Genomic DNA, 288,358 nt, shown 5'->3' with positions numbered 1-288,358 from the left:
AAACAGAGAAAGGAAATGAGAAAGTAGGATACACTGACACCTTGTGGCAGAAATGTATAGAATTGAACACAAGCAAAAATTACATTTGGACAAAGGACTGAAGATATAATTAGACTTAGGTCAATTTTCTTCTCTTTTGTTTTGCAATGTAATGCATGAGGGGAAGATACTTAAGCTATTGTATTATTACTTGTGTATTGTTCTTGAGAAAGGCCCCCAGGATACTGTACCATGATGCAATCTATAATAAATTTAAACTGAAGCTATTGAATATATTATTATGGACATGTAACTGTATCAAGATTGGATAAGTGAAGCCACCACAGTCTATGTCCTGAATGGCTGGAGGGTATTTCATTTTTGCTATCTGCAAGACAGACAAAATCTCAAATCTGGTACATGCTGGTATTCTAAAGCATGGTAGATACTAGAAATTACCTTGAATTTGCCCAAATTATAAACAAGCTTATGGAAACATTTTACAATGGCTCAATCTTTATGTTAAGATTCATTTTTCTTTTGGAAACTATTTACACATAGTTTATTTATGTTACCAAATAACATTACCTTAAATGGCAACACAATATTTTTCTACCTAATGTACCCGTAAAAGTGGCTTGTGTTATCAATAGACCAAATACAGGTTTGGAATTTGTTATTCAGAATGCGCAGGAACTGGGGTTTTCCAGATAACTGATCTTTCCAAAATTTGGATCTGCATACCTTAACTACTACTACTGCAAAATCATGTAAACATTAAATAAACCCAATAGACTGGTTTTGCTTCCAGTAAGGTTTAATTGTATTTTTGTCTCGGTCAAGTACAAGGTTTGTATAACAAAGAAAAGAAAATTATTTTGAAAAATTTGGATTATATGGAGAAAATAGTCTATGGGAGACAGCCTTTCTATAATTCTGAGCTTTCTGGATAACTGGTTTCTGGATAATGTATCCCATACCTGTAATAAATTTTTCTGCTATTGCTAAGTTGAAACAAATTGTACTTAGGCATGTTTAGTCCCAGAGTAGGGGGAAAGCTAGCAGTGCTGCGGGTTTAACTGCTGCTGTTCTGAAAGATGAAGTGTCCCAGGAGTTTGTGATTGAAGCTGGTGCTTTAATGTTAGCAGATAATGTATGTATTAAAAATATGGTGATTTGAAAAATCTTTACCCTGTTTACTTTGTCAATATTATGCAATGATAGGAAATTCAAAAACAACCACTTATAACTGTCAGTTCTAAATCTATGCTAAAGGTGTAGTATCAGTCATACCTTTATTTTATCTGTTGCCTTTGATATCCCCTGAGGGGAATGATATTTGCATGTGAAGATGTTCATGAGAGAGGTGAATTATGAATGAATTACATCTTCCACCATTTACTTTTTATTCTTTAATAAAGTATTGGGTAGTCCATGTTTAACACATTCCAGGTGCAGAACTTTATGAACCCCCAAAAGCTTCAGTGGTAAGGCAAAACCGCTTACCTAAAGCAGAGATTACATATTTGTGCACATACTGTATATTCAGATAAAACTGCAAAAATAATTCCAATACTTGTAGATTTTGAAGTATCTCTTATAACCCCTTCAATTAGCAGAAAGCATAATTTAGGATAATCATGGGTGTATATCACTGACCAGTGGAAACTTCTATTGACCTTAAAACAATCTAAAGACAATAGCTTTTGCTAATCTGAGACTTTACAAAATTGATTCTTAGAGAAAGGTAAAGAAACTGGTCTTGGCTCAAAGCACTTGGAAGATTAATGACACAGTTCTAAGTTTTTACATATCTATCAATGTGGTCTTCACCTAGGAGCTTATTTATTCACTTTGAAGTACTCTTAGGGGCCGATTCATGAAGCTCGAGTGAAGGATTTGAATTAAAAAAACTTCGAATTTCGAAGTATTTTTTGGGTACTTCGACCATCGAATTGGTTAAATTCGAATTCGAACGATTCGAACGATTCGAAGTAAAAATCGTTCGACTATTCGACCATTCGATAATCGAAGTACTGTCTCTTTAAAAAATACTTCGACCACCTACTTCGGTAGATAAAACCTACCGAAGTCAATGTTAGCCTATGGGGAAGGTCCCCATAGGCTTGCCTGTGATTTTTTGATCGAAGGATTTTCCTTCGATCGTTGGATTAAAATCCTTCGAATCGTTCGATTCGAAGGATTTAATCGTTCGATCGAACGAAAAATCCTTCGATCGATCGATCGCAGGATTTGCGCAAAATCGTTTGACTTCGATATTCGAAGTCGAACGATTTTAGTTCCCAGTCGAATATCGAGGGTTAATTAACCCTCGATATTCGACTCTTGATGAATCGGCCCCTTAAAGTCTCTCATACATGCACCAGAGGAAGGACCAGTTGGGTCCGAAACATAGGGGGGTATATTTATCAAAGAGTGAAGTTAATAGTGAAGTTCCGCCACTAGAGTGAAATTCCGCCACTCTCCATTCATTTCTATGGGATTTTTATAGGCGTTTTTATCAAAGGGTGAACTTTAACTTTCACCCATTGATAAATACGCCTTTCAAAATCCCATAGAAATGAATGGAGAGTGGCGGAATTTCACTCTAGTGGCGGAACTTCACTCTTGTGTGTTAATAAAAACTACATTTATCATACTTTTGAAGACTCTCCAGATTTCCTTATGGGGATGGCTACTCCATGTGTCTGTTGAAGAGTCTGACTAATCAAGTCAATTGGTGAATTACTGAGGAATAAATTCCAGTCTTCATAGTACTATGGAGCAAAAAAACATTTTCATCACAAAAGCAGGAATGAAGGTTTTTGTTTTATCGTCCCCAGCCAGTTATGCATCAGACAGTAATTCTCTCTAGTACATACTATAGTTCTCTAGTACATGATCAAGTCTAGCTGTCACATTTTGTTTTGTGGTCTTCCAGATTGTTAATTAGAATGGTTAGCACCATTACTACACATATTTCTGCATACTTATGGAGCAAGCCTTAGGTAGAAATTTGGCTTTCATGGCTTGCCAAAAAGGTCATTATCAAGCCTTGTTTTCATTACTAAAAATGCGGTGGCATGGTGTGCTAGGTGAACTTTTTACCTGTCTATATATAATGAGCAACATGTTAAATTCTTTCAGATATGGTAATCTGGTGAAACTCTCTGGCCCATTCTATGTTGCAAAATAAGTCAGTGGCTCAGGCAATGAAAAGTGAGACCCAAAAATACAATCTATAGATTGCTCCTTCAAAACTGGGCACCCATTAAATACGCTTATCTGATTTACACTTTTACTAGCTTGGCTTGTGGCCCTTTTTAAATCAGATCTACTTTGTTCTTACCATTTTAGATTAATTTAAAGTTTAATTTCTTTAATTGAAATATAAAAGGGCTTATATTTCACTTTAATGTATAAGAAGGGCTTATATGTCACTTTAATGTATTTGTATAATGTATGGATTGAATATCTCTCGAACCAAAAGTTTTATAGCAGTGCTTCAGATGAGGCATATTAGTCAGGTGATGCATTATGCAACCCCATTGTAAGGACACTAAATAGTATTGTTAGATTTCATGTAGAATATTTCCTCTTTAACCTTTACTTTTCTAGGCACTAACTACATGATAGTCAGGCAAAACCACATTTTATTGAGATGACTGACAAACTATACCAAGGTTTCTCTGCTGTTTATATGAATGCTTTGCTACTTACACCATGTTCACCTGAAGCAGAATAAAAATCTATAAATCTTATTTTCCTTCCTGTTCTGCGTTGTATTTTACTTTGTGTGTTCCCCACGTTAAATGCCCGTACATCTATCCTGGCTGCAGCAAATCCTGTTGGAGGAAGATATGAAAGATCAAAATCATTAAAGCATAATGTCAATCTATCAGCGCCTATTATGTCACGATTAGATCTATTTTTCATTTTAGTTGATGGATGCAATGAGGTAATTATGCTTGAGTATTCTAAACTGCATAAACAAGCCAGGTGTAACAAACAGTATTGTTTGAGTTCATCTATCAATGACACAAGCACACTACTTATTGACACACTACTTATTGGCCACTGTTTTCATTCTTTGCAATGTTTTTAACTCAATTCAGGTATTACAGATAAGAATCAGAGACTTTATTTTTTAATATTTACATATTTTTTTCTGTTCTATAACTCTCAGGTTTGGCAGTTGAACTCAATTCTGGTTGCAAGGCTTTATTACCCTAGCAACCAGACATCAGTGTTAAAATCAGAATAAAAGATCCATAGTAAAGGGGTATAAAAAAGCAATAAAATATAAGATTAACAATAAAATGTAATTTTCACAGTCCACCTATTTTTTTGCTGGTGTTAGAGATCCCTGAAAACTACATATTATTTTCAGTTATAGAAATAGACTAGAAATATGACCTGCATAGGACCTGGGGTATTCCAAATAAGGGGTATTCTTTAATGCACATCTACATACCTGCTGAAAATCGCTACAATATTATATAAACCCAATTAGTTCGGATCAAGTACGAGGTACGGTTGACAGAGGAAAAGAAAATTTAAACATTTTATGATTTAAAATTTAAAATGGAGTCTCTAAAACATGTTCTATCTGTAATTTAGAGCTTTCTGGATAACGGGTTTCTGGATAACGAATCTTATACCTGTATTACATAGCCAAAAGTACATGAAAAGGTAAACTTCCACATAACAATGGAATGAGGCTTAGTGGAATCAACATGTATGAACCATTGACGCAGTTGAATCTTGTGGATTTACAGTACAGAATTTGCCAATCTATTACCTTACTATGTAGCAAATTTTATATGCATGGCTCAAGGCTGGGAATTGTACTTGAAGCAGTACTTCATTTGTGTTTTATGTGGTTAAATGTATTGCTTCAAAATGGCAAAATGTCTAACCTATGACACTGCCTACTGCAATTACAGACCAGGAACATTATTTGTATGTCTTGATACAGCAATGCCCCCTTAAAACGTCCCTTATTACAGGTCTAGAGAAAAGAAACAATTCAAAACCTAAATTTCCTAGAATGTTTGGAAATAACATTGTTTACTTAACTTAAATATTGAAATATGTTATTAGCAAGATGAAAATAACTCATGTATGGTCTTTATTAATAGCAAGAAGGCATTGTCCAAAGGTTCTCATCAGTAGACAGTGGCTATTTGCGCACTTCAGACTCTGTAGTGCTAAAGGCATTATTAAGTTCAGGAATTGCAGTAAATGTCATGGAAATAAAAACACTCACACTATGGTTTATAACAAAAGTATCACTTTACTATAGAAAATGGCTACCAACAAACAATCCTAAACAATACACACAATGCTTAGTCTATTACAATGAATTAACCAAGTTTACAGATGTGTGTGCTTCAACCACCTCACAAGAGTCCCTTTCAGTCAGAGTGCAGAGCAGTCTACAGACCCTTGCCAGGGGCCAAATATACTGCAGAAAAGAGAAAAAACTGCAGCACCTCTTAGTTGCAAAATGTGAAAGTTTGTGTTTATTGGTCAGTAACTAACCAAGGCTTGAGAAAGGGCAAAACCAGGCCCGAAACGTTGCCTGTTGGTTACTGACCAATAAACACAAATACATTTTGCAACTAAGAGGTGCTGCAGTTTTTTCTCTTTTGTGCTATTACAATGAATTAAACACTTATACTTAGCATTGTTTAGGAGGTGAAGTCTTTCGCAAAGGTTCCTGAAGAGCTGCAATCTTTCCACGAAAGTAGAATGTCTACACCCCTTGTTCTAGCCACCTTCCATGCAAGATTACTTGTCAAAAGTCTTTACTTTACTTGTCAAATTTTTCAGTGAGATTCTAGTGATCAGTCCTGTGCAAGCTTGGGTATCCTGAACCAATCAAACTTCACAACCTACACAGGCCAACTTCACCTGTACATTAAGGACCTATCAGAACAAATGGATGATCCCTCCCAATATTTCCCAAACTCCTAGTGCAAACTCCCCCACTTAGATAGTGGGAGACAATTTTCACAGGTTTGGGCCAAGTTCTTTAGTTCTGTAAATATCTATATATCTATAATGTGTATGTGTTACCATTTCCAACCTGATTACCAAGAGATTGACCCCAACATTGTGATAAATTCCCTATGGAATTTTTTTGAAGTCTGTGTGTTTTTGGTAACTATAACATGGATATTCTTTAGGTAACAGATTATGCAATAGTGCGAAGGATAGTAGATTTGCATGCAAGGATTGAACAATCAATAGAAGTTTATTCAATTGAAGATATTCAGTATCAGTATTTGCCGTTTGCTCGTCAGTTCCAACCAAAGGTGAGTTATGTTAAATTACTGTGCTTTATAATGTCTGTTTATGTCACGTTCGGCACCCTATATCCAGAACCCAAGCTAAGCTCCCTGGTCTCGGCTCTCACTTCTGCTAACCGCCGCCGCCTTTCACCTCGGGAGGAGCCCTCTGCTAATCTGATGCTGCCAGGTCTTATTTGAGAGAGGAGCTAAGCTAACGGTTCTGGACGAGCAAAGGGGCACGATCGTCTCACGAGGATACTAGAAGGAAGAACACCACCAGGAACAGGCAAGCCGGGCCAGCACAAGCAGATAATCGTCAGACAGGCAGGAATAGGGTTTGGAGAGCGTAGAATAGTCAGAGGCAGGCCCGGACTGGCAATTTGTCGGGGCGGGCAAATGCCCGAAGGGCCGCTCCATTAATTTGTGTAGTTAAATGTGGTCGCGTTCCTCCTTTTCTACTGTGATTGCCCTTCACTCAGGGAAAGGGCAAGACCACAGAGCCACTCCCCTCTCATTGGCCAGTAGATGGTCTCGGAGCATCGTCAATCAACAAGGGAAATGCGAGGATTCCCTCCCTGTTTCTACGAAGAAAGAAGCTCCAGGTACAGGCAGAGAGAGGGTGTGTGTGCGGGTGCCCACAGTGCCGGCAATCGGTCCCGTGCACATGGGGGCAGCACCATACAAAAGCAAGGACGTGCTTATTGGTAAGACCGGCCCAGGTGCTTACTTCCTCCCTCACCAAATGTTCCCTGACTGTGCGTGCACTAACAGTGATCTCAACCGATCATTTTCTTCAGAAAGAGCCTACCCCCAGGGCCCTGTCTGTTTTCTTTTTTTCTCTTTCCGGATAGCTGCTGGCTTTAGCAGACTGATGGGGTGGAGGTGTACGTTTGCTGTGTTGTCCAGTACTCTAACAGGCAGGATGCATGACAGACACTGGTGCTGCAGAAAGAATGCTGGCCAAGTAAGAATACAAATCACATTTATTACACTGCATTGGGATTTTTAACCCATTCCTTGGTAGCAAAAATTGCATTTGTACCATTCTGTTGTGAATTTCTTGAGGTATTGCAACAGTTTTTTTTGGGTTTCATAAATTAAATTGCGTCCGTGTCTTTTTTTTCTCAGAATGATGAGTTTTGTGCTTTAGGAACAGCTAAAAGAAATGTTTAGCTATCTATATATTCAATATTTCTCCCATAGTGGGCATAATCACAGCAGGAACAGCCCCTACGTTTGCTCATAGTCTGTACAAAGAGATCCCATAAAACTATGGCAGCATAGGTATTCCTCTGTACTTAGCACAATTCAGCAGGAACAGTCCCTAAGTTTGCTCATAGTCTGTACAGAGAGATCCCCTAAAACTATGGTAGCATAGGTATTCCCTGTACTAAGCACAATTCAGCAGAAACAGTCCCTAAGTTTGCTCATAGTCTGTACAGAGAGATCCCATAAAACTATGGCAGCATAGGTATTCCCCTGGCCTGTACTAAGCACAATTCAGCAGGAACAGTCCCTACGTTTGCTCATAGTCTGTACAGAGAGATCCCATAAAACCATACAACAGGAATGTTTGAGGGTAGTTCATTAAAAATGCACTATATACAATATAAAAGAACATTGTGTGTTTTCATGTGGGCTGCTTTGATTTTTTTTTTGCCTGCTTTTTACTCCCAGTCAGGCTCTGGTCAGAGGACAGGCAAAGGTCAGATTGGAGAGGTCAGAGTAGTCACAAGCAGGCAGGATCAGGATTGGAGAGGTCGGAGTAATCAGGCAGGCAAAGGTCAGGATTGGAGAGGATCAGAATAGTCACAGGCAAAGCAAGGGTCAAAACCAGTAATAACAGATAGGATTATACAAGGCAAGGCACCTAGGAACTTTCCAAATAGAACCTAACAATGGGCAAGGTGCTGTAGACTAAATTCCCCTTTTATAGTTTTTGAATTTCGCGCCAATGTGAATCAGTATCTTTATTTGTCAATGTTATAAGACATACAGCATACTTGGCTATGCTGCGTCCCTTTTAAAATTGACAAATAAAGACACTGGTTTTTAAAGTTGCCCGGCGTTGCGGAACTCCGTCTTCTTTCTCCATATTCTATGGGGAAAATGATTTGATTTGGTTGCTGGTTAGAAACTGTCAGAACATGATATATTGCCACATGGAAAAGCATTCTTTTTTACAATAAACTAACTGTAAAATGTCCTGTAGAGGGTGTTATGTTCCAGATAATAAGTGTAAAGAAACTGTTTACTACAATAAGGTTTACTACAATAAGGTTTGAGCCTGCAGTCCTTTATAATAATCAGGGGTAGGGGTTGTGAATATTTAAAGGGGACGTTGACTCAAAAAACAGCCATGTAGTGAATTGGAAGCAGTATGGGCATTGTATTTTCAATCTCTTAGTACAAATAGTTTTTTCCATTTATTGGTATGTGTTATTAGCCCAGAGCAGTGGTTGCAGCAGAGAAACATCATGCATACTCTTTATACTCTGTATCATTTCAACTTGCCGTTCAGCTGTGCTTTTGAAAAAGATATTTTAGTATAGAATTCTATTTGAGGAGCTCTGTTAAATGATGTATTCTGAAAAAAATGCTTCACTGTGACAGTATCCATTTTTGATATGAAACAACAGTTTCAATGAATTATATATTTTCTTTAAAATATTTTCATTTGCTTTTTCTGGATCCACTTTTATGTTTAATAAGGAAATTCACCCCCATACACACACAATTTAATCTCCTTCTTTGAAATGCATTTGCTTTGCAAATAGATTGAAAGGAGGTCTTCAGTATTGTATTTCTTAGTGCTGTACCTTGTGAAAATCCTTTTGAAATACTTTGCAAAAGTAACAATAGAAGCAGAGGAATTCATTGTTGAGCAGTATTGTCGACCTAGACATCGTGATGGCAGCGGATTAGGAAAATCATCTTGGAGAATTACAGTCAGACAATTTGAGAGTTTGATAAGATTATCTGAAAGTATGGTGCGAATGCACTGCTCTGATGAAGTAAGTCAATTTTAGTAATCGGGAATGTTTTGCCTAATACTGTATATTCCATGTTTAAATCCAACTTTAGCAAGTAACTAAGAATGCTTATGTTAAGGTTTCCAGATCTCTTGGGACATCTCTAATAAATTGCAAATTGCTGGGCTGCAATGAATGCAGGCTGCCTTTAAATTAATGGATACTGTCATGGGAAAACATTTTTTTTTTATATGCATCAGTTAATAGTGCTGTTCCAGCAGAATTCTGCACTGAAGTCCATTTTTCAAAAGAGCAAACAGATTTTGTTATATTCAATTTTGAAATATGACATAGGGCTAGACATATTGTCTGTTTCCCAAGTCATGTGACTTGATAAACTTCAGTCAATATTTGCTGCTGTGCTGCAAGTTGGAGTGATATCACCCCCTCCCTTCAACCCCCCAGCAGACTAACAAAAGAGCAATGGGAAGGTAACCAGATAACAGCTGCCTAACACAAGATCAGCTAAGGTGGCATTTTTGATTTTATACTGAAGGAGTCTAGAGATTCCATTTCTAGGGCATAAGACAGGAGCACGAGATAGCTGCGTTGGTCCTAGTAAATTGAGCCTTCAATGCAACCAAAAGATCTAAATATATATGTTCTCCCATAGGAGTGCTCAAATCCCCTAAATTACTAAACCATTCGCTTGTATGTAATGAAAATACAGTATTATATAATTTAGAAAGATCCTTTTTGCTTCTACCATGTATATATGTGTATATACCATGTGTATACATAAAAATCCCCATATACATCCACAATATCAATAAAACTATATTAATAACGCCAGCATCCCCCATCTACATCAACCTAAAGTACATCACAAATTCAGTTTTATAATGAAATGTTCTCCATTATACTATGCAAGTTGCAATTTTTATTCTGCATATTTTTTTAAGACCTGCTTAAAGTGTACATTGTATTTTTGGTGCAAAATAATGACCATTTCATAAAGGAGCACTATTACATAAACTGTACATTGGTGCAAAAAGTAAAGATTAGTGTGTAAGAAAACAAACATACATGGAATACAAACTAGTGAAGTGGCATTTGACAGTTTTGTTAGATCAATTTCATTGTGAATTCTAATAGTGCCACATAAACTTTTTAAAACCTGTTTAAAGGTAGTGTAATTTTTTTTTTTTATTTTGGCACAAACTAGTTGCTATTTCAGCTACATAAGGTGGAAATGTAATAGATCATTAACAGAAAAAAATATTCTTGCATACTTATTGCATACATTAAGAATCGATTTATTTAGCAATCCCTTCTGCTATGAATTATATCAAATAAATTGCCTTACCGAATAATATTTTGGCACCAAAAACCTGCAATAAATAAAAAAGGTATGGGTCCGGTTAACCAGAATGCTTGGGACCTGGGGTGTCCAATAAGGATTAATTATATCTTAGTTAAGATCAAGTAAATGTTTTTATTACAGAGAAGAAATCAATTTTCAAATTAGAACTATTTGATTAAAATTAAGTTATTATGAACGGAGTCCCAAACCCAGAACTAGCTCCAAGGTCCCGGTCGCAGGTCACTCTCCTGCCTATAACAACCACTTTTCTCTTCGGGAGGAGCCCTCTGCTACCAGGGTGCTGCCAGGTCTTAGCGTGAGAGGAACAGGGAGAGAGTTCTGGGCAGGCAAGGGAACCGAATGTTGTAACTGGAATGGAGAACAAGAAGTGTGGTCAGGAAACTGGTCGGGCCAATACCAATCAAAAGAGGCAGTACAGATCCAGGAGACGAGAGAATAGTCAAGGTCACAGGCCGAGTCAAACACACCAGTTTTACAAAGTACAAAGCAAGATCCAAGAAAGTTGTCAATAATGGGCAAAATTCAGACAGGCAGTGGACTAGACAAGGTCAGGGACAGGCAGGGTCAGGAACAGATCAGCACACTAATAATCACACCAAGGAACTATACAATTAGACCCTATGTTGGGCAACATGCTTTTGCCTGCGGTCGCTTTAAATATTTGAATTTCGCACCACGATTATGTCATGAGCGGCAAACCTAACTCAAAGGAACACGCGCATATGTCGCTTGTCAAACCCGAAAGCGGCAAACGGAGAAGGAAGACTACGGGCGTCCCGCCACACCGCTGAACAACCAGGTATACTAACAGGAGTCTGTGAAAGATGGCCTTCCCATAACTCCAAGCTTTATGGATAACTGATATCAGGAAAAAGGATCCCATACCAGTAGCTATAAGCAGTTTTTTTTAAAAAAAAATGTGCTATGTACAATTAACAAGATTAATCAAGACTCACATTGTGAAATGAAAATTTTACCCATATTTATGCAATATTTCTTTGTTTATAATGTTTATTATGTTTCCTGTTGTTTTGCTTTCTCTTTTCTGTTGGTATTAGAGTTACACATGTGTTTGTAAATCATCTCTCCACTATGTGCAAAGGAAAGAATATTTGCACAATGTACAGTATGCTCATTTAGCATACTTTTAGTTTAACACCATTTGTTAAACTACCTGTTTCACTAGCAGATAGATAGATACTTTAATGGTAACCCTAAAGTGGGCGTTAAAGAAAAACTATACCCCCAAAAGTAATATTTAAAAGATTGTTTTCTAAAACCTTTTATTGAATCCTTGCTGTCACTACCTGTTTTTCAGTTTTTTTTAAATCTCCCATGAAGCTCAATTCCATCAGACTTCTGTTCAACATTGCAAAATCTATTCATCACTGAACATCAGTAGTTCTTTTTGTAGTAGGTCTCCCCTGTGTTCCAAAATGTGGTAAGGGTCCCCTTTTTCTCTGTAATGATAAAACAGTACCATGTATATCCAAACTAAGATATACAGTAATTAATCCTTAATGTAGGCAAAGCCAGCCCATTGGGTTTATATAATGTTTAAATTATTTTCTAGTAGACTTAAGGTGTAAAGATCCAAATTATGTAAAGATCTGTTATCTGGAAAACCCCAGGTCCTGAGAATTCTGGATTACATGTCCCATACCTAAACAAAAAATAAAACATATTGTCTAATGAAAGATTGTAATACTAAGCAATGTTCCAATATATATTAGAATATTTTAATGGTTTTAACATTTAATAAATGTTTCAATGAAAGGCAGTATTTATGTGTCTAAACAATGTAGCAGAAGTCAGCTCTCCTCTCACCACATCTTGCAGAACCAGCAATCCAGCAATTAATAAGGGATGGACGATACTGATTTCAATAGCTGTTACATTTACGAATAATGTGAAAACCATTGATATTATAATCTTTCATGGGGGATTTTATTATATTTTGGGGTTTACATTCATTTTTAATTATTTCCATAAAGAATAATACAGGGAGACAAAAACAAATCCCTGTGTTGCTAAGGACCAGTAGTAACCAATCCTACTTCATTCAATGAAAATAAAAAAAAATTAAATATAATATTCTGGGTTTTCTGTAATCAATAAAAAATATGTGACTGACCAGCCTACTTATTAGGAACATTTAGGGGAGTGGTTATTAACACTGGAGACAAGCATCAGTGGTAATATGAAAAACTCTAAAAAAAACATGCAAAAAGGGAAATTTCCTTGGCTGTAGTGTTAGTTCATATGTAGAACTGGAATTGATCACTGACAAAAATGGTTTAACAAATTATTATAATGGCTTATATGTCCAAAAGTATGCATGGTTAATTGTATTAAAAATAGTTTTGCTATAAAATTCCCTGTGTTAATTATTTTTTGCATGCATAAAGTGGTATATAAAGTGTGCTGAAAATCCTATTACATAATATCTTACAGAAGAAAAAATAGGAGCCAAAACTGTTTACTTGAAGCAAACCCAATGGTCAAAATAGCAAACATTAAAGGGCAACTATTGCGAAAATGAAAATCTAATATAAACTCCAGCATACTGAAATAATAAACTTTATAAATACAATCAATTATAAATTCTGTACTGTTTCTGAAATAATCAAGTTTATCTTCTCTTGAAAGTTAAATCCAATATATATCTTAGAGGCAGGCTCCTTTTGCCTAAAAGATGTATTAGAGCTCACTCTATTAAAATAACCAGACATCATGTCTCTCTCTACAGTCTTTTGTACTGGAATTAGTTATTTGAATGAGCTCTAATTAATCTGCTAGTAAAGGAACCCCCCCCCCCCCATAAGATATACTGGATCTAATTGTCAATAAATATCTGACACCCAACTGCTGCATGAAGAGAGAATGAAGAGAAACTGATGCTTAGCAAGGGATAGTGAACATAAACTTTATGATTTCAGAAATGATGCAGAACATGATGTTGCCTTCACCGGATGTCTTTGTGGGTAAGGTTATACTTTTATGGTGTGAGCAGTTTAAAAAAAATAACTATCGTTCCTAATTATTTCCTGCCCATCCGTTCCTGTTGTTTTGGGTCTCCCTTGGCTGCGCCTGCATAATCCCACCATTGATTGGTCCGCAGGACAGATTTCTCGTTGGAGCCCATTTTGCCAGCAGCACTGTCTTCCTGCTGAACCCCTCCAGAGGGTGAATATCTCTATGTCTGAAGACTCTACCCTCCTTCTACAGGGAATTCTCTGATGTATTCTGTAAGAAATCTGCAGAATTCCTTCCTCCACATCGACCATACGATTGTCCTGTCGATCTCCTGCCAGGAACCATGCCCCCTAGGGGTCGCACCTATCCTCTTTCTCCGGCTAAGACTTCCGCTATGAAAGACTATATTCAGGAAAATCTCCAGCGGGGGTTTATCCGCCCCTCTACTTCTCCTGCCGGGGCAGGTTTCTTCTTCGTGGAAAAGAAGGATGGAGGCCTACGTCCTTGCATTGACTACCGGGGCCTTAATAAGATCACTGTTTAAAACCGGTACCCCTTGCCTTTGATTGCTGAACTCTTTGACCAATTGAAAGGGGCTAAGATTTTCACTAAATTAGATCTCCGTGGGGCATACAACCTCATACGCATCCGTGAAGGGGACGAATGGAAGACGGCATTCAACACTCGGGATGGGCACTATGAATATCTCGTGATGCCCTTTGGCCTCTGTAATGCCCCCGCTGTCTTTCAGGAGCTCGTGAATGACATTTTCCGGGATCTCTTGGGAAAGTCTGTGGTCGTGTACCTGGATGACATCCTAATCTTCTCGAAAGACCTTGAATCTCATCGCTCCCAGGTGAAAGAAGTGCTCTCTCGTTTGAGGAAGAACTCTCTCTTCGCCAAGTTGGAGAAATGTGTCTTTGAGGTGTCTAAGATTCCTTTCTTGGGTTATATCATCTCCCCAGAAGGTTTCGGGATGGATCCCGTTAAGGTGTCAGCAATCCAAGAGTGGCCCCTTCCCTTGAGCACCAAGGCTATTCAAAGGTTCATTGGATTTGCCAACTACTACCGGCAATTCATCAGGGGGTTTTCTTCCCGTATTGCACCTATCCTTACTCTCATCCAAAAAGGGGGTAATCCCAGGTCCTGGCCTCCAGTTGCTGTAGAAGCTTTTCAGTCGCTAAAAGACGCATTTTCTTCTGCCCCAGTCCTCCGTCATCCGGATCCTAAGTTACCCTTTTGCATTGAGGTGGATGCATCTGAAGTAGGTGCTGGGGCTATTCTATCCCAGAGACATTCTGCCGATGGGAAATTGCACCCCTGTGCCTTTTTCTCCAGAAAGTTTTCTCCTGCAGAACAAAATTACGATGTAGGGAATCGAGAACTTCTGGCAGTCAAACTTGCTCTCGAAGAGTGGCGTCACCTCCTAGAGGGTTCTTCAATTCCGGTCACGATTTACACTGATCATAAGAACTTGGAGTTCATACATTCTCTCAAGAGACTGAATCCTCGTCAGGCCAGGTGGGCCCTGTTCTTCTCCCGCTTCAACTTTGTCTTGACTTTTCGCTCTGGCTCCAAGAATCGGAAAGCCGATGCTCTGTCTCGAAGTTTCACTCCGGTGGATCGTACTCCTGAAAGACAAGAGCCTATTATTCCTCCTGTCAAGATCGTCGCTTCCTTGTACCCTCAATTCGCTGAACAAATCTTGGCTGGACAGTCTTCTGCTCCTCCGGATACCCCCATTGGGATGGCTTTTGTTCCCTTCGAGTTACGACTTCCTATTCTTCAACAAACCCACTGCTCCAAGCAAGCAGGACACCTTGGTCCTGAAAAAACTCTTGAACTCCTCAGACGTTTAGTTTGGTGGCTGACTATCCGTAAAGATGTCAAAGACTTTGTTGCTGCCTGTACCGTTTGTACCGTTTGTGCCACATCCAAACCTAGCCATTCTCGCCCCAGTGGGTTATTACAACCATTGCCTATTCCCTCTCATCCATGGACTCATTTAGCAATGGACTTCATTGTTGAACTTCCCCCCTCTAGTGGAAACACTGTGATCTGGGTTGTGATTGACCGCTTTAGCAAAATGGCCCATTTCATTCCCCTGTGGAAGCTTCCCTCTGCTGTGGAGTTGTCTCAGCTCTTCATCCAGTATATTTTCCGCCTGCATGGTTTTCCTGTGGAAGTTGTCTCTGACAGAGGTTCCCAGTTTACAGCTAAATTTTGGCGTTCCCTGTGCAAAGTTCTGGGTATTACTCTCCAGTTTTCCTCCGCTTATCATCCCCAGACAAACGGGGCAGCTGAACGTGTGAACCAAGCCCTGGAGAAGTTCTTGAGGAACCATGTGTCCCTTTGCCAAGATGATTGGTCTGATCTCCTCCCGTGGGCGGAATTCGCTCATAACAATGCCTGCCACACTTCCACTGGAAGGTCTCCGGTCAGCATCCTCAAGCCTTCCCCCAGTACTTTGTGTTGTCTGACGTTCCGGCTGCTGATGACCATGCAGCCCACATGTCTGCTATTTGGGCTGCAACCAAGTCAAACTTGGAGAAGAGTGCCCTGGTTCATAAGACGTTTGCAGATCGTAGACGTAGACCCTCTCCTCCCTACAAGGTTGGTGAAAAGTCTGGTTGTCTTCCAGGAACATTCGGTTGAAGGTGCCATCTCCTAAGTTGGGTCCGAAGTTCGTGGGTCCATTCTCCATCTCAGAGGTGATCAATCCTGTGGCTGTCAGACTTCAGCTTCCGCCTGAGATGCGAATTCCCAACGTGTTTCATGTCTCTTTGGTGAAACCCGCTACTTCCAACCGCTTTTCTGTGAACCAGTCTCCTCCTCCTACTATCTCTGTGGATGGTCAACAAGAATATGAGGTAGAAAAGATCCTTGACTCCAGAATTTCCAGGGGCTCTCTCCAGTACCTCATCAAGTGGAAGGGCTTTGGCCCTGAAGAATGCTCCTGGGAAGGATACTCTGGTGTGCACGCTCCTCGTCTGGTGAGGGATTTCCACTCTAAGTTTCCCCAGAAGCCCAGTCTTGGTGGTCCAGTGGCCCCCCGTGGGGGGGGGGTACTGTCACGAACACCGACCGGAGCAGTTCCAGGAGCTCCGGGCGGCGCGTCTATCCTTTCCGGTGTCGCTCCCAAAATGGCGGCGCCCATGGCCGCCACGTGGGTAGTGGCGCCGGCGCAAACACCCAGCGCATCGACGCCAGCGTCAGGACGTCGGTGACGTCACAAAGGCGCCAAATTCAAAATAAAAACACAGCCTAGACGCCAGAATGGCGCCCAAGTATAGGAAACATTGCCTATGTGTATCCTGGGTTCCCTGACATTTGATATTACTATATTCTTGTTCCTGATTGTTATCCTGACCCTTTGCCTGGACTTGGATTTTGCTGTTATCTGCCTGCCCGTGAAACTCTTGCCTGGATTCTGACTAGTCCTTTGCTTAACCCTTTGGACACCGCGACCTTGTTTCCTCAAGAGGGCTTCCTCCTCGATCCTGACTACCTCCCTGGAGGGAGCTCCCCGCTCCCTGACACTCCCACATTACTTGTTACAGTTAGAGCTTTAATCTTTTATGTCAGGTGATCTTTGAAGTAGCAAACAGATCCAAAAATGATGGCTCAAGTTAAAATATTTGGCAAAATTTACTGATGTAAAAAAAAAGCACTCATGAATACAAGCAAAACAAATCAGAAAAAGAATATGAAAATCTTGTTTACTCCAAATTTTTCATGCATTAACAATTACAAGCAAAAAACTAGAAAACTAAATATTTTACTATATGTTAAGGTCAACGCCTATTGACTTTTACCTAATCTCAGCAGCATTTAGATGGTGTTGTCATAAAGTTTTTTGTGGCTTTTAGTCTTAATAAATACAGATTTTTAGTGCTTAAACATTCAAATAGTGAAAAAAATACAAATGTTACTAAATTGTCCCCTAAGTCTGCTAAAAATCATTTAAACATTAAATACATGTTAAAAAAGGAAATCATTTTAAAAATTTTAATGGATTCAATGGAAGAAGGCCTTCCTGTAATTCAAAACTTTCTGAAAAGCTTTCTGCACAGGGGCACATTTACTAAGGGTCAAATTTCGAAGTTAAACATAGAAATTCGGCCATCGAATTTGATACTTCGATAGTAGAAGTATTTTTTCGATCAAAAACGTCCGTTTGCGATCGAAGTAAAAATTGTTCGATCGATCGATTTTACAAAAAAACTTTAACTACTGAAAACTTAGCCAAACACTCAGAAAGGTTATAGGAAGTCCCCCATAGGCTAAACACAATTCGGCAGGTTAAAGGTGGCGAAGTGTCGAAGTCGATGTTTTTTAAAGAGACTTCGATTTTCGAATGGCCGAATTTGTGAAGTATTTTCAATTCTAATCTAATTTTGGCCTATTTTCGATGGTCGAAGTACCCAAAAATACTTAAAAATTTGAAGTTTTTGAATTTGAAAATTCACTCTGACCCTTAGTAAATGGGCCACTGTGGTATAATGATATAATGAAATAATCCGAAATAATCCAAATTTTTAAAAATGATTTCCTTTTTGTTTGTAAGAATAAAACAGTACTGTGTACTTGATCTCAACTAAGATATAGTTAATCCTTATTGGAAGCAAAATCAGCCTGTTTATTTAATGTTTACATGATTTTTCTAGTAGACTTAAGGTATGAAGATTCAAATTACAGAAAGATCCATTATCCAGGAAAACCCTAGGTCCTGAGCATAATAGATAACAGGTCCCATACCTGTATAACCCTACCTCATTTAGGTAGCACCTTCTTTTTCAATTGCTAACTAACATTGCATAGATTGCAAAGGCAAAAGTGGGAGCAATGCATACAGAAACCGTTATTTTTATTAAAAACATTTTGAGCGCAAGTTTGAAAATGTGAAACTTCCTAAATAATTTTGCTCAACTTAGAATAAATCAAACTCTGTAAACTATTGATTAAATCAAATTTGAGAAATTAATAGCGATTTTTGAATATCAAATAAAATGGCTGTTTTACAAAAAAAAATCTGCAATATTCTTTAAACAGGCAGATTCAGATTTAGATATCTGAATATTTATGATGTTATTTTCAATCCCTTCTGTGTTCAGTTTTATATAATTAGTGATGATTCGTTTTCCACCTACTCATAATGGGCATATGGTATGATTTGTGAACAAAATAAGATTTTTATTCATATGAAGGCAACTGCTAGCTTTACAAAGTAAAAATAATTAACATGTTTAAATCTCTACATAAAAGGGAAATTGTGTGTGGTATTTAAATTGTGTAGATTTATGACACAAACGAATAAGATGTAATTAATCAATCTTGTGCAAATAATTTAGGGTACATTTCCAAAGGTACATTAGTCCTATTGACAATGGGGCACTATGAAAAGAAAATGGGGACTACACATATCCAATTACTAATCTGGAGAAAACAATAGATAAACAGGAGATATCTTTCGGAATTTTAGAGAAAATTACCTATTAATAAGCAAGTTTGATTGCTGGTTCTCACCTGCAAACTGTTTATTAGTCAAATAGGATCACTATATCATGCTTTTCATGCTGTATTTAAAAAGTCACCATGTGCTTGGTTTCTTTGGACTCCAGAAGCAGGAGTGGATGGTTGGTGCTGGAGAGCCTGAGGTGTAGGTAGGCCTCATTAGGGTAAATCAGTGTAAGGAAATATCTATAGTAGCTCAATCTACGGGGTATATTTATCAAAGAGTGAACTTAGAGATTGCCCAGTCTGCTAGAGTGAAATACTGACTCATTTCCATCCATCCTTGGCATTTTAAAGGGTATTATCAAAGGGTGAACTTTCATTTTCACCCATTGATAAATACTCTTTTAAAAATCCCATAGAACTGAATGGAGAGTGGCAGACTTTCACTCTAGCGGACTGTGGTGATCTCAGACTTCACTTTTTGATAAATATACCACTCGGAGTGAGAGATAGGATTAGGGTAGTTAGTTGAGTAGCCAGAGGCTCCAAGGAGGCACCTGAAGGCAGGGGGTGTAACAGTAGAAGCAGACCATTTGGTTGCAGGGGACCCAGGAGTGTAAATGACCCAGTAAGTACCTAATTAATGTGAAATTACTTGGTGAAACATAGCAATGTTTTGGAGAGCAGTAACATCTAGTTATACCACTCCCAGAAGGGTAAGTACCCTGCAGTGTCACCTGCCAGTATAGAGACTCAAATGGTCAAACTCAGGAAATAAAGGGTACCCCTGGTTCCCAAGTTATTTAAGAGATCAGTTCTGTGAATGTGATTCAGTGTGATAAACCCTTCCTCCTCCTTCCACCAATACAGTCAGGATTCAACCGAGAGAGTCCCCTGTGTGTTTTAATATCAGGGGTGCTCGGCCAATGAGGTGGGCTGAGGTGCTCGCCTCAGACGGCAGCGCCAGATACATTTCCAGGGGCGGCAAAAAAGCTGCTTTGAAACCGGAAATTCTCCGCACTAGTGTTCCTGCCTCGGATGCCTCCCCACCCGATGGGTAAGCCAGTGAGGTGGGGGGGGCGCATTTTGAGGAGCTGCCTCAGGCAGCTTCTTCACCAGAATCGCTGCTGTTTAATATATATATATATATATATATATATATATATATATATATATATATATATATATATATATATATATATATATATATATATATATATTGTACAAGCTGGGGGGGATATATTATAGATGACCGGTATATATCCCCATTCATCAGGTTTTAAAACCACCGCTTTAAGAGACACCATGGGGTTAACCAGCCAGAGGTGGGCTGGACATCCACGGGGTGTTTAATGGAGGTGAGCAGCAGGTGAAGGGGTGGAAGTTTTTCACGTATGGTAACTCACTGCTGAGTTGAACAGAAAATGCTGTCTCTCTAAAAGACTGGAGAGTTCATCCCCTAAGGCAGTGATCCAGTAGCTCGCGAGCAACATGTTGCTCACCAACCCCTTGGATGTTGCTCCCAGTGGCCTTGGTGCTTATTTTTGAATTCCCGGCTTGGAGGCAAGTTTTGAATGCATAAAAATCACGTGTACTGCTAAAAACAGCTTCCTGTAGGCTGCCAGTCCACATAGGGGCTACCAAATAGCCAATCACAGCCCTTATTTGGCACCCCAGGAAGTTTTTGCATGCCTGTGTTGCTCCACAACGCTTTTTCTTTTTGAATGTGGCTCACCGTTAAAAAAAGGTTGGGGAACCCTTCCCTAAGCATTGGATGTTATATGTTTTGGCAAGTAAGCTATTCTTATTTTGCACTTATATATAGTGATGGGCGAATTTGCGCCGTTTCGCATTGCCGAAAAATTTGCGGACTTCAGGCGAAATTCGCGAAACGACGAAAAATTCACGAAACGACGCAAATTCACGAATTTTCGGGCAAATTTTCGCAGGCGTTTCGCTAATTTATTCGCTGGCGGCGAATCGCCCAAATTCGCCGCGAATTCGCGCCTGGTGAATAAATTCGCCCATCACTACTTATATACTGCTGAAGTGAAGCTGTTTTGTTTTTCTGTACAACTGCTTGCTGCTGAAAACTTAACCTGAGTCGAGAAAAAATAAACAGACTGTTTTCCTTCAATCTGGAGTGGCCTGCATGTTTGGTAAAAATCCCGCTGTGATCCCCCAAACTTCACAATATATATAAACCATTACAATGGTATACTGTCTGTGATATACAGTATATGGCCCAATTACTATGCTGTTCAAACCTTATAACATTTCAATACCACTTTGAAGAAAAGCTATTGTTACTTTTAAAGGAGAAGGAAAGGCTAAAATTAAGTAAGCTTTATCAGAAAGGTCTATATAAATACTCCAGTAAACCTTCAAAGTAATGCTGCTCTGAGTCATCTGTCAAAAGAAACACAGTGTTTCTTTCCTTCTATTGTGTGCACATGGGCTTCTGAATCAGACTTCCTGTTTTCAGCTTGAACCTCCAGGGCACGGCATGAGCATGCTCATTCTGCTCTTCTCTCCCTCTCCCCTCCCTGATGTAATCTGAGCCCAGAGCTATGAGTAAGCAGGGAGAGACTCAGGCATGAAGTGATGTCACACCAAGCTAATATGGCAGCTGCTAGCCTAAATAAACACATAGCTTCTAGAGCTGTTTACTCAGGTATGGTAAAGCATTCTGCAGAATAAATATAGTGTTATAGCTTGCACTATTGTGGCTAATCTGTTGGCAAGCAATAAACTGCTTCGTAGCTTTCCTTCTCCTTTAATGGCAGGTTATGGAACTTCCTACAGAGAGAGGTGGAAGCAAGTGCTCCATTAATTGTCTTCAAAAATGGATTAGAGGCATCTTTAGAAGGTCATCTCTAGCCAAGGCAAAAGGTATGAAACAGTAAAAAGATTGTCAAAATGTTCCAGAAGAGTTCTCCACTCCTTTATTCACTTGTATATATTTTTGCAGTTCTCTTCCAGCCAACTGTGGTTAGTGCTGTATTCTCCCTTTGATACAGTAAATGTGTTCCTTTGGTTGTCATAGTCTTAATATTTTTTTACACAAATTCATGCACACATAAAAACACTGTTATACAGTGCAAAGAAAAATGCAAACAAATTTATTATTGAGCATTGCAACTAATGATTTCCCTCATAATGGTAAAATAAATTCTATTGCCTTGAGAAAGCTCTTTAAGCGAAACGTGCGACGGTCAGATTCTAATTTTAAAGCTACAATTTTTTTTAGAAAACCTTTTTGTTCTTCTTACCCCAGTGCATTTGTATCCTAATTTTAGCACTAAGGGTGGAAACTGCTCGCCACTTGGTGGGGCTGCTTTTTTTGGAGCGACAATTGATTTTATTATTCTTCCTCTGCCTATCTATTAATCTCTAAAGGTTGCTGGATTTGTGGGCTTGTCGTAATAATTCTATGACCACAGTCCAGTATACTTTGACTGTCTTATCTTTGTGGTATCCCAAAGATAGCAAAAAATGAGATAGGGTTCTTTGGACAGCTCCATCTTCTAATTTTTTCCTTTTCATTCTAATTTCTAATGAGATCAAGCGCTCCCCTTATTATCATTGTGGTTTAATCCCCTTTTTTAGGACTATATTAATTGTTGTATTACCTAATTAATTGTTTGGGAATTAGATTTTATGAAGTGAAGCACTGTAGCACTTTATATTTATTAGCAATTAACTTGTTTATGAATTCAGTGGGAATTAGATTTAATGAATTGAAGCACTGAGACACTTTATATTTATTAGCAATTAACTTTTTAATGAATTTAGTGCACTTTCTAGTCAATTGATTACGATTCTCCGATTAATCAACTTTCACCTTAATAGTATAATTATTTATTATTATTTTAGCACCTGCAGTAAACCAGTAAAATCATTTAAGATAAATCATCACTCATAGATTTTTACAAAATTATTTTTATTTGTTCACTTTTTTACACACTATCTGTTCAATCAATTAATTAGTTACTCAATGCAAGGGGCAAGTGGAGATTGGGTAGTTACAATTAATTTATAGTGAAGTATCACTGAGATATAATTGACATTTGATTAGGGAAATATATGGGGTATTCTTTTCTCTCTTTTATAAAAATTACTGTTACAAACTGATCCAGTCAGACCCCTGTATAAATCCCAAGGTCTAAAGATTCACAAGTGTTTTTTTCTTTTTATTATAAACGGTAAAATAAATAAAATGTCTTTAATCCGTTACCTTTTAGCAGACTTTTTTTAAAAGGTAAAAAAAGTATTAATGGTAATTTTACTTTTATCATAAGAAAAAGCTTTTATTATTACCTGTTGTCTGTTTAAGTATGCATTTTAAGCTTGCAAACTAATTATAATGACATCACAGCATGGTCTGCTCCATCATTTAGTTCCCGTAAGACTGGTGTTGGTGAGAAATACTGTAATTTGTTAAATTACTAATGTGGATTTTAAATATTTAAATTTTGTATTAAAAAAGCTTTTAAGATGCTGACTATTTTAATCCTCTGGTACCATTTTTGACTCAACATGCTAGGATAAGACAAGTTAAAGTTTCTTGGAGCGTTCCTAATTCATCTTTGTGTACATGCTTCAGTGGTTTTATGGATTGATTTTCATAAAATAGTTATAAAAGTCTATATTCTTGTTTTAGATTTTTTAATAAATTTTGATGCAAGGCATTTAGGCAGCACATTTTTCAAACTTGCTACCAAAAGTAAATTATTAAAATGTGGCCTGATATTTTGCCATTTGTTTTAAGAAATTATTTCATAAATTACATTCTTCAGCTTGTTCTAAATATAAATCTTCATCATTTCCAACATGCTGTATGGTGAAAACCTCAAGCATGGGATTCCAAATCTAACCAATAATGGCATTGTTGCACTTATTTTGTTTCTAAGACATTTCACTTTGATTCATTTAGATATATGAATATCGTTGCTTTCACTTGGCCAGCTTTTAAGTGGATGTTTGAGTGAACCCATCTGTTGCTAGAGAGAAAAAGGGTAGTAAAAAAAATACAAGTGCCATTGAAAATAACAGTGAAAGGGAAACTTTCTAGGAACTGGAAATGGCAAATGTTCCAGGGAGAAAGAAAGGAGTTTTAAAGCAGAAGGAAAGGCTAAAACTAAGTAAGCTTTATGAGAAAAGTCTATATCAATACACCAGTAAACCCTCAAAGTAATGTTGCTCTGAGTCCTCTGTCAAAAGAAACACCAGCATTTCTTTCCTTCTATTGTGTACACATGGGCTTCTTTATCAGATTTCCTTCTTTCAACTTAAAGGAACAGTAACGTCAAAAAATAAAAGCGTTTTAAAGTAATGAAAATCTAATGCAGTGTTGCCCTGCACTGGTAAAACTGCTGTGTTTGCTTAAGAAACACTACTATTGCTTATATAAATAAGCTGCTGTGTAGCCATGGGGGCAGCCATTCAAAGGAAAAAAAAGCTCAAGTTACACAGCAGATAGAAGATAAGCTCTGTCTGTCTAATGGTGTTATCTGTTATCCATTAGTTAACCTGTGCCATATAGCCATTTTTCAATTTCCGCCATTGCTCCACAGCAGCTTGTTTATATCAACTATAGTAGTGTTTCTGAAGCAAACAGAACAGTTTTACCATTGCAGGGCAACACTACATTATATTTTCATTACTTTAAAGCATTTATTTTTTTTGTTGTTACTGTTCCTTTAAACCTCCAGGGCATGGGCTTCAGCATGCTCAGTTTGCTCCTCGCTCTCTCTCCCCCTCCCTTCTTCTCTCCTCTCCCTGTTGTAATCTGAGCCCAGAGATATGAGCAAGGAGGGAGATACTCAGGCAGGAAGTAATATCACACCAAGCTAATGTAGAAGCTGCTATACTAAACAGAGAGAGCTTCTTGAGCTGTGTACTCAGGTATGGTAAAGCATTCTATACTAAACAGAGAGAGATTCATGAGCTGTTTACTCAGGTATGGTAAAGCATTCTACAGAATAAATATAGAATTCTAGCTTGCACTGTTGTGGCTATTATTGGCAATAAACTGCCTCTGTAGCTTTCCTTCTCCTTTAACCCTCTTTTACATTAAATATGTTAAATATCAATGCATGCAGTTAAAGGGGTTGCCTTTATAGTTTATATACTTATACAGAATAAGTATTGCCTCCTCTTTTAATTTCCTTTTAAATATATGATAAATTGTATCTATCTATTCACAGGTGTGTAATATTTAAGTAAATCTGCTTATTACTTCATAACCAAATGTAATTAATAGAAACCTCTAAAGCACTATGCATGTTCAGCTTTTTTATCAAGTAATAGATTTCAAACCAAATACAAAAATAGCAAAACTTGCTTGCCTTATCTGAAGTCTCTTGAGGACATATTTTATGTGATGACCATGCTCATCCAATTAAGTGTAGAAGACATGTAGGAAAAAATCACAAAAAATGTCATTCACAAACTGTTAAAAAATCAGGTGCATTGAAGAGACCAAAAGGTATAATCATAATCTAAAAATGCCATACCATGAATGTAAAGCTATTTTCCACTGATTTATGTTCTAATGGGAATAAAGTTATTTACATCTCTAAAGTCTTTTGAAAAAAGTTCCGTAATTGCTACATCATTTGGCAATTTAAATAAATAGATAATTACTAAAGGTAAAAAGTCACTGAAAAAGTCTTACCATATATACTCGAGTAATAGCCAGGTTTTTCAGCACCCAAAATAAGCTAAAAAATTCTACCTCGGCTTATACTCGAGTCAGTAAAAAAAACTTACCTAGCTGATCTACGCTACGTGCCCCCTGACCTGCATCTTTGGCTAGAACTGTCCGGGATGCCATCTTTACTGTCTGCAAATCCACAGTACCCGACCAGAGTAAGAATGCCTGGGGCCTCGGCAGCTTGATTTCGAGTAGCCAATGAAAATTTGGAGGAGCGTCCCCTAATCTTTCTCCAATCAGATGCTCAGAGGGTGTATACTGCCTGAGGATGCTGTCTGTGTGCTGAGGATGCCACGTGCTATTGGCTGCACTCACTGTGCCTGCAGGCTGCATGTTAATTGTACGTTTCAGGCAGCTAACATAGGTAGACCTGGCATGTGCATTCTATTAGGTGCAACTTCCTTTCTAGCACATTCTGGATCCTAACCAAGGAATTTACTGAACCCCTTGTTGCAGCATCACAGGTACTAAAAAAAAAAAAATTCCTTTAAAAAAAATAAATGTTCTGTGTGTCACTGGTAATAGGGTGGGGATGAACAGACAACATTTCAATTGGTCTTCATTTTTTATTTTGTATAATTTTCAAATATTTGCCTTCTGACGCCAATACCTGTTGCTAAGGTAATTTATACCCTAGCAACCAGTGCTAAAATTCCAAACTGGAGAGCTGAACAAAATGCTAAGAAATTAAAAAACACACAAATAATAAAAAAAATTAAGACCAATTGCAAATTGTCTTAGAATATCACTCTCTGGGTCAAACTAAAAGTTAATTTTAAAGGGATTCTGTCACGATTATTATGATGTACCGTCGTTTTTATTTCTAAATGACACTGCTTACACTGCAAATAATTCACTCTACAATATAAAATTTAATTCCTGAACCAGCAAGTGTACCGTATTTTAGTTGTGATATTGGTCTGTAGGCGCATCTCTGGTCATTTTCAGAAAGAGCCAGCATTTAACCCACTCATGCCTCAATTTTTGACTATTGAAACCTACCAGTAGCTGCTGCATTTCTCACCCTAGGCTTATACTCGAGTCAATACGTTTTCCCAGTTTTTGTAGGTAAAATTAGGTACCTCGGCTTATACTCGGGTCGGCTTATACTCGAGTATATACGGTATCACAGCTAAGAAGAAGATAATTTAGCCAATTTTTGTAAATTATATAATTATATAAAAAAAATTCATGGTAGCAATGTGGAATATTCTGAGGTTTATGAAATCAATTTTATATGGCAAGGTAACTGCGAGTAAGAAACATTACCAGACTTTTAAGAATTCTGTTTGGGCATAAATAGTGCTTGCCAATGTAAGGATGATTTGAATAAAAAAGTCCCAGAAAGGAAACCGTTGATGGGTTTAAGAGGGAAACCAAGTTGTAATCTGAACAAAAAATTATTAAATGGATTTTAGTCTGAGCTGTTAATTATTATGGATATGCATCTGCATGAGTTTATCTATGTTGGGTTCAACAGTTTATCTTTTAAGGTTTCCATTAAAACCAGATGATATTGATGTTTAGGACTGAAGCAGTAACTTGCAGCAAGCAACATTGCACTGGGTGGCAGCACAAGTGGATCTTCCATATAGAATATGTTACATCCTAAGCCATATGTGGCTTAATAAAGGGACATGAAAAGCACAAAACTTTGCTTGCTTGCTTGTTTGAGTGCTTAACAAGGCAGTTTATTTAAGAGCAGGTGAAGTTCTGGGCATGCAGTTCCGTTTTCATGCAGAAGGTCAATGCTTGAAGCAAACTGGTGTGGTGCTAATTAAGCCAGGTGGCACACAGTTCCACAAGTACAAAAATACAATCCTGAACCAGAGTAATCAAAACAGCAGGGACCAACAATACTTATTACGATAATACTTGGATATGAAATTGCGGAGATGAGAGTAATTCACAAGTGTGGGCCGGAAACATGACAGTATGAAGGTCAGGAGTTTAAGCAACACTTGACATTGTAGTTAGACCTGGAGTTAAGTTTGTTAAAAAACAAAACAAAAAAAAAACCCCTTAAATGTGTATATAAAGTCTACTTTATTATTTTTCATTTAAAATCAGCCTCTCTTAGAACATCTTTAAAATGCTTAATGGTTCATTATTTTCTGTTTGGGATTATTCTCTTTTTATAATGACTGTACAATATTACCTCATAACTTTTTCCACTTGCCATGCGTGCTGTAGTGGATTTTAGCAGAGACCAAACTGGGAGTAAGTAGTCATTCAGTTATAAAAGACACATAAAAAACAAATGTGCTTAATCAATTATTTTCTTTGGTGTACAATAGAGGAGCCAACATTTCCAGATCCACATCACAGGGGCACACATGACTCATTCAAGTCAGTGGTTGACACAGGATATAGCACATAAATGTTTACTAAAAATTAATGTGAAAGAGGCATCAGAGTCATATGGAATACACCATTGGGTACTTAGGGGCAAATTCACTAAGCCGCGAAGCGCCGAACGCTAGCGATAATTCGCTAGCGTTTGGCATTTTCGCTACTGCGCAAATTCACTAACGAACGCTGGCGTAGTTTCGCTAGTGTTACTTCGCACCCTTACGCCAGGCGAAGTTTCGCTAGCGACGAAACTACGCAAATTCACTAACTTGCGCAGTGTACTGAACGCTACCTTTTACGCTAGACTTCCTTCGCCACCTCAGACCTGGCGAAGCGCAATAGAGTAGATAGGGATTGTTTAAAAAAAAGTCAATTTTTTTTCTAAGTCCCAAAAAACGCTTGCGTGTTTTCTACATGATGGCTGATAGGCTGAAAAAGATTGAAAAATTTTTGGGGCTCCCCTTCCTCCCCCCTACATTTCCTGACTCATGGCAACTTACCTAGACAGTGGGCACATGTGTAGGGCAAAATAACATTTTCATTTGCTGATTTGAAGGTTTTCTAGGCATTTGTAGTGCAGATACGTGTTCCTCCATTGAAATTTGAGTTTCGCGCCGTATGCAAATTAGCCTTCACTAGCGTAACTTCGCTTTATATAGCGAATTAACGCTATATAGTGAATTTTAGTGAATTTGCGGAGCCCTGGCGAAACTACACCTGGTGAAGTGCGGCGAAGTGCGGCGAAGTGCAGCGAAGTTGCGCCTGGCGCAACTTCGCATCTTAGTGAATTTGCCCCTTAGAGTTCAGTCTTATCCAGGACTCATTTTCTGATTTTCTCAGACTCATATTCATCTGGTAAGGATTGGAGAAAAGCTGATATACAGTAATTCCAGTATTTAAAAAGGCATAATGGTCTCAGCCAGGCAATGATAGGTCTGTAAGTTTGCTAAGAGATTACTTTCAAGTTTATACAGGAGTAGCAGTAATTAGAATGGCTTTTCTGTTGAGCAGTTTTTGAAGGATGGACCATGTCAAATTTGATTGCTTTTTATAATGATCTAGGAGTAGTCACATGCACAGAGGGTGGTGTGCTAGGCACATACCTTCTTTGCCTACCTAGTTGGGCTTTCTTTAGCTAAACCTGTCTGGCCATGTACAATAGCTACAATGTGGATATAGTGACAACCCCAACTTTTGCATTGCATGCCACTCCACATTAACCCTCCCATTTGTCACTTTCTGAGGCAAAGGAGGCTATTGGCTTTTTTGCTAAAGATTTTGACTTAGAACTGCTTTCTAAACTAAAGTCTATCAGGGGAATGTAATAAAAGTCGCAAAGAGCAAAACAATTCGCACCAATAAGACTAAAAATCCACATCTCGCAATGTAATATTGTTCCTTAAACTGTTATTGCATTGCGAATTTTAATTGCGCATTGCGACTTTTAATTGCGCATTGCGAATTTTAATTGCGCACTCATAAGAAGTGCTTGAAGGTGTCGTAATCTTTTGGAGCAAACATAACGACTTTTTCAGTAAGAAGTTTTATTACATTGACTGCGCATTGGCGCAAACTATAAAATTCGCAAATGGTCTTTCACTGTCGGAAGTGGTCGCTAAACAGTTTCCGGGCTCGCAAAAGCTATATTAAATTCGCACAAAGCAAAATTTGTTCGCGCAAAGGCATAACTTTTCGCATTGCGAATAGTTTTTCCGTTAGCGATTTTTATTACATTCCCCCGTTTTTGTCATAGTAATGCTATTAAAACATAATGACATTATGTATAGTAAACTCGCTAAGCGATTGAGTTCAGAGGGTGGTTGTAAATGGTACATTCTATACTTAGTGGTAAGGTTTTTAATGTGGTCACACAGGGTTCTATATTCGGATGACTTTTTTTTCATTTGTTCATTGATGACTTAAGGGAAGGCTTTGTAAGTAATTTATCAGTGTTTGCAAATGACACAAAACTATGAAGCCCAATTAATTCCATCTAAGATGTGGAATAATTCAGCAGAATCTTGATAAACTGGAAATTTGTGCAGCTGAGATATAATGTTGATACATTTAAGGTTATGCACTTGGGATGTATAAATCAGAATCAGATAGCTTATGCTCAAAACACCACAAGAATAAACCTATAACGGACAAGGTACTGAAGCCAGAATGAGCCTTATAGGGGTTTGAATTTCGCGCCAAAATGGTTCTATATCTATATTTGGAAAGGGTTTTTTTTCACATTGAAAGATGTGAAGCTGAGAAGGAGAATAAAGTAAACAGTGCAGGGAAACTGTGGATCTAGGTGTATATATTACTGGTAGATAGGGTCAAATGTGACACTGGGAAGTAAGAATGACATTTGCTAAGGCTGATGCACAAGGACATTTGAGAGAAAGGATCAAAATGAAAAACTAACTCTTCTAAAGAAATAAGGATTTTGTTCTTCCAATATAGTCATAATTTATTTTACATATATAGCCAAGTTTATCTGCATATTGACATTTATACATTGCTTATATACTAATTGGGGTAAATAAACCATCCTACCTATCCTAAAAATAACACTGCACCCACAATGGCCAAGTTGTCATGAATATGGGAGAAACCATATTTCTTGCCTTGGCATTAGATTTCTCTGTAAATATTCCATATATGGGGCTCTGTTATTTGGAATGCATTGGACCCGAGGTTTGGAGTCTTTTCATAATTTGGATCATCCCCATACATTTTACTCTCTACAAGACTTTTTGTATTATTACAGACAATAAATCATTAAAGTGGTCCACCACACATACCTGTTTTTTTAATATTGAAACAAGCTACTTACCAGTATGCATTAATTAAAAAGACACATAATTAATAATAATGTTATTTACAAATAACTTTAAAATCACAGATTTTTTTACAATGTCCATTAGAACTTTTCTTTTAATAATGAAAAATGCACTTTTTATACCTGTGGAAAATGCCATTTCAGAATATATCAGAGCTTTCTTGATAATAGGTTTCCACATTATAGATTATAATATTATAATGTATCTATATATATATATATATATATATATATATATATATATATATATATATATATATATATATATATATACATATATATGTGTAACTTTAATATTGACACCAATATATTAGTGCAAATCCTTTCTCAGCGTCAGAACGTCCCTCCCTTATGTTGCCCTTACTATGCTGCTATTTGCTACACTTTGCCCCTCCCTCAGTGTTCGCTACTGGTTCAATACATCCACACACAGTATATTAAATTCAGTTAGGAGGCGCAGAAGTAAGCACTTGAAGTAGCCCACAGTACCAATGATGTAATGAGCACTGAAGGGATGGTGGAGGACCGTGGAGTTGTGTTGCCAATCCCAAGTCAAAAAAACAGCTTGAGGAGCTTTTACTTCAGTGGAGTCGCCAGTGCCAGATTTCACCCAGGGGTATGAAATGCATTTTAGGACATCCTGCAGTGAAATACCTGTCCTTCATGTCATATGCCTTCGTAATTGTTGCATCGGTTGCTTTTACCGTCACTCATTGTCCAAATCTGCAGTGACACCTCCGTCATCTACCCTCCGTCCTCAGCCGTCAGTCATAAGAACTCCGCCCTCAGCCTTCTGCCCTCAGCCTTCCTCCTTCAGTCCTTCGCCCTCAGCCCTCCATCCTCCTCCCTCATCTGCCTTCCTCCCTCAGTCCTCTGCCTTCCGCCCTCAGTCCTCTTCCTTCAGTCCTCTTCCTTCCACCCTCGGTCACCACTTTAGAAAGTTATGGATAAAGGTGGCCATAGACACACAGATCGAGGATTCGTACGATTTTCAGATCGTGTGTGGCGTGTGCCGACATCTTTCGTCCGGCGGAGATCGGTCGTTTGGTTGATCGGTCAGGTTTGATTTTGACCCGACCGATCCCGCCGGAACCCAGGGCACACCGAACAATCAGATTACACCCGATATTGCCATGTTTGTTAATGGCATATCAGGGAAAGATCTGCTCGTTTGGCGATGTTGCCACCTTAAGTCTGTCGGCTGAAAAGAGAGATCTGAAGGGGGAGTGCTGAGGAAAGAGGGTGGAGGGCTGAGCAGGGAGGGAGGAGGGAAGAGGGCGGAAGGAAGAGGACTAAAAGGAAGAGGACTGAGGGCAGAGTTAGTATGACTGACAGCTGAGAAGGGAGGGTAGAGGACAGAGGTGTGATTGCAAATTTGAACGATGAATGACGGTAAAAGCAACCGATGCGCCATTCCGAAGGCACAGGACATCGCATGAAGGACATGTATTTCGCTGCAGGATGTCCTAAAATGCGTTCCATACAGAGGCGCCTGGAGGCCAGCATGCTCTGGCCCCCCTCGTACATAAAGAATTGCGCACATCTGCATACTTTTCGTAACAGATCGTAAAACGCCTAGTGTTTAATGCTATGGAATCAAGTTAGTTAGCGGTGTGGCTGGGCGGCATGCCATCCCTTAATTTATGCCTCCCTAGACCTGGTCCTTTGTGGTCTCGCCACAAATGCAGGCCTTTCTGGTTAGTTTACTCTGAAACCATTCATTTTTTCTAATTAAAGTATATCAGTGAAATGCCTAATATGTGACCATAAATTCATTTACAAACTTTATTCTGAAGGTGAACCACCCCATTAACTAAAGAAGCAGGGCAGAAATGTTGTACATTATGTTTCACAATATTAAATTGCTTAGTAAGAAACCAGCACAGTTTGCATAATAATCAACCCTGTAGCATCAGCTTATATGACAGACAAACTGTATTTGTCTGCTTGATTTGCTACAATCACTAAGCTTAGATTCTCAACAGCATGAAAAACCCCTGTGACAACTTTGAAGGAAAATGTCGTTGCCCAAATAAGGCATAATTCCTTTCACCTACTTACTTCACCCCTCCTTGGAGAATTTATTTTTGTTACACATTACACATCATATTTGTGCTCTTTTAAAAAAAGAAATTTATATTTTGTTTTGTTGCTTTAATGTCTCTTTAAAATGGTAATGCTCACAGTAATCCTGTCTCTTTAAACATGGTTATTGTAAACCTGAGTTATATAAAACACGTACTGTATATGGATGGATGTAATAGATCTACTAAAAGTTAAATTAAAAAACAACTACTATGTTCTTCTCATGTAGTAATTTTTTTACCATTTTGTAAAGTTTCACAAGCTTCCTCCAATAGCAGTCACAATTTGAGCTTTATAGACAAGTTTTATGAAAATATCAAATAAAGGGAGATTTTTTACAGTTTACCAATTTCACTTTAACAAATGCACCAGCACAAGTATATATACAATTAGCCTGTTCCATCTAAATAAAAGTTGAAACAGCTGACCAATACAGGCAACAGTGTATTCAGGGGGTGGCTGCAGGTCTCTGTTCTCTAAAATTAAATTAAACCTATTTTTTGCATTTTGCACCAGGGCTGGACTAGCCCACTGTTATACAGAGAGAAAAACCTGTTGGGCCCTAGTCCTAATGGGCATGCCTAAACTTGACCAGCTCATCAAATATTAGTCTGCCACTACATCCATGTAGTTCTTCAGTCCCCTTCTGCTCCCAGACCCAAATTACCCCGATGTGCACTGGGCATATGTTCAGTTCATTTACCACCACTGTTGGCTGTAATTGAAAGATACCATGCTTGCGTCACTGCAGCTTTCTTCGATGGAGTCTTATGAGCGAGTGGATAGAAAACTGGCACCTGTTAGAGAGAGGGATTTAGAAGTGGGCTGGTTCATAGAATGAGTAAAGAACAAGGAGACTCTCTGCCTGAACACCAAATCACACTCCTACAAAGACAAAGTCACCCACCAGACAGATTAATTGCAATCAGAAGTCAGATCTGTGCAAGGAGAGGGAAGGAGCCCCCACCCCTGTAAGCTGACAGGAAGGAAATGCTGCGGAGGAAGTGCTGAGAGAAGCAGCAGTGTGAAAGAAATGTGCTGCAGGGTCCACGATTGCTTTTTGTGAAAAGTTAGTAGGGAACCTCAGAGCCATCAACTTTCTGTGTTAGCACGATTGGGGTATTTGCATGCTGCAGAAATTTCCAGGTCATAACATAACAGGAAATGATATAGTGACTGAAATAGACTATTCACATAGCAACATTTTCAGAAATTAGGTGAAAGTGACGGGACACTAGGGATGTAGCGAACGGCGGAAAAAATGTTCGCGAACATATTCGCGAACTTGCGTCAAAAATGCGAACGGTTCGCGAACGTCGCGAACCCCATAGACTTCAATGGGAAGGCGAATTTTAAAAGCTAGAAAAGACATTTCTGGCCAGAAAAATGATTTTAAAGTTGTTTAAAGGGTGCAACGACCTGGACAGTGGCATGCCAGAGGGGGATCAAGGGCAAAAATGTATCTGAAAAATACATTGTTGACACAGCGCTGCGTTTTGTGCTGTAAAGGGCAGAAATCACACTACATTTCTAAACTTGTGTAATAAACTGCTTTAAAACGTCCGGCGTCTACATGCCAATCAAGTCGTGTAAAGGTTACAGCCTGTTCACACGCAAAGACAAAACGCGGCGCTTACTGCAACGCAAAAAAACGCAAAGAGCTTTCATGAATGATACCGTCAAGTGAGCAAATAATAGTTTTTAATTACTAGTTGCTTGTCACCTCCAGGATGTTCGTCCTGTTGGTGGCAATATTTCTGTAGTGGTGTGTTTAGCAGTCACCATGCTTGTGCGCACGTGCACGGTCAGGCAGAGGTAATTCAATGTACAGTGAAGTGAACCAAAAAACACTGATTCTGCAGTGTGGGCCCAGTTTTGGTCTACTTTATTGATCACCTGCGGTGACCATAAAAGATGCGATTTTGCCACTGTTGCAGAACCCTGAAAAATTAGGCATGTGTACTTTCCTGAAAAATTATGTTTTTTTTGTCGCAGCCACTGAAGCACAGAGGCCAGAAAAAATATGCCATATGAATGCTAAAAATATAAAAAAAATTTGTTGCAGCCACTGAAGCACAGAGGCCAGAAAAAATATGCCATATGAATGCTAAAAATATAAAAAATTTTTGTCGCAGCCACTGAAGCACAGAGGCCAGAAAAAATATGCCATATGAATGCTAAAAATATAAAAAAATTTTGTCGCAGCCACTGAAGCACAGAGGCCAGAAAAAATATGCCATATAAATGCTGAAAATATGATTTTTTTTTTGTCGCAGCCACTGAAGCACAGAGGCCAGAAAAAATATGCCATATAAATGCTGAAAATATGAATTTTTTTTTGTCGCAGCCACTGAAGCACAGAGGTCAGAAAAAATATGCCATATAAATGCTGAAAATATGAATTTTTTTGTCGCAGCCACTGAAGCACAGAGGCCAGAAAAAATATGCCATATAAATGCTGAAAATATGAATTTTTTTTTGTCGCAGCCACTGAAGCACAGAGGCCAGAAAAAAATATGCCATATAAATGCTGAAAATATGAATTTTTTTGTCGCAGCCACTGAAGCACAGAGGCCAGAAAAAATATGCCATATAAATGCTGAAAATATGAATTTTTTTTTGTCGCAGCCACTGAAGCACAGAGGCCAGAAAAAATATGCCATATAAATGCTGAAAATATGAATTTTTTTTTGTCGCAGCCACTGAAGCACAGAGGCCAGAAAAAATATGCCATATAAATGCTGAAAATATGAATTTTTTTTGGTCGCAGCCACTGAAGCACAGAGGCCAGAAAAAATATGCCATATAAATGCTGAAAATATGAATTTTTTTTGTCGCAGCCACTGAAGCACAGAGGCCAGAAAAAATATGCCATATAAATGCTGAAAATATGAATTTTTTTTGTCGCAGCCACTGAAGCACAGAGGCCAGAAAAAATATGCCATATAAATGCTGAAAATATGAATTTTTTTGGTTGCAGCCACTGAAGCACAGAGGCCAGAAAAACTCAGGATTTACCTGTCCAAAAAGTTTTGATTAAAATGAAACCAGTAGGGTTTGCACCCTAGTTTGTAACGGTGGCGGAGGGAGGAGGACGCTAAAGGACAGCTGTGTGTGGAGTCATGCGGCGTGCAGAGAAGGACAGCTGCATGGGGAGTCAGAACAAGTCTTCCGGCATGCAGTAACCCTCCGAGATCCATGCCTCGTTCATTTTAATAAAGGTCAGGTAATCCACACTTTTGTGACCTAGGCGAGTTCTCTTCTCAGTTACAATCCCTCCTGCTGCACTGAAGGTCCTTTCTGAGAGGACACTTGAGGCGGGGCAAGACAAGAGGTTCATGGCAAATTGTGACAGCTCTGGCCACAGATCAAGCCTGCGCACCCAGTAGTCCAGGGGTTCATCGCTCCTCAGAGTGTCGATATCTGCAGTTAATGCCAGGTAGTCCGCTACCTGCCGGTCGAGGCGTTCTTTGAGGGTGGATCCAGAAGGGTTCTGGCGCTGCCTTGGACTGAAAAACCTTTGCATGTCTGACGTTACAGAGTGGCCAAAGTGCATTGTCCTTGCAGGTGCGCTCGTGGCAGGATTACTGGCACCTCTGCCCCTGGAATGTTGATGAGTTCCTGAAGTGACATCACCCTTAAAAGCATTGTACAACATGTTTTGCAGGCTGGTTTGTAAATGCAGCATCCTTTCGGACTTGTGGTACGTTGGTAACATTTCTGCCACTTTATGCTTGTACCGAGGGTCTAGTAGCGTTGCGACCCAGTAGAGGTCCTTCTCCTTAAGCCTCTTGATACGGGGGTCCTTCAACAGGCATGACAGCATGAAAGACCCCATTCTCACAAGGTTGGATGCAGAGGTATCCATCTCCGCTTCCTCGTTATCAAGGACTATATCATCCACGGTCTCCTCCCCCCAGCCACGTACAAGACCAGGGGTCCCCAAAAGGTCACCACAAGCCCCCTGGGAAGCCTGCTCCTGTTGGTCCTCCTCCTCCACAAAGCCACCTTCCTCCTCTGACTCCACTTCTGACACCTCTCCCTGCGTTGCAGCAGGTGCCTGGGCTCTTTCTGGTGATTCCGACCAGAAATCGTGCGCTTCCTGCTCCTCGTCACGCTGGTCTACAGCCTCATCTGTCACTCGTCGCACGGCACGCTCCAGGAAGAAAGCAAAGGGTATTAGGTCGCTGATGGTGCCTTCGGTGCGACTGACCATGTTTGTAACCTCTTCAAAAGGGCGCATGAGCCTGCAGGCATCGCGCATAAGCACCCAGTAACGGGGGAAAAAAATCCCCAGCTCTGCAGATCCAGTCCTACCACCCAGTTCAAACAGGTATTCATTGACGGCTCTTTGTTGTTGCAGCAGACGTTGAAACACGAGGAGCGTTGAATTCCAGCGAGTCTGGCTGTCGCAAATTAAACGCCTGACTGGCATGTTGTACCGCTGCTGAATGTCAGCAAGGCGTGCCATGGCTGTGTAGGAACGTCTGAAATGGGCCGACACCTTCCTGGACTGCCTGAGAATGTCCTGGAATCCTGGGTACTTCGAGATAAAACGTTGGACTATTAAATTCAGAACATGTGCCATGCAGGGCACATGTGTTAAATTGCCCAGTCTCAGTGCTGCCAACAGATTGCTTCCGTTGTCACACACCACTTTTCCGATCTTCAGTTGGTGTGGGGTCAGCCACCGATCGGCCTGTGACTGCAGAGATGACAGGAGTACAGATCCGGTATGGTTTCTGCTTTCCAGGCACGTCATCCCCAAGACAGCATGACAACGGCGTACCTGGCACGTCGAATAGCCTAGGGGGAGCTGGGGGTGCACAGGTGTGGAGGAGGAGGACCCAGCAGCAGAGGAGGAGGAAGCAGAGGAAGAAGACGAGGTAGAGAGCGAAGGAGGAGTAGAGGTGGTGGCAGAACCGCGTGCAATCCGTGGCGGTGACACCAACTCCACTGTTGTTGTTGAGCCACGCATTCCCTGCTTCCCAGCCATAAGCAAGTTCACCCAGTGGGCAGTGTAGGTGACATACCTGCCCTGACCATGCTTGGAGGACCATGCGTCAGTAGTCATATGGACCTTTGCCCCAACACTAAGTGACAGAGATGCGGTGACTTGGCTCTGCACATGGTGGTACAGGTGTGGTATTCCCTTCTTGGAAAAAAAATTTCGGCTGGATACCTTCCACTGCGGTGTCCCAATTGCTACAAATTTGCGGAAGGCCTCAGAGTCCACCAGCTGGTATGGTAAAAGCTGGCGGGCTAAGAGTGCAGACAAGCCAGCTGTCAGATCCTGGGCAAGGGGGTGACTCGCAGACATTAGCTTCTTACGCTCAAACATGGCCCTCACAGAAACTTGGCTGGGGGCAGATGACTGGGAACTGGTGGTCAAGGTGGAAGGCGGAGTGGAGGGTGGTTCAGACGGGTCAAGGACAGCAGAGGTAGAGCAGTAAGATGCTGGACCAGAAGGAGGGTGGCTTTTAGTTTGTCTGCTGCCTTTGAGGTGTTGCTCCCATAGTGCTTTGTGCTTGCCGTTCATGTGCCTTCGCATAGAAGTTGTACCTATGTGGGTGTTGGGCTTCCCAAGACTCAGTTTCTGACTGCACTCATTGCAAATTACAACGCTTTTGTCAGAGGCACACACATTAAAAAAATCCCACACTGCTGACCTATTTGAAGCTGGCAATCTGGCGGTAACAGTAGAAGTTGGCGGCAATGGCGGGTGCGTTGGCCGGCTGACCACAGGTGCCGATACATGTTGTTGCCCTACTGTTCCCTGCGAGCTGTCCTCCCTGCTTCTTCTAAGTCTTATTCTCCTCCTGCCTCTCTGACTCTCCGTCTCTCCATCTGAACTATCCTCCTCTTGCTCTCTTCTACTGGGCACCCACAAAACATCAATCTCCTCATCATCATTCTCCTCAGATGCATCAATTTCTTCTAACAGCTCACAGAAGGAAGCAGCAGCGGGGACCTCCTCATCACTCATTATGTCCATCTCTGTTGTGTTGTCTGCCAGAATTATATCTGGTGTAACGTCCTCATCTCCTTCATCTTCTTCTGCCAATAATGGTTGCGCATCACTCAGTTCAAGAAACTCATGTGTAAATAACTCCTCTGACTCCAGTGAAGAAGGGGCGCCGGTGGTGGAGGAAGTGTTACGTGGGGTGCCCATAGCAGAGGAGGATGTTGTGGCAAAGTTAGAAACGGTAGAGGATGGGGTGTGCTGTGTAAGCCAGTCAACTACCTCTTCAGCATTTTGGGAGTTCAGGGTAATTGCCTTTGTAAAACTGGGCAATTTCCTAGGGCCACAGGATAGCATAGCAGCACGGCCCCTAGTGCCTCTGCGTGGCGGCCTGCCTTTGCCTGGCATTTTTTTTAAAACAACAACAACTCAGGTGGTGTTTCTGGAGACGGTATTATTATTGATATTTAGACAGAATGTGAACAAGCTCACACAGCTAGGTGGCAGTTGTTTGAAGAACACACTGGGCAAACAATGCCTGCAAGGTCAACGTATACACTACAGCAGTGGATAAGGAATATATTATTGCTGCTTGGAAAACTTCACTCAGGTGGTGTTTCTGGAGACGGTATTATTATTGATATTTAGACAGAATGTGAACAAGCTCACACAGCTAGGCGGCAGTTGTTTGAAGAACACACTGGGCAAACAATGCCTGCAAGGTCAACGTATACACTACAGCAGTGGATACGGAATATATTATTGCTGCTTGAAAAACGCCACTCAGTTGGTGTTTCTGGAGACGGTATTATTATTGATATTTAGACAGAATGTGAAAAAGCTCACACAGCTAGGCGGCAGTTGTTTGAAGAACACACTGGGCAAACAATGCCTGCAAGGTCAACGTATACACTACAGCAGTGGATACGGAATATATTATTGCTGCTTGAAAAACGTCACTCAGGTGGTGTTTCTGGAGACGGTATTATTATTGATATTTAGACAGAATGTGAACAAGCTCACACAGCTAGGCGGCAGTTGTTTGAAGAACACACTGGGCAAACAATGCCTGCAAGGTCAACGTATACACTACAGCAGTGGATACGGAATATATTATTGCTACTTGAAAAACGTCACTCAGGTGGTGTTTCTGGAGACGGTATTATTATTGATATTTAGAAAGAATGTGAAAAAGCTCACACAGCTAGGCGGCAGTTGTTTGAAGAACACACTTGGCAAACAATGCCTGCAAGGTCAACGTATACACTACAGCAGTGGATACGGAATATATTATTGCTGCTTGAAAAACGTCACTCAGGTGGTGTTTCTGGAGACGGTATTATTATTGATATTTAGACAGAATGTGAAAAAGCTCATACAGCTAGGCGGCAGTTGTTTGAAGAACACACTGGGCAAACAATGCCTGCAAGGTCAACATATACACTACAGCAGTGGATACGGAATATATTATTGCTGCTTGAAAAACGTCACTCAGGTGGTGTTTCTGGATACGGTATTATTATTGATATTTAGACAGAATGTGAACAAGCTCACACAGCTAGGTGGCAGTTGTTTGAAGAACACACTGGGCAAACAATGCCTGCAAGTGCACTACTATTGGTGCACTACTATGAAGAACAGCAAACAGCACTGGACACGTTAAAGAACAGTAAGATAAGTAAAATAAAAAAATGTATATATGTATATTAAAAAAAAAAAATTACTCTGGTTGGTGCTGAACTACTAGGAGCAGCACACCAGTCCCACTCCCCAACACAGCTAGACTAATAGCACTGGGCTCTTATAGTAGCAAAGTAAAAAAACAAAAAATAAAATAAAAGCAGTCCTTACAAGGACTATTGGGTTACAGGCAGCAGTCAGCAGATGAGAGATCAGCAGCAGGACAGCTGCCCACAGCAGCTACATACAGAGCACTGTAGTAGAAGGTAGATTACTAGCCAGCAAAGCTACCTAACCTAAAATGTCCCTCAAATCCCTGCAGAGTTCTGTCCCTACAATACAGAGCAGTATCAAGTAGATTACTAGCCAGCAAAGTTACTATCAACTGTCCCTCAAATCACTCAACAGCTCTCTCCCTACACTAGCTCTTCCAAGCACACACAGGCAGAATGAAAAAACGCTGCAGGGCTTCAGTTTATATATCGAAGGGGAGTGGTCCAGGGGGTGTGGGGGTGGTCCAGGAGGGAGAGCTTCCTGATTGGCTGCCATGTATCTGCTGGTCTGGGGTGAGAGGTCAAAAATAAGCGCCAGCTAAGGCGAACCCAAATTGGCGAACGTCGCGCGACGTTCGCGAACATTCGGCGGACGCGAACAGTCGATGTTCGCGCAAATTAGTTTGCGGGCGAACAGTCCGCGACATCCCTACGGGACACCAGGGGACACAGAGTAAAATGTAGTAACTCCTGATAAAAAAGAGGGAGTTGACAGCCCTGGAACCCCAGTGGCAGGAAAGTGCGCTCTTTTTAGGGTGCAGAAGGAAAGAGGGTGCTTGTCATGGCTCTGAAGAGCAAACCGTGCTCTTCTCAAAGCACAGAAAGCCAAAGGACTCCACATATGTGGGAATTCCCCCCAGCATCTCAGAAATAAAACCATCTGAAATATTATGTAAAATTGCTCCTGGCTGTATGTATTGTGGTTATTTAAAGGTACCATGTACTGCAAATAAACCCATCACCTTTCCTCTATGTGTGATTGTGGAGCAGGGAAGTTCCAAGGGAGGGGTATTACAGCCCAGTCAGTCCTGCCCCTGGGTGGAGGCACGCCAAATCATAATGTACTTGCTTTGCCCTGTAGCGAAGACACAGGAATCCTGTAGCAAAATCAGTGCTAGATTTCCTGCAGAATAGGGTAGCAGTAATAATAATAAAACAGGTATGGGGTTCTATTATCTATAAACTAGAAATGCCATATTTTATACATTGAATTTATTGGACCAGCCTAAAGATTCAATTGTGCTAATTGTGTGGATTTCTGAGATGACGTAAAGGTATCAATATTCTTTTACTGATCAGCATTATATTGTGACATATTTATCTTGTGTGTTAGCCCCTAAGCTCAGGTAACTGACAACAGCACAGGGAATGTGCATTGAATCAGCAAAAAAAAAAATATAGGGAGCTAAATGGGCATCTTTGGAGGCACAGATCTTTACTGCTAATGGGAAGTAGTTGCCTTGGGCTGGTATAGAAGCTCAAGACATAATGTGCACCATTTCTACCCTACTTGTTTATTTAAGCTTTAGCCCTCCTTTAAGAAAGCTTATAAAAACGACAATTCCACATCCCATATACTTCTTCTTAAGGAAATAATTCTTACATATTTTTTTAGAATTCTCATATTTTTTGTACAATTCTTATATTTGTAATAAACAGTGCATTTTAGCGTGGAGTCTTTTATTTGTGCTGCACATCACAAGCCTATTTTTACACAATGAAGAAAAAGTTGTGCCCGCTATCCATTCTGAGTGCAAGCTCACATTGGATACATTTTTGGCTTTAAAGGGGACCTGTCACCCAAACAAAAAATGCTGTACAATACAAGTGCTTTGCAAATTAAACATGAAACCCAAATGATCTTTTTATTAAAACATCCATGCTTATAAATGTATTTAAAAATCTGATCTGTTAATCATATATTGCCTGCCCTAAAGGCAGGACAGTCAATTACTTTCACTATCCAGTGCTTCCTAGCTGTCACTGTCCTCCACACATTCCCCATCCCTCCTCTCCGTCTTTAATTGTGTAGCCTGTGCATGGGCACCAAGTCCCTCATTCTGGTGCAAACACAAGATTTTGGGGTTATACAAAGCTTGCATTAATAAGTTTCCACAAAATAGCACCTGCCTGCTTGCTGTGATTGTTACCAGACTGAAGGAAACAACATTTAAGGGGCAGATTTATTAAGGGTCGAAGCGAATTAGAGGGAATTTTCAAAGTAAAAAAATTCGAAATTCTAAGTAATTTTTTGGATACTTCGACCATCGAATAGGATACTACAACTTCAAATTTACTTCAACTTCGATTCGAAGTAAAAATCGTTCGAATATTTGACCATTCGATAATCTAAGTACTGTCTCTTTAAAAAAACTTCGACTTCAATACTTCGCCAAATTAAACCTGCCGAAGTGTCGAAGTGCTATGTTAGCCTATGGGGACCTTCTACAACATTTTTCTAAGTCTTTACACATCGAATAAAAATCCTTCGATCGATCGCTCTAATTTAATTCGACCGCAGGATTGCCAAATTTGTTGAAAAAACTTTGAATCCGATATTCAAATTCAAAGTTTTTTAATTTGATGGTTGAATTTCGACGTTTTTTGTACTTTGAAATTCGACCCTTGATAAATCTGTGTAAAAAAAATTATACAGTGTAAATAAGGTTTGTTTTGCTCAATTACCATGACAGAAAATGATTTGGAATTATTTATTGGTGTGACAGATCAGCTTTAGTATTTCAGTATATACAGTATTCTTAGTACAGGTATGTGCATGCTGTTCAAATGATTAAACTGTTAGAGCAGCTACACTTAAAAAGTGTACCAATCATATCCATATAAAAAACTGTAGAATATTTCATGAAACTACAAATGCAAGTGCATTTTAATTATAACTTTGCTGCTGCACTACTTCTTTTTCAAACATTTGATTAGGTCTCAACCAATACTTAAAAACATGACAACAGAAATGTAAAAAGATTTTTATAACAATAATTCCTCCATTGTTTCACGAATGCCTATGATGGCAAATATGCATTCAGCTCCAAATCATCTTTAGTACTACAGCAGGCACGTGTAACATTTAATCTACAAAGCAACACTGAACAAGCAAACTATACATTGGCAGTTTGTGAAACAAAAATGTAAGCACATTTTTATGCTGAAAATCGGATACTATGAGGCCTATTTATTAAACCACCTAGAAACAATTAGGGGGTTATTATATCAAATCCGCTCTGGATTTTTTGCATTTATTTATTAATATGTTTTTCCAAAAATTTGCTTTGCTGGAAATAATCAGATTTTCACGATTCTTTCAGATTTTTAATCCGATTTTCAATTTTTTTTTCTGATTTTTTGCCTGAAAACTTTAGGGTATTGCACAAAACCCAGCGCACATCAAAAAATCATTGGGACTTCTCCAATTGACTTATATGCAACCTCGACAAGTCTGAGGTGCCGGATTTTCAGATTCTGACTTTTCCATCCTCAAGGTTTAATAAATTCCGAAAAATAAATGATTTTTTAAAAGTAAGATTTTTTTTAAAAAAAATCAAGAATTTTTCGTAATTTTTGCAATCGGAGTTTAGTAAATAACCCCGTCAAACTATATTTTTCTAAAATCAGGAGGAGTTTTTTTTAGAAATATAGAAAAACCACAAATATTTTGAGATTCATGAAAAAAATTGAATGTTACTAAATAGGCCCCTATACAGTATATTTGAAATAAAAGTGCAGTTTTGTGGCCTTGTATCAAAATTTGAATTTGTTAACACTTAGAGGTTTTTCTACTTTACTAAGCTCTAATCCAATTACAAAAAAAAATTAAAATCCCCTGAATTCTTATTTTATTTATGGTTTTCAGTGGGTTGAAATTGTATTGAAAAGCACCTTAAATTTGTCATATATGGCTCCAATTGACTTTTTCATGAACTCAGCATCTTTTAGATGTTTAGAAGTTTTACATTTAAGCTTTATAAAAAAGTTTAGGCTTAATGAAAATCATACATACTAGCTTTTTAGGGAATATTTGTGTTAAGAGCAAAAAAATGTGGTTAAAGGGATACTGTCATGGGAAAAAACATTTTTTTTTTCAAAATGAATCAGTTAATAGTGCTGCTCCAGCAGAATTTTGCTCTGAAATCCATTTCTCAAAAGAGCAAACAGATTTTTTTATAATTAATTTTGAAATCTGACATGGGGCTAGACATATTGTCAATTTCCCAGCTGCCCCAGGTCATGTGACTTGTGCTCTGATAAACTTCAATCACTCTTTACTGCTGTACTGCAAGTTGGAGTGATATCACACCCTCCCTTCCCCTCCCCCCAGCAGCCAAACAAAAGAACAATGGGAAGGTAACCAGATAGCAGCTCCCTATCACAAGATAACAGCTGCCTGGTAGATCTAAGAACAGCACTCAATAGCAAAAACCCATGTCCCACCGAGACACATTCAGTTACATTGAGAAGGAAAAACAGCAGCCTGCCAGAAAGCATTTCTCTCCTAAAGTGCAGGCACAAGTCACATGACCAGGGGCAGCTGGGAAATTGACAAAATGTCTAGCCCCATGTCAGATTTCAAAATTGAATATAAAAAAATCTGTTTGCTCTTTTGAGAAATGGATTTCAGTGCAGAATTCTGCTGGAGCAGCCCTATTAACTGATGCGTTTTGAAAAAAAACATGTTTTCCGATGACAGGATCCCTTTAATGAAAAGAAATGGAATTTAACATTGATTAACCACTCCCTTATTGTTTAAACAACTAATTATACTTATAAAAAATTGTTGAATAGTTATGGTTAAAATACCTTTTAACCCCTAATCATTTTAACATTTAAAATAGGAAATATCCATTTGAGTCTGTGAATATTATATTGCATTAAATAAATTACCATTCTTGCAAAAGGTATACTAATATCTGTAATTATTAGTACAGGTATGGGACCTGTTATCCAGAATGCTTGGGACCTGGGGTATTCGGGATAACAGATCTTTCTGTAATTTGGATCTTCATGCCTTAAGTCTACTAGAAAATCATTTAAACATGAAATAAACCCAATAGGCTGGTTTTGCTTCCAATAAGGATGAATTATATCTTAGTTTGGATCAAGTACAAAGTACTGTTTTATTATTACAGGGAAAAAGGAAATAACTTTTAAAAATTTAAATTATTTGATTATAATGGAGACTATGGGAAACCTTTCCATAATTCGGAGCTTTCTGGATAATGAATTTCCGGATAACGGACCCCATGCCTGTATTTATCAACAGAATCTGGATAAAGAGATATGAATACAATCACCATGAAATACTTGTCTAAGGAAAACTATATTTAAATTACATTTTCTTTTAAGAAAAAGAGAAACAGAAATAACAGAAAAAAAAAAGAATTAGGTTACCTCCCTAAGCCAGCTTCTATCCCAAGTATTTATAGCAACAATGGGGTCAGAAGCTAAATAGCATTAACTGGATTTATGTAAATCATTTATGGGGGAAGGTTGTTGTGGTGCAGAATCACACAGCTTTACAGTGACATAAGAAATATAAATGCAGAGATTGGAAGCTATATAAATGAGATTAAAAAAAAGGCTATTTACTTTAAAGAGTGTAAGCTATTTATTTATTTCTATGCATTCATCTGTTGAACAATGATTTCATCATCAGCATTACAATGCAGTACTGAGTGCATTATTAAGCCACATTCAAGTTAATTCAAGTTAATATTGATTTATAACTGGATTACTTTAACACAGTTTTTACATATGTTCAGTGAAACATATTGGTGACACCTCTTCAGCACATAAGATAATATATGTGTAGAGAATATATAAATATATGCTGGAATTGCTTACTTTGCAGAATATCTGTTATAGACGCAATTCAAACTGGCCCCCATGAGCTATAGTTTTCATGTTAATCAAATACCATTGAGGAGACCTATACCAAATCTATAATTATCCAGATGCATAAAAATAGCACCATGTTCTCAAAATTGGTATTCTCTGGTTCTTATTTTAGAATTGTTATTATACAGCGAAACAAGGTTAAAGGTTAAAGTTAAGGTAGAAAAGGTTGTTTTCAGTCACATAGCATATAAACCCTTAATGAATATTAAGAGCTTTACAGAAAACAGTAGTAGGCATGCACAAGACCCCCCATCCATGACCTTCAGTGTCTGCACCCAAGGGGCATTAAGTGCAGAAACAACTGGTTCATCGTCTGTCAGGGAATGATATTCTATTCTGCAATTCCATGCCATCTACCTCTCAACCATGAATGAAAGATATGTGCAAAGTGTGACATTAATGAGAAACTTTCACATAGCGAAAGAGAAATATGTCAAACTTATACTGGGCAAGAAGCCCATCCCAAAATACAGAGCTGTTGATATGTGAAACATATATAGTATAATGAGAATAGCATACAGATCTAAAAGGAGTTACATCTAGTTTAAGTCCAGTAAAGATCAAAATCCTCGGACTCATGAATGGCGTATGGATGTGGTGCCAATATTTAAAAAGTAAGTGTGACAGCTATATTTCATAAACACTTAAAAAGTTATTTCATATTGTCTGCTTTAAATATTTAATGTATTTAATGTCATACATATTTAATGTCATACAATACATTTCTCTGAAGAAGAATGAAGTTTAAACTAGGGGAAACAGTGGCATAACTATATAGGAAGCAGACCCCGTGGTCACAGGGACCCAAGCAAAAGGGGGCCAGGACCACTGGTTCAGCTTCCTCCATAGCTTGAAAATCCCCCCTCCCCAGATGTTTCCGCTTTACATTTTCGTACATGGCCATGTGAGCAGACTGGTGCATTTGATATGGCCAGGAGCAAGTTGTAGGTAATTGTTACAGCACTAAGGTAAAAACCTGAATGCAATTTAGTTGGATGCTTGAAATAAACAATAATCATACAGATTTCTGAGATAAAATATAGATAAGTCCTTTGATATATTTAAGGGTTGTTCACCTTTGAGTTACATTTTAGTGTGATGTAGAAAGCGATATTCTGAGACAATTTACCATAGGTTCTCATCTTTTATTATTTGTGGTTTTTGAGTAATTTAGCTTTTTATTTAGCAGCTCTCCAGTTTTCAATTCCAGCAATCTGGTTGCTAGGGTCCAAATTACTTTAGAAACCATGCACTGTTTTGAAAAAGAGACTGGAAGACCAATTGAAAGGTTGCTTAGAATTGGCCATTCTATAATATACTAAAAGGTAACTTAAAGGTGAACCACCCCTTTAAACAGAGAACAGATTTTGATGGGAAATGCTTGTAAATTCTGTATATACCTCTATTTCATTTATTCTTTTTAATTTATTAACTTTTCCTTTTCATGATTCAATTTAACCCCTACACCTTATCTTCTTTCTATTTCTAAAACCCACCCATCCTTTCACCTGACACACTTGATCCTCTTTCCTGACTGGATTGCCCCTTTTGCTTATGCATGCCCCATAGAAACCCCTTTTTGTTTAGAAGAGTAAGAGGTTTATTAATCATGGTGCCTAAATATGGAAAAAAAATACACCACGAAATGACCCTGTTTGCTATATTTTTTACTGCAGGAATTTACCACTTAAATTTGCCTTTGACTTGAATGGGTTAGGGCAGAAATATAACTGTTTATAAAGAACTTTCTATAAATTATTATACATTTTTTTTATTTATAAATTATTACCATTAACCATTGCCATTATTAACAATATATTTTACACAGATTTTCTGGAATCAATAATTTTACACAGCATGATCAATAGGCCCCCTACACCATTCACCACCACAACTCCAACTCCACCTGGCTATGTTATTGCTAATGATCTAATTCTGACCACAATCTGCTGTTGACTGTTTTTGCTACCATTAATTTATTCATAAGATTAACCTACAAACTAGACCATCTTTTCTTCAGCTAAACCAATAGTGATATAATCTAATTATATGTATAGTGAAGACAAGTTAACACACACATCTAAGTCTTACATTTATCTTGAAGCTGTTTGCATTATAATATTAATGATACAATATGAATTCCCATACTATTGATTTCTTTAAACATTGCTGAAGATCTATTCACTGCTTGTACTGCCCTAGTGTTTTCTTCTGGAAATCTTTCATAAGATCTTTATGACATGGGTAACAATGAAGTCTTCCCAAAAATGAAAACTTGATTCTTTCTTATGTATCCCATATATTATTTATTTTTATATACTAGCAGAAATATAGAAATTAAACATATTCCTTTTTTTGTCATCATTAATACAGATGATAAGAATGTATAATCTCTGTAAAGTGCTGGCAAATATACTGCCACTCAGCAAATAAAGGATAAATAACTATAACACTTGCTTTAGAGTTTTTGCAAGATACTAATATATGTGTATATATATATATATATAAACAAGGGAAAGTTGTGCTCACCACTAATTTCCAAAAACATTAGGCGGGGGTGCAATGAGGCTGTGACCACAAAATACATACAGACAAATACAAGAGTCCTCTGCACTCAACCCATTATCAATATATTTAAGACAGAGACATTTTGTGCATGCTGCTAATGAAAATGCCTTACCCTTTAAACAAAACAGGGATTGTTTGTCCATATATTGCAATATATTTAAGCTGGCCAACTACATCAAAGTCAACCCCTATCTGGCCAGTCCTATGCTCAATTTTCTTTTTTTTTTTTTAAATCTTTTTTTTTTGTCAAGCATAAAAGATCACAGCAATTTCACATTGTATCAAAAACATAGCATATGAGCCTAACATTTTACATATGTTGCTATTTTTATTATCATCCCTTGCATATTGACAGAGAATCACAGATATAGGCTAAGCAATGTATCCTTTCATAAAGCAGACAGATCTGTCTTCGGTACCCTGTCAGTAATATGCAATCTTTGTATTGTGCAACTATGACCTAGAATTATTTAAAGGTGGAAGAGAAAAGGGGAAAAAAAGGGGGGGGGGGAACAGTCCAGGCTTATCAATATACACTGAAAAAGCATCAACTCACAAGAGAGAGTGAATATTTTGACATTACAGATATGTTTAGGCGAGTCAAAATTACCAAATTAGACAAACAGATGTAAATATTAGTAAACACGGTTTGTTCTTAAAGATAGCCCTGTCATGGTCTGGCAGAGATCAGTCAACTTAACCACAGGGTCTAACCCCTTCCATATAATGAGTCCACGGTAGCCAAGTGGCCCAATGTTTCCGAATAGCTGTTTGGGTTACTGCATGTATTTCTTCAAACTTACGGACTTCTTCCATTTCTGTCCACCATTTAGAGACAGTAGGTACTGATGTAGATTTCCACTTGCGTGGAATCAGGATTTTTGCAGCATTCAACGCATATTGAGCCAAGTATTTATTGTAAAGGTGTGTAGAAGTGTTATTGTGGTGCAACAGTATAGCTGCTGCCGTCATCTCGATATCCAGTTTGAGTTGGTCTTTGCATATGGACATAGTCTTTGTCCAATATTCCTGAATTTCTGTACAGTCCCAAAAAATATGGAGCAATGTGTCCCGACCAAGTCCACAACGCCAGCAGATATCCCAGACCCCTGGGAAAATTTTGCTCAAATTGGTAGGGGTATTATACCATCTTGTTAAAATCTTATAGTTGCTTTCCAAGATGCGACAACTCCTAGGACCAGTACAAGATTTGAGGATCATCTCCTCTTGTTCCTGTTCTGAAAATGGATGGTTGATGGCGTTGCCCCACTTTGTAAAATGCGGTTGTGAAGGCAGTCGCTCAGCTGTACCTGTTAAAAGTATCCGGTAGATGGATGAGATGTTACGTCTGGCGGGAGTTGCTCGACAACATAGGGTTTCAAATGCTGTAAAAATAGAAGTGCCCATGGTCAGTGGGAGCTTAGGGCGAATAAAACTCGCCAATTGTTGGTATCGAAAGTGTTCTGCCGCAGGTAGTTGTAATGTCTCTTTGATTTGCACCCATTGAGGTAAAATTCCTTTGGGGCATAGATGAAAAATTTGTGTAATTGTGCCTTGTTGCCAAAGAGTCAGATATCCTTTAGATAGACCAAGGAGGGAAGTCAGCATTATGTGTAAGATGAGTCAGCAGGGTTTTCGCCGACATAAGACCTTTTATTGTCCTGAGCATATCCTAAACATTGAGGGCATAGGTAAAAAGCTGATGTGTTAAAGCAGTATTTCGATTTTTTGGAGATAGCCAAGGAAGAAGTTGCAAAGGCTGTGTTGTGAAGGTTTGCTCTATAGAGACCCAAGCTTTAGAATGGCCATGGTAAGTCCAGTCTAAAATCCTTAGCAATACACTTGCCTGATGATACATGCTAAAAACCGATAAACCAGTACCCCTTTAGTTTTAGGGCGGGTGAGAATTTCAAATTTTATACGAGGGTTTTTGTTATTCCATACAAAGTTCCGGATCAAGGAGTTCAAAAGTTTGAAGAAGTCGGGCGGAGGTTTTATCGGAAGGGCCTGAAACACATATAGCAATCGTGGAAGAATATTCATTTTTATTGTATTAACTCTGCCAAACCATGACAACGCCTTATTGGACCAATCATTCAAGTCACTCTTGATAGTCTGTAACAAAGAAAGGTAATTAATACGAGCCCAGTCTGTGAAATTCTGGGTCAGTGTAATACCCAAATATACAAGTTTATCTTTTGCCCATTTAAAGGGAAACTGGTCTGTAAGTGCCGTAAAAGTAGTATGAGATAGGCTGATATTAAGTGCGCTTGACTTATTGTAATTTATTTTAAAATCACTTAACCTGCTAAAGTGTTTTATTTCAAGCAACAAATTGGGCAACGTGACAATAGGTTGTGTGAGCGTGCAAAGCAAATCATCTGCGTATGCACATATTTTGTGTTGTATCTTGCCATCTGAAATACCATGGATATTAGGATTAGTTCTTATTTTACACAATAGAGGCTCCAAAGATAATATAAACAGAAGGGGCGACAAGGGGCACCCCTGTCTGGTACCATTATGAAGTGAGATAGATTCTGAGAGAGAGTTATTTATCTTGAATTTAGCAGTCAACTCCGTATAAAGGGACGCAATCCATTTCATGACATTTGGGCCCATGCCTATATACCGAAGACATTGGAACATGTAATCCCATCGTACCCTGTCAAACGCCTTTTCGGCATCAGTGGACAGGAGGAAGAGGGGGGCTCGATGGTTTTTATCCAATGCAATAATATTACCAGTTTTGTATGTTACCCCTTGCTTCCCTACGAGGGAGAAACCCTGCTTGATCCAAATGTATGAGTTGAGCTAAACCTAGTTTGTGACATGTTGCTATGATTTCGGACATTAATTTGACATCATTATTAATTAAGGAAATTGGTCTATAACTGGTGGGGGAAGCAGGGTCCTTTCCTTTTTTAAGTATAAGACTAATATGTGCCTGTAGCGATGTGGGGGACCAGAAATGTCCCTTACCAATTGCATTATATGCTCTAGTAAGCGGAAGAATTATGTGGGGCTTTAAGATTTTATAAAAAGCCATAGAAAACCCATCTGGTCCTGGACATTTTCCAGCTGGAGTTTCCTTGATAGCGCGTTCCAATTCTAAGGCTGTAAAGTCATTTTCTGTTGACTGCAGCCAATCAGGATCCCATTTTGACATGTAAGAAGACTCTAGGTAATCCACATATGGATCATCTGAGGTAGCATTAGACTGATGGGGAGGGCAGTCATGTGCGTCATGTATACTATATAGATCTCTATAAAAGTCCACCAAAAATTTATGTATTCCCTTGGGTGAATTGTGTAAATAACCTTTGGAGTCTTTCAGTTGAAAAATATGATTTTTGTGTTCTTTAGCTTTGAGTGCTCTAGCTAGCAAGCGGCTGCACTTATTACCATGATCATAGTATAACTTGCCAAGAGTGAAAGCGGCACGGTCTGTATCTGCTTGTATTAATGTTTTGAGCTCTAATCTAATCTGCGTCAATTCAGCTAATAGTTGAGGTGACTGTATCAGAATGCCCCTTATATAGCATTTATAAGCCACCCATTCTATAATAGCATTAGTAGCCTTGCTAGTATTTTGTTGAAAGTATTCTATTGTGTTCGTAGTCAAATTTTTTAAAACCTCTGGATTCTGTAGAAGACTACCGTTCAATTTCCACGAGAATTGCTTTGTATTGAAGGTAGATAGGGAAATGCTTAAGAACACATAGGCATGGTCAGACCACACAATCGGACCTATGTCTGTATGAATGATGCTGTCTAAAGCGTCATGAGAAATCAGGATATAGTCAATCCGACTATGGGTATTTTGGCTGTGAGAATAGTGTGTGTAATCTTTAACTGTTGGATTGACTGTTCTCCATCCATTCACCACCTGTAGAGAATGTAGCTGTGTCTTAAGTTTTTTAATTTGTTTATATGGTAAAGAGGATTTACCTAAAGAGCAGTCAATTCCAGGGTCCAATGGGGTATTTAAATCTCCACCTATAAATAAAGTGCCTTCTGCAAATCCCAAAAGCTTGTTATAGACTTGTTCCTTAATAGTATTCTTTTCCTTATTAAGGTGGCCATACACTGAGAGATCCGCTTGTTTGGCGATGTCGCCAAACAAGCGGATCTCTCCTCGATATGCCCACCTTGAGGTGGGCAATATCGGGCTGATCCGATCGTGGGCCCTAGGGCCCAACGATCGGATCCTAACGCATGGGAAACGGGGGTCGGATCGCGGGACCGCATCAACGAACAGATGCGGCTGCGATCCGACGGGATTTTTCGTCCCATCCGATCGAGGTCTGGCCGTCGGGGGGCCCCATACACGGGCCAATAAGCTGCCGACACGGTCTGTCGACAGCTTTTATCGGCCCGTGTATGGCCACCTTAAAGTAGGTAAATGGAGGCAAAGGTATATTTGTTAGAAAGGAAGAATTCTATCATACTTACCGTGATTCTCCTTTCCTGGCCATCCCCCTGGTCAGCATTAACTAATCGGGTATTCCCTCCCTCTACAGATGTGTCTCCCAGGAAAAGGAGAATCACGGAAAGTATGATAGGATTCTTCCTTTTCCTGGCCATCCCCCGTCAGCATTAACTAATCGGGTGAATACCCAAGCAATAACAAGAGAGGGACACAAATTGATGCTGAATATTTAATTAGAACTGAATGCAGCCTGGATAACTCTACGACCAAAATTTGCTCTTTTGGCCGCCCTAATATCCAAACGATATTGTTTAACAAATGTGATTGGATTGGCCCAAGTAGCTGCCCTGCAAATAGCATCTGCGGATACTCCTGCTTCTGCTGCCCAAGATGTCGCCACACCTCTGGTTGAATGAGGCCTGACCCCCTCAGGTTTCTTCTGCCCCTGTAGCGATCACAGTTATTATCCATTTGCGAATCATAGAAAAAGAAGCTGCTTGCCCCTTTCTAGCACCAACAGGGACAATAAGGAGTCTTTCTGACTTCCGAAACTCCTTGGTCATATTCAAATATAATTCCAAGCACCCTCTCACATCCAATGCCACTGGAATTTCATCCAACCTTTCTACACCAACAGTTGGTAGGAATATAGGCTCATTAAGATGAAATCCAGAAACTATTTTTGGGAAAACTGTATAAGGTGGATCAGCCATCAGTGCCTGTAATTCTTCGACCAGAAGCCACTGCAACTAAAAACACCACTTTGAGGGTTAGATCCCATAAGGTAGCCTCCTCCTCAGGAAAGAAAGGAAGTCCAGCTAATGTTTTCAGCACAAGAGGCAAATCCCAGGGAGGTGCTAAATCCTTGATTGGTGGCCTTATCCTTACCGCAGCCTTAAGAAAACGGTCTACCAAGGGGTCACTAGGCAATTGATTTTCCAACACCGCTGAAAGAGCAGACACTTGAATTTTGAGGGTACTTGCACTGAGACCCTTATCTAATCCAATCTGTAAAAACTCTAGAATCTGGACAATCTCTGGGTTAGAAGGGTCAACCCCTTCCTTCATAGCCCAGGAACAGAAGGTGTTCCAGATCTTGTCATATCTCAAGGTAGTGTTCCTACTCCTGGATTTAGACAAAGTATTAACAACTGCCTCAGAACACCCTTTTCTTTTCATCCTGGTGAGCTGAGTCTCCATGCTGTCAAATTCAACTGCTGTGGCTTTGCATGAAGAAGAGGGCCCTGGCTTAACAGATCTTGTCTGTCGGGAAGTCTCATTGGTCTGTCTACTGACAGCCTCTTCAGTAAGGGATACCAAGGCCTCCTTGGCCAATCCGGCAGAATTGCAATTATCTCGACCTTGGATATCAGAATTTTATCAGAATTTTCTTCAACACCTTGAAGATCATGGCAAACGGAGGGAACACGTAGGCCCACAGGTTGTCCCAACTGTGAGCAAAAGCATCTATCGCCCAAGCTTCCCTGCATGGAACCCTGGCAAGAAAAACTAGTAGTTTGTGATTCTCTGGGGATGCCATCAGATCCAGGTCTGGCCACCCCCATCTTCCCATTACCTTCCAGAAGACCTGATAATTCAGGCTCCATTCTCCTGGGTCCAAAGATCTGCGACTCAACAAGTCCGCCTTCCAATTCAGACTCCCCAGAATGTGGATTGCTGTTATCCCCATCAGATATGTCTGAGCAAACTCCATGATGGGATTCAATTCTCTCATCATCGCTCTGCTCCTGGTGCCTCCTTGACACCTGATATAAGCAACTGCTGCCACGTTGTCTGATCTTATACAGACATCCTCGGCCAGAATTAGTGGTTTGAAGGCTTCCAAAACCCTCATAATGGCTCTCAGCTATAGAATATTGGACTGTGTCAGGGAGCCGGGAGCTCCCTCCAGGGAGGTAGTCAGGATCGAGGAGGAAGCCCTCTTGAGGGAGCAAGGTCGTGGTGTCCAAAGGGTTAATCAAAGGAGTAGTCAGAATCCAGGCAAGAGTTCACAGGCAGGCAGATAACAGCAAAGTCCAAAGTCCAGGTAAAAGGGTCAGGATAATAATCAGGAACAAGATTTCAGCAATAGCAGCTCACAGGGAACCCAGGATACACTCAAGAAATGTTTCCTATACTTGGGCGCCATTCTGGCATCTTGGTAGCATTTTTATATTTGAATTTGGTGCCAAAGTGACGTCATCGCGCCAGCGCCGCTACCCACGTGACGGCCATGGGCGCCGCCATTTTGGGAGCGACGCCGGCAGGGGAGGACACGCCACCCAGAGCTCTTGGAACTGCTCCGGGCGGCGATCGTGACAGTACCCCCCCCCTCACGGGGGGCCTCTGGACTACCAGGACTTGGCTTCTGGGGAAATTTAGAGTGGAAATCCCTCACAAGACGAAGAGCATGAACATCAGAGTGTCCTTCCCAGGAGCATTCTTCAGGGCCAAAGCCCTTCCACTTGATGAGGTACTGAAGAGAGCCCCTGGAGATTCTGGAGTCAAGGATCTTTTCCACCTCATATTCTTGTTGACCATCCACAGAGATAGTAGGAGGGGGAGACTGGTTCACAGAAAAGCGGTTGGAGGTAGCGGGTTTCACTAAAGAGACATGAAACAAGTTGGGAATTCGCATCTCAGGGGGAAGCTGAAGTCTGACAGCCACAGGATTGATCACCTCCGAGATGGAGAATGGACCCACAAACTTCAGACCCAACTTAGAAGATGGCACCTTCAACCGAATGTTCCTGGAAGACAACCAGACTTTATCACCAACCTTGTAGAGAGGAGAGGGTCTACGATCTGCAAACGTCTTGTGAACCAGAGCGCTCTTCTCCAAGTTCGACTTGGTTGCAGCCCAAATAGCAGACATGTGGGCTACATGGTCATCAGCAGCCGGGACGTCAGACAACACAAAGTCCTGGGGGAAGGCTTGAGGATGCTGACCATACAACGACATGAATGGAGACCTTCCAGTGGAAGCGTGGCATGCATTGTTATGAGCAAATTCCGCCAATGGGAGAACACCAGACCAGTCATCTTGACAAAGGGAGACGTGGTTCCTCAAGAACTGTTCCAAAGCTTGGTTTACTTGTTCAGCTGCTCCATTTGTCTGGGGATGATAAGCGGAGGAGAACTGGAGAGTAATACCCAGATCTTTGCACAGGGAACGCCAAAACTTAGCTGTAAACTGAGAACCTCTGTCGGAGACAACTTCCACAGGAAAACCATGCAAGCGGAAAACATACTGGATGAAGAGCTGAGACAACTCCACAGCAGAGGGAAGCTTCCTCATGGGAATGAAATGGGCCATCTTGCTAAAGCGGCCAATCACAACCCAGATCACCGTGTTCCCACAAGAGGGAGGAAGCTCAATGATGAAGTCCATTGCTAAATGAGTCCATGGACGAGAGGGAATAGGCAAAGGTTGCAATAACCCACTGGGGCGGGAATGGCTAGGCTTGGATGTGGCACAAATGGTACAAGCAGCAACAAAGTCTTTGACATCCTTTCGGATAGTCGGCCACCAGACTAAACATAGAAGGAGTTCAAGAGTCTTTTCAGGACCAAGATGTCCTGCTTGCTTGGAACAGTGGGTCTGTTGAAGAATGGGCAGACGTAGCTCGGAGGGAACAAACGCCATCCCAATGGGGGTATCAGGAGGAGCAGAAGATTGACCAGCCAGAATTTGACCAGCGAATTGAGGGTACAAGGAAGCGATGATCTTGACAGGAGGAATAATAGGCTCTTGTCTTTCAGGAGTACGATCCACCGGAGTGAAACTTCGAGACAGAGCATCGGCTTTCAGATTCTTGGAGCCAGGGCGAAAAGTCAAGATAAAGTTAAATCGAGAGAAGAAGAGAGCCCACCTTGCTTGTCTGGGATTCAGCCTCTTGAGAGATTGAATGAACTCAAGATTCTTATGATCTGTGTAGATAGTGACTGGGATCAAGGAACCTTCAAGGAGCTGACGCCACTCTTCTAAGGCAAGCTTAACCGCCAGGAGTTCTCGTTTTCCTACATCATCATTTTGTTCTGCAGGAGAGAACTTCTTAGAGAAATACGCACATGGGTGCAGCTTTCCATCAGAGGGATGTCTTTGGGACAGGATAGCTCCAGCTCCAACTTCAGAAGCATCTACCTCGATGAAGAAAGGTAACTCCGGATCAGGATGGCGGAGAACCGAAGCAGAAGTGAAGGCATCCTTCAAGGATTGAAAAGCTTCTATAGCAGACGGGGGCCATGAGCTGGGTTTACCCCCTTTTTCGGATGAGGGCTAGGATAGGAGCAATACGAGAAGAGAATCCCTTAATGAATTGCCGATAGTAATTGGCAAAACCAATGAATCTCTGGATTGCCTTAGTGCTCAGCGGTAGGGGGCACTCTTGGATTGCAGACACTTTCACAGGATCCATCTTGAAACCCTCTGGGGAGATGATATAGCCCAGAAAAGGAATCTTGGACACTTCAAACACACATGTCTCCAGTTTGGCAAAGAGAGAGTTCTTCCTCAAACGAGAGAGTACTTCCTTCACCTGGGAGTGATGGCTTGCAAGGTCTTTGGAGAAAATGAAGATGTCATCTAGGTACACGACCACAAACTTTCCCAAGAGATCCCGGAAAATGTCGTTCACGAATTCTTGAAAGACAGCGGGGGCATTGCAGAGACCAAAGGGCATTACGAGGTACTCATAGTGCCCATCACGAGTATTGAATGCTGTCTTCCATTCGTCACCTTCCCGGATGCGGATAAGGTTATACGACCCACGGAGATCCAACTTAGTGAAGATTTTAGCCCCCTTCAGTTGGTCAAAGAGTTCAGCAATCAGAGGCAAGGGATACCGGTTCTTAACGGCGATTTTATTAAGACCCCGGTAGTCAATACAAGGACGTAGGCCTCCATCCTTCTTCTCCACGAAGAAGAATCCAGCCCCGGCGGGAGAAGTAAAAGGGTGAATAAACCCCCGCTGGAGATTCTCTTGGATATATTGCTTCATGGCAGTGCTCTCTGAGAGAGGATAAGTACGACCTCTAGGGGGCATGGTTCCAGGCAAAAGATCGACAGGACAATCGTATTGTCGATGTGGAGGAAGGAATTCTGCAGACTTCTTACAGAATACATCAGCGAATTCCCTGTAAAAGGAGGGTAGAGTCTTCAGATCAGACATAGAGATATTCACCCTCTGGAGGGGTTCAGCAGGAAGACAGTGCTGCTAGCAAAATGGGCTCCATAGGGAAATCTGTCCTGCGGACCAATCATTGGTGGGATTATGCAGGCGCAGCCAAGGGAGACCCAAAACAACTGGAACGGATGGGCAGGAAATAATTAGGAACGATAGTCTTTCTTTATGCAGCGTCCCAACCTGCACAGGCAATTCCCCAGTCATCATAGAGATAAATTCAGCCTCCAGGGGTCTGTTGTCAATGGCAGTGACACGAAGAGGAGTAGACAATGGGAATAAGGGGACTTCCATGTATTTGGCAAAAAGAGCGTCCATGAAGTTTCCAGCAGCTCCAGAGTCAATGAAAGCTGAACCGACAATGGTCTTAGTGGCTAGACGAATCTGTAAAGGAAGGAGAAACCTGTGAGTGTTCTCTTGAGACTTTGGAGTAGTGCCCCCTACATGAGTTACCCTAGATATACCTCGGGGAACAGAACTCGTGGGCTTCACCGGACAAGCGTTCGCAAAATGAGACTGTCCGCCACAATACAGACATAGGCCAGCCATCCGTCTATGGAGCCTTTCTTGTTCAGAGAGACGAGCCCTTCCAACTTGCATCGGTTCCTCCGGAGAAGAAGTAGAAGCTTGAGTAGCTGGAGTATGCAAGAGAGGTCTTTGGAAGCGGGGTGCCAACAAGGGTTGAAATCTTTTACAACGCTCCTTCTCTACTTGATGCTATCTGAGACGAGTGTCCACCTTAATGGATAGTGCAATCAAATCTTCCAGCAGGTCAGGGAACTCCCTGGAGACAAGATCATCTTTAATGCGAATAGACAGACCTTGATAGAATACGGCCTTATAGGCATCGTCATTCCAGGAAGTCTCAGCCATCAAAGTTCTAAAGTCAATAGCATAGTCACTGACACTGCGGTTTCCCTGCCGGAGTTGCAGAAGACGAGAAGGGGCATTAGTGACCCGACCCGGGGCATCAAACACAGTACGAAATGCTTGAAGAAAAGCCTTGGCATCGAAAGTCAGTGGAGAATTCTTCTCCCAAAGAGATGTTGCCCACTCAAGCGGTTTGCCCACCAAACGAGACATCACATAGCCCACCTTGGAACGTTCATTGGGGAAGTGCGAGGGTTGAAACTCGAACTGGATCTGGCACTATGTAGCAAAACCTCTGCAGACTTGTGGGTCCCCACTGAAGCGAGGAGGAGGCGGAATACGAGGCTCACCAGACGAGAAACCTGTGGTAGACGAGACGACCGCCATGGGAGGATTTACAGCAGCTTGGGAAGCAGGAGGCGCTCGAGAGAGAAGGGTATCGAGTGCCTGCCCTATGCGGTACTGCTGGGTCTCATATTCCTCCATGCGGGATGCCAGTCCACGGAGCGCTCGTCCGACATCAGGCGTGGCTTCTTCAGTAGGATCCATGGCCCAAGTATAATGTCAGGGAGCCGGGAGCTCCCTCCAGGGAGGTAGTCAGGATCGAGGAGGAAGCCCTCTTGAGGGAGCAAGGTTGCGGTGTCCAAAGGGTTAATCAAAGGAGTAGTCAGAATCCAGGCAAGAGTTCACAGGCAGGCAGATAACAGCAAAGTCCAAAGTCCAGGCAAAAGGGTCAGGATAATAATCAGGAACAAGATGTCAGCAAGAGCAGCTCACAGGGAACCCAGGATACACGCAGGAAATGTTTCCTATACTTGGACGGCATTCTGGCATCTTGGTAGCGTTTTTATATTTGAATTTGGCGCCAAAGTGACGTCATTGACGTCATCGCGCCAGCGCCCCTACCCATGTGGTGGCCATGGGCGCTGCCATTTTGGGAGCGACGCCGGCAGAGGAGGACACGCCGCCCGGAGCTCCTGGAACTGCTCCGGGCTGCGATCGTGACAGACTGTAGATGAGATAGATCTTCGTTCCAGCGACCTTGAACGGACCAATTTTGGTGATGTGCACCCCAACCGAGACCTGAAGCATCCGTGTAGATACTTAGCCACCTCTGCTCCTGAAGAGGAAAACCTCTCCGAAGATTTGTGGTATTCTCCCACCATTACATTTGATGTCTTGCTTCTGTTGTCAGAAATATGATTTGTTCCCAATCCTTTTTCTGCCGATTCCACTGTTTCAAAAATACATTTTGAATTTCTCTCATGTTCCATTTAGCCCACTGAACAATTCCAATTGTGGATGTTAGAGTGCTTAGGACCTGCATAAATTCTCTTGCGGAAATACCCCATACTTGAGAAACTGCAGCCACTATATCTCTTATCTTGTAGATTCTCTTGTGAGACAGGGAAACCATACCCACTCTGGTATCTAAAAGTGCTCCTAAATAGACAAGCCTTTGAGATGGTTCCAACTGGCTTTTCTCCAGATTTAACAGACATCCGAATCTTTGCAGCTCTGACATTACTACTGTTTGATGTCTCAACAAGGCATACAGATCCCTAGCTACAACAGATCGTCCAGGTAGTGATAGACCTCTATACCTTGCCTTCTTAGTTTTGCTATCACCACCACAAGCACCTTGTTCTGGGCGAAGTGGATAGGCCGAAAGGTAGACAAGTGAACTGCAGATGTTGTTCTAGGAAGCAAAACCTGAGGAACCGTTGATGTTCCCTGGCAACAGGCACATCCCGCAAATCTATTGGCATGAGCCAATCTCCAGGACTGACAGCTCTTCTGATCGTCTGAATTGACTCCATCTTGAAGGAACATGTTCTTATATATTTGTTCAACCTTCTGAGGTCTAAAATTGGTCTCATTTTGCCTGATTTCTTTCGAAATAAAAATAGAGGGGAATAGAACCCTCTCTTTTGTTGGGACTTGAGCACTGCCACAACAGCTTGTTTCCTCTGTAACTGCTGGATATACTCCAGTAAAACAGACATCCCGTCCTTCTCTCGAGGAGTCTGGACAAAATGATTGTGAACAGGTTCTGAGAAAAATTCTATCCTGTATCCATGTGCCGTGATCGATTTCACCCAGGCATCCTCCGTCTCCTTTGCCCTGACCTCTGCATATTTCAGTAATCTTGCCCCCACAGAGACCTGGGCCGGCCTCATATCATTGTTGTTTGGGCTGCCTCTTCGGAGATCTGGACTACTTGGGCTTGAATCCTCTGAAGACATTTGGCTTTCCAGACTTCCAGGAAGTGGAACGAAAAAACTCCTTGCCTGGCTGTCATGCCAGGGCCACCTTGCACTGGCATTTTTAAAGTTAATACTGTAATTACTCAGTCTCAGGCTCACGCAGAGACCCTTAATTGTATATCTCACCAGGGGGCTGTGGAAAGGTGACATCCATATCTGTCATCTGAGACGGTCTGGAGCCACACCATTTGGGCAAGGAAGCTGGGCCAGTCTGTTCTTTGATCGGCTGATCAAAGAACAGAGCTGTGGACCTAGAGCAGCAGGGGGGGATAGCTAGTAGAAATTATGGATTATAGGAAAGTATCCATATCTCCTGTGTCATAGGATTCACAACCTCATAACTTACATATTGGTTATGAGGAGGTCACATGCTTCCTAACAATACCAAACAGGGCTAGCCTATACCCACCTGTTAGGAGGGCTGGTTCCTGGGGGACTGGAAAGTGGGAACCTATTAGTGTTTGGTATTGTTCTTCTTGCCCACATATGGATCACAGCCTGCCCATGTTTTTATTATAGTATTGGGTACTGGCAAGTACCCATATTATATTAAGGGATATTGGGGAATATTGCCTGAGAGTAGCAAACCCCCTGCAGGGGGTCATAAATGACATGTTCCTGGGCACTCCTACCTCATGCATAAGGTAATGAGGGGAGTGTCCCAGCAGGAAATAAAAAGGTGACATTCCCAATATCACATTGTCATACAAGGAGGCTCCATTTATTCAGTGGATTGTATGTCCAGCTTCCAACTCGTGCCTCAGAGGAAATACACTGACAACTTCAAAACTTGGTAAAGTAAGGGTTTTCTTTGTGTTTTTACTCCCTTTTATTTTATTTACTGTATTTGCAACTGTGTGTCATCTTTGTAATATAATTTTTATATATATACATATGCACTGTTTCTTTTAAATATTAAATATCATTTAATACGTTAGTCCTTGTGCTCTAAACGAACTCATTGCCCATATGAATGCTTGTGCCTACGTGTATGAACTCTTCGTATGTGTGGAAAGGGAAAGTTGCCTATTTGTATGTTGGATAACTAGTACGGCTAGCGGGAAAGTGTGTTTGAATGTAGATTAACCCTTTGGCTGCTGGAGTGCTTGTTAGACTTGTAGGATCTTACCCTGAGTAACTACCATAGGAGAGAGTGTTTGATGTATTGTGTAGTGTGAGTTATTACCTGTTATAGAGGGCAGGGGAATAGTCACATTAGGTTTCTATCGCCTGTTAATGATAGATGGTGGCAGCAAATGAACTTTGTGGGTGTTGGTGTGTTTTTGGGGTGTCTGATGTTAGTCTAACCTGTGTGTAAGGTGATTGAGAGACTGATTGTAACCCCTTGTAGCCAAACCCAAGAGTTAAGTGTGGTTGAGTGAGTCGCTTTTGTGACAATTGGTGGCAGCGGTGGGATAATTTCATTTTTTATTAGAGCATTAGTGCTTGGATTAAGTGTTTAACCCTTGCACTAAAGGACTGTACATCCTTGCGAGGAATATACAGTCTTCAAGGACAAACGCAGTGCATAGTCTAGAAAAGACATACTTGCAAACAGTAGTGCCCTTCCCTTCTTTTTTCTTTCCTATCTTTTATTTGGCAATTGTCCTCTGAGATGGCATCTTACAAGAGGCAGAGCAAGGAACAGCTGTCCAGACTCTGTGAGGAGAGAGGGATCGCAGTAGCAAATCAGACCAAGGAATGGCTTATTGCATCCCTGGTTGAAAGTGACCAAGAGTCCAGCACTGGGCAAGTGGGCCAAACCATGGACATTGCTATTGGCCAGTACCACTCTGATGAGAGTGGCAGCAACAGTTCGCAGAGTGGTACAGGATCTTCTCTGCAACTGGTTTTGCAGCAGCTTGGCTCATCGGACCCTAACTTACGGCTACAACTTATACTGCAATACCAGCAGGCCGAGGCTGCAGCAGCAGAATGCCAGAACGCAGCAGAGAGGGAGGCAGCTGAGCGCCAAGCAGAGAGGGAAGCAGCAGCAGCGGCAGCAGCAGTGGCAGCAGCAGAGAGGGAGGCAGCTGAGCGCCAAGCAGAACGACAATTCCAGCTGGAGATGGCACGGCTCCAAAAAGGTACTGCCCCATCTCACAGCAGTGACTCCATGGAGGCCAATGTCTTCAAACCCCGTCTGGAGAATTTTCCCGTGATGGAGAAGGATGGGGATCTGGACACTTTTCTGAGGGGGTTTGAAAAAACCTGCAGGCAATTTCATTTACCCCGTGAGCAGTGGGCAAGTTTCCTGACCCCAGGGCTTAAGGGCAAAGCTCTGGAAGTTTTTGCGGACCTTCCACCAGAATATGATGGGGACTATGATGAAATAAAAAAAGCTTTAATTAGGCACTTTAACCTCACCCCAGAGGTACACCGCAAGAAATTCAAGAGTCTACAGCGTGGGGCCCACGACAGCTACACTGATGTGGTTGGGAGGCTGAGAATCACCTTCCATCAGTGGGTGCAGGGTCGCAGTGTCTCAACATTTACAGAATTGGAGGACCTGATGATACTGGACCAGTTCCTGTGTATCTGTCCAGCGGAAGTCCAGCAGTTTGTCCTTGACCGTGAGCCCAAAACTGCTGATCAGGTAGCACAAATTGCAGATGCATATACTGCAAACCGGATGCCAGCAGCCAGGAAGCCTATTCCAAACCCAGGGTCCCATAGCTGGAAAGGAGGAAAGTCAGGAAGAAGCCCCTCCTTCCCTTCTTATAAACCGGGGGGATCTGCAGCTGCTCCTGCAGGAAGCCCAGGGGTAAGGCCGGGGCAGGTGGATGCACGCCGCTGTTTTATATGTAATAAGGTGGGCCACCTTAGTCATGTCTGCCCTGACAAAAGGAAACCTACATCACCTGGAAAACCCCCTGGCCCATCTACTTCTGTTTTCTTTGTTGCTGGGACGGAGGGGAGCCACAAGGACAATCTGCAGCCGGTTACCGTGGGCACTCAGGTAACTGTGGGACTCAGAGACACAGGAGCAGAGGTGACTTTAGTGCGCCCAGAGCTAGTAAACTGTGAGGATATTATTCCCGGGAAGACCATGGCTGTCACAGGGTTTGGGGGAGTCCATCCTGCAGTGCCCATGGCACGGGTTTACCTGGATTGGGGAGCAGGGAGGGGGTTGCGGGAGGTAGGGGTGTCGAATACCATCCCTACTAATGTGTTACTGGGTACTGACTTGGGCAGGTTGGTGTCTCAGTATGTGCCCGCAGGGGACCCTCTGGAGCCAGCAGAGCCCTATGTGAATCCTGCTCATCTACAGGTATCTGATAATGATGTTGATTGTGATGGGGGCTGGGAGGGAAATCAGGATGTGGTTGCATGCAATTCTGTATTAGAGCCAGCTGAATCACCATGCATAGACCTGGGGGGAGGGGAAGTGTATGTCCCATCTCTATCTCGGGGGGAGAACAATTTCACAGGGAGTGTAGGGGGATTCCCAGTAGCAAGCCACTGTGATGTGGGAGGGGGGAACCTCCCCTGTGTTGCAGCAGTAACCCGGCAGCAGTCTGTAAGGGCAAGCCAGTATCAGACTGGGGGTACAGGGCTGGAGGGTCTGTCACTGAGTGGGGAGGGGGGCCCCTCTGAAGGAAGTCCCCTGCCTGTAGCGTTGCTGTGTCCTGACCCAGAGGACAGGGGGGTTCCAGCTTCTGGGGCCCTGCTCACACTCACACCAGATCCCAGGTTTGAGGCAAGCGGTCGGGAATTTGAGGCAGCCCTCCTGACCGATGCCAGCCTCGAAAAGATGAGAGGCCTTGCAGCCCAACCCCCTGCTGAGACTGATAAAGAAAGAATATACTGGCATGAAAATAGGTTGTACAGGGAATCCATGCCTACAACTACACAAGAGAAGTGGGTAAGTGACAGGCAACTAGTGGTGCCTTTGCAATTTAGGGAACAGCTTCTAAGAATAGCTCATGAAATCCCCCTAGCTGGGCATTTAGAGGTACAGAAAACCAAGGCCCGTTTAGTACATAATTTCTATTGGCCTAACATGGGTACAGACATTGCCAATTACTGTCGTTCGTGCCATACTTGTCAGCGAGTGGGGAAAAATGGAGATATGGGAAGGGCCCCATTAGTTCCATTACCAGTTATTGATGAACCCTTCCAAAGGGTAGCTGTGGATCTCATAGGGCCCTTAGCTATACCCAGCAGTTCAGGGAAACGGTTTATTCTCACTGTGGTAGACTATGCTACCCGGTACCCAGAAGCAGTAGCCCTATCCTCCATCCGGGCAGACAAGGTTGCTGATGCCCTCTTAAGCATATTTTCAAGAGTGGGGTTTCCCAAAGAAATGCTCACTGATCAGGGGACTCAATTCATGTCTAACCTGATGCAGTGCCTGTGTAAGAAAATACAGGTGAACCACCTAATTGCCAGCCCTTACCACCCCCAGACTAACGGCCTGTGTGAACGTTTTAATGGCACCCTAAAGCATATGCTAAAGACCTTTGTAGAATCCCAAGGGAAGGACTGGGAACGTTATCTCCCACACCTCCTATTTGCCTACAGAGAGGTACCACAGGCATCGACTGGCTTTTCCCCATTTGAACTGTTATATGGGCGGAGAGTAAGTGGCCCCTTAGATCTGGTAAGGGAGGCATGGGAAGGCAAGCTAGATACTCCTGAGGTGTCAGTAGTTGAATATGTAATAAGATTCCGGGAAAAGATGGAGGCATTGACGGGATTGGCACATAACAATGTAACCCAGGCACAGGCCTACCAGAAACAATGGTATGATCGCCATGCCAGAGAAAGGGTTTATGAAGCGGGACAGAAGGTGTGGGTCCTGGTGCCAATGCGTCAGAATAAGCTACAGGCTGCCTGGGAAGGCCCATACACTATTCTAGAACGGGCTAATGATGTGAATTACGTAATTGCCCTAGATGAAGATGGGAAAAGAAAAAAGGTCTATCATGTAAACATGATCAAGGCCCATTATGAGCGGGAGGTCTCTGTAATGCCGGTTTGTGGTATGGCTGAGGAATCAGGTTCTGATCCTTTACTAGATTTAGTTGCGATGGCCCAGGGAACAGAGGGCATAGGAGGGTCACAGGTCAGCAGCATGCTCACCGTTGACCAAAGAACTCAGGTGATGGGGTTACTTAACTCTTATTTTAGTACGTTCTCCGGAAAGCCTGGCAAAACCTCACTAGCCATACACCATGTAGACACGGGGGATAATCGCCCTATCAGGCAGATGGCCTACCGGGTATCCCTGGAAGTAAAGGCGAACCTGCAGCGGGAAATAGAGGAGATGATAGGGCTTGGTGTAATTGTGCCATCCCACAGCCCATGGGCTTCCCCTGTAGTTCTAGTTCCAAAGGAGGATGGTACTACTAGGTTTTGTGTGGACTACAGGAAACTAAATTTAGTCACCACCTTTGACGCATATCCTATGCCCAGGATAGATGAATTGTTGGATCAGTTGGCTGGCGCCCAGTACATTACAATAATGGACTTAAGTAGGGGATACTGGCAAATCCCAATGTCTCCAGAGGCACAGGAAAGGTCAGCATTTATAACACCTTTTGGGTTGTATGAGTTCCAAACAATGCCCTTTGGCATGAAAAACGCCCCCGCCACGTTTCAAAGATTGGTAAATCAACTACTGGGTGGACTAGAAGGCTTTGCGGTAGCATACCTAGATGATATTGCCATCTTTAGCAACTCTTGGGAGGAGCATCTGGGTCACCTGTCCCAAGTGCTAGACAGGATCCAGGGGGCAGGCTTAACTATTAAGCCTGAGAAATGCCAAATAGGGATGACTGAAGTGCAGTACTTGGGACACAGAGTGGGGAGCGGTACACTTCGCCCTGAGCCGGGGAAAGTAGAGGCAATTACAAATTGGCCCACCCCTAAAACAAAGAAGCAAGTAATGTCCTTTCTGGGCACTGCGGAGTACTATAGGAAATTTGTCCCAAATTACAGCGCCTTGGCCAAACCCCTAACAGACCTGACCAAAAAGAAGCTACCCCGTCTAGTGGAATGGACAGCCGATTGTGACCAGGCTTTTAAGACCCTAAAGACTAGCCTGGCCAGTGCCCCTGTTCTACAAGCTCCTGACTTTACCCGCAGATTTGTGGTACAGACTGATGCTTCTAACTATGGCCTGGGAGCTGTCCTAAGCCAGGTTAACAGTAAAGGGGAAGAACATCCTGTTATATACCTGAGCAGGAAACTGTTACCCAGGGAAGTGGCATATGCCACTGTAGAGAAGGAATGTTTAGCTGTAGTTTGGGCCTTGCAGAAATTACAACCCTATCTCTATGGGCGCAATTTCACGGTTATCACAGACCACAATCCACTAAGCTGGTTAAACAAAGTAGCTGGGGATAATGGGAAACTCCTCAGATGGAGTTTAATCCTTCAGCAATATGACTTCACTATACAGCACAAAAAGGGCAGTGAGCATGGGAATGCAGATGGTCTTTCCAGACAGGGAGACTGTGCTGAGCTAGTGGGCACAGGGGAAGGCCGATAGGCCATCCTCTGTACCCATTCCTGAGGGGGGAGGTGTCATGCCAGGGCCACCTTGCACTGGCATTTTTAAAGTTAATACTGTAATTACTCAGTCTCAGGCTCACGCAGAGACCCTTAATTGTATATCTCACCAGGGGGCTGTGGAAAGGTGACATCCATATCTGTCATCTGAGACGGTCTGGAGCCACACCATTTGGGCAAGGAAGCTGGGCCAGTCTGTTCTTTGATCGGCTGATCAAAGAACAGAGCTGTGGACCTAGAGCAGCAGGGGGGATAGCTAGTAGAAATTATGGATTATAGAAAAGTATCCATATCTCCTGTGTCATAGGATTCACAACCTCATAACTTACATATTGGTTATGAGGAGGTCACATGCTTCCTAACAATACCAAACAGGGCTAGCCTATACCCACCTGTTAGGAGGGCTGGTTCCTGGGGGACTGGAAAGTGGGAACCTATTAGTGTTTGGTATTGTTCTTCTTGCCCACATATGGATCACGGCCTGCCCATGTTTTTATTATAGTATTGGGTACTGGCAAGTACCCATATTATATTAAGGGATATTGGGGAATATTGCCTGAGAGTAGCAAACCCCCTGCAGGGGGTCATAAATGACATGTTCCTGGGCACTCCTACCTCATGCATAAGGTAATGAGGGGAGTGTCCCAGCAGGAAATAAAAAGGTGACATTCCCAATATCACATTGTCATACAAGGAGGCTCCATTTATTCAGTGGATTGTATGTCCAGCTTCCAACTCGTGCCTCAGAGGAAATACACTGACAACTTCAAAACTTGGTAAAGTAAGGGTTTTCTTTGTGTTTTTACTCCCTTTTATTTTATTTACTGTATTTGCAACTGTGTGTCATCTTTGTAATATAATTTTTATATATATACATATGCACTGTTTCTTTTAAATATTAAATATCATTTAATACGTTAGTCCTTGTGCTCTAAACGAACTCATTGCCCATATGAATGCTTGTGCCTACGTGTATGAACTCTTCGTATGTGTGGAAAGGGAAAGTTGCCTATTTGTATGTTGGATAACTAGTACGGCTAGCGGGAAAGTGTGTTTGAATGTAGATTAACCCTTTGGCTGCTGGAGTGCTTGTTAGACTTGTAGGATCTTACCCTGAGTAACTACCATAGGAGAGAGTGTTTGATGTATTGTGTAGTGTGAGTTATTACCTGTTATAGAGGGCAGGGGAATAGTCACATTAGGTTTCTATCGCCTGTTAATGATAGATGGTGGCAGCAAATGAACTTTGTGGGTGTTGGTGTGTTTTTGGGGTGTCTGATGTTAGTCTAACCTGTGTGTAAGGTGATTGAGAGACTGATTGTAACCCCTTGTAGCCAAACCCAAGAGTTAAGTGTGGTTGAGTGAGTCGCTTTTGTGACACTGGCCTATAGGCCCTGTTGTCCTCTCTGCGTCTAGGTACAAACCGATCCTGCCGCTTAGGAGGATTCCTAAAACGCCTAGGTGTTTGCGGAAGGAATGAACTCTTCCCCCCTGAAGATTTGGAAATAATATCTTCCAATGCCTTTCCAAAAAGCATTTGTCCTTCGAATGGAAGCTTGCAGAGGACATTTTTTGAGGCCGTGTCAGCAAACCAGGCCTTCAACCACAAAGTTCGTCGAGCCGCAACTGAAAAGGTCATATTTCTTGCCGCCAATCTGGTAAGGTCCACTGCTGCTTCAAGACAAAAATTACATGCCATCTTAATATCTTCAAGCATCTGAAAAGACTGTTCACTCTGATTCTCTTCATTAACACCTTCAGACACTGACTCTGTCCAAAGAGACATAGCTCTGATCACAGAAATTAAAGAGATGGCTGGCCTAAGCATAGCTCGTGAAACCATTTATGTTTTCTTTAACTCATTCTCCATCCTTTTCTCCATAGGATGTTTTAAGGCAGACAAATCATCGATAGGTAAGGCAGTCTTTTTTGACAAGCGTGCCACCGGGGCATCTACTGTCGGAGGTGAATCCCAAACCTTAGAACATTCTGAAGAAAACGGATAGAATTTCTCTATCCTAGGCTCGACAGGAACTCTTCTCGACCCCTTCTGCCATTCGGTGGAAAGTAACTCCTCCACTTCCCTATGCATAGGAAAAGTCTGCTTCTTCTTCTTATCAATCACGAAATTAGAGTGCTCACCCCTCCAGTATCCGCTTTCGCAGTGCCAGGTGCTGAACTGTGAGACCCACTCCTGTCCTTGGGCCAAAATATCATTCAAGGAAAAAAACAGCAGCACACCGGATCCAATTGAAGTAATGTGCAAAATTCCAACTTTTATTAAGCCCATATGCAAAGGCAACGTTTCGAGCCCAACCGGCCCTTTATCAAGCCCACGTGTTACATCATAAAACCACCTTTTATAATAAAATTAGGGGGTGTGGCTATACATCCCACCTCCTAATTAGTGACATCATAGTAAGTGCTATTTTGTATATAAAAACATATAAAAACATGTGTCTCATGCTGTGCTATCATGACATATTACCCATTCTCTTGTGAATCCAGTGAGAAAATACCTCATCATTAAGAAAATTACAAAAGTGAAAAAGAAAAAAGAAAAATAAAATGTTCAATTATTCATTTCCATCAAAACTTGTAAAAGGTCCATTAGTGCACTTTAGTATCAATAAAAACTCGATGTGTAAATCCGCTTGGTGTATCCATTATTTGTGTTCAATCTTGTATCAAAAGATCGTGTCCATCACATCCTTATTATAAAAATTAGTAACATTCTAAAACATTTTGAAACATTTGTTATGTAAGTATATATGGTAATATTAACCATTCAATAACATTAATCTTTAGTATCATTTGAAAGGTAATGATCCAGCATACCTGAGTTGCCTCAAATGACTCACTCTGCACATCATACTCAGTACTTTTCTGAGACATCTGTGATATGCGAGGTGTTTGTTAGCACTCAAGGTATTCTAGCGGATCTTTAATGACCTAAGAGAAAAAAGGTATAATTTAATAAAATGTAGTTTAAAAGGCATCAAAGCATGTAACATCTATGCATATATATATACACATCCAAGGACATCAAATAATTACCTAGAATATAAACTGTGATGGGGTATATTCCCTATTTAATCCGCGGGGCCAAATCGTGTCAAGTTTCTGTATCCACATCATTTCAAGCTTTTTAAGCATAAGGAGTCTATTACCGCCTCTCCTAGGGATTTCGACTGAGTCAGTAACCTGGAATTTGAGTTGATTAATGGAGTGTCTAGCGGCATGAAAATGTGCCGGAATTGGTAACATTGTTAACTCTCTACGTATGGTGGATTTATGTTTAGAGATACGATCTCTTATTTTTTGCGTGGTCTCCCCTACGTAGAGTAAGCCACATGGGCATTTTATGAGATAGACCACAAACGATGACTCACATGTAAAATACTTTTTAATCTCAAATTTGTTACCACGGTGCGGATGGTAGAATACATTGCCCTTCGTGACCGAATTGCACTGAACGCAATGTAGACATGGGAAAGTCCCAAATTTAGGATTCTGCAAAAACAACTGTTTGGTGGAATCCTTACCCCCTATATCTGCCTTCACCATCCGATCCTTTAAATTTCTACCTCGATTGTAAGTCAGCATTGGCATCTGTTGGAAAGCTGGTATGTTCTCATGACATGATTGTAATATATGCCAATGTCGGCGAATGATGTTACCCACATGCCTACTGGCTGTGGTATACTTACTCACAAACATCAGTCTGTCTCCCTCACATGACTTTCTTTTAGCTGGATTGAGTAAGACATCTCTATTTTTGTCTAGGGCCTTATGCTGGTTCTTATTAAGTATCTCCTGTGGGTAACCCCTCTCCCTAAATCGGGAAGTCATTTCATCATTCGCTTGTTGTAACAAGTTATCGTCACTGATTATACGCTTGAGTCTTGTATATTGGCTCAAGGGTAACGAGTCACGTAACGGTTTCGGATGAAAACTGTTCCATCCCACAACACCAGCAGATCATCTATATAGCGCACGTACATTATACAATGATCAAGAAAATGCGGATTATTGTATACAAGGGTTTCCTCTAAGTATGCCATATAAAGATTCGCATATGTCGGTGCTACATTACTTCCCATGGCGGTACCTCTCTGTTGAATATAATAATTGTCGCCAAACAGGAAGTAATTTTGATGTAACACAATTTCGAGTAAATCCAATAGGAAACTCTTTTGTACTACGGTGTAATCTGTTTTGTCCAAATAATAACCTATAGCTCTAAGGCCAGATTCGTGTGAAATGGACGTATACAAACTGGTTACATCAAAAGTTGTGAGCCATATGTCCCGTTCTGAAAGCTGTATTGTTTCAAGCATATTAAGTAGATGTGTCGTGTCTTTAATAAAGGATTTGGTGCCTTCTACCAAAGGTTGTAACACCTTATCCAAAAATACAGCAAGAGGACTTAAAACAGAATCCGTGCCTGCTACAATCGGTCGTCCCGGGGGTTTCTCCAAATTCTTGTGAATTTTTGGAAGGGTGTACAGTACTGGTGTGATGGGATATTCCTTAATTAAAAACTGTTTGAGATTTTCATCAATTATCCCTTCTTCAAAGGCACTGTACACCCTATCCATTATGCACTGCTGAATCGAGGTAAGTGGATTTGCATCCATCTTCCTATAGACTTCAGTCTGTGCCAACTGTGAAGCAATCTCAGTGATGTAATAATCCTTATTCATGACTACTAATGCCCCTCCCTTATCTGCCGGCTTAATTATTGTCTCCTTGTTATGTAACAATTCTGTCAAACAGGACTTTTCACGGGAGGTAAGATTCGACACATGTCCAAACCAAGGATTACGTATAGCTTTTTGTTTTAATTTTTCTATGTCTTTTGTAACTAATTTGACATAAGCCTCCACCACATTATCAGTGGTGGGTGGTAGAAATTTACTTTTATTACGCAATCCTGTACTTTGGAGTGTGATACAGTTGCTATCAGAGACATTATCAATAACTGCAGGTATAGGCATTTTGGCAAAATGACTTTTAAGTCTAAGGTTGCGGAAAAATCTCTGTAGTTCTATGTCTAAATTGAATACATCACAGCAATATGTGGGACAAAATGAAAGACCTTTTTGTAGCACAGACAACTGTTCATGGGAAAGTACAATGTCAGATATATTATATACTAACGTTGCTTGTTCTTGTGTTTGTCCTGTTTGGCCGATCTGTATGGAAGTTGCCTCTTCTCTTGGCTGGGGCCGTATCCCAGATCCCTGGTATTGTTGCTCCTGTCCGCTCTCACGTCTCTTGGATCCCCGTCTGGTTTTATGGGCCCCAGGGCCCTTTGACCTAAAAAAGAAGGAGATGAGGACGAGGTGGAAAGAGCGTTATCTGATGTGCTGTCATCCAGAAATTGCACGCTCTGTCTCTGCTGTGGCCACAAGCGCTGCTGGCGTCTGTCTCGGTCCTCTCTGTAGCTCCTCTGCGATTGGTATGGAAATCCACCTTTACTCCGCTCACGGTCACCGCCAGTGTATCCACGCGGGATTTGGTTGACCTGTTCCCGCTCCGTGTTCCTCCACAGATAGACGCGTCCCGTCCTGTAATCCTCCGCGTCGCGCTGGAACTTATTGCGCTTCCTGTCTTCCACTATCCTCCGGTGCTTGCTAATCACCTCTTCCGTGCGGCTGTGTAGTTCCCTCAGATCCTCCTCGCTCAGCGACTCCCTCAGCCTGCGTTCGACATCCTTAATTTGGGTCTGTACTTCAGGTATTTTTGCTTGCAGGAATTCTATATTTAACAGCAAGATATCAAGTGAACATTTATTTATAATTTGTTCATACCTTTTAGTGAAGTCAGTATCTCCCAAAAAGATGGTGGGTCTTAAATTGACCCGAAGTCCACGTGGTATTCGTTTGTTACGATAGTATTCTGTGAGTGTTATAGAGTGTAATTCCAGGCCCACAAGCCTTTTCTTCTCCCTTTCTAGCTCCCGCGTTAGGTTTTCCCCCGTTGGTCTTGTCAGGAAGGCACTGTTGCCATGTTCTCCACCAATAATTCTAATTGCATCCGCTTCTGAATATGCAAAAGTAGAGATGTCCTGTAGTGAAGGGCTTTGTTGTGACATTGAGACAAATGGGTTATTTCTGCAAACGAGAGGGAGCAAATCTCCTGACAGGAACACACTCACAATCAATCACGAAATTAGAGTGCTCACCCCTCCAGTATCCGCTTTCGCAGTGCCAGGTGCTGAACTGTGAGACCCACTCCTGTCCTTGGGCCAAAATATCATTCAAGGAAAAAAACAGCAGCACACCGGATCCAATTGAAGTAATGTGCAAAATTCCAACTTTTATTAAGCCCATATGCAAAGGCAACGTTTCGAGCCCAACCGGCCCTTTATCAAGCCCACGTGTTACATCATAAAACCACCTTTTATAATAAAATTAGGGGGTGTGGCTATACATCCCACCTCCTAATTAGTGACATCATAGTAAGTGCTATTTTGTATATAAAAACATATAAAAACATGTGTCTCATGCTGTGCTATCATGACATATTACCCATTCTCTTGTGAATCCAGTGAGAAAATACCTCATCATTAAGAAAATTACAAAAGTGAAAAAGAAAAAAGAAAAATAAAATGTTCAATTATTCATTTCCATCAAAACTTGTAAAAGGTCCATTAGTGCACTTTAGTATCAATAAAAACTCGATGTGTAAATCCGCTTGGTGTATCCATTATTTGTGTTCAATCTTGTATCAAAAGATCGTGTCCATCACATCCTTATTATAAAAATTAGTAACATTCTAAAACATTTTGAAACATTTGTTATGTAAGTATATATGGTAATATTAACCATTCAATAACATTAATCTTTAGTATCATTTGAAAGGTAATGATCCAGCATACCTGAGTTGCCTCAAATGACTCACTCTGCACATCATACTCAGTACTTTTCTGAGACATCTGTGATATGCGAGGTGTTTGTTAGCACTCAAGGTATTCTAGCGGATCTTTAATGACCTAGAATATAAACTGTTTATATTCTAGGTCATTAAAGATCCGCTAGAATACCTTGAGTGCTAACAAACACCTCGCATATCACAGATGTCTCAGAAAAGTACTGAGTATGATGTGCAGAGTGAGTCATTTGAGGCAACTCAGGTATGCTGGATCATTACCTTTCAAATGATACTAAAGATTAATGTTATTGAATGGTTAATATTACCATATATACTTACATAACAAATGTTTCAAAATGTTTTAGAATGTTACTAATTTTTATAATAAGGATGTGATGGACACGATCTTTTGATACAAGATTGAACACAAATAATGGATACACCAAGCGGATTTACACATCGAGTTTTTATTGATACTAAAGTGCACTAATGGACCTTTTACAAGTTTTGATGGAAATGAATAATTGAACATTTTATTTTTCTTTTTCACTTTTGTAATTTTCTTAATGATGAGGTATTTTCTCACTGGATTCACAAGAGAATGGGTAATATGTCATGATAGCACAGCATGAGACACATGTTTTTATATGTTTTTATATACAAAATAGCACTTACTATGATGTCACTAATTAGGAGGTGGGATGTATAGCCACACCCCCTAATTTTATTATAAAAGGTGGTTTTATGATGTAACACGTGGGCTTGATAAAGGGCCGGTTGGGCTCGAAACGTTGCCTTTGCATATGGGCTTAATAAAAGTTGGAATTTTGCACATTACTTCAATTGGATCCGGTGTGCTGCTGTTTTTTTCCTTGCTTCTTCTTCTTAGACACGAAGATAGAAGTAGTGGGCTGCTCTCCATCCTGCAGCACAAGAGAATGCCTCACGGCTTTAATTAATGCTGGAATAAGCTTAACATCAAAAAAGGGCTCAGATTCCTCATCTGACTCCTCCTCCTCGGAGTCCTGCTCCTCATGGGATACAAATCTCTGTTTGGACCCCGAAGGGCCTGGTAACACAGTCGCCTCCTTAATGCCCTGTGACACAGCCTGCGATATCCAAGACAGAATGTCCGCAGGAGAAAGCTCAGAATTCACTGACCCTGCAACCGAAGGAGAGGACTGAGTATCTTGTTCCGGAAACCTAGCTCTCCTCTTAGCTGGTCTCTTCCCCTTCACAGCAGGATTTTTACAAGCTTTGCAGATGATTACAATTTCTGTCTCAGACTCAGAAGTCTGCTTCCTTTTTTCCAGATGATTCTTCCATCTGAAAGGGAAAAAACAGCCAATAAGACTCCATAGTGTCTCTTTTGAAGGTACCCTTACCTGGACATGACTCACCATAACCTGAGGGGTGGCACAATTCTCGGCAGCCGGCAGTCTGCTAGGAGCCCAAGCACAGCAAAAAAACACCGAGCTGTAGGCAAAGATGCCGTCGCCGGAAGATTTTTTAAACGAGCACCGCGCAACGGCGCAGGCGATGACGCCATTGCGTAATTGTGCCACAGCGCGAACACGCCAGTACCACTGACAAACATGTCCCCGGCCGCTAAGAGGGACCCCGTGACTGGATGCGCTAGGCAAACATTATACCGGAGCCTCGGGCAGAGAGAGGAAGAACTGCTCCCGGAATCCAGCCCTAAAAAGGACCGGGTGAGCCATAAAATAAAAAGTGTTACTCCACAAGGAGATGATCTGGTAGTGAGATTAGAAAAAAGACAGGGGAGGAGTTGAGGGTGGGGTTTTAAGTCTGCTGGGAGACACATCTGTAGAGGGAGGGAATACCCGATTAGTTAATGCTGACGGGGGATGGCCAGGGAATGTATAGTCCCTTTAAATGCTTTTCAAAGGGTTAAACACAGAACAAAAATGGGAAGTCTTTAAAATGCTGCTTAATAAATATACTTGTCAGTATATTCCACTTGTAAGCAAGGAACGTCGTTGCAAAGCAAAACCTTTTTGGTTCAATAGAAGCGTTGGTGTTGAGGTGGGTAAGAAAAGACTTGCTTTTAAGGCTTTCAAGTTAGCTGGTACAGCCGAAACATTTATAAGGTACAAGGAGGCCAATAAATCATGCAAAGAAGCTATAAGGCAAGCTAAAATTGCTATAGAAAAGGATATTGCAGCAAGCAGTAAAAAAAATCCAAAATTATTTTTTAAATATGTTGATAGTAAAAAAATGAAGCAGGAAGGGGTGGGACCCTTACTATCAGAGGGGGGTCAGCTGGTTGATGAAAACAAAATAAAAGCGCAGATTCTGAACTCATATTTTTCATCTGTCTACACAAATGAGGAACCAGTAAGTGAAGGTTTCCTTCTTAACAGTCCCAATTCTAGTAATACAACTAATGATGCATGGTTCACACATGATGAAATTCAAAAGAGACTTGAACATGTTAAGATTAACAAAGGTCCAGGGCCAGATGGTATTCATCCCAGGGTAATTAGCGAGCTTAGCTCTGTGATTGCCAAACCTCTTTACTTAATTTTTCAGGATTCATTGAGATCTGGCATAGTGCCGAGAGACTGGCGAATTGCTAATGTGGTGCCTCTATTCAAAAAAGGATCCCGTTCTCAGCCTCAAAACTATAGGCCGGTTAGTCTGACGTCAGTGGTAGGAAAGCTTTTCGAAGGGTTAATAAAGGATAAGATACTGGACTTCATAGCAAATCATAATACTATGAGTTTGTGCCAGCATGGTTTTATGCGTAATAGATCTTGCCAGACTAACTTAATTTCTTTTTACGAGAATGTAAGTAGAGACCTCGATTCTGGGATGGCAGTGGATGTGATTTACTTAGACTTTGCAAAAGCATTTGATACAGTGCCACACAAAAGGTTACTTGTTAAATTAAGGAATGTTGGCCTGGAACATAGTATTTGTACCTGGATAGAGAACTGGCTAAAAGATAGACTACAAAGAGTGGTGGTTAGTGATGGGCGAATTTGCGCCGTTTCGCTTCGCCGAAAAATTCGCGAATTTCGTGCGAAATTCGCGAAACGGCGAAAAATTCGCGAAACGGCGCCGGCGTCTCGTTTTTGATGCCGGCGCCCGTTTTTGACGCCGGCGCCCGTTTTTGACGCCGGCGCCTGTTTTTCGAAAAAAAATTTCCACGAATTTTCGCGGGCGTTTCGCGAATTTATTCGCTGGCGGCGAATCGCGCAAATTTGCAGCAAATTCGCGCCTGACGAATAAATTCGCCCATCACTAGTGGTGGTAAATGGAACATTTTCTAATTGGACCAGTGTTGTTAGTGGAGTACCGCAGGGCTCTGTACTAGGTCCCTTGCTTTTCAACTTGTTTATTAATGACCTGGAGGTGGGCATTGAAAGTACTGTTTCTATTTTTGCAGATGATACTAAATTGTGCAGAACTATAGGTTCCATGCAGGATGCTGCCACTTTGCAAAGTGATTTGTCTAAACTGGAAAACTGGGCAGCAAACTGGAAAATGAGGTTCAGTGTTGATAAATGCAAGGTTATGCACTTTGGCAAAAATAATATAAATGCAAGTTATACACTAAATGGCAATGTGTTGGGAGTTTCCTTAAATGAAAAGGATCTAGGGGTCTTTGTAGATAACACGTTGTCTAATTCTGGGCAGTGTCATTCTGTGGCTACTAAAGCAAATAAAGTTCTGTCTTGCATAAATAAGGGCATTAACTCAAGGGATGAAAACATAATTATGCCTCTTTATAGGTCCCTGGTAAGGCCTCATCTGGAGTATGCAGTTCAGTTTTGGACTCCAGTCCTTAAGAGGGATATAAATGAGCTGGAGAGAGTGCAGAGACGTGCAACTAAATTGGTTAGAGGGACAGAAGACTTAAATTATGAGGGTAGACTGTCAAGGTTGGGGTTGTTTTCTCTGGAAAAAAGGCGCTTGCGAGGGGACATGATTACACTTTACAAGTACATTAGAGGACATTATAGACAAATGGCAGGGGACCTTTTTACCCATAAAGAGGATCACCGTACCAGAGGCCACCCCTTTAGACTAGAAGAAAAGAACTTTCATTTGAAGCAACGTAAAGGGTTCTTCACAGTCAGGACAGTGAGGTTGTGGAATGCACTGCCGGGTGATGTTGTGATGGCTGATTCAGTTAATGCCTTTAAGAATGGCTTGGATGATTTTTTGGACAGACATAATATCAAAGGCTATTGTGATACTAAACTCTATAGTTAGTATAGGTATGGGTATATAGAATTTTAATTAAAAGTAGGGAGGGGTGTGTGTATGGATGCTGGGTTTTCATTTGGAGGGGTTGAACTTGATGGACTTTGTCTTTTTTCAACCCAATTTAACTATGTAACTATGTAATGGATCAGACTTAATACCCACTATCTTAAAGGGATCCTGTCATCGGAAAACAATGTTTTTTTCAAAACGCATCAGTTAATAGTACTACTCCAGCAGAATTCTGCACTGAAATCCATTTCTCAAAAGAGCATATTATATTCAATTTTGAAATCTGACATGGGGCTAGACATTTTGTCAATTTCCCAACTGCCCCATGTCATGTGACTTGTGCCTGCACTTTAGGAGAGAAATGCTTTCTGGCAGGCTGCTGTTTTTCCTTCTCAATGTAACTGAATGTGTCTCAGTGGGACATGGGTTTTTACTATTGAGTGCTGTTCTTAGATCTACCAGGCAGCTGTTATCTTGTGTTAGGGAGCTGCTATCTGGTTACCTTCCCATTGTTCTTTTGTCTGGCTGCTGGGGGGGAAAAGGGAGGGGGGTGATATCACTCCAACTTGCAGTACAGCAGTAAAGAGTGATTGAAGTTTATCAGAGCACAAGTCACATGACTTGGGGCAGCTGGGAAATTGACAATATGTCTAGCCCCATGTCAGATTTCAAAATCGAATATAAAAAAATCTGTTTACTATTTTGAGAAACGGATTTCAGTGCAGAAATTTGCTGGAGCAGCACTATTAACTGATTGATTTTGAAAATTTATTTTTTTCCCATGACAGTATCCCTTTAAATTCTAAGTTATTGGCTAACACAATCGCAGTGCCTCTAACTTTAGTGGCCTGTGGGGTGCTGTGGATAATTTGAGAAAAGCGGGAGTCATGCCACTTTGGCACATGATTTGCCTTAAAATGTGTCTCCTGTAACAATGCAATGTGAACGTTTTTTGCTTTCATCTCTTGTAATAATGCCTTCCTTTTCCAAGGTGAATTAAGCCCATTTGTATTAATCGTATAGAGATTCAGTGACTGTTTGGGTTTCATGGGAATAGAATTACAAGTGCTGGGGTTCATCGTAGTATTGCTTATAAGCTTGGATGGGGATTAAATAACAAGCTCCTATAAGGAGAACAAATTCCAAATGGAAACTATGATACAAAAAGGAAAAAAAATAACCACAGGGAGACCCTAGGGTCTGCCTTTCCGGACAGTACCAGTGGTGTATGGAGTTACCTCCTTGAGGGGTGTCAGAGGTGTAGGAGTTTATCTATAAGTCTATGTACACCATATCTAGAGTGGAGCCTTATAGATAAAAGTAGTTCGATTCTGACGCTAAAAGTTAAAGTTAGATGGGGAAATGTAAACTTATGGGGTCTAATAGCTTCAGTAATCCATCAGCAAGTCATTATAAACCCTCCCTGCAAAAATGAACAATAATATTCATACCAGTGAGTCAATTCAATCTTGTAGCTAAACCAACACCTTATGATTAGGTTGCTGAGACACATTAGCAACCATAATTTTACAGGGGCACAACTCCAAAGCCTAGAAAGGGGTGAATGAAAATGATAAAGTGGGGTTAAAGGGAGAAGAAGGGGGAGAAGGGGGGGATAGAGAAAGGAAAAGAAAAAAAAAGGGGGGGGAGGGGAAAAGTAGGGAACAGGCAAAGAGGCCTTGGGGTGTGCTCCATGTGTCTCATTATAAACAACATGCTAAAAACACAACAGTAATGGGCATGACTTGTCTGGCTAAATATAAAACAATAACAATCAAAAGTATAAGCTAGCAATATCCCATAAAATGATTATAGAATCAAAATTTATGATTGCCGTTTAGTAGTTTGAGTGTTAAGTCTTTTGCGCCATTGCCTGGAAGGGGTGCGCTATCTCAGTCGAGAAGGAGTAGACAGACCATCCGTAGCTATAGCCAATGGGTCATCATCAGGAGGACCTAAAATATAATTACGCCATTTCAAAACATCCGCAATAGGAATGTCCAACTGTTGACAAAATAAGGGAGCATCCACTGGATAGCGAAGAGCAAATATTTTGCCTCCTTTATGCGCCAATAGTGCAAAGGGGAAGCCCCATTTGTAGGAAATGCCTCGTTCCCTTAAGGATGATGTAATTGGCTTTAAGAGGCGCCTTTGAGTAATTGTGGATGCAGCTAGGTCTTGGTACAAATGTATAGTATTTTCTTCAAAGTGAATGCCATCTGCGTCCCTTGCTTTTGTAAATCCTTTCTTTAAGTTCAAAGCGCGCTAAACAACAAAGAACGTCTCTAGGGGTTGTTCCCCTTTGTACTCCAACTCTGTGTATGCGTTCAATTGCTATAGTTGGCTTAGCTGCATCATTCAATACCTCAGAGAACAGTTATATGGCCAATTCCCAAAGTTCTTCATTGGGTATATTTTCAGGAACACCGCATATGCGAATATTGCCTCTCCTACTCCTGTTCTCTAAGTCCTCCGTGTGCCTTCTCAGATCTAATATGGCCTGATCGTGTTTGAGGATAGATTTGGTGTTGGCATTTGTATCGGAGCCCATCTTAGTTAGCCTGTCCTCTAAGCGAGTCCTGGATTAAAATCATATCCTGCTTGAGAAAAATATCGTGTTCTTAAGATCAGTGCCCCAGTTGTGTAAGTCAGATTTTTGTGGCAGTTGGGCTAGTATAGCAAGGATCCCTTCCAGGTTCCCGCTTACCTCAGGCGCGTTGTCAGTCGTTGCGCAATCATCTGGACTTGTGTTAGGTGCGTCCACCATGTTGTTTTCCACCTGTTGTTTGGCTAACTCCTGAGACTGCGGAAAGAATTGTTTAATGCCGCTAGTGAGCGCCGAGTCTTTGGGCTTAGTAGAACCTGAGGATGTGTTCACTTTGCCATGCTTCCCCATCTCATTGTAACATGCAGGATCAGCTTGCTAACGATCGGCAGTACGGAGCTCCACAAAAACACATCTCACTCCTTTGCAATCCGGGCCATGCCCCTATGCTCAATTTTCATCTGATTCATTAAGAATTCAATTGCTTAATTATACATTTTACAAAGGGACTAAGTTTTACCTGCACCTTCTAGCTGCTTTCAAAGTAAAACTCCCAAACTTGGCTGCCCTTTTATTAGACACCAGTGGGATCACCTGACTATAGCTGGGGATTCTTAATGAGTCAGATGAAAATTAAGCATAGGACTGGCCAGATATGGGATGACTTTGACGTAGTTGGCCAGCTTAAATATATTACAATATATGGACAAACAATCCCTGTTTTGTTTAACGGGTAAGCATTTTTCAGTAGCAGTATGCACAAAATGTCTCTGTCTTAAATATATATAATTGTGCAGTATATTCCCCCTAAATTTATCTACAGTACCAAGTACACTACTGGGTCTAATAGAACCAAGAAGATAGTGAGTAACCATTGGAGTATAATTCAGGCAGATGCAGGTCTGAATAGTGTAGTTCCAGAGGACCTGATGAACTGTTATCGACGAGGTACAAACCTTAAAGACCTTTTGGTTAAAACGGATCCAGTTGGGTGTTATCAGAAGGTACAGAACACTTGGCTCCGCACCGATTTACCGGGGTGCTTTAGGTGCCTGAATTGTACTTCTTGTAGATTCATGACACTGGGCAATAGTTTTTTGCATCCACAAACAGGTAAACGGTTTATGATTAAACATCACATAACCTGTACAACGACTCACATAATATGCTTAATAACATGCCCATGCGGATTGTTGTATGTCGGTAAAACCGATCAGATATTACGTTTACGCATGGATGGACATCGTTCAGCCATTAGAACGGCATTCCATGATGGCTATACAAATAAACCGGTGGCGAACCACTTTCTGGCAGTTGGTCATAGGTTGCCTACGTTCCGGTACATAGCCATTGATCATATCCCCCCTCTCAGCAGAGTGGGTGATAGATCAAAAATTTTACTGCAGAGGGTAGTGTTCAGGATAAAAAATTTGAACACCCTGGCACCGGCAGGGTTAAATGAGCACTGTTCCCTCCTATGCTTTTTGGAACAACGCTGAAGTGATTTGGACAGGATGCTATTTGTTATTATTAGTTTTTTGTAGCTATTTAAACTGTGTCCTGGACAGGATATTTGGATACATTACCAGTTAATTGGATACAATGTTTGATGTAGGAACAGGTTAGCTAGTTAATTGCCTTTGAGATAAAGATTTTGCATGTCTCAATATAGTCCATTGATTGATATGTTTCATTTGGTTTTTAACGTGAGAGGGGAGTGATTTTTTAATCACATGGGTCATGTGGGAGCACGGGGTTGGGTGAGTGTAATTGGTTTTAGATATTTATTCACAGAACGTTTTTACTGTTGTATGTATGGTCTTGAGAAAGGTCTTAGACACAGACCAAAACGTTGACCTGTTATTTTAAATGTATTGAATAAAATTAAATTTTTTTAATGAAAAACATGAAAATGAAATGAAACATTCCTGGTGTGCACCTCACTTTTTTGTTTTTTGCATCCTGCTATTGTGAGAGTAGCACCTGGGTCATTATCTCCTTAATGGTGTGCTGAACGCTCATGGACTAATTGTGCAGTATATATATATATATATATATATATATATTATGGGACAACATTATGTGAATAAAGAGTGGAAAGTTTTAGAGGTGTGTATATGTAATGTTGCTGGTTGTGTTGAGATTTTTATGTTTAAAATAAAGCGTGGGTGAGTATATTGGAATAGCTGTATAGTATAGTATCTGTCAGATAATTCCCTATCACTGCCCAGCAGACTGTCAATAAGTTCAAGCAATTTAATTTATATAGAACAATTTTGTTTGTGATTTCTAATGGCTGACAGAAACAATATGGACTGTATAGTCCTCTCGTTTAATGTAAATGGCATTAATGTACCTATCAAAAGAGCCCACAAATGCAAAAAAATACAGGCCAAAATAGTTATGCTGGTTCAAGGAAAACCACTTACCCTCCTTGAATTTGAGAGCATACCCTAAGGTTTACACAGGCAATAACCCTTTGAAGAAATAATTGGGAGTAATAACTCTAATCCATAAAGACTTACCTTTTAAATATGTCGACTCAATAAAAGATAGCGAAGGGCGTTATATTATAATTAAAGGTTTTTTTAGCAAACCAGATCTGTATCATTGCCAATTATACGCTCCTAATTCAGGACAGGTATCTTTCATTAGAATTTTTTTGAGCATTCTTGAAAAGGTGAAGGGATGATTATCTGAATCCATCTATAGATTCCTCCTCAATGAAAGGTAACATCTCCTATAAGGGCCTAAAGGAAGTTAAACAATTGTTACAACAAGGGTTTGTGGTAGACATCTGGTGAACCCTGAATCCTTCGAAAAAAGACTACACACATTTTTCCAAAAGCATAAAAGGTTTATTCGAGAATTGATTATATTTTTGTTTCACAACAATGGTTACATTTATTTACTCAGGCAGACATTGGCTCATCCCTCCACTCTGATCACTCACCAGTAGTAATAAAATTTTACATCCCACAGACTATGAAACAAGAGTTCAACTGGAGACTAAATGACTCCTTAATACATAATGATAACAGACGACAGCAAATACACAAGTGGCTTAATGACATTATCCAAACTAACACTTCAGAAGGAATACCACCAGCAACCCTATGGGAAACGCTAAAATGTGTTCGTAGGGGAAAACTGATTTTCATGGGAAGTAATCTGAAAAAAGAGAAAGAGAGAGAGATTAAGATTTGATACAAGAGATATAAATACATTTAAACAAACACATAAAGGGACATTGCTTCAGGATACCTTACTAGAATTGGAAAGGAAAAGATTAAAACTGAAAACACTTTTAGACCAAAAAGTACAGAAAGCATTTATGTGTTGCAAACAAAGACACTATGAATTAAATGACAAATGTACTAAACATTTCGCCAGAGTCAATAAATAAAATGGAAAGCTTTATAACAAACGCAGGACTGCCAAAACTAACTACTGATCAAGCTAATTCACTAGACGCGCCTTTTACGTTAAGTGAAATAGACTCAAGTATAGACGACTTGAAAACTGGGAAAACCCAGGCCCAGACTGGTATACAGCTTTATTTTATAAAGTATTTAAAAAAGAATTGTCTCCTATTCTACTGAAGTACTTTAACTCGATCTCTAACGAGAATAAATTTCACCCATAAGCCTAGTAAGCCCACATAACATAAATACCTAGAACAGATAAAGACCCGCAATTATGCCCCAGCTATAGACCCATTTCATTGATAAATCTAGACATGAAACTCGATGCAAAAATCATAAGCAACAGACTAAAAATATACTTACCTTCGTTAATCCATCCAAATCAGGCAGGCTTCGTACCTAATATAGAGGGTAAACACAGCTAAAATCATCTCCTTAATACACCATGCCCAAAAGAAAAACATTCCCTCCCTTTTACTTAACACAGATGTTGAAAAGGCATTCGATAGAGTTTCCTGGTTATTCCTAGAAAAAACATTGAAAGGAATGGGATTAGGAGTAATTTCTAGACAAATAATTATGGCTCCATATGATAACCCCACAGCCAGAATAAAAATCAATGGAATTCTATCTCCCAAAGTCAAAATATTCAATGGGACGATACAAGGATGCCCGCTCTCCCCTATTCTTTTTATATTCACTGTGGAAGTTCTTTTATCATACATCAGGAAGGATAAGAATAATTCAGGAATCATTGTAGCAGACAAAGAACATAAATGTGCAGCCTTTGCAGATGATTTATTGCTGTTTATAACCAAACCAATAGTCCAAACATAGTCCAGTTAATGAAAACTTTTGGGGAACTATCAAACTTCAAGGTAAATTACTCAAAATCTGAGATACTAAATTTAAACTTACCAGAAACAACTACCAACATACTACAAGAGAATTTCCCGTTTAAATGGGCTAGGCCCAACATCAAATACCTCAGGGTTAAACTTCAAGCAGATTTAGGGAAAGGTTTTCAAGATAATTATTTAGTATTACTAACATCCATTCAATCCACGCTAACAAAATAGAACAAAATTCAATTCGCGCAATCAACATGATCCTAATTTCTAAGGTGTTATACTTATTTCAAATACTCCCAATAATGCTACCACAACCCTTTTTCTCTTCGATTAAATCACTTTTTACTAGATTTATCTGGGCAGGGAAGAGTCTCAGAATCAAACACAATTATCTAATCTTACCAAAAGAAAAAGGAGGTCTGAGCTTACCAGATACTTACTTATATTACCTTTCAGTACACTTAACTCGAATACAAAGCTGGATATGTGCTAAAGATAATAAAGAGTGGAGCCGCCTAGAACAATCATTTATCCCATATCCTATTGAAAACTCTCGTTGGCTTGATAACAAGAATATCTATAAAGACATTTCCGATCACCCACTCGTTGGAGCCTCGATGTTTGGCAAAAAAATAAAGTAAGATATAAACTAGCCGGTTCACCCAATCTTTTACAACCCTTAACATATAACCCAGACTTTAGCCCAATCATGGAGAAAGGCTCCTTTGACAGATGGGGCAAATGGGACAATAGAGCCACTAGAATAAGTGATGTTATAAGTAGGGATGTCGCGGACTGTTCGCCTGCGAACTAGTTCGCGCGAACATTGGGTGTTCGCGTCCGCCGAATGTTCGCGAACGTCGCGCGACGTTCGCCAATTTGGGTTCGCCTTAGCTGGCACTTATTTTTGCCCTCTCACCCCAGACCAGCAGATACATGGCAGCCAATCAGGAAGCTCTCCCTCCTGGACCACCCCCACACCCCCTGGACCACTCCCCTTCCATATATAAACTGAAGCCCTGCAGCGTTTATTCATTCTGCCTGTGTGTGCTTGGAAGAGCTAGTGTAGGGAGAGAGCTGTTAGTGATTTGAGGGACAGTTGATAGTAACTTTGCTGGCTAGTAATCTACTTGATACTGCTCTGCATTGTAGGGACAGAACTCTGCAGGGATTTGAGGGACATTTTAGGTTAGGTAGCTTTGCTGGCTAGTAATCTACCTTCTACTGCAGTGCTCTGTATGTAGCTGCTGTGGGCACTGCTGCTGATCTCTCATCTGCTACTATGCTACTATAAGAGCCCAGTGCTATAAGTCTAGCTGTGTTGGGGAGTTTGACTGGTGTGCTGCTCCTAGTAGTTCAGCACCAACCAGAGTAATTTTTTTTTTTTACTATATATATATATTTTTTTATTTTACTTATCTCACTGTTCTTTAACGTGTCCAGTGCTGTTTGCTGTTCTTCATAGTAGTGCACCAATAGTAGTGCACTTGCAGGCATTATTTGCCCAGTGTGTTCTTCAAACAACTGCCAGCTAGCTGTGTGAGCTTGTTCACATTCTGTCTAAATATCAATAATAATACCGTCTCCAGAAATACCACCTGAGTGACGTTTTTCAAGCAGCAATAATATATTCCGTATCCACTGCTGTAGTGTATACGTTGACCTTGCAGGCATTGTTTCAATTTGTTTGCCCAGTGTGTTCTTCATTTTCAAAACAACTGCCAGCTAGCTGTGTGAGCTTGTTCACATTCTGTCTAAATATCAATAATAATACCGTCTCCAGAAACACCACCTGAGTGACGTTTTTCAAGCAGCAATAATATATTCCGTATCCACTGCTGTAGTGTATACGTTGACCTTGCAGGCATTGTTTGCCCAGTGTGTTCTTCAAACAACTGCCAGCTAGCTGTGTGAGCTTGTTCACATTCTGTCTAAATATCAATAATAATACCGTCTCCAGAAACACCACCTGAGTGACGTTTTTCAAGCAGCAATAATATATTCCGTATCCACTGCTGTAGTGTATACGTTAACCTTGCAGGCATTGTTTGCCCAGTGTGTTCTTCAAACAACTGCCAGCTAGCTGTGTGAGCTTGTTCACATTCTGTCTAAATATCAATAATAATACCGTCTCCAGAAACACCACCTGAGTGACGTTTTTCAAGCAGCAATAATATATTCCGTATCCACTGCTGTAGTGTATACGTTGACCTTGCAGGCATTGTTTCAATTTGTTTGCCCAGTGTGTTCTTCATTTTCAAACAACTGCCACCTAGCTGTGTGAGCTTGTTCACATTCTGTCTAAATATCAATAATAATACCGTCTCCAGAAACACCACCTGAGTTGTTGTTGTTGTTTTAAAAAAAATGCCAGGCAAAGGCAGGCCGCCACGCAGAGGCACTAGGGGCCGTGCTGCTATGCTATCCTGTGGCCCTAGGAAATTGCCCAGTTTTACAAAGGCAATTACCCTGAACTCCCAAAATGCTGAAGAGGTAGTTGACTGGCTTACACAGCACACCCCATCCTCTACCGTTTCTAACTTTGCCAAAACATCCTCATCCTCCTCTGCTATGGGCACCCCACGTAACACTTCCTCCACCACCGGCGCCCATTCTTCACTGGAGTCAGAGGAGTTATTTACACATGAGTTTTTTGAACTGAGTGATGCGCAACCATTATTGGCAGAAGAAGATGAAGGAGATGAGGACGTTACACCAGATATAATTCTGGCAGACAACACAACAGAGATGGACATAATGAGTGATGAGGAGGTCCCCGCTGCTGCTTCCTTCTGTGAGCTGTTAGAAGAAATTGATGCATCTGAGGAGAATGATGATGAGGAGATTGATGTTTTGTGGGTGCCCAGTAGAAGAGAGCAAGAGGAGGATAGTTCAGATGGAGAGACGGAGAGTCAGAGAGGCAGGAGGAGAATAAGACTTAGAAGAAGCAGGGAGGACAGCTCGCAGGGAACAGTAGGGCAACAACATGTATCGCCACCTGTGGTCAGCCGGCCAACGCACCCGCCATTGCCGCCAACTTCTACTGTTACCGCCAGATTGCCAGCTTCAAATAGGTCAGCAGTGTGGGATTTTTTTAATGTGTGTGCCTCTGACAAAAGCGTTGTAATTTGCAATGAGTGCAGTCAGAAACTGAGTCTTGGGAAGCCCAACACCCACATAGGTACAACTTCTATGCGAAGGCACATGAACGGCAAGCACAAAGCACTATGGGAGCAACACCTCAAAGGCAGCAGACAAACTAAAAGCCACCCTCCTTCTGGTCCAGCATCTTACTGCTCTACCTCTGCTGTCCTTGACCCATCTGAACCACCCTCCACTCCGCCTTCCACCTTGACCACCAGTTCCCAGTCATCTGCCCCCAGCCAAGTTTCTGTGAGGGCGTAAGAAGCTAATGTCTGCGAGTCACCCCCTTGCCCGGCGTCTGACAGCTGGCTTGTCTGCACTCTTAGCCCGCCAGCTTTTACCATACCAGCTGGTGGACTCTGAGGCCTTCCGCAAATTTGTAGCAATTGGGACACCGCAGTGGAAGGTACCCAGCCGCAATTTTTTTTCAAAGAAGGGAATACCACACCTGTACCACCATGTGCAGAGCCAAGTCACCGCATCTCTGTCACTTAGTGTTGGGGCAAAGGTCCATATGACTACTGACGCATGGTCCTCCAAGCATGGTCAGGGCAGGTATGTCACCTACACTGCCCACTGGGTGAACTTCCTTATGGCTGGGAAGCAGGGAATGCGTGGCTCAACAACAACAGTGGAGTTGGTGTCACCGCCACGGATTGCACGCGGTTCTGCCACCACCTCTACTCCTCCTTCGCTCTCTACCTTGTCTTCTTCCTCTGCTTCCTCCTCCTCTGCTGCTGGGTCCTCCTCCTCCACACCTGTGCACCCCCAGCTCCCCCTAGGCTATTCGACGTGCCAGGAACGCCGTTGTCATGCTCTCTTGGGGATGACGTGCCTGGAAAGCAGAAACCACACCGGATCTGTACTCCTGTCATCTCTGCAGTCACAGGCCGGCTGACCCCACACCAACTGAAGATCGGAAAAGTGGTGTGTGACAACGGAAGCAATCTGTTGGCAGCACTGAGACTGGGCAATTTAACACATGTGCCCTGCATGGCACATGTTCTGAATTTAATAGTCCAACGTTTTATCTCGAAGTACCCAGGATTCCAGGACATTCTCAGGCAGTCCAGGAAGGTGTCGGCCCATTTCAGACGTTCCTACACAGCCATGGCACGCCTTGCTGACATTCAGCAGCGGTACAACATGCCAGTCAGGCGTTTAATTTGCGACAGCCAGACTCGCTGGAATTCAACGCTCCTCATGTTTGAACGTCTGCTGCAACAACAAAGAGCCGTCAATGAATACCTGTTTGAACTGGGTGGTAGGACTGGATCTGTAGAGCTGGGGATTTTTTTCCCCCGTTACTGGGTGCTTATGCGCGATGCCTGCAGGCTCATGCGCCCTTTTGAAGAGGTTACAAACATGGTCAGTCGCACCGAAGGCACCATCAGCGACCTAATACCCTTTGCTTTCTTCCTGGAGCGTGCCGTGCGACGAGTGACAGATGAGGCTGTAGACCAGCGTGACGAGGAGCAGGAAGCGCACGATTTCTGGTCGGAATCACCAGAACGAGCCCAGGCACCTGCTGCAACGCAGGGAGAGGTGTCAGAAGTGGAGTCAGAGGAGGAAGGTGGCTTTGTGGAGGAGGAGGACCAACAGGAGCAAGCTTCCCAGGGGGCTTGTGGTGACCGTTTGGGGACCCCTGGTCTTGTACGTGGCTGGGGGGAGGAGACCGTGGATGATGTAGTCCTTGATAACGAGGAAGCGGAGATGGATACCTCTGCATCCAACCTTGTGAGAATGGGGTCTTTCATGCTGTCATGCCTGTTGAAGGACCTCCGTATCAAGAGGCTTAAGGAGAAGGACCTGTACTGGGTCGCAACGCTACTAGACCCTCGGTACAAGCATAAAGTGGCAGAAATGTTACCAACGTACCACAAGTCCGAAAGGATGCTGCATTTACAAACCAGCCTGCAAAACATGTTGTACAATGCTTTTAAGGGTGATGTCACTTCAGGAACTCATCAACATTCCAGGGGCAGAGGTACCAGTAATCCTGCCACGAGCGCACCTGCAAGGACAATGCACTTTGGCCACTCTGTAACGTCAGACATGCAAATGTTTTTCAGTCCAAGGCAGCGCCAGAACCCTTCGGGATCCACCCTCAAAGAACGCCTCGACCGGCAGGTAGCGGACTACCTGGCATTAACTGCAGATATCGACACTCTGAGGAGCGATGAACCCCTGGACTACTGGGTGCGCAGGCTTGATCTGTGGCCAGAGCTGTCACAATTTGCCAAGAACCTCTTGTCTTGCCCCGCCTCAAGTGTCCTCTCAGAAAGGACCTTCAGTGCAGCAGGAGGGATTGTAACTGACAAGAGAACTCGCCTAGGTCACAAAAGTGTGGATTACCTGACCTTTATTAAAATGAACGAGGCATGGATCTCGGAGGGTTACTGCACGCCGGAAGACTTGTTCTGACTCCCCATGCAGCTGTCCTTCTCTGCACGCCGCATGACTCCACACACAGCTGTCCTTTAGCGTCCTCCTCCCTCCGCCACCGTTACAAACTAGGGTGCAAACCCTACTGGTTTGGTTTCATTTGAATCAAAACTTTTTGGACAGGTAAATCCTGAGTTTTTCTGGCCTCTGTGCTTCAGTGGCTGCAACCAAAAAAATGACTATTTTCAGCATTTATATGGCATATTTTTTCTGGCCTCTGTGCTTCAGTGGCTGCGACAAATTTTTTTTTATATTTTTAGCATTTATATGGCATATTTTTTCTGGCCTCTGTGCTTCAGTGGCTGCGACAAAAAAAATGACTATTTTCAGCATTTATATGGCATATTTTTTCTGGCCTCTGTGCTTCAGTGGCTGCGACAATTTTTTTTATATTTTTAGCATTTATATGGCATATTTTTTCTGGCCTCTGTGCTTCAGTGGCTGCGACAAAAAAAAAAGACTATTTTCAGCATTTATATGGCATATTTTTTCTGGCCTCTGTGCTTCAGTGGCTGCGACAAAAAAAACATAATTTTTCAGGAAAGTACACATGCCTAATTTTTCAGGGTTCTGCAACAGTGGCAAAATCTCATCTTTTATGGTCACCGCAGGTGATCAATAAAGTAGACCAAAACTGGGCCCACACTGCAGAATCAGTGTTTTTTCTGGCCTCTGTGCTTCAGTGGCTGCGACAATTTTTTTTTATATTTTTAGCATTTATATGGCATATTTTTTTCTGGCCTCTGTGCTTCAGTGGCTGCGACAAAAAAAATGACTATTTTCAGCATTTATATGGCATATTTTTTCTGGCCTCTGTGCTTCAGTGGCTGCGACAAATTTTTTTTATATTTTTAGCATTTATATGGCATATTTTTTCTGGCCTCTGTGCTTCAGTGGCTGCGACAAAAAAAAAAGACTATTTTCAGCATTTATATGGCATATTTTTTCTGGCCTCTGTGCTTCAGTGGCTGCGACAAAAAAAACATAATTTTTCAGGAAAGTACACATGCCTAATTTTTCAGGGTTCTGCAACAGTGGCAAAATCGCATCTTTTATGGTCACCGCAGGTGATCAATAAAGTAGACCAAAACTGGGCCCACACTGCAGAATCAGTGTTTTTTGGTTCACTTCACTGTACATTGAATTACCTCTGCCTGACTGTGCACGTGCGCACAAGCACGGTGACTGCTAAACACACCACTACAGAAATATTGCCACCAACAGGACGAACATCCTGGAGGTGACAAGCAACTAGTAATTAAAAACTATTATTTGCTCACTTGACGGTATCATTCATAAAAATTGTTACAAAGTATCTTATTTGCACCTGTTAGCTGTTCTGAGCTCTCTGCCAAAAGCTAATTAAGTTAGAAACTGTTTTTTTTCTGGCTGTTCAGTGCAGAGAAAAGAGGGACTTTCCAGTACAAAAGAGGGACAGGGGGTTGAGTGGTCAAAAGAGGGACAGTTGGGAGGTATGCAAGTGCCACCTAGCTGTGTGAGCTTTTTCACATTCTGTCTAAATAACAATAATAATTCCGTGTCCGTAAACATCACCTGAGTGATGTTTTTACAGCAGCAATAATATATTCCGTATCCACTACTGTATACGTTGCCCTTGCAGGCATTGTTTGCCCAGTCTTTAACCAAGTGCCACCTAGCTGTGTGAGCTTTTTCACATTCCGTGTCCAGAAACATCACCTGAGTGACGTAGTGTGATTTCTGCCCTTTACAGCACAAAACGCAGCGCTGTGTCAACAATGTATTTTTCAGAAACATTTTTGCCCTTGATCCCCCTCTGGCATGCCACTGTCCAGGTCGTTGCACCCTTTAAACAACTTTTAAATCATTTTTCTGGCCAGAAATGTCTTTTCTAGCTTTTAAAATTCGTCTTCCCATTGAAGTCTATGGGGTTCGCGACGTTCGCGAACCGTTCGCATTTTTGGCCGGAAGTTCGCGAACATGTTCGCGAACATTTTTTCCGACGTTCGCTACATCCCTAGTTATAAGGAATAATAGAATGATATCCCTAGCTGAAATACAGAAAAGATGGGGCATACACCCCAGAGCCAATTGGGGCTATAATCAACTACATGGGTATATACAAAACAACAAATGTAAGAACTGGAATAGACCTATGACTACATGGGAACAATCCCTTTGTAAAACATCAAATTCATCCAAACTACTTTCAAGGCTTTCAAGGATGTTATTCCAATATTTAAAAAGGGATTACGATCTCAGTCTGGCACTTATAGGCCAGTAAGCTTGACATCTGTGGTGGGCAAATTATTTGAAGGCTTGTTAAGGGATCACATTCAAAATTTTGTCCTAATGAATGGCATTATGAGCAACAATCAGCATGGCTTTATGAAGGATAGGTCATGTCAGACGAATTTGATTGCATTTTATGATGTGGTAAGTAAGATTCTGGATAGTGGAGGGGCAGTAGATGTGATCTATTTGGATTTTGCCAAAGCGTTTGATACTGTGCCCCACAAACAACTGCTTTCTAAACTAAGGTCTGTTGGGCTTAATGAAGTCGTTTGCACGTGGATAGGAAACTGGCTACAGGATCGGGTATAGAGGGTGGTTGTTAATGGGATATTCTCTACTTGGAGTAAGGTTCTTAGTGGGGTCCCCCAGGGCTCAGTATTGGGTCCACTTTTATTTAACTTGTTCATTAATGACTTAGGGGAGGGCGTTGTAAGTAATATATCAGTGTTTGCAGATGACACAAAATTATCCAGCCCAATTAATTCCATCCAGGATGTGGCATCCTTGCAATGTGGTTATACATTGCTATACATTAAATCTACTAATAAAAAAGGGGCCTTTAGATTGAAGCTACCTACCTAGAATTTCTTCTTTTGTATGATGCTTCTTTTCATGTCATCTGATATTATTCTACAAAATTCATGAATCATCATAATTTTTTAAATAGACATTTAAATGTCTTCAAACTTAACAGTCTACAGTAGACAGAGTGAATACATATTCCATTTTTTAAAAGTGGTTTTTCAGCCACTCGTTTGCTGTCAGTCTTGTCAAAGCAGGCAGAGATTTACAATAAAAGGCCTCCTAAAACTGCAAACCAATTCTTAGATATCTTTAAAGGTGTGAAAATCTGGAACATTCAGGAAGATTTGCCATAGAAATTTGCTTGGGCCATATATACAGGGTACATTGTTTAAAGAACCAAACCACTGAAATAACTTCACATGGAATCTATCTGTTCCTGCACTGGCGACTAAAAATCAACCCCCACCCAGCCCTGCAGCACCCGCACCCGACTACTTGGCGAGCTACACTGTTTGTCGCCACAAACCTGTCAGTCAGCCAGAAATGTTTATTTCAGTTCCCATCTGAACAGAAACATGTTTGTTAAAATATTTTTTTCCTGGGGGGAGATCACGTGATGCGTTCGTGAGTAGACGTGTTGGCACATCGCTCCATCCCGGCCTGAGGAAAAAGCATCATAAGCTCCCTTTTATTATCCCCAAAAATGTGACATCTGCTGTATAATCTGTTGGGGATATGACTAGAACGGGAAAAGCCAAGAAGAAGACACTACAGAAGCCGTTAACTGACTTCTTTGACTCCCAAAGCTCGGCCCCGGAGGAATCCAAGATGGCAGCAGCGAGTCCCTTCTCTTCTACACAATCGGATAGCGGACCACCAGATAGTCCGGTGAGCCTACATTCAGACATGCCACACGACTCACCGCAAGTTAGTGACATGTCTTTACTGCAGAAGTTTAAATCTTTATTACACAAAGAACTGACTGAAATGTCGGTAACTATTACATCGCAGCTTATGCACGAAATACGCGATTTGGGACACCGTACTGAGGAAATGGAAAATAAGCTGGATGGAGCTATCATACGCTTGAATGAGCATGACTCTTCAATCACGCACTTAGCGACACAATATGAGGAGGTGGTGGAATGTTTGGAAGATTTAGAGAACAGGTCCCGACGGAATAACATTCGTATATGGGGCCTTACTGAGGACATCAAGGATTTGCAGGTCGAAATCCCTAAACTGTTGGCCAATCTGGTTCCAGATATACCAATTGCTCGTTTGGAACTGGACCGTGTGCACCGAGCATTGGGGCCTAGAAAGGTCAACGGGATGGCGCGAGATGTCATCTTACGATTTCATTACTACGCAACAAAGGAGGCAGTCATGGCGGCCGTTCGAGGAACCGTGGACTTAAGCTATAACTCAAACTCTTTCCAAATCTTTTCGGATCTGGCCAGCATTACTATTCAGCGGAGAAGGGAGTTACGCCCTGTCACGCAACTATTACAGCAACATAATTTCCTGTATCGGTGGGGCTTTCCATTCAAGTTGTTATTCACCTACAACAGCAAGCAACATCTGATCAAGTCGCTGAAAGAGGGGCAAGCGATACTTCGCTTGTTGAGGATCGCTTCGGATCAAAGCCCGCCTGATCGTCCGCACTCCTCGCCCGCTCACACGCCGCCATCCCCAAGAAGCCCGCTGGCTACTATTTGGGAGAAAGCACCGCTGAAATCCCCATGAGACCTTATCCGCAAATGGTAAAACCGTTTCTTTTTTTATATGTCTCTGCACCTGTTCTATATATGGGAGCTTTTTACGCTACACTACACCATGTAGCGTTTAGTTTATTCTGTGACACTTCCTCGGCCGGGAGGACGTTACCCCCCCTTGCCACTACACAAATGTCATCGGTGAGGATGTTACTGGAACATATTCTCCATATTGAGACATTTCCCACTCATATGATCCTTTTGAGTGTGGGGCCCCATCTTAGTGTGGACTGTTCTGGTTTTGTATATCCAATATGGGTATTAAAGTTTCACCCCCAGTTTGATGCCCTCTTGCTGCGACTTTTCCATGTTTTTCTTTTATCGACCATACTGGTTTTCATTTTTTCTTTTTTGATTTTCTCCTTTTTTTCCTTATTACGCTGCACTGACATTTCAAAGACATTGGATTCACTTTATTTCTGTCTGGCTCAATGCCCAATGTTACTTTGGGAATGGCATGATTACCTGAAGAGTTGTTTTTTCACGGTACCACAATGTCGGTTTTTTTGACGCATAATGTCAAGGGACTTAATAGCCCTCAAAAACGCTCTATGGCCTTTCGCTATTATAAATCTATGGGAATACAAATACTTTTTTTGCAGGAAACACATTTTTCCAGAACTTCCATTCCTAATTATTTTCACAGCCAATTCCCGCATGTTTTTTTGGCCTCAGTGGAGAAGAAACAGAAGGGAGTGGGAATCTTTATTAACAAAAATGTACCATTTAAATTGTTAAAGTGTGTGCCCGATCCGCAAGGGCATTTTGTCATTATTGTTTGTCTTATTGGGGAAACGCTCTACACCTTAACCTCATATAGAACATAAATTCTATAATAGATTTTTTACATCTTTGTCCGTACACAACAGAGGACAAGTTATAATAGGTGGCGATTTGAACGCTACTTTAAATGCAGAAAAAGACCGTTATGATCCTATGAATCCACTTAAGAAATATTCTGAATCTATTTCGAAAGTATTACAAACTAAACTAAAAGATATGGGGCTTGCTGATGCATGGAGAGAGCGTAATCCCTTTAAGAGCGATTATACCTTCTACTCGAACCCTAATAAGACTTACTCCAGGATTGACTATATCTTACTTGGTCTCCCACTTCTGCCAAAAGTAATCTCGGCAACAATACCTGTCTGCTCTTGGTCAGACCACAATCCTGTGAAAGTTATTCTACACGATTTAGATTCTCTGAGACGTACTCCAATATGGAGGTTGAATGAAGCCATCCTTACAAACCCACAAGTCCGTTCCCAAATTGAACAGGAGTTACTTTCCTATTTCGAAATTAATAATACCCCTGATGTTAGTGAATCAATACTTTGGGAAGCTCATAAAGCCTACATCAGGGGTATTATTATTAAAATTTGTTCAAAAAAGAAGAGGGAAAAAACTATAAAAGTGAATACATTGACACAGTGATTGGAGCACACTGAGCTAGAGTACAGAACTAATCCTAATAATAGATTGTTTAAAAGTATCCGACAACTCAAAACGGAACTCAACTTAATCCTTTTGGAGGATGTTGAAAAGCAACTTCAGTGGATGAGACAAAAATTTTATACTAAGGCTAATAAAATTGATACCATGTTAGCCAATAAACTGAGAAATATGCAGAAAGGTCCTTCTACGTATAGCTTACTTATCAATTCGGGCGCTCTTACAGCTAATCCTTCAAAGATTGCTGAAACATTTAAGGATTACTATTCACAACTTTATAGGAACCAAACTGTATTTGACAAACAGAAAGCGGACTCAATCTTCCGAGATATAGCGATTCCCACTTTAACTAATGATCAGATAGCTTCTATGGAATGACCTATTACTATGGACGAAGTCCAGTGGGCCATAAAATCTTTGAAATCGCACAAAGCGCCTGGGCTTACGGCCCCTTATTATAAACATTTCTCCAAAGTCTTGATACCTCATATTACTAATATGTTCAACTTTGTAGGAACTAGTCAGCGATATACTTCTGATTCTCTTAGAGCATTTATAACAGCCATCCCAAAACCGAACAAAGACAGCAACTTAGCTGAAAACCATAGGCCAATTACAATACTGAACCATGATATCAAACTAATAGGGAAAATTATGGCAAAACGTATTAATGTGTTTTTGAATACCTTACTAAATAGGGACCAAGCTGGTTTTGTGCCTGGTAGACAGCCAACAGATAACATTCGCAGGGTTATTGATTTAGTACATTGGGCCAGAGAAAGGGGCACACCCGCTGGATATAGAAAAAGCTTTTGACTCACTGTCATGGGATTTTCTTAAATATGCCCTGAATAGATATGGGTTCCCTCCGACTTTTTTGTCACATATTAAGGCATTGTACAATTTCCCTACGGCACAAATGAAGTTTCGTGGCTTTCTTTCTACTCCAATTGTAATAGAGAGGGGTACGCTCAGGGATGCCCACTGTCGCCAATATTGTTTGTTCTGACAATGGAATTTTTGGCAGCATGGATAAGGAATAATGTCGATGTATCGGGTATCTCTATAGCACAGCAGGAGTACAAATGTTGTTTATATGCTGATGACTTGTTGCTTACTATTTCCAAGCCATTGATTTCATTGCCGAACCTCTTTAATATCATGGACAAATTTCGATTGCTTTCTGGGCTTAAACTTAATGTAACTAAATCTGAGGCATTACCGCTAAACATCTCCCCTGCTATGAAGAAACTTTTAGAATTGTACTTGATTTCGAATGGGTACAAACTTCGATCAAATATTTAGGGGTGCGTATTACGGATTCATATCACACGCTAGGTATAAATAATTACAAAAACCTTATCAAGAAATTAGTGGACTTAGACTACTGGAAAGGTTTTTTGATCTCCTGGTTTGGTAGAATTAACATCGTAAAAATGAGTGTATTACACCGTATATTGTACCTGTTTCGTACCCTTGCTGTCCCACCGCCAGTTGATTTGATAACTAGGTTACAAAATGCATGCCTCAAGTTTATTTGGTGTGCTAAACGACCAAGAATAGCTAAAGCAATCTTGTATAGACATAGGTCAATGGGTGGATTGAGTGTCCCAAACTTTCGTGAATATTATATGGCTGCACAGATATCACAGTTGCACTGGTTTGTCCTTTCCCAACCACCGAAATGGGTACTGATTGAACGGGATATTTGTCAATGTAGTTTCCTTGGGGATGCCTTATGGATTCCTGGTGTTCCACAATCTGCTAAGAGCTTCCCCACTGTAAAACATACCTATAATGCTTGGTGCAGTGTATGGAAGAAATCTCCTTCCCTTTCTCCCCCCCCCTTTTTTTTTTTTTCTCTCTCTCTCTCTTTCTTCTTCTTCTCTCTACTGCCCTTATCTGTTTCTCTTTTCTTTTCCTCTCCCACTTAACCCCTGTTAAAAAGTTTTTTCGAATACCTTGTTTATCAATATTTTTACATTCTCGGTAGCATATCGCACTCACCAATGAGTCGGACAATTATATTGCATGTATTATGTTTAATTGTGATCTGTTGTCTTTAACGACTGTTTAACCGAACATCTTTTATCAATGCACTGAGATGTAATTATTGAATATCTGCAATAAAGAAATATTGAAATAAAAAAATATTTTTTTCCTAACATTATAAATACTGTATGTAATCTCTGCTTTGTTGCATTATTTTTGAGTAGATTACCGTGTCTCTAAAAAGGCAACTGAGCAAAGAACACATTCTTAATTATTTAATAGGTTGAGGACAAACTGCCTTTTTTGCTTGACTTTACACAGACTGAATATTTGGGTCACTTGTCTAAAGCAAGAATGCAAGGATTATGCACTGCCTACAGTTCCTAAAAAAAGAAGTGAAACATACTTTAATGTTTGATGGTTCTAAAATAAAAATGATTCTATAGCAGAGCAGAGTATAAAGTGAAAAAGCATTTCGTATTTTCCAGTATCAAGGTATTTTTTTAAGAATAAAATTTTTACTATTAGGAAAAAACTGGTGATGAAATTAACTCAGTATTTATTAAAAATTATTTATAATTTTGCCCACTCAGTTGAGAACTGCAGGGATTAAAAATAATCTTGACAGCAGCGTCAACCCCTGCAGCAGTCAAAATCCTTTCTGGATTAATTTAGTTGATTTGACACAATGTATGTTTTAATAAGAAAATGTAAACTGGCTCCCATAGGATTTAAGGAAGTTTTACAGAAATTGGAAACAAATTGTACTCCTCTATCAGAGACTGTAGAGCAGTGTTTTTTTGGACTTTCTAGAAAAAGACAGCTGGGGAACCACTGCTCTAGAGAAAGGGGAAGTAGAAGATATTTGTTGGGACTCCTTCAGAAACAGAATATAGATTTATAAGAGGGGCTGCTATCTCACAAATTATTTTAACTAGTGATAAGATGGTAATTTTTCCATATGGCTTAGGAGAGTCAATGATACAATCCATGAAGATTTCAGCTTAGGGACAATAAAGACTGGGAAGAGGCTAGAGAAGAGCAAACATTAATGAACAAGGAGTCTTCTTTTGATCACAAACAGTAAAAACTGTAATAAATTTAGACATACACAGTGTCTTGAGACACTTGAGAAACACACAAAGAAGTGCTAAGTAAGATCAATCATCTCCTTGACTCCAGCTTGAACAATGTCTTTATTGGATAAATTCAGTAGAGAAAAAGGCACAAAAATGCATTCAGTAAGAGATGAGGATATTTAAATTGTTTAGTAGAAAAGGATCTAGATAGCATTGATATGACACCATTCCTCCATAGCTAGCTTGGCCAAGTGTTGCTGTGTTATCTTTTAGTAAGGGTCTACAAAATAGGAATTCTTGGTAATTGAGCTAGCTCTGAAATTTGTTCAGAACAGTGGAAAAAGGCATTATGTTGTTGAAGACAAGATTTGCCATAAGATGGGGCCTTCATGATGAGAAAAGAAAGTATTTCATTAAAGAGATCACCCTTTAGAATCAGCAGAGTTATGGGGACGAAATGGTAAATAATTTTTACTCTAAATTGTCTTTAAAAGTTGTAACTATTAAACATTTTTTTTTTACTATTTGAGCGGCATGCCACATTTCTTTTGCCTTTATTTTGCTTTCTTGAACTTAATTATAAGTGATCACTTCAAGCATTTGCACCATCTCTAATAAAGTCATATATACGACCCATATGAACTCACTATATTCAAATTTACCAAAGAGTACTAATGAAATTTTGCTAGGCAGAAACGAACGTTGTGAAATGCTCTCGCTGACGAATTAACGCTAGATAAACATCGCCAGTGTTCGGCTGCAGAGACACAACTTTGCATTTTATTAAATTAGCGTAATGGTAGCTAATTTGCTCCTGGTGAAGTGGCGCGAAGTGTGGTGAAGCCTTCATAGGCGGAAGTTCACCCTGATTTTGCCCCACAGATGTATACTGAGGCTCAGTCAGGGCGTAAAGAGCATGTATGCACTCTCCAATTTCCAATACATTATCTGGAGGGATATTTAGGATCCCCTGCTGGAAGTTTTATTCCTTACTAAAGTGCATGATGCATGAGCTCCAGCCTATTGCTACTAGAGATTTTGTAGAACCCAAAGTATACAGATTAAGGCCAATTATAGAATAGCTAGTAGTAAAAGGCTGTTATTGAAGAGCTTTTCAGTGCCAGGACAGCCTATTGGTTTTGAAGTTGAAACCCACTAAGCTGATGGTGTGAAGCATGTGCACCCAGACCCACGCTGTCTCTGTGTTGAATCTACTTTAATCTGGAATTGTGTAATTCTAAAGGATGTATACAAATATACTGTACATGCCTTTGATAAAATACCATTATCCAAAAGTAGACATAGGAGTACAATTGTGGTAGAAATAACAAACGCATTGTTCCCTGGAGCCATGAGAACAAGTGTATTTTCTTCCATAACATTTTTTAAAAATATTTTGTTATACCTTTGTTCCCTGGTTTTCTAGGTTTTATGACTCTTTTATTTCTTTACTTAATGCTGTGATATTTATATTTTTATCAACAAGATCATTTTGCATTAATTTTCTCCAGGGAATAAGGTGTTACTTTTGTGTATGCTATTTTACTGTGTCGGTAAATTTATGGAATTATCATTCCCTTATTAAATTATCATTTCGATATGTCCAAAACAGAAAATTTCTACTCTTTACCAAAACCATTCTATTTTACTTGGATCTTTCTAATGTGTTTTATATATTCTCAAAAAATGTATATTTTGTTTAGAGATTATAGGTACTTTAGAGTTAAGTAGTCCAATGTGTGTCTGTGCAGTGTATTATAACAAGTAACTGATTTCATTGTTCATAATTATATGTGACAGATATGTAACATAAGTGGCACATGTTATCAAATCCTACATTTTACACACTTTTATTTTAAAAAAAAGACACAGACTGGAAAACACAGTATGTGTCACACAGAAATGCTTTCACACTGAGAGAAAGGCATGCATAGGCAGGCTGAGATTTATTCAGAGAGATTTTAAGAGAAATAGATACAAAAATACAGACACTCCAGAGTTGGATTCTGCCCTATGCCATTGCCTGTGTAATATATATATTAAAACCATTAGGCGGGGGTGCAATGAGGCTGTGACCACAAAATACATATAGACAAATACAAAAGTCCTCTGCACTCAACCCTTTATCAATATATTTAAGACAGAGACATTTTGTGCATTTATATATATGTAAGGCATTAACATTTCGGCTCATGGTCTGGAACCTTTATCAAAATGCATTACCATGTTTATGTTAAACATGGTAATGCATTTTGACAAAGCCTCCAGACCATAAGCCGAAATGTTAATGCTTTTTTGTAAAGAAATGCGGTGAACAAAGTTCATATAAAGTAATTAAACGCAGTGTGTGAGACCATGACTTACTTCTAGTTTCGCAACCACTACACAGCACACGGAAGTCAAAGATACCGGTCATGCACCTGGGATGTAAAAATATCCAAGCCACTTATACCCTTAATGAGACTGCACTAGGCAAATCCATTATGGAAAAGGACCTTGGAGTCCTTGTAGATGATAAACTTGGCTGTAGCAAGCAATGCCAGTCAGCAGCATCAAGGGCAAATAAGGTCTTGAGCTGTATTAAAAGGGGCATAGAGTCACGGGAGGAGGGGGTCATTCTTCCACTGTATAGAGCACTTGTAAGGCCCCATCTAGAATATGCCGTACAGTTTTGGTCTCCATCACTCAAACAGGACATTATTGTATTAGAGAGGGTACAGAGAAGGGCAACTAAGCTGGTAAAAGGTATTGAAAATCTTAGCTATGAGGAAAGACTGGCCAAATTGGGGATGTTCACGCTGGAGAAGAGGCGCTTAAGGGGAGATATGATGACTATGTATAAATATATAAGGGGATCATATAACAATCTCTCTAATGCTTTATTTACCAGTAGGTCTTTCCATCTGACACGAGGTCACCCATTCCGATTAGAAGAAAAGAGGTTCCGCCTAAATATTCGGAAGGGGTTTTTTACAGTGAAAGCTGTGAAGATGTGGAATTCTCTCCCTGAATCAGTTGTACAGGCTGATACATTAGATAGCTTTAAGAAGGGGTTGGATGGCTTTTTAGCAAGTAAGGGAATACAGGGTTATGGGAAATAGCTCATAGTCCAAGTTGATCCAGGGACTAGTCCGATTGCCATTTTGGAGTCAGGAAGGAATTTTTCCCCCTCTAAGGCAAATTGGAGAGGCTTCAGATGGGTTTTTTTTGCCTTCCTCTGGATCAACTGGCAGATAGGTAGTTAATAAACAAAAAAAAAAAAAAAAAGGTTGAACTCGATGGACATGTGTCTTTTTTCAACCTTACTTACTATGTATGTTACTATGTTACTATGTTACTATGTGGTACAGCATGTGCAGACGGAACGGATAAGGTATATATATTTTTTAATTTGATTAATTATGTCCTGTTTTCTTGTGTATTTATTATGGTAGAAGTAGTTCAATTAGAACAGAACTTGGCTTTTATATGCCAGCTCTAAAGAAGAGAAACCACTACAGCCTGTTTTGTCATTCATATATTACAGGCAAGCCCATATTATCCATATAAAATGTGTATACTACAGCGATAACACCTAAGCAGCCTTAATTTATACCGGTTGCCGTTTGCACTGGTTTTATGCAGCAATAATATGTACATAGAAAATTCCATAAATGTAGCCTAAGCATGGCTCCCATGGCTACATCTACTACAAATACTAAATAAAATTTAAATATGAAATAAAACCAATAAGATTTTTTGACTCCAATAAGGACTATTTATATCTTATTTAGGATTAAGTACAAGGTACTGTTTCATTATTATAGAGTAAAGGGGAACTATTTTTTTAAGATTTGATTTATTTGATTAAAATGGAGTCTATGGGAGATGTCCTTCCCATAATTTGGAACTTTCTGGATAACAAGTTTCTGGATAACAGCTCCTATACCTATCCTAGTCTGTAAATTACAATAATTAAAGGGGTTGTTCACCTTTAAATTAAAGGGATCCTGTCATTGGAAAACATGACATGGGGCTAGACATTTTGTCAATTTCCCAGCTGCCCTTGGTCATGTGACTTGTGCCTGCAATTTAGGAGAGAAATGCTTTCTGACAGGCTGCTGTTTTTGTTTCTCAATGTAACTGAATGTGTCTCTGTGAGACATGGGTTTTTACTATTGAATGTTGTTCTTAGATCTACCAGGCAGCTGTTATCTTGTGTTAGTGAGCTGCTATCTGGTTACCTTCCCATTGTTCTTTTGTTTGGCTGCTGGGAGGGGAAAAGGGAGGGGGGTGATATCACTCCAACTTGCAGTACAGCAGTAAAGAGTGATTGAAGTTTATCAGAGCACAAGTCACATGACTTGGGTCAGCTGGGAAATTGACAATATGTCTAGCCCCATGTCAGATTTCAAAATTGAATATAAAAAAATCTGTTTGCTCTTTTGAGAAATGGATTTCAGTGCAGAATTCCGCTGGAGCAGCACTATTAACTGATTCATTTTGAAAAAAAAACTTTTTCCCATGACAGTATCCCTTTAACTTTAAGTATGACATAGAGAGTGATATTCTTGGTTTTCATTTTTTTATTATTTGTGTTTTTTCAGTTATTTATATTTTTATTTAGTAGCTCTCCAGTTTGCAATGTGTGCTAATTGGTTTCTAGGGTCTAAATTACCCTAGCAACCATGCACTGATTTGAATGGGAATTTGGAATATTAATAGGGGACAGTTTGAATAGCAAGATGAGTAATAAAAAGTAGCTATGTAACTTTTGTTACATGTCAAATGTAAAGCATGTTTTTCCTTACAGTGAATAACAAACCTATAAAATCCAGATGCCCTTGGGATAATTATTACTTTTTAATTTTGTACATTCTATTCTGCATAAAGGCCAGTGAAAACTGCAGTATGAGTTAAAGTTTATTAAGCATAATTTCTTGTATCAAGAGAATGTAAAGGGATTTGTAAGAGTAACAAATTCTGTACAAGCTGCTAAACCAAGTAGTTTATCTCCTAAATCTGTCATCATGACATGAACTTTTGCTGTGTATATGGACCATAACTTCTGAATTGAACAAAGTAAATAAAAATGAATAATAGAGAAAGCAAGAGGGAAACTTGCTAGGTCAATGTATCAATCATATTGTGACAGTACCTTTAAGAACTTAATTTTATAGATATAGGACTTTAACCTATTATGTTGGTTTATATGAATGATGTAAACAATTTCCTGGTCTATAAAATGGCATGGAAATATTTCAGAATATTTGTTTCATATTGTATTTTATAGCATACTGCTCAATGTATTGAATAAAATATCCTTCGCTGATCTAAAGCTTTGAACTCTGCCTTTCAGTAATTTTGCTTTTACAGATTATAGGAGGTTTGCCTATCAATAGATGAAAGAAAAAAACAGGACACAGTGGTTTCTCCTCTTTGATCCTTCATGAAATCTAATATTTACTAATGTGAACCACCGTAACTGATGATTTATTTATTAGGTTTAAAAGTTAAACTTGTTTAACAAATGTAATCTCACCTGCTCTTTGAATTCTCATTATATATACCAGGAACCATTAGACAAACTGGAGCCTATGAGCATATGCAATGTATGATGTAGACAGTAATATTTTAAAACAATTTGCAATTTTTTATTTAACTAATTATTTAGCTATTTGTTCAGCAGCTCTCCAGTTTGGAATGTGAGCATATATCTGGTTGCTAGGGTCAAAATTACTCTAGCAACCAGGCAGTGGCTTGAATGAGACACTAGAAAATGAATGGCAGGAGGAAAAGCAATAAAGTTTTTACTGCTGTGTTCAGTAACCACCATTTGAGAGGTGAAAACAGGCAAAATAAGAATTCAAATATTCAGAAAATATAAAAAACTGAAGACCAGTTAAAAAATTGCTAAGAATCAACCATTGTACAATATACTACAAGTTACATTAAAGGTGAATTACCCCTTTAAAGAACCTAGTAAAGCAAAATAGAGGTGGGTTCAAGCAACTACCTTAAGTGACAAACTGGCCTTGATCACGCATGGGTACAGGGAAATTCTTTAAAGGGAAAGCTGTGACAGTAAATTTACAGCTTAGGAGACACACTCTGCTTTACATGATGTCAACTAGGGTGATGTCAACTAGGGTGACACATTTTTAAGACATTATTTTTTGTTACTATTTAGAGTAGTTTTTTTCAATCGTGAACAACATGTTGATCGACAACCGTTTGGATATTGCTTTCAGTGACCTCAAAGCAGTCTTGGAGGCAGTTTTGAGGGATGCATAAAAACTAGGCGTACTGCTAAAGAGAGCCGCCTGTAGGCTGCCAGTCCACATTGGGGCTACCAAATAACCAATCACAGGCCTTTTTGGCATCCCCATGGACTTTCTTTATTCTTGTGTTGCTCCCCGACTCTGTTTACATATGAATGTGGCTCATGCATTAAAAAGGTTGGGGACCCCTGATTAAGAGTAAAGAGGAATTTTAAAAGGACCTTATCCTATATTTTATTCAAACTACTGTAGGGATGTGGAAATCTTAGACACCCTTACACTTTACAGACAGGCACATCCCTAGTTATATGGACACCTCAGTGGGTCCTTATGGGGACCTTGTGCTTATGTAACCCCTGTAGTTCACACAGTGTACACCAGATTATAAAAGGTTTAGGAACCACGAGGTCTGGGTACATTGCTTTAGCCCAACCAAGCAGGCTGGAAGGGAATGGGTAGTGTCGACCCTAGGCGCCTTGGCCCTAGTAATTAGACAGCTATACTCAATTATAGATCACTGTAGGAGTGATAGAGAGGTTATTTAGTTGAGCAGCTCAAGGCTCCACCGAGGAGATTAGAGGGATTAAGATCCCAGGGTATTACTGACCCGGAGTAAGGACTAAAGTGTTGAGATAGGGATGGTAGGAATTCCCCTAGTCTGCCACTGGAAGATATCCTGAAAACTGGAAAATACCCATCACATGCTGTCAACTTACTCTCTGCTGTATGTTCCCTCACCTGTGGGGATTCAGCCTATACGTGCTGTGAGTATATGCTTCCTTTATGCTGCTGTGTATGTTCTATGCTCTATTGTGGATCAATGTGCTGAATGATCTATGTGCTGTTGTTCAATAAATACAGTTCTATGTTCAACCGTTAAAGAACTACTGGCGCCCATCATTGTGCTATTGCACCTGGTTACAGTTACACTACACCCTGCCTCCTCCGCGTTGCGAGGGCTTGCCCCTGAGAAAGAGAGCTCATCTGTGGTATCAGCCCACAAAGGAAAGTAGCTAAAACTACCCTCGCACAAAGCAGTTTACTATAGCGCTACACTACTTTTGTTTGTTTTCTAAAAAGCTTAGCACATTTTGTATTGAAAGGCAACTAAAGTTTTAAATAAAACTGTAACCTGCAAATCAGCCAGTGGCAGTTTAGCTGAACAAGACTACTGTACTTGATGCATTATAGAGGAGCCCTGTTCACCTTTGCGGGTAGCTTTGTTGCCGCACAGGGCTGTGGTTCTATGTTGCATTCCAGCCAGGGGACTAAATGTAGATGGCAATGTTCCCTCTAACAAATTGTGGTGCACACAAAGAATTTTCTGTGAAAACATAACATTTTGTATTAATTCTGACCTGAGCACACAGTTTTTAAAAACTGCACACAAAAGTTTAAAATGTGCACACAAATATTTGCGTTCTCCCTGTGGGTTTCTTCCCAAATTTAAAAAAACATACAGGCAGGTTAATTGGATTCTGATGAAACTGACCCTTCTGTGCATGACTGTGATAGGGACTTTAGTTTGTAAGATCCAGAGGAGATGGCACTTGAGGTGAATTATATATTATTTTTGTAAAGCACTGCATAAATGTGTTAGCAGGAAATATAAAAAAAATTAATACTGACGCAAATACTGATGTTTAAGAACAAGGGAATGGTTGTCTCAATTTAAAATACTAAGGGTCTATTTACTATGCTGTATAAAATGAAATTTGTTGAAAAAAATGGTGGAAAAAGCTGTGTAAAATAAATGGCGATGGTGTGTCTAATTACTGTTTTTACACATTGAAGCCTGGCAATGTGTGGTGCATTATCCTGCTGTTTTCTTACACAGCATTATAAATATGGCCCTAAATGTACATGTTGTACATGTAACTTATAAGTAATTCATTTAAGGCATCCTGGAAACAACAGTTATATCTGTTAGACTTGCATTTGAGTTAAATTGTTTTTAGACATTCTGCAAATAGATATTGAATGTACAAATCATTTTAAAAGTAAGTGGCAATCATTGATGAAGAGCTAATGTAGGGGACCTTAGGGGTTAATCTGTCCCTATGGCTTTAAGGCCTTACCCTTTTCCCTAGTTACTAGGCAAAAGCCTATGTATCCATTTGAGTTTAACATTAGTGTTATTGGTCAAGAGGTGTAATGACCACTTCCTGCCACACTGCAATAGTGTGTGTAAGGAATGGCCTCTTCCTCTTTGGCCTCTGGATGGTGATCCAGCTGGGTGTGCTCAGGGGGGCCTGGGTACAGCTAGGCCCAGGAAGGCCATGTGCTCTTGAGAGAAGAAGTCGGAGACCAGGAAACCCCGTGAATGAGGTTTAGCTATAGTAGGGCAGACTTGTAATAGTCTCTCTAGGAGAGAAAGGTAGATAGGTTAAAGAGAAAGAGCAGTTGAAGCTCCAACAAGGATTTGCAGCAGAGAGTAGCTTCCCAGAGGCTCTGTGTGAATGCCTCCAGTGCAGGGACCTCAGTGAAGAGGGTGTTAGGTTAGCTGTCAGCTTCCTGAACAGTGCACTGGATGGGAATGACGTACTGAATCTACAAACACCTAATGGAGTCCTTCCTCAGCTGAATACCTGTTACCTGATGTGACTGTGTGTCATGTACTCCTCCTGTGTGTCACCTTTGTATACGTGAGTAAACCTGGGGATATTGTTTTCGGACTAATAAACAGTTCTTTGTTTGCATCATAAGAACCTCCTGGCACCCAATCATTTTGCATACAGTATTTTGTATGCACAGTAGCCTGAGTGTTGTAGTTTACACCTTAGAGGGAATGCTTCCATTTAGCGAAGGCCCTGATCCTGAAGTGTGAGTCCAAATGTAACCATGCTCTGTTCACTAGCCAGATTAGCATTACAATATTGTTCCCCAAGTATTCCAATATAATGTGACTTGTAATTTTTTTTTTCAAAAAAGCACTCAAAAATCACAGACAGATAACTGGGACACTAGGTGGAGTCAGGAACTCGAGCACTTAGCATTTTAGCAACATTCAATATAAATTAAAGGAAAACTATAACCCCCAAACAATGTAGGTCTCTATAAAAAGATATTGTATAAAACAGCTCGCATTTTAAACCCTGCTTCATGTGAACAAACCGTTTTCATAATATACTTTTCTAGTAATATGTGCCATTGGGTAATCATAAATAGAAAATTGCCATTTTAAAAAAATCAGGGCAGCCCCCTGGGATCATACGATTCACTGTGCACACAAACATACCAAATAAACTATACTTGTTAGGTCACATGAGCCAATTAACAGACAGAATTCTGCCTTTTGCTTCAACACTTCTTCCTATTACAGTTAGAGTTTAGTATTTCTGACCAGCCGATCTCTGAGGCAGCAAACAGACCATCATGAAATGGTGGTTCAAGGCAAGAGATAGTTACATAGTTAGTTACAGTTAAATTGAGTTGAAAAAAGACAAAGTCCATCAAGTTCAACCCCTCCAAATGAAAACCCAGCATCCATACACACACCCCTCCCTACTTTTAATTAAATTCTATATACCCATACCAATACTAACTATAGAGTTTAGTATCACAATAGCCTTTGATATTATGTCTGTCCAAAAAATCATCCAAGCCATTCTTAAAGGCATTAACTGAATCAGCCATCACAACATCACCCGGCAGTGCATTCCACAATCTCACTGTCCTGACTGTGAAGAACCCCATACGTTGCTTCAAATGAAAGTTCTTTTCTTCTAGTCTAAAGGGGTGGCCTCTGGTATGGTGATCCACTTTATGGGTAAAAAGGTCCCCTGCTATTTGTCTATAATGTCCTCTAATGTACTTGTAAAGTGTAATCATGTCCCCTCGCAAGCGCCTTTAGTTGCACGTCTCTGCACTCTCTCCAGCTCATTTATATCCCTCTTAAGGACTGGAGTCCAAAACTGCACTGAATACTCCAGATGAGGCCTTACCAGGGACCTATAAAGAGGAATAATTATGTTTTCATCCCTTGAGTTAATGCCCTTTTTTATGCAAGACAGAACTTTATTTGCTTTAGTAGCCACAGAATGACACTGCCCAGAATTAGACAACGTGTTATCTACAAAGACCCCTAGATCCTTCTCAAAGATCCCTAGATCCTTCTCATTTAAGGAAACTCCCAACACACTGCCATTTAGTGTATAACTTGCATTTATATTATTTTTGCCAAAGTGCATAACCTTGCATTTATCAACATTGAACCTCATTTTCCAGTTTGCTGCCCATTTTTCCAGTTTAGACAAATCACTCTGCAAAGTGGCAGCATCCTGCATGGAACCTATAGTTCTGCAAAATTTTGTATCATCTGCATGTACTCCTCCTGTGTGTCACCTTTGTATACGTGAGTAAACCTGGGGATATTGTTTTCGGACTAATAAACAGTTCTTTGTTTGCATCATAAGAACCTCCTGGCACCCAATCATTTTGCATACAGTATTTTGTATGCACAGTAGCCTGAGTGTTGTAGTTTACACCTTAGAGGAATGCTTCCATTTAGCGAAGGCCCTGATCCTGAAGTGTGAGTCCAAATGTAACCATGCTCTGTTCACTAGCCAGATTAGCATTACAATATTGTTCCCCAAGTATTCCAATATAATGTGACTTGTAATTTTTTTTTTCAAAAAAGCACTCAAAAATCACAGACAGATAACTGGGACACTAGGTGGAGTCAGGAACTCGAGCACTTAGCATTTTAGCAACATTCAATATAAATTAAAGGAAAACTATAACCCCCAAACAATGTAGGTCTCTATAAAAAGATATTGTATAAAACAGCTCGCATTTTAAACCCTGCTTCATGTGAACAAACCGTTTTCATAATATACTTTTCTAGTAATATGTGCCATTGGGTAATCATAAATAGAAAATTGCCATTTTAAAAAAATCAGGGCAGCCCCCTGGGATCATACGATTCACTGTGCACACAAACATACCAAATAAACTATACTTGTTAGGTCACATGAGCCAATTAACAGACAGAATTCTGCCTTTTGCTTCAACACTTCTTCCTATTACAGTTAGAGTTTAGTATTTCTGACCAGCCGATCTCTGAGGCAGCAAACAGACCATCATGAAATGGTGGTTCAAGGCAAGAGATAGTTACATAGTTAGTTACAGTTAAATTGAGTTGAAAAAAGACAAAGTCCATCAAGTTCAACCCCTCCAAATGAAAACCCAGCATCCATACACACACCCCTCCCTACTTTTAATTAAATTCTATATACCCATACCAATACTAACTATAGAGTTTAGTATCACAATAGCCTTTGATATTATGTCTGTCCAAAAAATCATCCAAGCCATTCTTAAAGGCATTAACTGAATCAGCCATCACAACATCACCCGGCAGTGCATTCCACAATCTCACTGTCCTGACTGTGAAGAACCCCATACGTTGCTTCAAATGAAAGTTCTTTTCTTCTAGTCTAAAGGGGTGGCCTCTGGTATGGTGATCCACTTTATGGGTAAAAAGGTCCCCTGCTATTTGTCTATAATGTCCTCTAATGTACTTGTAAAGTGTAATCATGTCCCCTCGCAAGCGCCTTTAGTTGCACGTCTCTGCACTCTCTCCAGCTCATTTATATCCCTCTTAAGGACTGGAGTCCAAAACTGCACTGAATACTCCAGATGAGGCCTTACCAGGGACCTATAAAGAGGAATAATTATGTTTTCATCCCTTGAGTTAATGCCCTTTTTATGCAAGACAGAACTTTATTTGCTTTAGTAGCCACAGAATGACACTGCCCAGAATTAGACAACGTGTTATCTACAAAGACCCCTAGATCCTTCTCAAAGATCCCTAGATCCTTCTCATTTAAGGAAACTCCCAACACACTGCCATTTAGTGTATAACTTGCATTTATATTATTTTGCCAAAGTGCATAACCTTGCATTTATCAACATTGAACCTCATTTTCCAGTTTGCTGCCCATTTTTCCAGTTTAGACAAATCACTCTGCAAAGTGGCAGCATCCTGCATGGAACCTATAGTTCTGCAAAATTTTGTATCATCTGCATGTACTCCTCCTGTGTGTCACCTTTGTATACGTGAGTAAACCTGGGGATATTGTTTTCGGACTAATAAACAGTTCTTTGTTTGCATCATAAGAACCTCCTGGCACCCAATCATTTTGCATACAGTATTTTGTATGCACAGTAGCCTGAGTGTTGTAGTTTACACCTTAGAGGGAATGCTTCCATTTAGCGAAGGCCCTGATCCTGAAGTGTGAGTCCAAATGTAACCATGCTCTGTTCACTAGCCAGATTAGCATTACAATATTGTTCCCCAAGTATTCCAATATAATGTGACTTGTAATTTTTTTTTTCAAAAAAGCACTCAAAAAATCACAGACAGATAACTGGGACACTAGGTGGAGTCAGGAACTCGAAGCACTTAGCATTTTAGCAACATTCAATATAAATTAAAGGAAAACTATAACCCCCAAACAATGTAGGTCTCTATAAAAAGATATTGTATAAAACAGCTCGCATTTTAAACCCTGCTTCATGTGAACAAACCGTTTTCATAATATACTTTTCTAGTAATATGTGCCATTGGGTAATCATAAATAGAAAATTGCCATTTTAAAAAATCAGGGCAGCCCCCTGGGATCATACGATTCACTGTGCACACAAACATACCAAATAAACTATACTTGTTAGGTCACATGAGCCAATTAACAGACAGATATCTGCCTTTTGCTTCAACACTTCTTCCTATTACAGTTAGAGTTTAGTATTTCTGACCAGCCGATCTCTGAGGCAGCAAACAGACCATCATGAAATGGTGGTTCAAGGCAAGAGATAGTTACATAGTTAGTTACAGTTAAATTGAGTTGAAAAAAGACAAAGTCCATCAAGTTCAACCCCTCCAAATGAAAACCCAGCATCCATACACACACCCCTCCCTACTTTTAATTAAATTCTATATACCCATACCAATACTAACTATAGAGTTTAGTATCACAATAGCCTTTGATATTATGTCTGTCCAAAAAATCATCCAAGCCATTCTTAAAGGCATTAACTGAATCAGCCATCACAACATCACCCGGCAGTGCATTCCACAATCTCACTGTCCTGACTGTGAAGAACCCCATACGTTGCTTCAAATGAAAGTTCTTTTCTTCTAGTCTAAAGGGGTGGCCTCTGGTATGGTGATCCACTTTATGGGTAAAAAGGTCCCCTGCTATTTGTCTATAATGTCCTCTAATGTACTTGTAAAGTGTAATCATGTCCCCTCGCAAGCGCCTTTAGTTGCACGTCTCTGCACTCTCTCCAGCTCATTTATATCCCTCTTAAGGACTGGAGTCCAAAACTGCACTGAATACTCCAGATGAGGCCTTACCAGGGACCTATAAAGAGGAATAATTATGTTTTCATCCCTTGAGTTAATGCCCTTTTTTATGCAAGACAGAACTTTATTTGCTTTAGTAGCCACAGAATGACACTGCCCAGAATTAGACAACGTGTTATCTACAAAGACCCCTAGATCCTTCTCAAAGATCCCTAGATCCTTCTCATTTAAGGAAACTCCCAACACACTGCCATTTAGTGTATAACTTGCATTTATATTATTTTTGCCAAAGTGCATAACCTTGCATTTATCAACATTGAACCTCATTTTCCAGTTTGCTGCCCATTTTTCCAGTTTAGACAAATCACTCTGCAAAGTGGCAGCATCCTGCATGGAACCTATAGTTCTGCAAAATTTTGTATCATCTGCAAAAATAGAAACAGTACTTTCAATGCCCACCTCCAGGTCATTAATAAACAAGTTGAAAAGCAAGGGACCTAGTACAGAGCCCTGCGGTACTCCACTAACAACACTGGTCCAATTAGAAAATGTTCCATTTACCACCACTCTTTGTAGTCTATCTTTTAGCCAGTTCTCTATCCAGCATTCATACACACACCCCTCTATACTTTTAATTAAATTCTATATACCCATACCTATACTAACGATAGAGCTTAGTATCACAATAGCCTTTGTGGTTTACATTAATTGTAAATGTAATTGCTATTGAAAGCTGTATCTGTCTGTTCTCTCCTTTCCTATGCCCTGGTGGGTCTGAAATTTAAATCAATGTTACAGAAGCCAGTGGATTAAAGGAGAAGGAAAGGCTAAATCACTGGTGGGGTACCTGATACCTCAGGCTGGTACTCTGGCTAGGGACATCAGGTAAGTGATTATAATCACTGATAGGTGTCTTACATTTGGCAGCCCCAATGATTTGACCTTTCCTCCTCCTTTAACAGACCTGTGAAGCAGCATGCAAAGCTGACATTTGCTATGTTATTTGCTTTCAATAGCAATTTCTTGCAATTTATTTATACTGAGAAATGATAATTCACCCAGTTCTTCATTAAGTTATTATGTAATACAACATGCCCCCATTGAGTTGTGTTTTTTTTATACAGCATGTACTCCTCTTGATATGCTTGATAAAATCAGATGGCAAAGTAGTTAAAATAGGGTTAAAACAAAGCTAGCTGGAGCTCTGTTCTCAGAGTCTGCAGCTGAAGGAGGGGGGGAGGGCTTACTTATCTAAGCCTGAGATCATTTATCAGCAACTGACCAAAGATGCTCCAGTAACCTGTGCTTTTTAATACTGCTATAGGACAGTCCCTTTTTTTGTATTTTCTATCAAGTCTGGTACAGAGCAGTACCCAGTTTTTTTTTCACACAGCCACTGGCCGTACAGGTTTGTAGGAGCTGTGAGCAGAAATTCTGCTGTCAGGGAATGAGGAGAAGATGCACAATACCAAGTCTTCTAATTAAAAAATGGTAGAGAATTTTAAAGTTTCTATTGCAGATAGATATCATTGGGTCTAGATAAGACACACACACAAAGATTATGATTTTTGAGTTAACATCCCCTTTAAACTAAACTAAGCACGTGATGAAAGGTACCGGAAAAATAAGGATTATCTTTCCAGTATAGTGCGGTAATACGAGGTAGTAACATGTCAGAGGGAGAACAAAGATTCCCACCCGTCAGTATTATCTACATTGGTGCATGAATCCAGTCAGTGCTCACTGCAGAGTGTTTCCTTCCCAAGCTTTAGTTCAGGTGCCAGGAAGATGAACCAGGCGCACAGAGCAGCCAATTAGAAAGCATTGTATCCTTATCCTGGGTGCTTTTCCCTAGCACATATACAAAAGAGGGGGAGGAGAGAGGAGGGTGTTTGCAAAGCTGACTCAACCGTGGTCATGTTGTCAAATCTGTGTTTTCTACTTGTCAATCTGCTCAGATTGGAGAGACGTGTCTGGCTTCCAAAGCACCTAATGCGCAGACGCCAGGCAGACAGTGCTCTGTGCAATGCTCTTGCACGTAGGAAGGGAATTACCTTTTCCTTTCTTTCTATTTAGCAGCTTTTGACCTCTTTTTTTCTCTCCCTCTTTTTTTAATATAACCATCATCACCATCCTTTTCCCTTTACCTCACTGTCCTCCATTGCCTACAAAATCACCATAGTATTTCCCATCACCTGCATTTTCCTTTAGTTAAACAGAAGCATTCGGAATTAGCAATTTATGTAACCCAAGGCAGTGCCTGTTGATTGCTGGTCTGGATGTTATAATCCCTGCCGGGTGCCCTTTAATGTCGTTCTGTTCTCTTTCATACTCACACATAAATTGGGATGTAGCTGTTTTTATCCATTCCTTATTATAACCTCCTATTATATGTTCTCCATTCTGGCGGCTTCCTGCTGATTTCCTTCAGTGCTTCCCTTGTGAGCTTGAATGAGCAGAAGAAGAGAGACCCCAGCGTTCCCCTCGGGTGTATGAATGGCACTGATATGGAGGAAATACCTTTCCAGAAAGTAAAAACCAGGAGAAAGAAGTGTCACTGCTTGCCCGCCCCCCCTTTGGATGCCATTGCATGTGAAGACGAATTTGACTGCAAAGAGCTGGAATCCCTCTTCCAAAATTACAACCTGAAGCTGGAGCAAACTTCCACCCTGAAAGCTCTGACAGTGCTCATCATCATGACAGGCACTTTGGCACTGCTGGAACTCATGTCTGGCCCGAACTTGACCATCTCCAAGGGCTCCCACCCAGTGCACTGCATCATTTTCCTTTCTCTCTTCATAGTCACCAACGTCAAGTATCTGCAGGTCACTCAGCTCCAGCAAATTGTCAAATTAACCTTACTTTTCAGCTTTACTTTTTCCTTCCTGTGCTGCCCTTTCTCTTTGGGAGTTTATGGCTTGGAGCCCCTTGTTTCTTCTGAAAATGGACTGTGGCAACTCATGTTGGTGACCTTTGTGGCTTATGCCCTGCTGCCAGTGAGAACTCTTTTGGCCATTGTTTTTGGATTCATGGTCTCTGTCTCACACATCATTGTTACAGCCACTTCTATAAGCCCTAAAAAGAAAAGGCTCTGGAGAACGGTAAGTGCAATATTACCATAACAATTATTATTCTACTATAGTGAAAGCTGTGTGTGGTGGTGGACTCGGTGCTGCTGAGGGGGTGGCCAGGTGTCTGCCCTGCTCAGAAACAGGAGAGTAATAAAAATTTATTGTGTGTTTTTTCTCTTTTCTGTGAATAGGCAATTGTGGTATATGCAATATTGTGTTAAAGTATGTTGTACCTGAGCTGAGAAGCACCCAAAGTACATTACAATTCTCAGCATGTTGAGTTATACATCAACAACAGCTGGAAAGGAGCAGGTTAGATTAATAATGGGATTCTATTGCCACTAAGGGTGACCCTGACCAGTTCTATTTATAAACCTAATATTAACTGCTAAATTGAATGCCTGCGTATATGTATAGGACATTGCTGAAAACTATGTTTGTTCAATAGACTACAGTATATTCCTGATCCTTTTCATTTTGTTTCCTAATTCTACTTCAAAAGTCATGGGCTTGATATTACTGTCTATTGACACATAACTTTATTCAGGGGTATAATTAGAAATAAACCCCAGTACAGGTATGAGATCTGTTATCCGGAAACCTATTATCCAGAAACCTCCGGATTATGGAAATGCTGTCTCCAAAAGACTCCATTTTATCCAAATAGTCCAAATTTTTTTTAAATTATTTCCTTTTTCTCTGTTACAATTTAACTGTACCTTGTACTTGATCCAAACTGAGATATTATTAATCTTTTTTGTAAGCCAAATCAGCCTATTAGGTTTATTTGATATCCAAATGATTTTCTAATAGATTTAAGGTATGAAGATCCAAATTATAGAAAGATCCATTATCTGGAAAATCCCAGGTCCCGAGCATTCTGGATAATAGGTCCCATACCTGTATAAAGCTATTGATATCCAGCAGTTTAGTACACTTGGATGGTTTATGGTTTTTACTTAAGCACTTGAAAACTTTCAATGTTTAGGAGTACATTTGATTTTTGTAGTGTTTATAACACATTTAAGGCATTTAATATTACAGGCAATTTTTAGTATGGCACAGTGACAGTGATTAAGACTATTTTAAGTTGTAGTAGATCATTGTTTTTGTTTGCATGCGTGTTTTTCATTTTTAAAATGTTTTTTTCTCCAAGTCTTTCCTGAATGGATTTTAAACTGTTTCTGGCTGATTGGTTCAGCAGAGTTGGCAATAGAATGTAATAAAGTGCCCAACAATTGTAGTATAAAAAAAGAGTACACAAAAAAATTAAAAGCAATATTGTTATTATTGATATTGTTTCTTATCTTCCTTTAAATTCCCTTAATAAAAGCTGCTGTTTATTTTTTGGTGATGCTTTTATCATCCTTATTCTAGTCTAACTAATCATAGACAGAAACACATAAATATAGTAAACTGCATTACTTATGTCTAAAGATAAAATCATGCTATTAAATTACCACAGGGATTCTTAACCCTAAATTGGGTTGTGCTGTTCATTGTTGGTCTCCATGATCCCCTTTAACATATTAAGGGGCCCATTTACTAATTTTTGGGTACTTCGACCATCGAATAGACCAAAATTCGAATTGAAAAAACTTTGAATATTCGACCATTCGAAAATCAAAGTACTGTCTCTTTAAAAAACTTCGACTTCGCCACCTTAAACCTGCCGAATTGTTATGTTAGCCTATGGGGACCTCCTAGAACCTATAGCCAGTATTTGGCTAAGTTTTTAGAAGTCAAAGTTTTTTTTTTGAAAATCATTTGAGCGATCGATTAAATTGTTGAAATCGTTCGATTTGAAAGATTTTTATATTCGATCGAACGATTTGAATTAGATCGAAAACTGCTAAATTCACTCATAAAAAAACTTTGACTTTCGAATTTTTACAATTCGATGATTAGATTTCGAAGTTTTACCACTTCGAAATTTGACCCTTAGTAAATGTGGCCCTAAAAATACTGCTTACACCAAGGGGCACATTTACTAAGCTCGAGTGAAGGATTCGAATGAAAAAAACGTTGAATTTGGAAGTTTTTTTGTGTACTTCAACCATCGAATAGGCTACTACGACCTTTGATTCGAACTAAAAATCGTTCGACTATTCGACCATTCGATAGCCGAAGTACTGTCTCTTTTAAAAAAAACTTCGACTACATACTTCGGCAGTTTAAACCTACCGAGGTACAATGTTAGCCTATGGGGACCTTCCCCATCACTTTTCTAAGCTTTTTTTGATCGAAGAAAAATCCTTTGATCGATTAAAATCCTTCATGGATTTTATCGTTCGATCGAACGATTTTTAGTTCGATCGTAGCATTTGCGCTAAATCCTTCCAATTTGATATTCGAATTCGAGGGTTTATTAACCCTCGATTTTCGACCCTTAGTAAATGTGCCCCTTAATCTTCATTTTAAAAAAAAAAAGGTCTATAATTGATTTATGATTAATCTGGGCCTAGGGGAAAGGTTAGGAAACACTGCAATTATAGTATTATTATCATGAAATATATCTGTTACTTCATTGAAACATGGTATTGGTATAGAGAAGTACATGCATTTTAGCAGGTTGGCCTATGATGGCGAATAAAGATAAAATCATATTTCTAGTTGAATGTTTGTTTCTTTTATTTTTTACATGAACAGTAACCTACTTTGCAAACAATGAACACAATAAGTGCTTACAAGTATCTGCTGCTGTGCCTTGTGCCTTCTGTACTCTCTCTCTGTACTCTCATACAGTTATTTATATCAGACTGTAATTCATAACAGTATTCTACAGCTATTTATAAAGGGATCAATTATCTTTTGATACAGTATAAGGATTTGAAAATACATGTTTTTGACAAGACAATAGAGAGACATTAACAAAACAATTTTAATTTTAATCTTCCTGTACAAACCAATTAGCATTTCACTTCAGTTAGGCAGCAGTAATGGAAATGAAAGCAGAGTTTGAATGATTGAATGATTGCTTTAGGTTAATATTTACAAGTAAACTTTTGAATGTGTCCTTTTTGGAATTTGTCCCTATAATCATTAAGAGCTCGTTGTGAGGTGCCATGCACATGTTTAGCATAATTATTGAATCTTGATTTTGAAAAAATATTCAATTATATAATTGCATAAAATCTGCTCTGACAAAGTGCACCAATATATGCACCAATACACCAATAAATAATTTGTTGATATTGTGAGTGCTTTCGTGGACTGATATATACATATATATATATATATATATATATATATATATATATATATAATATATATATATATACATATATTATATATATATACATATATATATATATATTATATAGTATATATATATACACACACACACACACATATATTTATCCAGAATGCTCCGGACCTGGTGTTTCCGGATTAGGGGTATTTCCGGAATTGTGATCTCCATACCTTTAGTATATCTAATTAAAAAAATATTGAAATATAAATTAAACCAAATAGGATTGTTTGCCTTCACTAAGGATTAATTCTATCTTAGTTGAAATTAAGTACAAGAAACTTATTATTTCAGCGAAAAAGGTAATAATTTTTTTAAATTTTGAATTATTTGATTAAAATGAAGTCTATGGGAGATCCCTAAAGAAACTTGTACTTTATAATATAACATATCTAGTTGCACTTCTGCACTAGGGTTGTCACCTTTTCCTGGCAGGTAATTCTGGTTGGGGCCATAACATAATGGGCAGACCAATGACATGGATCGTTAATGACGTGTCAGGGGCAGGCGATGATGTCAGTGGTGGGGTTATGACATGGTGATCGCAATTGGCTGATTGCCGCATCAATCTCAGGGAATCCTGCCCGGTTTTCCTAATTTGGAAAAACAAGAAATCACTTTTGACCAGGACAGCCCTTCAAAATACCGGCAACCTTATTCTGTACTCGCTCTAACTCACTAATATCCTTCTTAGGGATTGGGGCCCAGAACTTCACTTCATTTTTTCTTTATGCGATATGGGGTACATGAGCTATGCAGCTCCGGGCCTACCACAAAATATCTATGATGGGGCATGGCATGCAATGCAACCCCTATACAGCTGCCCACCTACTTGTGCACACTGCAGAGCGGCTCAGAGGTTTTCTGTAAAATATATCTGATCCTTTTGGCTCCAACCTTGCATTTTGCTGTTTGCGTCCGATGCAACATGGAAAATTAGCTTTGTATAGAGTGATTGTGTTCCTACGTGAACCCTATTTTCTCACTGTATATTGAGCATAAAAAGTGAAATGTAAACTCTGTATGAGCGAGGACTGCCTTTTCTAAAGTATGTTAAACATTTGTGTTTTTAAAGGATACTTTGTGCGCAAGCTAAATGCAAGCAAATGTATGGAAAACTGCATAAAATGCATACAGTACATCAATACAAATATTCAGAAATAACCAATAAAGAGTTCATTGTTATACATATGTTAAGTGTTATATGTAATAAAGTACCCCTACTGTAAATTCTAATTATATTAGCATTAAGAAAGCAAGGTGTTCTATAACAATGCATAGATAACAACTTTTCAAGGTGACTTCTTATATCCTAATTTAAAGGGGTGGGGAGGGGTGAATAATCTGATAATACACTTTAGCTAAAGTATGAAGAGGAGGCACATCAGATATGACAGCTGGCACCCTGAGATAAGCTGTCAGTAACATTTACAGAGTGTGCATAGGCTTTCTTTGCTTGATCACATACACACATTTTTTCATAATATAAACTTAATAATGAGTCTTTCTAACATTAATCAAAATGAAATTCTGAAAAGTAAAAGGTGCTGCTGCTATTTCCATAACTGGATATACTGTAAGCCATAATGGATATACTGTATTGTATCATTTCAACAGGTTGAAATTATATGTCTGATATTTCTGGCGTATGCATCTTTTAACAGTAACACTTTATTAATATATATGGGTTTGTCTCCCAGTCAGTATTTCACCAGCTAAAGCCATGGGCAGTATTACAAATTTATGGGAAATTAATATGCCAGTAAATTTATAATCAACTTGTCTATCCCAATTCCTGCTTCCACTACAGTCCAGTTGCTCTAAATGACCCTTCTGTGATCTACCCCTATTACTTCAACTCCTTTTACCATAATACCATTACCCTGCCACCTTCATGTACATTCCATGTTAGTATTTAGGATTACTAGTTTGACCAACAAGGTTAAATCACTGCTTGCAGTTTAGAGGTTTAATTTCACTTATTAAGAAGAAAGCATCAATAAAACCTCATGCTGTATTAATGTATGCATGTAAGGACTATGTCACCACCAAATATGCTTTACTTCTTTGTCAAATAAATTAGCCTTATATTGTCTTTTATATGTTGCTTCTCCTTATAGCAAATATGGAGTTGGAAGAATCCCTGTTAGGTTCACAGTTGCTGATTTACCAAATGATTGGTGATTCCAAAAATAAAGAATAACACTGGAAGCTTAACTGCAGTGTACTGGTTTTACAAAGAAAATAATTACCTTTTTACTTATGTAGCCAACAGACATAACCTCCACTGTTAACATTCACAGCAGTGTCTGAACAGTGTGCATATAATATTACTTGATATAGTCATATACTATATAGAAACAATACATAGCATGCTTAATAACTCACGGAATAGCAGTTAGCATCTATTTCTTATTTCACTTAGGAAGAATTATAGATAACCCCTTTCCTTTCATTAACATATAACAATGTTCAACACAACAATAATACAAAGTAATCCTAAAATATCTTAACAGAACCTGTGCCTACAACTTTAATATAAGAGGACAAACTGCATTATATACTGGATTATATATTTGCATCATCACCCAGTAGCCACTTAGTACAGTCACTTGGGTTGCGGGACCTGAATCGAATGGTTGTAAGAGGTTCTGGTTATGAGATGAGAACAGCAGGGGTTTGTGGCAGTCTTTGTGACAGAAGGAGGCACTTAATAAGTGTGGTGTCCACAATGAGTTCTTAAACCTAGTGCCTAGGAAACTTTAGTGTCCATTGAAGACTTTGGCAAAAGAATTGCTAAATTGTCTCTGGGTAATTGGCACATTAACTGGTTCCAAGATGGGGCCATCTGAGAAGAAAAGGAAAGTATGCTGGGAGGACAGTTCAAAGGTCTGGCCAGAACTGACTAAAATGCATGCATGCAAAAGAGACTAGAAGAAACCTTTATCTCATTGGACAGCAAGGGTTAATGATTCCTTGATAATGTGAAGACTTGGGGTACAAGTTGGTACAGTTGCTCACCTATTATCTGGACCCATCAGGATTAGTATTCCACAGCTGCCTGAAATAATCCTCTGTCCATTGCTTGCTTCTGGTGCTGGAGGCCCTCAGCTCTTTTACCAACGCAGTTCAATTCTGCTGCTCAGCTGTTCCGGCTCTGCTCCTTTCCCTGCACAGAAACTTGTTTGCTTGTCTTTGCACTGCTGCAGTCCTGCTACCTGGTCCAAACAGTCACTCTCCCAGGTACCTGTAACTCCTTTTATACCCTCTCAGGTCTCCAGTCACTGCTGTATCACTTCCTTTGCATGTGCTGTTCCTCAGTCTGCCCATGTGCCTCTCATCTGCTGATCACATGCAGCCTCCACAGCACTAATACTGCTCTTCCCAATGTTCATTTTCCATTTTATAGGATGGCATGTTATACAATACATTATTCAGTACATTTCCTGGATTAAGGCTCTGAAATATATCTGCCATTACCCCACTGCTGTTCTTTACTAGGCATTAGAAAATAAAAATATGTCACAAATACCTTATAATGTCTGCTTAACATTGCATGTTAAAATATACACCATTCCTGACTACAATACTGACATTTTCCTTATGTACAGTAGCTTTATCAAACAGATTTAAAAGGTAAATACACAATGGTTACATACAGATACATACTATTTGCTTTATGTTTGGCATGAGTAGCATACCTACCCCTTGCATGCAGATTGAACTAGTTTTCTGGGCAACCGTGCTTGGAATATTTTAACTCATTACTAAAACAACTAGCAGCAACTAGATTTTTCTGGATTTTTTTGATGGATTTGGATTTCTTAGAATAAAATAGCCAGATTATCCCAAAAACCTTAAAAGCATGTGCTACACAGCAGTTAGTAATTATTTAATGTAGACACCCTGTGGTCTCAGAAATATCACTTCCAAATCCCCTAATTTAAATTCTCAGGAAAATATGTACTTTTTAATGTTGTTAACTGACTTAAATATTAAATTATCGAACAACCTGTTGAAAAAAATATGACCAATTCTAATTAAGCGCTTGTTCTCTGGCTTTAAAAAGCCTAACTTGTCAGTTTTTCTTCATAAATGAGAATTTCCATACACTTTACCAACTTTTTTGCCCTTCTTTGGACTTGCCCTAATCAATAATATCCTGTTTGAGCACTGAAGACCAAAACTGTACAGCATATTCTAGATGGAGCCTTACCGGTGCTCTGTAAAGTAAAAGAATGAACCTCTCTTACCATGAATCTATGCACCTTTTAATACAGCTCCCCCAACTCCCCACCATTAGCCTGAGCGGCAATGCTCAACCCCACTTCTAAATATTACTCTGTCTATGTTGTAATCCACTGCATTATAGATGTATACTTGTGATGTCTGAATAGTGACAACTTATGTTACCCATGTTAAAGCAAAATAAATTTCACCTTAAATCTTACTAGAGCTGCTATATTTTGTCACACTCCCTATGGCATGCACAGCACAGCAAGCTCCATTTACAGTAGGGGTGCTATGTATAGTTGTCTCTCCCCTGTGTTGTTCTGTGTAAGGAGGGGGAGGAGTCCCCAGCCCTGTGAGCTGACAGGAAGAAAGTGCTGGGAGACAGGGTTGCCAGGTTGGTGGTTTTCCAGGCAAATTGGTCTACTAATTTAAAACCCAGGTGTGTTTTGAAAGTACAAACTAGCCAAGGTATGGATTTGGGCTACTTTGGCTGGTTTGTACTTTGGAAACCAGGCAACGTTTTTTCTTGCCCTAACGTGCCAGGACTGTGTCTCCCAAAGCAACTGCCAAGTTTAATGTAAGACTACAATACCCAGCATGCAATGGGACTTGTGTAGTCGGGAGTTACAAGATTTTGGGTTCTGTACCCCAGTCTCCCGTCCCTCTTAAGCATTTTCCAGTGACTTTCCTCAAGTTCAGACAATTTTGGAACAAAAATCAGCTGGCCACCAAAATGTCTAGAGGTTGACCTGTTTTACCAATATTTATTGAAATTGTATTGCTTCATGGAAAGATTTGAAAAAGATGTATTTTGTGGTTGTATGGTTTGGGAGCAAAATTTTTTAAATCCATTGATCCTTGTGTATACTGCTAAACTGCAGCTTCAAGTGTTAACAAACTCTGACTTTGCCTCTAATACCCTGCTTGTCTAATTGTAGTAGACAGAAATAAGTTTAGTTTGTGTTTCAAATAAACTGATTAATATTTCTGTTTCATTAAAAAAAAAACAATGGAGAAGAGAGAATATCTCATATATACTGCCAATTCAATTGATGATGCTATCCTTATAAACAGAGGACTCATACAATGTAAACTGTTTGGTGTTCCTTTTCTGGCAGAATAGTTTAAAGTAGAAGGAAAGGCTTTGAACACTTTGGGGTGCCAAATGTTAGGCACCACCAACTGATTGTATATACTCAGGACCGCCATCAGAAATCTCAGGGCCCCATATGACAAAATTTCCTGGGCTGCACCCACCGCAAGCCCCACCTACAGGTCCCCCCCACCACACAGTAAAAGAACAAAAAAATATTGGTGGCTAGGGTTCCCACATGTTAATAAAAAATAAAAAGATATTGGTGGTCAGGGCCCCCCATAAAAAAAACATTTGTGGCCAGGGCCCCCCATTAAAAAATATTGGTGGCTAGGACCACACATGAGAAAAAAATTGGTGGCCAGGGCCCCTTAAACGTCTATGCCTTCCCGAAGTCAGCAGCTCTCAGAAAGATGGGGGGCCCGGCTAATCAAGTAAGTGTTGTGTGGCCGGGGCCCCACTTACCCTCGGGGCCCCCTACAACTCTCCCCCTTGTCCCCCCCTGATGGCTGCTCTGTATATACTTACCTGAAACTTGGGCCAGGGCTCCTATCAGCAGAAAACTGCACCAGCCTGGGGTTATACCGGTGAGCACCATGGAGCATGTTGTTCCTCCTGCTCCTATTCTCTTGATCTTCAAGTTGCCTGTGTAATTCCTGAATGGAGGTATTTTGATAGGAGATATGGTTATAAAGAGCCCTTTGATTAGAAGAGAGCTTAGATATGTTTGTCTCCACTGAATCAGTACGTTCTGCCAATGCTGTAATCTCTCTCTCTTAATATCAAAAATTTCCTCCTTTATTACTGAGGTCACCTCTTGCAACATTTCTTGTATGTCCCCTTTAGTAGGGAGCTGAGTAATATAAAAGCGAAAGCTCTGCTCACTTCCAGCGATGCTGCCTTTCTCAGGGCTTTTAACAGATCCCACAGTCTCCCCTGCCGCCTCTTCTACCGGTGCAGCTGGCAAAAGCTCTCCATAGTGCTCTGCCACTTCTTAGCTTCCTTGGGCTGTAAGTGCTGCAACAGCTGCAGGTGCCTCAGGTGCCATCTTGGAGAGCGAGCGCTCGTTTCTCTTCGGAAACATAGGCGTTTGTCTTTAGAAGCAGGCTGGGATGCAGGCTGAGCCATTTTGATCGTGGCCCTCTCTCTCTCCGATTTCGCTTTCTGTGTTCTCCCCATAGCAGACGCCATTGCAGAGCTGGAACGAGGGATCATTAACGGAGCTCACAGACTAGCCGTCCATGTGGCTACCAAGCAGACCACGCCCCGCCTTTCCTTCTTCTTTAAATATAATATATAAAATAACAAAAGCTATAAAACCTCCTGCTACTCCAAACAAAACAAGTGTTACATACAACTCTCTCTTAGACTTGCCCGCACTGTAGTACTAGAGGAAAGAGTTTCAACACTGATCTCCCATACAAACTTTAGAAATTGTCAGTGGTTCTTAAAACAACAGTTAAGTTGATCTCAACAGATCAAAATTGATCCTCCTCACAGATGGTACACCTTAAATGTAATTTTACAGACAGGATAGACTGATAGGCGTCCAACCCAGAGTACTCTCTACCCCTGAGTATATACAATTGAATCACTCAGTGGAGCCCATCACTGCTCCTCCTACTTGAAATAGAAAGATTGCCAGCACACGGTTTAACTTTAAAAGTAATTATTATAAAAAATTAGGTTTTAATACCACACTTTGTCCAAAATATGTAAGCTCACATGCCACGTCAAGGCCCATTATTGTAAGTGAGTCCTACACTACCTGTCAGCATTCGAAAATTGTAGTGCATTTAAAATCAATTCCCCCAGCAAAGAGTGTGACTGAGTAGTAAGTAGGGATGTCGCGGACTGTTCGGCGGCGAACTTGTTCGCGCGAACATCGGCTGTTCGCGTCCGCCGCAAGTTCGCGAACGTCGCGCGACGTTCGCCAATAGGCGTTCGCGTCAAAATCGTTCGACTATTCGACCATTCGAGCGCTAAAATCGAACGATTTTCGTTCGATTCGAACGATTAAAATCCTCCGATCGTTCGAATCGAACGATTTTCGGATGTTCGAAGTTCGCGAACTGTTCGCGAACTGTTCGCATTTTTTGCCGGTGTTCGCGAACGGCGTTCGCGAACACATTATCGGCGGTTCGCTACATCCCTAGTAGTAAGACCATTGTGCACTTACCCATAACTCAGGAGCGCTAATTAGAAAACAGAGAGCTTTTGAGCCCCAGCCAATTAACATACACCTTTAAATAATTCCATGTTTTCAAGGCTGAATTGCAGGTATAGATAATATTTGGCTACAATTTGAACCTGAAACACAGAAACAATGCTATTTTAACTTCCCAAGGCTATTCTTTTAGAGTGAGCTGTAACAGGTGCTCAACGTCAAACTATATTCTTACATCCAGATTCTACTGAAGTCTATTTTTGCCTCCAACTGCCAGTACTATCCAGCCTTCTCTACTGAGTGGGTCTACACCTGTTATTATATCAATTCCATAGGCTATGGGAAAAAAGCTGCCACCCCAGAGTTAATAAAGATTTCTCATTAGGACATAGCTAACTTGCATGGGGAACACCTTCAATTAGAATCAGTAGCTACCAAGATGAAAGGAAAACTATAACTCCCAGAATGAATACTTAAACAACAGATAATTTACATCATATTAAATGCACTTATCTCACCTAACTGGAATATAGATATCAGCAAATACTGTCCTTTTACATCTTTATTTTGAGCTACCATTTTATGATATTGTCTGTGCTCCCACGGAGATCAACTGACCAGAAATACTGCATTTCTAACTGTAAAAGGAAGAAGTGTGGGAGTCCATTAATTGGCTCATGTGACCGAGCATGTATGTGTGCCCTTGGTTTATCTGTGTGCACCATGAATTGTATGATCCCAGTAGGCAGCCAACAAAACAAACCTCTAAGAATTCTAACTCTTCTTATCCAATCTGTTTTTACAGAGTGGATTTTGGTGTAAAAATGCATATCTGGTCTGCATATATGCACCCAGGCCAGTGTAGTGACTCTGGGTACAGGCACACCATAGAGTGGAGTAAAGAGGCAGTGTACAAGCCCGCACTTATACAGTATGCAGGCCAAGAAACTGTCCTGTAAGGAAGTAGTCAAAATGAGTAAAGACATGCTGTTGAAGCTACATCTGTAGTGTGTAGCGTAGGAGTGTCAAACTGGACTGTTTGATTGCTGCAAGTTTCACTAGTAAAATTACAGATGATTGCTCACATGTATTTGAATGTATAGGGATGTTTTTCACTATTCAGTGGATGTTATAAATTATTTCAGTTCAATTTTAATAGTTTCACACATTAATCGGGGTTAATAGGGAAGTTAAACGACCTGTAGCCTGCAAGCTGGTAACCATGAAACATATACCTAGAAACACAAATTACTGCACACAAGCTCTGAATTGAATGTTAGACACCCATCCAGCAACTATGTAGCAAGCCAGCCAGTTCAGGTTATGATCGCAACAGTATATTAAAACTTAACCTTTAATAGTAACTATAAAACGAATAAAAACCAAATAGGCTCAAACCGACATAAACACACGCAGCATGTTCCAATCACAGCTGTGCAGGACAATGTCCTTAAAAATAACACATATTAAAAACTGAATGTGTAGGCGGATTAGGTAGGCTAGTGGTAACCAAATGTTTAAATGCACTTCACTGTTCACACAGCGTTAGTGCCAGTAGCGCTCTTAAATGTATTCCACACCTTCCAATGAGCCACCTTCGAGCCCCCCACCATTCCCTCCCAATGCTATAGTTTCTGCCTAGCTACGTTGGGAAGCGTGGGAACTAGCCTCACCACCTTCCACCTACACCACCCAACGCGTTTCACTGCTTGGCAGCTTCGTCAGGGGCATAAGTTTAATAGTTTGTTATAGTGTGCTACATGTGTATGTTATTCATTTTCTGAATAGTAGTCTTTAAGTGGGTTTAGAAATGGTTCTCAGAATATAGAATGGCCTGTATGTTAGTCATGTAACTAATGCAAGAGCATAACAGGCACAACTGGCATTTAGGAGTACCGTGCCAGTATAGATTAGTGCTAGTAGGTGCAAGTGGTGTTTAACTTGCCACACCATTGCAAACCTTAAGAAACCCTTATCCTGAATGCAGGGACTCTTGCAGGCAACAGCCAAAGAACTTGAAGAAGTAAAGCCTTTTTGGAATGTTAAGTGCAATGCCACGTAGTCCATTAGACCACAGCTTTGTGGTTCTTCGTTGTTATTTTTGTTTACATTCTGTACCACTTACAATTTAGGTGTGCTAAGTCTTCTGTACTGCTTTAGCTTAAGGCCTGAAATGCTTGTTCTACTGTTATGCATACGGAGGAAACAAGGATGAAAAGTAACTCAGTGAATAGGCACATATTTATTGAAAATCTGCTGCACGTAGGGTCATTATGATATTGTCATGTACTAAAAGAAGAATGGGCGTACTGTTATTCTGACACAGGTATGGGCCTATCTAGGAAATGCAAAAAATTTGGTCTCTGGCACAAACATGTGTTATCAAAAAGTTTGTAGAAGGGTGGATATAGATACTTTAGGATCTTTTAAAAATTACAATGATTATTCACAGGTTTAGTCAAAACATAGAAGCAAATTATATGAAGAACAAAGCTCCCACCACTTCATTTGGATCCAGAAAAATGGAGATTATTTACCATAATTGTAGTTGCCTAAAACATGCTTTGTTTATATTATACCTTCCCAGAACATTCAGTCCAAATATTATGATTCTGAGGGCAAGAAGGTTGGCAAAGGGGATGAAGAGTCTTTATTAGAAGACTCTATTTCTTATCAGTTCATGACCACTGATGATGAACATCAAGCATAAATCATGTTTAGAACTAAATCTTTCAAATAATGAACAGATTCCAGTCTGCTTAACTTATGTACCAGTTAGATCAATGTATGGCTTAGAGTTCATTTCATGAAAATATCTGTTATTATTATTTCAACTGTATTCATTTTGCTTTATATACAGTATACAGTTATGGGATCCCTTATCTGGAAATCCAGTATCCATAAATCTTTCATATTATGAGAAAGTTATTTCCCATACAATGGGAAGCAAATCTTTTTTTTTAATTTCTATTTTTTCTGTAAAATTAAAACAGTACCATGTACTTGATCCTAACTAAGCTGCATGAATCAATATTGGTGGCAAAACTGTCCTATTGGTTTTATTTAGGGGCATATTTATCGAGGGTCGAATTTCGAATTGAAAAAACTTCATGTTTCATTGTTTTTAAGTGTGGTTTGGTGAACCAATTCCCAGGCATTCTGCATAGTTAGTCCCATAGCTATATACAGTATATTTCACTTTAACAATTATTTCAATTAAGAAGATACTAATATTAATATGACTTCTTTGTTTCTACAGCTTGTGGTCAATGCTATTCTTTTTGTCAGTGTAAATTTGTCTGGGGTCTTCGTGAGAATTCTAACAGAAAGGGCCCAGCGAAAGGCATTTCTTCAGGCCAGAAACTGCATAGAGGATAGACTGAGGCTGGAAGATGAAAATGAAAAACAGGTCAGTTAAACATTTCTGTCAGTTTTCCAAAATATACCATAACTCATCTACAGATTTTCTCAAATTGTCATGCAGTTTACTGTATATACTGAAATATTTACATATTTTTCAATACATTTTCAACTGTATTTACATTAAAAATATGTTTTCATGGTTACAGGTATCACTATATTGTGTTTTGGAGTGCTGGCAAAACAAAAGTTACTTTATAAAGCAGTGGGGTTTTTTTCGAAGAAGTTCTATACATAATGTCATGCACAGAATATTTTGTAATAAAAAAAGTCAGGTAATGTAATCATTAAAAGGGAAGAACTTTGTCATCCAAAGAGCTGCTATACATGGAAGATTTATAGACATGTTAATGTAGATCAAACAGACTTCAGTTTTGCACTTGCTTGAACATGGTGCAACATGACCCACTTTTTAATTCCCCTGCTTAGCCAACTTGTATTTGTAGAAACCTAAGGAGTAACATACTAATTCTAGTAACTTGTGGCAAATAATCCTATATAGATTTTTTTGTAACAGTAAATGCTACTTACTAGTTGGTTGGTATGAGTTACTAGAGTGCTTTAAAATGTATTTAATTTTGTTATTGGTAAGTATTGATATGTTAACGTGAGTGGGACAATGTTATTTTAAGGATGAGCATTTAACTATGTGGTATAGAAAGGCTTTTGATTAGTGATGGGCGAATTTGCGCCGTTTCGCTTCGCCGAAAAATTCACGAATTTCGCGCGAAATTCGCGAAACGGCGAAAAATTCGCGAAACGGCGCCGGCGTCTAGTTTTTGACGCCGGCGCCCATTTTTGACGCCGGCGCCCGTTTTTGGCGCCGGCGCCCGTTTTTGACGCTGGCGTCCATTTTTTCGTAAAATTTTTTTTGACGCCGGCGAATTTTTGCCGCAAATTTTCGCGGGCGTTTCGCGAATTTATTCGCTGGCGGCGAATCGCGCAAATTCCCCACGAATTCGCGCCTGGCGAATAAATTCGCCCATCACTACTTTTGATTCATGTAGAAGCATGTAAGGGTTGCTTGTGCGCAAGTGCACGGATTGATACAAGGGAACCTTGGGATAACCACCACCTTGTACATTGTGGTAATTTCAGGGTTCCCCTAGCAGGTTGCATCAACAGCTGCAACTCATAAATACAAAGTGAATAAACCACTAATGTCATTATTAACAATGGGTGGATTGGGCATGCTGGAAGTGACAGCAGCTCCATTCTGCAAATGTTCTTCAGAACTTGCACACAAAGGGGCAAATTCACTAAGCGCCGAAGCGCCGAACGCTAGCGTTAATTCGCTAGCGTGTGGCATTTTCGTTACTGCGCAAATTCACTAACGAACGCTGGCATAGTTTCGCTAGTGTTACTTCCCACCCTTACGCCAGGCGAATTTTCGCTAGCGATGTAACTACGCAAATTCACTAACTTGCGCAGTGTACTGAACGCTACCTTTTACGCTAGACTTCCTTCGCCACCTCAGACCTGGCGAAGCGCAATAGAGTAGATAGGGATTGTTTCAAAAAAAGTCAACATTTTTTCTAAATCCCAAAAAACGCTGGCGTGTTTTCTACATTATGGGTGATAGGCTGAAAAAGATCTAAAATTTTTTTGGGGCTCCCCTCCTTCCCCCCTACATTTCCTGACTCATGGCAACTTACCTAGACAGTGGGCACATGTGTAGGGCAAAATAAAATTTTTATTTGATGATTTGAAGGTTTTCTAGGCATTTGTAGTGCTGATACGTATTCTTCCATTGAAATTTGAATTTCGCGCCGTATGCAAATTAGCCTTCGCTAGCGTAACTTTGCTTTATATAGCGAATCAACGCTAGCGCAACTTCACAACCTTACGCTACCCCTGAGCGCAACTTCGGATTTTAGTGAATTTGCGGAGCACTGGCGAAACTACGCCTGGCGAAGTGCGGCGAAGTGCGGCAAAGTGCGCCTGGCACAACTTCGCATCTTAGTGAATTTGCCCCAAAGTACTTAGCACTCAATTGCGACTGATGCAGTACATGGCCACAATTACAATAGAATAAAATGCTGCCAGCTCAGGTGTAATGGAGAAAGTAAATTGCCACTGTTATGATTATCTTGCAGCCTTAATGCTGTAGAATTACAAATACCTTCAACAGCCTTTTGTTTGTTAGACGTTGTAGATATGCAGCAGATGCCAAAGTGACCCATTTGTTCAAACAGTCTTTTCCCAAAGGTTTATTTAGAGGTTAATCAAGCAATTCCATATGCCAGAATTTGAAGGGATATGTAAGCTGTTCAGTCGTTGCTGAATTCAAACTCCTTTTATCTTACCACAGCCTTTGGCTGTTTCAGGAACCTTGGAGTGTAGCAGGGTGTGCATCTGTCATGCTTGGGGCATACTATTAATCTTTTGCATGGGCCTTTTTCTTATAAATGGCTATTTCCCCTTAACTAACCCCACTCCAGCTTATGCATTGCCAGTTTGAGATCAGATGGTTGCTTCATCATATATATATATATTTATTTTTGACCTTATATAGTAGTGTATTTAATCCCACTGTTACTAAATTCATGTAACATGTGGCAGAATACCAAATTTCCAAGGAACAACTCCCTGACAAGCAAAAATTCAGTTCTTAAAATTACTGCCACTTGAGAAAAAATGCTGACAACAAATCTCACTCTCTGTGGTCTCTAAACATAAGAATTCTGGGGGGGGGGGGAGAGCAAATAAACATTCACTTCAGATACTCCATGATGTGGGTTTTCAAAAATTTCAGCACAGCTCTAAACAATTCTTTAGCTTAGCATGTTTTTTTTTTTTTGTATAGTTTGACATATGCTTGAAATCTTATTTCTCTGTTTCTGGACACTGGTTTTATGCAATTGAGCCTAATTGAGGCTAACATTCCAGTTCACAAAAAGTTCAGTTGGGTTGAAGTTAGGGGTTTTTGCAGGCAGTGTCAGATTGGCCTGCTGGGATACTGAGAAATATCCCTCCTCACTCTGTGCTATTCCCATGCACCTTAAATTGCTTGTAACTGCAACATTGCAAAAGCCACAACACTGTCTCTTAAGGTCACTCCCCTTTGGTCACATATTTATTGAAGGGTTTTTGCAAAACACTTCTAGTTGCTGCAGTATCCAGATGTAATCTTGCAGAGGCACCATTATTGTGGATATCATTTTGAACAAGCCACTGCAATGGAAAGAGTGTGTGTGGAGGGGATACATCACTGCTACTTCAATTCCACTGTGAGACTTTTTTTTGACAGCCCTATTTAACCTAAGGGCAAGGTTGGAGTGTGTGGGATTTATGTACTGAAGGAGAAATAATTTGTTTAGCTGCAGTAGAATCAGTTTTGGGAGCTTTAGTAAATAAAATAAAAGTCTTATTTTCTTCTTGATATAGAAGGGCTCTCTGTGGCTAAGTTTAAGAGGGGATATTTTGGGGCACATTTACTATGGGTCGAATATTTATTCGACCATCAAAGTTAAATCCTTCAACTTCGAATATCAAAGTCGAAGGATTTACCGCAATTCGTTCGATCGAACGATTAAATCCTTCGAATCGAACGATTCTAAGGATTTTAATCCATCGATCGAACGATTTTCCTTTGATCAGAAATTGCTAGGAAAGCCTATGGGGACCTTCCCCATAGGCTTACATTGATGCTCGGTAGGTTTTAGGTGGCGAAGTAGGTGGTCGAAGTTTTTTTTAAAGAGACAGTACTTCGACTATCGAATGTTTGAATAGTCGAACGATTTTTAGTTTGAATCGTTTGATTCAAAATTTGAAGTCGTAGTCGAAGGTCGAAGTAGCCAATTCGATGGTCGAAGTAGCCAAAAAAATGCTTCGAAATTCGAAGTATTTTTCATTCTAATCCTTCACTCGAGCAAAGTAAATGTGCCCCCAAGTGTGCTAGGGTAGAAAAGACTTATGTTGTGTGGCACACTTATTTTACAAAGTAAATAGGTTATATTTTATTGTTTACTTGTGTGGTGTCTGAATTCACAATATATCATTATGTTTTCATATTTTTATGTATTTGCTTGCAACATTATTAAACAGAGGACTATCTGATCATTTAATGATTAAAGGAACAAAACACCAAATAAATTCAGCTTCAGAACTCTAGTTTATATAAAACAAGCAGCTATGTAGCCATGGAGGCAGCCATTCAAAGCTGAAAAAGAAAAGGCACAGTATACACAGTAGATAACAAAAACTGTAGTATACAATGGGATAATCCAATTGGGATTATTTAGGATTTATATGTTATCTACTGAATATCTTGTGCTTGAATTGCTGCCCATGGCTGTTTATATAAACTATAGTAGTTTATATAAAACACTTTCATTTTTGATGTTACTTTTCCTTTAAAGGTATAAAAGAGGCAATGTATGCCAAAGTGGAAAAAACATCCCTGAACAGAGGAGGGGGGGGGGGCTGCAACAAAGTTTGCATTTATAGATGTGTACAAAATATATTGCACTGAATTTAGGTTTAGGTTTAGGATTCAGTTGAATCATGTCACTTTAAGAAGGATTTGAATTTGCCCAAATTTTAGTTTTCAATTAAATTGAATCCAAACCCTTAAAAGTGATGTTTCTTAAAAGCTCTGGACAGCTGCACTATAGTAAATAGACAATCCAAAATTAAAAGTCTTCTGAACTGTTTGAAGTTTTAATTATTTGTGATTTAAACGGAGTAAATGCAAACTGGGACACTGGCACTTTTGTGGATACATTATTAGCCACTATTTGTTCCAACTGATTTAACAACCAGATAGGAATGATGCTCCATTAAACTTCTTGTTCATTGAATAGATATAATATGATGTTTCCAGGTAACAGGCCTTTAGAAAGAACAACCACAGCATGTAATATTATTAAAAAATAAAGGGAACTAGAGGCTTCTAAAGACTAATGTATTTTTGTGTTCTCAATGTATAAGATTCAGAGAATCATTACATGTATGGGATATATTATATGGAAACCCATTAGCCAGATAGCTCTGAAATAAGGATGGCCATCTCCATAGTGTGTCATATTTAGACCTTTAAACAAATAATTATTTTTTATGATTTCCTTTTTTTCTTCTTTAATAATAAAAGAGTGCCTTGTACTTGATAATAACTAAGCTAGCATAAATTCATATTGCTGGCAAATATCCGGAATGGAGGACGAGTGTGCGCAAACAAAGTCTTGCGATAACTACCGCATGATGTACAATGCGGAAGTGTTTTAAACTACGCTTCCTGGGGAACTTTTCATTACGCCTTGAAAAAGCTGACATTGCGAAACGCGCACCGGCGTTCCTGTGTCTACAGATCTTTTGGTTTTTTAAAAATCAATTTAAATTATTTAATTCATCGGTCAACTATTGGAGGGGTGGTGGAAATTGCTCAGTTTGTATCTGTATCTCTCTTCTCGCATATCTAATTTCTCGGGAGGCCGTGGATTTGTGGTTTTTAGGATACAATAGCCTTCTACAGCATTAGGGCTTAGTTAAAATTTGAGACCACCAGTCCCAGTTGCTCTGCCTTCACAGCCTTTGTGGTGTCCCAGGGATAGAAAATCTTAGGCAGTAGATTCCACCTTCCTTTTCCTTCCAGTTTCTCTCCTGTTTTCATGAACTGAGCATTTACTATAATTCTTATCCTATTAATTGTGGTCACTTTAATTAATTAATTTTTAATTACCTTTTACTCTAATTAATTATTCCGCACTATTAAGCACTTTATAATTAATGAGCCAATTCCTCAAGCACAATTTGATGGGGGAATAGAAGCATCCAATTCTCAAGCAACGTTGCTATTTACAATATTTTAGTGGGTTTATCCCAGCTAAGGGTAATTGGTGGCTTATAATTAGTGATGGGCGAATTTGCGGCGTTTCTCTTCGCGAATTCGACGCCGGCGCCCGTTTTTGACATCGGCGCCCGTTTTTGGTGCCGGCATCCGTTTTTTCGAAAAAAAAATTTTGCGGACGTTTTGCGAATTTATTCGCTGGCGGCGAAACGCGCAAATTCGCCGCGACTTTGCGCCTGGTGAATAAATTCGCCCATCACTACTTATAATTTGTTGAAGCCTGGGCACAAGCATCAACTTTTGTCTTTTAATATTGTATCACTGAAGGGTTGATATTGCACTGTACTTTATTAATTTATTAATGATTAATTTAAGTAATTGTTTTTAATGAACGTAATACAATTATAGCACTGCACTTTATATTTAAACCCGAGTTTTAAGGTAATTGAATAAGGCTACAAGCTGGCCCAATCTCTGACTGCTGTTATTTGAGTGATTAAGCGGGGTACTTTTTCTCTTTCTATCCAAAAATTTCAACTGAATTATCACTGATCTAGGTCAGACCTCTGTATTAATATAAGGATAAGAATTTGTATTTAGTGATGGGCGAATTTGCGCCATTTCGCTTCGCTGAAAAATTCGCGAATTTCGTTTTTGACGCCGGCGTCCGTTTTTTCGAAAAAAAAATCGTGGGCGTTTCGCGAATTTATTCGCTGGCGGCGAATTGCGCAAATTCGCCGCAAATTCGCGCCTGGTGAATAAATTCGCCCATCACTATTTGTATTATTATACAAGGGTATCACTGGTGTGTTTGGATCTTCTTAAATATCCGGAATAACCAAGGTCCAAAGAATAATAAATCCCATGCCTATATTTCCTTAATTACTGCTGGTTTTGGCCAACTGATGTAATGTAAAAATCTTTACATTTAGTGGATATTTTTTCTTATAAACTCCAAATTAATTTTTCCATTATACAGGTATAGAATCCCTTATCCACAAACCCGATATCCAGAAAGCTCAGAATTACGGAATGGCCGTCTCCCATAGACTCCATTTTATTCAAATAATTCAAATTTTTAAAAATGATTTCCTTTTTCTCTGTAATAATAAAACAGTACCTTGTACTTGATCCCAATTAGCATATAATTAATCCTTATTGGAAGCAAAACCAGCCTCTTGGGTTTATTTAATGTTTAAATGAATTTCTAGTAGACTTAAGGCATGAAGACCCAAATTATGGAAAGATCTGCTATCCGGAAAACCCCAGGTCCCGAGCATTCTGGATAACAGGTCCCATACCTGTATTATTAAGTTATTTTATAGTGCAGGTTAAGAATTTAGGTTCACCCAAAATTAACATCAGTTATGTATATGGAATACCATATTAGGGTTCTGTGTTAAGCAATTGTGATACATGGGCACAATTAGTGTTACAGAATCACTTGAAAATTCAGGGACATGTTTAGAAATTCCAACTAGAAGGGTTTCACTGATTGCAATTCAAAAGCAACATAACTTACCGATCATCTCTCTGTGCTAATATCAGTTTTAAATCTTGAAAATGATTCTTGGACAATCCCCAAGAATACGCCCTAAACCATTGTGCATATTTAAAATTCTCTAATGTCTGTTTAAAATTCTTGTTACTTTCCCAGCCTCTTTCCTGAACCTGGTAATCAAAGGTACATAATCTGGACGATGAGTTTTTCTGAAACATAGATAGTGACATTTGAACCAGATCAATATCATGTATCCTTTTCTTATCTTCCCTATCACTCCTTGTGTAACCTTTGCTAAGAAATTGTTCCTCTAAAATCCTACATTGATTTTAATAATCTCCAGTTTTTCTAGGACTGCTCAAATTATTCCACTGGGATATTATTAAGACATTTTCTGTGATGACCACTATTGTATAGAAAATTTAGTTGTTATGATTTTCACTAATAAACTTCAAAATCAAACTATTGACCTTAATAGCATTTAAATACTTAGTCGGTTCTTATTTGGTGCACTACCCCACCCACGAGAATTCATGTAGAATTTTGAAATAATGTTTTAAAGATGCACTAGCATTTAGGTAGAATTATTTGGAAATGTCAAAGATAATTTTCAAGAAATTTTTACAATTCAGAATAGATTATTAGGCAGTGACAATATTTTTTAGCTTTCAGTTATCTCTGAAATCCTCACTATTACTGATACTATACAACTGTATTCTACATGTCAAATATATTTTATTATGGTAGGAGGTAATTTTACTACATTAAAACATGCCACTTTAAGTAGCACAATAACCTATTTTGACCCATACATAGTTACATAGTTACATAGTTAAATCGGGTTTAAAAAAAGACAAAGTCAATCAAGTGCAACCCCTCCAAATGAAAACCCAGCTTCCATACACACACCCCTCCCTACTCTCAGATAAATTTTATATACACATATCTATACTAACTATAGAATTCAGTATCACAATAGCCTTTTATATTATGTACTGTATATCCAAGAAATCATCCAAGCCACTCTTAAAGGCATTAACAGAATAAACCATCAACCGGCAGTGCATTCCACAACCTCACTGACCTCACTGTAAACAACCACCTACTTTGCTTCAAATTAAAGTTCTTTTCGTCTAGTCTGAAGGGGTGGCCTCTGGTACAGTGATCCTCTTTATGGGTAAAAAGGTCCCCTGCTCTATTTGTCTATAATGTCCTCTAATGTACTTGTAAAGTGTAATCATGTCCCCTCGCAAGAAAGTGATCCTTCACATTTAAGGAAACTCCCAACACACTGCCATTTAGTGTATAACTTGCATTTATATTATTTTTTCCAAAGTCATAACCTTGCATTTATCAACATTGAACCTCATTTTCCAGTTTGCTGCCCAGTTTCCCAATTTAGACAAATCACTCTGCAAAATGGGAGCATCCTGCATGGAACCTATAGTTCTGCACAATTTAGTATCATCTGCAAAAATAGAAACAGTACTTTTAATGCCCATCTCCAGGTCATTAATAAACAAGTTGAAAAGCAAGGGACCTAGTACAGAGCCCTGGAGAAACCCACTAACAACACTGGTCCAATTAGAAAATGTTCCATTTACCGCCACTCTTTGTAGTCTATCTTTTAGCCAGTTCTCTATCCAGGTACAAATACTATGTTCTAGGCCAACATTCCTTAATTTAACCAGTAACCTTCTGTGTGGCACTGTATCAAATTCTTTAGCAAAGTCTAAGTAAATCATATCCACTGCCATCCCAGAGTCAAGGTCCCAACGTACCTTCTCATAAAAAGAAATTAAGTTAGTCTGGCAAGAACCATTACGTATAAAACTGTGAGAACGCATGCTTGCGTCCTGTCCGGCGCAGGCGCGGACGCGCTAATGCGCATCGGCGTCTGACGCGGGACGCCGGCGACGGTCGCGGACGCGGAGGCGCCGGCGACGGTCGCGGGCGCAAGGACGTAGGCGGAAACGCCTGTGACGGACGTGCTGGCATCAGCTCCGCGACGTCAGCGCAATGACGCCAGTTTGGCGCCAAAACTCCTGTATTTAAACCCAAACCAGATTAACATGCATTGCCTGGTTATTAGGTTATTTGACTGAAACCCTAGCGACTCTGAACTTTGGATTCCTGATTATTGACCCTTGCCTGAACCCGGACTTTGATTACTGCCGCCTGTCTCGACCTTCTTGCCTGTTTACCGATTACGAATATTGCTGCCTGCCTTTTGACCTCGGATCTCCTGACTACGCCTTTGCCTAATCCCTTGTACTTCGCTGAACGTCTCACTGGCTACTCTCCACAACCCTGCTCCCTGTTCCACTCCAGGTGGGTAGCGGTTGTGTGAGGCGCTTGTGGGTTCATTATCTTCTGCTCCAACCTCTTCTACGTCTGGATTATACTGGTAAGTCCTGACAGTATAACCAGGCCAAAGATGGATCCAGCTGAAGGGGCGTCCCCGTTTGCAGTCCTGACGCAACAGTTATCTTCCCTTACGCAAGCTGTCCGGGAGCTGCAAAGTGGCTATGCTCAGTTACAGGAGCACATTAGGACCCAACCACCGGTTGTTCACCCTTCCACGGCCGCAGCTACTCCTCCGGTTCCAGCGGAAGTCCAGGTGATAACTTCTGAGATTTCGGAACCTAAGGTGGCCTTTCCGGAGAAGTTTGCGGGTGACCGAAAGTTGTTCCGGAATTTTAGGAGCAGTTGTAAGCTACTGTTTACTCTCAAGCCTCATACCTATCCCTCTGAGCAGACCCGGGTAGGGGTGATTATCTCTTTCCTGACGGGAGAACCACAGACGTGGGCTTTTCGTCTTATGGATCGCCACAGTCCTGCATTGGCCACAGTAGACTCCTTCTTTGAAGCCATGGCAGTTCTTTTTGACGACCCGCACAGAGCCACTACTGCTGAAGCCGCCCTGCGTGCCTTGAAGCAAGGTAGCCGCCCAGCAGAAGATTACACCTTAGAATTCCGGCAATGGGCAGATGACACGGAGTGGAATCCGGCTGCCCTTAAGAACCAGTATCGCTTCGGCCTTTCGTCTGAACTAAAAAATGAATTGGCCCGTACTGGCATTCCCGACAGTCTGGAAGAACTTATTTGTCTGGCCATCCAACTCGATCGAAGGCTCAGGGAGCGCAGAGAGGAAGAAGAGGCAGAGAAAGCAGGTCTTCCACCACAGTCTTGGATGTTACCAACCGCTCCACCTCCTATCCGAATGCCTTCCACTTTTCCTCCAGCTGTTCCGCCACCCGTCTTCAGTGCAGCCCCAGAGCCGATGCAGATTGGAGCCATTAGATCTGCGTTAACTCCAGAGGAACGGATCAGACGTCGCAGACTCAACCTCTGCCTTTATTGTGGACAAGCAGGTCACTTGCTTCGGGGTTGTCCGATTCGTCCAACGGGTAAGAGGATTTTCAAAAGGGACTTTTCCGGTTGCCATGTTCCCGTGCCTCTTCTGACTGTCTCTTTGTCGTTGCAGTGGGGAGACAAGCGGGTAGAGCTTCAAGCAATCCTTGATTCTGGGGCCAGCGGATGTTTCCTGGACAATAAAGTGGCGCTGCAGTTCCAGATCCCACTCCAGTCCAAAAAGAATCCTATAGCCCTTCGTGTGGCAGATGGTTCCCTGATTACCTCGGGCCCTGTGGTGCAAGAGACTGTCTCACTTTTTGTTGTATTAAATAAAGGGCATGCTGAAGTCATGAACTTTGATGTAGTTTCTTCGCCTCTATTTCCCGTTATTCTGGGTCTACCCTGGTTGCAGAAACACAACCCGTCCATCAACTGGACTACCGGTGAAGTGAACTTTCTCTCAAATTTTTGTTCTTCCCAATGCATTTTCTCTTTCAATAGAGTCTGTTCGTTGTCTCCTGCTTCCGAAATTCACAATCTTCTTCCTCAAGCTTACTGGGAATTCACGGACGTTTTCAATAAGAAAGGGGCAGATAAGTTGCCTCCTCATCGTATTTATGATTGTCCTATTAACCTTCTTCCAGGGGCCCAGATTCCTTTTGGACGAGTTTATCCGTTGTCCGAGTCTGAACTATCGGAACTACGTTCTTACTTAGATGAAAATTTAGCCAAAGGCTTTATTCGTCAATCTTCTTCTCCAGCAGGGGCTGGGATCTTCTTTGTTGAAAAAAAAGATCATTCCTTAAGGCCGTGTATTGATTACCGGGATCTGAACAAGATTACTGTGAAGAATCGTTATCCACTTCCTCTTATTCCTGAACTTTTTCAACGTTTGGCGGAGGCTAAGATCTTTTCTAAACTGGATCTCCGTGGCGCATACAATCTCGTCAGAATAAGAGAAGGTGATGAGTGGAAGACGGCTTTTCGTACACGTTATGGGCATTTTGAATACCTAGTCATGCCCTTTGGCCTTTGCAACGCTCCTGCAACGTTTCAACATTTCGTCAATGATGTTTTCAGAGACTTCCTAGACATATTCGTTATCATATATTTGGATGATATCCTTGTTTTTTCTAATTCCTTGGAGGAACACAGATCACATTTAAAGAAGGTGCTGGCTCGTCTACGTATTCATCAGCTTTATGCCAAGATTGAGAAATGTGTCTTTGAACAAACATCTGTGGACTTTTTAGGTTTTCTCCTTTCTCCGCAGGGAATTCAGATGGACTCCAGAAAAATCTCCGCAATTCTTGATTGGCCAATTCCTTCTTCCAAGAAAGCTGTCCAACGTTTTATTGGTTTTGCCAATTTTTACAGGAAATTTATAAAGAATTTTTCCCAGGTTATTCTGCCAATCACTGAGTTGACTCGTAACAATCAAAAGTTTTGTTGGTCACCACAAGCTCAGGCGGCCTTTGAGAAATTGAAGGCACTCTTCACTTCAGGCCCAATTCTTCATCATCCTGACGTTTCCCTTCCTTTCATCCTGGAAGTTGACGCTTCGGAGCTTGCGGTGGGTGCTGTGTTATCACAAAGAGCGGGGTTTCAGGAGGATCTGCATCCTGTTGCTTTTTTTTCCCGTAAACTGGCCAAGAGCGAATGTAACTATGATGTTGCTGATCGTGAACTACTTGCCATCAAGTTAGCACTTGAAGAGTGGAGATATCTCCTTGAAGGATCTAAACATCCAATCCTCATCTTTACAGATCATAGGAATCTAGAGTACTTACGTTCGGCCAAGAGGTTGAGACCCAGACAAGCAAGGTGGGCTTTATTCTTCATGAGATTCAATTTTCATCTTACATATCGACCTGGGTCTAAGAATGTTAAAGCAGATGCCTTGTCCCGTATGTTTTCTTCTGAAGACGAACCGTCCTTGGTTCCAGAAACAATTTTAAACTCTAATAATTTTCTCCTGCTACAGTCTACCCTGGTTGATGGAATTAAAGACGCTTCCTCAAATCTCTCTGAACCATCGTTAGTTTCCAAGGAGGGTCTTCTTCTTCATCAAGGTAAAATTTTTGTTCCTGAACCTATGCGCTTAGAGGTCCTCAAGAATGTTCATGATTCTAAATTGGCAGGTCATCCAGGTATCAAGAAAACTATTATCCTGGCTAAGAGACTATTTTGGTGGCCTGGGTTGGCTAAGGACTGTTTTCAATTTGTTTCGTCTTGTGAAGTCTGCTCCAGGTCCAAGGACTCTCATTCTCGGCCTATTGGTCTTCTTCAACCTCTGCCGGTGCCTTCTCGTCCTTGGGGTTCGGTTTCTTTGGATTTCATTTCTGATTTACCGTTGTCTTGTGATTGTTCCACGATTGTCGTTTTTGTGGATCGCTTAACGAAGATGGCTCATTTCAAGTCGTTACCCAGACTTCCTTCTGCTTCTGAGACTGCTGATACCTTCATTAAGGAAGTGGTAAGGCTCCATGGTCTTCCGGATGAGGTGGTGTCGGATCGAGGACCATAATTCACTTCTCAGTTTTGGAGATCGTTGTGTGGAGCACTCAAGATTTCGGTGTCCCTTTCCTCTGCCTTTCATCCCCAGTCCAATGGTCAGACCGAACGAACTAATCAGACCCTCGAGCAATATCTGAGATGCTATTCTTCATACCTCCAAGATGACTGGGTGAATCTTCTTCCCTTAGCCGAGTTCGCTTATAATAACTCCCATCATTCTTCAATCAATCAGTCCCCCTTCTTCGCAAACTATGGTTTTCATCCAGTAACTTTTCCCTCTGCCATTGCTTCTGACATTTTAGTTCCTGCTGTCAAAGACCGATTAACCTTCTTATCCGATAATCTTCAAAAGATCCAGGAAAACATGAAGCAAGCCCAACAAAATTTCAAGATGTATGCCGATCGGAGACGGAGAGGGGACCCAGAGTTCAAGGTGGGTGACCGTGTTTGGTTATCAACTGTTAACCTTAAGCTTTCTTGTCCCAGTAGGAAGTTGTGTCAGCGTTTCCTGGGTCCCTTCCCTATTATTCGCCAAGTCAATTCTGTGGCCTTTCAACTCAAACTTCCAGCTTCCTGGCAAATCCATTCAGTGTTTCATGCTGCTCTTCTAAAACCAGCCTCAACATTCCGATTCCCTGGGCGTTCGACTCCTCCTCCGCTACCTGTGGTGGTCAACGGACAGGAAGAATTTGAGGTTGAGGAGATCCTGGATTCCAGACTAAGAGGCAAGCGGCTCCAGTACCTGGTGAGATGGAAGGGTTACGGTCCGGAAGAAAATTCCTGGGAACCAACGTCGAATATCCACGCTCCTGAGTTGCTGGAGAAATTCCATAGAACTCATCCTGGTAAGCCTTCTGGTGGTCGCGTCCTGAGGCCGCTCCTTGATGGGGGGCAATGTGAGAACGCATGCTTGCGTCCTGTCCGGCGCAGGCGCGGACGCGCTAATGCGCGTCGGCGTCTGACGCGGGACGCCGGCGACGGTCGCGGACGCGGAGGCGCCGGCGATGGTCGTGGGCGCAAGGACGTAGGCGGAAACGCCTGTGATGGACGTGCTGGCGTCAGCTCCGCGACGTCAGCGCAATGACGCCAGTTTGGCGCCAAAACTCCTGTATTTAAACCCAAACCAGATTAACATGCATTGCCTGGTTATTAGGTTATTTGACTGAAACCCTAGCGACTCTGAACTTTGGATTCCTGATTATTGACCCTTGCCTGAACCCGGACTTTGATTACTGCCGCCTGTCTCAACCTTCTTGCCTGTTTACCGATTACGAATATTGCTGCCTGCCTTTTGACCTCGGATCTCCTGACTACGCCTTTGCCTAATCCCTTGTACTTCGCTGAACGTCTCACTGGCTACTCTCCACAACCCTGCTCCCTGTTCCACTCCAGGTGGGTAGCGGTTGTGTGAGGCGCTTGTGGGTTCATTATCTTCTGCTCCAACCTCTTCTACGTCTGGATTATACTGGTAAGTCCTGACATAAAACCATGCTGCAGCAAACTCATAGTATTATGATTTGCTATGAAGTCCAGTATCTTATCCTTTATTAACCCTTTCGAAAAGCTTTCCTACCACTGACGTCAGACTAACTGACCTATAGTTTTGAGGCTGAGAACTGGATCCCTTTTTGAATAGTGGCACCACATTAGCAATTCGCCAGTCTCTCAGCACTATTCCAGATCTCAAAGAATCCTAAAAAATTAAGTAAAGAGGTTTGGCAATCACAGAGCTAAGCTCGCTATGTACCCTGGGATGAATACCATCTGGCCCCAGACCTTTGTTTATCTTAACATGTTCTAGTCTCTTTTGAATTTCCTCATGTGTGAACCATGCATCATTAGTTGTATTACAAGAATTGGGACTATCAAGAAGGAAACCTTCATTACCTGGTTCCTCATTTGTACAGACAGACGAAAAATATGTGTTCAGAATCTGCGCTTTTTGTTTTGTTTTCATCAACCAGCTGATCCCCTCTGATATCAAAGGTCCCACCCCTTCCTGCTTCATTTTTCTACTATTAACATATTTAAAAAATAATTTTGGATTCTTTTTACGGCTTGCTGCAATATCCTTTTCCATATCAATTTTAGCTTGCCTAAATAGGTTAGGAACACCATTCCTAGTAGAAAATATTTCATTAAAGCCTAAACTGGGCAAAGATTAATATTTTCCTTCCAAAAATGTTTTGTGCTTCCTAAACTACTGAGACCAGACTACACGGAGTGCAAGGTTAAAACATTTTACCCTTGCATTTTCATTTACCCATACAAATTAGTTACAAATTAGTAACTAATTAGTTACAAATATTTCAGTGGCAATCAGAAGAAATCTCTAGTATGACACCATCTAGGATCCAAGTCCAACTACTTTATGTGGTGCACAATAGATATTCTTATGCAAATATAAAGGAAAACAATTGCATGGTTAATGATTTGGCTACTTTGCTATTACTTTTGCTTAGATAGGGATACAGTTTTTGTAAATATTTTTTACTGTGGTCAAGTAATTATATTAAATTCTGAGTTATAAGATCATTTCAATCAGAATATTTATACACTTCCCAGTGGACATGCAAGTTAGATAACATAAAATTAGAAGAAGGTTTGCACTTCAGATGAAAAACCATTATTATTTCCAGTGAAAACATTTGGGCAACAGAGAATAATCTGCAAAGAATAGGATTACTTTGTAGCTCCTGAGTAATAACAAAATTACTGATACTAATACAAACAATACATTGATCATGTAGGGATTCCTCTTATTAACATATTGCATCAATAATTCTGCCATGTTCATGGCTCTTCATATACCAGAGATCTATCCATACTAGTCCAAAAAGTTTTTGGGCATTACTCTTATCTCAGCCTCTAGGGATGATTCTAAGTATTGGCGGTAGAAGTCACTGGACTGTCTGTTAAGATATGTGCTCAGAGAAATGTTGCCATTTAGATTTAATCATGCAGAAGTAGACCACATTTTTGCCCCTGCATAACTTCATTATTCAGTAATGGGTAGTAGAAAATGCATGACGATGACTTAGTATTGCTGTGGAATTTCAAATAATCATTAAGAAATGATTCACTACAAAAAGTTCTTCCTTTACTTCTACCAATTTTATCTTCTTGTGTGCTAGTTTGTGACTGGTTCAAAATACAGTCAACCTAGGTTCTTGAGTGGCTATAAAATGCACATTTACAATATATTGTTGCTCAAGATAATTTAACAAGGATTAAAATACTGTAGTTGTAGTAAAAATAAACATAAAGCCAGAAGCCAATGCGTGGCCCAAGCCGGCTCCTATATATCACATGGGTGGGGGGCATGTTGAGAAGAGAGCAGAGCAGAGGGCACAAACAAACCTAGGAGTAGGCAGAAGAATCTTTAAAAGTTACCTGCGCTTTTATGCCGCACTAAATAAATTTAAAGCAAGGGTCTCACCCTGCTAGCATTACCTGTGTGCCAGTGAACTTTTTTCCTTCTACATGACATTGGCAGGTCCGAGTTGGAGTACTTTTTTATTCAGACTTTTAACACTATTGGAGTTTATTAAATCATGAAAAATCCTACCAATCTGAAAAATCCTACCAATCTGAAAAATCCTACCAATCTGAAAAATCCTACCAATCTGAAAAATCCTACCAATCTGAAAAATCCTACAAGAAAAAATCGTACTTTAATAAGTAACCCCCTTAATTTTTAATATGTTAAAGCACTTTTATTTTTCGGTGTTACTGTTCCTTTAAAGGAGAACTAACAGTTATTTAAGAATAAAGCTGGCCATAGACGCAAAGATCCGATCGTACGAATCAACGTACGATCGGACTTTCCCATCTCCTGAACCTCCACTAACCATTCAGATCAAAGTCTTTACCATTCCGATCAAATAGAACAGATCACCCAATGTTCTGCCCCTGACGGCAATCGTACGATACTTATGTCTGACAACACTAGTGACAGTCTCCCTCTGAAAATCGTACGATCGGCAATACACGCAGAGATATTATCGGCAGCCGACAGAAATTTTCTAACCTGTCCGATCGACCAAACGACCGATCTCCGACGGACGAAAAATGTCGGGACTCTCCACACACGGTCCGAAAATCGTACGAATCCACGATTCGTATGATCGGATCTTTGCGTCTATGGCCAGCTTTAGGCTAAAAATGCTGTACAGTTTATTTTGGGATTCTGTAATGGTGACCACAGTCCTTTAGCAGTGAAGATCTGTGCCTCCAGTAGCTCCCCATCTTCTTTCAAAGCACATGCTCTATGATGCTGTTAGTTACCTGAGCTTAGGGACCAAGTAGCAATATACTGCATATATGAATCAGCCACAATACAAGGCTGATTAGTAATTACTTCATATTCACATTGCATGGCAGCTCAAAAATCAGTGCGTTCAGCATCAGAATTTCATAAGCACCCCTTTACTCTCAGCTTATATGACATATAAATCCCTAAACTTAGCTTCTCAACAGCTGCCCAGAGTGCACTGAACATGTGCACTTTCACTGACACCCCTAACAATATCCAAGATAGTGACCACTATCCACAACTTTAAAGTTCTGACTCATCACTGTTACAGAGATTCTGAAAATTTAGGCTGGGGCTGTAAGTCCAGTCTGTAAAACATGACATTACTGTTAGGGTTTACTTCCTTAATTCATTCAAATATGGCACTAACATACCTCAATGGATTAACATATCAATGGCCTTTTGCAAATAAGTGGCAGCTAAAAAAACGGTGTACAAATTTGTGTAAAATAAATGTTGAGTTTATCACAGTGTGTGTAATTGTACACCGTTTGAATGCTAGATGTGATGTTGTTATTTTACATTGCTTCTGGTGGAAGTGACTACAAGAAAAGACGGGTAAAAATTTTACGTAATTTTTTTTTTTACACTGCAAAGCCTGGTGATGTGTGTGTGTGTTATCTTGCTGTGTTATACACAACATAATAAATATGCCACTATGTGTTTATATTTTGTGTTTTCATAAAATTAAATCTTTTTATGGTTTTTTAAGTAAGCAATTATTTTATGTGTAAAAAAAGAAGCATGCCAGTTAGTTTTATTTTTGCTCTGCCATTATGTCATTATCCAAAACAGTCATCAATAAAAAAAAATGCAATATCCCATACAGACAGTTTTATACTGATTTGCTTTCCCCATATAATAATTAAACAGTACCTTATACTTGTACTTTCCTTTAAGTAGCATTAGTCTGTGATGATGGTAAATCAATTGTATTGATTTTTTTTTGTTTACATTTTTTAATAGCTTTGTGTTACAAATAACAGAAATATTACTTATCAGTGAAAAACCAGGTCCTAAGCAATGCAGATAAATGAGTTCATATCTCTACAGTTTATTGTCGGCAAAGTCTTATAATTTAATTATATTCCATTCCAAATCTGTTTTCATGATTAGGAACGCCTACTAATGAGCCTTTTACCAAGAAATGTTGCTATGGAAATGAAAGAAGATTTTCTGAAGCCGCCAGAAAGAATTTTCCATAAAATATACATTCAGAGGCATGACAATGTTAGGTAAGATGGATATTACTAGGTAAGAAATTTGAAAGTTTTACTGATTCTAAATCGTCACTTGTGATGCATCCACTTAGTCAAGTGATTCAATGTTGCTGTTATTATTATTGTGGCAGTATGTAACCACAATGTCAGCTTTATTCAGCTATGAGACAGAGCACAAATATCTTTCAGGTTAATCCATTTTCCTAGACATCCTTTAATGCTCCCTGTACTGGTTCATAGACACTTTTAATGCCAGTGTAGATTCTGCATGTATCTTTGTCAGTTTTTTTATTTAAATCGATGAGAAAAACACACTGGCCGATGGCAGGAAAAAAGTCAAATATTCCATTTTGGAGCAACTGCACATATTCAGTAATAACTGTTATGCTTACAGCTCCATGGAACCCTAGCTGACCTACGCCACTGGCAGGACTCTAAATGCTACTTGCGCCGGCATGCACTTCTACTTGCACATCATGAGTTAGCGGGCATGTTGCCCGCAAAAGGAAAACTATACCCCCAAAATGAACACTTAAGCAACAGATAGTTCATATCATATTAAGTGGCATATTAAATAATCTTACCAAACTGGAATATATATTTAAGTAAATATTGCCCTTTTACATCTCTTGCCTTGAGCCACCATTTCATGATGGTCTGTGTGCTGCCTCAGAGATCACCTGACCAGAAATACTTCAACTCTAACTGTAACAGGAAGAAGTGTGGAAGCAAAAGAAACAACTCTGTCTGTTAATTGGCTCATGTGACCTAACATGTATGGTTTGTTGGTATGGTTGTGAGTACAGTGAATCCTACGATCCCAGGTGGCGGCCCTTATTTTTTAAAATGGCAATTTTCTATTTATGATTACCCAATGGCACATACTACTAGAAAAGTATATTATTATGAAAATGGTTTATTTACATGAAGCAGGATTTTACATATGAGCTGTTTTATGCAACATCTTTTTATAGAGACCTACATTGTTTGGGGGGTATAGTTTTCCTTTAACATTGCACATTTTGCAGCATCCAAACACTAGTGGGTGTGGATACTGATCCTGAACTATATCTTTGTGTCTCGTATACTGTAAAGACCAACACATGTTCTTATGAGAGAAGACATGTTGGTCCAGATTTTTCTCACAAATAACCAATAACAGATTCTGATTTCTGCAGATCATCCTAAGGCTTTTACAAAAAATAATCATAGATTACATTTTGCATTGAGATTTAATATTAATTGGCAGTTTATCATAAACCATTTATTTTTATTTTGCACGGAGAGTTAATATAAATAGGCAGTTTATTATGAACAATTTATTTGGTAGCATCCAGAGCTAAATTAGTTATATTAAATTAGTTACGTTCCGATTGCTTCTTGGAGTGAAAATTTATCATGCAATGGCAGAGTTTAATCAATCAATTGATGTTTAATAACCTTCGTATCCCATCAGCATCTGCTTTTCTCCAACATGCTAGATAAAACCCCTGAACAGTGCTGCTCTAGCCTAGGTTAAGATATCTGGCACTAGCACTGTCTGTCTAAAAAATAAGGAAGAGCAATGGGGACAAAACACTAAACTGGATCTATTTCTGAGCAAGAAAGTTGATTAAAGTGATACAATTAAACAGAAAAAGAGGCAGGGCAAGGAAACTGCAAAAGAACTGGATACAAAGCACAACCACAACTGGACAAATGAAAAGAGTGAGTTAATTAAATCATGTTAAACAACACAAGAGCAGAAGGTGATACTGAGAGCAGATATACTAGACGAAATAGAGCATCATAGGCGATTGAGAAAAACAGATTTTTATAGATATGGGCTCCTTCTACTCTGACCTTTTCCAAATCTAGCTTCTCAGATCACCCCAAAAAAAGCTGAAAAAATTATCATCCACACAGTGCATTATATCATCTGCTGTGTACATCTATAGCTGCTACTTGGGCCGTATATGTATGGTATATGTAATAAGTTGCTTTGTTACACACTATAGTTGTTACAATATAGTGTGATAACAACCTAAAATACAGCCTCTGAGCCTAAAAGCAAGGATCCATTTAGTGTTAAGCTGGCACTACTGTCTTTACAGGCTCATGGCTCATGACATTTAAATGATCACCATGCTGCCAAAGGGCTCCTTATACTTTTTCTAGAACATCAGCATTTTGACATAATCAGCCGTTAATCATTATAAATTATATATAAAAATAAACAGTATAATTTAAAATTAAAAGGTACACCATCAAATCATGACTAGTGATGGGTGAATTTGCGAAACGCATTGAAGTTAATGGGTGTCAACATTATTTTGACAAACCTCAATTGCGACGCCCGCAACAATTTTTATACACGCGCCTATTTTGTCCAAATGCATTAAAGTCAATGGGCGTCTGAATAATTTTGGCACGCAACAATTTTTATGCACACAATTATTCTGACACGCTCAGATTTTTTAGACGTGCCAAATTTTTCGTGGACAAATTTTCTCCGCAGTTTTGCGAATTTATTTGCCCATCACTAATCATGACAGAATCCCTTTAATTAGATGGTGTCATTCAAATATCTATGTATGTAACTGTAGGATATCATAAGAAAATTGAAAATGTCTTTCCCAGAATCGCTACAGTACAGGGTACTATATTAAAAAATAGCCGGTAAAAGTTTTCCAATGTGTCATATACAGTATAACACGTTATTGTGACTGCAGGTTTCAAGTTGTCACTATGTTCAATTGATATCTATTGCCAAATTAAATAAAATGTTTAAATAAATGCTATAGTTACTGTTTTGCTATCTTGAGCTAAATGTGATATACATGTGAAGCCCTTTTTGCCTTTACATTTGCTGATCAAAAACCTGCACCAAAACACTGGTCTGCTCTGACCTGACCAGTACCTAACCGTCATCATCATGTTAGGTCTTCCATTTGGTTTCTTTTGTAGAACATATATGTGTGTGTTTGTGTGTGTCTGTGTTAATATACTGCATATTCTTCATATTGTAGAATGACAAGAATATTATTAGCATTGAAAATTATAAGCATTTCCTTATGACTGTGTAAACAAGTGTATCAAGTAAAAAGTCTGTGGACATACTGCTTCATCCATCTGTTCACCATCTGTTATGCTCCTGAAGCTGATATAGTTAATTATTTAGTTATAAAAGACAAGGAGTCAAATCTAAATCCTCAGGCTAAAACAGAAAAGAAAATACATCTATCAGATATTATATGAATGGTTTTAAAACGCTTTGATTTTCATTTTATATACAGTCTTTTGCTCTATTTGATCAAAGCATTCAAGTAGAGCACCCCATTCCTAAATGCAACTTAAAACGTCAACTTCAATGCCCAAGTATAGAGCACCCCATTCCTAAATGCAACTTAAAACGTCAACTTCAATGCCCAACTAACTCGATAAGATCTTCGATTTGATTTTGTCTAGCTGAATTTCTTGCTAACAGGACACTGAACTCCTTCACAATAGTATATAGGCAGTTGTATGGAAAAAAATTGTGCAGATTTGTCTAAACAATTTAATGTTAAAATTAAGCTGTACTGGGTGTAAGACATTCTATAAAATGTTTTTTGATTGTATGGTGGTAATATGTATTTACATTTATAGATATTGGATACCTGATTACAAATATAATAACATTTTTCCTCTTTTCAGCATTTTATTTGCAGATATTGTTGGTTTTACCAGCTTAGCATCCCAGTGTACTGCACAAGAGTTGGTTAAGCTTTTAAACGAACTTTTTGGAAAATTTGATGAATTGGCTACAGTAAGGATGATTTTCTTTTACTATTACACATTTTTAATGTTAATGAGCTTTTTAATATCATTGCATTTAATGGTAATAGTATTTATTTGTGGTTTATTGTGTGAAATTCAATAAAAAATTGGCAGTTAGATATAACTTGCTAATGATATTTATGAAATAAGCTTTACTTTGCATGTCACTTCATACAAAAATGAGACCTTTGTGATTTGTAAACAAAACCAATGCTTTCACATTACTGCTTTACTGCTATTACACTTGTTAACTCCAGCCTCAATGGATTGTTTGTCTAACCTGTGGATTACATTTATGCATATACACGTATATATAATATATATTAATATATAGCCTTTCTATCATTTAAAAATACAATACATACATATGATTAATACCATCCATATTAATAAAAAGATCAGTTCAACTACTCAGTTCAACTACTCTCAAGAATTTATAAAAAAGCACTCCCATCTTTATAAAAATATCCCTTTTCCTGGTTGGAGTAGCAGCATCAGACATGCTATTAGGGGGTTATGTATCAAAGTAAGAATTTATCTCAGTATGTTTTTTTTTACAAAAATCTGACTTTTAAAAAATCAGGAATTTTTCGTGATTTTTGCATTCGGAGTATAGTTGTAAGGAACTTACCCTGTTGGTCTAGCGGCAGCGGGGTCCACGCTGCGTCCTCGGCGTGGACACCCGTCGCGCTGCTTCCTTCTCCTGTGCCGGTTTCCTCTAGGGTGGGCGCCGCGCGCACGTTCGTTATTTAAAGGCGCAGTCGCAGTCGTTATTTAAAGGCGCAGCGCGCAATTGGCGCGAAATTCAAAGGTATATAAAGCCCATTCAGATTACAGGACCTTGCCCATTGTTAGGTTCAATTAGCTTGTTCCTGGGTGTTATTCTTGTGATTCCTGTCTTGATCTGCTGTGTTTGACCCTTGCCTGCCTGTTACTACTCTGACCTATCCAATCCTGAGACCTTTGCCTGTCCTCTGACTATTCTACGATCTCTATCCTGATTTTGGCCTGTCTGATTATTCTACCTGCTTGTGCTGGCCCGGCCTGCCGGTTCCTGGTGGCTTCCTATCTTCCAGTATCCTTGTAAACAGTCGTGCCCCATTGCCTGCCAGAACTTATGCCTTGCACCTCTCGTTAAGTTCAGGTGGCATCTGAGTAAGCTGAGGGCTACTCCCGAGGCCAAAGGCGGTCACTTAACTGGTGAAGTCGAGCCGAGACCAGGGTGCTTGGCTTCTGTTCTGGTGTAGGGTGCCGACCGTGACAATAGTAAATAACCCACCAAGTGTACCAGTGTAAGATAGATGCAGCGGGCCCACTAATTTCATGACATATTGTGGCCGTAAGCATTCCATGACGCACTGTGGCACCTGCATTTCATGACAGACTCAGTGTGTCACATAAAAGGTCAGAATATTACCTAACAATGCAGAAAAGCTATATTTAGCTTTCATTATTTTTAAATACAGGGTCTAACTGTATAGAATGCTGGGAAATTAAATAGGAATAGTGCAAATTTTATAAATATATAAATCTGAAATCTGAGGTAAATAAGCCTTATAAACAGGCCAGGTAGCAGACCTGGAAGAGTCCACTCCTGTGTCTGCTGATACAGCTGCAGGCATCTGGATGTGACTGTGACCACTAACAAAAACAAATCTTTTGTAAAGCACACCAGAAAGAGTAAAACATTTCAGCCTTTTTCTGGCGCTGAGTTGTGGTAAGTTCAGCAAGTGAAGAACATCAATGGCGGAGGGGAAAAGCAGGACATTCTGACAACTATTCGGGACAGTGGACAGTGGCACAAAAAATGGGACTGTCCCTTTTCTAGGTAATGTTTATAGATGGTAATACTGCATCTGTTCTGCAATTGGCAAAAGCTACTGTAGGGGCCCCTACGGGTTAATCTGCCCTGCAGCTTTAAGGCCCCCACCTTTTTCTTAGAGTGATCTGCCAGGAGAGAATGACACTCCCCTGCTACACTGCTATATAGTGTGTGCAGGGGGTGGCCACTTCCTCTTTTGGCCTGTGGATGGTGACCCAGCTGGGTGTGCCCAGGGGAGCCTGGGTACAGCTAAGCCCAGAAAGGCCCATGTGCTTTGGAGAAGAAGTCGGGGACCAGGTAACCCCGTGAATGAGGAATAGTTACACTATGGCAGACTTGTTATAGTCTCTCTAGGAGAGAAAGGCAGAGAGGTGAGAGAGAAAGAGCAGCTGAAGCTCCAACGAGGATTTGCAGAAAGGGAGTTGCTTCCCAGAGGCATTGTGTGTTGCCTCCAGTCAGGGACCTCAGTGAAGAGGGACTGTGTGTGAATACTGCAAATGCCTAATGGAGACCTTTCCTCTGTGAGAAATGCCTAATGCCTATTTTGTTTTGGAATACAGATTTGATTTGCTTTAAATGGATTGTATATAGTATGTAAAAACTGAGACTAGAATACACTCTTATTAGAACTAGATGGATGAAAAATATAATAATGCAAAACTGTATTTCTGTGGATTTTACAAAAAAATGTTTACCCCAATCTGGTATCCCAATTTCTATAGCTAAAAATTGTAACCAGTCATCACAAAATCTATCCCAAAATCTATCCCAAAATCTATCAGGGATCTATCTGGTGTGAAGTTTGGGGGATCACAGCGGGATTGTTAGCATAAATGCAGGCCACTCCAAGGTGAAAAGTAAAACAGTCCGTTTATTTTGAACACAAAGAGCTTCCAGCAGCAGTCAAAATTTTAAGTTTTCAGTACCCCAAGGTACTATCCAGGCTTGGTCTGTGGGGAAAACACCAGGAAAATATCCCCCTGGCTATCAGGCCCCCCAGGTCTCTTAAAGTCCAGCCATTCCAACAATACAGCCCAGCCCTCCTGTGCAGCTCCTTCTCTAACACACTGCATACCTGCTGCTGACTCCCTTAAACACCCCTTGGCTGTCCAGCCCACCTTCTGACTGCTTAACCCTCTGGTGTTTCTTAAAGGGAACATATCTGCCATCCACTATAAATCCCGTCCGGCTTGTACATATCCAGCCCCTCTGCCTCAACCCAGGGGAGGTGGAGGCACTAGTAGAGCCTAGACAATGGACTCGGGACAAAGCATCCGCATTCATATGCGGTTTCCCGGGTCTGTGCTCTACAGTATATTTGAACTCCTGGAGTGCCAGGAACCATCGGGTTACCCTGGCATTTGCCCCTTTTTTTCTGCTTCATCCAGGTGAGTGGGGCATGATCAGAGATCAGACGGAATCTCCTACCTAAAAGGTAATAACGGAGGTTTTATATTACTTGGACGGAGTCCAAGGCCCACTTAATGGCTAGGCATTCTCGCTCAACTATTGCATATTTCTCTGCTGCAGTCAGCTTTCTACTGAGAAACACCACGGGATGCTCTTCCCCATTAATGACCTGTGATAGGACAGCTCCCAGACCTACGTCTGAAGCATCCGTCCGCACAATAAATTTCTTTGAGAAATCTGGTGCCACCAAGATAGGGTGGTGACAAAGAGCGGACTTGAGTTTGAGGAAAGCCTTTTCAGCATCCATGTTCCAATCAACTATGACTGACTTCCGACCTTTGGTCAGATCAGTCAATGGGGCTGCTACTGTGGCAAAGTTGGGGACAAACCTACGGTAGTACCCAATCATTCCCAGGAATGCTTGTACCTGTTTCTTTGTTTTAGCGCGGGGCCAGTTCTGGACAGCATCTACCTTATTTATCTGGGGTTTTACTTGCCCTCTACCTACAATGTACCCAAGGTATCTTGCCTCTTCCATCCCTATGGCACACTTTTCGGGATTCACCGTGAACCCACCCTGTCTCAGGGAGTCAAGAACTGCCTGGACTTTAGGCAAATGGGAATCCCAGTCCCTACTAAAGATGACAATGTCATCCAGGTAAACAGATGTGTACCTCTGATGGGACCTCAAAAGTTTGTCCATTGCCCTTTGAAACGTTGCTGGGGCAGTTTGTAAACCAAAGGGCATTCTTTTATATTGAAAATGGCCATCTGGAGTGGAGAATGCGGTTTTCTCTTTTGCCGTCTGGGTTAGGGGTATTTGCCAGTACCCCTTGTTCGTTTGAGATCCAAGCCAGAAATCCAATAAAGGCTTTTTAAGATTATACACAATGTGGATGGTGCTGTGATTTCATTTGTATTTGCCAGTACAAAGTAGATAATAGAGAGCACTCACCCACACTCGCTGTATGCCGACCTTGCCGTCTGTGCTGACACATGCACGCGTTTCCGGACGAACACGTAGACACTGAATCCTCTGAGCAACAAAATCGTGGAGCACCAGGCAGCATTTGGGGTCATATAAAAAGTCCATAAGGTGTGGGGCTATGTTTACTGGTTTGCTCTCCATGATTTTATGATTTTTCAATAAATTTGGACTTTTTATATGACCCCAAATGCTGCCTGGTGCTCCATGATTTTGTTGCTCAGAGTATTTGCCAGTACCCCTTGGTGAGGTCCAAAGTGGTAATATAACGGGCAGGATATTACCTCTCTATAAGTTCGTCTACCCGGGGCATAGGATAGGCATCAAATTTTGAAATGTCATTGAGTTTTCTGAAATCATTGCAGAATCGCAGAGTACCGTTGGGCTTGGGTACCAACACAATGGGACTTGATCATTCACTCTGTAACTCTTCAATAACCCCTAACTCCAGCATTTTTTTTACCTCTTCTGAGACAGCCTTCCGACGAGCTTCTGGAATGCGGTTCGAGACAAACCTTTACTCCCGGCTCTGTAATTACATCATGCTCTATGACATTAGTGATCCCCGGCAAATCAGAAAAAATATCTTTGTTTCTCTGCAGAAACTCCCTTACTTGCTGGGTCTGGGCTTTTGACAATGCTGTAGCTACCAGGACACTGTCAGCACCAACCTGAGACTTATGTTTCCCACTAGCCATTGCCGAAACTTGTTCTCTATCCTTTCAAGGCTTTAACAAATTTATGTGATAGATTTGGTAGGGCTTTCTCTTACAAGGTTGGTGAACCTTATAGTTCACCTCGCCCACTTTTTCTACAATTTCAAATGGGCCCTGCCATCTGGCCAAGAATTTGCTCTCCACAGTGGGGATCAACATTGCCACTCTATCTCCCACTTGACATTGCCTCACCTTAGCGGACCGGTTGTATACCCGGCGCTGAGCCTCCTGGGCTCTTTGCAAGTGTTCCTTAACCAAAGGCATCACTCCTGCGATCCTTTCCCTCATTTGAGAGATATGCTCCAAAACACTTTTGTGGGGAGTAGCTTCACTCTCCCAAGCCTCCTTGACAATATCAAGCAGTCCTTTGGGCCTGCGCCCGTACACTAACTCAAAAGGAGAGAACCCTGTGGATGCCTGAGGCACCTCCCGAATTGCAAATAAAAGAGCAGGTAATAGACAATCCCAATCCTTACCGTCTTTTTGTACCACCCGCTTAAGCATGGTTTTTAAGGTCTTATTAAACCGTTCCACTAAGCCGTCTGTCTGAGGATGGTAGACAGACGTACGTAATTGCTTTATCTGGAACAATTTGCACACACCTGACATAACCTTTGACATGAATGGGGTACCCTGGTCAGTGAGTGTCTCCTTGGGAAACCTTGAAAACATCAGAAACAACTCCCTGGCAATGGTTATAGATGTGGCATTCCTTAAGGGAATGGCTTCCGGGTATCGGGCGTAATCAAGGATTACCAAGATATACTGATGCCCTCGGGCAGATTTTACCAGGGGACCCACCAAGTCCATTGCTATACGTTCGAATGGTACCTCGATAATGGGTAAGGGCACCAAGGGGCTGCGAAAATGAGAAGCCGGAGCTGTTAAGTGGCAGGTAGGACAGGACGCACAGTAGGTTTTTACTTCGGACTTTAAACCTGGCCAGAAAAAATGGTTTGTAATTCTTGCTTCAGTCTTCTCTGCCCCCAAGTGTCCACCCAGTGCATCATCATGCGCCAGGTCAAGTACCATTCATCTGTATGGCTTTGGAACTAACAGTTGTTCCACCACCTCCTCACGGACCTTGGTGACTCTATAGAGTAGATCGCCATTTACAGCGAAGTGTGGCCAACGTTTCTCTGCACCTGGTTCTTGGGAAACCCCATTTATCACCACCACTTGTTCTTGGGCGTTAACTAAGGTAGGATCCTGCATCTTGGCAGTGCTAAAGGCTCCCCTTGACACATCTATATCAGGAGATACGGGGCTTAATGAATCATCCTCATCATCCTTCCCAAGCATTACCTGTGACGGGAAGAAATCCCCTCCCCTCCTCAGAGGACGGCTCGGTCCTCTGACCAGGATCCTCAATTACCTTATTACCCTTTTCCAGAGTTTGGGGCTGTGACACAATATCATTTTTACATTCATGCATTATATCATTTTCAGCACCCCCAAGTCAGTGGATTTCTTCTCCATACTGTCCCATAATTCCTAGAACTTTTGAAAGTCACGTCCCACAATAACGGAGTGTAGCAGTTTACTCACCACTGCCACCTCATGCACCACGGATTCCCCATCAACAGTGATGGTCACTGGGACTAGTGGGTAAGACCGGGTATCTCCGTGGATGCAAATTACCCGGAGTGACTTGGACACTGGTTCAAATTTGCCAATAACACTGTCCAATACCAGGGTCACCATGCTCCCTGAAACCAGGAGAGCCTTGACTGGAACCTGATTAATGTAGACAGTACACTCGAACTGCCCCTTAACTGAGTCAGGGTATGCAGTGCAAACTTTGTGGGCATAACAGGACAGTTGCTGGAGAGCCCCACACTCCATGGGCTCCTCCTTCAATAGGCATTGTGCTCCAGTGTGGCCCAAGGCTTGACACCTCCAACATTGCACGTTCCCCCCCTTCCGGGGTGAAGAGGTATCTGCGGGTACCCCTTGTTGGGCAGGGGGTGACACGTCTCCACTTTCTTTCACACTGAGCCTAGGACTCTGCGGGGAACTTTTCCGGGCTGGCGTAGATTTCTCCGGACGTGAGCTGATGAAGGGTCGCTGACCTGTGGGAGCCAGTAGTTCCTCGGTGGCCGTGTACATCTCAACTATTTTGACCAGCTGATCTGCGGTTTTGGGGTCCCCATGATTCACCCAATGCTGCAGGTCAACAGGGAGGGACCGAAGATAACGATCTGTCACAACTCGCTCCACAATTTGGGGTCCATTCAGATCCTCGGGTTGCAGCCACTTGGTAACCAAATGGATAAGGTTGTGCATCTGTGATCTAGGCGGTAGTTTAGTTTGATATTTCCACCTGTGTACCCTCTGAGCTCTTACTGCAGTGGTTACCCCTAGGCGGGCCAGGATCTCTGCTTTTAGCCGATCATAATTCATGGCGTCATCTGGGTTAATATGCCTTTTGTGGATCACCAGACAGAAATGGAGCTATTAGGCCGGCCCATTTATCTCGGGCCACCCTTCTAGCTCTGCAGTCCTCTCAAACGTGGTAAGAAAGGCCTCCACATCATCGGTGGGACTCAGCTTTTGGAGAAAATGACTTGCCCGGGTGGTTACCGGGTTCCCCTGGACCATGACAACGGACTCCCGTCCTGGAGCAAACTGCTGGACAGCCTCAGCCAACACCTTGGCTTGAGTAATTGTAGCCTCTTTTAAGGCAGTTGCCTGTGAAGTTGCAGATGCTCGCAACGCCAGTAACTGAGCATCTGTGGATTGCTGGTGGATAATGGTAGCCTCGTGTAAGGCAGTTACTTGTAAATTTACAGACTCTCGCAAAGCCAATACTTGAGCCTCCAGGCTCTTTTGCTGGGCCTCTGTAGCCTGCTGCTGCGCCTCTGTAGCCTGCTGCTGCACGACCATACTCTGCTGAAGCTGAACTGTAGCACGAGACATTTGCTGCAACAGTTCCTCCATCTTTAGCAAAAATAGGTTACTGTCTCTTTAAATGTCAGTTTTCAGAAAAAAAAACGTTTTCTTTGGTAGTGCCTGCCCGCATCCGAGCACCAGTTGTGAAGTTATGGGGATCACAGCGGGATTGTTAGCATAAATGCAGGCCACTCCAAGGTGAAAAGAAAAACAGTCCGTTTATTTTGAACACAAAGAGCTTCCAGCAGCAGTCAAAATGTAACAGAAAAAAAACAGCTTCATTCAGCAACATAGTCCAGCAATAAACAAAATAGATTACTTCAGCGTTTTCAGTACCCCAAGGTACTGTCCAGGCTTAGTCTGTGGGGAAAACACCAGGAAAATATCCCCCTGGCTATCAGGCCCCCCAGGTCTCTGAAAGTCCAGACATTCCAACAATACATCCCAGCCCTCCTGTGCAGCTCCTTCTCTAACACACTGCACACCTGCTGCTGACTCCCTTAAACACCCCTTGGCTGTCCAGCCCACCTTCTGGCTGCTTAACCCTCTGGTGTTTCTTAAAGGGAACATTCTTAAATGGATGGCTCAGAACCTAAAAACCGGGGATACATATCTGCCATCCACTATAATTCCCGTCCGGCTTGTACACTGGAAAATGAAAATTTTATATAAGCTTCATCTTCCTGAAATGAGACACTTTTAAAATATAGTCAATTAAAAATTCTGTACCATTTAAGAAATAATAATCTTACTCTTCACTCTTTTAGGGGGGACACCTTTTACATCATAAATATAATGGGGGAACAAACCTTGCAATTCTAGTCATGAATATGGCTTGTCATATTTAGTGGCAACCCAGCAGTGAATAGGGATTTCTTTTTTTACTTTAATGGAAACATATTATTATAATAACACATATTTACTGTACATGCCATTTTTTTATTGCTTTGTACAATACATTTATGTACAATAAATGAGTACATTTAGCATACAAAAACTCCTATTATGGCAATTTTGCTAGTAGCATTTAGTGAATTAATCAAAATAATATTAGCCCTAGAATGATAACCCATAAAAGCAATTAAAATGCCTAAATGAAAATAATTTAGAAAACATACACATGCAGGTGTTATATGTATCATTCAATAAACAAGTGCACGCAAGTTTCTTTAGTTGTGGTTATGTATAATTAAACATCATTGCATGCATCTACGTATACTCCCATGTCCTACAGTTTTCTAACCCACCACCCTAAGGCAGCTCTCAATAGCCAAGTTCAGCCTCTAGTCAGTTTAAAGGGATACTATCATGGGAAAAAAAAAACATTTTTTCAAAATGAATCAGTTAATAGTGCTGCTCCTCCAGCAGAATTCTGCACTGAAATCCATTTCTCAAAAGAGCAAACAGATTTTTTTATATTCAATTTTGAAATCTGACATGGGGCTAGACATTTTGTCAATATCCCAGCTGCCCCCAGTCATGTGACTTGTGCTCTGATAAACTTCGATCACTCTTTACTGCTGTACTGGAAGTTGGAGTGATATCACCCCCCTCCCTTTTCCCCCCCAGCAGCCAAACAAAAGAACAATGGGAAGGTAATCAGATAGCAGCTCCCTAACACAAGATAACAGCTGCCTGGTAGATCTAAGAACAACACTCAATAGTAAAAACCCATGTCTCACTGAGACACATTCAGTTACATTGAGAAGGAAAAACAGCAGCCTGCCAGAAAGCATTTCTCCCCTAAAGTGCAGGCACAAGTCACATGACCAGGGGCAGCTGGGAAATTGACAAAATGTCTAGCCCCATGTCAGATTTCAAAATTGAATATAAAAAAAATCTGTTTGCTCTTTTGAGAAATGGATTTCAGTGCAGAATTCTGCTGGAGTACTACTATTAACTGATGCGTTTTGAAAAAAACATGTTTTCCGATGACAGGATCCCTTTAACATAATTTTTACAAGCGGATCATTGTCATTGTTTACCATTGAGAAATCAAATAAATGAAGTCAAACAAAGGACAGTTATACAAAAATATGTTAGGGCTGTTTTTGATGGATAAAGCAATACTACTAGCAATAATATTTTTTGTCTGATTACATGAACTATGTATCAAATAATTTCACACACTGGAGTTTATTTATCAAAGTGTAAAAATAGAGTTTGCCATTGTCTGCATAATTAATTATATTCTGCTATATGTGCAACAGCCAGGGTGAAGGGAAAAGTAGCCAGGGTGACAGGGAATTTATTTGGAGGTTGCTAGAGTTCCCAAGTAGATGTGAAATTATGGGACAAGCTTCATTATGCATGGGGGAACCTCTTGTCATCCCAGTGACTGCAAATGGGGACATAAGTCCCTGAGGAGCACAGTTCTGAAACAGGGTTGGTCCCTGCCATAAAGGGAGAGCTGTTAATTTAGGTCACAAAACCTTTGAAACTGTAAATAGCACCTATAATTAGGTATACACAGTTGCTAAGGAAGAAAACAAATCTAAAACAAGCATTAATGTATGTCCCAATTTCAGGTCAGTAAAATAACATACTGCTGCATCCATCCATAACTGCTGCATCCATGTAGTGATGGCTTTTCTCTCTGGAATTATCTCTCTAGAATTAGTGCTGGTTGTTTTTTTTTACCCTGTAATTGTTTTTTTAGTAATCTCTCCAATCCCTTCAATAACAGTATCGTTTTACAGGTTCCTTAGCGCTGTTTTGGTAAATGATATCACAGAATTTCACTAAGTATAGGAAGTTACTATTAAAACTAGTACTGTATGTTATATAATGCAAAATGTAATAGAAACTCATTTTTTGCTAAAGGAAAACCACTGCAGGAGAATAAAGATCCTTGGAGACTGTTATTATTGTGTGTCGGGGCTCACTCAACCCAAAACTGATCATGCACACTGCTGTGTCGAAATGGGGCTGGATATGATTGACACCATTACGTAAGTACATCTCTCTGAATACTTTGTTTCATTTAAATAGTTAAATTCCCATGTAGCAATGTAGATTTAACACAATTAATAGAACAAACTTGTCCCCATTCTCAAAATATATGCATCTCCCTAGTAAATGAGGACAATTTAATATGAATAATTAATAATTAATATTTACTTGTTTATAATATTTATTTGCAAACTCATTATTGATAGGAAGTATAATTTGACTTATTTCAGCTATATCAGAAGATCCATAGGTTCCATAAAAGAAAATAGGTTGTCATTGTGGCAGCAAAATAAATGCAACATAAGTAATTTGCTTTGATTTATATCATAATCACTTTACATTGTGTCTAAACACACACTCATAGTCACTTTACATTGTGTCTAAACAAACACTACTTTTAAATGATCAATTTTGAAGTGAAAGAAAAGACACCTTAAAGGGAGCGCATTTTTAAATTTTTACACTTCTATGACATTGTATTGTAAAAGTCAGGGCAATGGCACACATATTGCTTTGTTGCCAGTGGGAAAATTTTCGCAATTGAGAAAGTGTCCAAAAATGCAGAAAAATGGGGATCATCTGATGTAAAAATACTTTCTAATTCACATGCTGTAATCTGACTTAATCTCATGGAATTGCCTTCTTCTGCATTTTTCCACAAGTGTGCCTTATAGCCACATGCAGCAAACCCCATTCTTCTACGTTAAAGGGTGTTTTTAGGGGCTTTGTCACCCATGAGAGAGAAAATCAACCGAGGGCAACAAAACATTGCCATTTCTCTAAAGGGTAACTAGCCATGTTTTAATGTTGTTATATGACCCGGAGTGGTAGACCGTCAAGGATTACAGTCCCTAGTGCAAAATGTAAATAGGCATTAATGGGTCACATCGTAATCCAAAAGGAGATCATTTATCATGCCCCGGAGCACAATGAAGCTGCCATACTGCTTACATACATACTCTGCATATTAGAAATCTGTAGCACTGCATTGTATTTTCAGTCACTCTCAGTTTTCAGAACTTTTTAATTGCTTCCTAACCTTAATGTATTTTAAAATGCTAAATATAGTGTTAGGCTGAAAAAATTATTAACTGGTGAGACAGGCATGAGTTAAGCAAGTACAGAAATTGGTTAAATATATGATATATATTCTTATGTTTTGTTCATTAATGGATAGAAGACCAAGTTCTAGCATTACCAGGCAACACTTCTAGCAACAGATTTACATTAGTGTCCCAGCAGGGCACACTGCCAACACAAACAAGGTGGTAAAAATGCCAGCTGTCAGTAGGTAGGTTCATATGATCTTGATATTGAACGCTGAAAAATTAAGTCAGTTGGGAGGACTGGTACAGTAGGTGAGTTCTGCTGATCATAGTGGTTAGAGGTTGCATGTGGTTAAGTGGGCAGCCTGGTGTTTTCAGTCTGATTATTGAGATAGAAAATGACTTGGGGGTTTGGGAAGGTTTGGGGTTTGGGATGATAAGAACTTGGTGTGGCTTTAAGTGCCATAATGAAGAAATAAAATAAATAACAAGCCCCTTATAGCTATCTATAACAAGACACATAGCTAAGGTATATACATTTGTGCTGAGAGGGACAGGGGGCAGCTTGGGGCCCATTTACTTAGTTCAAGTGAAAGAATAGAATAAAAAAAACTTTGAATTTCGAATGGTTTTTTTTGGCTACTTCGACCATCGAATTGGCTACTTCCACCTTCGACTACGACTTTGAATCGAACTATTTGAACTAAAAATCGTTCGACCATTCGATAGTCAAAGTACTGTCTCTTTAAAAAAAACTTCGACCCCCTAGTTCGCCACGTAAAACCTACCAAAATCAATGTTAGCCTATGGGGAAGGTCCCCATAGGCTTTGCAAGCTTTTTTTGGTCGAACAAAAATCGTTCGATCGATGGATTAAAATCCTTCGAATCGAACGAATTGTGGTAAATCCTTCGACTTCGATATTCAAAGTCGAAGCATTTCCATTCGGCAGTCGAATATCGATAGTTAATTAACGCTCGATATTCGACCATAAGTAAATTTGCCCCAAGATGTGTTACATTTCTCTAAAAAGGGGTTAAAATTCCATCGGAATTATTAGAACTACTAAGAAGAAGAAAAAAATTGTATTCTGACTTTGTTTCAGCAAGTTATTACCTAATTTACATTTCTATTGACACATTTTATATTTGCCTCTAGCAGATCATCTCTTCAGTAGTGAGTTACACAAATTCTTTCTGTCTTCTAGTGACACAGTTAGAGGGCCTCCTTCTCATAAGGTAGGACACAACATCTATACAAATTTAAAAGTTAGATCACCACAGAAGCCTGGGTATTTTGCTCCCCTGCTTTTGCAAAATGTGTAAGTTTGTTAGTTAGTTAGTTAGTTAGTTAGTTAGTTACTGTAGTTAATGAGAACCTGGAATCTCTAACGCCTTCCCAGAGCTATCAAGAAAGGATTATTTCTTGGTAAAGTTTACCATTTAATATTTTATTTTCTAATTATATATTTTTTTAGTTTTATTAATGGTTTGTGGGCAGTCAACAACATGTTTCGGGCCCAGAGCCCTTTATCAAGTGATATCACACTTGATAAAGGGCTCTGGGCCCGAAACATGTTGTGTGCAATAAAGAGCACTTAGCAGCAAGTTCTGCCTCTTCGTTTGCTTCTCTCAGCTCTCTTGTTAATTGACTTAATTTCCTACACCTGGAGCGGGGGTGTCCTGCTGAGATTGAAAGCACAGCTGCCAGTCCCCCAGTCACTCTGATACTTGGAGTAAGGTTCTTAGTGGGGTCCCCCAGGGCTCAGTATTGGGTCCACTTTTATTTAACTTGTTCATTAATGACTTAGGGGAGGGTATTGTAAGTAATGTATCAGTGTTTGCAGATGACACAAAATTATGCAGCCCAATTAATTCCATCCAAGATGTGGCATCCTTACAACATGATCTTGACAAACTAGCAATCTGGGCAGCTAAGTGGCAAATGAGATTCAATGTTGATAAATGTAAAGTCATGCACCTGGGATGTAAAAATATCCAAGCCACTTATACCCTTAATGGGACTGCACTAGGCAAATCCATTATGGAAAAGGACCTTGGAGTCCTTGTAGATGATAAACTTGGCTGTAGCAAGCAATGCCAGTCGGCAGCATCAAGGGCAAATAAGGTCTTGAGCTGTATTAAAAGGGGCATAGAGTCACGCCATCTAGAATATGCCGTACAGTTTTATGATGATATGATGACTATGTATAAATATATAAGGGGATCATATAATAATCTCTCTAATGCTTTATTTACCAGTAGGTCTTTCCATCTGACACAAGGTCACCCATTCCGATTAGAAGAAAAGAGGTTACGCCTAAATATTCTAAAGGGGTTTTTTACAGTGAGAGCTGTGAAAATGTGGAATTCTCTCCCTGAATCAGTTGTACAGGCTGATACATTAGATAGCTTTAAGAAGAGGTTGGATAGCTTTTTAGCAAGTAAGGGAATACAGGGTTATGGGAAATAGCTCATAGTCCAAATTGATCCAGGGACTAGTCCGATTGCCATTTTGGAGTCAGGAAGGAATTTTTCCCCCTCTGAGGCAAATTGGAGAGGCTTCAGATGGGTTTTTTGCCTTCCTCTGGATCAACTGGCAGATGGACATGGACATGTGTCTTTTTTCAACCTTACTTACTATGTTACTGTGTTACTATGTTACTGTTGCTGTAATTTTCTTTATGCTGCTGGAAGGCAGAAAGAATGTTGGAATGGGGTTCCTTTAAATTCCTTTTCATGCTTTAGAAAACACATCTTCTTCCAGCATAACTGGCCCTGATATCTCTACTGTTTAGCATGCCTGTGGCAGGACTATCCAAAATGCTAGCTGTGTCCTGCACCCTACATATTTTCTGAGTTGGAGAAGAGGTTACATTTATCAGTATCCTATTCTTCATTAGAAGGTTTTAGAGTTTTTCTTTACAGATTAGCTTAAAGAGCAAGAAGGCAGACTATAAAGCCAGATATTTTTATATATATTTTCTTTGATATACCTTGGGAAGATTGGGTGTTGAAGCTTTGAAATGGTTTGATAGTGTGTTTGGTGCTAGAATAAAATTCTGTTTCCTGAGTTGTAAAGTTGAGTAAACTTGATCTGTTACATTCAGGACAACTAAATGATGTATTACAATATTCAAAATATAATAAACCTCATCCAGGAGACACATAGTATTATAGATTTAATAGTGTGGATATATAGGGGGAGATTCATTAAAGGGCAAAGTGACTAACGCTGGCGCAAATTCGCCAGCGTGACGTCATTTCGTAACTTCGCCAATTCACTAACGGCCGATGGCCTAAATTCGCTAGCGAAGTAGACCTACTCTAGCGCTACTTTCGCACCCTTACGCCAGACGAAGATGCGCTAATTCACTAACTTACGCAATTCACTAAAAACGCCAGTCCCAAAAAAGGCTGGCGTTTTTTCCTTTTTTAAGGGTGATAGGCTGAAAAAGATCGTAAATTTTTTTGGGGGTACCCTCCTTCACCCCTACATTTCCTAACATATTGCACCTAAACTATACAGTGGGCACATGTGTAGGGCAAAATAACAACTCTATTGTATTTTATGAAGGTTTCCCAGGCTTGTGTAGTGTAATGTATTTGCTTGCTGCTACAAATACGTCCATTCAACTTTAACTTGGCGCCGTATGCAAATTAGGCATCGCTAGCGTAACTTCGATTTGCTTGATGAATTAACCCTTGCGCAAATTCGCTACCGTTCGCCTCCCTGAGCGCAACCTCGGATTTAGTGAATTAGCGGCGCCCTAGCGAAAATTCGCCTGGCGAAGTGTGGCGAAGGCGTCGCTAGCGCATTTTCGCTGCTTAGTGAATTTGCCCCTTTGTTTCCTCTATGTGCAACATAGTACATCAACTATTTTAACATAAGATGTATAGAAAACTTCTTAAACTTCTTAAACTGAACAAGCATGCTAAGATTTCAGGGTCGCTTCTTATAACCCTCATTGAAATAACTTTGCAAAGTTTCCATTATATATGTATTTCAAATTGTAATGTTTATGAACATATTTGTAAATGTTATTGCTATTGAATGCACTGTGTGTCACTGTGTGTCACTCTGTGTGTCTATTGCAATTCTGTGCACTGTTGGTTCTGACAACTGAAACAAGGTACCTGAATATTTGATATTTGATTTTTTTAGACAATTTTCCTGGCACCAGATTTTTTGAGTAAATTTATTGATAAATACTGTAAAATGTGCACGGGAGTTTAGTTGACTGGTTTTTAAGAAAATAGTGAAACATTTCCAGATTTTACAGAAAAAAACCCTATGTGTCATGTAGGGTGACACCAGGTATTGCTCTTGAAATTGGTGGTGAATAGGGATGCACTGAATCCAGGATTCGGTTCGGGGTTTGGTCAGGATTCTGCCTTTTTTCTACAGGATTCGGCCGAATCCTTCTGCCCGGACGAATCGAACCCTAATTTGCATATGCAAATTAGGGGTGGGGAAGGAAATTGCTTGACTTGACTTTTTGTCAGAAAACAAGGAAGTAAAAAATGTTTTCCCCTTACATATGCAAATTAGGGTTCGGATTAGGTTCGGTATTCGGCCAAATCTTTCTTGAAGGATTCGGGGGTTCGGCCGAATCCAAAAAAGTGGATTTGGTGCATCCCTAGTGGTGAATTTTCTCTTCTTGTCACTTTGGTGCAGTCCAATAATTGTCCCCTCCACAAAGGTCGGAACATTCCCGACCTGCCACTGTAAGTTATCTGCCACATACACTTTAGCTAGTTGCCTAATTAAGTTATTTAATAGTTATTTGTATTTCGATAAGAAAGTGTTCATTTTGTGTGGGAATAAAGGTATTTAAATATATTTATTTATTTAAGCATTTTTTAAAAAAATACAGAGGTGTAAGATACTTTGAAGAAGACTATGATACTATGGGGTTTATTTATCAAGGTCCGAATTTATCTCAGTATTTCTAATATACAACTCAGAGCAACTCTGAATTCCCGAATGGACCTTATTTATGACGAATAAAGCCCAGAAAAAATAGGGTCAGGCAAAACACCGAAAAATTTGGAGCTTTCCCTGAAAACTCCGAATTGTTTGGTGTTTTACACAAAAACTAAGATTTTTTCTGAGTTTTCGTAGTTTTTCGTGAAAATCATCGGCTATTGGTACGGACATCAGCTCAGACACTCGGACCTTCCCCATTGACTTATACAGGACCTTGAGAGCTTTTAGATGCCGGGGTTTCAGATTCAGAGTTTTTAGACCATCAGACTGTAATAAATCTCAAATAATTTGTAGGTTTTTTTTGCTCCGAAAACGACTAATTATTCGAGATTCGGATATTCGAATGCAAAAAAACTAACAGCACTTCATACAAGCACCCTAAAAAATATTTGTGATAGGGTTGCCATCTTGGTCAAAGAATGTTCCCATTTTGTGTCTTACCTGCTCACCAGTTATTTTGTAGGGAAGCAGATTTTGAGTTGGCAGCAGCAGCAGTGTGATAGCAGCAAAAAATGTTACATGCTAACACATAATTCATCTTTTTTATTAGATAGAACTTTGTAAACATACATTCTGTGACTTAGAGCAAAAGCTGATGTATAGTCAGTCAAAAGGTTTCAGACTAGACTGTTTTGTAAAGTTGCCCTTACTATAATTAAGGGGAATGGACATACTGGACAGATCTGTTGCTTTGAGACAGGAATCGATGCTTGTTGATAACAATGAATAATATTAAAAGTCTTATCTTTTACCTGGTATATCAGCAAATATATCTACTGTACTTCCTAATTATCAAAGGGGGTTATTTATTAAAGTCTGAATGCCAAAAACTCAGAAAAATTTAGATTTTTAGTGAAATAAAAAACTAATTTTTTACTTATCTAAAACCTAATTTTTTTAGGATTTAGTATACTCCGAGGATGGAAAAAGTCAGATTCTGAAAAACCGGCATCTCAGGCCTGCCGAGGTTGTATATAAGTCAATGTCCGAAGATATCCTGATCTTTGCTGGGTTTCGTGCAATAATCCGAAGATTTTGTGGTTTTCGGGCAGAAATCCAAAAAACTAGTTTTCCGGCGGAAAATCGGAAAAATTTGTAGGATTAAAATTTTTCAAGATTTTTTCGAGTTTTGTTTCTGCATAGGAAATTTTAGGGAAAACGTATTGATAAATAAGGGAAAATAACCAGTGCAGATTTGGTCGGAGTAGATTTAAGAAAATAATGAGATATTTTTGGATTTTGATAAATAACCCCCTATATGTACACAGTTACTATTTGGAGTTTATCATGATACACTCTGGAGTACACAATATTGATTAATTTTCTTCAAAAATAATACTTATATATATTTACAACTTTTAACTTTCATGGGATTTTGCAGACCCGTATAAATGCATATTCACCATATTTCTGCTAATTTGTTTACAAAGTAGTGCTAGCAATTATTGTTTTGTTTAATTTTTTATTCCTTTTAATTACTGTATAGCTCATTGTGACTAATTTATTTTTCTTCATATTTACTTATGTCCTGATCCAGATTCAAGCCACGCGTTCTGGACCTGAATGTGTCAGTACCTAAATCCATTGTTTCATTACGTTTTATGTACTGTACTTGTGCGTGCTACTTAGATTTCATCTGGCATGTAGTATGCTTATCTTCCCATATAGATGCTTGAAATTGGAGACCTTGTAGTTTTTAGGATCCTTGACCTTATGTTATGTTATATTACACTCTGCATAGTACTTTTTCCATACACTGAACAATAGTTATCGGTACTAAACAATATGTGCATGACTGTTTTTAGCCATGCCTTTTTAAATATTTTAGTGAAAAATTGCTATTAGAAAATACAGTTACAGTGAATGGAAAATAATTTACTGCATTTTCAATTTGTCAGTAGGGATGGGCGAATTTATTCGCCTTGTTTCGCGGCTGAATTTACACCCATAGACTTGTATGGCTGCGCGCGACAAAAAAATTTCGCCATGCGTCAAAAAAATTTGGACGCCCATAGACTTTAATGGGCGTCAGCGACGATTCGCTGGCGGCAAATTTTTGGCGAAACTAAATGGGTCAAAGTCGCCAATCCCTATTTGTCAGTGAATGTTTGCATTCCTGTGATGTTGATGTCAGGATCTGCAGATTGTGTGTTTAGTATTCAAACATTTATACTTACTAAAGGCATTAAATATCACACAGCTCAGAAAAATGTGCAAAATGTTTCATGCCTTTTTAAAAAGTCAACAATTACCATCTCTGCTATTACTGTCTATTTATTTTATTATTTCAAATTCCTGTAACACTGCAAGGGCTGTACACTTCTTATTTGGGTTTAAGGTGTAAGGATGACTTGCATGTTTTGGGGGAACTCACTTCCCTTCTTCTTTATTTGACCAAAAGACAGGGATGATATATATGTAAATAAGGGTTTGGATTCATCTCAGTATTTGGCAGAATCTTTTACAAAGGATTCAGGGTTTGGAGAAATCCTAAAATAGTGAATTTGTTGCATGTCTACTTTATGCAGTAAGGGGTATATTTTATAACTACAGTATAATACACAACACATCGCCAGGCTTTGCTGTGTAGAAAATGGCTTAAGAAACTACATGAAATTTTTCTTCTTGGAGTGACTTCTACAGGAAACAATGTGAAATAGAGGTTCAAATCTGGCGTTTGCATGCTGTAAAAGTACACACACCGTTATAAACTCTCCATTTATTTTACCCAGCTTTTTACCCAGTTTTTTCAGCAAAAGTAGTTTTACATAGCATAATAAATATTCCCCAAAGAGTTGTGGTTATTTGCATTCCAAGCACATTATACAGATACACGCATTTTAATGAAAGCACACATATCTCAATGTCTTGCCAAGCCAGACTCATCTTCTCTGAACCATAAATAGATCACATGTATCAAACTCCATTGTTTTCTGTGTAACTGCACTGTAAATTAATTAAGGGAGGCAGTTGTACTTGCCAGAGAGGCTAAGAGAGTTCCCACTGTAGATTTTATTCAGGTGTATGTTCAGCAAAGATCCACAGTACACAACAATAGTTCATCATAGATTTTTATAACATGCATTTCCCCACTTATTGTCTGCTGTATTTAATTTTGTATGTAGAAATATCTGGGATTAAGCAGAGTGGAGTAATTATTGAAAAAAACCAGGAGTTAGAAGTGTTGGGGCATCCTCAATCAAATATGTAAATTGTAACTATGCCAGAACTGGGACTTAACCAACAAGACTTCTCCTCCTGGACAATACAATATGACAAGATACCAGCTATAATGCTAAAAAGGCAATATTTATTACAATATGACGAAAGAGCTTTAATGCTAAAAAGGCAATATTTATTAATATTATTTGGCCTCTTGACAAAGCTACTGTGGTAGCGAAACGGCTGTCGAGGCGCAGTGCTGCGCGAGGGAGAAGAGGGCCCCCATACCCGAGGATCCGCGGAACAAGCCCAATGTGCTGCTTAATATCTATGAGGACCCTTCGAACTGGAGGTGGTCTGGTGGTGATACTTTCAGACACATGGTCTGTATAAACTTTATTTCTGCTTGAACTACGCTGCACTAATACCGGGAGCGCTTGGGGCTAATTACCTGTACCACTAACAGGGTGGGTGGAACTGATCATTTACACCATTGCGATCGATGAGTCGCCAAATTAATTTATGGGACTGATTATCCTGCTCATGCCCATCTAATTCGACCAGTTTCCAGCCATCACACATTAACTCCACGGTTTAAGCGTTGAGTATAATATTGCAAAGCACAACACCAGTACCACCAGGACGCACTTGGACTGCATACAGCTTAATATGCTTATTAGCCACAGCTATTGAATAACTTTGCAGAATATTCTTTGAGCATCCTTTATGCCTGTTAACACTGGACTAACAGGATCCACGCAGGCTCACTAATTCGTGTCATGCATATCACAATGTGAAAATCATGCTCATAAATACAATGTTGCAATTTGCTCATTGAGTTACACAATATCGTGTTTAGTTTACAACTTTACATCATTTACTTTCTATTGTATCCAGCGAGGTTAAGTAGGGATCCCTCTCTTTAGATGCAGCACTGCCTGTTTTTAACATGATTGGGAATAAATATTGCCTTTTTGTCATATTGCTCTTTCATCATATTGTATTGTCCAGGAGGAGAAGTCTTGGGGGTTAAGTCCCATTTCCGGCATAGTTATAATTTTGTATGTTTGCTTGTTTTTTTCCCTTTCTGGTTATCCACCGATAGCTTTTTTTCTTCTTTGGCCACTTCCATCTATGGGGCAGATTCACTAAAGATTGAAGTGGCCAATGCTAGTGATATTTCGCTAGAAATCACATCCACAGGGACATCACCAATTCAATAACAGGCGTAGAGGACAATTAGCTAGCCCTATTCAAATTAACCTAAGCATAAGAGTGCTAATGAAGTTTCCCTAGGCAGAAATGAACGCTAGCGAAAATTTGGTATGAAATGCTCACCTAGCCAATGTAACGCTAATGAAAATTTACCAGCGTTTGGCAGCTGAGATGAAACTTTGCATTTTAGTGAATTAGTGTAGTAGTAATGAATTTGCGCCTGGTGAAGTGGCGCGAAGTGTGGCGAAGTGGTCGCTGGCGAAAATTCGCCCTTTATTAATTTGCCCCTATGTCTTCTACATTTTCTTATTTCGCCTTTTTACCCTCTTCTTCCACTTTCTGCTTCTATACATCTAAAAATCTATTTAACATTCCCCTCACCTCATAACACTATATTCTACCTTCCTATTGTTACCACTCTTCCTATTGTATACCCATTCTGACCCTCTTTACTCTTTTAACTTGTCCTCTCCCCCTTCTTATGAATTCTTATGAATTCCCATTCTTTTTCTTCCTGACTTGCCCACTGTTCTCCCTTCCTTCATCATGTGCACTCACTTTTATTTCTTTGTTCTCATCTACTCCTCTTTGCTCTTTCCCTACCACCATTTCAGCTCCATCAGCAGTGGTCTCACCACCAAACCTACAGGCAGATATCTTTTTGAGTAGTACTATGAGGAAATTCATGCCATTACAGTAGCAACTGTTTTGGACAAAGATAGTTTTAAATATCGGCTGAATTAAAAAAAATCTAAGTGGTTAAAAACCAACCAGTCAGTTACTTCCTATTTCATCTTTTTAAGGTACTGCAATGAAAAGCACATACATATGGTGGAATTTTAGTGAGAGCAGGTAATTGATCTTAATATGCTATGGTAATCAGAACATAATGCATTGAATGTATTACATTTTAATATTCAGGCTTCCGTCACATTGACAAATTTCCGCCTAGTTACCCAATTTAGAGATCTTTCAGCTAGTTTTAGATTCACACTTCAGTGCTAAACAATCTAATGTGAATTATGTAGAAACAGTAGGCTTCTTAATTGATTGGATGGAATCTGATACTATAGTTTTACACATGCGCAGTTTTGCAGTTGAATATTATAAAGTAAATACAGGTGCTGTTCACTAAAATCAGCTTCATAAATTCTGTGGCCAGCAAACCCATAAACATTAAAACATTTAACATAACAAATAATTTTGATATTAAGAGGGGAAAATGCTTGTTCTGATCAAGGGATAAAAAAGAACATTGAGTGTTTTGTTCATTTTTTTAAATACTTGATTGTGTGAAAAAACCTGCACAAAGAAAAAAAAAAGCAATTGATTATAGAAAGTAATAGTAAGATTTTGATCTCACGTACAAAAGGGCAAAAGTAAAAATTTACCACAACATTGTCAATTTACTAACTGGCTAACATTCTTTTTGCAGTGTCAAAATCCTTTCACATTTTGTATATTGTGTATCTATTTAGTATCTATGTCATCTCCTCCATGCTAATATTCAATAAATGGAAATTCTATGTGACAGGTAATACACTAGTGAATTTACAAAGTAAAATTTGCCACATTTCTCAGACAAAAGCATACTTAGGATTTTTAGGAAACAAAAGATGTGAAAATACACTTGGCGAATTGAGGCAAAATTTAGTGGAGTTAGATGAGACAGTTTAGTGAATATTCCTCTATGTTTTTGATATACTGTAGGGACATTTTTATTACTGTTCAAGTAATACTGTTCAAGATCCTTTTCATAGTAAACTATACCAGCCAATTCAAATACAAGTCATGTGACTAACGCTCTAAACAACTAAATGCAAAATATTCTTGTTGACAATCTGTACAATTTTTTAATATTATTGTATAGTATTATAGATTTAGTGCATCTGTGTGCATTTTGTAATTTCACCAATATTTTCCCATATGATTGACATTAATAATGTTTTACATTGAAATAAACCCAACCCTCCTTATAAATATTCAATAATTTCTGGGCACTTTACAGAGTGACATTCAGAAACCCTTGCAGAAATGTCACTTTTATGGCCGCAATTTTGGTAGCATACAATAACTATTTGTTGTGTGCTCCATGATGGCATTTTTTAAATTAGTGCTACATTCTGCCTGACATCCTGCTAATAATTTTAAATAGCCCCCCTTCATTTTTAATATATGTTTCACCATTTATGGATCAAGTAGTACAGTATGTTCTTGGTTTTAATCCCAATGTACCAAGCATTCTCCAACGACTACAAGATGTTTAGATAACTATTGCTTAAAGTATGACATTTTATCATTTTAACTTATAACAACAGTTTTTTGGGATTTGTTTTACAATCGGTTGCCCAAACATGGATGGGCAAATTTTGCTTATTCTACCCCATCGGGCCTGGTTTATTATTAGGTGGGTAACAGGTTTGAGGATTTAAGGAAAATCTGAAGTGAGTTCTTAAACTCACTTGATTTATTGGGTATATATAAATTCTTATAAGGCTATAAATAGTTTTTCAAATCATTTGTTGCATTTTTTTATCTGATTAAATGAAGGTCTGTTTTGGGGTCATGCTTAATTCTAAAGATATTAAATATGAAATATATTTATCATTTGTGGAATTAGACTACTTCTCAACAGTTTCAGACATTTTTCCATTTGATCACTATAAAACTATTTCAGTTGTATAAAAATTTACTTCAATTAATTTTTTACTGATATATGAGCACTTTATGGATTGTTAGAAAATTTTCTTTATTGGTGGTTGGTAACACAAACCTTTATTTGTGCTGCAGAAGGCAGCACACACCGCCACAGAACACCACTAGTATAATTTTTTTATGTGTAGGTAAACTTATATTGTAGATGTGCATTTTGCATTTTGTTTACATTCTTTTTAAAGGAAAATTATACTTTCTAGTACTTGAAATATTCTTCAAAACATGCTTCTGTAGGTTATCTCTCCGTGGAGCCATATTTTTTTCATTACTCATTCTTCACATTAGTGTGTGCTTCGAAGTTCCTCGTTAGAATAGCAACACCTCATAAATTGGTCAGTGTTTATACAGCTCTTCAGCCATATTAAGCCTGACTTAACAGGAAAAGCAGGGGCAATTCAGGGGCTGCTGTCTCAGGCGGCAGCTGCCCCCCTCTCCTGCTCTGCACTTAAAAATTAAAGGAAAACTATACCCCCCAAACAATGTAGGTCTCTATGAAAAGATATTGCATAAAACAGCTCATATGTAAAATCCTGCTTCATGTAAATAAACCATTTTCATAATAATATACTTTTCTAGTAGTATGTGCCATTGGGTAATTATAAATAGAAAATTGCCATTTTAAAAAATAAGGGCCGCCCCCTGGGATCGTAGGATTCACTATACTCACAAACATACCAACAAACCATACTTGTTAGGTCACATGAGCCAATTAACAGACAGAGCTGTGTCTTTTGCTTCAACACTTCTTCATGTTACAGTTAGAGTTGTAGTATTTCTGGTCAGGTGATCTCTGAGGCAGCACACAGTCCAGCACAAAATGGTGGTTCAAGGCAAGAGATGTAAAAGGGCAATATTTACTTAAATATATATTCCAGTTTGGTAAGATTCTTTAATATGCCACTTAATATGATATGAACTATCTGTTGCTTAAGTGTTCATTTTGGGGGTATAGTTTTCCTTTAATGTCAGAGTGGGTCAAAGGAGGGCAGCATCACTAGTGCAATGAGTGCCATAGCTTTCTCTGCACTAGCCAAGTCGAATTCCCGGGTTGATACCAGAAATTCGGCTCTTAATGTTACAAGAGGTGGCTTTTTGCCTCCCCTTTTAACTGGCTACTCACTGCCGCCTGAGGCAAGGTTCTCACCTTGCCTCATTGCAGAAGTGGCCCTGAGGAGAAGCCCTTTAATTGTCATCCATATGATCTTGAAAGAGTGAACTCTGGAGTCCAAACTGTCATTACAAAAAGTAGAATGATTTCTTAGCTTTTATTACTGAATGATAACTTTTCAGACATTTAACCTATTTCCAACTTATAGCAAGAAATGCTTTATAAATTTGTATTATTGTCATAGTTGTAATTTACCAATATGCTAATAAAGGACTAAAACACTTTGTTACATTTCAGTGTTATGTTTGAGTGACTAATACTACATCTGTTTGCCATGTTAGGCACAGTTAAAAATAATGTTAACGGGGGGCGTGGCCAACCTTGATGGAGGAAGCACGAACTGACTAGGAGCTCCGTGCCTTAACTGACCTTACAAGCCCGAACTTCAGCAACCAGCTTATCCTGCAGCTTACGATCGGGTCAAGTACATTCAGTGATACCCCGACATCTACAATGGGCAAGAAAAAACCTAAAGATCAGGCCGCTACCATGTCTCCGTACCTGCAACGGCCACTGACGCAGCGCCGACATGCTGACAAACAAGATGGCGCCGCAGGAGCTACTGCGCACCGCGGCTGTGATTCTTCCAGCGCTTCTCCCTCATCGCTGCCGCCGGATCCTGACAGTCCGCAACCACATATCGCAGGTCAGTCTCTCGATGCTGATTCCCTCCCAGGCCACCTTCAGCCTGTTACTGCCCCAATATTGGCGCAACAGTTGGCGCAGCTTAAAGAGGCCCTGCAAGACACCATTGCGCAAGCAGTCTCCCGGGCAGTCACATCAGCAATTAGGGAGGTTCAAAGAGATCTGAATGACTTGGGTGAGCGAACTGACAAACTAGAGACATATACTGATGACATTGCTCAAAGGCTGGGTCTTTTGGAGGATGAAAATTGTTCCTTACGAGATGAACTAACATACCTTAAGGACAACTGTGAAGATTTAGAAAACAGGTCAAGAAGGCAGAATCTAAGGTTTCGGGGAGTCCCTGAAACCGTGGGTGGCCCAGAGATTGGGAAATATTTACAGTATTTATTCGGAATGCTCTGCCCTCAGGCACCCTCAACCCTTTGGTCACTTGACAGGGCCCATCACTCACTGGCCTCCAGGCCCCCAGACAATAAACCACCGCGTGACATTATTGCGCGATTCCATTACTATGAGGGCAAGGAACTGATAGCCTCTGCGACACGTTCAATGCAGACGGTTGAATTTCAGAATCATAAACTGCAGATATTTGCGGACCTGTCCCCGGTCACCCTGGCTAAACGAAGGGAGCTTAAACCGGTTACACAGAAATTGAGAGAAAACGGAATTCCTTATCGATGGGGTTTCCCCTTTAAGTTGATTGTCAACCATCGTGGCACAAGCCGCACTCTCCTCAATCCGGCAAAGGGGAATAAGCTGCTGGCTGCACTGGGACTCCAGTCCAGAAGTCCTACCACCTCCTCCCGCCAATCTCCAGCTAAGTCACCACTCACTCCTATATGGAACAAGGCCCCTATATCTTCGCAGGAACCCACACTTGCGCTCAGTCCCTCTCCTCCAGTGTGTGAAGGATGACTTTGCCTTTCGGTTTGTTTAACCACTGATTTTGTCAGCTGCTACAGGTCAGACGGCGCGATGCCGCCTAGCTTTGCGCTACTCCACGAGTTTCCTATCCCCCCTCAATAGAGCCGTCGGCTCTTTTTTTTGGCTCATATATGCCTTGGTATATTGAGCCAGGAATTTTTCAGTCCGGACTTTTGTATTGCCACTTCAGTATTTCATATGTGTATTTTCTTAACGGAATTTTTAACCAGTTAACCCTGTTTTTATTCATGTTGTTTTCAGCCTTGGTATTTGACTCCCTATTTTTGTCTGCACTCAAACTTGAATGGTTAGTAAATGTGTATGTGATGTCTGGATGTCAGCTCCATGTTCCGTTGGGTATGCTCTGTATAAATATGCAAATTGTTGTTTATGATGGGTTGCAATTGATGATGTTGTTACCTATGAGACATAGAAACTCCGACCCTGGAGAGACTCCCCCCTGTGTCAGTTTACCGCTCCCTCCTTGGATGATCCATAATGGTTAAGTTGATATCGTTGAATGTTAAAGGTTTGAACAGTATAACTAAAAGGTATCTGACTCTTAAGGAACTGAGACTCTCGGGGGCGGACGTAGCTTTTATACAAGAAACCCACTTTGATGCTTCCAAACCTCACAAACTCTCTTCCAAATATTTCCCGAACAGCTATTATGCTTCCGGTAACCACAAGAAGGCTGGAGTAGCCATCCTAATTCACAAAGATTGCCCCCTTATGGTCACTCAGACCATTAGTGACCCTGACGGCCACTATCTATTGTTATTGGCTACGTATGCAGGAATCCCAATTAGCTTGCTTAATATATATTTTCCCCCAACAGTAGGCAATGCACTTTCCTCTCGAAGACCCTACAGCGACACTTGGACACATTCCACCCTTATCTTATCGTCGGAGGTGATTTTAATATGACTTTTTCCCAAACGATGGATCGCTCCCAACAGGCACCCAATCAACCTTCCCACAACATGTCCAAGAAATTTCGACAGTTACTGAGACAATTTTCTCTATTTGACGCATGGAGAATCAATCATCCCAATGAGAAACAATTCACATTTTATTCTAACCCGCACAAACTCCATACACGTATAGATTAGTTCCTTATTTCGCATCCCTGTTTAACACTTCACTACTCCACAGATATACACCCCATTACTTGGTCCGATCATTCCCCTATTACTTTGCAATTGCACCTTACCACACCCCCACGCAGGGAACCCCACTGGGAAGCTCATAAGGCTACTATTAGAGGTAGATTTATAGCTCTTACTGCACAAAAGAGGAAGCTATACTCTAACTCTTTTACTGATCTTCAAACCCAACTTTGCACATTGGAGAGATCTTATAATATTCAAAATTCGACCACTGTGCTGACGCAAATTCTACAAGTGAGAAATAAACTTAAGGCAGCCAAATATAAAGATGTAGAGAAAGCTATAGTTTGGACTAAATTGAAATATTATGAGAAAGGGGACAAGCAACACACTCTTCTAGCGAAAAAACTTAGAGAGCAAAAGGCTTCCTCTAGGATAACTGCTATAAAGACCCCGACAGGACAGCTAACTTATAACCCTGATCAAATAGGACAGATATTTCATGACTATTATCGCCAGTTATACAATCTAGATCTACAATTGCCTGTTGGTAATGCCCCAGATTCTGACCCTATTACGGATTTTCTGACGGAAGCTAATCTGCCAAAATTCACGGATTTGGATTTACAGACTCTTAACCGGCCCATCACTCCGGAGGAGATAGCAATGACGCTTAAATCAATGCCGAACGCTAAAACCCCAGGGCCTGACGGATTCCCCTATGAGTACTATAAGACCTTTCTCCATATTTTCTCACCTTTTCTTACAAAACTGTTCAATGAATATCTTAACGGTAATCCTATCCCACATACCGATCTCACTTCATACTTAGCTTTGATTCCTAAGGAGGGTAAAGATGCAACATTGTGCTCCAATTATAGGGCAATAGCTTTACTAAACTCTGACTTAAAGTTATTCTCCAAAATTCTTGCCAATCGCTTAGCCCCCATCATGCCACGCCTCATTCATAATGATCAAGTAGGTTTCATTCAGGGCCGTCAGGCGGGAGACAATACCAGAAGGACCATAGATCTTTTGGAGATTGCCCGTAAACAGAAACAACCAATGCTTCTACTTAGTCTCGACGCCGAAAAGGCCTTTGACCACTTAAGTTGGTCTTTTCTGTTTACTCGTTTGCGTCTGGATTTGTCAGGCCCCTACCTAACAGCACTTAATAGCCTGTATAGCACTCCTTCCGCTTATCTCAAACTTCCAGGCCAGGCTCATAGTCCAATTCCAATTTCCAATGGTACGAGGCAGGGATGTCCCCTCTCCCCCTTACTGTATGCCCTTAGCATAGAGCCTCTGGCTGCAGTTCTCCGGAACAACATTGATGTCTCTGGGGTACAGGTCAATTGTAAACAGTATAAGTTGTCTTTGTTTGCTGATGACGTGTTATTAACCATTACTAACCCCTTGTTAACCTTGCCATCTTTACACAAAATACTGGAGCTGTATGGCAGTCTTTCTGGACATAAAATCAATATGAACAAAACGGAAGCTTTACCAGTACACATACCGCCACTAACTTTAGAAACTCTGAAATCTAAATTTAAATATAACTTGAAATCGACCTTCATCACCTACCTGGGTACTAAACTTACTCCCTCGTATGATCAACTGTTCTGCCAGAACTTTACACCTCTTATCGCTCAAACGAAAGCTATCTTACAAAAATGGAATACTCATTCTCTCTCTTGGTTCGGAAGAATTGCTGCTTTAAAGATGAACATTCTCCCCAAATTTTTATATCTTTTTGAAAAGCTTCCCATTTCAATTCCCCGTAGAACTCTCCAGGACATCCAGACCTCATTCCACAATTTTATCTGGGGAAATAAACGGCATAGGATTTCTAGGAATACACTGATGACTTCACTCAAACAGGGAGGCCTAGGTGTCCCATCACTCCGGCGATACTATGAAGCATCCCATCTCAGACAACTATTGGCCTGGTCTCGCTGGGACTCACACACTGTTTGGGGACAAATTGAGAACGAGCAGATCTCAGGGATTCATCTTAATTCTTATATTTGGTCTTCCAATAGGCCACCAGTCTCTGTATCAAATTTTCTACGCTCTACTCAACACACCCTGGGAGTATGGAACACTCTAAAACATAGATTTCGCTTGACCTCTGCTTACTCTTTGAATACTATTTACCTGAACAATGCAGACTTTTCTCCGGGCACACTGCGGGAGTTTTGCTCTCGATGGCAGAAAACTGCCTTACATACGATCAAGGACCTTTTGTCTCCCACTAATTTGATCCTCACCTTCGGAGAAATTTCCCAGAAAGCCCCATTGGTTCAGCTTCGATTATTCGAATATCAGAATGAGACTTTTCAACTTGTACTACACCCAAGAATGTCTTTGCTTATTTCCCTTCTTTTTGCAGAAGTCTTTTTCATATGCTGCTGTTATTAGCCTTACTGGAGTTAACTGTCCTTGGCTGTTTATTTTTGTACCTCTGTCCCCTCCCTCCCTCCCTCCCTCTCTCCCTCCCTCTTTCTTTAATCTTTATTCTTTTCTCACTCCCCCCCCTGCCCTACCGTCTGTCTACCCTCCCCTCTTTTCTTTACTTCTTTCCTTTAATCAATCTTCTTTATTGAAGAGGCCTTATGGAACTAGCAACTGTTTCACATTGCTTGCGATGTGCTGTATTATTTTGTAAGGCTTATGATTGTGTATGTCTTCTTTCTTTTCTAATAAAAAATCTAAGTTACAAAAAAAAAAAAAAAATAATAATGTTAACATTTACCTTATGTTCTCTCCAAGGTCGGTTGCTGAAGCAACTGAAGTGGATCTTAATATGAGAGTGGGTTTGCACACAGGACGTGTACTTTGTGGAGTTCTAGGGCTTCGCAAATGGCAATATGATGTCTGGTCCAATGATGTCACTTTAGCCAATGTAATGGAAGCTGGAGGATTACCTGGGTATGTTTTAAAATACAATTTCTGTCCAAAAAGTCAAATTTGGGACCAGCAGAATCATTTTATGGTGTAGTATGTAAAAATGTAATTGACTACATAAAAATATAATATAACGTTAACTTGGCATTTAATACCAAGCTAAAAACAAAACTAGAGGCAGGGGCTCATTTATAAACTTTGAGCAACGCATAATGATTTGCAAAGTGAATATATTTGTGGTGTGCATGTATTTTTTTTTGTGAATTTTTATTCATGCTGTGATTGATTGTCGTTAAAAGCTTTTTCAATATGGGATAATTGCAAATTGTAAATATTTTTGCAGACCTGAGCACAACAATTTGAGTGTCAGAAAAATATTGTAAACAAATTTTGCAAATTCAAATTTATGTTTAGAAAATTGCAATCAAAGAGTTATTCGCACACAACAAACACACACAGTGCCCGTGTTCATGCAAATACCCATCAATTTGTGAATAATTGTGCACAATGCACATTTTGCCACAATTCCTCAAAAAGGTAAAGACAGGCTTCAAACGGAGCACAGTCAGAGGTGAAGCTACTGAGGAATTAGACCCTGTGGTTGCAGGGGGCCCTAATTAGTGAGCAATTTCTATATGTATTGATCAAACAGGACAACCTTTGGATATTTTGGGGGCCCTAAATTAATTTTCTGTGGAGCCCTGTAACATCTAGTTATGCCACTAAGCACAGTGCACCTATTGACACAGGGAACCCTGAAGCTACCATCATTAAGCTACCAAAGTGGTGGTACCTCCAGGCTTCCCACAATAACCTGCATGAATAGACAACTAAAAATAAAAATCAGACACACATTTCATTTTGATGTGAGCACTGGAAGTGACGTCAGACACAGAAAATTAAATGATTGTAATAACTCACGATATGGGAGTAGAAATGACACTGAAATGTCAAATTGCTTTCATACCAATTGAATTATTAATAAATGTAAAACATTAAATATTATACATTTCATATTTTTAGTAAGGCTATTCTCCAGGTCTGCAATGGAATAAACTGCTGAACTCTAATTGAAAAGTCTGAGAAAAAATATTAACATTAAAAAACCCTATTTATAATTATAGTACAAAAACATAAGAGATGAATGAAAATTCACCAGATTCACCAGTCAAGTCTCCATGTCTCTGTTATTAAAATACCCACAACTATTCCAAATACCAGTGTATTAAACTGCTCATCTACTTGTTGGACAGTGGATCTGATATAAAGTGTGCATCTAGAATTCCTGACATAATGCATAAAGATATTTTGTAAAACAGTTACAGAGGTCAAGGTGGCCGGCTATTAAACAGTTCATTGGACACATAACCACCCAGAAGCATCAAGTTTGAGAGAGATGTATACAGCATTGGGCTGGGGGTCCAGGGCAGACCGGGATTATCTCCTCAGGGGCCCCTGCTCCAGCTGCAGCCCCCCTCCACCAGCCCCCATGCGTACCTTGTTTATTCTTCTTGCAAACACAAGAGGGGGAAGATCAGGAAGCAGTGCCTAGGGTCTCAAGAGGGGAGCAGGTCTGGGTTGGCGGTGCCCAGAAGGACCTGGACCCACTATTTTTTTTCCCAGTATCCTGCTGGTCCAGCACAACCCTGGATATAGAGATACAATGTAAATCAGGAGGAAACTGGACCATGCAGAAACTTCTTTAACATTGCTTTATTCACACATTTTTCAGGATGAACCAGTGACATAATTCTGACTGACTATGATTGACTGGGACCTCACATTTTTTTATAGGGGGTGGCATGCACCCTCAATCACACACACATAATCCCACTCCCCTGCAAGCCATCTGCCCTTGTGCCTTTCTCTTATTAGTGGCAGGTGTGATGGTGAACTTTAGTTTACAGGTGAGGGAGACTTCTATACAGTAGACCCAGTCAATACACTTTTAGGGGAATGTAATATCACGCGCAATCGCATAAACTGTTCGCAAAGCGATTTGCGAGTAGTTTGCGAGCGAGAGTGGTTATGTAATAATTCGCTTTGCGACTGTTCAACTACGTTTGCGACTGTGTCCGTCATTCTTCTCCACTTTGCGAACTTTTGTTATTGCGCTCTATTGCGCTGTTGCGCTATCAATGTAATAAAACTTCTTATCGCAAATTGCTTATATTGCGCTCAGTTTTTTAACGAGTCGTTTCTGTAGTCGCTATTCAGTGCAAATGTTATTCGCAATTTAATCGCAATGTCATTGTGTTCACGTGACTTTGCTATCAGCGTTGTGAGAAGAAGGTGATGTACAACTTTTGTGGAGCTATTCCATCGTTCGCATTGCGTAAGTATATTCGCTATTCTTCATGTCATTTAAAAAATGTGGTCAAGTTATATGTGGTAAAGATAAATGTCAGCATTTTTTTTATATGTGGTAAATGTATATGGTTATTACTTTTTTTTCCAGTGAAAACTTTTTTTTGCCTTTTTAAAGATCCCTAGTAAGGCCTCATTTGGAGTAGTCCTAAATGAGAAGGAGAGGGAAGAATTATGAGGGTAGACTGTCTAGGTTGGGGTTGTTTTCATTTGAAAAAAAGGCACTTGTGAGGGGACATCATTATAGACAAATAACAGGGGGCATTTTTACCCAAAAAGAGAATCACCAGAGGCCACCCCTTGAGACTAGAAGAAAAGGACTTTGAAGCAGCATAGGTGGTTCTTCACAGTGAGAACAGTGATTTGTGGTTGCTAGGGTCAAAATTACTCTAACAACAATGCATTGATTTGAACGAGAGACTGGAATATGACAAGGAGCATGCCTAGACAGAAATTGGAGTATAAAAAATGCAAAATTAACATTACAATTTGTAGCCTGTCAGACAATTTAATTCAAGATGGGGGTTAGTGACCCCCTCCCCACCCATTTGATAGCTGGAAAGAGTCAGAAAAAGAAGGCAATTCATTTGAAAACTATTATAAAAAAATAATGAAGGCCATTGGATTATTTGTTTGGATTTTACCATGTTATATGTTGCCACCCCTTAATTGCTTTTAAAATTGTCTTGGATGATAATTTCAATGGCTATTGTGAAACTAAATTGTACAGTTAATATAGATATGGTTATATATAAGTTATGGGAAAGTGTGGAGAGGTGTGTGTATGGATGCTGGGTTTTCATTTGGACGTGTTTGAACTTGTAGTTATTTGTAACAAATTGCTAATCCATTTGTTTTGATGTGTTTTTTTTATTACTAATCCATTTGTTTTGATGTGTTTTTTTTATTACTTGAATTGTGTCTGTATAAAGTATTAATTTTTTTTTAAATAGTATTATTTGCCTTGTTTTGTACAAGTGACTAATATGTGTCATTTTTTAAATTGTGTTTGTTTTTTACCGTTTGTTATAGATTGAGCTACTATCAGTATTTGTATTTGTATGGATGCTTCATTACCATTTCTCATACTTGCTAAACGGCAAAAAACAGTTGTTGAAAATGTACAGTGCAATGTGCTTGTGAAAAAAAGGAAGAAGAGGAAATTTAACCCCAGAACTGAGCTTGCTCTGTTATTTGATGATGAAATAAAAATTAGATATAGACTTTCTAGAGGGCAAATTTTATCCCTATACGAAGAATTGAAAGAATACATTGACCCTGTATTTATGAGGGGCAATGCTATACCAGGCCATGTTCGTCTGCTATGTGCTCTTAATTTTTTTGCAACTGGGAGTTTCCAAAACTCAATTGCAATTATTGGTGGCATTTCACAATCTGCATGTAGTAGAATGTTGACTAAAGTCATAAAAGGTATGCTGCACCTGATACCAAAATATATACTTTTTTCTAGTGATAATGCCTCAGTTTCACAGCTGAAGCAAGATTTTTTTAAATTTGCTAATTTCCCAAATGTTATTGGGTGCATTGATTGCACCCATATTCATATTGCTCCTCCAAGGGACATGGAGCAGGTTTTTCGAAATTGAAAATGCTTTCATTCCTTAAATGTTCAAATGATTTGTGCTGCCAATTTAAAAATAATGGACGTCGTGGCTAAGTATCCTGGATCCACACATGATGCATATATATTCAAAAACTCTGGGATATATGATCGTTTTGATTCTGGAGAATTTACTTCTGGAATTATGCTTGGTAAGTTTGTGAAATATGTTAATCTGTAATAATTCAACATAATAAATATGAGTATCTGAACTAAAATGATCAAATTAGTTTTTTTAACCTATTGATATAAGGGGATGAATGTCTGGATAAATACATGCTTGAATTAGTTCCAACACTGTCATCACCTTTATATATTGTTTGATGTTTGATGCAGTGCATCATTATGGATGCTGCCAAATGCAAACTATATTCACACTGAAATGCATACTCGTGTCTTGTTAACGAAAGCTCATTTAGCTTGTCACACTGGTTTAGGAGCAAGTGAAGAAGGCTGATGGCAGCTTAGGCTGTGATTTTCAGTCTCAGTTTATCTGCAGGCTAGCTATCATCTATTTATCTATCTACATCTCTCTATAATGTGTATATATATATTTTTAAAAGTTTAATCTAAGTTGTGTTTCTAGTAGATGGGCAGTTTATCAGTATTGTAGTTTTGCTAGCAAATAAATAATTAATTTCATCAATTGTATTTCTTTTTATAAACTGAAGCTGGTGGGCTTAGATTTTGGGTTATGGTGCACTTGAAGATTTATGTTTCTCAAAATATCTAACAAAAACACTTTCTTATTGTGTTGTGTAACATTTCAAAATTGTGCAATCTCCCATCTAAAGGCTATAATACTTCATAATGTTCATTGTATTTTTTAAACAGCAGACAGTGGATATCCACTCACGACTTGGCTTATGACTCCATTTATTAATGCTACTACGCCAGCACAAGTTCGTTATAACTATGCTCACATCCGCACCCGCAACACAATTGAACGCACTTTTGGTCTTTTAAAAAGCCGCTTCAGATGTTTGGATGTTACAGGTGGCATGCTACTTTATGATGCTGCAAAAGTGTGTGAGATTATAATGTGCTGCTGCATTCTACACAACATCTGCATAGAACATGAGAATGACAATGAGTTTGACTGTGACACTGCAGTGACTGAAGAGCAGCACAGAGAGGTCATACTTTCTCATCATGCAAAACTTCAAAGGGACCATATTGTGTCCCAGTATTTTTCATAAATCTGTGTTTTTGTGAAGCATGTCAGATTTCACCTAGCTAGGCATTGGAGTTTAGCTGTTTGTTAGATGTAGAGCACAACTGGACTACGATTAAAAATAGGTCCTTCCATTCTTACTAGTCCAAACATCCCCCACCAGCCTACTTAATAGTCACTTTTAATTGCATCTTTCAGCAGCTCCTTTGGCATTTAAGTGAGTGATATTGTGAGAGATTTGCATTAGGTTTTTGAGTCATTAGTTAATACTTTTGGCTTTTATTTATGCAGCTCTATAGTATGCATTTTCAGAAATTTGGTTGCTTAGATCTACATTGCCCTTGCTTCAATAATTTGACATGAATAAGACAGGACCAGAACAGAAAGAGGAGTAATAAAAAATAGTAATTACAATACATGTGTAGCCTTAAAGACCACATGTGTTTTTTGTATGGTCAGTGACCCCCATTTGTTTGCAGGAGTGAGAAAAATGTAAATGGGCTCAGAATTAGATATTCTATAACATAAAAGTTTACTTAGATTAGTACCAACTTATTTTAGCCATAGTAACTATGATGAAATTACTAATTTTAAGCAACATATAACTGGTATTTTTATGGTTATATTTAAAATTGCCATCTTCTTTTGTCTGTTTCATGTTTTGTATTGAGGGTCACTGACCACTCTTAAAAAAATGCTCTGTTAGACTAATGAATTGCTCTTGATACTTTTTGTTACTCATCTATCTATTTTGGCCTCTCATATTCATATTATGGTCTCTCATTGTAAACTGAGTATGGTTGGTAGGGTGAATTAAACCTTAGAAACCTGTTTTCTTCAATTGTAAACTTAGTGATATACTTATTACAAAGTGTAAAAAGTTGTTTAATAATCTTATTATACCTGATTACTAATTGACAATTGTCACAATATATTATTTGAAGTTATTATTGTCCTATTAAAAGTTTTCTGAGAGGAATGAGAGTTACTTGTTGCAATTTGGCTATGTTTTCTCACAGTTTGATAACTATGTGAAGCAGGCCTAGCAACCTGTTCAACTATTTTCCTTGACTATGTTTTTTTTAAAAAAAAACAAATTATGGTTATTGTAATACATACAAAAGTTATGTTTAAAATTCTCCTTTTAATTTACTGAAATAGCCATTTATTGTGTTCGCTATGCGAATAAATACTCACCATTAACATGCTATAAAATTATTTTTAGGTTTATGTATTAGTGCGCTTATTATATTAGCTCTGCGAATAAAAATGTTATGTGACATTCGAAAATAAAGTCGCACGTCGACTTCCTGTTTGTGTACTTTTCTGTGTGTGTACTTCCGGAAAGACGCGTGACGTCAGGAAGATGGCGAACCTGAAGGATCGTGCAGTGCGGTTCTCCCATGAAGAGATCATTTTTCTCCTGAGAGGCCTTGCTAAGAGCCGATACAAGTCTAAGGAGAAGGACGAAGGGAATGTGGCACTCAGGAAGCATAGAATTATGCGTCGGATATCCAGGGAAATGCAAGAAAAATTTGGCGTTAAAAGATCTGTTGGTCAGCTGCAAAAACGTCTTTCAGATTTAAAAAGGAGGGGTAACCCAATGTATTCTAGGTTCCTGAAAAGAATCTTCGTTGGTAAGTTTTTATCAAGTAACTATTTAAAAATATTTTCATTACTTAAGAATATTTTGATGAGTTATTGTTAGAAATGTGAGTGCCTAATTAACATTAATAAAGTCCAAGTTAAGAAAAAGAAACTGTACATTTTGTGAGTTGGAAAATAAACCTGCGTCGAATTTTGCGAAATTATTTTCGTTATTTTCCGACTATCGCTGTGCGAACTATATCACGTTGGGAACAGTACTTATGTTTTTTTTAAACTTGGTTTCATATAGACTTTTTAATTCAAAAATCATTTGCATTTGAAAGGAATTGTTTGGTATAAATGTCAAAACTAGGTAAATAGGCTGTTCAAAATAAAAAATGTATCTATAGTTAGCTAAAAATGTAATGTATAAAGGTTGTAGTGACTGCAAGTCTAACATAACAGAACAGAACACCTTCTTGCTTTTCAGCTCTCTTGGTTTACATTGACTGGTTACCAGGCAGTAACCAATCAGTGACTTGAGGGGTGGCACATGGGTCATATCTGTTGCTTTTGAATCTGAGCTGACTGCTGAGGATCAATTGCAAACTCACTGAACAGAAATGTCCCATGTGGCTCCCCTTATAGTCACTGACTAACTCAGAGTTAGAGAGCTGAAAAGCAGGAAGTAGTGATCTGACTGACATGTTATACATCAAATCACTCCAGCTGTTATACATTACATTTTTGGCTAACTATATTAGAAACATGTTTTATTTTGCACAGCCTAGCTATTTACCTAGTTTTTATTTTTACACTGAACTGTTCCTTTAATTGTTTTTATAATTATTTATTTGTCTTTATAAGTTGATGCACTTCAGTTTGGCAGTTTCCCTAGCAACAAAGCATATCTATGAATTTGATAGGAGCAGAACAAAGAGAGCAGTATTGAAAAGTACAAATAGCAATATGTGTAGGCTTACAGAGATTTTCATTTGTGGAAGGGCACAATTACCCCCTTTTGAAAGCTGCAAAGAGTCAGAAGAAGAGGGCAATTCATTTAGGAAATCTGAAATGAAGGTCATTGAAAAATTGGTTAGAAACTCCCATTTCATAACATAGTGAAAATGAACCTAAAGGCCACCTATCATGAAAAACGGTTACACCCAACCAAATGTGTTGGCTGATAGAGCCTGCATTCCGGTTGGGGGTACTGTTTGGTTTTTTTTTTAAAAAAAAAAACATGCCCCCCCCCCCCACCAGTGCGCTTGCACCAGGAGGGAGCGCCCGGTGCGAGAGGCCATTACAGTCTCTGCGCTTTTGTCTGCACGTGACGTTATGTGCATGTGCATTAAGAAAAGCAGTCAGTGTTAGTACCGTTTTCTTAATGCGCATAACATCACGCGCACACAAATGCACATGCGAAGAGACTGTCATAGGCTCCCAGTGCAAACGTGCTGTTGGGTGGCCTTTTTTTTTAAAAAAAAAAAACCAGTACCCCCAACTAGAATGTGGGCTCAGCCCACACATTTGGTTGGGGGGTAACTGTTTTTCTCAATAGGTGACCTTTAACGAATAATCATCATTTACCATTGTTTCAGTTTTTTTAAAAAAAAAATTTTTTTTAAAAAGTCAATTTAAAAATAAAAACTATTCTGTTTATAAATTGGGGGTAACTGAGCCCATCAACAAATTTAAAACTACGAGAAGATATTTGTTTCAAATAATGCTATTTGTAATTTAGCCTTCAGTTCTGTGAATGAACATGCTGCTAAGCCTGGTCACTGATAATGGGGGAGGAGGGGGAGATGCCTGGAAGGTTACCTTGAAAGTTGGGAGTGATCTCTAGACTAAGGACTATGGTAATGATGTTTTCATTATTCTAATATATTTCAAAGTCTGTATTCCTTTTTTTAAAAATGTTTAAATGGGATATTTTTAAATTTAAACATTTATGATTCTTTTCCCTTAAAGGGGGGGGGTTCACCTTCAAGTTAACTTTTTAGAATATTGTAGAAGGGCTAATTTAAAGAAACTTTGCAATTGGTCTTCATTATTTATTATTCAAAGTTTTTTTAAATGTTTTGCAAATTTCCTCGGTTTCTTTGCAGCTTTCAAATGGGGGTCACTGACACCATCTAAAAACAAATGCTCTTAAAAGCTACAAATGTATTGTTATAGCCACTATTTATTACTTATCACTCTATTCAGTCCCTCTCCTATTCATATTCCAGTCTGTTATTCAAATCAATGAAGGGTTGCAAGGGTAATCTGTACCATAGAAACCAAATTGCTGACACTACAAAAACAGAGAGCTGCTGAACAAACAGCTAAATAAGTATAAAACCACTGATAATAAAAAATGAAAACCAATTTCAAATTGTCTCATAATGTCACTCTATACATCATACTAAAGGTTAACTCAAAGTTGAACAACCCCTTTAAACGGGTTATCTTCAATTAATATTTACGCTTTATTACACCTGTGTAAACTTGCTATCTTCAATAATATGACCATAGTTTTTAAAAGGCGATGAACATGTGTAAAGAAACATCATTTTGTATAAATATTAATATACTGCTTCTTGTAAATTATCTTTATAGGTTAATGGCCAATTTTAAATGCTAAGTTACAATATTTCCATATATATTTGAATACTCTTTCATTAAAGGGCCCACATTTTAAAATCTAGACAAAATTATTTATTGGTTGATATTGGTTAGGGCACCTGTATAAAAGCTGTATTGTTACTTTTTAAAATGCATATAAAATTTTAAAATCTAATCTTTTCCCCATATACTGTAGATGATTATTCTCAGAAGCATAAACATTTTAAACAGAAATCATTATCGGACAAGAATCTTGAAAAACGGAATTCAAACAAGACTTCCAATGAACAAGAGACCTCTTCCAAGTCTTTGGAAAAAGAAACCTCTTCATTCTTTAACAAAAAAGATTCCTCTTCAACAACTGATGGAAAAGAAACCTCTTCACTCTTTAACGAAAAAGAGTCCTCTTCAACAACTGATGGAAAAGAAACCTCTTCACTCGTTAACGAAAAAGAGTCCTCTTCAACAACTGATGGAAAAGAAACCTCTTCACTCTTTAACGAAATTGAAACCTTATCTCTTTTTTTTAATGAAAAAGAGACCTCTTCTACATCTAACTTAACTGAGACCTCAGCCAAAACTGAAGAATATGAATCTATTTCAAATTCGTATGAAGGTGAAACACATACAAATCGGGGAAACAGTGGAGAAGGTTAGTGTTGTCTAATGTTTTCTAAAATATTGTCTAGTAAACATGGCAAATTGTTTATAATTTCAGAACACACATTAAGCATAGTACATTAGTTTATTATGCTTTTTCTAAGACTAGCAATAATATTGAGGTTAAATTCTTGGTTCACCTTTACATTAATGTTAAATATGCTTTATGATGGCTAACTGTAAGCAACTGTTCATTTTTTTTTTTTGGTTAATTTTTAAATTTAATTTTTATCTTCTTACTGCTTTTATCCAGGAATCATTGTCCCCCATTAAAAAAACAAATGATTTTTTTTAAAATTTACATAAATAGAATTCTTTTTCAAATAACTCTTAGCTGCTTCCAAATAGGTATTGCTGAGCTCTTCAAAAATGGAAATGTTGTGCAAAGGCTAAGAAATTATTATTGTTATTACTTTGTATAACTCATCTTTCTACTCTGGCCTTTCAAAAATACACATTTAAAAGCAATACATGTTTAATTGTAAAATTTTGGTTGCAACAGGCAACATTTCTGTAACTTGTTCTTGAGGCATGTGTGAAATTTTCATTTATTCCAATTCAGTATTCAATTTTTCAATTGTTGTATTGGTTTGTCTTAATAAATTTAAAAAACGGTACATATAAAAAGCTGGATAAGTTTTATATCAATAAAATAGTGTGTTGATGTGTTGTTTTTACATTTGTATTCTAGCCTTCATTAATCTAGAAGAGTCTAACTACTCATGTCAAGGTCAGTCTGTGGAAATGCAGAATATCATCATTTTGTCTGATGGAAATTCATCCAACGGTAAGTAGAATAATGTTATGTCAGAATACACATTTAGAAATAAACTATGAAATACTTAATAGGTAGATCATAACTAACCTTTAGGAACTAGTCACTTTGGCTTTTCCACAATTTCAACATTTGCACAGCAAAGTTCTTAGGTGTTGTCTTCTGTACCCTCTGGAAACATTTGTTTCTTGTAAAGACACTGGTTTAAAGGGCACCTATTGTATAAAAAAGTGACCCCACAACTAAATGGGCGGGCTGATAGAGGCTGTATTCTGGTTGGTGGTACTATTTTTTATTTGTTTTAATAAAAAAAATGTCCCCCGCCATCACTGGCAAGCTCGCACCAGAAGGGAGCTCTCGGTGTGAGCCACCATGACAGTAGAAGCTCATACGCATTTGTCAGCTTGTGACATCATGTGTATTAAGAAAAGTTGTCCCTGTTGGGGCCTCTTTTCTTAATGCGCGTGACGTCACAAGCTGACAAACACGCATGCACTCCTACTGTTATGGCGGCCTGCACCGAGAGCTCCCTCCCAGTGCAAGCTTGCCAGTCCTGGCGGGGGGCATTTTTTTTTTTTTTTATTAAAAAATTATACCCCCAACTGGTATGCAGGCTGTATCAGCCCGCAAATTTGTTTGGGGGTAACACATTTGGTACCTAATTTTCTGTAAAGTATACTATATATATATATATATATATATATATATATATATATATATATATATATATATATATATATATATATATATATATATATATATATATATATATATATATATATTTCTAAAAATCCTTGTGCACAAAAGGTGAAGAACTTGTTAATTCATTGTGAAATCATGTATTGCACATTTATTTTACTGTTATGTTTAGTTTGAAAATTTACATTTTTATTAAAAAAAACAACAGAAAAACTTTGTATTTAATTTCTTTTAGAAAAGATCTCAGAAGACATTACACAACTGTATGTAGAAGATGTTCATGCCAATAAAAATCAACCTTTGGAAAAAAAAAAAGAAAGAAAGTTGTGTAAAATCCAAACATTGCCACAATCCAACTTGCCTTCGCTATTTACACCAGATGACATGTATGACGCGCACCATGCAACAATATATTGTAGCTCTGAAACGTCTGCATTAAACTTTTTTTTTTGAGTTTTTATTCAAAATGTTAAATTCATGCAAGTGTTTATTACTAACAAAGTTCTTCAAAAACTTTTGTAATTAGTACAATGCCATTTTTCATATTCTGGTTTTCAAAGTAAAATTTTTCACAAAAACTATGTGAAAATGTTTAAAAATAACATCATGTTTACATGCCTCATGCTTTGATTTGAAATGCACATTGAAATAGTTTGGAATATGTCAGTTTTACTGTAATGGATGAACACAATTGTTCTCATTTTAAAAACACTGGTTCTATTTTCAACCTAGGTAGTATCCCATAGCAACCAATCACTGATTTTGCTCCCAGCTGCAGGTAGAACAATAAAAGCATGCATCTGATTAGTTGCCATAGGTTACTACCCATGTGTAAATATGGCTTTTGCTTATATATGACCCCCAATGTGTATCTTTAAAAATTTAAAGTAGTTGAAACTATATTTTCTCTTTCATTTAATTTGCTGCATTTAACAATTCAAATTTTCTTGAATCGTTTAATTTTTTGAATTATAATTATTTTAAAATTGTAACATAGCGAGAGAAGTATATCTTGCCATTCATAACACGGGGTGTAAGTGAGAGAGGTATATGTTGCATTTCAATAATGTTTCAAATATAATGTGGCAATTTGTTTAAAAAATAATTGTTAAAAGAATAATGAAGACATTCGTGAAAGTACTATTTTATAATCATTGTGAAAATAAATATTTTTTTTCAAACAAAAAAACTGGCTTCATTTTTAAATTGTAAATGTTAATAGCAAATTTACAATGACAAGATATATAGATATTACATAATTCAAATTCTCTTACTATTCATTTTGTGAAATATCTTTATAGTATAGTAAAAAACCCACTTTTAGAACATTGGTCTGAGGAGTTTTCTGAGTTTGGAGAACTGTCGAGCCAAAAGTGAATTATTGTTGTTTTTTTTTTTTGTGAAGTTTGTTTTGCCAACTTGACACCAACAGGGAAAAATACACAAGGCAATTGATGCACTCTTGTTAACATTTATTTGACTAATATTTCTTTACATAAATTTTACAAATACTGCATTTAAGAAAACTAAATGTAGTGTACAAACATCAGTTAACTGTAATATTCACAATTACAAAATTCGGGATTATTCTATAGTAAATTGGCTTAAAAAAAACCAAAAATAGAAAAGGGTAATATTAATATTATTTACTACAATAAATTGCTTGCTATACAAACATTAGTAATGACAAGAAACTACAAACAACCTTTTTGCAAACAACACTCATTGGTGTTTATCAAATAAAATCAAAGAAATTATTTTTTTTTTTGAAAGCTCAGATTTCACATCTAGCAGAAATCGTTGAGGGCAACACCTCCTTCTTTCTGTTGGTGTCCTTGAACAAATTACTTTTTTGTTAGATTTTGGATGGCTTTTGCTTGTTTTTTTTGCATTTTTTACACTGTAATTTACCTCAGAATTTTGTTTCTCAGAATTTTGTATTTCAGTTTCATCAAGTAAATTGATTGAAACAGGAGGCGGGGTCAGTTGTAATTGAAGTTCATTACAGATTTCATCGGCTGTAGAATCCTGTTCTACATCTGTTGCTTTCGTTTGGCATTGTGCATCTGTAAATGTTTTAGTAGGTTTTATTCTTTCTGCCAGCACACTAGTAAGCTTTCCAATCTCATTGCATACATCTTTAAGATTATTCTGAAGGCAAAACTTCAAATCACACATTTCTTTCTGAAACGTTTGTTCAAAGTTATTGATTGCTGAAATGGCTTCTTGGGTATATTTTACATGGCTATTTAGAATGTTCAAGTCATCATCTTCATGAGGTATGTTTTGAGGTGTATCAGATACCTGAGTCATCTGGGTATTATCTTCATCATTAATAAATGAAAACTCCATATTATCATTGTCCATACTATACATTGAATTTTCACCTATTACATCTGAATCAACCTCATCCAAAATGGCATCTGTGGGGAAAATATATAAAATCAAATTAACATTTGCTACCAGTTTAAATCCAGATCGAAAATGCAAGTTTATATTTTAATCCATTTCTCACCCAAAACAGTACTTCACTATTGTAAATTAGGTAATGCTTATATTCTTAAACGTGACAACAGCATGCAAAACAAGGCACTATGGTTGGCCAGATGCAGTAACTCATAGCAACCAATTGGTTTTCTTATAGGTATTCAGTACGTGTCGTGCTGTTTGGTTACTTTTGCTTAAAAGGGTTGTTCACCTTCAAAACACTCTTTTTCAGTTCAGTTGTTTTCAAATTGTTCACCTGAAATAAAGCCTTTCTTCATGTACTTTCCATTATTTATCTTTTACTGTTCTCCCAAAATCTAATTTTAATTTTGAATGTTGGTGTCTGTGGTGTTTGAGTCTGGCAGCTCAGTAATTCAGGCGCAGACTCTAAACTGATACAATTTTGCTGCCTGTAATGAAACCCAGAGATTCTGCTCAGCAGGGACAAAGATAAGAAATGTATCAACTAAATGTATCAGTTTAGAACAGTTCTTTAGAAAGTGAAAAATGACACTTTACACTTCAATATTAGAGAAATGGTTAGAAATAGAAAATAGCCACTAATTATAAAAAGATGTTAATTCCAGTGATCTATCTGAAAACAACTAGTTGTTTAAAGGTGAACAAGCTTTTTTAGGACGATCAGTTACCCCCATATATATTTGAGAATTAAAAAAAAATGTGAAGCATCAAAGGGGAATGAAACCCCCCAGCGCTAAAACCAAACCCTCCACCCCCCACATACCTCTCCTCTCGGGCTATTGGCCCAAAGTCCCTACTTCCCCTTTAATGCAGGTCCACTCCAGCAAAGTTCACAGTGAAGAGAAGATGGCCCCTGTGAACATTGCTGGAGGGGACCTGCATTAAGGGGCAAGTAGGGACTTAGGGCCAATAGCCCAAGGGGAGAGGTAGGGCAGGGGGAGGAGGGCCTACAGTGGGGTGCTGGGTTTGAGTTTGCACCTAGGGGTTTCATTCCCCTTTAATAATTGTTACTATAATTGAAAATAGAGAATCAATGAAGCAGCACCAAATGAAATTAGAAGGTAATATTTAACACATTGCAGAACTGAAATGCTACCCCCCTTGATTATACCTTTCAATATTAATGTACAATTTAATACACAGTAAAAGTTCAAATTTTAAAACTAAAAACTCTAATATTAACCTATTATTAATGTTTTAAATAAAAAACAAAGATTACCTTCACTACTTCTTCGTGAAGTGTCAAATTTTGATAAACCAACTATTTGCACCGGATTGATTGTCTCTAAGACTAATTCATCATTTTCAGATAGCTGACTCAATTGTGGTAATCCACCGCCAGTTTTTGTCATTTCTTTATAATTACTCGTTACTTTATCTTTAGCTCTTCTCCTTACATCAAACCATCGTTTTTTAATGTCATTAACTGTGCGGGTAGTAACACCAACTGCATTTATTTTAATTAAAATAGCCATCCAAATTTGGTTCTTTACAAGTCCAGAGGTTTTCTGAGCCAGGTCTCCATACAGACGGCGGTAATTGCGATTCACCTAAGCAATAAAAAATAATCATTTTCAGGCCATAATTTAAAGTATTACATACATGCTTATAAAATGGGTTATAAAATAAATGTAAAAAAAAAAAATCCACTCAATTTGTCTAGGTGTACTAACCATATACAATTAACAATATATGTTAAAGCATTGGCTAACTTTTCAAGTTAACTTTATATGTAGTAGAATGACTAATGCAAAGCAACTATTCCATTTGTCGACATTATTTAATTACTATATTAGAATTATTTTGCTTCTGTTTACAGTTTTCAAATAGGGGTGACTGCCCACAATCTATAACAACTAATGCAGAGTGAGGATACAAATGTATTATTAATGTTGTTAGATTTTATTGCCCCCTTATTGTAGCCCAGTCTCCTAATCAAATTAGTACATGGTTGCTAGGGTAATTTGGACCATAGCAACCAGACAACTTAATTAGCATTTTGGACAGCTGAAGAATTAAAAGCTTAGTAATTCATAAAGCACAAATTTCTAAAACATGAAGTCCATTTGGCACTGAACAAGCTCTTTAAAAAACCTTTAATTTGCAATTGGTCTTTGTTCTTGAATGTTTGATCAATTGTATTTTCTGTTTCTGGTGAACATTTTGTTGTGGAGTCTAGTTTCAGATGCAAAAATGTTCACCAGAAACCAAAAACATAATTGATAATACATTCAAAAACAAAGACCAATTGCAAATTAAACGCTTTTTAAGGAAACTCACACATAGGTGTTTGTAGCTACACACCCCTGTGTTCCCAATTCATTTGCTCAGCAGCAGTTCTCCCTACAGCTGAACACATATTACCAGAAAACAAGTGCACAGCTCAAAACAGCTGTGTGTAAGTGCCCTAAAAAGGTTGTTCTGAGACATTTGTCTACATTTTATATTAATTGTCATTCATTACTTTTTTTTTAAGAAAACCTGTTCATGTTCAACTATTAATATGAAATTCCACATTCAACAATAGCTTACAATAATTAAAAAAAAACACTTACTTCATTTACTAAAATATCCAGCTCCTCTTGACAAAAGCGATGTTTTCTTAACCTTGAAAAGTTATCCACAGGAACTGCTTTTTTCTTCTTTTTGCTTAATCCTTCCTCAAGAATGTCATCATTTAAAACTGGGTCTATAGCCACAGCACTGTCATCTGTAATGGGTACTAACTCACCAGTACTATTGCTACAACTTGGCTGCAAATTTAAGAAATCTTGAAGCTTTGCATACATGTCCGCAGATAAATTAATGGAAACTGTGCTAGACATAGTTAACAAATTGAACACAAATAAAAAAAAAAGGAGCTCTAATGATACAGAAATATACTCAAGTCAAAAGAGCAAAGTTTACTGTGCTGTGCAGACTATTACAGGTAGCCACAAGTAGCAGGATAGCAACAGCAACCCAAAGCCAATTGAAATAGTTTGTACTCATGCGCAATGCGAATTACCAATAGCCTGTAGTTTCCAGGCGAAATGCGAAAATCGCCTCAGTGACTACTGCTTGCACACCACGAATAGGAAGGAAAGGCGGGAAGCGAAAACTACCCAGAGATAACTGTTTCTACACCACGAATAGGAAAAGGCCAACAAAAACACCCACATACTCCAACTGCAATGTAGTAATCAGTAGTGCGATTGTTAACCACCCTGCCCATGGATACAATGCCAACAAAACCAATCATGCGCTTGGCGTAATCGTAAAAAGCTAATACATTCGCAAACGCTATTACAAACCATTACATTGCGCGACTCATGTTATTTTTGCGTTTGCTACAGTTTTGTGCCTATGTAATATATCTGTGCGAAAAATATTGCATTCCGCTTAGCGCAAATATACTCGCAAATGTGCGAGTGCGTGCTGCGATAACGCCAAATATTACATTCCCCTATTTAACTTTTAACAGATATTTCTTAACTAAAAATGGAACAGTGTTATGGTTTCTTTATGTATGTGCAGTGGTATAAATGCACACCTGACTGTTGACCTATATTGCAGGTAATTATCCGGCAATTTAATATGGGGATTATCATATTTCTTTTATTGTAAGTTTGTTTTTTTAAACAATAGTAAAATAACTAGGATGTATAAATTAGGTATATTTTTCTTTTAACAATCACCTGTTGTGACTAAATTACATTACTTTGGATGAGACAAATGAACAACGATGAAAGAATATCCGTTCTGTGTTTATATGTCTTTCTTTAGGAAGGTTCACATAACTAAGAACACATTGGAGTGCCTAAATGGAGATTATGAAGTTGAACCCGGATATGGCTATGAACGAAACAGTTTCTTGAAAAAGCATAATATTGAAACTTTTTTTATTGTGCCATCTCATCGAAGGAAGGTAACGTTTTTAAAAAAAAATTTTGCATTTCTGCCAATTTAGTTTTTGAGTAGTAAGTACAGATAATGTTAGAATACTTTCTGTATGAACAAATTATATTAGTATAAAGTAAGAGCATGCCATTTTAAGTCAATATTTAATGTATTTTTCAAAAATACTGATTGTTTTTGAGATAATTACCTGTGCAATTAGCATTTCTTTCTAAAACAGAAGTTAGTTGAGGTAAAAGGGGTGTGGGTGGCCAACCCCTTTTTACACTGGACTGTATCCCCACATTGAAACTCTGAATGATGTTAAATACTGGCAGTAGAAGCTTGAAACGAAAAAAAAAATTAATTGAATAAAACATATTCTTAACACTTAACTCAACAATTCTTTTCGATTGGTAGAAGACACAGAATAGCTCTCTTAATATTTTTGGTAGCAGCTGCTAGTGCCTGTCTAACTTGCACCTTGCTCCATTGTGGCTGTTGCATGTTGTAGTTTATATGTTGCACAATGGATTCCTGCCTTGAACAGGGCCATCTTTGCACCCTGGTCTATCTTTGCTCATTTGTGAAGCATTAAAACTGCATGTTAAAAAGCATTAAAAGCAGTTGAAGGGTGTGTAAGTGCAAGGCTATGACTTACATACTTACTGACCACTTTTCACGAGTCGGCACCCAGAATCCAGAACCAATGCTAAGCACCCTGGTCTCGGCTCTTGCTTCCGCCTTTAACTGCCGCCTTACACCTCGGAAGGAGCCCTTGGCTAATCGGAAAGTCTTTGGACAGAAGGTCACAGTACAGGAATAGATGAATCATAGTCAAAACAGGCTGGGTTGGTGCAGGCAGAATTCTAGCGTAGTCAGACATTCAAGGGTCAAAACCAGGAGGTCAATCAGAAGAGTCAAACAGGCACGGGTCGGATTACAGAAGTAAGAGTAGTCAGGCAGGCATGGGTCAAAACCAGGAACTCACAGAAATTAACCTATAATGGGCAATGAGAAAATAGAAAAGGTCCCTTTAAATTTCTTTGAATTTCGCGTCATTGCGCGCTGGCGTTGTTATGCCAGCGCAAATGCACCTATAAACCAAGAGGATGCGTGCCGTGGCGCACCTTAAGGAACCGGCACACAGGAAGAAGTGGATTGTCGTGGTGGGCGTCTCCGCCGATGGTGTGGCGAGCGTCCACGCCGAACTACTAGACCACAAGGGTGAGTTGTTACACCACTCTTATGTTGCAGTTTCACAGCAGTGTATGCATTCCATGCACCTATATTTCACATTTTGCCCAAGTTTTGTAAAGGAGACAGTTTTTTTATTTTAATTTTAGCTCTGTTGTTGTAATGGTTACAGCAGAGAAAAACATACAAATCGAAGTTTTAGAGGCTATACCTCTTTGGCTTTTCATTCATGATTATATGTTGTTTGATAGATTATAAGGTCTTATTATCTGAAACAGAACTCTAAAATAAAAGAAAACTTTGTGCTTTGTTTTGCCTTCTTATTTCATTCTCTGTGTGTATTATTGTTGGTATATTGTGGATAATACTTATATTCACAGCAAACTGAATGCAGGCTTGTTTCCCCCTGAACAAGGTTATTGACAATGTATTTGAAGTTCTGTAGCTGGGTAGGCTTTATTTGTGATGTATAGTTGCAACATGGCACACTTGACCTTTGAAATAAATGGTGTCCTTCTGCAATGTTGCATGTGAGATATACTGTATTGCACCACTTATTCTATCTTGACCTCTGTGTTGGCTCATGTTATTTAAGATTAAGACAGGTTGATTATTTCTCACCTGACATGTAAGCAGAATGTGCTCTAGGGATATGTGTCCTGTAAAGTCAAAAAACATGATGTATATAAATCATTTTTTTTATTTAGATTTTATGTGGCTGTATTTGAATCTAGGTTTCACAATTAAAACATTGTTATTGAAACACTTGTAAAGGTTTGGATGCTGACAAGTATACTGAACATACTGCTATTCATATTCAGTTTTCCAGTAGTTGAAAGAATCTCTCATTTAACCATACCTTTTCAGTAACACTATTTTAAACAGCCTTATAATGTGTTTATTTTTTTATCAGATCTTTCCAGGATTAATTCTTTCTGACATAAAACCTGCCAAAAAGATGAAGTTTAAGACAGTCTGCTACCTATTAGTGCAACTAATGCACTGCCGTAAAATGTTCAAAGCTGAGATTCCATTTTCAAATGTAATGACCTGTGAAGATGACGATAAGGTAACCAATTTCTTTTTATTCATTGTATTTTATAGTGGCAAGCATTAGGTAAAAGGAATGGGTTTGGCAATATATTTACTATAAGTTATATTACATTTTCTGCGGAGGAGGTTTATATAACTGTGGGCATATATAGATATTGCCTGAAATTAAGCAGTCCCATGAATGGCAACTTACAAACATGTGAAAACAAACATGCACACACATATATATATATATATATATATATATATATATATATATATATATATATATACATAAATATATATATATCACCAGAATGTTATTGGCTTACAAGAAAGTTTTTCTTTCTGGATTCCCCAGTTGGATATTTCATAAATCAGCCCCATTTTGTACAGTCTGTGTTATAATTGTGAATAACACAGAGATGAAACTAAATCAATTAGAATTACCCATATTACTTTTTAAGTGCTGATAAATGATATTTAAAAATGTTTTGTTTTTTAAATGCAGAGGAGAGCTTTACGGACAGCTTCAGAAAAACTCAGGAACCGTTCATCTTTTTCTACAAATGTAATACACAGCACTCCAGGAACGCGTGTAAATCGATATATTGGCCGTTTGATAGAAGCACGGCAAACTGACTCTGAAATGTCAGACTTGAATTTTATAACTTTAAAATATAAACACTTTGAGCGTGAACAAAAGGTAACTTGAGTTGTAGGTACTATAATTAAATGTTTGTTTGCATATATATGTATTATTCAATTCATATATTTATAGAATAGTAATAGGCAAAGCATGTATAGATGCATTTAAGAAGGCAAAAGCTGCAATAATGAACTGAAACTCATCACAGGTAGTGAAGAAGTCTGTGGAAAGAGCTTATACTTTATTTTTTAAGCAGAATGAGGCCCAGTCACACAAGCACACACAGTCCTTTTTACTCATTGAACAAGTACGTATGCATTCTGATTCACGGCACATGCTCTGACATATCTGTCCTGACCCTGCGTTGAGGTAAAATCATAGCGTACTTGCTCTCCCCTGAAGAGGAGACACAGGACTCCTGTATGCCACAAGGAAGGAAATCAGTGCTAGATTTTGTTGCAGTTGCAGAATAGGGCTACATGTGTATTTATTCCAGGGTGTGTGCTGGGTGGAACAGAGCAAAAAGTATATATATATATATATATATATATATATATATATATATATATATATATATATATATATATATATATATACTGTATATATATATATATATATATATATATATTATATATATATATATATATATATATATAGATATATATATATAGATATATACATTGTAGTAGCTACTACTATATACAGTACGTAGTTTTAATTGTTTATGAGATTATGACTTATAATACTGCTGACGTTTCTGTGTTAGTTATAGCAATGTTTTCGCTGTATACATTAACGCAAAATGAGTTTGAGTCCATTAAACCTGGTAATACCCATGTGGTCTTATGGTGTCCACTCTCCTGTTTCACTAGGATGTTATGTACAGTATGTGGTAATTAAATTAAAGGAGTGGTTCACCTTTCAGTTAACTTTTAGTATGTTATAGAATAGCTAATTCTACACAACTTTTTTTTATTGTTTTTTAATTATTTGCCTTCTCACTCTTTGTAGATTTTAAATGGGGGTCACTGCCCCAATCTAAAAAACATATCATCTGTACAGCTACAACTTGTTTTTTTTATTGATACTTTATGTTGCTCATAATTTTATTCAGGCCCTCTATGGTTCATATTCCAGTCCCTTTTTCAAGTAATGCATGGTTACTATGGCAATTTAGACCCTAGCAACCAGGTTACTGAAATAGCAAACTGGCGAGCTGCATAAAAAGCTAAATAACTTGAAAACCACAAATAAGTAATGAAAATAGATTGCAAATTCTCTAAGAATATCACTCAACATCAAACTAAAAGTTAACTTAAAAGCAAACAACCCTTATAATAAAATAACATACAAGCTCCTCATTGGCAAATCACTATGTGCCAGTACTTGTCTATTGCTAACACATTCAGCACACAGGCAGCAGTATAGACCAAGTGGCAGATCGTTTCACTAATGTGCCCAAATATTACCGCGATTCCTTGTTTAAATGAGTTAAATGGTGTTAATGGTTCAAAGAATGTTGGGCTAAATGGTCGGCCCCCACACATTTTCACCTCACCAAATCTGGCTCTCGTTGCAAAAAGTTTGGACACCCCTGGCGTAGAATAATTTACTTAAAAGTGATACTGACACTAAAAAAGTACATTTTAAAATATGAATGTACATTAAAGGGCCCATTCACTAAGCTCGAGTGAAGGAATAGAGGAAAATAGAGGAAAAAAAATTAGATTTTCGATTGTTTTTTTTGGCTACTTCGACCATCGAATTGGCTACTTTGACCTTCGACTATGACCTTCGACTTCGAATCGAACGATTCGAACTAAAAATCATTCGAATATTCGACCATTCGATAATCGAAGTACTGTCTCTCCGGGATTGAAGTTCCCCCAAAATCCAGCAACTTCTTTTAGGGCCCTCGTCTGCCCAAACAAAAGCTTCACAGAAATAAACGATGTTGCTGTATCCCTCAGAGAGGAGGGGGGAGATAACAGAAAGTTTTTATAGTGTAAAAATATTAAATAAAACACACCCACAGTGTCCTCTAAAACTTACTAAAACACTTTTTTACTGTGATGCAGAAAGAACATACACTTGTTCACCATGTGTGTTCATTTATAACTTTTTCACCCTTATTTCAAACAGGAAGAAAAGAGAACAGGAAGGGGTGGGTGGGTCCGTAACTAAGGGATAGTGAGGTTAGCAACACAAATCCGGATTGTTGCTTTCCGGTGGTATTATATACTCACAAGAAGTGAGTTTCAACTAATGTGAAACACAAACAGGATGGTCTCTCGTCCAGGCTCCTTCTTCCTGAATCTCTTGATGGGGAGATAAAACAGATAACCTGTGCAGAAGCGCTTTTAAAACATTTTAATAAAAAAGTAAGATCACACTTACAAACACACTCTGGTACAGCGCATTGAAATGTCCTTGTAAAGTCCTTCTAGCACTTTGGTTAACTCTGCGTCCCTTGGAGCTTTGTGCTGCTTTTTTTAGAAATCATGAGCGGCGCTGCTCCAAATCGCAGGCGTAAACACGCTCGGCGCTTCTGCAAGGTAAGAGCGTAGGAGCGTAATCACGCTAACGCGTTTCACCTATCGCCTTCCTCCTGAGCGATGACGTTTCCTGCTCTCTGCTGCTGATTTATCTCCCATCGTTTTTTTCTTTTTCAACAAATCCCTTCAAAAAACTTTATTTCTCTAAAACGTTTTCACAATATTCTCCTTTTCGTACTAAAATGAAGCAATTTTTCTTTATATCACATTAATCACATCACATTCATGTATGGTGCTTCACAATATATTATAATCATTCTAAAAAATTACAATCTAAAAAATATACACTTATAGTTGCAATCAAAACACCATAAAAGTTTATTGTGGTGTGATTAATGTGATATAAAGAAAAATTGCTTCATTTCTGCATCACAGTAAAAAAGTGTTTTAGTAAGTTTTAGAGAACACTATGGGTGTGTTTTATTTAATATTGAAATTACTATACTATATAAACTTTCTGTTATCTCCCCCTCCTCTCTGAGGGATACAGCAACATTGTTTATTTCTGTGAAGCTCTTTAAAAATGTCTTCGACCCCCTAGTTCGCCGCCTAAAACCTACCGAGGCCAATGTTAGCCTATGGGGAAGGTCCCCATAGGCTTTCCAAGGTTTTTCTGATCGAAGGATAATCCTTCGATTGATGGATTAAAATCCTTCGAATCGTTCGATTCTATGGATTTGATCGTTCGATTAATTCCTTTGATCGTTTGATTATTCCTTTGATCGTTCGATCGAAGGAATTGCGCAAAATCTTTGACTTCGATATTCGAGGCCGAAGGATTTTAATTCGGCAGTCGAATATCGAGGGTTAATCAACCCTCGGTATTCGACCCTTGATACAGTTACCTATAGGTCATATTTACTTTTTTTGCTGAGAGGTCTGTTTTTGTAAGTAATTGTAAGTTAAAGTTTCTAAATTTGACTGTTTTGCAAACCTGACTGTCCCATCTCAGCCTGTCAGTTAAAGTTTCTAATGCTAAAAGACTCCTGCTGCACAAATATGGCAGCCCCCTCCTACAGGAACATGGGGCATCAGACAGGTAATGTAAAAAGCATTGTGCAAATACTTTATGGCAAAGTTATAAGTAGCTTTCAAAGGCAATATTATGATAGATGTAAAAAAGAGTTTACTTTCTGGTGTCAGTATCTCTTTAAGAGTACAAATGTAGACTAGGTTAAATATGGACATCACACACTGCTTGTACAAAACTTGAAGATAGATGCTTTACAAGTAATACAATACCCCAAATTAAAATGACAAAAACACATTTTTGGCAGATTTGTACCTCATGTCTCACTCTACTCTGCATTCATTCTGCCTGTTGATTAGATCTCTACTACAACCTATATTTTACAATTAATAGATCCTATTAGCACTATATTGCAGATATGCTGAAGTGCTCTACTAGCAAAAAAAGATTAGGCTGCAGAAAGAGCTAATGCTCTGTTGAGGAGTTTTATTGTGTCTGTCAGCTAAGTTTAGGTTATTTTTGGTTATAGTGGGCAGTGCTTGCCAGCTTTTTCATGTGGTAGACTAATTATATGACCTGGTTGCTCATATGTGCAAAGACGCATTGCTTTCAGTTGCCAGTTATACAAATGTATAACCCCAATACATCATTGTCTCACTTAAATAGGGGCAATTAAATCAAATGCACACTGAGCATCGCTAATTATTAAGATCAGATTTGTTTTCTTTTTTACATTTTGATATTTTCCAGCATCTGAGCATCAACCCTGAGCATTTGTTTTTAGACTTTTGAGAAATACTACAGTCCAAGCACAGAGTTATCTGTTGATCAGTGCATACCATGAGCTCTCAGGTTTTGGGGTAGATTTCTTCAGGAGGGATGTATTCAGTAGACATTATATGTAACCTTTTGAAACAAACAGTTGTTAACCATGTAATCGCATTCATAAGCTTGAATTAGTCTCAAAGTACCCAATTAACTGCTAAAAAATATGACTGCGAGAAGAGTTTTTATTAAAGTAAGATTTTTTTCTGGTCTGACATTTAAAGGGGAATTTTTTTTTTTTATAGAAACCCTGATGTTAAAAGTACTCCAACTCAGACCTGTGAGTTCATGTAGAAGTCAATGGCAGATGTCCTGTTGACATTCTGAAGATATTCTAATCTGTACTGGGTTTTCAATAATCCGACGATTTCATAGTTTCAGGTGTCAAATCGGAAAAAGTTGCAGGTTTCTGGCGACAAATCCGAAAAAGTTGTCAACAAATCTGAAAAAATTGTATGATTTGGATATTTTCGCTATTTTATCGAGTCTTTTCCTGCACAAGAAATGTACATGAAAAAATTGTATGATTTGGATTTTTTCACTATTTTATCGAGTCTTTTCCCACACAAGAAATGTTTGTGAAAATGTATTGATAAATAGGGGGGAAAGTCGGTGTGGATTTGGTTTGAGTGGTTTTCAGAAAATAGTGAGAAAATTTTGATAAATATAAATATGTCTTTTTTGTTCTTCATCTTGATTAAAACTATTTAAATTTGTTTTTAAATGATTGCATTTGTTTTCTTCTACAGTACCATCAGCTTCATGATGAATACTTCACCAGTGCAGTTGTTCTTTCATTAATTTTAGCTGTGTTATTTGGTCTTGTCTACCTTCTAATATTTCCACAGTAAGTATCCCTTATGTAACCCCAAAATGTCACAAACGGTGTAACAGTTTTCTTATACAATTTTGGCAAACTGCCTTGTTGCTCAAACTGACAGCCATTAAGCACTGTCTCTGTAGAATTCTACAAAGTGTAAGATTAAAACTTTATTTTTCAAACTACTTTATTTTCCAAACTACTATTTTGTTTAATTTCAACTAACCTGTTCATCACCTATGCTAAACAAGAATAAGTGCATGTAATTTTGTTCCCATTGGTGGTCTATCCCTTGCACCTACCCTTTAAATAATAAACCCTTATATGTGTAGGCTTTCTTTATTAACTATTCAAATCTTTGTACTGACCCTTGTTGTATGTGCAATACATTTATCATATACCTAAAATGCCTTTTTTCTATTGTAAATAAATTCTGATTTAACAATCGCATATGTAGGGAGAATTCTTGTCTTTTATTAATTTGTTCCACTGCCTTGAATGTTTTCCAGCAACATAATATCCTGTTTATGGTGGTTTCTTTTAGTACTTGCCAAAATCCATGAAGAGCACAGAAAAAAATGTGTTTAGATAGACACACATACTATAAGTTAATTGTACTTAAAAGAAGAATCAGACACATTTAGACAAATTTATGAAGAAAACAGGAAGGAATGTGTTTAGAAACACACAATTTAATTTTACATAATAGATATAAGCACGTAAGCAACGTGTGAAGGTCTGTATGGCTAAGAAAAACAGTTGCAGATGTCAGGATGATTTAATGGATTCTTGTAGGAGAGTTTTTATGGTTACATGGTGACTTTTATATGAACCGTTTTCAAATTTTTATGTGTTCATATAGTAGATAATGTAAATATGGAATAATGTACCCTCCTATTTAAATTACAAGGATATTACAAGTCACCAAGGAGTTCCATGACATATACTTTTAGTCATGAAACAAGTCATGAAACATGATGTATAATATTCTCATATTTTAAAACAGGAGGTACATTATTCTATATAATACACAATATTTAGTGTGTCATGTAGCACAAATGACATCACTAAGCATCAATTACTGCTGGTGACATCACCATCAACAATACAATATTTTGTGCAATGCAGGAAATCCCTTATAGTATATGACATCACTATGTGAGTTTACCATGCAGTTTTAACCCCTTGGTATCTCACATGGTCAAAGTACCCATAAATTCTCAGTTGTCAAGTACATTTTTTATTGCCCCCCTCAAAGCTAAAGGAGACAAAACAAAAAATAGATATCATAACCTTTATTTAATCCATTAGGTGCCAGTGAATTTAACTATATCTTCCCTTTCCTGCAATTGCCTAGTCTCTCCCACGGCTAGGTGGAGCTACACATTCCAAAACCATATATTTCAAATTCAAATCAGTATGTCCAAATAGTTGAACTAAGTCTTGATAATGATGTCAATGTCTTTATCTGGAACGTGGTCTCCCCCCACATAGGGCAGACCACAGGGGCACATACTCTTCACATTTTGATCAACTTGTAAAATATTTCTTAAGTTGGTATCTTCATGCATTTTGGGGATGCAAATATACTCCACCCTTATTCACACAACATCATTGGTTACCAGACAAACAGGCCAACATGTCACAGGACCTTGTGAGTACCCAAGTGAATCAGCTTTTTCAGTAAGGTTTTCCCTCTTGGATATTAAATCAAAAGGGTTTGCCAAATTATTATAATCTCAATAAACTTCTTTTAAGTTTGTCAAGGTCCAGCATCTCTCCAAAAGTGAGTAGTTCAAGAAGAGAGAGTAGTATAAGAAATATAAATCTAATTACATATTAAATGCAAAATACATTTTTAGTTCATTACATTAAATAAGTAATTGGTCAAACCCCATGCCTTAGGGGGGTACTTTCCAGGTGCAAATGAAGTTTAATTCTCTGAAGCCAAACTTTTGAATAGATTGTCATAATTAACCTTTCTGAAAATATAAATGTCTATTTTTTTTTTCCAGAAGCACTATCGTCCTCATACTCCTGGTGTTCTGCTTATGTTTCCTTGGGGCTTGTATCATGTATCTACATGTCACACGTGTGCAGGTAAATATATCCCTTACATTGGCATCTCTTATAACTTCATATATTCAAAATCATATATTTGAACAACATCTATAAATATCAAAGGCTGCACTTTTCTTTACCTTTTCTAGAAATATAGTAAAATAGGATAAGAACAGACACAGATAGTCATGGACAATGTAACGTAATAAGGATAATGTTACACTAGAAAAATTTAATTGGCCTAGCACTGTGATTGTCAAAAACAACTTGATTTGTCAAAAACAAAACTAGAGTGGTTACTCTTATTTAGTACTTTACAATAAATTACATGTTACTTATTTTCAAATGCAAATTAGTGTTTATTTCACATACTGTAGATATATAGGTATGGGACCTATTATGCAAAATGCTCAGGACCTGGCTTTTTCCAAAATAAAATGTAGACATGATATATGCCCAGTAGGTTTCTTTTGTCACCTATAAAAATTAATGATACCTTAATTGGGTTACAAGTACAAAGCACTGATTTATTATTATTACAAGAAAATCCTCTTCAGAAAATGTATATGCTTTGACGTTCCCATAATTCAAAATTCTAATTTTTTTTTAAATAAGGAGTTGACTTCTATGTTAACAAAACAACATTATGAAGAAATAAGATACTGAAATTTTATAGTGATGTCTGTAGTGAATTCCTCAATATTGACAACAAATATATGAACTTTTGCTTTTACAGCACGAAGAGCACAGCTATATACTGTATACTGTATATATGATGTACATATAATCAAAGATTTTATCTCAAACATACTTTAAATTATTTACTGTTTTTTCCAGTGCTTTCCAGGGTGCCTCACAATTCGGATTCGAACCATTTTGTGCATATTTGTAGTAATATTAATTTACTGTGTTGCCCAAGGATGTGTGGTGAGTAAATATATTGTTGTTGTGTTTTAAATGTAGATGTGGGCTTCAGTAAAGTAACACAGTAGAGAACTGCTTCATCTAACAAATGTTTTTATTAAAAATAGCTTTATAATATATAAAAGCCATGAATATCTTGTAAATGATATCCTTATAAACGTTGAGTTCTGAATTCATCAGTTATAAACTGTGAATTCTGATGTCATTTTTGTCACATGACTCAATAAAACTTGTGTTTTATATGGTCATGGAACTCCGAGGTAACTTCTAATATCCTCATATTTTGCAACTGGGGGTACTTTATTCACTAAATATCCTCCTTAATTAAACATGTCTTTAAATGTAATGATTATGCAACAAGTTCTACACATTGCACCAGTTAGAGTAACTTACAGAATCCCGGGGGTTATGTAATAAAAGGCCCTAACTTTGCCCATGAGCAGAAACCCATAGCAACCAATCAGCAGGTAGAATTTACTGGTCACATGTTAAAATGCAAACATCTTATTGGTTGCTATGGGTTACTGCTCCTGGGCAAACTTAACTCATTATATTACATATGGGGGGCAAATGTTTATTTTGAAACAAGTTACCATTAAATTCTACCTACCTATCTACTGATTGCTTAGGTTTACTAATCCTAGATGTTTCTAATACCATTGCTAAAATAAGTGGATGTTTTTTTATTAACAAGCACAGTTCTAGTGTAATTATGGTTGCCTATTATGTGCCATTATGTGTTATTATGTGTTATTTTTAATTCAAATCAGACAAAGTGCTCCAAAGCAACACTGGTCAGTTATCAGGTTAAAATGTTGATCTTAATGGTTAAAATACAGCTTTGCATATCTTGCATAAGTCATAAGCATAAAAGCAAACTTGCATTATGTGTTTTTTTTGTCTTGGATGCAAAACAGTTAAATTCAACTCATTTATGTATCTTCAATTAAAGACAAAGGGGGTTATTTATTTAAGTCTGAATGATAAAAACTTGAATAATTATAGGTTTTTTTACTGTAAAATCCAAAGTTTCAGTGGAAAAAAAAACATGAATGAAGGATGCAAAATGTCAGAATCCGAAAATACTCCATCTTCAACCTGTCGATGTCCTGTAGAATTCAATTTGAAGATTATGGTCGGACATTTCAGGATTTTACCGTGATTTCACAAAAATTCGGGCTTTTCTAGCATCATCCGAAAAATTCAGTTTTTTCATTTGACAAAAGAGTCATGGTTTTTCTCAATCCAATTTTTTCATATCTTTTTTTTTAATGATAAATAAGGGTAAATCATGGATTGTAGTTTGGTCTGACTTTTTTTTTATAAAAAAAATTTGGATTTTGATAAATAACCCCCAAAGAGTAGTGATGTAGGACTGTAACTTTTTATATAAAATGATACACGTTCAGAATGCAACAGTACTGTATTTGTTCAGTCAGTGGTACATTTCTTTATGCACGTTGTGATTAATAAGTGTCTAATTAATTATAGCTACAACTTTTTTAATTTTGTGTATCAGTATAGGAAACTGATATAGAGATGTTGATTAATGGCAAGTGTCGTAATACACAATGGCCCTTTGTTAATGTAGACCAACTTGGAATTGTACAAAATGTCTGAAATCAGGTGTGCAATAAAAATACCTGTTGGAGCCCGCCACGTCCTGCCTCTGCTGGCTCTGTTAGGGAAGTGCACGCGATTGGAACGCTTCCGGATTTTGATGCTGGTTCACGTCTGACTTCATCACATATGGAGTGAAGTTTAAATATATAAAGGGGCCTCAGGCAAATATTCACTGCCCAACAAAAGGTATATTTCTTAGTTCCTGGGTGCGTTCTTTGTGTATTCCTGACTTGTTATTTACCCTGCCTGTCCTTGACCACGTCTAATTCGCTGCCTGTCCTGACCACTGCCTTGTTTCGACTATTCTCCGGGATCCCGTTCTGTACTGCGATTTCGGTGTGTTTGACTTGGCCTGTGACCCCGACTATCCCTGTGTCTCCTGTATTGGTGCCGCATTGTCCAACTGTTACTGATCCGGCCTGGCTAACGGCGACGCTGTTGGTTTCCCATTTCATTACTTCACGCTCAGTTCCCTTGCTCGATCAGAACTCTTTCAGATCAGACCTCTCACGTTAAGACCTGGCACCATCCAAGTAGCGGAGGGCTAGTCTGAAGCCAAAGGCAGCTGTTATATGCTGAAGGGTGAGCCACGACCTGGCCCTTGGAGTCTGTTCTGAGTTTGGGATACCCTGCGTTACAGTTTGTTGGGCCAGAACATGGACGCTGAAGGTGCAACTGCTTCTCCTACTACTACAGAAGTGATCCTGAACCCTTAGGCATCTGACTATTCAGATTGATAGGAGACATAGGGAGAGACAACAAGAGGAATTATCCTTGGTTGCCTCGTCCTATATCGTAATCCTTCACCTTCTGCCCTTATGCCCCCTGAGGAGCCCATGCAATTGGGTTCAACCCATTTGTCTCTCGAGGAGAGGGGTCGTAGGCGGGCTAGTGGGTTATGCCTATACTGTGGGGATAAGGGGGCATCTCCATAACACCTGTCCAAAAGCAAAGCCTAAACAGGTCTGGGCAGTCCATCGCTCAGACTAGTGGCTATTGATAGGAGTACATAATGGGTGTGGGTTGGTGTCTTCCAAGTCCGAAATTCTCACTTTGTAATCATTTTGAACTAATTTCCTTCTATATTATTGAATGCCCTCAGACTCCAGTTATTTTAGGTCTCCCGTGGTTGCAGAAGCACAACCACCAGGCTCACTATTGAAAGAGTTGTGAGTCTTCGGGTGTTAAATTCCCCCATATCCTCACTGCAACTCCTCTTGAGGGGTATAGACCTGCAGTCTATTCGTCTTTTGCCGATGTCATCTTGAAAAAAAGCTGCCAAGACCGTTCCTACTCACAGGTCTTATGATTATGCCATATCCTCTTTTTCTGCCTGAAACCTTGTCTATGAAGGAATATATTAAGGAGAACCTGGTAAGAGACTTCATAAGACCATCCTCTTCTCCTGTGGGGGCTGGCTTCTTTTTTGACGAGAAAAAAGACGGGGGGGCTTAGGCCCTGTATTGATTATAGGGGTCTAAATAAATTTCCCTTAATTTTGGGACTCTTTGACAGGGTTACGGGTGCCGCCATCTTCTCCAAGCCCAATCTCAGGGGTGCCTTACTCTGAATAAGGGAAATGGATAAGTGGAAGACTGCTTTCAATACTCGGGATGGGCACTACAAGTATTTAGTAATGCCATTCGGCTTATGTAATGCCCCTGCCATCTTTCAGGAGCTTGTTAATGATGTATTACGTGACCTTCTAGGTCGGTATGTTGTGGTGTATTTAGATGATATCTTGATTTTCTCTTCTAGTCTCCCTGACCATCGTGCCCATGTCCGGAAGGTGTTGCGTAGGTTAAGACAGTCTTCTCCTCCTCCAGTTTCTGTTGAAGGTCAGCCTGAGTATTTGGTACAATATGTTGGTAGATCCACGTCTTTCTAGGGGTAAGCTGTAGTACTTGGTCCATTGGAAAGGCTATGGTCCTGAGGAGAGGTCTTGGGTTCCTGCCTCTGATGTTCATGCGGACCATCTCATTCAAGATTCATTTAAGGTTTCCGGACAAACCTAAGGTTCCAGTTCCCCTGTCTATGGGGGGGATAGTAATGTTATAAAAATACTTGTTGGTCCTGGCTTTGCTGGCGCTTCTAGGGTAGTGCGCGTGCTCTGTGCACTTCCGGGTTTTGGCGCTAGTTCTCATCTGACGTCATCGCATTTGGTGCAAAATTTAAATATTTAAAGGGGCCTCAGGCATTTAAATATTTACTGCCCAAAAAAAAGATCTATTTATAAGTTCCTGGGTTCATTCTTTGTGTATTCTTGACTTGTTAATTATTCGGACGCCCATTGACTTTGATGCATTTGGACAAAATTATGCCGCGTTGAAAAACTGTCACTTGCATCAAAATTGACGCACGTCAAAATACTTTTGACACCCATTGACTTCAATGCGGTTTATTAATTTTTTTCCGTTTTGTGAATTTTCCGGTAAATTTGCAAATTTTTCAACGAAACGCCACAGGTTCACCCATCACTATTAGTAGCATGACAGTGAATTCAACATTGCAATGATTTCACACAGCATCACACATGATTATTGTCCATATGATTTTTTTTTAGTTTATTTAAAAATAAATCTGTAATAATGCAATTAGAGTAATCCCCAAAAAGTTTCACTATGTATTATTGTTTTTATTTTACTTTTCCAGGTTGGCTGCATGCCTTGGATATGGAGATCAAACAACAGCAGTTCCATTGTGATTATCACTCCGAAGGGAGAAAATAAAACAATGAATGAACGCCCATGTGACACAGCTCATTATACTTTTTTAACCTGTGTTGTTGGGACATTAAGCTTAGCAATATTTTTACGAATTTCTTCCTTTCCAAAAATGATTCTTTTACTTTTTGTTACAGTTTTGTACATAGTTGTTTTGGAAATCAGTGGATACAGGAAAACATTGAGGTTAGTATTCTAATATTTTGCTGCTTATGTGCAAAATAAATTAAAATTTTCAAACTGTAGCTGGGGTTATATATATTTTTATTGAAAATTAGTGTATTTTTTATATTTATTTTTGGGCTTATAAACTTGTTGAATTAACTATACGTTTAATCTTATTTATTAGGCTATATATATATATATATATATATATATATATATATATATATATATATATATATATATATATATATATATATATATATATATATATATAAAGCAATCCTAGTCAGGTGCACTCTTTTCCAAAAAACATCCGCCTGGGTGCTGGTAAAATAATACTATCAAACCCTCTCACAAACCGCACTCCAAGGACTTGTAAGGTGTCAAAAATCAAAATGCCTTTATTTCAACGTTTCGGCTCTCACTCGTGAGCCGTCTTCAGGAAAGTGAAAACTCTACACATGTGAATCGATTTTTAAGTGCAAAAAGGGCGCCAAATGACGTCATCATTAGTGGGTGTGTACAAAGCATGATAACAATACAAGAAGGTGATAAACATTGTATCTCCGTGTCTACAATAAACTGATCCGTGTGTCCGTGTGGTTTTTCTTAAGTGTATATCCACCCAGCGTGTATCTTTAAAACACAGCCGTCACTGTGTCCAGCTGCGACCCCTGACTCGCGTCCCGGAACGTAATTAAAAACACTTACCCCCAGGCGATCTAAGGTGTGGGCCGCTCTCTCCCTCACAGTCCCCCGTCTTGGCAGATCATACCAGTAAAGTGTGCTGCTTAGCCCGACCGTTCATTTGTCTCTCCGGTTCCTAGTGACAACAGCTCCCTGCTCTCACGCAGTATCCGGCCTTAGCCCCGCCCACGTTGCCATGGTGCGTACTAACGCTTTCAACTGCGGGGAAACCATAAACTCCAATCACTCCTTGCAGGCGACGATGCACTTCTTGCCCAGATCGTGACTCACTCTCCACATTGGATGATCACCTCACTCTTTCCCTGGCATCAGGGTGTACACTGACTATATGGTCTGTGGCCCCCCTTCTGTCGTCAGGGATACAGTGTAAACCTCACCCAGGGTTACTCCTGGTTCTGTCACTTCTGATCTGCTGGAGTGATTATAGGAGTATTTTGGTAGAGCATGTTAGCGGAGCTCATGGGTGCTCTCTTAGTACATACCTCCAATTCGCATACCTTCATATGTCCTCCCGCACACTGGTATGTTTAATCGCCAGGGGACTCTTGTTCCTTCTCGGCCTCTCACCTTTCTCCCTGGGGTATAATCACGACCTAAAAACATAGATCCCAGGTCAAAAACAAAATTCAATTCCATATTAGCCTTATTGTAGCATAAATTATGGATACATATTATCATCTGCAATTGGTTACACTGTAATCATGTTATCTATTCCCACTCATGTTTCAAATGTCCAGGGACTCAAAGTAATGTTTATCTTCAAAAGTATTACAAAAGTATTCACTAGTAAATTTCAGTCATTCCACAGAAAAACATTTTCTGAGTCCTCCCTTGTGCAGGGGGGAACCTCATTAATAAAATGGTGACATGGGTAAGGTCTCATTTAAGCCTTTAGGGACTAGGGTGTTAAGTTTGTAAATCCATTCCGATTCTCTTTGTAACAACGTCAAACCTCTGTTGCCTCCTCTTCTTGGTGCTGGTATGTGGTCAATAATCATGTGCCTAAATTGCGGTAATGTGTGCCTTTGCATAAGCCAATGTCTCGCTACCGGCTGGTCAGACCTCCCCGTGGATAGTGCACTCCTTATGGCGCTCCTGTGATTATTCATGCGCTCCCTGTACGTGGTGGTCGCTTTCCCCACGTAGTGCAGCCCACAGGGACACCAAGCCATGTATACTACATGGTCACTGGTACATGTAACTCTATGTTCAATCTTATATTTAGTGCCCAAGCTAGGGTGTGTAAAAAAAGTACCCTGCGACATTCCGCTGCAAGTTAAACATCCTGCACATTTATAACACCCTTTTTTTAGTGGTCTATCTAACCACGTTTGGCTCTTCTTCTGTGGACCAGTTAAGTTTTTAACCACTAGAATGTCCCCTAGGTTCTGTCCCTTTCTGTAGGCTACGAGAGGTTTTTTGTCAGCAAAAGGTAAGCTTTTATCCACCTGTATGATTTCCCACCTGTTGGTTACTGATTTTTTTATATCCACACTAGTGTCTGTCCATTCTGTGGTAAAAATTAGGTCTGCCGTGCCCTTCTTTTTGGTTTCGTCTGGACTTAGCAAATTGTCCTGTGTCATTAGTTTAGCTCTCTGTAGTTGTTCGTTTATCAGCGTCCTGGAGTATCCTCTCTCCGCAAACTGTTCCGCCAATTCCAACAGCTGCACTTCCGCTGTGCCTCTTACTGTATTATTCCTGATTACCCTCAGGAATTGTGAATACAGGACCCCCCGGGACATATGTGGAGGATGGTGGGAGTGGGCATGGATAAGACTATTTTTATCTGTGGGCTTCTTATACAATGTAGTGCCCAACCTGTCTTTCTGCTTAAAGATAGTGATGTCTAGATAGTTGATCTGTGTTCTATCATAGGACATAGTTAGTTTGATCGGCGAATCTAAGCTGTTTAGAGACTGTTGGAACTCCAACAGTTCACTTTCAGTTCCTTTCCAGATCAATAATAAATCGTCAATATAGCGTTTATACAGGTAAATTCTGTCTGCCCCTATCGGTAATAGCCACCTCTTCTCAAAATCTTCCATAAAAAGATTTGCAAATGATGGGGCCACATTTGACCCCATGGCGGTACCCGCCACTTGCAGAAAAAAATCATCGTTGAAAGTGAAATAGTTATGGGAAAGAATCAGGTCCAGCAAGGTAATCAAAAACTCTGTAGGCGGTGTTCCTGAGTGTGTCTTTGCAAGTGCCTCCCTACATACCTGTATCCCCCTCTCATGTGGAATCACTGTATACAAGCTAGATACGTCCATTGTGGCTAAGATACAGTCAGCAGGGATTTCCAAGTCCTTTAATAGTACCAACAGGTGTTTGGTGTCTTTTATATAGGAATCCATATTTTGTACTAATGGTTGTAAGAAGTAATCTACATATTTCGCCACTGGTTGGAACAAGGAGTCTATAGCAGAAATGATAGGGCGACCTGGGGGTGCTGTTAGGGACTTATGAATTTTGGGTAATGTGTACAGAAAAGGAGTTTTTGGAAAGTCAGTAGTTAAAAACTTGCTGGTCTGTTCATCAATCCATCCCGCTGCCTGGGCTGTTTTTATCTCAGAGTCTAGTCTGATTTTGTATTCCCTAGTGGGATTCCCTCTCAGTCTCTTGTATGTATTGGTATCCAGTAATTGTTTCTGTATCTCCCCTATATAATAGGTTTTATCCAATATCACTATGGCTCCCCCTTTGTCCGCCTGTCTAATGATTATATCTTCATTGGTTTTCAAAGATTTAATTGCTTGTCTTTCAATTGGTGTTAGATTGGGGGATGTAGTCTTTTTGTCAACCCCTAGTCTCGATATGTCGTTCCCCAATAATTGGGTAAAAGTGGAGATGGAGGGGGCCGTGTTTTGTGGTTCAAAAGTACTTTTTGTCCTGAATGTAATTGAATCCCCTTGTGTTTTATCCTTGTAGTGATCTTTTAGTTTTAGTTGCCTTTTAAATCTATGTGTGTCTTTAAGTGCTTCGAAGGGCCTAAAGTGGTTGGTGGGGATAAATTTCAACCCCCTGTTCAGAAGTCTTGTTTCTCCCATTGTCAGATTGTAATTAGACAGATTTACCACTAAGTCTTGCTCCTCCCTCTCCGTGGGGGCCTCTCTATGATTTTTCTTCCCTCCCCTCCTGATATTGTGCCTCCCCTTGCTACCGGGGTGGTATGGACGGGAGGGGTATTGCCTAAAAAAGTTTGCGTTAAGTTGGTCTGATTACCTGGGTCCGAATCTGTTGAATCCCCTGAGCTGTCAACGGTGGACAGGGAACTGGGTTTGGATCTATGAGTCACCCTTTTTGATCTATTGTCAGGGAGTCCTAAGAGCCACCTGTAAACCCTTTTTTGCTTGTAGTCTTCCTTTACTGTCGCTAATTTTCTCTCCTTAAATGTGATAAGCTCTTGCTTGTATTTGTTGATATTTGTTTCCAGGTTTTTCACCCAGTCTACAGTTTTATCCTGTGTCAATTTTGTCAAATATTGTGTCTCAAACTCAATGATGTCCCCCTGCGTCTGTTTTAACTCTTTACCTGCGTGTTCAACCACTAGTAATAATAAATCTGATGAGCATTTATTAAGAATTCTGCACCATTTGCTGCAGAATTCTGAGTTGGACCGGCCTAGGGTTGGAACATTCCTGATCCTAAATCCTCTCGGTATGATCTTATTCCTATAATAACCCGACAAGTATGTGCCATGTAATAATAGATCTATCTCTCTTCTCTTTAGATTTAACCAATTATGATAGAGGTCCCGAGGGGTCCTACCCGTTGTTGATGTCGATGGGAGTTCTGAGAACAGAATCCTTTCGGCGTCCTCTGTGCTGAAAGTATGCTCCCCTGTGGTGTCGACTTCAAAGTTACTTTGTGAGTCTTCCATACTCATTGAGCCCTTTGTTCCTGTTCGTGGGATTGCTGCGTGTAGAGTTTTCCTGTAAACACATGGGCAAAAATAATCCACAAAATTATTTCATATGGGTGGTGGTGCAACCATCAAAAGGGCCCCCCACCGAAGTGGGAGTTCCCAACTTATAAAGCAATCCTAGTCAGGTGCACTTTATTTCAACGTTTCGGCTCTCACTCGTGAGGCGGATGTTTTTTGGAAAAGAGTGCACCTGACTAGGATTGCTTTATAAGTTGGGAACTCCCACTTCGGTGGGGGGCCCTTTTGATGGTTGCACCACCACCCATATGAAATAATTTTGTGGATTATTTTTGCCCATGTGTTTACAGGAAAACTCTACACGCAACAATCCCACGAACAGGAACAAAGGGCTCAATGAGTATGGAAGACTCACAAAGTAACTTTGAAGTCGACACCACAGGGGAGCATACTTTCAGCACAGAGGACGCCGAAAGGATTCTGTTCTCAGAACTCCCATCGACATCAACAACGGGTAGGACCCCTCGGGACCTCTATCATAATTGGTTAAATCTAAAGAGAAGAGAGATAGATCTATTATTACATGGCACATACTTGTCGGGTTATTATAGGAATAAGATCATACCGAGAGGATTTAGGATCAGGAATGTTCCAACCCTAGGCCGGTCCAACTCAGAATTCTGCAGCAAATGGTGCAGAATTCTTAATAAATGCTCATCAGATTTATTATTACTAGTGGTTGAACACGCAGGTAAAGAGTTAAAACAGACGCAGGGGGACATCATTGAGTTTGAGACACAATATTTGACAAAATTGACACAGGATAAAACTGTAGACTGGGTGAAAAACCTGGAAACAAATATCAACAAATACAAGCAAGAGCTTATCACATTTAAGGAGAGAAAATTAGCGACAGTAAAGGAAGACTACAAGCAAAAAAGGGTTTACAGGTGGCTCTTAGGACTCCCTGACAATAGATCAAAAAGGGTGACTCATAGATCCAAACCCAGTTCCCTGTCCACCGTTGACAGCTCAGGGGATTCAACAGATTCGGACCCAGGTAATCAGACCAACTTAACGCAAACTTTTTTAGGCAATACCCCTCCCGTCCATACCACCCCGGTAGCAAGGGGAGGCACAATATCAGGAGGGGAGGGAAGAAAAATCATAGAGAGGCCCCCACGGAGAGGGAGGAGCAAGACTTAGTGGTAAATCTGTCTAATTACAATCTGACAATGGGAGAAACAAGACTTCTGAACAGGGGGTTGAAATTTATCCCCACCAACCACTTTAGGCCCTTCGAAGCACTTAAAGACACACATAGATTTAAAAGGCAACTAAAACTAAAAGATCACTACAAGGATAAAACACAAGGGGATTCAATTACATTCAGGACAAAAAGTACTTTTGAACCACAAAACACGGCCCCCTCCATCTCCACTTTTACCCAATTATTGGGGAACGACATATCGAGACTAGGGGTTGACAAAAAGACTACATCCCCCAATCTAACACCTATTGAAAGACAAGCAATTAAATCTTTGAAAACCAATGAAGATATAATCATTAGACAGGCGGACAAAGGGGGAGCCATAGTGATATTGGATAAAACCTATTATATAGGGGAGATACAGAAACAATTACTGGATACCAATACATACAAGAGACTGAGAGGGAATCCCACTAGGGAATACAAAATCAGACTAGACTCTGAGATAAAAACAGCCCAGGCAGCGGGATGGATTGATGAACAGACCAGCAAGTTTTTAACTACTGACTTTCCAAAAACTCCTTTTCTGTACACATTACCCAAAATTCATAAGTCCCTAACAGCACCCCCAGGTCGCCCTATCATTTCTGCTATAGACTCCTTGTTCCAACCAGTGGCGAAATATGTAGATTACTTCTTACAACCATTAGTACAAAATATGGATTCCTATATAAAAGACACCAAACACCTGTTGGTACTATTAAAGGACTTGGAAATCCCTGCTGACTGTATCTTAGCCACAATGGACGTATCTAGCTTGTATACAGTGATTCCACATGAGAGGGGGATACAGGTATGTAGGGAGGCACTTGCAAAGACACACTCAGGAACACCGCCTACAGAGTTTTTGATTACCTTGCTGGACCTGATTCTTTCCCATAACTATTTCACTTTCAACGATGATTTTTTTCTGCAAGTGGCGGGTACCGCCATGGGGTCAAATGTGGCCCCATCATTTGCAAATCTTTTTATGGAAGATTTTGAGAAGAGGTGGCTATTACCGATAGGGGCAGACAGAATTTACCTGTATAAACGCTATATTGACGATTTATTATTGATCTGGAAAGGAACTGAAAGTGAACTGTTGGAGTTCCAACAGTCTCTAAACAGCTTAGATTCGCCGATCAAACTAACTATGTCCTATGATAGAACACAGATCAACTATCTAGACATCACTATCTTTAAGCAGAAAGACAGGTTGGGCACTACATTGTATAAGAAGCCCACAGATAAAAATAGTCTTATCCATGCCCACTCCCACCATCCTCCACATATGTCCCGGGGGGTCCTGTATTCACAATTCCTGAGGGTAATCAGGAATAATACAGTAAGAGGCACAGCGGAAGTGCAGCTGTTGGAATTGGCGGAACAGTTTGCGGAGAGAGGATACTCCAGGACGCTGATAAACGAACAACTACAGAGAGCTAAGCTAATGACACAGGACAATTTGCTAAGTCCAGACGAAACCAAAAAGAAGGGCACGACAGACCTAATTTTTACCACAGAATGGACAGACACTAGTGTGGATATAAAAAAATCAGTAACCAACAGGTGGGAATCATACAGGTGGATAAAAGCTTACCTTTTGCTGACAAAAAACCTCTCGTAGCCTACAGAAAGGGACAGAACCTAGGGGACATTCTAGTGGTTAAAACTTAACTGGTCCACAGAAGAAGAGCCAAACGTGGTTAGATAGACCACTAAAAAAAGGGTGTTATAAATGTGCAGGATGTTTAACTTGCAGCGGAATGTCGCAGGGTACTTTTTTTACACACCCTAGCTTGGGCACTAAATATAAGATTGAACATAGAGTTACATGTACCAGTGACCATGTAGTATACATGGCTTGGTGTCCCTGTGGGCTGCACTACGTGGGGAAAGCGACCACCACGTACAGGGAGCGCATGAATAATCACAGGAGCGCCATAAGGAGTGCACTATCCACGGGGAGGTCTGACCAGCCGGTAGCGAGACATTGGCTTATGCAAAGGCACACATTACCGCAATTTAGGCACATGATTATTGACCACATACCAGCACCAAGAAGAGGAGGCAACAGAGGTTTGACGTTGTTACAAAGAGAATCGGAATGGATTTACAAACTTAACACCCTAGTCCCTAAAGGCTTAAATGAGACCTTACCCATGTCACCATTTTATTAATGAGGTTCCCCCTGCACAAGGGAGGACTCAGAAAATGTTTTTCTGTGGAATGACTGAAATTTACTAGTGAATACTTTTGTAATACTTTTGAAGATAAACATTACTTTGAGTCCCTGGACATTTGAAACATGAGTGGGAATAGATAACATGATTACAGTGTAACCAATTGCAGATGATAATATGTATCCATAATTTATGCTACAATAAGGCTAATATGGAATTGAATTTTGTTTTTGACCTGGGATCTATGTTTTTAGGTCGTGATTATACCCCAGGGAGAAAGGTGAGAGGCCGAGAAGGAACAAGAGTCCCCTGGCGATTAAACATACCAGTGTGCGGGAGGACATATGAAGGTATGCGATTGGAGGTATGTACTAAGAGAGCACCCATGAGCTCCGCTAACATGCTCTACTAAAATACTCCTATAATCACTCCAGCAGATCAGAAGTGACAGAACCAGGAGTAACCCTGGGTGAGGTTTACACTGTATCCCTGACGACAGAAGGGGGGCCACAGACCATATAGTCAGTGTACACCCTGATGCCAGGGAAAGAGAGAGGTGATCATCCAATGTGGAGAGTGAGTCACGATCTGGGCAAGAAGTGCATCGTCGCCTGCAAGGAGTGATTGGAGTTTATGGTTTCCCCGCAGTTGAAAGCGTTAGTACGCACCATGGTAACGTGGGCGGGGCTAAGGCCGGATACTGCGTGAGAGCAGGGAGCTGTTGTCACTAGGAACCGGAGAGACAAATGAACGGTCGGGCTAAGCAGCACACTTTACTGGTATGATCTGCCGAGACGGGGGACTGTGAGGGAGAGAGCGGCCCACACCTTAGATCGCCTGGGGGTAAGTGTTTTTAATTACATTCCCGGACGCGAGTCAGGGGTCGCAGCTGGACACAGTGACGGCTGTGTTTTAAAGATACACGCTGGGTGGATATACACTTAAGAAAAACCACACGGACACACGGATCAGTTTATTGTAGACACGGAGATACAATGTTTATCACCTTCTTGTATTGTTATCATGCTTTGTACACACCCACTAATGATGACGTCATTTGGCGCCCTTTTTGCACTTAAAAATCGATTCACATGTGTAGAGTTTTCACTTTCCTGAAGACGGCTCACGAGTGAGAGCCGAAACGTTGAAATAAAGGCATTTTGATTTTTGACACCTTACAAGTCCTTGGAGTGCGGTTTGTGAGAGGGTTTTATATATATATATATATATATATATATATATATATATATATATATATATATATATTGTACTGTACATTCAATAGTTTACTGATAATGTTATAAGCGAACCAGACCAGTAGTGGATGAATAGCATATATCAGTTTTAGGAAAATCTTTATTTTTAAAATATTGATTTGGGACATTTATGGGGCTCAAACCTTAAAGTGCTTTAGGGGTGAGAAGGGGAAAACATTTTCTACTTTCCCTCCTCATCCCTATTTCCCTAGTTTGATTACCTGCTACCATATTTGTATCGTAACTCTCTACTTGCACTTCTGCCTATTTGCACTTGGTGCTGGTTCCTCCATCGACGTTGGAAAAACCCTGGAGCTACCACCACCTTTGTAGAGAAACCCCAGTTTTTTTTAGGAATATTACTACTAATACTAAACCCTCTAGGAAAATTTTTTTTTTAAGATATTCCTTCCAAATGTTAAATCTACATCCATGAATAATATGTTTTATTCAATGTAAATACTTTTATGCACATTGTTGGTATTACAGCTGCTTCAGAATGAGAGACATTACATCATCCCCCCAAATCGTAGGCAAGCTAACAGTTTTCTGTGTAGGCAGTGAGACAAGGAAAGACAACACAAAATGTAATGTCCTCAACCACCTTCAACCTGCTACTTGAGAGAATTCAGAGACAAATCCTAGCTTAGGCATAGGAGCCTCAGTGCCCAGTAACCATGTGAGAACAAAGCCATTTATATTGTAAGGTTCAGGTAGCACAACTATGTGGGGAGATGCACAAATGCATCAATTATTGGTCACAGCTGTCATGACTAAAAGCTTCTGGAGAGCCTGATTTCACTGGCAACTAGACCATAACCTGCCCCCTCTCGAACCGCACCCGGCCCGGGCCCGCTGCTACCCTCTTTTTATAAACCCAAGGGTTTCGGGCCGGCCCGCACATCACTACTGTCAACCCCAAAGACCTCCAAGATTTTAGTAAAAAACTAGGAGTAAGCTGGTATTGGGGAACAGCTAAGAATGTTCCTAGTGAAAAGAAGGATATGCTTTTATTTGGTACTGTTTGGTAAATATTGTTTGGTAAATATTCTGAAGTCCTACAACAGGAATCTAGGCACAGCAAGAAAATAGTTTAGTATAAAAGGTCAGGTTACATACCCAAGCAGAGCAACATAAATCATAAAACAGAGGGCAAAGTTTGTGATACACAATTAGTATACAGACCAAAGCTGTGCAACAGGAATAAAGGAACAAGGCAGGCAGAATGCTGAGCAACAGAAATCCAGAAATAGGCACATAGGAGCATATATAGGTAGTGACCCTCTGACATTAGATGCTAATTCTGTCTAATACTGCAATATAATACAGGTATGGGATTCTGAAACCAATTATCCAAAAAGCTCCAAATTACAGGAAGCCAATCTCCATAGACTCCATTCTAATACAATTTATATTTTTAATTATTACTCTTTTCTCTGTAATAATAAACAGTATCAGTACCTAATACTTGATCCCAAAATAAGATATAATTAATCTTTGTTAGAGGCAAAACAATCCTGTCGGGTTTATTTAATCTTTAAATTATTTTTTAGTACATTTAGGGGCAGATTTATCAAGGGTATCAAAGTCCTACAACAGGAATTCGAACGATTTTAGCGTACGATCGAATGATTTTACTTCGATGTGTAAAGACTTAGAAAATGTTTGTAAAAGGTCCCCATAGGCTAACATAGCACTTCAGCAGGTTTAATTTGGCGAAGTATTGAAGTTTTTTCAATTAGACAGTACTTCAATTATCGAATGGTCGAATATTCAAACTATTTTTACTTTGAATCAAATTCGAAGTAAATTTGAAGTCATAGTATCCTATTCGATGATCGAATTACCGTATATACTCGAGTATAAGCCGACCCGAGTATAAGCTGAGGTACCCAATTTTACCTACGAAAACTGGGAAAACTTATTGACTCTAGTATAAGCCTAGACACAACTACAGCCCTGTCTCCCAGCAGCGCACATTCCGCCAAAGTGACCCCCCCAGCGATCAACCGGACTTCTTTGCAAAGTTGATCCGTTGCCAAACGGATTACTGTGTGCATTGTCCCACTGTCCCACTACCATGTGCAGAGGGTGCTGTGTGATATTGCCATCACTGTTAATCTTTCATATAACCAACAGAGGGTGCTGTGTGATATTTCCATCACTGTTAATCCTTCATATAACCAACAGAGGGCACTGTGTGATATTGCAGTCACTGTTATTCTTTGATATAACCAACAGAGGGCGCTGTGTGATATTGCAGTCACTGTTATTCTTTCATATAACCAACAGAGGGCGCTGTGTGATATTGCAGTCACTGTTATTCTTTCATATAACCAACAGAGGGCGCACTGTTATTCTTTCATATAACCAACAGATGGCGCTGTGTGATATTGCAGTCACTGTTATTCTTTCATATAACCAACAGAGGGCGCACTGTTATTCTTTCATATAACCAACAGAGGGTGCTGTGTGATATTGCAGTCACTGTTATTCTTTCATATAACCAACAGATGGCGCTGTGTGATATTGCAGTCACTGTTATTCTTTCATATAACCAACAGAGGGTGCACTGTTATTCTTTCATATAACCAACAGAGGGCACTGTGTGATATTGCAGTCTCTCCCCAAGTGAACTGTTGGTATAGGAATGATTAAAAGTGACTGCAATCTCAGCTACTGCGCGCTGACCCTAGTATAAGCCGAGGTAGAATTTTTCAGCACATTTTGGATGCTGAAAAACTCGGCTTATTATACTCGGGTATATACGGTATCTGAAAAATTACTTAAAATTTCGAAATTTTTCGAAAAATTTTTTTACTTCAAAAGTTCCCTCGAATTCACTTCGACCCTTGCTAAATTTTTTTCCCTGATTTTATTTCAACATTTTCTTCTACAAACTCCAATCAAATCCGCTCGTGTTTTTTACACTTATTTATTATTAAACTTTCCCGAAACTTTGCTTTGCGGGAAAAAATAAGATTTTCACGATTTTCGGGATTTTGCACTCAGATTTCTTATGCTTTTTTGCCCAAAAACTCAGAAAACTTCAGGGTATTGCACTAAACCCAGCGCACATCAAAAAATTATTGGGACGTCTCCCATTGACATATAGGCAACCTCAACAGGTCTGAGATGCCGGATTTTCTGATTCTGACTTTTCCATCCTTGGGGTTTAATAAATTACAAAAAGAAAATGTGTGATTTTTTAAAAGTCTGATTTTATTAAAAAAAATTGCATTCGGAGTTTAGTTAATAACCCCCTTAAGGTATTATGGAAAGATCCCCTATCTGGAAACCCCCAGGTCCCGAGAATTCTGGATAATAGGTCCCTTTACCTATACTGTCTAATACTGCAATATAAAATACTGCAATATCATTAAAAATACGTATGTTACATGAACATAGCTGTAAATGCATTTATGTATCACAGTTTTTCACATGTTATATGGAGTCAGTGTTTCATATCTCCCTACAATATAGTATATGGCCACTAGCTGTGCTCAATTGGTAATATTTTATAGTCCATAAATTTAAGACATAGAATGAAGATGTTCTACAATATTTATGTGTTTATGCAAACAAACTGTATTCCATATTTATATGCAGTGCTATAGAGAAATCAGGCATATTGATTTTAACAGGTGTTACATTAATGTATTATTTACACTGTATTTTTTTTATCTTTTTTAAGGGGGGACTATTCTTACTTGCGAGGTTATGAACCTATTCTAGCCATTTTACTCTTTTCATGCTCTTTGGCACTCCACTCTAGACAGGTGGACTTGAAACTACGTCTGGACTACCTCTGGGCTGTGCAGGTAAAGAAAAAAATATGCATAATTTGCAGGCAAAATATATAAAAAAAATTCTGCCTCATGTAGTTACATAGTTCAACCCCTCCAAATGAACCCCAAGCACATACACTGTAATATACATACCTATAAAGACCTATTTTAAAACTTGAAAATGTGAAAATCTGGAAATGAAAAAGATGGCTTGAATTTTGCCTAGGACCCATTGACTTATAGATACATGACTTTGTCAGTTTTTAGATTAAATTTTTTTACATTCAAGTTTTTTGAGTTAGTTTTGCTTAATAAATTAAAATTTTATTAAGCAAAAAATATTGAGATCTGCTTCTGAAAGTGGTTATGCACAGGGAACAAAATTGCATCTGCCAACAGAAGAAGCCATTGTGGATTGTGCTTTTGGTATACACCCCTGCCCTTTTTCCCGTTTAGCAGACAAAATCCCCGTTTGTTTGTCTGTATCTTGAGAAAACAAATGTGATATAAAATATATTTGTAAGTTTATTAAAATTATATATATATATATATATATATATATATATATATATATATATATATATATATATATATATATATATATATATACTGTATCTATATCTATATATATATATACATACTGTATCTATCTATATATATATATATATATATATATATATATATATATATATATATATATATATAATATCAAAACAGGGGGGTTGTGGGAGCACTCTAAAGGCTTTAAAGTATATATATAAGTATAATAAATGCTATTGCATATGTACCCAAACAGGGGTTATTTTGTTACAAAGTTATGATCATAAAATTGATAAGCCACCATACCCGTCAAGGTAAACCCCGAATGGCGGTCCCTAACTTGTTTATATTTTATGTGCATTTTAGCATTACCTGTAATCAATGTCCATTGAACGCTGTTTTTTCACTGAGGGCTAAATCCTCCCCAGCCAGCAATCAGGCTTTTAAAGGAGAGATATTCCCAAAACAAACGCCCAATTTTAAAAGCATAGGATCACCACTAGTTTAAAGGGGGGGGTATGGGGTGCTACAACCACTGAAGCTATGCCACAGCTCCTGGCTAAATATACAATATCAAAAACAGGGGGGTTGTGGGAGCACTCTAAAGGCTTTAAAGTATATATATAAGTATAATAAATGCTATTGCATATGTACCCAAAACAGGGGTTATTTTGTTACAAAGTTATGATCATAAAATTGATAAGCCACCATACCACGTCAAGGTAAACCCCGAATGGCGGTCCCTAACTTGTTTTATATTTTATGTGCATTTTAGCATTACCTGTAATCAATGTCCATTGAACGCTGTTTTTTCACTGAGGGCTAAATCCTCCCCAGCCAGCAATCAGGCTTTTAAAGGAGAGATATTCCCAAAACAAACGCCCAATTTTAAAAGCATAGGATCACCACTAGTTTAAAGGGGGGGGTAAGGGGTGCTACAACCACTGAAGCTATGCCACAGCTCCTGGCTAAATATACAATATCAAAACAGGGGGGTTGTGGGAGCACTCTAAAGGCTTTAAAGTATATATATAAGTATAATAAATGCTATTGCATATGTACCCAAAACAGGGGTTATTTTGTTACAAAGTTATGATCATAAAATTGATAAGCCACCATACCACGTCAAGGTAAACCCCGAATGGCAGTCCCTAACTTGTTTTATATTTTATGTGCATTTTAGCATTACCTGTAATCAATGTCCATTGAACGCTGTTTTTTCACTGAGGGCTAAATCCTCCCCAGCCAGCAATCAGGCTTTTAAAGGAGAGATATTCCCAAAACAAACGCCCAATTTTAAAAGCATAGGATCACCACTAGTTTAAAGGGGGGGTATGGGGTGCTACAACCACTGAAGCTATGCCACAGCTCCTGGCTAAATATACAATATCAAAACAGGGGGGTTGTGGGAGCACTCTAAAGGCTTTAAAGTATATATATAAGTATAATAAATGCTATTGCATATGTACCCAAAACAGGGGTTATTTTGTTACAAAGTTATGATCATAAAATTGATAAGCCACCATACCACGTCAAGGTAAACCCCGAATGGCGGTCCCTAACTTGTTTTATATTTTATGTGCATTTTAGCATTACCTGTAATCAATGTCCATTGAACGCTGTTTTTTCACTGAAGGCTAAATCCTCCCCAGCCAGCAATCAGGCTTTTAAAGGAGAGATATTCCCAAAACAAACGCCCAATTTTAAAAGCATAGGATCACCACTAGTTTAAAGGGGGGGGGTATGGGGTGCTACAACCACTGAAGCTATGCCACAGCTCCTGGCTAAATATACAATATCAAAACAGGGGGGTTGTGGGAGCACTCTAAAGGCTTTAAAGTATATATATAAGTATAATAAATGCTATTGCATATGTACCCAAAACAGGGGTTATTTTGTTACAAAGTTATGATCATAAAATTGATAAGCCACCATACCACGTCAAGGTAAACCCGAATGGCGGTCCCTAACTTGTTTTATATTTTATGTGCATTTTAGCATTACCTGTAATCAATGTCCATTGAACGCTGTTTTTTCACTGAGGGCTAAATCCTCCCCAGCCAGCAATCAGGCTTTTAAAGGAGAGATATTCCCAAAACAAACGCCCAATTTTAAAAGCATAGGATACTTTAAAGCCTTTAGAGTGCTCCCACAACCCCCCTGTTTTGATATTGTATATTTAGCCAGGAGCTGTGGCATAGCTTCAGTGGTTGTAGCACCCCATACCCCCCCTTTAAACTAGTGGTGATCCTATGCTTTTAAAATTGGGCGTTTGTTTTGGGAATATCTCTCCTTTAAAAGCCTGATTGCTGGCTGGGGAGGATTTAGCCCTCAGTGAAAAAACAGCGTTCAATGGACATTGATTACAGGTAATGCTAAAATGCACATAAAATATAAAACAAGTTAGGGACCGCCATTCGGGGTTTACCTTGACGTGGTATGGTGGCTTATCAATTTTATGATCATAACTTTGTAACAAAATAACCCCTGTTTTGGGTACATATGCAATAGCATTTATTATACTTATATATATACTTTAAAGCCTTTAGAGTGCTCCCACAACCCCCTGTTTTGATATTATATATATATATATATATATATATTATATATATATATATATATATATATATATATATATATATATATATATATATATATATATATATATATATATATATATATATATATATATATATATACTGTATCTATATATAGATCACCTTCGTCAGGGAAACAAGGGGTGATTAAAACTCTACTTTTGCTTTGTGTTGTTAAACTTCCTAGGAGTGCCGTCGCTTGATGCAGATTCTATTATACTATTTGACTGGCACCCAGGCTATATTTGGACATGTGACTGTGCGCTCCTTATGATCCAATGTTTCGGCCCACATTTGGGCCTTTTTCAAGGATAACTGTCTACAATGATTTAGTGCATTTATACCCATACTTCCCATTTCAAATTTTCAAATGCCAAGAATGACGCCATACATACCAAAGGTTACCATCACCCACATTCCTATTCTTTTTACATAAAAAATATATGATTTCTCACCAGTGGACACCTTGTGGTGAGAAATTATATATCTGTGGCTGATGGAAACCTTTGGTATGTATGACATCATTCTTGGCACCAAATTTGAAATGAGAAAGTATGGGTATAAATGCCCTGGATCACAGTCCTTGAAAAAGGCCCTAATGTGGGCCAAAACGTCAGATGTTTGATATGTACACAATAAAAACAATTTAATTCATCACAAAGTAGAGTGCGGGTCAATATATATATATATTCAAAGGTTACACGCACACCGTGTTGAGAATCAATAATTTATTTATAAGCACATTAATGCATCCGCATCGACGTTTCGGTTCATGGTCTTGAACCTTTCTCAAGATGCTTTACCATATAAAATTTAGCAATAAAGTTACAAAATTTAAACCAAACATAATCCCGCCCATCTAGTGACACCACGACAGATGATTGGTGAAATCCAACATATCAATTATTACAAAGAAAACAATAAATCTGTGGTAATACAAACATATTAATACTTGTAGAAAAGAAAAAATTGTCAGGTGGCTCAAAAGGAGTCAGATCTAATAATTTTGCAGAATTTAATGCTGGTCTAGAAAACAATTGAGTCCATTAGGTGAAATAGTACCAAGGGTTTTAATCCAAAAGGATTCACGTTGCAATAATAGCCGTGATCGGTTACCACCCCGACGGGGTGCAGGAACATGGTCAATTGCTAAATATTTAAAAGTGGGTAACCCATGTCCCATCTCTAAAAAATGTTTAGCCACTGGTTTAGTGGTCTTATTATCTCTAAAAGCAGTGTTAATTGCCGATCTATGGCCATCAATGCGTAATCTGAGCATAAGGTCTGTCTTGCCGACATAGGACAATCCACAAGGACAAGTAATCAGGTAAATGACGTGTGGTTGTACACGTAATATGATGCCTAATCAAAAATCGATGTCCTGTTCGAGGATGTACAAAACTTGTCCCGGGAGTCATATATCGGCAAGACAGACAAGAGGGGCACCTGAAACAACCACACTTATTTGAAGGTAGCCATGATGGTTCAGATTTTGGAGGTAAGCAACTTTAAACTGGATCTCCCACTACTAATAAATCCCTCAAATTTTGGGCCCTACGAAATCCAAACATAGGGGGATTGGGACTAATCTTGTCTAGTTGTGGATCAGCTTTGATAATTTTCCAATTTGATCGAACCGCTTGATGGATGGAAGGGGATAAATTATTAAACTGTGTAGAAAGTATTAAAGGGCATGGGTTACTATTATAGTTTGGTGACGGCAAAATTCTATTTCTTGCTATATTGAGTGCCCTATCCAAATCTTTCTTATGGTAACCACGTTCCAAGAAACGTGCAGTCATTTGTGTAAGTTGTACTTCACAATTAGATGAATTAGAGTTATTTCTCAACACCCTGCAATATTGTGATATTGGTAATGAGCTTTTCAAGGCAGGAGCATGGCAACTAGAAGCATGCAAAAGGGTGTTTCGATCTGTTTTCTTATGAAACAGAGTATATTCCAATTTCGACCCCAAAAGTTTCAAATGAAGATCTAAAAATTCCAATTCTGTACCACATTTAGATGTAAACTTAATTGAGCCTGAACTCCGATTCAATTCTGTTATCATGCCTTCAAAACTCTCCACAGTACCCTTCCAGATTAATACAATATCATCGATAAATCAAAATATGGGCTTGCTCAAATTGATGCATGTATAAATTTCCATAAGAGGGGGCCATTGGCGCCCCCATAGCTGTCCCAGAAATTTGTTGGAAAAAATTTTCTTCAAAACGGAAGAAATTGAAGTTGAGGCACATGGTTAATAATTCTATTATGAAACCAATAGGAGGTCCCTTATAATCAGAAAATTCTAAAAGGGATTTCTCTACAGCCATCAAACCATCACAGTGTGGAATACTAGTGTATAAGCTGACTACATCAATAGTAGCCAGCAATAAAGTGTCATCCTCTGATAGAACAAGATTTTTAATGCAATCCAAAAAATGGGGAGTGTCCCGTAAATATGATTGTGTAGTTTGAACCACTGGCTGTAACACTTGGTCTATATATATACCCAATGGGTGTAATAGGCCATCCCTAGCAGACACAATAGGCCTGCCAGGCGGTGCAATAAGGCTTTTATGAATTTTAGGGAGGGCATATAAAATCGGACATATAGGAAAGTCGTGTCTTAGATATTCATATAATGTCTGGTTGATCCAACCATTATTAGAAGCTGATTGTAATAAAATATCAATTTGAGTTTTGAATACCTTGACAGGATCTCCCTTCAGCCGTTTATAAACCCTTTCATCTGACAATTGAGAAAGAATTTCCGCTCTGTAATCACTATAATTAAGGATCACTATCCCCCCACCCTTATCTGCGGGGCGAATAACTATAGAAGTATCTTGGCGTAGAGAATCAATGGCTAAAGTTTCTGCCCTTGTCAGATTATTGTGAATTCTTTGCTGCTTAGTACAGAGTTGGTCCATCTCATGATCCATTGCCTGCTTGAAGAGTTTAATTGCCACGTTCTGTGTGGGTGGACAGAATGTGCTCTTGAGTCTCAAATTGTTCGATACTTCAGAGTTTTCCCGATTATCCCCACCAAAATGATCTTTCAAATTCAAGGTCCTAATGAACCTAAAGAATCGATATCACATTTAAATCTGTCAAATTTGGTGGAGGGCACAAAAGTTAAGCCTTTTTGTAATAGGGATAACTCAGCATCTGTCAGTGTATGTGCCGAGAGATTAAACACTGACGTGGTTATTATTGGCGCGATCGCCCTCTTCTTACCCCTCCTTGTGGGGTACCTTTTCCTCGATTTGATGAAGGGGGAATTGGTGGACGCGTTTGCAGCGTATCTGTTTCTAAAAAATTAGATACAGATGATTGTGTGCCCGATGCTCCCCCTTCCTGTGTAGTATTAGGAGGAATTCTGATGTTATCATCAGGGACAGAGTCCCCGGAGCTAGAGTCGACTGTTTGTAGGGAGCGTGGGCGATTATGGCGATCCTTAAATATATATATATATATATATATATATATATATATATATATATATATATATATATATATATATATATATATATATAAGACATCAATTGATTAATACTATATATATATATATATATACACAAATACAATAGGTTCTCTGCACTCAACTCATTTTGTGCCCTAAGCTACTAAAAATGCCTTACCCTTTAAATAAAGCAGGGATTGTTTGTCCTTTTATTGCAATATATTTAAGCTGGCCAACTACGTCAAAGTCATTCCCGGTGTGGCCAGTTACTACACTCAGCTTGCATCTGATTCATTAAGAATTCTATTGCTCCATTAAACATTTTATAAAGGGACTAAGTTTTACGCACAACTTTCAAAGTAAAACTCCCAAACTTAGTTGCCCTTTTATTGGCCACCAGTGGGACCACCTGACTCCTGACTGTAGCTGAAAGGGTGGAAGCTACAACATGGAGCTGGCCACTGCTCCTGTATTAATTATAACAAACAAGGGAAAGTGGTGCTCACCACTAATTTTTAAAAACATTAAGTGGGGTTCAATGAGGTTGTGACTACAAAATTCACATGAACAAATAAAAGTTATATAAGTTTTATGTTAGACATTTTACATAACCACTCCAAAGCATAGCAACAACAGTATGCAGGGAAAAATTACAAATCATTTTACAATACAGATCATGAAAACTGTCATGAGTATAAAACATGGCTTAGTGTTTCCAAATAACCTTGCATGTTTTTTAGGTGATACTAATGACAAGTCTAAATGATTCAGAGAAATACACAGAGTGCCATTACCCCATATGCAAAATAATTTTAATGTTTTTAAATTTAATTTGTATAGTACCTTACATCACTTTACTTTTGTGTAACTGACATTTGCATGCACTGTTTTGCGATATAGGCAGAAGAAGAGCGAGATGACATGGAGAGAGTGAAACTGGACAATAAAAGGATTCTCTTTAACCTTCTGCCAGCACATGTTGCACAGCACTTCCTTATGTCTAATCCAAGGAATATGGTAAATACATGCAACATTATGATGGCTGTAAAACAAACATTTTTCATTTCCGAAATTCGAATTTTCACTTCGACCCTTGATAAATCTGCCCCTTAGTAGTAGTCAGGGATCTGAGTAGGGTTCCAAAAATCTATTGAAACCAAAAAGCATTTTAATCATTATGTTACATTGCCTCCAATAACTTTTGGCCTTACAGTAAGGGGGTGGTTTATTAACATTTGACTTTGAGATTTAATTCAAAATATTTTGCAGCAAAAATCACAAAATTTTAGTTTTGGAAACTGGAGATTTACTAAGTTGCATCTTAAAGCAGTTGATTTCATGAATAAATCAATGGGAGCTGTATTAGCAAAATGCTAAATGTTTTCATTTCCAGTTTATAGATAAAGTTAAATTTAATGTATTGAATATGATGGGTAGAATGTGATTTCATTGTGTTCAAGTTACACTTTTTTACACAATTCTTTTATCATAAATCTATAAATATTACACCCTGTCTTAGTGAATACTGGTGAACATACACCATACACTTACAAATTTCGACTTGCTCATATTTATACATAGCACCCATTTTCTCAGGAACAGTGACATAATCATAAAACAATTTAGGGGTGAAATCAATTGTATAGAGTTCTTTTCAACTTGGGGGTTTTTCTTGCTTTTCCTACTCTTTTGGCTGTCAAAGATTTACGATTTTACTTTCCCATTGTATAAGCTTATTGTAATTTAATTTAGAATAGTAATTGTTACCATATTGTTGCACATCTTCCTGTTTTTTTTCTCTTAGGACCTTTATTATCAGTCTTATTCACAAGTTGGTGTTATGTTTGCCTCCATTCCAAATTTTAATGATTTTTACATTGAACTTGATGGCAATAATATGGGAGTGGAATGTTTACGTCTTTTAAATGAAATTATTGCAGATTTCGATGAGGTAAGATTTCTAAGGGATCCAAAAATGTATTGAAACCAAAAAGCATTTTAATCATTATCATTATGTTACATTGCCTCCAATAACTTTTGGCCTTACAGTAAGGGGAAGTTTATTAACATTTGACTTTGAGAATCTACTCAAAATATTTTACAGCAAAAATAGCAAAATTTTAGTTTTGGAAACTTCAGTGGCATCTTAAAGCAGTTGAGTTCAAGTATAAATCAATGGGAGCTGTAGTAGCAAAATGCTAAATGTTTTCATTTCCAGTTTATAAATAAAGTCAAAATTTGATGTATTGAATATGATGGGTAGAATGTGATTTCACTGTGTTCAAGTTACACTTTTTTACACAATTATTTTATTATAAATCTGCCATGAAGTCTTATAAGCAAATAAGACAGTCCTATCAGCTCTGTTATGTGTTACAGAGAGAAACTAATTTTAATGAATAGGTGTAAAACAACAAATACACGTAAGCAACTGCAAAGGGTGATAGACTGAATGAAAGAATAGTAAAAATTTTGAGAGAGCTGTTTTAAAGGAAAAATCTACAATGCAGGTCTTTATAAAACTACAATGCAGGTCTTTATAAAACTGAGATAGTTATCAATCATCAGAAATAAGTAATGTGGTTTTATATTTAAGTTGCTTATATATTAAACTTGGTTTTCCATATAAAACTGTTGAATGAGAATATTGTGCCTGTATAATGTTTATTAGGTTTGCTTTGATACAGCTCATGGAAAAAGAGTGTTATAAAGACATTGAAAAAATCAAGACAATTGGAAGTACTTACATGGGAGCTGTAGGACTTGTGCCAACAACTGGAACTAAGGTATATATATGAACTACAAACATACCAAACTGATGTATTAGCCATTCAGTGGCGTACATTAACTACCAATGTGTTTTTCTCTCATTTTTATTATTCGAAGGGAATCAAAATTGCATTTCATACTGTAATATTCTTCTTATACTTCTATTGAACTGCAAATTTTAATTGCACTCTTTTAAAACATACTTGAAGCATATCACATATACTGTGATATGGCACAGTCTATAGAACTATAGAATTTTCTTCCACTGGAGGATGTGATTGCTAAACTGTGTTTTCTATTTAATAATAAAGCAACAACAAGATTTAATTTGAGCAAAAGGGCATACATTTTGCACATTGCAAATATTTTTTCCATTGATGACTTTTTTTACATCCCTCTGTATGAATATTTGTTAGCCATATAGACTATATTTGCCAGAAAGAACGATATGCAGAAAAATGGGCAGAAACACTTAGGGGCTGATACATCAAAATTTTCTATGAAACTCACAAATATCCTCAAGAATATTTTTCGGGACCTTGAATAGTTGGAAAAATTCCCACCAACAATGTTTCAAAATAAAGCAGCTGTCTTCTCAGAAGTGTTAAAGTTGTAACAGTATTTCATATTTATACACTTGCTTTGAGAATGCTATAATGAATGGGCAGTGTCTGGAGACTTTTGGCTATATAGTATACCTGTAGTATTATATAGAGCTTTTTCTTATCGTCCTACAGGCAGCACACAATGGGTTAAGGTCTGAACCAATCCCTGGTAGGACAGAAGAATAATCACTAATTAGCAAGGTAATATTAGCCCCCCCTTAACCCTCCTCCAATAGTGTTTTTTTCTTCTGTCCTATCTAGGTAGGAGTGAAGGGACCGGTTGGTCCGAAGAACCGGGCCCTGAGGGGTCCGATGGCCGTATGGGTAACCACCTGAGGGTGGGTTGCTCAGGGGGGACTACAAGGCTTCCCTTTTGGCATACCTGGCAGTTGGTGGTTCGCTGAAGGCTGGCGAAGCCATGTGCAGCGTTTGGATTCTGCTGGGTGGCTGGATGCGTCTCCAGTGTGGAACGCTGAGAGAGAGGCGCGATAAAGTCATCAGGGAGCGCCGCTCTGAGGACTCAGTGGAAGCTGCGGTAGGGGAGCGGTGAGTGCGGCAGAGGGTATCTTATGCCCTCTGGAATTCAATTTTTTTTTTCTTCAGTGGGCCTATATAGCAGCCCGTTACTTCAAGGGGATTGCTGCTAATAGCTGCTGCAGTTCCTGAAAACACGCTGCCAGGTTGCTGGGTCTGTGTTGGAGGCTGTGAAGGTACATGTTGTAGCCTTCAGTGCCTATCCATGAGTAAATATTACAATGCAAAAATGGGGGGTTGTGGGTGCACTCCTGAGGCCAATTTCAAAACGTTTAGAGCCCTGTCTAAATGATTCAAGTAAACATGCAAGTGCATGTAATTTTGAAACAGGGTTTTTTTGTTACATAGTTATGATCATAATGTTGATAGGTCAAGGTAAAACCCAACATGGTGGTCCCTAACTTATTAACCTCTAATCATAGTAAAAAAGGAATTTTACCTCTGTTTAGTAACAATTCTTTTTGTAAACATCTCCTGTGCCTTGGTTACACACACACACTTATTGTGTTCTTCATTTCATTTTTCTTTACACACTTTCATTCTATGCACATATTCATACACATTCCCAAATACACAAACACGTTCCCCTTCTCACCACCATACACACTTACACATTTCACATATACACACTATTGTGCAACTGCACATATCACTACACCTTGTTTTTAATTACACCACTTTACTACTTTTTTTTCTGAAATGGGCGTTGGTTTAGGCAGTCTCTCCCTCTTAAAAGCTGCTCAGCAGTTAGCGGGGGAGGATTTAGCACACAGTTTGAAACCAAGGCACATTCTTCAAGAAGGAGATTTTATGATAACAATAGATATCATCTCGCAGGGATCAGGAACCTTGGCTCTCCAGCTGTTAAGGAACTACAAGTCCCACAATGCAATACTGGAGCCTTTTGAAGGAGTCTAAAGGCAAATGCATTGTGGGACTTGTAGTTCCTTAACAGCTGGAGAGCCAAGGTTCCTGATCCCTGAAGGATGCCTACTTACACATTCCAATTCATCAGAACAGCAGGCGATATCTGCGGATAGAAGTAGTACTGGATTCTGTTCTTCACCATTTTCAGTTCAAGGCCTTACCCTTTGGATTTACTTTGGCCTGAGGGTTTTCACAAAAGTAATAGTAGTATTAGCAGCAGCCCTGAGAAGACAGGGAGTGTATGTAGTCCCATACCTGGATGACTGGCTAGTGAAGGCTTCCTCTTACACAAAGTTACTTTGCCAAAGAGATATAATAGTATCAATGTTGGAGAGCCACGGCTGGATCATAAACAAGGCAAAGTCAAAGTTGGATCCCGTAACATCGATCAAGTTTCTGGGGCTCCAAATAGATACAAAGGAAATGAAGGTGTTCCTTCCTCAAAAGAAAGTTGTGGCCCTACGGTCGGCTGTGAGATTTCTGAGTCAATCTCGTCTTGTGACACTACGGGATGCCATGAGAGCCTTGGGGCTGATGACTGCCTCTTTGCAAGTAGTTCCGTGGGCGAGGGCTCATATCCGTCCACTCCGTCGAATACTTCAGAGTTGGGATCAGTCGCCTATGTCTCTGGGCAGGAAATTTCAAATTCCAGTCAGTCTCAAGGAGAATCTGGTTTGGTGGAGCAAGACTCGGATCCTGGCCGAGGGGAAGTCCTTCAGAACGCCTCAGTTTATTTCTCTAACAACAGATGCCTCTGCGTCAGGCTGGGGGCGCATCTCAGGGGGCATATGGCCCAGAGCAAGTGGTCATCCTGGGAGAGAACTCCAATTTCAAAGAGCTAAGAGCAGTCAGATTGGCTCTGAAGAGGTTCAAAAAGCAGGTGAAATATCGTCAAGTGTTGATACATTCCGACAACATGGTGACAGTATCTTACTTGAACAAACAGGAGGGGACCAGAGTTCCTCTCTTGATGAAAGAATGCCAGAAGATCATGTCATGGGCAGAGAGGAATCTCCAATTTCTCAAGGCAGTCCACATAAGAGGGGTGGACAACTCTGTGGCAGACTCTCTGAGCAGAGTGTACTTGGATCAAGGGAATTGGGAACTAAATATTCAGGTGTTTCGTCAGATTGTTCTTAGGTGGGGATGTCCGGAGATAGACCTGATGGCGACTCGGAGGAACAAGAAGTTGTTCCGTTTCTGTTCCCTGTCGAGAGAGGACAATCTGAATTTTGTAGACACAATGTCAGTACTATGGGATTTCAAGATGGCATACATCTTTCCTCCCTTACCCATGATTCAGAGGGTGATTCAGAAGATCAAACAATAGCTCCTTTTTGGCCCAAGAGGACATGGTTCTCGGACTTGATGGTGTTGTCGGAGGGGGAATACTGGGTTCTTCCGAACAGGGAGGATCTCCTCATTCAGAAAGGCCTGAAGCACCCGAACCCATCCAAGTGGAGTCTTAACGGCTTGGAGGCTGAGAAGGAGTTGCTAGCTCTCCAAGGTCAATCACATGAAGTAGTAGACACTCTTTTATAGGCCAGGAAGCAATCAACATCCACGGCTTATGCTAGAGTATGGAAAGTATTTTGCTCCTGGTGTAGAGATAAAGATATTTCTCCAAAGAATTGTTCTTTACCGGTGATTCTTCAATTCCTGCAAGATGGTTTTTCTAAAGGGTTAAAACCGAACACTTTGAAAGTCCAGATATCAGCACTCTCAGTTTTTCTTTCCAAGAACTTGGCGATTGAACCTTTGGTAAGAAGGTTTGTAAAAGCAGTGTCAAGGATCAGGCCGAGGTTGAGGTCTCTAGTTCCTCCATGGGATTTAAACATTGTATTGACAGCGTTATGTGACTCTCCCTTTGAACCATTACAGGAATCCAGTCTCAGACATCTTTCATGGAAATCGGCCTTCTTAGTTGCCATTACTTCTGCAAGAAGAATTTGGGAGATTCAGGCATTAGCAACAGTGCCTCCTTATACTTTATTCTTTCCGGATAAGGTGATGTTGAGAACTATGCCATACTTCACACCGAAGGTACCGACATCGACAAATATCAATTCGCAAATAATATTGCCTGCATTTTGTTTGTTCTTTTTACTGGAAGCGACTATTGCCTCTTGGGTAAAGAATACTATTACCCATTCTTACTCTTTGCTGGAAATGGATCCACCTTTTCCTCTTCGGGCTCATTCTACAAGGGCAGTTGCGGCCTCTTGGGCAGAAAAGGGAGCAGTGGAGATTACAGAAATCTGTAGAGCAGCCTCTTGGAGTAATGCGCACACATTTGGGAAGCATTTAGCAGCCTCTCAAGAAGCAGCCTTTGGCAGCAGAGTTCTTGAAGCAGCCCTTCATTCGACTTGAGAAAATTTTTTTTGTTTTCTCCCTCCCTATTAGCTTGCTAAGTCCCATTGTATGCTGCCTGTAGGACGATAAGAAAACTGAAAAATTGTTCTTACCTGAAATTTTCTTTTTCTTTAGTCCATAAGGCAGCACAAATTTTGTTTGCCCTCCCAATAAAGTATTCAGCATAAAAAATTGTCTCTCTCTCCTGATAGTTAGCTTGTCATATAACACTATTGGAGGAGGGTTAAGGGGGGGGGCTAATATTACCTTGCTAATTAGTGATTATTCTTCTGTCCTACCAGGGATTGGTTCAGACCTTAACCCATTGTGTGCTGCCTTACGGACTAAAGAAAATTTCAGGTAAGAACAAATTTTCAGTTATGGACTAGTTGTCAATATGTAAGATAGGCACAATAGACTTGGTAGGACTTAAATCCTAGTGGCCTTTAAACGATGCGCAATCATTCTTATCTATTATTATAAATGTCTATAATGAATTTCCAAAAAATGTCATTCTAAAATTGTATATGTAATCTATCTGTTACATTTCTGCATGTGTAAACTGCAAAAGCAAAACCCTTGAATTTTCTTATTTTACCACCAGATGGTATACTGTATAGTGCAGACGCAAAGTCAACTTTAGCTTGCTTTCAATATTATCACATTGTCATATTCTGATTTTCCTAGTTCTCAGATTTATTCTAATATAAGTGTATATTTTTCAGATATTATTTGTGTGATATAAAAATATGTAAACATATTTAAACACTTTAAAGGGGTTGTTCACCTTCCAAATACTTTTTTTCAGTTTAGTTGTTTTCAGATTAATCACCATAAACAAAGACTTTTTCAATTGCTTTCCATCTTTTATTTTTTACCATTTTCCCAAAATGTAAGTTTAAGGTTTAATGTTCCTGCCTCCCTTAAGTCTTGCAGCTCAGTGTTCCAGGAGCAGATTCTGAACTGTTACAATTTGTTAAATTTAGTTGATACATCTAGTTGATACATTTCTCAGCAGCATCTGTGGAATAGTAGCAACTATTTTATCAATTCTAACAGCCGTCTTTCAGCTCAGCAGGAACAAAGATAACAAACGTATCAATTAAATGTATCGATTTAAAAACAGTTAAATAGTCGGCAATCTGTCCCTGAGATGTTTTAGAAGGTGAAAAATTAAACTCTAGACTTCACTGTTAAAAAAACAGTCATAAATAGAAAATGGAAAGTAATAAGTCTTTATTTCTGGTGATCTGCCAAGTGAACTGAAAGAAGTGTTTGATGATGAACAACTCCTTTAAGTAATCTATTTTCTTGTCCGCTTTGAGCCTACAGGATCAATTTATTAACGTTCGTATTTTTTTCATTTCCCAAATCAAACTTTTTGCTCTAAAAATCTAATTACTAATTTGAGTAATTAGACAAAAAATATTAAGTGAAATAAAAACATGCAACATATAAAGCTGTGTCATCTACAATCTTCAAAGCTTTAGTGGTTTTGAGTTTTTTTTTTTTTCATTTGTAAGAGCACAAAAATTCATACAAAAAGGATTTCAAGGTTTTACCATTCGTTTGTGCTTTTTATATTCTGATCTTTTAATAGATAAGTAGACGTATGTGGTTTTAAAAAGTATTGTGGTTTATTCGTAGTAGATTAAGCGGGTTATTTATCAAAGTCCGAATTTATCTCAATATTTTCTGCTGCAATCTCCGATCAAATCTGCTCTGCTTTTTTACTCTTATTTATTAATACATTTCCCTGAAAATTTGCTTTGCGGGAAAAAAAATTGGATTTTCAAGATTTTTTCAGATTTTTTATCAGATTTTCAAGTTTTTTTGGATTTTTCACCTGAAAACTCAGATTTTTGCCTGAAAACTTCGGGGTATTGCATGAAACCCAGTGCACATCAAAAAGTAATTGGGACTTCTCCCATTGACTTATATGCAACCTGGACAGAGATGCCGGATTTTCTGATTTTGGACTTTTCCATCCAGGGGGGGTTTAATTAATTTTGAAGAATTCTTGATTTTTTTAAAAGGGCCAGGTAAATAATAGGCAATCATTAATATATGCAAAACAATACAAAGTTCTGGACCTAATATCAGTAAACCGATAAAAAGCTTAATAACCAATAAATTACACAGTCCTGTAGTAGAAAAACTATTCTACCAGGTTTCATTCATAGCTTTTCAGCTAGTCATTTGCTACAAGTAAACTACAAGTTTTGTTTTTTATTAAGATGCTGTGATCTAAAACTGACAACAGAATTTAAACAATGTTTTTTAAATATCTCTCAAGAGTTGGTAAGGGATGGTAACTGCTAAGGGATTTTTCTTTTCATTTTTTTTCAGCAATATCTGAAACCCAACACCTGACCGCTTGCCAGATTGCATCAGTAGGGGACTTCCCACCTTTCAGTAGGCAAGGCATTATGTTGGTCCTGGTAGCACTTATAATGCAGAGCAATATTGCAATTTTTATTTCAGAGTGAAATAATAAGAATGCTTTGTCATGTGTAGCCTTCTCTCTGAGGTCATTATTAATTGCCACTAGCTACCCTTGGCCCTCAGTTGTCATGCAGAAAAAGTGCAGGCTAATATGGACCACTCTATTCAAAGCATTTAAATTTTCAGTCAATAAGAAGACACTTTGAAGTAATTTAACCGCATTTAACATTTCCCCTGCTGGCAAAGGGATAAGTGAGGGGATATACTGTAAGTAAGGGTAGAGAGACTCCATTATAATTTGATAGGTGTCTAGGAAGGAGAGCTATATCAACAGGGAATAACCAATTAACTTGGAAAGAGAGAGTAATTTCCTGATGGCATATGAACAGGATACCTAGAATGATTTTACTTTAATTTGCTCTTCTGGATTTCTTGCTCAAATATATGGCTCTAGGGCTTTCCAACATTTTCTTGTCAGAAAACACCAACACCAGGGGGGTGATTTATTATTTATGTTCGAATTTAAATTTTTTCCATGATTCTAATTTTGCACAAAAACTCACATAAACTTGAATGTCTGGTTTTTATTAAGCACAAAAAACTTGAAGGAAAAAGCTGAAAGCTGGCAAGTTCAGAATTCAATGGGAGTTGTCCTATGCAAAATTCAAGCCATTTTTTTATTCAAGGTTTTCGAGTTTTCCGTGTTCTTTTGAGTTTGTAGACTCATAAATTCAAGTTTTTTAGACCTATAAACTTAACAAATTTGAGTTTTTTCCACAATTGTATTCAATCAGGCTTTTTTACATTCAGATTTTTTCATAAATAATCTAACATTCAATTTTCTTTCAATTGTGAGTTTATTCGAAGTAGAAAAAAATTCGAAAATGTCACAAATTATCATTATCATGCGATATGCACAAATTTTCTTCAGAGCTTGATAAACTGTCATCCAGTCGGCATAAATTTTCTTTCAGAGCTTGATGAACTGTCATTCGATATACACACATTTTCTTAGAAGCTTACTGAACTGTCATCCGATATGTACGAATTGTCTTCAGAGCTTGATCTTGCTCTCTTGATCTTAAATGTACATGAGTTTATCATTTTTATAACAACTGTTCCCCAGTTGATAATTTCTTAAATTATGTGCCACTATCGTGTGGAGTAAGTGAATGTTCATAAAAAAGCCCATTTGTAGAGATTCCTTTCATGTATACCCTGCAAATTTATACAAAGTATATATTTTGTTACCAGAAGCGACAGATACACAATAAAGCAATTAAATATTGTTACAATCACTGTGTAATGTTCATTTTGTTGCAATGCAGTGTTGATACACTATTTCATTTTCTGTCTGCTTTTGGCCACACATCATGATTATTTATCTCAGTTCAAAAAGCAGCTTAACACCAATTGGCCATTTAACCCCTTTGGTGCCACACAGTTCAACTCATAGGTCCATTAGGCCTCCATTTGAAGTAAAGCCTTATCAGAGTCACCACCATGAATTTTCTCTGAGACATGTTCTATTTATATATATATATATATAAATACTGTGGCTTGGCCTCAGTATTTACAGGTAATGCTTCATCTGCTGTTTGTTCTTCTATATGAATTAGAGGAGATAGAGGAGTTAAGTCAACTGGCAACCCAGATTAGCCATGGTTACCTTCATTGTTAGGACAAGCATTGCCCTAGAGTCTGCTCTGAAACTGACCAACATATCTTCAGATAACATGGCCGTCAGCAGCCTTTACTTGTAAGATACAGTGCTACGCAATATGTTGGCACTATATAAATACATGTTAATAATAATAATAATAATAATACAGGGCCAATGGCTTTAACAATAACTGTGGTATCCATTTTGGTCCCAGTGCATCATTTCTGGCATCCATTCTATTACCTGTTTCAAACATCCTCACTGTGGAGGCCTCTGCATTTTCCTGCTTATTATGTAAATCAAAAGCCAAGTCAGGGTGGAGTCTATCTAAACAGGTTGTAAGCTGTCGATTCATCAAAAGTTTTTCAGGACTGATCTCAGTGCTAGCAGAAGGGGGTCACATGCTGTTGCAACAAAAAATGTCCTTGTCTATAAATCACCATCAGTTGTCCTTTTTAATGCATCCTTTGTAGTTTGGACCATTTGCTCCTCTTGCCCATTTAAAAATGGATGGAATGGTGCAGTTGTAACCTGATAAATAAGGTTACATTCCATAGATGCTCTTTAGTCTGATAATGTGAACAGTGCTCCATTACCTGGCACAATTGTGTCTGGAAGTCCATGGTGTATATTTATCACAAAGTAGGTTTATCAAAGTTGGAGATTCCCACAGTCCTCTAAAAGGAAATACCGCGAGTGGCGAAATGTCACTCTTGTGGACTGTGGCGATCTCTAAACTCACTCTAAATAAACCCCTTTGTGTGGCAAACAACTTCAGCAACATGCATGGGTGCATGGGTTGTTGCAGATGCATTTTCCAACCATTTAGAGAAGGAATCAATCACATGGAAGAATGTCTGACCTTGAAATGGCCCTGCAAAAATGTATTTGTAGCCGAGACTATGTGCTCCGAATAACCTCCTCCAGCATGGAGAGTGGATTGGCAAGGAACACAACTTTATACTTATTTTTCAATGCATTCATACATTTTAAGCCACCAAACATAACTTCCAGCAAGGACTTTCGTATTTTACAATATCTTTGATTCTCTCATGTAGGGCTTTGAGAGCATGAGTTTATCCAACTCTGTTTCCCCACAAAATGCAGCCTTTATATGTGGCAGTTTTTGCTGACATTTTTTTAAAGATGTGAACTCTTCTTTTAAGAATTATCTAAGCATAATTCCTCTCTGTGGTCCATGAATAGTATGCAGTGGGAACCTCGTGGCTGTCACTTACAGTATGTCATAAAACAGTCCCTATTCCATAGGGAGAAGCATCACAAATAAGGTTAAGATGTTCTAGCATATTGTTTGATGATAAGAGTCTCTTAGCATTGGCCTGGCCATGAAGGTCTGACCACTTTCAGGTAGAATTTTTGTCGTGAAGTCTGTGCAGTGGTTCAGCCACAGTAGCTTTGTCTTTCAAAAAAGAATTGTAGAAATTTCAAAAGGCAGAGAAATGCTTTCAGCTACTTTTTATATTTGGGAACTGAAGCTTCATGAGTGTCTTTCACTTTTTCTGCTGTTGGATATATTCCCTTTGCATCAACTTTGTATGCCAGGAACTCAACACTTGGTACCCCAAAAACAGATTTTTCTTTATTTTTAACCCAGCATCTGCAAAATTCTGTAATACTCTTACTCTCTCAGTTCAATAGAGTCTTCTGCATTGAGGACATCATGAAAATATGGCACCACCCCTGGCATGCTGGAAAGAAGGTCATCCATCAATTTTTGGAACACACCTGGTGCAAATTCCAAGCTGCAACTGAGTAGCTTTAAATGCTCCCTTGTATGTCATAATTGTTTGTGCATCAGCAGCTGCATCATCTACAGGCAACTGCTGGTATGCTTGTGTTAAGTCAAGTTTGACAAAACTCTTTCCTTTAGCCAAGGTGCTGAGAATTTGACCGACAACAGGAATTTAATATTTCCTGTAATGCCTTATTAATTGTGCATTTATAGTCTGCACATATACTTGCTTCTCCATTTGGCTTCAGTACAGGCACTATTAGTGTGGCCTAAGTTGCGTGGGCTACTGAAATTAGCTCTCCTTGTTGTATTTTGTGAACGATTTCAGCATCTATCTTTGGGCAGAGAGCAAATTCTACAGGTTGTGGTTTCATGTGTATTGCGATCAAGCAGGAATGATATTGAGAGCCCTTAAATTTGACAAAGCCTTCTTCAAATACACTGCTAAAGTCTTTGATGGCACTTTGTAGAGAGTCTGCTGTTGCATATTTAATTTAGTAAATTGAATGCCATGGGGTTCAAACCACTCTAATAAGCTTGCCCTGTGGCTTTAGCATAGTTTTCCCTTTGTGTTTTTCATAGTAGACTTTAATGAAATACAGTACGAGCCGACAACATCCACACGCTTTTTATCACATGGAAAGATAAGTGGCCAGTTTGTGGGCCATAAAGCATGGAAAGTTTCCTCTGAAATTAAGGAACAGTCACAGCCTGTATCTACCTCCATTCTACATTTAGCTTCTTGAAGTATTACACCAATGTATTTCTTTTTGCGAATTGGCTAGTTTTCCAACAATATTTATAATTTTAGGGACATACTGTGGATATCTGTTTTTGCTTCCTTCTTGGTAGCGTCATTTTGGATGTTCACTATACTGTATTTGTTGCAACCCCAGATGGAATATGGCCTATATTTCTTTAGAATGCACAGATGGTTCAAAGGTTAGGTTGTGTTGTACTAGCAGCCTTCTTTCCAGTGCTGCATCCCTAACCCCACATACAAGACAGTCCCTTAGCAAGAATTTCAAGCTGCTAACAAAATTGCAGTTTTTCTGCTGAACTCATATCTAGCATTTGGTTGGGTGAGTGTTCAGGAAATAGTAAACATAACATGGTCTTCTTTGAGAAAACACAAATTTTTAGATGTGCAAACTTTGCAATATAAGACCATCTCTGCAACATATTAACTGGGAAAGGCTTTTCACAGGGTTAAACACAGAACAAAAATGGGATGCCATTAAAATGCTTCTTAATAAATATGTATGTCAGTATATTCCCCATGTAAGCAAGGAACGTTGTCGCAAAGAAAAACCTTTGTGGATTGATAGGACTATTGGTAGGAAATGCCTTGCTTTTAAGACTTTCAAGTTTCAGCTGAAATGTTTATCAAGTATAAGAAGTCAATAAATCTAGCAAAAAAGCTAAAATCTAGATGGAAAAGGGTATAACAGTGAGGAGTAAAATGAATCCAAAAATTATTGGATGGGACCCTTTATTTCAGAGGGTGATACATGGTTCACGAAAGAGAAAATTGAAAAGAGTCTAGAACGTGTAAAGATAAACAAGGGTCCAGGTCCGGATGGTATTCTTTCCATGGTAAATGAGCTTAGATCTGTGATTGCCAAACTTGATTTTTCAGATTTCATTGAGGTCTTACACAGTTCTGCCACTGTGCTCCTGTTATTCAAAAAGGGATCCTGTCCTCAGCCTCACAACTATAGGCCAATTAGTTTAACTTCAGTGTTAGAAAAGCTTTTCAAAGGGGTATCAATGGATAAGATACTTGACTTTGTTGGAAATCATAATGAGTTTGTGTCAGTATGGTTTTTTGCATAACCGATCTTGCCAAACTATTTTTATTGCCTTTTATGAGTGGGTAAGAACCTTGACTCTGGGATGGCAGTGGATGAAATATACTTGGACTTTGCTAATCCTTTTGATACAGTGCCACACAGAAGGTTAATGATTAAATCAAGGAATATTTTCTGGAAAATGGTATTTGTACTTGGATAGAGAACTGTCTGAAGGATAAATTACAAATAATGGTATTAAATGGAGTACTGCAGGGGTTTGTCCTTGGTCCTTTGCTTTTTTTTTATTAAATGTAACTATCCTGAAAATTAAAACTTTAATATTAGCTTCATCATACTGAAATAAGAAACTTTCTAAATACAACCAATTGGAAATTCTGTACTGTTTCTGAAATAATCAATTTTATCTTCACTCTCTCAGCATCTATTTCTCTTCTTCATGTAGGAGTTGGCTGTCAGATTTGCATTGACAGTTAGATCCAATACATCTTTTAGGGGGGATCCCTTCCCTAGCCGATGTTCAGTATTAGAGCTCACTCAAATAACTGAACCAGCACAAACAAAATCTAACTAAATAACTGACTGTAGCACAATCCCTGCATGTAGGGAAACATCATTTCTGGTATTGTAATATTAATAGATGAGCTCTAATACATCTTACAGTGAAACAAGTGAAGTAATATAGTTATGAAGGGCTTTGAATGATATCATAATGATTTTATATGCTATCCCTTGCTTAACAGGCAGCCATGCTAAGGATTTGAGTTTGGCTTGAACATGTTCCCTCTTAGAAGAGAGCAGGATAATCATGATAGCAGAGATTTAGATATATTGTGGGAGATAAATGGGAGTCAGAAAGACCAGTTAGTAGAAGATTGCAATAGTCTAGTCTGGGATAGGATATGGGCATGAATTAGTGTTTTGGCTGTTGTTTCTGAAAAAAGGGGGCGTATCTTGGCTATACTGCAGAGGAAGGGTGACGGGTTTTGGCAGTGAGCAAGATGTCCTCAAGCAGCGGGCTCAGTTAAAGTAATACTGACACATTCCTATAAAAATAGGAATGTGTTGGTATCAGTGAAAAGAAGCTTCACATGAAATATAAGCAGTTAAAAGCTCCACAAAGCTGCCCCCAGCCCAGCGAACCTTCGTGACATCAACCCTCCGACACCATTAAATCATCTTCCTAAATTGTTACAGTCACGCTTGTCTGGGGGCAATATATTTATAAATGTTTATAAATGAAAACAGGACTCCAGCCAATGGAGGGATTGCGCCACCCCCAGCCCAGCATGACTGAAACATCTCAGGAAGATGATTTAATGGTGTCGGAGGGTCGCCGATACTAATGTTCGCCGGGCTAGGGGCGGCTTTGGGGAGCTTTTAGCTGCTTATATTTCTCATGCATCTTCTTTTCACTGATACTGACAGGTTCCTATTTTAACAGGGTTAATGGTCATACCATCAAAAGAAATGGTGAAACAAAGAAATGGGCTAGGTTTGGGTGGAAAGACCATGAGCTCGGTTCTGGCCAAGTTGAGCTTGAGGTGGCGTTGGTTCGTCCAGGAGGAAATAGCTACTAGGCAGAGTGATTTGACTAAATTGGAAAACTGGGCCACAAACTGGAAAATTAGGTTCAATGTTGATAATTGTAAGGTTATGCACTTTGGCAGAAATAATATAGATGTGAGTTATTGTATACACTAAATGGCAATGTGCAATGTGTGTTTCCTTAGCTGAGAAGGATCTAGGTTTATTTTGTAGATAACAAGTTGTTTTATTCCAAACAGTGTCATTATGTGGCCACTAAAGCAAATAATACTGTCTTGCATAAAATAGGACATTAATCCAAAAGATGAAACATCATTTTGAATCTTTACAGGTCCCTGGTAAGGCCTCACCTGGAGTATGTAGTGCAGTTTTGGGCTCCAGTTCTTAAGAGGGATATGAATGAGTTGGAGAGAGTGCAGAGATGTGCAACTAGACTGGTTAGATGGATGGAAGACTTAAATTATGAGGGTAGACTGTCATGGTTGGGGTTGTTTACTATGGAAAAATGACACTTGTGAGGAACATGATTACACTGTACAAGTACATTAGAGGACATTATAGACAAATAGCAGGGACCCTTTTTCTCATAAAGAGGATCACCACACCAGAGGCCACCCATTTAGACTAGAGGAAAATAACTTTAATTTTCATTCAGTATAGGTGGTGCTTCACATTGAGGACATTGAGGTTGTGGAATGCCCTGCCGGATGTTGTTGTGATGACTGATTCTATTAATTCTTTTAAGGGCAGAGACACATGCTCAGATTCGGGAAGATTGGTTGGGGTGACTAATCTCCCGAACTGCCTCCCGCCAGCTAGAAATCACCACCAAGATGGCAATCGGTGCACTTTGCTTTCCGAAGTCACCCAAAGTTCCCTCCCAAAGTGCCATCCTGCCAGCAATTTAGATTCTAGCTGGCGGGAAGCAGTTCAGGGAGATTAGTAGCCCCGAAGAAGAGGAAGAAGAGGAAGAATCTCCCCGAATCTGAGCGTGTGTCTCTGCCTTAAGAGTGGCTTGGATGATTTGGATGATTGGATCATAGGCTTTTATGATAGTCAACACATATAATACAGTATATGTAATCTAACATGTAAAATGTAATCTAATTGCCAGGTGTACTGCCTTACAAAGCAAAAAATGTCTTTGGAGGCTATGTTCTTATAGTTACTAATTCTATATTCCTCTATTGTTTGGTTACATTCCATTTGTACAGTAATGGATATTAATTCTCTTCATAGGCAAAAAAATCTATTTACTCCCATCTGAGTAACTTGGCTGATTTCTCAATCGAAATGTTTGATGTTCTTGATGAAATCAATTATCAATCTTACAACGAATTTGTCCTAAGAGTGGGTAAGATGATTTTGCAATTTTTTTTTTATTAACTTTATAGGACCAATTCAGCAATTTTATTTCTTTTTATGATCATGCACAGCTGGTAAAAAGATACAGAATTCAATGCACCAGTATGGGTATGATATTCATTATCCTAAAAACCTGTTATCCAGAAAACTTTTTTCTGAACGACCGTCTTCCATAGACTCCATTTTAATAATCTAATTTTTTTAATTGATTCTCTTTTTCTCTGTAATAATAAAATAGTACCTCGTACTTGATCCAAACTAAGATATAATTAATCCTTATTGGAAAACTAGCCTATTTGGTTTATTTAATGTTTATGTGATTTTCTAGTAGACTAGAAGATCCAAATTATGGAAAAGTTAATTATCTGGAAAACTCCAGGTCCCGAGCATTCTGGATAATAGGTTCCATATATGTAATTAAATACAGCTCATAGTGATATTGGGACAAACTTATCAAATGTGTGATCTTGAAATTTTTGCTGGTTACCAAGAGATATTATCTTTAAATGGCCCAACTGATATCATTTTTATCATTGTCCAAGCCTTTGCAATTTTTTTTTCCAGACCAGCCAACATAACTAGTTTGGAATGTCAAATCCTATAGAAGCCTATAGGCAATGATAATGTTTTTGCTCACCCATATTTCATTATAGCAGGTAGTGATTTACACTGTACAAATCTTACAGTTTATTTCTTTAAATGTCCTCATTCTCTTCTTTTCTCTTTATATTGTGAAAGAATGGCATCAAAATATTTTTTTTTTCTGAATTTACATTTTCAAGGAATGTGCAGTACATGCACACTAAGGAAACTGGGTTACAAATTAATTAATTCTTATGAATTTCATCCCAAACAGATTGTACAAATGACATATGGTGTAAATGATTTTGGGCATTTTCCTGGTTAAAAGAATAATGAATTTGATGAAATTTGCCAATCCACATATAAAAACACTTATCAAAACCATGTTTTATAGGTATTAATGTGGGTCCTGTAGTAGCAGGAGTCATTGGTGCCCGGCGTCCACAATATGATATATGGGGAAATACCGTAAATGTTGCTAGCAGAATGGACAGTACAGGGGTGCAAGGCAAAATTCAGGTAGGTTGTTATTTTGCTTTATCCATGTTGCAGACATGAATATTGCACGCTCTAAATATTTATTCATCAATTCTAAATGTAAGACATTGCATTTTATTTTTTTAAGTACTTAAAGATGATTGTCACTTTTTCATTGGATACGTCGAAGCCTCCATTACTGAGCACCAGGCGGCTATTTGAAAGGGCTGTTGTGGGTGTGCGTATGTTTATACCTGTTTCAGTGACTGCACATAGACCCAGTAGACATAGGTATTCTATTGGTAAATGCTCCTTTACAACTTGTAGTAAGCACTATTGCATCTACCCAGGCACCTCTAATGAATTATGCTAATTTGCTTGCATTGACACAAGGCAATCCTGTAATTAATTGCAGCCTGGACATAAGGGTAAATTGCAAGTTCCTTTTGTAGGCTTGTCCATGGCTGCAAATTGAAGCAAATTAGTCAGATGCTAATGCCCCTAATGATACATGTACTGAAAGTATTTCCATTTTACACCAAGCTATTCAAATTGACTTGAAAGGTGAGCTTTGCAAGTACCCTTTTCAATCAACTACTAGTAAGTGAGTTTCCAGTAGTAGGTGAGGTTCCAATAAACCTTCAGTTGCAAATAGGATGCAAAAAAAAATCTACTTTGTTTTATTGTTTATTTTGAAATTTTATACTTCAGTATGGCACTTGCAATATATCTTTTTGAGAGCATACAGTAGACCCCCACCTACCTTTTCCCAGGGGCTGCTAAAATCCAAAAAAACTTGTGGAAAGAATATGGGAAAAAGCGGGTGTAAAAGAAGGGCTGTACTGTATTTTAATTGAAAATCAAATCTACTACATGTAACAGCGTTTCATTTCTACTTAGGTAACAGAAGATGTTCATCGAATACTAAAAAGTTTCAATTACGAGTTTGTATGCCGAGGTAAAGTTAGTGTCAAAGGAAAGGGAGAGATGCTGACATATTTTCTCGAAGGAAAAGTTGATGGAACAAATTCACAAACCAGATCTTTAAACATGGAACGCAAAATGTACCCATATGGCAGAACAAACATTCAAACAAAGTTGGGTACTAGTTGTCCTGCAGGATCTTTATCCAGCTTTCCAGTCAAACCTGGTCAGAGTACACTACAACCAACAACATCCCATGCAAATCAGACGCTGCATTATCTGCCTTCTGTGCCTGCAGCTGAAGAGGCATAAAACCAAGAAAAACTTGCTTGTGCAATCAAAACTGAATTTCAGGAAAATACCTGTTTTTTATATTAAGAAATGATGGAATCAAGAGATGTCACTTTAACAAGGATAATTTGTCCAACCAAAGAGAACAATGGAAAGCAGAAAGATTTAAAAAATTCAAGGGCTAACAAAAATGATAGGTTTATCAGGGAACACACACCATGTTCCAGTTTCTAAAGAATGATGACTGATATAGAGCAGAAACAAACTAAAACCAGTCTTGATAGCGGGCAAATTCATATAATTTGAAGTGGGTCGTTTTGGTCAGGAAAATCTCATCTCAAAGTCACATGGAAATTTTGTATATGTTTTGTGTCATGTTTTCATGTTTTTTCGTCATGCTTAACAACTTCTATTCCAAAGATTCAGTTGTCAAGCAGGATGAAAAGCATTTAGGAAAAGACAATTTTTATTGCTAATGTATTAAAATTTATAGTATTCATTTCTTCAGTCCTGCATATGGAAATAATGGGGTGGGTGACAAAACTAAAAACTTCCTAGTTATAAATTGTCAACTGCAACTACAATTGTGAAGGTGCTAAACACTGATGTGGCATTATATATATATATGTATATATATATATATATATATATATATATATATATATATATATATATATATTGGATAACTAAAGTTTAGGCTCAGGAGTGTTACACAAAATACAGAAAGCTCAATGAATCCAAATTCTTCCATTTAGTCACATTTATTTTAAACCTTTTACCAAGGTTTATATAAATAATCAGCATTTGATATGTTAAGTCCATGACAAATATATAGAGCATTTTCTAATTTTCTACAGATCTTTGTAAAGCACAATTATTGTATCATAAGAAAATTATCACCATTTAAATCAACATACATACAGTATACAATACAATACAATATATAAATAATCACTCTGTTTAAATGGTAACTTTCTTACCTGCAACAGTTATCTGCATATTTATACATTCATGCTTTCTACTGTATGGACTGATGAAGGACTAGTTCTTATTATACTCCTCATTTGTACCTGTTTTGTTGAGTATGGTACAGTTTTTTAAACTTTTGTACTTTACAGAAATTATTTTAACCTTTGTGGGTTTTTTTCCCAGAAATTGGAAAGTGAATGCAATATTTGCTAAATGTCTGCCGAAAAATAAGTATTTATTGCACTGTACTGTATACGTGGCAAGATATATCCAGCCATCCTTCAAATAATATAGCAAGACCTAATTAAGAAGTTTCAAACTAATGAATGCAACCTGCTTGCAAAAATACAAAACTAAGTGGATGTGCCAGAAGTCTAATAATATGATATGCACTGAAGGAGTTCTTATGGAAAATTCTAGGCACTTATGGTGACTTCTCTGATCCATTTAGTCATGCCCAAATTGACTCTAAATTTTAGCCACAGATTTAGTCACTGTACTGTGAAAATTAAGCATTTCCAATTACAGAAAAATACTTCTCAATGTAAAAAGCATTAACAAACAATCCTCTTGAAAAACAGAATACATTATTTAGTCTGCAAGCAGTGTATTTAGTGTACAAATTAGAGTGCCATGATGCCCTTATGTGGTTCTGAGGTTGGCTGCTATGTCAATAGAGATCATCCTTTGTATTTCCAATAAGGTACATGTAATTTCTGTCTGTCTGGAAGAGCGAGAGAGAGCAGTGTTCTGTTAACTAGAACATTTAGAGACATTTAGGTTTTTTCCAAGATGTAAGGAATTTTCCAATCTCAAGTTATTTAGAATTTACATTTTCTGAACTTACATTTTTGAAATTTATCAATCAAAAAACATGGAAATTTTACATGCATTTAAACTCTGGGAGCTTCTGTATAAATTAAGGGGAGGTATATTTTCAACATTCAAGCTGTTTGTTTAAAACAAATTTGTAAAAAAGAAAGGGAATGCTTTTTTTTTTTTTTGATTTACATTTGCAATTTGTTTAGTCTTTGCCAATTCTTCAACTCATTGAAAGATTGTTTTTTTCTTTCCCCATAAAAGTCTGACACATTTGATGTTTATTAGCAAGTAGCATTATTAATAGACTTTACACAAGCACATGCATGTTAAAAATTTTTTAACAATAGCACACCACACTAACTTGCTTTCTGAGAGTTGGGAATGACTATATTGTATGTGTAATGTGTAAAAATGTGTTAGTATGTATGCCTTACTGTCCCCCTGCCTCTGAAGCACAAGCGCAACAAACCCCCAGTGCAAAAATTCTGTACTGACTGACTGTTCCCATCCATAACCATGTGCCTTTTGTGATGCCATAGGTTGTTGTTATAGAACTTGGAGTCAGGTTTTAATGACTTTTGTGACCATATTGTTTCACTATTGCATTGTGGAATGTGTAAATATGTAATTTAGGTTCAGAAAGTCAGATTCAGTCCTTCATCCTACAATAGTATAAGGTCTGCTATGGTTTATCCAAGTGAAAGCAAAACCATGTTATTTTTTTTCTCCAGTTGTAAGCTAAGTGGGAAAAAAAATATTTATGACTTTTAATGCTAGTGTATATATATATATATATATATATATATATATATATATATATATATATATATATAGATATATATAGATATATATATATTTGGATGAGTAAAATAATTATAATAGAAATAATATTTTACCAGGAAGTGCACAATTATTATTATTATTTAAAGTCAAAACACTCTTTTGTTCTATTCAACAGCAGTGCAATGAGTTTAGCATCACCAAGAGTTATTGATCAGTTTTTAAATATACTTCAGGTAAACTATCTAATTCCAAAACGTTACTGTCCTAATGGCAAAGAATGTCACTGTTAATATTTTATATGACTAATTATATTATATCCTTACAAATCAAAGCAAATGTAATGGAGGGCACTCCATATTAGAAAGGATTGCCGAAATATATTTCAATATAAAATCAAATAATCCCCCCCCCAAAATTACAGAATTCAAATCACACAGATAAACATAGAATGATATTGTGCACTAATCAAGCACAAAACAGAAGGTGGTACTGCAATTAAAAATGACTTATCAAAGATGTAACAAACATTACAGTGCAAACTGTATAACGCAGTAAATAATGACAATGTTTAGCAAAGCTATAAAGATACATATACCACCCAGCAATAAACCACATACAAATATGAAAGCCAATACTCTGGATGAGAAAATTACCCCAATGTTTCGGCAAGAATTACTTTGTCAAGGGAACTCCATTGACATGTCACGCTAGGCATTTTCTTCACTGGCGGAGAAAACAAAGGCCTTAGCCTATGAACCTCTAATGTGCCAGGATTTTTACTTAGGCAGTTTGTACTAATTCACTTTAACAAGTCTCCAATTATTACCCAAATTCCAAAGCAAGCAGATACTTCGAGCCACAGGCAAACAATCAGAATCACATGTTGCATAGATGACTAGAGTTTATGTTCAATCCAGTGAGATATTAACTGAAATGTTGATCTTTATGGTGCCATACAAGTGCAATTTCAGTCTGGTTACCTTAAGGAGTTTACCAAACAGGGAATCCCTTGGGCAAAGTTGCAAGATACTATCAAGGCACTGAAATGATGATCCAATCTGGATGGTTCATCTGTATACCAATTCCAAATTCAGCTTTAAAAAATGTAATATGAATGCATGTTATATTTCATTTTGAGGTGCGGTAAAGCCGATTGGCAGATTTCTAATTATAAGGGCTGCATTAATTATATTATTATTATAATAATAATCTGTATATTACCAGTGCTAGTACAGAAGATATTTTGCCAGATGTATAAGATTCATGAGCCTTTTTGCCATCACCTTTGTGTGCTCTTGATGAGAATATTTGTATAATACATGGACACAAAATGTGAAGTAAAAAACTGAAGTATCTTCAGTGGTGTTTGAAAACATAGGTGCACATTTACTAAAGGGCGAAGTGACTAACGCTGGTGATCATTCCCACTGTATGCATATTAGCCTGAGCGAAGACTTCTAATGAAGTTGTGCTAGGCATAATTGAACGCTAGCGCACCTTCTCTTTGATTGCCGACGCAACGCTAGCGAAAATTTGCCAGCGTTCGGAATCCCTGGACTCAACTTTGCATTTTAGTAAATTAGTGTTGTCTGAGCGAATTTTTGCCTGGAGAAGTATAGCGATGGGTGCAAAGCCCATAGTGTGAAAATTGTTTTATTTAGTTACAAATTTACAAGTTTATTGAAACTGCATATGAATTATTGCCTCACAGAGACCCTATATCTCTTAGGTCTACCTTGCAGCCACGGGGTCTGCTTCCTCTGTAGTTACGTCCCTGTCCCTGTACATCAGTTTGTAAAAAGCTTGAACCTAGTGGACCAGTTTTTTTTTTTTTAAAAAAAAACCTAAATTACAATGTTTCCTTTTCACTGATGAACAAGCTTCAAGTTACTGTAGATGTTGATGCTGTTGCATAAGCAAAATTGTATTTGACTTGAAGTTGTATTTTCTCTTTAAAGGAGAAACAAACCCTAAAGTAAAAAAAACCCTACCCCCCCACCCTACATAGACCTGGGGTGGAGGGGTGGCGTGTTTAAGATGTGTTATTGTAAATAATTCTTTGTTCTACACATCAGGAAAAAAACTGTTTCTCTGGCCATTGTTCAGTTTTGTAGGATTAGGTTTATTTTTGACTTTCAAAATGCTAAATATATTGAAAAGAATATTGTGCACTTCTATAGCCTCCGGTAACTATAGAGAGAGGGATAGACAAATGAACAGAGGGGCCGTGCTCCCATAGCATAAGATCAACAACTCAATTTATTAGTAAAATCAAAATGCATAAAACTACAAGTAAATAAGTACAATCAGCACAGCAAATAGTATTTCCCAACGCATGTGGCCCAGTGCATTTTAATTTTACTAATAAATGTTAGTTGTTGATTTTATGCTATGGGAACGCGCCCCTCTATTCTTTGGTCTATTTCTAGAAACTGGTAGTTTGAGTTGCTACATTGAGCTGGCTGAGCCCAGAATAAACTATTTTGAAGCTGTGCGGAGTATTTGAAGTTCTGCTGTAGTTTTTGTCTACGGACTCTGATTTTTATGCACAGAACATCCAACAAACCTTAGTCAAGTGACAATGTATATTTTTTCTACTCATTTTGCGCATATTATTTATATAGCGCCCCTTTGCGTTTTCTTTCCATGTAGAGGGATACCATAACATCTTTATCCCTGATTGATACATATCTATATTCTCTCATGCACCCCCACAAATGTTTTTGTTAAGCCATAGAACTGTATGATTCCAAAACATCTGATACCTGTTTGCATTACTATAAAATGTCAATTAACCTGTTTTGGTTTTATAAAGCGCATGCCCAAATAACTAATATTATTTCGTCATTTTACTACATTTGATAGCTAATTCTAATCCAGATTCATAATATAACATTATATATTTAATTGCCCTTGTTTAAACTTTTTACATACAGTATTTGCAATAATTGACTCCATTGCTAGCAATCAAATGGAAAAGCTAAGACCCCACCCCAATACTAGCCCAAATGAATACTCTAAAATTTTAGAGACATGATGGCACTGCTGAAATTGTCTACTTCCAAGATATAAATGCTACTCTCATAGGACTGGACTGAACTAAGCAATAGAAACTGTGCTTGTTGCTGACTTGGCTTATGGCAATGGTATGATACGGTATGGTATGGAAAAATCTGAGCTTTGTCATTGTGTCATTCACACCATTTAAATTAGATTTAGGTAATGAATGGCAAAAATGCAGATACATACTGCCAATATAGAAAATTAAAGGGGAACTAAGATATATAAATATCTCTTAAGTCTTTTAGCTATGAGCTGATTCTCATTTGCCTAGCCAGATTAATTCCATATCATTCATTATCAGTGGCTCCAATGCTGGTTCATTGCATTAAAAATTTTAAGATGACCAGTTGTTTTTCTGGCTTTCTTTTGTAGATTGCAGAATGATATTTATAGAAATGTCATAAACACTTTTAAAACTAGCAACAATTTATATTTGGGGAAAGTGTTAATCACGTGCCTTATTATCATTAACAACTCTTGCCATGTGTATCCAAAGGCTCAGTATTTAGGTCACACTAAGCATTTTTATTAGTTTCCCTTTGTAATTGTCTAAAGGATATACTAAGATCCTTATTGCTACTCAAATATCCTATTGAGTGTTAGCTTTGTGTGATAATCTTGTAACAATGCAATGACCTGAGGGTTTGGTCTAAATGTGGATGTTGTAGCAACAATTGTAATTGGAAAACTCCATAAGTGTGTACATATCCTGTACAGACAAATAGGTACTTAGGGAATAATGTACTACATATTTTAAAATATAAGGATAGTCACTGAGGAAGTCCATAGCCATATACAGGCCTAAAGCTGCAGGCTGATTGGCTGCATATTTTTCTACATTGTTGACTATAGACATGTCACACAGGACAAGGCTACATGTATGGAAGGTTGTATCAGACACCTCGCCAGAGCAAGCACATGAGGCAAAGGTCACAGAAATTATAGAAGACCTGTATGGCCCTAGTCTTAACATTCTTTAACATCCTAAAAATCACATATTTACTGTTATTGTTATTTACTGTTCTGAGCACCATTACAAGTATATTCCACGCTGAACTGTTTGTTCAGTGTTGCAGTATGTTTACCATGTATACCATATCAGCATATTAGGCTAGTATATATAATAATAACTAGTGGTGGTGTAATTTAACAAAAAGCACAATGTTTGTACAGGGCCTTTTACATCTCCCTGGCTATTTTTGGAACAGTCTATGCAAAGTTTATACCAGATGTATGAGTGAAAAATGTGGGAACTGGTAATCAGTGCCTGGATTTCATAGGTGGCTTGTTTTAAAGGGATATAGAAGCAACCCTTACAAATGTATTTTACAGCATTCCTAACAATTGCCTTTAGATAAATAAAATACATCATGTAGCAATAGGCATAAATCTGTGCAAGGCAAAGAGTCAAACACATCAGCTTCTGAAGTGTGGGCATCAACCACATTGTAAATGTATGTATGCTAACATCCCCTTTTTATGAGAATTGCATCAAGCCAGCATATGATGATGTACACCATATAGTGAGACACATTTCCTTCATTTTATTCTTTCATCGATACAGTCATTGATGCAAATTTTTTGGTTTTGCTCAAAGGTTGAAGTGCTTGGAGGAGAATAAAATATTTTACAAAATCCATTTCAATCTTAAAAGATGTCAGCACCAAAGGCTAGTTATTTCGTCAGCAAATTACCCTAGCAACCAGCAGTTTGGAAGTCAGAATAAAAGCTGTATAGGAGAGAACCTTGAAAGCAAGATAGGCAATAAACAATAAGAAAGGCAATAACATTGAACTTTCACAGTCGTTGTGATTTTTGGAGTCAGTTACCTAGACAATCAGATTGCAGGTTGGAAACGGGCAATTGTTAAAAAAGCATAAACATTTAAAATGAAAGACCAATTGCTACATTTTTTAGAATAGGTAGGCCATGTTATAACAGTCAATAGTTCCTGGCTTACAGCAGCCACAAACAAAAAATGCAATACTGCAAAATAGGGGAGCTATATGATTATTTAATATAATTAAAGACATCAGGGTTATCAGAATTCTAACTAACATCTCTCTATGATATAAACTCAGGTAAGCATGCATCAATTATAGTCTTCCTCAGGTTGTAATGAGAGTATATTTAATGTTGTATTATCTTTTAAAAAAAATTATAAAATAATTGTATAGTATCCAATGTGCTTGCCTTATTTCCTTAATTCCTTAATTTTCACTATATATAATTTACAGTTTACAGTAGTACTATTACTATTTCTAGCAACTTTACAACTGGTCTTTTTTTTATAGTTTTTGAATGATTTGCCTTCTTATTCCATATCTTTTCAGCTGTCAATTGGAAGTCACTGACCCCAGCAGCCAAAAAACTATTGCCCTGTGAATTGCCTGGTTACTAAGGTAAACAAGACCCTAGCAACCAGATAGCTGCTGAAATTCCAAACTGGAGAACTGCTGGACAATAATCTAAATATCTGAACACCCACAATAAATTGCAGATTATCTCAGAATATAAATGTCTATGTCTTATTAAAAGTAAATTTTATGATGAACAACCCCTTTAGTGTACTTGAATCTAAACACGCTCCTGCAATTGTATATGAGTGCAAACTGTGTCCATCCTGGCTTACTGATGAATGGTGCACAAGTGCAGCCATTGCCTGAACCAGGCACAATTGCAGTAGATGTAAATGCAGATGCTTGTAAAAATTGTACTTTGGACACTGCAATTGCAGTCAATGATCAAATCCTACTGTATGGACTGCTACAACTTGCTTTTGAGAGTTACTGCATTTAGTAAAAATTATGCAAGCAGCTGTTATGTGGAGTACTATCAAGGTATTTGCTGTCCAAGATCTCTTGTTTTCGGCTTCCTTTGTGTAACTAGATATTTTCTAGTAGTGGGATGATTTTCGAAATATTTTTTTTTAAAATCGCTCTTTCTTTTGTGGCTATATTGTAATATATTTCACACAGTATTATGTGCATCTTCTTTCAGAATATGATTCTTATATGATTTGTAGTTCAACTATGGCTCTCGCACACCCTTAGTGAATTAAAAAAAACGACACCTGGTGCACGAAGTTAGAGGATCGGTCGCCTCACAAACAGTCTAGCAGAAAGAATCCCAAGGCACACAGGATAATTGCAAGCAAGCTGCCTTGCGTGTTTATTGCGAAGTGCAACGTTTCAGGGTCACGGGGCGTGACCCCGAAACGTTGCACTTCACAATAAACACGCAAGGCAGCTTGCTTGCAATTATCCTGTGTGCCTTGGGATTCTTTCTGCTCTTATATGATTTGTGCAAGCAATAAGTAGAAACTGAGCAAAAGAGCTAACTAGTAAGGATTCCTTTATAAATACTGGGCAAATTTGTCCCAGGCTGTAGCCCATGACAACCAATCATATTTTTATTTTCACTGCTCCATTTGCAGCAGGCTGAAAAAAAAAGTTAATCGCTGAGTGGTTGCTTTGGCTTACAGCCAATGTGCAAATTTGCTCACTGTTTATAAATGAACCCTAGGATGTATTTTTGTAATTTTGAGTGATGCTCCGTGGTTCAGGGAAGGAAGAAACTGATCAAATTAGTATCACATGACAAAACTCCATAAAGCCATTTAACCAGCATTTTATTAATAAACAAACTGTTCTGCATAGAACAGTTACTGATTTACAGAAGCTCTGCGATTACATTTGTTTCAGAAAATTTGTGTAGGAATTAATTCAGATCATTTGTACAGTCTGCATTTTTCCCATCATTTGAAATTATACATATTTCCATTCTCCAAGGGAAGCAGTTGATCAGCAATGCTACTACGTTACATCCTTTCCCTTCAGTTTGGCCACCTCAATAAGAACCTTCACAGAGGCATTTAATCTTGATCATGAAAATAGGGCATGCATATAGAGACTGATCAATTATGTATCTGCTGAAATACTTACTGATAATTTCTCAAAATCTTCATTGTTCTGCCCGAGTGAAACATTTTCTCCACTGACAATAGATCAGAAATTGGAGAAAACTCAGTTGGTCAATGAGAGTTTTTTACCTTTCTTTCCAAACTAGTGATGTTTCCTAGTAGTTAACAGTTTTGCTTCCTATCTTCTAGTGAGCAAATATGGTTAAGACTGATATTATTTCAATATATCATGTTACGTGGTTGTTTATCCCATAGTTGTTTTCATGCAAACATGAGAAATATCCATTAAATTATGTACACATTTATGTTTTTCTTGTTGTTGCCTTCTTAGTATGTCTTCACTATTGGCTAGTAATTGTATTACTCAGAGAATGGTACAATGTATAGTATCTGAACACCTGCCTAGCATTTCATTCAGAATCTAATATCTCATTCCAAAACCAAGGGTATTCATATAAAGTTGTTTCACCCTTTTTCAAGCAGGCTCTACTCTTCTGGGAAGACTTTCTGCAAAAGGCTTGAACATTGTTGGTGCATTTAGTTTTCATTTAGCCACAAGAGCATTAATTGAGGTTTGACACTGAAACTCAAGCTGGTCAGGCCTTGCTCTAAATCTGTATTTCAGTTATTCCCACAAATGTGTATTTGGTTTGGAGCTCTATGCAGGCAATTCAAGTTCTTCCAATCCTTTTTATCAAACCAGTGTTGTGGATTTAGCTTTGTATTATAACAATAAACAGGAAAGGATCTTCACCATACTGCTGCTACAAAGTAGAAATAAGGGACCCAATACAAAAAATATGAAAAAAAGTTCCAAACCAATGGTCCTTCTACATCAAACGTTAAAGTCAGCATTACATAAAAATCATAGTGTCCATTGTCGCCAAAAAAACACGGTACCCCAATGTGGGCTTGGGTTCATGTAAGATGGCCTAAAAAGTAGGAAGGATATTATGCATTATGTTTAAATGGTTTATTTACATTAAAGCCATTCCATTGTTTATATCTTGATTTAACTGTGGAGCTAATACTAAAGGTCAATATATTCAATATCGATTTGATTTTTTATAAGCTAAAATCAATATAATGCTGCCAACAAAACTACATTGCCATGTAATTAAGGTACATTCCTATATTTAGAATTTATCAGTAAATATGTTCTCTTGAATTCATAATACGCAGTGTTTTGTACCTCTGCATGATGATGCATGGGCCCAGTGATACTTGCTAGGGCAAATTCACTTTAAGGATGACTTCAATTATTATCATTTTATTACAAGATGTTACTGCCATGAAGAGTGTTAATCACATAGATATTTTAATATATAAAGTGTGTGAATTTAAACTGTGTGAATTTATTTATATATATATATATATATATATCTATATATATATAGATATATATATATATATATATATAGATATATATATATAGATATATATATATATATATATAAAAATTCACACATAGTTTAAATTCACACACAGGTTTACTGTGTGTCATAAAATCATTTTTAATTGCCTTAATTCACTTAATATAAATTTTTTGTAGGGAAATTCAAGTTGTAAATATATTTAGCTGTGCCAGGCTGCTGCATGAAAGCCTGTAGAGAGAAAAAAAATGAAAAATATGAATGAAACATTTTTGTAACTAAGGTTTTACATTCTATTTCATTCTATCTGATTCTTCTGCATGCCACTTATGCCTATCCTTATGGTATGAATAGGGAGGAAAACATTGCTGGTGTTACTCTTTGGCTTTGGGTCTGTTTGCACAATTAAAACCAAAACACATTAAAGACATTTTGCAGAGCAGATCTTGTTCAATATTCTATCTATCTCAAAATGATTTTACTGCTTGCCTCTCTCTTTAATTTTTCTCATTCTGTATATATATATATATATATATATATATATATATATAGACACTCCAAAGTGAGCGCACTCAAAACAAAAACTGTTAATGCCTAGGTGCAGGTTAAAATAGTCATACAATATCTTTGGTACAAACCACACTCGAAGGGCTTCATATATGAAAAAATAAGAAAAAATAAGAAAAAATAAAAGAAAAAATATAAAATATTTTTTCTTTTTCCATATATGAAGCACTTCGAGTGCAGTTTGTACCGAAGATATTATATATATATATATATATATTTTGTTCTCTGTGCCTCCAAAACATCAATTCATTTCCCACTTCCACAGACTTCTATTTAACCAGCAATCAGTCATTAAGACTGTCTTTGCAGCTGTTTCAATGTCTGTAGAACGACTGTGGCTGTGTATTAAACTGGTATTGGTATGATAGACATTTTTCTGTTGAAGTGGCAAACAATGCGACAATTATTTTGATTATTATAATACTGATTATTTTCCAGTGAATATGCAAGATCAGAGTCTTGGAGAGCACGTGGGTCTTGGAGAGCAGTTTATTTGTTTAAGACAATAATAATTGTGTGCTGCAGTAATTATGCCCAGTTTTACCAATAGTTATAATGCTATACACAGCATGTAACCTGTATAATGAGTCTGGGAAGGGGTGGTTTGTGGCTAGAGCAATATGACTTGGGCACATAGATATGGTAGAAATTCATATGGAAGAAATTATCTGGTACTACTTGCACTTCCAAGTCTTTACAGTACTTTGGTCTTCAGAAGCAATAACTTACACATGATGGACATGAGTGGCAATAGAAATATTTATACGGTATGACATTAATGATTTATGATACAATAACAATAATGATAAAATAGTTATTTTTTAATTGACATTCTACTCTTTGGAGTTACAAGAGAGCTATTTTGGGAGAAAAAAATGTTTATAATGGCATTATTTTCTACAGTGTAAGAATGCATGATGTATGCTATGTGCGTGTTTTGTCGAAAAAAAAAATATCATGAAAAGCAAACATATTTTTTAAAAAAATAGAAGTGACTGTAAGCACACAATTTAGCAATTTTCAGTTAAAGTTTTTGATGCTTGATTTACGTGTAGTTCTAATAATAAAGTGGTATTTAATTTGTTTTTTTGCTTGTGAAAACACAGAAAATAAAAATGAGATGCTGGATTCTAGTCTGTGAATTATTTTGTGATGTGTGTGCTCCTATTACTAATAGGAAAGGCTGCAAGTTTAGATTAATCAGATATTGACTGAAAAAGCAGCAGTAATGATAACATATAATAGTATTTTTTTTTTTAATTAAAATGTAGTAATTTCATGTTTAATATTCTTGAGGACACAACCAGAAATAGTATTTTGGCTCTAGTGAAAGCATTAGAATGGTGTAAGTAACCTAAAGATTAGTATTAATGTTTTGTAGGGAGGTAGTACAGAATCCCTGCACTTTCCCCTCTGCAGCAGTTCCCTGTGTACAGAGCCTGTGTGCTGTAAGCTGTTGCCTAGCAACCAGCTGTACATTGATCTCAGGGATGCAGGAAGTTGCACATCAGCCTGGGAGTGGCCAGCAGGAAGAGGAAGCAGAAAAGCCTGGCAAAGAGAGCCACGTGGTGATGGGAGCTGCTGGTGGGCCCAGACAGTTGGAAGGCCCTACCACAAGCAGTCATTTGGATCAGTCTGGCCCAGGGAAGGCAGATACGGTGCCTGGAGAGACTGAGAGTGTGAGAGTAGTCAAGATTGGAGGAATCAGCACTTGCAGGGGATTCCCATTTGAGTATCCAAAGGGGCTAGAGTTTTATTGCGTGTCCATAAGTGTTTGGCTCACCTGAATATTTCTTGCAAAGAATCCTAAAAGACTAGGAAGTGAGTTTTGTCATCAATTCTATTAAAGGAGTGCTTGATGGTTTAAGAGACTGTGTTTCTTGGGACTGAGGAAAGGACTTTATTACTTTAGTTAGAGAGATAGTAAGCGCTGGCCTTAGTTATTGAGACCCCCATTGCCACTTGTCCGGAGAGTTGTATGAATTAGTTTCCCTTTTAATTTCATTTACTTTTAGATTAAAAGTTATTTAGTTTACCAAATACTGTGTGTGAATCATTACTGTTCCTAGTGGGGCCACCCGTAGGTGCATTCCCAGATCCCACTAGGTGGAGGCACTGCGCTAATAAGTACCAAGTACCCCATCTCTCCCTATACCACTGTGGAGTGGCCCATGTTTGTCCCTTGCCATCAGGTAAGCACCACAGGGGGTTACAGTATGGTACACAAAACACAACATAGTAAACATGATACAGACTTGGATAATTAATCCTTATTGGAAGCAAAACCAGCCTATTTGATTTATTTAATGTTTACATGATTTTCTAAGGTATGGATATCCAAATTATGGATAGATCTCTTATCTGGAAAACTCCAAGCATTCTGGATAACAGGTCCCATACCTGTACATGTTTAATGTATCAACTCACATTTTCAGTTTTGCAGCCATTGATGATTGTTATTACCTTTAGTAAAAGAGCATTTACATTTGTATAAGGGATCTGTAACAATTCTATGGTTAGCTTGTGTTTTGTCGGACAATGACCTCTATATTAGATGTGAGGAGGAAGAAGGAACTGCATCACAGACAGGAAAGATACTGGATAAAAGACTAGCCCTTTATTATAGCACAGCCAGGCAAGGTAGGTACAGGCAAAATTCTAATAGCAAGGTGCCAAATGGTTAACAAATGTCCTGGTTAAATTTCAGACACAGGGCAATATAGGCCGGATTGTCAGTAAACTGACTGAAAGTCAAATACAGAAGGTCAGAATAAAAAGGTATTCACAGAGGAACAAACCATGAAGACCTGCTGAACGAACAGACAAGCAGAACTTGTGACATTGGGATGTTAAATAATTTAAATATGTGCCATGCTGAATATTTCTGACCGGAATAGAGCTAGTACTCTATTTTATATGCTGGGGTGATGATGTCACTGCCACAGTATCAAAAAACTGTATCATTGCATACCTCCCAACCGTTTTTTAGTGGGAGAGTCTCGTTTCTGACAGCTCAGTCCCAGATTGTTACTGAAATGCCCCAACTTTCTCTTTGATCTCCTGCACTGAAGCCAGAAAAAGATATAACATTTCTGAAACTCAATTGGCTTTTGGCACAGAGCCCTGAATACATGGCAAGTGCAAATATATACTTATGTAACAATTTAACATAAGCAAAGAAGCAATTGTAACAATTTAAGATATGTAAGTCTTAGGTAAGCTGTGACTTGCAGGCTGCCTTCATTAGCAAAACTGTAATAACATATAAAAACCACAGAAATGTTTTCAAATTTTCATAATCTTCCAAATTTTGTAAAACAAACATGGTAATTAGGGGGTATGGCCACAATAAAAAGTTTTTAAAAAAAACATTGGTGGTCAGGCCCCCCCCATAAATAAAAAAATTGCGCCAGGGCCTCTAAAAGTTTTTACAAAAACGTTGGTGGTCAGGGGCACCTACAAGTTTAAAAAAATCTAGGAAATCTGATTCGCACAGAGGTTGCTTCACGGCCCTTTCCTTTACTCTTGGATAATTCTGGAGCAAAGTGAAGAGACCGGCTGACAATTTTGTTCACTTGCAATAGTGTTGCACTTGGTCCAGTCGCATCTTTATTGTGTTTCCTATAGTGTTTTAAAATTGATGTTGTATTGTGTTGTATTGAGGTGTATATAGTGTTTTCTGTTGTTGTGGTGGTCATCTGAAATTGATGCGACGTGGATATAGGTGCAAATAGGCAGTATTACACGATTAGTGAACATACAGGGGCGGAGAGAGGTGGTGTAGGCACGGGGGTGTGCCTGGGAGATTTGATTTGCACACAGGTCACTTCACGGCCCTTTCCTTTACTCTTGGATCATTCTGGAGCAAAGTGAAGAGACCTACTGACAATTTTGTTCACTTGTGACTTGCAATAGTGTTGCGTTTGGTCAATATTCGCATAATTTTTTCAGAATACCGAAACTTTTTTTAGATGTTCATTATTGTATTTACTTTATTGTTTTACAATGGCTGTTTTATGTGTATGCAATGTTAGGTTTTTATTTGCTTTGTTACGTTTTCATATAGTTTTTCACAATATTACTTAAGAAAGTTATAGTTATAGTCGCTAATAGTGAGTTTACATGCAGAGGGTGTCTTATTGAGGTTTATATAGTGCTTTATGTTGTTTGTGGTCAATTGAAATTAAAATTAAAGTTTTATTTTCAGTAGGAATACATTGCAATGCCATATCACATTTGCATCTCATTTACTCACTTTCTTTTATATATTCAGATTTATTATATTGACGTATGCTGGTTAAGAATACATTATTATGAATAGTTTATCTCATTGAGATTCATATAGTGGTTTTATTTTTGTGCTTTTTTGAATGTTTTTACCTTATTATGAAACACAATCCTCCCATTTCTTACTGTGCAACTTTGCTGCCACTGAAACCATTGCAGTGTATGTCGTGACAGATATCTCTTCCTGGCTGGGCATGCCCTTTTTGACATCAGCCATTTTCCCTGAGGGTGATACACCTAAGTAATTGAATAAACAGAATAACTGAAATATTTATATGTCTTCAGGGTAAAGGTAAAAATTCTTAAGTTATCATGCAGAAATAGATGAAAATGCATGTCAAGTCTGTGTAAGTGCATACCTCTCAACATTTTGGAAACAGAAACTTTTGTTGTGAGTAGCGCAGTGAATTTTTTTTTTGACCATGACCATTTTGTGGCCACACCCCCTAATTACCATGTCCATTTTACAAAATTTGGCAGGTTTGAACACATTTCTGTGGTTTTTATATGTTATTACAGTTTTGATAATGAAGGTGAATTGCCCTTTAAGCTGTGAGTTAGTTCTTATCATATCTAAACTGTTACAAAAGTATCTTAGGTATGTATTCTGGGCTCTCTGCCAAGAGCCAATTAAGTTAGAATCTTTGTATCTTTTTCTGGCTGTTCAGTGCAGCAGATCAAAGAGAAACTCAGGACATTTCAGTACAAAGCAGGGACTGTGGGCTGAGCTGTCAATATAGTCGTCCCTATCAAAAATAGACTGTCCCTCTCTAAATGGGACAGTTGGAAGGTTGGAAGGTATGCAAGTGTAGATCTGATATATTTCATATTACTCTAGATCCTGTTAGTATTCTCTCCTGTGTGGATTTTTTTAACTTGATGGCTAATACAACTTTTCCAATGTACTTGGAAGTCTGATCAGCAGCTTAATATACATGATTTATTTGCCACAATAGCCCTTCAGTGCAAAAGGGTTTTTGTTTGGGCAATGACTAGGGTTGTCAACATGGTCCATCTGGTTTTAAACTAGACAGTCCTGTTTTTAGATGGGCTCGGTTCAAGGTTGCCTTTCATGTTTTAGAAGTCTCAAAAGTTACAGAACTTTCCCCCATTATAGCAAAATGCTGCTTTGTCATAGCCTGCCCCAAACATCATGGTCACCCCCCCCCCCGAACATCTATAGCACATCTCCTTTTGTCTTCAGTACTGCCCCTTTCTGGGTTCCAACAAAGAAAAAGGTGTCAGTTCTAGCATAGACACTGGACATTTTTAGGCACATTGAAACCAGGAGTTTTTTTCTCTCCAGCTTTAATATATTCTAATATATGGACAAACAATCCCTTTTTTGTTTAAAGATAAGGTCATTTTTAGTAACATAAGGCACAAAATGTCTCAACTTCCTTAATATATTGATATAGTGCAGAGGACTTCTTGTCTTTTTTTGAATTTTGTGGCCACAGCCTCATTGCAAAGTCCCCTCCCGACCTCCACGGTTTATATATTAGTGGTAAGCACAACTTTTTCTGCTATATTTTTAAAGGGGCAGTGGCCAGCTCCATACTGTAGCTCCCATCATTACCAGCTAGTCAGGTGATCCCAGTGGTGGCCAATAAAAGGGCAACCATGTTTGGGAAATTTAACCTTTAAAGCAAGTAAGTTGCGGGTTAAACTTAATCACTTAATCACGGTGTAAAAATGTATAATGAGGCAGTAGAATTCTTAGTGAATCACAAAAAAGTTGAGTGTAGGACTGGCCAACCCAGGGATGACTGATGTAGTCTGTCAGCTTAAATATCCACTATGAAATTATCCCCTTAAAACACTTGTCAATTTTCTATTGTAAATTTTAACTGCCATGTTTAAAGGTTGCAGAGTCAAAGTCTTTAGTCAAAATCAAATATTTTTATCTTTTTTTCGCCAGTCATTGGCTCATTGATCTATGCCTCATGTCAGGGCCGCAACCAGGGGCAGGCAGAGTAGGCACCCGCCTAGGGCGCAGTCATGGGGAGGTGCACTTTTTTAGGTGAAATATATTTTTAAATCCTGGTTTGCTTGGCCTTTAATAGTTTTTCAATTTTATAAACCGTCTGCATCAACCCCCTCTGGCCCATAATTCATATTGTGGGCAGAAGCACATCCCACCTCCCTTTTGGCAGCTGCTGGTACAGATACATATTTGTGGGCAATATATTTGCTGCTTCTGGCACAGGTAAACATATGATTAGGGGCAATATGATGGAATTTTGGCTGCTGCTGGCACAGATACATATTGGGGGGTAATATGATGGTTTTTAGGCTGCTGCTCACACAGATACACATTTGGGGGTAATATGATGGATTTTTGGCTGCTGCTGGCACAGATACATATTTGGGGGCAACATTGTGGTTTTTTGGCTGCTGCTGGCTCAGGTACAAATTGGGAGCAATATGAGGGTTGGCTGGGGGGCGTGGTCTGCATGGAGACCGGATAGGCAGCGCAGGCCGACAGCTCCACCGCACAGGGGACCATACTGCAGACATCCTGCGATTAGCCTGCTCCATTTGTACACTACCTGGCGGGTGAAGTACCCGAGCCTGCATCCGGAGCCTCTGATGGTCAGAAGAAGTCGGCGCAATCACACGGCGCGCCACTCCGTGTCTCCCCGCATCATGGCTACTCAAAATGGCGCCGTGCACCATGCGGCGCGCCCGACTCAGGAGGACTCGCAGGGCCCGGGTGGAACTGCTGCAGGGAAACTAGCTCGCTTTGCTAGAGACCCACTGCTACAACCTTTGCCAGCAGGTATGTCTGCTTCTGCTACCAGCGCAGTGGAATATTCTGGCACAGAACCTGCTGCAGCTGCACCCTCCTCCCCTGTCCCCACGCTATCCCCCTTGGAACCAACTTTAGCAGAGGTTCTGCAGGCCATAACTTCGAACCACACTGCACTTGTTGGGAAAATCGATGAACTCAAGACTGACTTTGCCATACTGAAACATGATGTGCAAAAGCTAAGGGAGAGGACAGGGGAGGTGGAACGGCGGGTCAGTGAAGTGGAAGATCACACAGCACCTCTGCCTAACAGGTTAACGGCCACAGAAAAGCAAGTTGCGTTGCTTGAACAAAAGGCTGATGACTTGGAAAATCGTTTACGAAGGAATAATATAAGGATACTGGGCCTCCCTGAGAGGGTGGAGGGTACAGCCACAGAGAATTTTGTTGAAAAATGGCTGGCCGACACGTTTACCCGGGCCGTCTTCTCTACTGCCTTCACGGTGGAGCGGGCACACAGGGTGCCAGGAAGGCCACCGCCACCGGGGGCCCCTCCACGCCCATTAATTGCCCGCCTTCTGAATTACCGCGATAGAGACTCGGCCTTGCAGGCGGCTAGAAGAGCTGGAGAAATATTTTTTGAAAATCACAGAATATCACTTTATCCCGACTTTCAGAAATTCGGAAGCAGAGAGCGAAATTTGCGGAAGCCAAGCAGCAGCTCCGACAAAGGCAGATTCCATACGCTATGATGTTTCCGGCAAGGCTGAGAGTAACAGACAGCGGCAAGGCCAATTTCTTTACTACGCCGGAGGAGGTCTTCAATTGGCTAGAGGTGAGACCCAGACGGTCTCCACGGAGGGAGCAGTGAGCTCTTCTACGCTACATCTGGCTGACTCGCTGCAAGATTACCCTTAGGTTTATTATGTCGTCCTGGAAGCTACGGCTTGGCACTTTCTCATTGTCTCTACATGAGGACATTTCCCCGGACAGGTAATGCTGCAGCATATGTCTTAATGCAGGACACTAGTTGATTAACCCTTTTGTCCCTGTGCGGAAGCGGCAGGCCCATGGACATTTGGTTCTGCCTAGTAAGGACGAAGTGTGCCCACTAACCTCCCTTCATAGTTCATTTTATTTTATTATGGGGGAAGAAAAAACTCACTCTTCTCAGGTTATGGAGTGGGTGGGGTGGGTTTGGGTAGGGGTTAAAGTTGTGGGTATTGCTAGCAATGTTACTTTTTTTGGTGTCTCACGTTTCATGATCTATTGTGTTTTCATGTCATTATGCAGTTTTATTCTTGATGTGTCTCCTCCCACTCCCGACACACTCTCTATCTGTATGTATGATGGCTTCCATTAGGGTATTGTCGTGGAATGTTAGAGGTATGGGGGATGGGATAAAACGTAGACTGGTTTTTGACTTTATCAGAAGGTACACACCTCAGATGATTTTTCTTCAGGAGACCCATCTAGTGGGTTCTAAACTGCTATCTCTAAAAAAGCCCTGGATTGGTTCCATGTATCACTCATCCTTTTCCAGCTACTCTAGGGGAGTTTCTATTTTGTTAGCCAAAACTTGCCCTCTAACGATAGAAAAAGTGATTTCTGATAGACATGGCAGATTTATCCTCCTACACGCTAATGTCTATGGCAAAAAGTTTAACATAGCAAACATATATGCCCCTCCTCCACCTACGGCCGAATTTTTTAATGAGGTAACTGGGAAAATGCTGAGCTTGCCCATGGCGCCATTTCTCCTTATCGGGGATTTTAATGCAGTTTCCGATGCGGAAATCGATAAACTACATCCACCTCGGGTCTCCTCGGCACATTTCAATAGATGGATTTCTGCCATAAACTTGGTGGATCTGTGGAGAGTGCGCAACCCTGGCATCAAGCAATTTACGTGTTACTCCCCTGGTTGTAACAGTATGTCCAGAATAGACCTCGCTCTAGGTTGTCCTGAGATTAATAAATGGGTAAAATCGGTTGAGACGCTTACTAGAGGCATCTCGGATCATTCCCCCCTACTACTCACTTTCATGTATACACAAGCTCCCATGGATAGAGTGTGGAGGCTGAGTCCCTACTGGGCGAAACATACCCATTTAAACGATATTATCAATACCAGTATTTTAAATTTTTTGGCTGCGAATGGCACCGAAACTCCCTTACATGTAAAGTGGGATGCACTCAAAGCCTATGTCAGGGGGGAGTTTATCTGTAATATTGCAGCTTTAACGAAATTGGCGCAAGCGGACATAGCCCAAAAGACGATAGCAGCACAGGTGGAGGAAGAGGCATATATCAAATGTCCCACAACCCAATCATTCCAGAGCTGGCAAGCTAGTCAAAGTGCCTTGAAACTAGCCCAAGTAGAGCTTACTAAAAAGCATATACTCTATCAGAAAGGCAATATATTTGAACATGGGGACAAAAACGGGAAGCTACTGGCAATGCTAGCAAGGGAGGAGACGACTACCATGGCTATCCCTGCAGTAAGGTTATTAGATGGCACAGTGGTATCCTCACTAGATGAAATAAATCAGAGGTTTGTGAGTTTCTATTCTGACTTGTACAGCCCCAAAATATGCACTACACCAGGAGAAATAAGGGACTATCTAAGTGACATAAATATCCCAAAACTGGCACCACACCTCTCTGTAGCACTGGCTGAGAATATCACACAATCGGAAGTTGAGGCTGCGATAGCTTCATTCCCATCAGGGAAAACTCCAGGTGCCGATGGTTTACCAATGGAGTGGTACAGGCAACATGTTAAGTTACTTGCACCTCTCCTGACAGACTTGTATAATGGGGTACAAAAAGGGTCGCTATTGCCAACCTCGATGAGAGAATCTTTAATAATTTTACTATTAAAACCAGGTAAGGACCCGCTAGAATGTAGTTCGTACCGGCCCATAGCACTCATTAATGCTGATGCAAAAATATTAGCCAAAGTCCTAGCATCCCGTCTAGCGCCCTTACTCTCTCACTTAATCTCTCCGGACAAGACAGGTTTTATGCCTGGTCGCTCCACGGATATAAACATTAGGAGATTGTTCACGAATATTGCTATTACACACGATAATCCAGGTGGTAGACTGGTTGCCTCTTTGGATAACGAAAAGGCTTTTGACTCAGTCGAGTGGGAGTATTTATGGGCCACGTTGAACAGAGTAGGTATACCCCCATCGTACATTAACTGGATAAGGGCTATATATGAGCTGCCTGTAGCGAAAATCCGTACAAACAACAAATTATCCACCCCATTTCCAATCCTCAGAGGAACCAGGCAGGGCTGCCCCCTTTCCCCTTTTTTGTTTGCACTGGCCATGGAGCCTATGGCTTGTCGCATCAGGGCCTCCCGAGACATTGAAGGGTTTAGGATTGGGAACCTAACTGAGGTCATTTCAATGTATGCTGATGACACTTTACTATACCTGCCTAACTCACACCTGGCACTGACGCAAGCTCTAAACATTATAAATGATCACACTAATTACTCTGGACTCAAGATAAACTGGTCCAAGTCGGTTCTCTTTCCTATAGATTCTCTTCCACCGGATAATCCTCAGAGGACTTTGGGACTTAATTGGGTGACCACCTTCAAATATTTGGGGATTTGGATCCATGCTGATCTAAATAAATACATAGAACTTAATATTCTGCCTCAAATGCGATATATGGAACAGAAAAGAACCGCATGGGCTACTTTGCCTCTATCTTTAATCGGTAGGATAAACCTCTTTAAAATGGTGATACTACCGAAATTAACTTATATCTTTAGACAATCCCCAATAATGATTCCTCATATGATCTTCTCTAAACTCAAAAGCCTTGCACTTATGATGTACTGGAATAATGCTACCCCTAGGCTGGCTCTCACCACCTTACAACTCCCGACTCAGCAGGGAGGTTTGGCGGCCCCTAACCTTTTCTTTTATTATTTGGCATCTCAGTTGGTAGTTGTGAGGAATTGGGCCAACTCTGATGACACCAATGCGTATGTACTTCTTGAAGCTCAATTGGCAGGGTCCTTTGAAGGTCTAAAAAATCTACCTTATCGGGGTGCTACTTATAATGTTACGGTCTCTCTTCTGATGAAAGAGACACTTAAGGCCTGGCGTTTGGTTAATCAATATTACCCTAAGCTACACTCTCAATGCTCCGGCTTTGCCCCGCTGTGGTGTAACCCCTATCTGAAGCAGTTAGAGTTGATCCCTGACCCTCAGCTCTGGGCGAGATATGGCATAAAATATATATCAGATATCACAGAGGAGGGTAAACTCATTGGTTTTCAGGCCCTAAAAGAAACTTATACTTTGCCAAATAATATGCTTTTCAGATATTTGCAATTGAGACACGCGTTTGTGACTCAGTTTCAGGGGGACACGGTAGACACCACGCTAAATAGCTTACAGGTAGGGGTACATAAACAGGTGTTAGGCAAGCCTCTATCATATTTTTATTCACAATTACAGACTGTTAAGGGTACCCCTCTCAATAGATTGTGGACCAAGTGGCAGCAGGACATCCCAGAACTCACGCAGGAACACTGGGAAGAATCACTGAGTTCCATCTTCGAAGGAGTAATCAGTAGTAAAGACAGAATGACACAAATTAACTACCTACATAGAGTTTACTTTACCCCACAAAGGCTGCATAAAATGAATCCGGCCATTAGCTCTGAGTGCCCCAGATGTCGACACTCCCCGGCTGACTTTTTCATATGGTGTGGGATTGCCCTGTCATTAAATCATTTTGGAGGGCGGTCGTGCAGCTTATTATGGCTAAAACCGACCTTTTCGTACCGTTAGAACCCAGAGTACTTTTATTAAGTCAGATGGACGACGTGTCCCCGAGGAGGGCGCATCGCACCTTACTATCTGTACTCTGTATGTATGCAAAAAAATCGATTGCAATTAAATGGAAGTCTGAAGATGGCCCCACTGTTAACGACTGGGAACAATTGGTGGAACACTCCCTACCATTGTACAAACTTACATACATGAAAAGGGGTTGCCCTGAGAAATTTAATAAGATATGGGGCTTGTGGCTTGAGGAGGACCCTGACCTAGATCCCCCTTGACTCTCTGACTGCTCACGCTGAGTTCATGCTAGCCTTTCTATATACATATTATTCTAGTGGGATGTGCGAGTGTAAGGGGATTATCGATTGGTTCACTACTACTTTGAGGGGTTTTTCACTTACAATGCATAGGGGACGATAATGTGTGGGAAACGGGGGATGGGTAAAGGTCACTGTCTTTATACTGTGTTAAATTGAGAACCTATGGCAACCCTGTGTATTGCTGTGGATGCACCGTGGTTTACCAGATGTATCGGGATAGAACTGTATTGTAATGTTTGTTACTCAATATGACAAGGAAAACATAGGGAACATAATAATAGTGATGCAAAGTCATGACTACGACAAGAATCTGAAGAACGACAAAGACACCATGTTATTGTTATCTGTTTAAGTTTTATTGTTAAAACTGAACTACTTACATGTAATGTATATTAACAGGAACAAACCTTGTATCTACTACAGTCGTGATAACTGAATGTATGTTTGTTTCAATAAACGAATTGTTAAAAAAAAAAAATATGAGGGTTGGCTGCTGCTGGCTCAGATACATGGGGCAAAATGGTGGCTGCTGGCACATGTACACAGATGTTTGGGGCAATATCAGGGGCGTAACTATAGAGGAAGCAGACCCATAGGCTGCAGGGGGCCCAGGAGGTATTGGGACCCCATGAGGTCCTAATTTATATAACGTTTCAGTAAATATTGGTAAAACTAGTCAACCTCTAAACATTTTAGGGGCCTGAAAAATAATTTGCTGTGGGGCCCAGTAATATCTAGTTATGCCACTGGGCAATATGATGGATTTTTGGCTCCTGCTAGCACAGGTAAAAATTAGGGGCAATATGATGGATTTTTTTGGCTGCCGCTGGCATAGGTACAGATTGGGGGTAACAATATGATGGATGTTTTGGTTTATGTTGGCATAAGATTGGGGTCTTGGGGGCAATCTGAGGGATTGACTTCCGTGGGCACAGGTACAAATAGGGGCAATATGATAGGTGCTGGCTCAGGTACATGGGGCAACATGATGGCTGTTGGCACAGGTACAGATGAAGCCACTTTGGTTTGTGTGTTTAACACAAAATATCTAAACACACTTTACCCACTTTTCCCATTTAACACAGAAAATTGTGTTACAGCATCCCATCTAATGAAAGCATTCACCATTGTGAACAATGGTGCTTTAGTATGCTAATGAAAAGGTTAAATGCATTAAATGACTTTAGATGACTTTAGATAACACAGTTTCATGTACATGGGGCAATATGAGTGGTAAGGTGGGTAATGGTAATGCAGGACCGGGTGGGAGGGCACTGATTGAATTCCTTGCCTAGGGTGCCAAAATTCCTTGGCCCGGCCTTATGTTGCCATATAAACAAACGCCTGGCATCAATCTCGGAAACAGAATCAATGGTGTCAGCTCTATGGCCATTTTATGTTTGTTTCAGAAATTATAAGTTTGGTGGCACTCAGTGCTTGAATTGGGAAAAGGTGAAGGGATGGTGCGTGAGGCATGTGAAGCTCCACCCACAGGAGAAAGCCACAATCAGCAGAAAATGTGCAGTGTGCGCAACTTTCCCTTGTTTGTTATAGTTTATATAGGAGCAGTGACCAGCTCCATGTTGTAGCTCCCACCCTTCCCAGCTATAGTCAGGTGATCCCACTGGTGGCTAATTAAGGGCAACCAAGTTTGGGAATTTTACTTTGAAAGCAGCAAGTAAGTTGCAGGAAAAACTTAGCCCCTGTGTAAAATGCATAATGAAGCAATAGAATTCTTACTGAATCAGATGCAATTTGAGTGTAGGACTGGCCAGATATGTGATGACTTTGACGTAGTTGGCCATCTTAAATATATTGCAATATATGGACAAACAATCCCTGTTGTTTAAAGGGTAATACATTTTTTAGTAGCTGTATGCACAAAATGTCTCAATGTCTTAAATATATTGATAATGGTTTGAGTGCAGAGGACCTCTGTCTGTGCCATACTCTGCCTGTGTGTGCCATACTCTGCCTGCCCTATATTCCCTGGGTGTGTTGCTCCCTGTGTGTGCCATACTTTGCCTGCCCTATGCTCCCTACGTGTGTGCCATACCCTGCCTTTCCTATGCTCCCTGGGTGTACCATACTCTGCCTGCCCTATAATCCCTTTGGTTTGTTAGCAATGGATAGTGATAAGTGATATCCCTGTAGTGGCCACCAACCATTTTTTTTCTGGTGTGCTACCACAATTAAAGGGATACTGTCATGGGAAAACACGTCAGTTAATAGTGCGGCTCCAGCAGACTTCTGCACTGAAATCCATTCCTTAAAAGAACAAACAGATCTTTTTATATTTAGTTTTGAAATCTGACATGGGGCTAAACATATTGTCAGTTTCCCAGCTGCCCCCAGTCATGTGACTTGTGCTGATAAACTTCAGCTACTCTTGCTGTACAGCAAGTTGGAGTGATATCACCTCTCCCCCCCCCAACAGCCTTACAAAAGAACAATGGAAAGGTAACCAGATAACAGCTCCCTAACACAAGATAACAGCTGTCTGATATATCTAAGAACAGCACTCAGTAGTAAAATCCAGGTCCCACTGCGACACATTCATTGAGTAGGAGAAACAACAGTCAGAAACCAGTTCCATCCTAAATTCTGGCTCTTTTTGAAAGCACATGACCAGGCAAAATTACCTGAGTTGGCTGCCTACATACCAATATTACAACTTAAAAAAATTACACTTGCTGGTTCAGGAATTACATTTTATAGTGTACAGTGAATTTTTTGCAGTGTAAACTAAAAACTACATAATAAAAATCTTAACAGAATCTCTTTAATGTGGACATTGTTTTGTGGTAAAATGGGTGTGGTTTAAAACTTTGAGTGGTTAACACTGGCTTCCATTATCAGCCCTCCACCATGTAGGCCAGAAAAATTCTGGCCCTCGGTACTACAGAAGTTAAACAGCACTGCTCTACACTATTACCCAGTAATTTATAATATGAGGATAATAGAGTTTACTCTGGATTTGTGTGACCTTATACTGTATATGGTCATTGGACGCCTCCGCGACTTCTACTATCCTTATATTTTATAACTGGTATGTTATTCCCTATATAGTTACATAGTTACATAGTTAAATTGGGTTGAAAAAAGACAAAGTCCATCAAGTTCAACCCCTCCAAATGAAAACCCAACTTCCATACACACACCCCTCCCTACTTTTAATTAAATTCTATATACCCATACCTATACAAACTATAGAGCTTAGTATCACAATAGCCTTTGATATTATGTCTGTCCAAAAAATCATCCAAGCCATTCTTAAAAGGCATTAACTGAATCAGCCATCACAACATCACCCGGCAGTGCATTCCACAACCACACTGTCCTGACTGTGAAGAACCCCTTACGTTGCTTCAAATGAAAGTTCTTTTCTTCTAGTTTAAAGGGGTGGCCTCTGGTACGGTGATCCTCTTTATGGGTAAAAAGGTCCCCTGCTATTTGTCTATAATGTCCTCTAATGTACTCGTAAAGTGTAATTATGTCCCCTCGCAAGCGCTTGACAGTTTACCCTCATAATTTAAGTCTTCCATCCCTCTAACCAGTTTAGTTGCACGTCTCTGCACTCTCTCCAGCTCATTTATATCCCTCTTAAGGAGTGGAGTCCAAAACTGCACTGCATACTCCAGATGAGGCCTTACCAGGGACCTATAAAGAGGCATAATTATGTTTTCATCCCTTGAGTTAATGCCCTTTTTTATGCAAGACAGAACTTTATTTGCTTTAGTAGCCACAGAATGACACTGCCCAGAATTAGACAACGTGTTATCTACAAAGACCCCTAGATCCTTCTCATTTAAGGAAACTCCCAACACACTGCCATTTAGTGTATAACTTGCATTTATATTATTTTTGCCAAAGTGCATAACCTTGCATTTATCAACATTGAACCTCATTTTCCAGTTTGCTGCCCAGTTTTCCAATTTAGACAAATCACTCTGCAAAGTGGCAGCATCCTGCATGGAACCAATAGTTCTGCACAATTTTCTATCATCTGCAAAAATAGAAACAGTACTTTCAAGTTGAAAAGCAAGGGACCTAGTACAGAGCCCTGCGGTACTCCACTAACAACACTGGTCCAATTAGAAAATGTTCCATTTACCACCACTCTTTGTAGTCTATCTTTTAGCCTGTTCTCTATCCAGGTACAAATATTATGTTCCAGGCAAACATTCCTTAATTTAACCAGTAACCTTTTGTGTGGCACTGTATCAAATGCTTTAGCAAAGTCTAAGTAAATCACATCCACTGCCATCCCAGAACCGAGGTCTCTACTTACCTTCTCATAAAAAGAAATTAAGTTAGTCTGGCAAGATCTATTACGCATAAAAGCATGCTGGCACAAACTCATAGTATTATGATTTGCTATGAAGTCCAGTATCTTATCCTTTATTAACCCTTCGAAAAGCTTTCCTACCACTGACGTCAGACTAACTGGTCTATAGTTTTGAGGCTGAGAACGGGATCCTTTTTTGAATAGAGGCACCACATTAGCAATTCGCCAGTCTCTCGGTACTATGCCAGATCTCAATGAATCCTGAAAAATTAAGTAAAGAGGTTTGGCAATCACAGAGCTAAACTCGCTCATTACCCTGGGATGAATACCATCTGGCCCCAGACCTTTGTTAATCTTAACATGTTCTAGTCTCTTTTGAATTTCTTCATGTGTGAACCATGCATCATTAGTTGTATTACTAGAATTGGTACTATTAAGAAGGAAACCTTCACTTACTGGTTCCTCATTTGTGTAGACAGATGAAAAATATGAGTTCTGAATCTGCGCTTTTATTTTGTTTTCATCAACCAGCTGACCCACCTCTGATAGTAAGGGTCCCACCCCTTCCTGCTTCATTTTTTTACTATTAACATATTTAAAAAATAATTTTTGATTTTTTTTACTGCTTGCTGCAATATCCTTTTCTATACCAATTTTAGCTTGCCTTATAGCTTCTTTGCATGATTTATTGGCCTCCTTGTACCTTATAAATGTTTCGGCTGTGCCAGCTAACTTGAAAGCCTTAAAAGCACGTCTTTTCTTACCCACCTCAACACCAACGCTTCTATTGAACCAAAAAAGGTTTTGCTTTGCAACGACGTTCCTTGCTTACAAGTGGAATATACTGACAAGTATATTTATTAAGCAGCATTTTAAAGACTTCCCATTTTTGTTCTGTGGTTAACCTTGTGAAAAGCATTTCCCACTTAATATGTTGCAGAGATGCCCTTATACTGTCAAAGTTTGCACGTCTGAAATTTAGTGTTTTAGTTACTCCCTTATAGAATTGCTTCTGCAACAGAATCTCAAAGGAGACCATGTTATGATCACTATTCCCTAAATGCTCACCCACACACATGTTAGAGATGAGTTCAGTATTGTTAGTTATTACAAGGTCCAAAAGAGAGTTCTTCCTAGTAGGTTCTTGAACGAGCTGGAATAAAAAGTTGTCATTCAGCATATTTCCAAACCTACTAGCTTTTTCTGTCTTAGCAACCCCATTACCCCAGCCAATGTCTGGATAATTGAAGTTATCCATAGCAACAACTTGACCCAGCTGTGAAGCCTGGGCCTGGGTATATAAGTCTCTTGCTATTTAATAAAGTGGGGGAGAAGGAAAAATGGGGAAAGTATGGAATGGTAAGAATGGTAAATTTAATTAATAAATCCTGCAATTATACATGCATACTACAGTGGCACAAATCCTTTCATAATGAAAATGTGTTTCTTCCAGTACAAAAATGTGTAGAAATGTATTCATACCAGTTTTGTACATTCCTTTAATTAAAGTGTGTATTACATAACAGCAGCTGATATACAAATAAACCTCTGCGTCAGTGAAAGAAGTAGCACCCATTAGGGTTCCCCAGGTATGAATTTACTTTGCATGGTCACTAATGGTAAATCTCCTGCATAGCCGGATTGCTATTTCATTTGACATTGTCAAATACATTGTATTCAAGATTAGCCTCAGACCTTATTTAGGAGAAACATCTCAATGAGTTAAAAAAACTATTTTTACATCTCACATTGCATTTGGAGCAAGGTATTACAATTTGCAGTATGTTTTCCCAAATCTGTTTAATGACATGGGAATAGGTAATGCCTATTTAAATAGAGAATATGGCTGGAATGAGAGGTTACAGTATCAGGACGCCTTTGGGAGAACACATCTAAGAATGACAAAGGCAGTCATTGATAAATCAACACATTATTATTCAGTGACAGAGCCCTGTGAGTGATTGTGTATCTTATTATTTATTGGTGACACTAGGGAATGTAGCTGTGAACATTATATAGCATGTGTATATTAAGACAATGGTGTAACAGTTAATAAAGCCCCAACTAAAACGGACAAACTCAGTATCCATTGCTTTTACAGTTAAAGGCACAAAAAGGGAGACAAAGCAAAGAAGGTCCCTGGTCCATGCCTAAAAAGCTAATTTTAAAAATTGCCACAAATATAGCATTGTATTTGCATTC

The 288,358-nt window shown here is 39.1% G+C and overlaps 3 protein-coding genes and 1 long non-coding RNA gene across 8 annotated transcripts; 3 read left to right on the top strand and 1 right to left on the bottom strand.

Annotated features, from left to right (window-relative positions):
• The first annotated feature begins 2,657 nt into the window (after nucleotides 1–2,657).
• LOC108705347 (maternal DNA replication licensing factor mcm6-like) lies at nucleotides 2,658–9,455 on the top strand. Its single transcript, XM_018242191.2, has 4 exons — nucleotides 2,658–2,801; nucleotides 3,783–3,937; nucleotides 6,171–6,303; nucleotides 9,129–9,455. The coding sequence occupies exons 1-4, from the start codon at nucleotides 2,759–2,761 to the stop codon at nucleotides 9,302–9,304; spliced, it is 507 nt and encodes a 168-aa protein (XP_018097680.2). The 5' UTR covers nucleotides 2,658–2,758; the 3' UTR covers nucleotides 9,305–9,455.
• Nucleotides 9,456–84,990: 75,535 nt separating this feature from the next.
• LOC108705350 lies at nucleotides 84,991–124,387 on the bottom strand. Of its 3 annotated transcripts, none has more exons than XR_005962223.1 (3): nucleotides 117,030–117,111; nucleotides 85,951–86,112; nucleotides 84,991–85,333 (listed from the first exon to the last, which is right to left on the bottom strand). It is a non-coding gene; the product is annotated as an uncharacterized LOC108705350 (long non-coding RNA). The 3 variants fall into 3 exon arrangements; XR_005962221.1 differs by lacking the exon at nucleotides 117,030–117,111 and adding an exon at nucleotides 124,036–124,387 and having other exon boundaries at nucleotides 84,992–85,333; XR_005962222.1 differs by lacking the exon at nucleotides 117,030–117,111 and adding an exon at nucleotides 124,036–124,387 and having other exon boundaries at nucleotides 84,994–85,333; nucleotides 85,951–85,986.
• adcy1.S (adenylate cyclase 1 (brain) S homeolog) lies at nucleotides 115,932–258,800 on the top strand. Of its 3 annotated transcripts, XM_041567579.1 has the most exons (21): nucleotides 115,932–117,794; nucleotides 131,767–131,916; nucleotides 150,522–150,640; nucleotides 154,301–154,412; nucleotides 165,072–165,199; nucleotides 172,772–172,801; nucleotides 184,951–185,109; nucleotides 202,813–202,954; nucleotides 205,034–205,189; nucleotides 205,664–205,858; nucleotides 210,901–210,998; nucleotides 212,987–213,071; nucleotides 213,870–213,959; nucleotides 218,232–218,488; nucleotides 231,447–231,573; nucleotides 239,048–239,164; nucleotides 239,952–240,098; nucleotides 240,835–240,933; nucleotides 255,794–255,908; nucleotides 256,896–257,020; nucleotides 257,879–258,800. In XM_041567579.1, the coding sequence occupies exons 1-21, from the start codon at nucleotides 117,186–117,188 to the stop codon at nucleotides 258,212–258,214; spliced, it is 3,396 nt and encodes a 1,131-aa protein (XP_041423513.1). In that variant the 5' UTR covers nucleotides 115,932–117,185; the 3' UTR covers nucleotides 258,215–258,800. The 3 variants fall into 3 exon arrangements, with proteins under 3 accessions (XP_041423513.1, XP_041423514.1, XP_041423515.1); XM_041567580.1 differs by lacking the exon at nucleotides 172,772–172,801; XM_041567581.1 differs by lacking the exons at nucleotides 255,794–255,908; nucleotides 256,896–257,020; nucleotides 257,879–258,800 and having other exon boundaries at nucleotides 240,819–240,934.
• On the top strand, nucleotides 188,550–190,681 carry LOC121395058 (putative nuclease HARBI1). The gene is made up of 2 exons (XM_041567582.1): nucleotides 188,550–189,225; nucleotides 189,908–190,681. The coding sequence occupies exons 1-2, from the start codon at nucleotides 189,087–189,089 to the stop codon at nucleotides 190,270–190,272; spliced, it is 504 nt and encodes a 167-aa protein (XP_041423516.1). The 5' UTR covers nucleotides 188,550–189,086; the 3' UTR covers nucleotides 190,273–190,681.
• Nucleotides 258,801–288,358: the final 29,558 nt, after the last annotated feature.

Source organism: Xenopus laevis, chromosome 6S (genome assembly GCF_017654675.1).
Source record: "Xenopus laevis strain J_2021 chromosome 6S, Xenopus_laevis_v10.1, whole genome shotgun sequence".
NCBI lineage: Eukaryota > Metazoa > Chordata > Amphibia > Anura > Pipidae > Xenopus > Xenopus laevis.
Note: the sequence above shows the minus strand (reverse complement) of the source record. Positions and strands in the feature narration are given on the sequence as shown.

Bases quoted from the DNA above. Each gene is read 5' to 3' on its own strand.
- LOC108705347 (XM_018242191.2), top strand. From the start codon at position 2,759: ATGGAGCAAAAAAACATTTTCATCACAAAAGCAGGAATGAAGG. The intron at 2,802-3,782 runs TTTTTGTTTTAT...TTTGTGTGTTCC, and splicing joins CACAAAAGCAGGAATGAAGG to CCACGTTAAATGCCCGTACA. The intron at 3,938-6,170 runs GTAATTATGCTT...GATATTCTTTAG, and splicing joins TAGTTGATGGATGCAATGAG to GTAACAGATTATGCAATAGT.
- adcy1.S (XM_041567579.1), top strand. From the start codon at position 117,186: ATGAATGGCACTGATATGGAGGAAATACCTTTCCAGAAAGTAAAAACC. The intron at 154,413-165,071 runs GTAAGGATGATT...TTTTTGCTAAAG, and splicing joins AATTTGATGAATTGGCTACA to GAAAACCACTGCAGGAGAAT. The intron at 205,859-210,900 runs GTAACTTGAGTT...TTTCTTCTACAG, and splicing joins ACTTTGAGCGTGAACAAAAG to TACCATCAGCTTCATGATGA.
- LOC121395058 (XM_041567582.1), top strand. From the start codon at position 189,087: ATGATTTGTGCTGCCAATTTAAAAATAATGGACGTCGTGGCTAAGTAT. The intron at 189,226-189,907 runs GTAAGTTTGTGA...TTTTTTAAACAG, and splicing joins TACTTCTGGAATTATGCTTG to CAGACAGTGGATATCCACTC.